Source organism: Trachemys scripta, chromosome 11, assembly GCF_013100865.1.
Source record: "Trachemys scripta elegans isolate TJP31775 chromosome 11, CAS_Tse_1.0, whole genome shotgun sequence".
Taxonomy (NCBI): Eukaryota; Metazoa; Chordata; order Testudines; family Emydidae; genus Trachemys; species Trachemys scripta.
Genome location: NC_048308.1, coordinates 30,360,836 through 30,624,374, shown reverse-complemented (window position 1 = coordinate 30,624,374; position 263,539 = coordinate 30,360,836). Strand labels below are relative to the sequence as shown.

The window sequence follows — 263,539 nt, the reverse complement described above, 5'->3', positions numbered from 1 at the left end:
CCCCCCCCCCCCCCCCCCCCCCCCGACCCGGTTCACTCTACTTCCCTGTAAACCAACCACCCCACCCCACACTCCCCTCCCCTCCCGCTTGCAGAGGCAATAAAGTCATTGTTTTTTCACATTCATGCATTCTTTATTAGTTCCTTACAGAGGTAGGGGGATAATTGCCAAGGTAGCTGGGATGGGTGGGGGAGGAGGGATGGAAAAGGACACACTGCATTTTAAAACTTTAACTCTTATTGAAGCCCAGCCTTCTGATGCTTGGGCGATCATCTGGGGTGGAGTGACTGGGTGGCCGGAGGCCCCCCCACCGTGTTCTTGGGCGTCTGGGTGAGGAAGCTATGGAACTTGGGGAGGAGGGCTGTTGGTTACACAGGGGCTGTAGCGGCGGTCTCTGCTCCTGCTGCCTTTCCTGCAGCTCAACCATACGCTCGAGCATATCACTTTGATGCTCCAGCAGACGGAGCATTGCCTCTTGCCGTCTGTCTGCAAGCTGACGCCACCTATCATCTTCAGCCCGCCACCTCTCCTCTCGTTCATGTTGGGCTTTTCTCATCTCCGACATTGACTGCCTCCACACATTCTGCTGTGCTCTATCAGCCTGGGCGGACATCTGCAGCTCCGTGAACATCTCGTCCCTCGTCTTACGTTTTCTCTTTCTAATGTTCACGAGCCTCTGCGAAGGAGAAACATTTGCAGCTGGTGGAGGAGAAGGGAGAGGTGGTTAAAAAAGACACATTTTAGGGAACAATGGGTACACTCTTTCATTACAAGGTCGCATATTTCGGCTTGCAGGCAGCCATCGTAGGCCACAGTGTTTTGGCTTTTTTAACCTTCTTAACATGTGGGAAAGGTTGCAAACAGCAGCGCATTTCCCATATCAAGGATGAATTGGGTTGTCCATTTAAAATGGGGTTTCAATGTGAAAGGAGGGGGCTGCGGTTTCCCGGTTAACATGCGGCACAAACACAAGTAAACCACCCCACACACACACACACGATTCTCTGGGATGATCACTTCACCCCTCCCCCCCACCGCGTGGTTAACAGCGGGGAACATTTCTGGTCAGAATAGCAGGAACGGGCGCCTCTGAATGTCCCCCTTAATAAAATCACCCCATTTCAACCAGGAGAGCTTTCTGGACATGTCCCTGGAGGATTTCCGCTCCATCCCCATACACGTTAACAGACTTGCTTGCTTTTTTTTTGTAATGTTTACAAATATTTACAAAGTTACACTCACCAGAGGTCTCCTGTGTGCCCTGAGGGTCTTGGGTGAGTTCGGGGGTTACTGGTTCCAGGTCCAGGGTCACAAACATATCCTGGCTGTTGGGGAAACCGGTTTCTCCGCTTCCTTGCTGCTGTGAGCTACCTACAGTACCTCCATCGTCATCTTCCTCGTTCCCCGAACCGTCTTCCCTGTGTGTTTCTCCAGTGAGAGAGTCATAGCACACGGTTGGGGTAGTGGTGGCTGCACCCCCTAGGATCGCATGCAGCTCCGCGTAGTAGCGGCAAGTTTGCGGCTCTGCCCCGGACCTTCCGTTTGCTTCTCTGGCTTTGTGGTAGGCTTGCCGTAGCTCCTTAATTTTCACGCGGCACTGCTGTGTGTCCCTGTTATGGCCTCGGTCCTTCATGGCCTTGGAGATCTTTTCTAATACTTTTCCATTTCTTTTACTGCTACGGAGTTCAGCTATCACTGCTTCATCTCCCCATATGGCGAGCAGATCTCGTACCTCCCGTTCGGTCCATGCTGGAGCTCTTTTGCGATCCTGGGAGGACTCCATCACGGTTACCTGTGCTGATGAGCTCTGCGTGGTCACCTGTGCTCTCCACGCTGGGCAAACAGGAAATGAAATTCAAACCTTCGCGGGTCTTTTCCTGTCTACCTGGTCAGTGCATCTGAGTTGAGAGCGCTGTCCAGAGCGGTCACAATGAAGCACTGTGGGATAGCTCCCGGAGGCCAATAACATCGAATTCCGTCCACACTACCCCAATTCCGACCCGCAAAGGCCGGTTTTATCGCTAATCCCCTCGTCGGAGGTGGTGTAAAGAAACCGGTTTAAAGGGCCCTTTAAGTCGAAAGAAAGGACCTCGTTGTGTGGACGTGTCCAGGCTTAATTCGGTTTAACGCTGCTAAAGCCGACCTAAACCCGTAGTGTAGACCAGGCCATAGTCAAAGAAAGGCATAGCCCTTTTCCATGGCCCAACATTCCTTCTTCCCCTCTCTCTCCCCCTCCCCCTCATGGGGCAAGATAAGGGATTCCCTTACCCCTTCCAGGCAGAAAGTAGGAGATATGCACGTGGAGAACCCCCTCTGGCTGCAGATCCGTAGGGAGCAAGCCAGCACAAAGATAATGATTTGTAAACTGAAGGAAAGGTGGAGTCCAGCTAGTCAGCAGCTTCAGGCATAAAGGCTTCATTAACATTTGTTTCAGCATTGCGTCAAAAAGCTTGATGCTTTAAGGCTTGATCAGCCACTTATGCAGAAACCCTAACTTCAGTTGCTGCCAACTGGATGGAGTATGTAAACTTTACAAATAGCTCTTAATGTATCTATACAAATAAATGAATAAATAATTCTGAGGCTTAATTAGGTATGGGCTCAAGCATACAACCCTACTGCCACTAATAGTTCCACTGGCATTGCCTACACTACAATCCTTTGAGAGATCTCCCACTGTCACCAATGAACTTACCTATCTGTAGTCAATTAGTTAGCTAGTTATTTACTTGGTCCCATCCGTGTACTTCATGAGTACCTAAAATTCAATGTGAGCGGAAGGATTCTTTCTTCAAGGGCAAGAATCTAACATGGTTGCTGCCACATAGGGCAAATGGGCCAGGCTGTGGACTGATAACACTTTCCAAGTGATTTCATGGTAAGGACAGATGAAATTACTTTAAATGCAAATGTATTTGCAAAGTTTCAGTTTACATGGGGGGAGGGATTACACTGTGGCTTTAAAAGCCACAGGTGCCTTAGGGTGGGGATGGAGGTACAACAAATCAGCAGTGGCTTCTGGAAACTTTCTGCCTGTGACGAATAGAGACAAATAGAATACCTACATAGGCATTAACTCCTGAGTCCACTGAGCACTCCCCACCACTGGCCTCCAGCCGGGAATGGAAATGAGACCCTGGCCATGAAGGCCTTGCCCTCTTTGGGGTGTTTAGTATCTACACTCACCTACCTCCTGCAATTATTGACTGCTAGCACCAAGATTCTGGCTATAGGAGCATATAGGAAAGGGGAGAAACTATTTCGTGTGCCCTCTAACCCGATCCATGTGTCCACACATAAGCAGCCAAAATCTAGTCCCATAAGTAGATTTAGTTAATAATTTGGATTTTAACTATTGATATTAAAACATGAGCTTCCCAACTCATCACTCTCCTTGCTATGGTCAGTAACAAAGTTACTTCACCCTTTTCTAGTATAAAAAAATATACAGTGAAGTCAGATAGGTTTCTGTTGGCCTTATGGGGTGTTCAGCTACCTGTTCCAGGTAGCACAATGCCAAGAATGCTAAAAGCAAAAACCAAGGGGAATTAAGATCACAATCTAAAGCAGTGTTATAAAGACAACAGGGATCAATTATTCTTATTAGTCAAGAAGACCAAAACAAGAAATAATTGACTGAAAAAGCAGCAGGGAAATCTTTATAACCATAGGAACAGTCAGACAGCAGGACAAGCTGCCAAAATAAATTGTAGAATTACCCTCAGTAGAAATATGCAGTTACATTGGATACCCATGGTATTAGGATGATCAAATCACTCCAACAATGTTGCAGGGAAACAGACTAGAAACCCCACTGGATGTCCCTGCAGTTGATCCTGTGTAAGAAATCACAACATATTTTCTCTATTGATGAAGCACTATTCCCATCCTGCTCTCTCCCCACCAGCCGTCATTCCCCATAAGTATTCTACAAACACAAACTTGGCATTCCAAGATCCTCCAAAATGGTATTCAGGAAACATCTCCAATGCACCATGAAAGGGGTCAGAATGAAAGCCAGGAAGGAAGTATATGGACAACAAAACCTTCACAATCCCCACCACAGCTGCCAAAAAACAGGCAAAGGAACAATAAACAGAACACTCACAAGATATAAGAGAAATGCAAATTGCTAAGGAAGACTAGGAATCAACACAGAAGCCTCATGGAAAGTGAGATAGTGAGTCAAGAAGAGAGAACGTCTGTTCTTCATTGTATTTTTTACAGAGAAACCATAAACAAACTTGCAATTGGACACTTGATAGTCATTTCATCATTTTAGTAACTTGAAAATATCTGTATTGTACATGATGCAACAAATCCATGGAAGGAGTGGATAGGCCCTACCACAAAGCACCAGACTCCTCTGAAGCACTAAAGAAAATGATTCTTTTTCTTTAAAGAGATGTTATTTGTTGCTTTGGATATCACCACGAGAAAAATAATTCTGGCTCAGATGCCCTCCCAATGTCTCTGGCTAAGATATCCAGAAAAACCATGCCTGAGCTCACTATCCAGGGTGAGCCTAAGCAGATTATCTGCACTCCTGGGAAAATGGTGACCAGTTCCCCTGCCAATCTTCTACGTGTAGTGGCTGCCCCCACTTTGAAGGCCCCTTCCTGAAGTGCAGTCTACAGGGATCCACATTCTCTCCATACCCGAGAGAGAAATGGAGACTAATAGCACTTCCCTTCATTAAGGATGCTGAGATGAGGTCCGAGAGGGCTTTGTTTGGGGCTAGGCATCTATATCACCCAGCTAAAGCAACATTCAAGTTGAGAAAATCACAGAACTAAAAGTACTAGCTGCTAGGTACCAGACTACAAGCCAGAGAGGTCTGCTTTTTCATCCCTGCTCTGGCACTGATTTCCTCTGTGGCCTCAAGAAAACTCACTTAATCCTGCTCCCTCAATTACCCAAACTGTAAAATGGGAATAATAATATTAGTGATCTCAAAGGGGGTAGAACTGCAACCACAGAGGGCTAAAACTACCTTATAGGTGTATTAACATTTAACCACTTTGGGAGAGGCCAGACATTGCGATGATTAATCAGTATACGTTTGTAAGCATGTTGATGCTATAAAGTGTTAGATACTATTAGTAACATAAGTGCTTTTTAAAGCAAAGGTCCTATTGTTTCACATAAAACTACTACATGTGGAATGAAAAAAAGCTTACATGGAAAATAACAAAACTTGTTGGGCACAGACCAAAACTTTGCAAGAGATTCCTGCAGCATACTGTGATTTGTTTAATATTTTTATTTCTGGTGGAAGATGGCATTTAGACTCCAAAAACAGCTGGAGGATCGAGTTTGTTAATTGTTTGTTAACCTTCTATGGAACAGATTGAGTTTGAAGCGTGTATAAAAAACATCCCAGGAAAGCATCAAAAGTAATTCAGATCTCTTTTGAAAAGTAACACTTAAATGTGTCTTACATATTTACCAGTAATGAAAGAAAAATGCGGTGTATTTTATTATATGAGGTACTAGTAAGTTCCCAAACTGAATATGGAGAAAAATTCAGTCTTAGCCTCGTTTTCTCCATTATTTTTTTTTTCCACACCGTTCAGCAACCTTAAGGCTGAAATAAGGCCTAATCTTAATGAAGGGATCTATGGGAAGAGTTGAAGTTATATGTTTGTTCTGATATAAAATATATATAGAAGAATGTCTATTCTCGGATTGTAGGCACTCTGACAATAATGAAGGGGGAGATTTTTTTCAAGGGCACAAATGGGATTTGGGCACCTATCTGCTCTTTGTGCCTTTGAAAATTTCCATCTACATTTACAATCACAACTATTCGGCTGTATCAAGCAATAAAAAGAGCAGACTGGTCAGTGGATAGTAGACACCACAGCAGCATATCCCCATCCCTCTCCACTTAAAAGTCCTCATTCTTCCCCTGCATCCCTAGCAAATAGATAGTGTTGTGTAGTATACAGATATTTATTCCCAATTGCTAGTATATTGGGGGGCAGGAGAGGGAAAGGAGGTTTTTCAGGGTGGGCATCGAACCACAGTCTGGCTCATTCAAGTCAGCGTTTGGCTCGAGTATAAATGCATTAAATAATACCTATCAGTAGTTAAAAAAAAAGAAAGGCAAAGAAATTAAATTTAGGAATGAATAAATGATTTGTACCATTTATTTAACATGCTAGAATTATGTTGCTATTTGATACAGTTGCAAAACAGAGACATCTGCTGTTATCAAGCCAAGTGCCAGCACTGATTTAACTGAATGCATTATTGTTTTAAACAGATCGCCTGAGATACTGACTTGATTTTTTTGTACCTCCATTATTTAGTACCTAGTGATTTTCAGCTGAATTGGTTGGCCATGAAATTAATACTGGTGGTGTGCATATTTTTTGTTTTTGTTTTAATATTTTAAGTGACATTACAAGTTCTGCTGATATTGCTAAACTACCATAATGTAGAAAATTTACTTTCAGTTTCTTTTAATCTCTTCCCATCCTGGCCCTTCTCTCTTTCTTTAGTCCTAGTTGTCTGCTAGTGCTTATGTGTAGCAAATACTGAGAGCTACTGGAGATGATGCAAAAAAGCAATTACCATCTGAGCCAGTTCAAGAATGCTGAAATTGTCTTCCATCCCTCCCTGGGCTGATGAGTTAAATTGCAACAGATAAGGCACAGTGAATATTCATAATATTGTTGACGGCGACTGATTAAGTTTAAATGAGCCCCAGACTGATCAAGAATGTGAATCTCCAAATATAATCACACATTTCTGGAGTAGTGGGGAAGTCTCAACATTGGGGGAAGGGCTATGCATAAACAAAGGACCAATTCCTCTTTCAAGCAGGTGAAGGTGCCACAAAATGTCACAGCTGTTTTGGATTGTGGGCCCAAATCATCCAGTTTGTTTTAGGCCTTCACTTGTAAAAAAGAAGATGGATATCCAATAATTGTTGGTATTTACTATTGTACCTTTGATAAAGCAAACATCATTTTAATAGGAAAAGATTCCAGATTGGCCCACCAGACAGTCCACAAGGCCAAAAACCAGCCAATCATTTGTGGTTCAGAGGAAGATTAGCAAAAGAAAAAAGTAGACAGTTACATAATTTAACGCTGTGCTATTTGGGGACAGGTGCAGTATTAGTGGATTGAGCACAAGGCTGGCATTAATGAGGTGCCACACCTGCGTTCTATTCCCAACTTTGGTGTTGACTCGTGATCTTAGCTAACTCCATCACTTTCTCTGCCTTAGTCAGCCCATCTGTAAAATGGGGATAAGGATATTTACCCACCAGTGTGACAGGTTTCAGAGTGGTATATATCACACTGGTATGCGATCATGTGCCAGCAATGCCCCTCTGCCCTGTACATTGGCCAAACCAGACAGTCTCTATGCAAAAGAATAAATGGACACAAATCTGACATCAAGAATTATAACATTCAGAAAGCAGTAGGAGAACACTTCCCTGGACACTCAATAACAGACTTAAAAGTGACAATTCTTCAACAACAACAAAACTTCAAAAACAGACTCCAACGAGAAACTGCAGAACTGGAATTAATTTACAAACTGGACACCATCAAATTAGGCCTGACTAAAGACTGGGAGTGGATGGGTCACTACAAAAACTAATTTCCCCCCGCTGATACTCACACTTTCTTGTCAACTGTTTGAAATGGGCCACCTCGATTACATTGGCCTCATTAGCACTACAAAAGTGATTTCCACCCCTTCTTGTCAACTATTGAGACTAGCCCACTTCCACCTTAATTGAACTGGCTCATTAGCACTGACCTCCCTCCCCCACTTGGTAAGGCAACTCCCATCTTTTCATATGCTGTGTATTTATACCTCCCTACTGTATTTTCCACTCCATGCATCTGATGAGGTGGGTTTTAGCCCACGAAAGCTTATGCCCAAATAAATTTGTTAGTCTCTAAGGTGCCACAAGCATGCCTCGTTGTTTCCACCAGTGTGAAGCATTCTGGGATCAATGGCTGAAAAGTGCTATGTGAGTCAAAAGAATTATTTATTAACTGAGGGGGGGAAATCCTTCCTGACCCCTTTAGCAACAGTTTGAAGTATCCTATTTTATACTTCATCATTATAATGCTTCTCAGGATATGGGAGAAGACCATTATCTGGAAAATTTGAATGCAGAACTACGTTTTCTAAGTTTTATTTTAAAACCAAATTTGGAGTAGCGTTAATTCTAAAACCAATCAAAGCTAACACCAGTGTAATGAACGACTACCAATTTCAGCATAATAAAGATGCACAAAACAACTGTTCTTTTCATTGATGTTGTGGGTAAAAAAAGTGGCACAGTATTGCCAACCAAAAACTTGTTAATGCTGGAATGTGTGTTAGTAACAGTCTTCTGAAACTGTGGCATAATGTATAAAATAAACTAGAATAAGACATCTCTTCTATTTAAATCAATGTCAGACACTAAATATGTGTTTCCTCCGTGCTTCTTTTTTGTGTCCAATGTTTGGGTTTAGGCATGTTTTGTCAGATGACTGAGTCTCTGCTCACGCTTTGGCTTTTGAAGCCAAGCAAGACTCTTGGCTTCACTGTAGCTTGTTCCCACCTTACAATGTTCTGTCATGCCTTGACTTACAGTGTGCTTGACCATAAACGTGTGTAGGCGTAATGGTTAAAGATAAGTGCTTGGTTTGCAGTTATGATTGGAGTTAGGGTTTCACTTACAGCTCGGGTTACTGGTAAGGCTTGTGTTTGTTTTAAGTTTAAGATTAAAAATATTGTCAGTGTTTGTGCCTGAGTTAAGGTGGGTTAGAGTTAGTATGTGGTAAAGATAATGCTGACACATTTTTAGCACTTTCTATTTTAAGAGCTGTATAAATGTTAGAAACCAAGTATTCCATGTGCACAAGCTGGATAGCACTGTAAAATGCACATAAAGTGAACATAAAGTGTGGAATTTATAGAGTGAAATGTTGCCATTGCAGAGCAAATGTGTCATGATTGATGCTCTTGAATTGTGCACATCAGTTACAGATTTTATGTACACAGATTACAATTACTGGTCTTTGTAGAAGGGCTAGTGTATGTGTAGTCTTTTTCAAGCCCTGATCCCTATTCCACACGTGGTATGCATGTGTACCATATGCCTGTGATAGATTTCTAGCAAGTAATGTTCATTGGTCTGTGCCTGCACAGTTACCATCTTTGTGTTCCAAACCTAGGGTATAACTCGGGCAGTGTGGACCAACGCCTCTCTAGTTCCTTCTTATGGCCATGTAGCCTTAGTCAGAATCATATGTGTCCACAGATTTCTCCGTGTTTCTTCTTCGGAACCTGTTAAGATATTATGCATAGTTTTTAGTATTGTTAGTTTTGGGAGAAACTAATCTCAGAGTCCTGGGGTTTAAGAACTATATCTCCTGCTTCTGCTCCTTCTCCTTGAGTGACGAACACCAGCATTCTCTGGGAGAAGCTCGTGTCTCTGCTAAGTGCAGCTTCTCCTGCTCCTTCCCCCCATGAAACCTCAAGGGACTAAAGGTCAATCCGACTGGGAAGCACTTTATGGAGAAGTCCATTAGACCTCAGTCAGATTCTGGTCAGGGAGACGCTTGTATATATCCTCTTCAACCGACGAGCAGTGCCATTTGAGCATGAGCTCAGGAGCGGAAGCTAGAGCTGCTAAGCCCAAAGAGTCATCAACTAGGGCTTCTCATGAGAGTAAGGGACACTCTCACAAGCACAAGAAGAGAGACCCTGCCAGGTCTGCCTCTAAAAAAAAAAAAAAAAAAAAAAAAAAGCATCTGTCCCCGACTCTGTCCAAGTCACATGCACAGGTCCTAAGGGCTTAGACCTGTGTAAAACCTCCAAACACGAGGCACAAAGGATCTGCTGGTACTGACAATGGCTCCGGTTCATAAGCTTACTGATCAGCACCCACCAACACCATCAAAGAGTATATCTACACTGCAAGAAAATACCTATGGCTGGCTTGTGTCCGCTGACTTGGGCTCACAGGGCTCAGGCTGCAGAGCTATAAAATTGCAGTGTAGACATTCAAGATCAGGCTGGAGCCCAGGATCTGGGATTCCACAACGGGAAAGGGTCCCAGAGCCTGGGCTCCAGCCCAAGCCCAACCATCTACACTGCCATTTTATAGATCTGTAGCCCAAGCCCTGTGAGCCGGAGTCAGCTGACACAGGCCAGCCATTGGTGTTTTACTGCAGTGTATACATACCTTAAGAGTTCCCAGTTAGACTGTCAGTACCAACCCATCCCCAACTCACTATCCACCATGACCATGGACCCACTGGATCCATCAGGCCCAACTACCAGAACACTATGTACTACAGAGCAAACCAAAACCTACATGTCTCTGAAGGACAACATCCTTCCCTACCCTCAATCTCTTCTTCTTTCAGGTCCAACCCTCATGAGAGACATTCTGACACCAGAGGAGGAATCAACCTTGAGGAGACAGGGATGCTCCTCTCTCCTGTGTGTAGGCAAGAGCTTTCACCCATCAGTACTGACCACTCTACAGGTTAAACGAGAGCCCGTTTTCTTTTCTGATGAAACTCCAGATGAATCATCATCCCTAAGTAAGGGATGAGTTAAGACAGAGACTCAAGGATATCTGGGATCTGTCATTCACCCAGATACAACTGTTCAAGGAACCAATGGTATCCTATGCCAAGGGGTTCCCCAACCAGCCAACTCTTCATACTGGCCCTGTTGGGGTCCATGGAATCCCTATGCTAGACACCTCTGATCCTTTCATGAGTCCCACTGACCCTCTCCTACATTACATCAGCCAGCTCCGTTGGAGCATGAGGGAGAGAAAATCAAATTGGATCCACAGGTACCACATATGTTTCATCATCCTCTCCAGATGAGGCAATTGTTCCATCTTCCCCATCTCCGCCTGATGACCCCAGGCAATATCAAGAGCTCCTGCAGAGAGCAGCAAATGATCTTCAGATTCCATTTGAGGAGGTCCAAGATACTCAGCATCAAGGGTGTGGTGAAAGGGACTCTTGTTTCAGGTTCATCTACCAGGAGAGAGAAGCCATGACCTTGAAGGGAATTGTTACTCTGGTGTTTATGTGGTCTCCATCTGGTGAGTAAACAGACCAGAGCCAGGCCTATAGGCAACATAGGTGAAGTTCATTTAGGCACTTAGGTTACTCCTGCTGGATCAGACATGGAAGAGATGTAGAGTTGGAAGTCATCAGCATTACAGAATACTTTCCAGCCCTTGTCTCCCCACTAACCCTCCTATTCATACGGAACAATAAAGCTGACAATATCAACCTCTGGCCACTAGAGAGATCGCTTGAGGCAGTGGAACAGTATTCTCAGAAAGATAAGAATGGAACCTTCTTGAGCAGCTCCAGCCACATATACTAGTGTTCACAAACAACTCAACTATGTCTTGTGCTCAATGGTATCAAAGACTGCTGACAGGTCTGAAAGAGTCAGCATGGGCACTTTTATCTTCATCCAATGCTAGGAGCAGGTGAGCAACTAACTCGGAAAGTACAGTTTTAATCCCATCCAAGTCTATAACGAGACTGACTGGAAATCTGAGGCATCAAGAAACAGCCACCATTACCTTGTCACAGCCATCTCACTGGGAAGTTAGCCAGATTTGTCAACATCAAGAGTTGGTTTCTTGACCATGGGTCTCACAATAGCTTCTTTAAGGGAGGCAAGAATGCTGCCCCTCTCCGATAGGGAAACACTAGCAATCTCAACCAGCAGTGGAGCCTGTACTTCCCTCTGGCCTTCACCATCCAGGAAAGCTGGGCTCCTATGTGCAGGTTGTGGAATGAAGCTGCCTCAGCACCTCTATGACCTAATATTGACTGTAACACAGAGAAAGACATAATGTTTGTCCTAGATGGTTTTGTTTCTGCAGCAGCAGATATCTCAGTCTGAATCTCAGCAATTTTATCCGCAAAGTAATATGACAACTCTTCACAATGAGAACAACTAAAATCAGCAATTAAGTAGAAATTGCAAGGATTCACCACTGGATTCAACCATTCTGAACAGTTCACTGTGCAAGTTTTTGCAGACATTCTGGTGGAAGTGAAGAAACCTTCCTAGCTTCCCACATATCATATGATTTTACAAACCCTATATGCTGCAATCAGTCAGAGACAACAAGAGACTTCCTCAATCAATGCGCCGACTTTCTACCATGTCACTTCATCTGTTGCAGTACAAGAATGCAGAGAAATACTTGCCAGGAAGTTCCCCAGCTTCAAAGGGGAGAAAGAAAAATATGTTCAAGATCAAAAATTTCTATGCATGGAACATGCTACTGAGCTGGCCTACAAGGCTACTATCTTCTCTACATTTAAACCCCCTCGTGAAGATCCTCTTCTATAAAGCCTACAAGAAACTAGCTAACTAAGACATTTATTTTATACCATTAAAAAAAGCTTCACTACACCATGCTGCACAGTAGCCCTCAGTGAGTACCTCATTATGACCCTGATCCGTATAAGCAGAAAATACACACCGATGTCAAAGGAGCTCCATCAGGACCTATCTTACTAATATTACCCCTTTCCTTTCCTCTCTTCCCTAAACTTGTTCCTAGTGTCTCATTACCCCCTCATTGCATCTTGTCTAGTATTAGTTTTAACATTCTTCAGAACAGTGACGATTCACCTTATTCTCCCCTCACTTATGCCAATGTAAATAAGAATCAGCAGTCTGAGTCAGATACTATGTAAAACAAAACCCTTAAATTTGTCCTAAGGAATTCTGTGAAAATTGTAAAAGAAATATCAGAAATCTGTAAAAATCCAGTTGAAAAATTAGATCTCTTACCTCTCAGTTACTTTGCTGAAATTATGCAACACAATGATTTCATAATGCCTTCAAAGACTGTGCTGTTGCTGCTGGAACGGGAAGTCTAAACAACCACAAACCTATTTTCCTTTGATTTCCCTTTTTATTCAAAAACCCTAAATACTCTAACATTTAAAAATAATTCTTATGCATACAATGTTTGGTTACAAAATAAGCCAACAAATTGAATAAGAATCTAGAAGAAGATCATATTTAGAGACTAAAGATCTTTGATGTCATCTCTTTTAACTTCTAACCAGCTGCTGGCTGTGTGTCACTTACCCCAGAATGTCACCAAAACTGGTTATATGGTCACCAACAGGGGCAGGTCAGCCAAACTCATGCATCCCTCCAAAGACATTCATTTGGCATTCAGTCATAGTTAAGATGAAAGTTGCTACTGTCACATTCTTTGCATCCTTATTTATCATACTAATTTCTTCAATAATAAAAAACAGTATTGACCCCAAACCAGACAAGTGCAAACTTAATCATGTTTTGGAAAGTTTTGTGTGAAAATGTTTGCAGTTTTACTCAGACCAAACTTCTCTATATGTGAAATAACAATTAAATGACTTTTAGTATTTCAGGTAAGTGATAAAATATGAATCTCTGCATGTTTTCATTGCAAGTATGTTTTCACTCAGCAGTGATTCTTTTTTATTTAAAAAAAATCAGAAAAAGTACCATTTTCATGTTTGTAACAAAAGTTGAAAATGCTATTTTTGAGGAATGCATTTAATTTTGCATGAATATTTCAAATGCACCCAAATTTATTATCATTTTGCAGAATTTACATGTCCCAACAATGCCGAAAAATACACACAGCCAAACACCCATAAAAAGAAAGTAATTTGTATTAAATTTGATAATCCAACCATACTTTTAAAGAATCCCCCCAAGTTGTGCTTCAGAACTCCACTTTCATTTTGCATTTTTAGAGAGAATAGTGTTAGCAGATACTTTATAAAATACACTTATGGATGATTTCTGACAGACTGAAGATCTAGATAAGTCCCTAACATTTTACAGGCAGTAGACAGAACCTCTCTTTGCTCATAACTTCAGCAAAAGACAAACCAAACCAAGGGCTTCAATGCTCCACCTTCAGAGATAGCCATTACATGGAAACCAACTATTATCCAATTATAACTAATAAGTCTGCATTTATTGTCAGATTGCTTGATTTTGACCAGTTCCTCTGGTCCAGAGAAGATGCTCACTGTTGTTTTTGTTTTTCAGTTCTTGTTACTTTCATCAAAAATTTTACCATCTGAGTCTTTACTCCAAACTCATAGCTTACTACAGTGTAAGCACCTTTGACCTATAATACCCTTTTTTCTCACACCTCTGCCATGCAGATTACACCCATCTATATTCACATTCCAGTTATGAGAATTATCCTAGAAGATTTTAATTACAGTTTGCCCATTAGATCAAAATCTCTAAAATTTAGAAGTGTTTCTGGTTCTTCTTGTTTGTTTCTCAATACTCCTTGTATGCATGTAGACACATTAGTATGCTCATACTCTTCATCTTGTTTCAGAACAACTCCATTGTCAGTCTTTTTTTGCTGGAGGCACATGCCAGATCATGTGAGTTAACCAAAAACTCTCCTCCTCCAGAAACCTAGTTCAAAGCTCACCTAACAAGCCCTGTCCGTTTTGAATCCAGAAGGGTGGCACCCCCATGTCCTTAATTGCATACAGTCATGTCTCATGGCAGATGTAATTCCAGAGCTTCAGAAATCCAAAATCCTCTCTCCATCACTGTTGATGAGCTGGAGGTTTCCATTATCAGTCTTCCTTCTCCATTTGCGCTTGTCATCAGCATGATTGCTAAAGAAGATCACCTGCATGGATCCCTTGCTCAGATGCTTGTCCAGACCTCTGAGGTCATCCTCTATTACCAAAAACTTCTTTTACAGGTGTCAGGTGTCCCCATATGAATTATGATCAGTAGGAGTTGTCCAACATTTTACAGAAATCTGGAACCCTTACTGCTGATATGCTGGCTCTCAGGAGCATATTTTCGTTGTTTGGCTACAGGTTCCAGATTTGATTCTCATTTCTACTAAGGCCCTTTTACACTGCTCTGGCAGTTGAAAGATGCCATAAAGGTGGGTATTTTCCACCCACGTTAAGGCCAGAGTTGTATAAAATGGCTGTAGTGTAAATGAATAACAGGCCCATTATGTTCCTCATTATAGAATCACTAAACAAGATAATTTGCCCTTCTCTCCAGTGGCTCCATTTCAGTGCTTGTGCCTACCATTCACTGTTTGGGGTGCTGACCTCATCTGGGCTCTTCTCAGTTGGATCTTCTTCTGTCAGAAGCAAATATCAGTTTTAAATACATGCTTCCCTTCTGTTCTTCCCAGTTTTTAGTTTTCCTTGTGGTTGCATTCCTCCATCTGCTTTCAATTTCCACCTCTGTCTTACCCAGGGCACCCCACCTTCCCTGTGTCTCCTACTTTTTATTTAAATGTTGTGTTTATATTCCATGGAAACAAAACACGATACTGTACTTCCTTTTTTGTATTATCAGCTACAATAGCTTTCTCCATATCTCTCTTGGTGATCATTCCTTCTATCCAAGTTGGTATCCTAGCTTTTTCTTGGTGGCTTAATTACTGTTATTGCCCAACAGTCTTTTCCTTCAGAAAAGAAATGAGCTTGCACTTCATAAATAGTCATTATTAATTTAAAAATTGTTTTTGAAACTTTTACAATATACAAACATTAAAGGACATAAAACCTGGGTATATAAATTAATATACATTGTGCTTTTGTATGTTATAACAACAAGTGCGTCTTTTAGCAACTTTCATCATCAAAATGCTTGTTCCCATGTTTATACACTGAGCAACAAAGCAGTTTACCCGAGCAACTAAAACAGGTGTGAGTTCTTTAACTATTTTTTCCCCTGACTCTATAACTGTCTGTCCCCAGTTTGGGTGGGGGGTGAGGGGAAGATGAATGTGTTTTAACTGGCAACTGAACATCTGCAGGCTGCATGTCTACTGCGCTTATCTCAAGATTTCAATATATTAAGTAAAAAAAGTCATTGCTGAAACATAATAAACTGTACAAACATTCATCTTTAGCACTTCTAAAATGTTCTTTTACCTTGAGACATGAAGGAGCAAGGCCTATGATACCAATGATTTGGTCCCTAGTGTGATGTCTTGTAGACAGCTATATGAAAAGAGACCACAAGCTGGAATTGTATTTTAGGGGAGCCAAACATGATTCTTTGCACAGTTTAGATTTCAATAGATTTTAAATTCTTTTCTTAACTTAATATACATCATTGTTGGTGTAAGTGCAGTAAATATGCACCACATAGCATTTGCTACAAACTTAAAACTATGTTCCCCCTCCTCACCCAGACTGGAGACAGACCGTTATAAAGTTGGAGGAAAACAGTTAAAGAACTCACACTCATGGGTACAGGTGTCTGTGTTGGTGATTCTTGTTATGATATTGTATGAAGAGAGAGACATCATATAATGTCTAGGGTGACCAGATGAGAGGAAGAAAATATCGGGACCCGTCGGGGGGGGGAGGGGGATGTCCGCCGGCGGAGCAAAAAAAAAAAAAGCCGGCAGAGCTAAATATCGGGACAAACACCTAAAAATCGGGATGGTCCCAATTTTATCAGGACGTCTGGTCATCCTACATAATGTCTCAATATATTTTTAACTTTAGTTTTAATCTCCCTCCCCACGGTTCCCCCAACATCAGAGGGGTGGGATAGCTCAGTGGTTTGAGCATTGGTCTGCTAAACCTAGGGTTGTGAGTTTAATTCTTGAGGAGGCCACTTAGGGATCTGGGGCAAAATCAGTACTTGGTCCTGCTAGTGAAGGAAGGGGGCTGAACTCAACTCAATGACCTTTCAGGGTCCTTTCCAGTTCTATGAGATAGGTATATCTCCATATATTATATTATTTATTATCAGAATTTCCAGTGAGAACTGTGCTCTCCCTCACTCTGGTTTAACTGTTTATTTACAGCTCTGGTGTTCCAGAAAATTTATATCTTGTTCTAATACATCAGTCTTAATTTTAAGGCAACTTACAGAGAACTCTCTTCCCCCTCTGTTTGAAACGTTTTTTAAAAAAATCATCTCTGGAAACACCTGTTTCCTGACTCAGGGCTCATTGCTCAGTTCCAGGAAGAACATAATTTTTGCTCCCTATACAGTTTTGTTTGTATCCCTCCTTTCTGACAGTTAGCTCCCAACATCACACCTGCCAGCATTATATTCAGCCTACCTACATTCTCAATTGGGTGTCCAAATTTTAAAGTGACTGGGTATATTAGAGATGTGTAAAATTGTAAGTGGGGTTGATTTAGATACTGATCAATGATATGTCAAATAGCTCAGCTCAGTTGGTGTTTATTAGTCAAAAATAGATCAGCACAAACAGAGAAGCAAATACATACCAGTCCCTGGGAAATGGCTCTGCAGCTCGAATCTGTTCCAAAGATAATAAAAAATACCCTAATTATCACAGACCTTTCTTCTGTTTCTTCTCCAGTTTGTACCTCCTGTTTTTCAGCGTACAGAGAGACACCTACCTCAAATATTTCTAGGGCCAGCACCAATTATCCTGGCATCTTATCTAGCCCAAATATTCCTGATATTTGTGCCCACCACACTAATTATGAGTTGGCAAACCTTAACAAAACACACATCTCATTTCTGACAGTTCCTGCATATACAAGAAATTGGGGTTATACAATTTTTTCTGGCTAATACAATCCTACTGTAAAGCTTAGCATACCTAAAAAGGTATACTACGAGTTTGGTTCATAGTTATATAGCTTAGCATAAACCTTCTAAAATATATGGTAGTGGCTAACAAAATAGATTCAATGTTGCACCTTCCACTGTGATGGAAATCTGACTTACTCCCCTTAAATGGTTTTGTCTTCTAAATTTAATTATAATAGATCCCCCAATAATTTGTTCTGCAAATTTTGAGTGAGGGAATTCTTTTCCTAGCTGGGGCACTGCCTATATAGATATCCCTGGATCACCATATACACAGTATATCTCTTCATAAATTGATTATATTTTATTTCACGTGCCTTTTTGTTTGGGAAGGCTTTGGGGTTTTTTCCCCCCTTCAAATCTTTTTTTTAGTCTCTGTGACTCACTTATCCCATATGCTCATTTTCTTAGCTGCAGTTGTTTCAAATCAGAGAGGCCATAGACACCTGAATTTTATAATCTGACAGTTAACTCCCCTACCAGTTCCTTCACAGAGTGACCTTTCTCCTCCTCATCATCTGTGGGAAGAAGGCATCTGTTCATTCCTGTGGATTGTGTCTACCACACTTTGTGTTCTTTCTCCTTTATGCTTTGATATGGCTCTTTGGCAACTAACTTTCCATTACAATCCGAAGGAATACCACTCATCTTCCCAACCTGCACTTGGTAAAACCTTTTAGAACCAACTTTTGATGGTCTTACTCATGTAAGTAATGGCTCTGAAGTAATTTGTTTTGGATGGCACAGCAGCAAAATGCTATCACTCAACTGGAGTTAAATGATTTTTTAAAACTCTCATATGTTAATAATGTACATAGACTGACTGTATAGCACAAATCCAGCCCCTCCTCAACAGTCACAGAGGGCCTTGATGAAACAAATGCAGTTCTGTTGCAGAAAGGATGAGGGAAGAATTTGGGATCTTCACATGGGGATTCAACACCTCTGCATGTGCACAGAGGTCTTCTCTGTGTACATTCCTTGTACACTGTACTCCTCTGTAGGGGGAGAGCACCAGCAGCAGAGGCTATTACAGCCCTCAGGACGTAACAGTGCCACAGAGCAGTTTCATTGTCATGCTGCAGCCTCAGGAGAGAGTGTCCCAATTGAGAAATTCAGGCACAGCCCAATTCTTAGGGCTGTATGTTGGGACAAGAATTTTCCCCACAGATTAAAAAAATAAAATTAAATGAAAGGGCTTTCTGTGTGTTTGATAGTGTCATGTGGATTATTATTAGATTGTGAGGCAAAGCCATGTTGATGTCAAAGGCTGTAATTTCCCTTATTGAACTGAAGTAATTCAGCCAAGAAACACCAGCGAGATACAAAGGCAGCTCAGGCTCGACTCAGAAAGCCTTAAAACTGTACTAAGGAGCTAAGGCCTGATCCATCTTCTACTGAAGTCAATGACCAAACTCTCCCCCTTGAGCTTCTTTCTTCCATCATTTCTCCTTATCCCACCTTCTCCTCTTTAGTCCTCACTCCCTACCTCACTGCATTCTCACCCTCGGCTTCTTCCCTCTCTCATTCTCTCCCTTGGTCCTCTTTCTCCCTGAAGGTTTTTGTTTTTCTTTTCTGAGAATAGACGTGACCTACTTGGCATGTTGCAATACCATAGGACATATATATCCCCATGTTTTCTCTTTCCCTTTTTAACATTATTGTCTTAAGCGTGCCTCTCTGTAGTGCCTCTTTGTTTAGACCCAAATTTGCCCCCATCCCATAAGGATCTTGTATTTCTCTTTAATTATTACCTTGCCCCAGATACTCATCCAGTGTAAATTATAATAGTTCCAGTGACATCAATGGGGCTAAACAGATTTACACAGTGGAAAACCTGGCCCATCATTATTATGTATTATTTGTTAATCACCTGGAGGGTCCAGGCTCTATACAAGACCCAGTATTAGACCAATCCTTGCTCCAAACATTTACATTATAAATATAGGCTGCCACCAAAGCTCTGGATTAGAACATCAGCCGGAAATTCCAGAGGTAGCTCTGTTTCAGGCTCTGAACTTAGTATTATAAGATCATCTTTAAGTGTGGCCTCCATCCGTCCCCCAGTAATGCTGAATCAGACACTATTTGTTGCCAACTCCTGTGAGTTTTGTTGCAAATGACATTTAGGGCTGGTGCTGGTCCCTATCTCCAGCCCTTTGGCAAGTTCAGAGGTGGCAGAACCCCCTCTGATTGGCTGCCTGCCCCACTTACCCACCTCCTGGGGAAGAGCAATCAATCAATCAGAGCTGCTATAGGAAGGGTGTGCTCTCTCTCTCTCTCTCAGCACCACCAAGCCATTCTCATAGGACCCCAGAAGCTCCCTCCTCCCCCTTCCTTCTTGTGAACAGCTGGACAGGCCTCTGCTTCTCCTGCTCCCTCCTGGGCCTCGGAAAGGGCAGAGAGGGTGAAGTAGGGTTGCCAATCCTACAGTATTGCCTTGGAGTCTTCAGGAATGAAGGATTATTATCTTTAATTGAGGATTATCATGTGACGAAACCTCAAGGAATATGTCCAACGAAAATTGGCAACCCTAAAACAGCAGCTGAAGATGTACAATCGTATGTACTCCTAGCCCAGAAAGGGGTTAAGTTGACTGATGCGGGGGCTGGAGCTGAACTGATGGGGAGATGACATGGGGGATGAGAGGAGGTGACATGGAGGGCTGCAGCTGAACTGCTGGAGACTGATGGGGGAGTAGAAATAAATCCTGTGCTTTTAAAGCTTCTCACACTGTTCCTTTTATGTGTGCCTCAGTGAGGCCCTTGTTCCCCTTTGCACCCCAGCCAGGGGCCTGAATGCCCTGAGAGGTGTGATCTTAAGTAAGGTCCGTAGTGAAACTAGTAGGGTAAACGCCTTAGACATGTTTTCGCCCGGCAACAACTTACCCGCCCAGCCTGGAGTCAAGGAGAACACTGATTGGCCCCAGCCTCCTCCAATGGGTTGCAGCGAGTGCCCGTGGGACTGGGGAGTGTCACTGCGCTGGGAAGCGCTCGGGGATCTCTCCGGGGGTCGGGCAGCTGCCTGTCGTGCTCCGCACTCGCCCTGGGAGAGGATGAGGAGGGCGCCCGGGCGCTCGCTGGCTACAGGCTGGGTGGCTCTGCTCGCAGCCTGCTGCTTTGCGCGCGGGGCATCCGCAGGTAACGCACCGCTGGACTTTTACCTTTACCTGCTTCCAGGCACCCCCCCGGCCCAGGTCCCTGGAGCAGCAGGGCCACAGCCCCGGGGAGCCTGAGCCCAGCCCAGGCAGCTGGGCACCGGAGAAGACTCGGGAGCTGGGGGGGGGGGGGAGAGTATCTGCAAGGGGCTGCGCTGTCCCATCTGCGCTTTGGTGGCGCATTTAGTTGCAACTTCAGGACACTTGGGGGAGCGGGCGGACAAACGCCTGTAACTAGCTGGGAGGAGCGGGCGCCTGTGGCGAGGGGCAGGATCCCCTAGTGGGAAGAGATGTGCGCCCCGTGCAGAGGTGAAGGGGTCCCCACTGGGGGGAGGGACCGTCCCAAGGACAGGCGAGAGGGCCCCACCGTAGGAGTGAGCGGGGCAGGGCTCAGCTTAAACGCTAATTCACTTTTACTTTCATTCCCGTCACATTTGCGGCGAGTCCCCTCCGCCTTCTCCACCATGTAATCGTCCCCTTTGCATCTCCAGAAATAACACCGCCCTAGACGGGCCATGTCCTGGCCTCAGTACCTGGAACAGAAACACCCAGGGAAACCCAGCCCCGAGAGATGAGAGTTCGGGTCCGCAGTATAAGGAAGTGGCGCAGCCCTCTGCAGCCGGGGAATTTCAGCTCGTGTGTTTGTGTTTGTTCACTGCTAGGCGAGGCAAAGCAAACTCTCCTGCTAGGGCCAAGGAAATGGAAGAAGTTTAGTTTCGATATAATGTGACAAGGGCAAACCAAGGTATTAAAAGCAGTTGAGGCAAATAGGGTAGATAGCAAAGTCCAAAGAATTGCGGCCTGCTTAATTCCTAGTCTGTTTCACTCTGAAAGTGACCCTACTGCTAGAAAAGTGCTGATGTGTTTAGGATTGGGGCATTAGGGAGTTCTTCCAGTGTGTAGTCCCGCTCTCAGGTGCTGGACAAATTCTTCTGGCAGTCAGGGTGGATCCTACGCAGATCAGCTGCTGAGTTGTTCATCCAAACAGGGATATTTTAGAATATTAAGTATTTGGTGTGGCAGATTAGATTTCATTGGGCTCTAAAATTTAAAATAGTCTAAGGCTGATTTCTCATGATCTGATTACCAATTTTATTCATACACAGGTTGGTTGAACAATTGACAGTTGTTACAATTTCATGAATGTTGTCATCTGATGTTCATAAAAAGGACTTTGAATTCATTTGTAACTCTACTGAAAAAAGGTCCACATCACCAAAGCCATTTCAGGTATTCCTGTTGGTAGACTCAGAGGAGAAGCCAGAGATTGAATAGATTCTAGGACTGGAAGGGACCTCAAGAGGTCATCAAGTCCAGTCTCCTGCCTTCATGGCAGGACCAAATACTTTCTAGACCATCCCTGATAGACATTTATCTAACCTAGTCTTAAATATCTCCAGAGATGGAGATTCCACAACCTCCCTAGGCAGTTTATTCCAGTGTTTAACCACCCTGAAAGTTAGGAACTTTTTCCTAATGTCCAACCTAAACCTCCCTTGCTGCAGTTTAAGCCCATTGCTTCTTGTTCTATCCTTAGAGGCTAAGGTGAACAAGTTTTCTCCCTTCTCCTTATGACACCCTTTTAGATACCTGAAAACTGCTATCATGTCCCCTCTCAGTCTTCTCTTTTCCAAACTAAACAAACCCAATTCTTTAAGCCTTCCTTCATAGGTCATGTTCTCAAGACTTTAATCATTCTTGTTGCTCCTTTCTGGACCTCTCCAATTTCTCCACATCTTTCTTGAAATGCGCTGCCTAGAACTGGACATAATACTCCAGTTGAGGCCTAACCAGAGTAGAGCGGAAGAATGACTTCTCGTGTCTTGCTCACAACACACCTTTTTATGCATCCCAGAATCATGTTTGCTTTTTCTGCAACAGCATCACACTGTTGACGCATATTTAGCTTGTGGTCCACTATAACCCCTAGATTTCTTTCTGCTGTACTCCTTCCTAGACCGTCTCTTCCCATTCTGTATGTGTGAAACTGATTGTTCCTTCCTAAGTAGAGCACTTTGCGTTTGTCTTTGTTAAACTTCATCCTGTTTACCTCAGACCATTTCTCCAATTTGTCCAAATCATTTTGAATTATGACCCTATCCTCCAAAGCAGTTGCACTCCCTCCCAGTTTGGTATCATCTACAAACTTAGATATTGGCATAGCAAGTATGCTTATTAAGTCGTTGATGAAGATATTGAACAGAGCCAGTCCCAAAACAGACCCCCGCGGAACCCCACTTGTTATACCTTTCCAGCAGGATTGGGAACCATTAATACTCTCTGAGTACGGTTATCCAGCCAGTTATGCACCTACCTTATAGTTGCCCCATCTAAGTTGTATTTGCCTAGTTTATCAATAAGAATATTATGCGAGACCATATCAGATGCCTTACTAAAGTCTAGGTATACCACATCCACCGCTTTTCCCTTATCCACAAGACTCGTTATCCTATCAAAGAAAGCTATCAGATAGAGAAGGTGCCAGTAGATGGAGAGCTGAGGCATGCTGGTTGAAGTCGTGTGGGAAACTTTTCTAAATTCACTTACAACAGATTTTTTTTTTTCAAAATCCACTGTCCCTATCTGTATCCTTTACTATCCAAATGGCTTGGAAAAATCACATTGCCTTCCAGCCTGGGAAAGCTTGCCATAGCTGCAGATGCTGCTTTTCACATGCCCAAGAGACAACCAAAATGCACAATATATCTTTTTCTCTTTCTTTATCTCATCAGGTACTACTAAGGTGCTTATCAGAACAGTATCTAAGTGCTGATTACATCTCAGTTGTAATTTCCAATCTCTGCAGATGTTCCAACATAGTCAGATCCTGAGAAGAGAAGGATTACAACTCAAGTGGATACTTAAGCTATGATTTCTTGGTGTTTCTCTGTTCTGCACTTCTAGTGGAAGTACAATCTTTTAAGAATCATAGCTATGTAGGGCTGGAAAGGACCCTAAGCAGATATGACCAGATATGACCAGGCCAAACATGAGTGGACCTGTGACATCAGCCAGGCCACAATGCTTGGAGTAGGAAACCGAGCCCACCCAGCCCTGTGGAACAGGAGCCACAGGAGCTGCTGCTCTGGGGTGTGTGTGGGGCAGACTTGCCGTGCAACCCCCCTCCCCCGAGCCTCTCACACCCCCAGGAGTAGGACCCATCCCACTTTACCACTTGAAATGGGGGAGGTACGTACTCCTCTGCCAGCATAGTTGCGACAACACTAGGGGTTTTGCTGCCAGAGCTGGGGTGTTTGAATTTTTTCACACTCCTAGCTGACATAGCATATGTAAACATAACTTTATAGTGTAGGCCTTGCCTATAGGACAGTTTTATCATAATACTGATATAGTTAAACTGGTATAAGCCTGTGGACACTCTTATTCTGGTATAAGAATTGTTTGTTTGTTTTTTCAGTTTAGCCTCAAATCCTTCCCAACTGACATAAGATATATTGAAAAAAGGCCAGTCAGTATCCACATGGGAAGTTATACTAGTGTAACTATATCCTTTTAAATCCACACCTTAGGTTATACCAGAAAAAACTTTCCCATATAGGCAAAATCTAAGTCACTCTTGAAGGGACCTAGGCTCCCTAATTCTTCTGAAAATGTTATCTTAGTCCTAAGGCTGGTAAGTGTTGGGTAAATATTTCAAGCCCTGGTTAATTGTATGTTTTATGGTTGTATGCATATTTCCAAATTGTCCATTATTATATGATGGTTATTATTAATTAATATAACAGTAGCAACCAAGAACCCCAGTCTGGATGCGGGTTCCAATGAGCTGGACACCATACAGCCACACATTTAGAGACAGTTCCTGCTGATTAGCAGATAAAGATGATGATGATCATTATTTATTACTGCTTGTGTATCAACTACAGCGTGCTAGTTGATTTACCACAGGCATGCAAACAAGGTCCCGGTCCCAGGCAGTTTGCAAATCAATCCAACATTTGATCCAGTGTGCACTGACGTCAATAGAAAGACTCCCATTGACCTCACTGGGCTTAGCTCAGCCCTGACATTGTAAACTCATTTTATGCACATTTAGAAAGAATTATTTTTGTTTTATTAACGGAAATTTTTCACTAAGGAAGATGAAATTAAATGTGCTACTAACACTAGGGTTTATGTAAGTTGTGCCAGTGGTAAGTAAGACTGTGATTTTGTCACAGAGGTCACAGAAGTCACAGTATCTGTGACTTCCAAAGACCTCCGGACTTCAGCCCGCCGCAGGGGACCCCTGCAACCTCTCACCACCATGGGCGGCAGGGGATACCCGCAGCTTCCCACCGCCACAATGGCAGTGGGACCCTTCAGCCATCTACCGCCATCTACCGTCATCGACGCGGGTACCCGGCAGCTCCCAGCTGCCCTCAGCCCCCGGCTGCTGCAGCGGCAGGGGGACCACAGCAGCTCCCCATCACGGGCAGCAGGTAGATCCCTGCAACCCCTGGCCACCATGGGTGGCAGGTCATCCCTGCAGCTTCCCACTGCCGTTGCAGCAGGGGCAGCAGGGGGACCACCACAGCTCCCCACCATCGTGGCAGCAGAGTCACCCTGCAGCCCCCAGTCACCCATGGCATTGATCCCTGCAGCTCCCCGCCACGGCAGGGGGACCCCCGCAGCCCTCCACTGTTGTGGTCAGCAAGGGGATCACTGCAGCTCAGCCGTGCTGCAGAGTGTGGGGGGACCCCTGCAGCTCCCAGCCTAGGTGAAGGGGGACCCTGGCGCTCCAAGCCCCCATGAGTGGTGAGGGCCCCAGAGCTCCTATCCAGCCCCTCAGCTGCCCAGAGGTTTCCCATTTTGTCATGGATGTTTTTAGTAAAAGTCAGGGACAGGTCACGGGCTTCCCTGAATTTTTCTTTATTGCCCTTGACCAGTCCGTGACTTTTACTAAAAATATCCATGACAAATAGTCTCAACCTCCAATGACAAAATCTTAGCCTAAGTGATAAGCAATCATATATGTACTGCAATTGCTAGTCCTTTCTGGTAGACCATATCAGAACTTGTCTTAGTTTTAAAAACAAAATTTCCCATGTAAATCACACATGTGTATTTATATATAGGTAATGGTGCATTTACCATTCGCCATGAAAAAACCAGCAAGTGCCTACAAGTTAAAAACTCACAGATCATGGCAGCAGACTGCAAGGAGACAGATGAAACTTTGTGGAAATGGGTCTCCCAAAATCGCCTTTTCCACTTGGGATCCCAACAGTGCCTTGGATTAAATATAGCCAAACCAGCATCTCCATTGAAAATGGTTAATTGTGATTCACAACTTCTGCTGTGGTGGCGATGTGTTGATGCTTCCATATTTGGTGCATCCCAGTACAAACTGACTTTAAAAGACAATGTTGTGACTGCAAGTATAAATTCGTCAGACACCTGGAGAAGAAGTAACTCTTCCGATGATATTTGTGAATACCCTTACCGTGGTAAGTCTGTGGTTTTGATTTTGTTCTGGAAGAAGTAGGAGATACGGTGATGATTTTCACTAACAATATGTGGGAGTATGCCAACTTCTAAGCGTTTGAAAGACTGATAAAGGAAGGAAATGTTTGCCCCAGAGAGATAATGATGTTCAGGAACTGCAAATTTTATAAAGTGGTGTTTATTGATTGATTAATTACAGAGAAGTGGTGTCAAGTAAAAGGCTAGTTTTATACATGTACACCTACCATTCTTTTGATAGCATCCCTTTCATATATGAAACACTAGCCGCCTCCTAGCAAGACTGTAGTTGATAGGCCTTTTCCTGTCCCTGTTTAAGTCAGTGGAAGTTTTGCCATTAACTTCATTCAGACCAGGATTTCAGGGTTTTTTTCTTTCCCTACCACCCTAAATCTGTTCTTGACACTGATTAGTAGGAGTGGTGATCTGAAAACTGTGTAACTGGTTATCTGCAATATTTTTTGCATTTAAATAAACAATATTTTAACCATGATAATTGGTGGATCACTGTGCGAAAGTTCACGAGTAAATAGTTTTTCATGGAGAAAGTGTAGATTGACCTACTTTTCTCCATAACAGCATTATTTTAACTTTTTTTAAAAAGTCAGACCCTTAATAACAAACCACTAGCTGCTTGGTTTGAAAAAAATAGGCCTGGATTGTATCTTTGCCACAAGCCCTGTATAAAAGGCAGGAAATAGCTGCCTCTGGAGTAGTGCAAAGAAAGAACAGAGAGACAGGTTTTGTCTTTAGTAGTTTATTCTCTGCTATCTAGGAAAAGGGGAATAGTCTGCACACTGTGCAAAGCCAAAAACAGTACTAGTTCAATACCAGACAGCTGCTGAGCTGATTGGAAGATGATCTCATGCAACATGCTCCAAAACTCTCTATTATTAACTATTATTTTATTTATTTTATTTATTATTAAAATGCTTTGCATTGATGATACACACAAATAAAGACAGTCCCTGCCTTTCTTTCCAGGATCTTCTTCACTCTTCTCCTTCTTGGTGCCATGCAGCTTACCAAAATTACTGCCACTGCCATAGCTAGAGTAACCTATTATAGGGCTTCTGATTTTCAGTTTTATCCAATAAACACCAGTAAAACATTCCTGATACAGAAAAGGAAAAAGAAATTGGTGTTTATCCAATAAACACTAGAAAACACAGAAATTGTTACTTGTATCTAAGGGCTTGTGTACATGGAGCAGCTAGATGAACTATAAGGGTGTGATTTCTAAAGTGCACTACTGCGTTGTGCATTAATTGGTCCATATTGATCCTGCTGGTGCACATTAAAGGTTCCCTAGTGCACTTTAACATAGTGCTGTTTGAAACAGTACTATGTTAAATAGCACCAGGGAACATTACAAAAAGCTTACTCATGACAGTATATAATATACATTATTCATATGGTATATGTAAAAAGAAAACCCCGAAAATCCCATCAACATCAAACTCAACAATTACAAAAATAACCCCCAAAATGAAATTAATATACCCTATAAAACAGAAGCCCTATATATTGTTATTACTTTATTATTATTATTTATTATTTTATTTATTTGCATTGCAGTAGTGGCTCAGGTCAGGGATTGGGGCTGCATTGTGCAAGGTGCTGTACAGACATATGATGAAAAGGATGGTACTGCCCCCAACAGGCTATACAAGCTTTTATATGACAAGAGACAACAGATGGATATAACAGACACAGTGACAATGAGACTATTATGTTTAGCATAAGAAGCAGTGGTTAAAGCACACCAGCTGCTTTGTTATTGTCAAGTGTTCTGTAGGCAACATGGCAGAAGTGAATTTTTAGAGGGGTTTAAAGGAGGACAATGTGTCAGCTTCATGGATTTTTACAAGGAGTTCTGGTCATGCGTACTTACCCTGCAACTCACACGTGTTTGCCACAATAGGAAGAGGATCAGCTTCCTATACCTATTTGGAAGTTGTAGGGAACCTATGCCCACAGTGACAGCTTCCAGCACTGTTTTTACAACTATTGTCACGATAGTAAATGAGCACCTCGCAATCATCCATGGATTTTATACTCACAACAACCCTCTTAGATAGGGAAGTATTATTATCCCCATTTTACGGATGGGGAATGAGGCACTGAGAGACACGGGTATTTAAGTGCCTAAAGAGGCAGATGAACACTGAGGCCCAGATCTTCAAAGATATTTAGGTGTGTGACTCACTTAGGTGCCTTAAATACCTTTTGAAGATCTGGGCCCTAGTGTGATTTACAAAAGTACCTAAGGAAGTTGGGCACCTGTCTGCATCTTTAGACATCAAAATACCTTTGTAAATTTGGCCCCAAGTAACTTACCCAAGGTCACACAGAAAGTCTGTGGCTAAGCCAGGAACTGAACAATGGTCTCTGGAGTCTCAGTCCAGTGCCCTATCTAGTAGACCATTCTTCCTCCCCTCCAAGAGATTCCCCTATCAGAGATCTACTGGGGGAATCCCTTTTTCCTCTTCCTGATCCTTGATTTTTGTCTAGGTTAAGAGGACTCTCAGGGGAGTCCTGAGGGTCATATGACTCCTCGCCCTCTAACAGAGGGAGCTGTCACTTAGGTCATGTGTACACTTCCGACTTTTGCTAGCATGGCTGTATTGATCAGGCATGTCATGTGGTGTGATCCCTGATGAACATAGGTGTGCTGGAAAAAGCTCTAGTGTAGATGTAGTTTTGCTGTGTCCTTGCTAGGAGAGTTTCGCTGGTATATTATACCAGAATAGCTATAGCAGCAAATTGCTCCTAGTGTAGATCTAGCCTTGGGGAAAAGTTGCTGCAGGCCACAATGTCCCTTTAGCATTTCTTCCCTAGTTGACTAACAATCTGTCATACAGAGAATAACCTGCCCCTTCATGAGGAGGAAGGGGGTGCTTTGAATGTGTTTAATGTATCCCCCAATGCTATAGCCATGATGACTCAGAATACAACATTGACATGGCAGTCAAACTTGGTGCACTCTGTATCTCTGACTCTGGGAGCTGTGTTGTATTTATTGCTTCTGAGAAGGGAGTAGTGCAATGCCTCTGTAGTCCAGCAGGCATGGAGTCAAATTTGGGCTAGGTAAAGTATTCTATAAGAGCCCTTTATGGGTGATATAATACATTTTACAATTTCCATTAGCCTGGGCAGAAAGTAATAGCAGTTAACAGTAATATACAGCATTTTCGTGTTTGTTTAAAGGGACACCATCAACTTGAAATCGAATCCAGGGGTCCCATACTGGGGTGTGGCTCACTTGTGTCCTCAGAGCTTTTGGTGGTGCTTTGTGGCTAGCTGGCCCCGACTCCTTGTGGGAAGGATTCACAGGAACAAAAGGGGAAACTAACTAAGGTGATGATCCTGCAAATGCTTATATGCATGCTTAATGTTACATGTGTAAAGAGTCTTATTGAACTCAGTGGGATTACTGAAATGCATGAAGTTCAACACAAGTGTGTTCACAGGATTGGGGTCTAATTGACCATACAGGAAGCATAGTGAAACTGGCTAATACACAAAGTAATGCCTGGGGAGTGGGGAGCAACAGAAAAATATTTTTCTTTAATCACTTCTAGTTATAGTATTATTATGTGTTATTTGTAACAATAGTTCAATATTCCTAGACAGTAATGTGATTTGGTAATTTTTAAGTTAACATTCTCCATGTAAGTAGTAGCTTTTATTTGCTACTCTTTTCTTCCTCAACAAACTTGTGAGAGGGGAGTTTTAGATTATTCATTCATTATAATGCTTTCAGGTGTGTTCTGATTTCTCTCTCAAATACTAAATCTGCTGTTTTGTTGCTTTTCCTACAGAGATCTATACAAGGGATGGTAACTCCTATGGAAGGCCCTGTGAGTTCCCCTTCCTAGTTAATAAGACATGGTATCAAGACTGCATTCGGGACGAAACACACACAGATGGCGAATGGTGTGCCACAACCTCCAATTACAATCAGGATGCCAAATGGGGAATCTGCTTAAAACCAGGCACGTAGGTTTTCTAAATAGATGTTCTAACAGAGTTCTTCAATGTCATGTGTGTACAGTTCCATTTTATGGTACGATATCTGCATACTAAACTCTTTTAAAATTAGGTTTCACTGATATTGGAACATTGATATAACAATCAATACAAATATACTCTGTAATATGAGTGATTTTAACATACAACTAAAACACTTCCTTGCATTTTCCTCTGTATTACAATAATGTTCACTAAAATGTTTGAAAAACCCCAAATGCAGTTATTGTTTTGCTATAGTCACCAGTATCATGTGTTTGTGTTAAACAGAGGATGGTTGTCGTGATACCTGGGAACACGATCCAGGATCTGAAAGTTGCTACCAGTTAAACACACAGTCTGCGCTTTCTTGGAAAGAAGCCTATATTTCATGTCAAACACAAGGGGGAGATTTACTGAGCATCACAAGTACAACTGAATTAAGTTATATACAAGGTAGGTATAACTGTCTGTAATAAATGGATGAGAGGAGTATGTTGGCAGCAGAATATCAGGAAACCCTGACAAGTAGAATAATTTCAAGGTAGCATTAAAATTCTCTGGCATGTAAGATCTCTTGGTGCTGTAACTTGTATAATAGGAATGAATTACTAATCTAACCTGAGATTTTCTCAGGTAGCTCATCTAATTGTATTATAGTGTTTGTGAATATAAACAGAAGTAAACGGCCAGTGTCCACACACAAAATGCAGAATGAGTCAGCATGACAGTTTAGTGTCTGTGCAGTGCATGGGATCCAGGCTTGGATCTGGAAATCAAATTAGTTATATCCATTCTAGCAGTGCACTCATCCCTTGAGGAAGAGGGTGTTTTGTGCCATTGACATGTAATCACCTGTGCAGCCATACAGGGCTTTATTCAGGCTTGGACTGCAGGAGGTGTCACTGTGTCTTTGAGTATGGGAGAATAAAACAATCAGCTTCTGGAGGGAACAGGAGGAAGAAACAGAATTCTGTAACATATTAAGGGCCAAATTCTGCCCAGGGACCTTACCTTCTTCTGACTTCAGTAGAAGTTGCACATCCATATTCAATGCAAAATGTTTCTGTATTGGACATATTTTCAGTTAGCTCCTTAGTTTAAAAACAACTGTTTAATGGATGGACGTAGTTTTAGTTAACCATTTAATTATTAATTCCAGCTAAAGATGGCATTGCAGAGGCGTTTTGGATTGGCTTAAACCAACTGGACATTTCTGGAGGCTGGCAGTGGTCAGACCACACACCTTTGAACTTTCTTAACTGGAATCCAGGTAGCCATCTTTTCAATTGAATGAACGTATATTCATAACACACACTGGAACTTTACTTCTCAGCTTCTTTTATTGCACTTTACCAAAGAGAACATTATTGTTCCATTGCTGTAAAAAGTTGAAAAACATCCATAAACATTTTTCTTAAAAGGTGAATTCTACTATTTACACAGGTTTCAAATTATGGAAGATTAGGGTTAATAAACCCCAAGTAAAAAAGACAATTTTTAAAAACACCTTCAGTTTGAGATTGTCTGCATATTTGGTGCAGCTCGAGGGTTCTTTGACAATTTCTTCTTCCCACTGGCAGCATGGATGAGATTTTATGCACAAATTGTGGAATTCAAAGATATGATTACCATAACGACTGTAATTCACCACATTATACTGCTATATGAAGGCATACTTTTAACAGCATATAAAATAACACATATGTGCCAGGGACCTGGGATAAATGGCAATAGAAGCCCGAATTGTGCAGTTAAACTCTTAACTTTAAGGTTACATTAACTTGTGGCTTCTTAGGAGGTGAGGTAGAAAGACAAATTTTGGGAAACTTATTTTAATTGCTCAGAGTTCCATTGAAATCAGTGAGAGTTTTGCTCAATTAAGTGTCTTGGAATTTGAAGTCTTGCATTTGAAATCTGATTTCATTTGTTGTGGGTATTTATGAGAATCTTTGCTGTATAACTGAACATTAATACTAAGGCTCCTGCCCCTCCCCAAAGTAAGTCTGTCTAGTCTTTTTGGAACTGAGCTCTCTCTTTTTCCAGCTTATTGAATAGCCTCTTGTTCCATCAAATGGTGGCCGTTTGAGGAAGCAAATGAGAAGAGAGATAAGATGTGGCTTTTGTGAGAGTTTTATTATTTTTGGATAAGTTTGCTAAGTAGAGCTTTTTATAAGATTTGCCACATGAAGCATTTCTTTTATCATCTCTTCAAAGTCTAATGACCCAGCTTTGCCACTTTTACATGAGTCACACCTTATTTGTGATTTCAATGGGACAATTTGCAAAGCAGGGTGCTGTTCATCATAAGTAGGGCTGTCAATTAATCGCAGTTAATTCACACGATTAACTCAAAAAAATTAATCATGTTCAAAAAAATTAATCGCTATTAATCGCACTTATAACAATAGAATACAAATTGAAATTTATTAAATATTTTTGGATTTTTTTCTACATTTTCAATATTGACTTCAATTACAAAACAGAATGCAAAGTGCACAGTGCTCACTTTATATTGTTATTTTTGGTTACAAAAATATGCACTGTAAAAATGATAAACAAAAAAAATAGTATATTTCAATTCACTTCATACAAGTACTGAAGTGCAATCTCTTTATCGTGAAAGTGTAACTTACAGATGCAGATTTTTTTTGGTTACATAACTGCACTCAAAAACAAAACTGTGTAAAACTTTAGCGCCTACAAGTCCAGTCAGTCCTACTTCTTATTCTGCCAATCGCTAAGACAAACAAGTTTGTTTACATTGATGGGAGATACTGCTGCCTGCTTCTTACTTACAATGTCACTTGAAAATGAGAACAGGCATTCGCATGGCACTTTTGTAGCTGGCGTTGCAATGAATTTATATGCCAGATATGCTAAACATTCGTATGCCCCTTCATGCTTCGGCCATCAATCCAGAGAACATGCTGCCATGCTGATGATGCTCGTTAAAAAAATAATGCATCAATTAAATTTGTGACTATACTCCCTGGGGGGGGAGAATTGTATGTTTCCTGCTCTGTTTTACCCGCTTTCTGCATATATTTCATGTTATAGCAGTCTCGAATGATGACCCAGCATATGTTCGTTTTAAGAACACTTTCACAGCAGATTTGACAAAACGCAAAGAAGGTACTGATGTGAGATTTCTAAAAATAGCTACAGCACTCAACCCAAGGTTTAAGAATCTGAAGTGCTGCTTAAAATCGGAGAGGGACGAGGTGTGGAGTATGCTTTTAGAAGTCTTAAAAGAGCAACACTCTGATGCGGAAACTACAGAACCCAAACCACCAAAAACGAAAATCTACCTCATGCTGGTGACATCTGACTCAGATGATGAAAATGAACATGCGTCAGTCCTCACTGCTTTGACTCATTATCAAGCAGAACCCATCATCAGCATGGAAACATGTCCCCTGGAATGGTGGTTGAAGCATGAAGGGACATATGAATCTTTAGCGCATCTGGCACATAAATATCTTGCAACGCCAGCTAAAACAGTGCCATGTGAACGCCTGTTCTAACTTTCAGGTGACATTGTAAACAGGAAGCAGGTAGCATTATTTTCTGCAAATTGTAACCAAGCTTGTTTGGCTGACCAAGAAGTAGGCATGAGTAGACTTGTAGGCTCTAAAGTTTTACATTGTTTTATTTTTGAATGCAGTTTTTTTGGTACATAATTCTACATTTGTAAGTTCAGCTTTCGTGAGATCTTGCCTCACTCATTATAAAGACAGCAAAACTTGATGATAAAACATAAAGCAGTGCCTATTACCAAAATGATTTCTGTGGCAAATGTAGTCACTATTCTTTCGTTTTGCTTTTACTATGCTTACTGTATTAATACAGGTTTCAGAGTAGCAGCTGTGTTAGTCTGTATCCGCAAAAAGAACAGATACAGATTTTCTGTTTTGGTAAACAGTATATTGGTAGTTTCCAATTGAAACTGATTCCAATTGAAACGATCGTAAGAGCAGGTATTTGTAACTGAGCTACCTCTAAATATACACAAGGACATCTAAGAGTTGACTTTTACTTACAATTATTTCATTAATTCATTTCCTTTTATCTGTTGGTTTATGTAATAGCTTAAATTTTCCTTGTGTTAATTGTAGTTTAGATAGAATATTCTGCTAGATCTTGTGGTTAAAGTACAGGACAAGGAATGAGGATTCCTTGGCTCTATTCCTGGTTCTTTCAGAAGGCTTCCTATGTGACCTACCGTAAAACAAGTTCCTTAGGCCAAAGATTGTAAAGTGCATTATGATCCTCAGATGGAAGAAACTACAGAAGTACAGAGTATTATTATTGAATCAAAAAGTGTGAGACAAAAGAAGCAATAATCACCTTCACTTTATATAAATCTGCACTCTTACATATAGTTCTTTCTCTCCCAAAGACATGCAAAATGTGTCGCCTTTGGATGGGTCAAGTTGTGTGGCGATGAATGCTGCCTCAGGTCAATGGCAGAGTTACCACTGTGAGACTCCACTTCCATATGTCTGCAAGAAGCCACTTAACAATACAAAATCAGAATTACCAGGTAATCCAGCTCTATGCATCTGCGTTTCTGGTCAATATATAGTGATATGAGGGTAATGCCCACTGCTGCTGTAGTCACCTGCCAGTGTTAAAGTAGTGGTCCTCTCCCCACTCTGACCACATCAGCCTCCCTCCCCAAAATCCCTTTGCACTGAGTCCCTTCTTTTCCTACATCAAACTCAAACTTTTTGCCTTCCGTTTCAAGACAGTGCAGGATCTTCCCTCACCCTCATCTCCCATTTCCTCCTGCTTTCTCAAACATTCCCTGAGTGCTTCCCAGTTGCCTCCTCCATACTGCTTTCGTTATCATATTTTCAGCTTGTGGCTTCTTTCATGCTGTACCCAATGTTTGGAAGTTCCTATCCTCTAGGCAGCCTTGCTCATTCAAATTCTTCTGAAAACCCATTTCCCTCACAAAGCTTGCCTTTATTGACAAGATGTGTGTTTTAGGTGGATTGAGCATAGGGAACCTGATTCAAAGCCCATTCAACTCAATGGGAATCTTTTCATTGACTCCATTGGCTTTATATCAAGCCCAGAATTGGAAGCCAGGAACTCCTGAGTTGGTGTCTGACCCACTGTATAATCTTTACCTCTCTGATACTTCTGCAGAGGGGTGTGCTGAGAGGTAGTTAATGTTTGTACAGTGTTTTGACCATGTAAACTAGAGAAGAGCTAAGTGTTGTTCCGACACTAACCTCATTACCAGTTGTGTCCGCACACTTCCCATACCTGAACTGTGTCTCCTTGTTTGGTTTTGTATGAGTTAGTATAGAAACTCTTTGAGACAGGGTCTATGTCTTCTCTTCTGTTTTATAAAATAATTTGTGTAGTGCTGTAAACATTCAGTAAGCTTCTAGGAAAGGCCTGACAGGCTGTATGAAATAATAAGTTTACCTACGGTAATATTCCACCATACAACTTGTGATTACTTCAAATGTATTTATGTTTTAAGCTGTGTTTTAAATCAGTTAGGCTGAACCTCATTGGAGGTTGAGACTATTTACAGGAAACCTACTTGGGAGAAAAAGATAGTAGGTTCTTCAGGGCTGAGACTGGGAATTTTTGTGTTTTCACCGCATTAATCTTGAATGAGGCCATTCAGTGATACCACAATACATATAAATAATATTATATACTTGACATGCATTCCTTCTAAATCAAGCTGCTGAAGCTGAGGGAGTGATATACTGGCCGCTAACAATGAAGTACTGGAGCTTTGTTTTTTAGCTGCTTTGGCTGTGTGTTCTAGGGTGACCAGATGTCCCGATTTTATAGGGACAGTCCCGATTTTTGGGTCTTTTTCTTATATAGGCTTCTATTACCCCCCTGCCCCCATCCCGATATTTCACATTTGCTATCTGGTCACCCTAGTGTGTTCTAATGCAGTTTCAGGGGAAGATGTGGCAGTGGTCGTTGTTTCTCTGACCATTACCTTTCACTTACATCACAGTTAGGGTAATGGATAACTTTTACTTTCCGTTGCAACTAGCTGTGTTTTCTTTGCCCCTTCCTGACCACCCATAAATATTACTAATCACTGTTATGGCTTTCTCCCCTCCTAAACCAGCTGGATAGATGCAAGCCCCACATGTTTCTCTTTGACCCTTGGCTTAGGTTCCAATGTTGTAAGAGCCATGTTACTTGTTTTTATTAACGTTACCTCTCTCCATTTTACTTTAAGTCAATGATGTTTGTAATAAGTGTGAGACATACAGAAATGCTGATAGAGACTGAAGCATTTTCTGTGCGCTTCCTGTTAGAGCGATTTCTGTACTTTGGGAAGAGAACTTGAACAGTATCACAGAAGTAGAATTTTCCTTCCATTTGACATAGTTGGGGTAGCTACTTTTTAAAATGGTCCCCTCTTCTCACTGAATCGGAGGGTACAATGTGGGACATTGAGATTGGAGCCAGAGAAAGAGGAAATATTAACAGTTACCTGCTGAGTGAATACATTATAATTCCTCTGTTTTGGAAGCTTTAAGATTCTGCAAGAAAACATTTAACAACTTTCAGTTTATACAATAATCTGTGTAACTCACATGGCATGTAATCCACATTCTGTTCATTCTCAGATGTTTGGAGGTACTTGGAGACTCAATGTGATTCAGGCTGGCTTCCATACAGTGGTTTGTGTTATATGCTGATGAATAACCAAGCTTCCTGGAATATGGCAAATCAGTCATGCAGAGAAAAGAAAAGTGACCTCATCAGCATACATTCTTTAGCAGATGTCGAGCTGGTTGTTACAAAGCTTCATAATGGTAAGTTTGGATAGTTAACAATATTAACAAAATTAACAATAGCTCCATGAGGCCAGAATTAATGAATCAGCCGTTTAGATAGAGAGATACAAGGCCAGATCCTCAGCATGTCTACATCGGTGTACCTCCATTGACTTCAGTAGTATTAGTATACTGATTTCAGTGTAGTAAACTGATTCACATTAGCTGAGGAACTGACCCAAGAAGATCAACCTCTCTTGAGGAAACTATATTTTTTCTCCAAAGTTTTTTAGGGTTGTTTACTCTGTTTTATATTGGTAGGGTTATGCTTATTTTTATTTTACTTTGTGTTTTTTGTATTATGTTTTAAACAGAATGGTGATAGTTCTTCATTCAAATCTATACAGTTACTTGAGTTATTACTTGCTATTGATCATTGGACTTGTCTGCCTATTCTCCATTGCTGCTGCCTAAAACTGAGGATTCTTTCTCTTTTTGGATTAGTGGTAATTTTGCTGGTACATGTAAGCATCACAAAAAAATCAGTTACGTATATTCATACGTAATAATAAAAAGCTGGATGGTAAAAAATGCTTTGTGCCAGTCTCAGATCCCTGATCGCTTTGTGAGAATGGGTATTTGAGAATAATGCAGTGCATTCTGAGACGTGGCAGGTTTTGGGAAGCTCATAGTATTTTGCATGCTGTTAAATCTTACATTTGTTGGTTTCATTTTCATTTGCAATTATCTTACTTACTAAACTAAAGTTATATTCTCATCCCCATTTTAACTTTAGAAACTAAAGAGGAAATATGGATGGGTTTCATGAATGAGGATACTCCAGCTTTCTTTACGTGGTCAGATGGGTCCAAAGTGGTTTTCACTTACTGGGATCAGAATGAACCAAAAATTCCTTTTAACAGCACTCCTAACTGTGTGTCCTATTCAGGAAAGGTAAGAACTCAATGCTCTTTCAGTCATAGTAGATGCGGTGTTATGTGGTGTATGTGTGAAGGCTGAGAGCAAAAAACCCCAAATACAACTGAATCATCTTTGATAGATACAGAAATATAGGGATAATGAAAGCAAATCTCTTTGTTTCAGAAATAACTATTTGACACTATTTAAAAAAAATAAATTGCTTGAAATTATTTATCCAAAGTTTGCATACCGTGTACCCTGGTTTCCCTGTGTGTGTCATGGGCTTCAAGGGAATGAAAAAAATTGTTTGCAGTTCTCAGATTCTGCCACTAGCAGCTGCTGCTTTGGCTGCTGTTGAGGGGCAGGTAGTTGTTTCTCCTGCTGCTCCATGTTGTTCTTTCCAATCTTGCTCTGCCTTCTGAGTTACCACTTACCAGCTCCTTGTTATGTACGGGAGACAGAGAGCCAAGGGGGATGTAGGCAGAGCTATAGAGACGAGGAGCCAGCCTGAATCAAACCCTAGAGGCTTGAGGCACTATGAGCAATTTAGGCCCTCCCTTCTGAGAAGGGGTAATGAGACACCTGGAGTGTGGAGTGAAGGAGAGAGACCATGGCTCTTGGAGGGTAGTAAAGGGGACTGGAGGGGAGAGAGATCTTGATAACAGCACAAAGATGCCAGAGTGGGGAGCTGGCCAGGGCTATTCCCCTGGAGAAGACTTACTAGCTATTCTGCAAATACACAGAAGAGGGTAGCAGGCCTTCCCCAAGGAGACATATGAGAGGGAGCAATGGAATGTTTTGGGGAGAGAGAGAGGTAGTATGGAAGAGGGCTTCAGGTCTTGGCTGGAGGTGTCATTGATTTAGATAGCATCTGGATTTCTGCATACATATCCGAACCAGTTGTTTGAGCAAACTTTGAATTTCAGGGTTTCTCCATTAAGGTTTTTATATGTACTTTTAAAATGATGACAGTGGGATTTTACGTGATCTTGTATGTTTGGGCAGTATTGCATCATGATGAAACATCATTGTCTGTTGATGTAACAATGCAGTGCATGTTGAAAGTGCAATTTAGGGCAGTTTGGGTTTGTATTTGGAGGGAACAATCTGGTGAACCTGGGGGAGCTATTCAACTCTGCTGGTCACAGCAGTACTTGTGTCTTCAAGAGGGTCATCGCAGGCCCTGATCAATTAAGAAGAAAATGAGGTATCCATGTAATGCTTTGGTAAAGGACAGCTGAGGAGAGCAAAAGATAACACTGGCAGGAGATAGCAGGACACCCTGCAGACAAAGGTCTCTTAAGCAGGCATAATTAATCAGGCTTTTTATAGGGCCAGTAGCCAGGAGAATCGTTAATCCTTAAAGAGCAAGAGCCAGGAAATGCTGATTCAGCCTGGAGGAGTCCCCACAACTTAAATTGGCTTATGTCTACATCACAGCAATGATTTTAAACTAAAGTATAGATGGAAATAAGTTCAAATTTTAAAGTTTTGAGGGGTTTTTAAATCCCATTTTTTTCCTCCTTTCTAATAGTTGGGTCGGTGGAGAGTCAAATCTTGTGAAGAGAAACTGAAATATGTGTGCATGAAAAAAGGAGAGGTTTTGAATGAAACATCTGATAAACATTGTTTCCTGAAAGAGGTAATAATTCATAATGCCAATTATTTAAAAAATGTGTGATTCTTTTAGCTTACTTTGGTGTAAAAATGCTGCCTACATAAAATTACTTTTATTTCCTCTACTTTTGGAGTTCTAATTTTTAAAAGAATTTATCAAAAATTGGATTGTCCTAGCTTTATAAAGATACATACAAGTAGTTTAGACCCCAAAATTGACTTAATTTAAAATTCTCTTCACTTGGTAGGGATTGTCTTTTAAAAGTCATACCCCTCTGTTTACTGAGAAGTATATTGGGATGCTGTCAAGCAGTTTATTCCCAACATGTAAGCTGTAATATTGTATTACTTTATTTTAAAAAATAGATTTTACAAACCCTAATTTTAATAGGTGTGTTTTCATTAATTCCCTTTGGGTTGGTTTGTTTGTTTAATTCAATTAAAACCATTTTCACCCCGAGACTTTCAAATGGTGTGCCTCACAGCTACTTCCAGATCTCAGAACAAGTGAATACATTTCGATGCATAATGCAACACCTCTTCCCTTTTTTCCCTACCTACATTCCTGAACAGGCTATTCCCCTCTAAATCACTATTCCAGTTATGTTCCTAAATTGATATTATTCATTGCATTTTTAAAATAAACTTTTTTAAAATCTTGAGCTCATTAAAGTCAGTGGCAAAACTCCCATTTACTTAGTGGGGCCAGAATTTCACTCTAGTATTGACTTTTGACAAGCAACAATCACAGTGCTCTTCCTGTACAGTTTTGCACACATAGTGTTGTATTTTCTTTTGCCTTGTTTCCCCAAACACTATAGGTCTAGGGCTTGATCCTGTGGCCCTTACTCAAAGTAAGGATATTTGATGTCGGATAGAGCCCATGGTGTGTCACTCCTTTACATGTTCTTTCTTCCCTGGCTGAGAGGGTGAAAATTCTGTAATACCCTGATCTTGGGTTTTATTCGTAGTAGCATGTCTGTGCCTGGACACCAAACAATGGTGTAATGCTTTCTTTTTGAGAAGTAGGTTGGACTATACTGTCAGAACTTGCCTATAAAAATATAAATGTTTCATTCTCTAAACTTTTAGGGATGGAAGAGACATGGAGACTTCTGTTACAAGATTCATAACAGTAAAGTATCGTTTGGAGCTCAGTGCAATCTTACAATAATGAACAGGTACAGCCCTGTATCTTTTATTATTTATTTATTTGTACTACAGTAGATCCTAGAGGCTCCAATCAAGGACTGTGGTGGTAAGCACAGTACAGACAAGTAATAAGACAATTCCTACCCTAAAGAGCTCATAAGCTAGGTTTATGTGACACAACAACAGTTGGTGGTGGGAGGACAAAGTAACATTAAAACAAGAATGATATGCATGGTAGGCAGTAGTCTCAGCTTACCACCTGCCTAGCTATTATCAGCTGTTAGTATTTTGTAGGCAATTCAAATGTGCATATTTAGAAATTAAATTCTCTTAATGTACAGAATGCATCAATAGCCTCTTATAACCATTTGGACTTACCCATCTGCATAGAGAAGAGAATATCCCTTCATTTTCAAATTGATTTGACAGTTACAGTCCTTTTAATATCTTTTTGAAATAAATTGTGACTATTACAGGTTTGAGCAAGAATTTATAAACAGTTTGATTGGAAAATACAGTAAAGGAAAAGAAAAATATTTCTGGACAGGCTTGCAAGATATCAACCGGTCAGGAAGGTATACTTGGGGTGATGCAGATGGAAGAAAAAATGAAGCTGTGATGTATGCAAACTGGAATTCCTTACAGCCAGGTAAAATCTTTAACAGTTAAGAAAACTAAAATAAATAATTGTGATAAAGTGCATTTATAGTCTCACAAGAATGGCACAACTGTAATTCAAAAACCTGTGGATTTTCTGAAAACCAGCAAGGAGATTTTAAATGTTGTCTTTGTTTGTTAAAATCTTAGCATTTCCTGGAGGATGTGTAGCAATGTCAAGTGGGAAATCTCTTGGAAAATGGGAGGCCAAGGACTGTAAAACCTTTACAGCCTTATCTATCTGCAAGAACTATACTGGGCCTCCCAGGCAGCCAGAAGTACTTCCTAAGCCAACTGACCCTTGTCCTCCTGGATGGCAAAATGGATCAGGCCTTGCCTGCTATAAGGTAATACATTTTTCCTATTAAATGCCTTATTTATTCTGGCACTCTCTTGCAGCCGTCTGTATATACATGTTAATGGCCAGTTTGTGGCTTTAAGCTGTGCTGTGGGGAGTTTCAGAGAGGCCATACTGCACTGGGAGCCCAAGGAAGAATTCTTGCTGACTCAGGCAGAATTCCTCCAAAGGCTCTTAGGCAATGCACACTGGAGCAGCAACTCTACCATCCTTTGAAAGGTGCAGCATGCACTCCCCTCCATGACAGGCCAACACTGCTGACCAGTGAAAGGAAGGTTGAGGCACAGCTCTGCCATCACCTTGCCTCCTTTCAGGAGGCTAGTGCTGTTGGTGGCACTAATAAGGAATGTCTTCCCTCCAGCCTGACTGTGTCTGGCTGTTGTACAAAGGCACAAAGAAGGCACTTGGCACCTTGCAGCTTCTCTCCTCTCACATCCCCTTGTGTACCGTCAGAGGCCATAAATGGGGACATTTGACTTTTCATTCTGGATGGCTACAGGAATATGTCAGTCTCATCCACTAAAGAGTATAGCCAAATTTTGAAGTTGTATTTGCTATTTTAAGATAGCTTTCTGAGTCAATTAGCTGTTGGCTGGAATGGCTTCACTGATCTTGAATTTAGAAGCATACTTTTTTTTTTTCCATTTAAAAATCCTAATGGAATTGCTTAGAATCAAATCGCATTCAAATGAATGGCTTATTTGATTTATACCTCCTAATTTCTGGATTCAGTGTTTGGGATGCAGTACAAACTTTGGACAGATAGTAAACTAGAGATCACACATTTTGTTGCTCAGGTAGGCTGAGCTTTGGGTATCCAGCTTTTTAAGTGCGAATGGAGTCCCTGCTGGGAGGTTGGATAGAGCTGGGAGGAGGGGTTGGTGAGAGTGGGGGGCAGGGGAGGAGCCCAGCTGACCAGAGTGGGGCTGAGGGCCTAAGTGGGAGTGGGCTGGCCATTGTGGTGCGGGTAAGGGATGAACTTGGGAATATAGGTTGGCTTACATAAAAAAGGAAATGTGCAATGCTCTGGTGCATTGCTGCCTGTGATATGTGTAGGCAGCACATGTCTGAGGGTGTCTGAGAGCTTCCTCTGCCAGTAGCACAAAATGGGCATTCTGTTGGCCTGATTTTAGTGAAAATCAGGCTTTTTAGATTTTCACTAAAATAACATACAGTTCTGTCCTTGGCAGAACATTCCTTGGCATTTTGGAATTTACCAGATGCCGTTTTCAAAAATTATTGTGGTACATACAGACAAGAGGAGAAATACCGTCGAGCTGAGTGTAGACCAACAAAAATGGGACTAAAAATCCAGAGAATCCAGCCATTCCTGCAAATAAAACTGGGGAAAAAGAATGATTTAAAAAAAAAGTTTAAAATCAAGCTCTCCACTTTCTTCCCCTGGAAAGAAATAATTTGTTCCTAGAAATAATGCCCACATTTGAGTAGAATAACAGCGACTAAACAATGCTGTCACTGAATCATGCTGTCACTTTGTTTTTTTGTGAAGTTCTTTCATAGTGAAAGATTGCTGAGAACCAGGACATGGGAAGAGGCAGAACGATTCTGTGAAGCACTAGGAGGTCATCTTCCTAGTTTCAGTGATATTGCAGAAATGAAGGAACTCCATTATATACTAAGAGACATTATCAGGTAACAATCTAGAAATGTCATGATGATATGGTGATTTCAGTTACACACTGCTGAGATTGGAGTCTAACCCCGTGTTTACATCTGAGAAACGCTGCATGTTTTGTGTATTTGTCATTTGAATAACTGTGATAGATGGTGAAGTTTTTACCTTTTGTAAATGAGAATCCTGAAGTTTCTGATTTAGTATATGAAATCTGATTTTGTTTTAGGCTATGTTTCAACCCAGATTATTCATCAAGAGAAAATCTTCAACCAGTCAAAGTCTCCTCAGAAATGAAATTGAAAGCTCTAACAATTGGCCAAATTTAGCCTTAAAAGAAACAGGCTTGATTCCAGATGACTTTAGTTTTATGACAGTTATAAATCTTTTTTCCAAATAAGTCATTCCAATGAAGAACTAATTACTTTTTAGGACTGTCCTGGATCACTTACACCATTCATCTTAGACATGTCCCTAAAGTGTATGTCACTAGATAGTCAAGAAGGAGACAATGCAGCACTTTGAAAAGCTCTTAATGAAGTAGAAAATTGTATTTTTCCTGTATATGTGTGTTGTATAATAGCAATAGCCTTAATTGTTTTGTTGCATATTTGATTGCCTCTTCTTTGCATGATAGTTCATCTGTTTCTGCACCCATTTATTTACTTCTTATTGCAAAGCAGTAGAGATTCTGTTAGTTAAATCAACCTTGTAAAATTCTGCTTTCCCACTAGAATGGAATGGGTGACTTTTTTTAAAAATGAGGCAGTAATATGTTTTCATTATCATCATTTTTGTTGTCGTGTTGATGACAAGATTTTGGATGAAATCCTGGTCCCATTGAAGTCAAGGGCAAAACACCCATTGACTTCAGTATGATCAGGATTTCACCCTTTGTGTCTCTTATGTTCCCAGTACATGGGGTAGTCCTGTAGTAAGTATAGATCCAAAACTTCATTGGACTCAAGTCCAGGGGCTTGCCCATTAGAAACATCTCAGAGACAGCTTAGGCAATTATTAACTACTCTAAGAAGAGCCCAAGACAGTCAATCTGCTGAACATAATACCGCTTCTCTGGATAGTGTTAAAGGGAACACAAGTTGGCCAAAGTTTTCTTGGTGCTACAGGAATAAAGAGGCAAAGCAGAGATGTTTGCTTTCCATCTTCTCTTTACAATGACTTTAAATCTAAATTGTTACAGTAAAATGATTGCTTCTTTCTGCTGAATTTTGGTATAGTGACAGTTGCTCTGTGTTCTCGACTGCTATATTCCGGTTGACTTGAAGAAAAAACTTACTCTAGGAATGGCTGATTATTAAATTTTTTAAAGTGAGCTTTATTTTTGTGCACAAGATGCCCTCTACCTAAATAAAAGTTCTATTTTTTAATTAATTTAATCAATGAATACTGTGCTATCTAGCAATCTGGTTGGCACAGATTCTATTTGGCATAACGGGGATAACACTGTACAGACATTAGATGAGTATGTTGAGTTCTCTGGTATCAAGAAATTAAATGCTACATAAATTGTGAGTCTTGGATTTTTGTCAAAGAAGCTGTCTCTGAAAAGCCTTGTTATGCATGGGTATGATGTCAGATCCATGTGTAATAAGGTTTTTGATTGACAGTTTAGCCTTGCAGAACCCTTGCCAGCTTAAATTTGTTGTTGCAGCTAGCCTCACTTAACTTTTTACATTTTTATCCACAAACTAAAGCAAGAGCATTTAATAGCTCCCAATGTACAGTCTCTTGTAATACGTTTTAAACATTGAAAGTCAGTGGCTGAAGATTGGCATAACTGAATATCAAATTTGTTTTGTTTGGAAATCCACGAATTATGAAAAGGACCCAGCCATTGTTTGCACTAATACAAGACAACAACAAACCCACATACTCAATACATAGATTGAATAGCCCAGAAAAAGGCACTTGTAACTTCTTTATTAAGGTGACTTACTAATGTCCCTCAAATAAAATATACTATGCAACTTTGTTGTATGTAGATGTAGTAAATCTATTCTAATTTTACTCAGTCATGTTGCCAAATATAAGTTATGTTTCTCTGTACCCAATTCACTATGAAATATGTTTAAGGAATCATTATATTTTGTTTCCCCACTGAGCAGAGGTAGGTGGCACTGCTTTACAGCTTGCCAATACCTATCCAATATTAATTACAACTAATGGCCATGTTTATTTTGTCAGGAGTCAGGAGATGAAGATTTACAATTTCTAAAGATTCTGTGTGACGGAGCAGGGAGCAGGGCAGATTTGACCTGGGAATGTTGCAGGGGGGTTGCAGTGGGGATGGGGGACTTCCCTTGAAGGAAGCTACCTGAGCTGTAACCTGAGCCAGGAGGGGGTGGGGAGAATTAACACCTTCCGCCCAGGAGACTGAACAAAGGAGAGGAGGAGCTGGGGGGAGGGGGAAGAGAGGAGCTGCAGGAGGAGTTTTGGTTTGGTTTCAGTTTGGGCTGGGTGGTGCAACGCAGGGAACCCCAAGCTGGGGTCTAAGCTCCCTGAACCTCCCAGAGGGACCTAATTGAGGGGGTCTGGTCGTACCTACACGCTCTGCTTGAGACTGTGTTCCTGTCCTTAAATAAACCTTCTGCTTTACTGGCTGGTTGAGAGTCACAGTGAATCTCAGGAAGAGGGGTGCAGGGCCCTGACTCCCCCACACTCCGCGACATTCTGGCAATGTTATAATGTGAGATATTGCATATGTCATATGTAAGGAACCTCAAACGTCACTCGACAGAGTAAGGGCTGAATCCATTTCCCTCCTCTTTTCCTCCTCCTCCTCCCCCTTGTATCCTTGTCACAAACTAGATGGTTTTCCAGAACCATCACTGCAGTGAGGTCCTACTTTGCACAGATCTTCCCAAAGAGTTGGCAAATGAGCAGGTGCTCCATGGTGTGCACCTCACCTCATGTAATTAGAGTAGCCTCGTTTGATCATATTAGTGTTTGATCTGCCAGTTTGTATGCACAGGCAGTTCAGGCACATCCACGTTGACCGGTCTGTATCGGCCCTCGTGGGGTTCCAGATCGATTTCAGTGGATCTGACTGCACGTAGTCCTTCATTCCATAACCCCAGTCATGCCTTGCCAGCTGTCATATCCAATGATACAACACTGGTTATAAGACTCTTTCGTGATTTAAGGCATTTGTTTACTCCTGTCTTGGATATCCCACTTGAAGTCATTTAGGGTCTTTTACTTGACCACAGTGGAATTTAAATTGGCCCTAATACAGTAAGCACAGTATAAACTGACTGTGTAATCAAACAGAGCAGCAATAACAGAATGCACACAACAATAGCCCAAAACATGGAGAGAATGTTGGTGAGAGTGCAGGAGTGAATCACTTATGTCTTGAGATCATTAACTTCCACTAAAGAGATGTTACATGGTTAATATTGCCTCCGGAGACTGGCACATTAAAATTATTATTCTTTAAATACATTTGCACGGTGCAATTAGTTTACACTGTGCTTTGCATTTTTTAATTATGTAGAGCTAGTGATTTCAGAGATCGGGGAGATATGTAGACTCTCTTAAAACAAGATAAGATATTTGGGGAAATGAGAGTAGAAAACAAACAGCAAATTGTTTCAGCAACAAAACCCTGGATGATTGTCAGGGTGCAGTACTGCACAGTTTATAGTATGTCTTCCCTGGATTTATTTAGTCACATTCTCTGCCCAAAACTGGTAATACAGTAGAATAATTTTAGCTCATGGAAGAAGCAGCACCTCTGCATCTTCCCTCATCCTTCCCTCCCATGACTCATTGTTAGGCGTTTTCAAATGTTAGCAAAAGAGAGTTTTCTTCTCCATTTGGCAATAGAGAAAGAGTAGCTAACTTAGTCCAGCTTGCTGTTTTCTCAGATTTTTACCTTGGAGGCAAAGAAGACGCAGAAGTGTTCTGATTATGCCAAGTATCTGTTAGTGTAAAATACAGCATGCCATCCTTTTCCTGCCTAAATGAAATAAGGACTAAAATTTCTTTGCTGTACCACGAATGTGGTAGCTAGGGTGACCACATGTCCCTATTTTATAGGGACAGTCCCGATATTTAGGGCTTTTTCTTCTATAGGCACCTATTACCCCTCACCCTCGTCCCAGTTTTTCACACTTGCTGTCTAGTGTCTAGTGGTAGCTAGTTTGAACGATGGCTGTAGCAGATCCAGTTGAGCAAATTTCAAAGGAATGAAAGTATTGTGTGTGAGTGTTTTTTCAGTTTTATACTTAGCAATGAAGTGGAGTTCTGGAGGTGTTATAGGAAGTGGCAGTTTGCGTTTGGTTATGTCTCTTAATTTAAAAATGCTGTACCAATTGGAAAGGAACCAATTTACTACTTCCAGTTTGCCTTCACATATATTATGTACACAAATCTGCTTCATCATTTGATTTGAATCTGGAAAGTTCTATTAATATGTATGTGGGTTTGCAAGAAACAACTGAACTAGTTCAAGAGATATTGACTAGATCAACTATAAGGACCCTGTTCCTTGGTTCTAAAACAGATGTTTTTAAAACGGATCTTAAAAAAATGTTCAGGTTACGTGGTAATGCAGCCAGTGTCAGCAGGGTGTACATTTTTCAAAACAATTCTTAAGATTAGTGGTAGAACTGGGCAACATTTCTGGCAAATAATGAATTTGCTGAAAAATGCAGTTTTGGATGAATAAAAAATGAGGATTCATTATTTAAAAAAAATCAAAGCAGCTCATTTTGACATTTTCTAAACAGACTATGTTGACATTTCAATTAAGAGCTAATTTTGTTTAGACCATGTTGATTTGTTTGACCTAAACAATTTGTTGTCAGTTTTTTGTCTGTGAGAAAAAACAAAAAAATTCAATTTTGGCCACCAAACCAAAAAATCAGTTATTCAATCAATTCTGTTAGGCAGTTTTTATCAAACTTCCCACATTCCAGGATTTTATATTTGAAAAAATTATTCCTGCATCAGTTCATCAAGGAATATAAGATTACTTTTATGGGCCAATATTGATTGGTTTCAATTTCCGTATTTTATTTTTCCATAGCAATCAAAATATCTAGCAAAATAGATGACTTTACTAGAACAATACAATTGTATTAAACATCCATCTCCGAAGTGTTGTGTGGTACTTTCGGCTATGGTAGGGTATGAAAGGAAGACCAACTACCTGTGGTGGTATTCTCCTATAATTCTACTTCTGTACTTTGTGTCAAAAAAGGGCTCCACAGAGCTCAGGGCATGGTCAGGGAAAGATTCAAACATCCACTAACACAGCATGTGCACTTTTCAGGCAGCATAAGTTAAAGTACAAAAATCATCATAACTTGCTGCTGGGCTGAGGACATTAACTCCCCTGAGGCAGCTTTTCCACACTTTGGAAAGAGCATTATTGGGTGATGGCAGCAAGGTATGGACAAAAGCCATGCTTACATGGCTTCAGGAGACCTTGGAAGGAGGAGCAGTGATAGGCTGAGATCTGAGGATTGGGTCTCTGTTGTTCCCATAGATTTCAGAGTGTCTTGTAAGAAAGGGTAGCCTTGGCCCCTAGCTGATCAGCATTATCACCAGCCCCGCTTGAGCATGCACCCGTGCAGTGGAATGATGAAGGCTAAGGAGCAGGTTCCCTTTATTACCTTTTCATCCAGGAAGAGGAGATATAGGTCCAAATGAGGTGTTCCCAGACTTCTACCCAACCGTAAGACTCTAGACCTCAAAACACACCCACAGTTTCCAGGTAGTACCATTAGTCCCCATCTGAACCGAGGAAGTCACCATGTTCTGAAATAGCTTTTAAGAACTGATCATAAACTTTTTCAGGTAACAGAGTTGTGGCTCTGGCCCAAATGGGCCAAAGCCATTTTTGTTAGTTTTCCCCCTCTCTTTTAATTTCTAGCTTATGTTATAGGTTAAATTAACAGGTGACGTCACTCATGCTTTGAATCCTGTATCTGAGCTGACATATGGCTAAGATTAAGGGACAAAAATCCCTTTTCAAGCATTTAGAACTTTTATTTCCTGAGTTACTATTTTTTCCTTTCAGAACAATCTTTGAAAAGTGCAAAATACCTACCTCTGTTGCAGTATTGTCAGTGATCCATATAGTATTTACATCAAGTAGTAAAAAAGGCCATACCACACTGAGGGCTGGTCTACACTGGGAGGAAGATCGATCTAAGATACGGAATTTCAGCTACGCGAATAGCGTAGCTGAAGTCGAAGTATCTTAGATCAAATTACCTGGGGTCCACATGGCGCGGGATCGACAGCCACGGCTCCCCCATCGACTGCGCTACCGCTGCTCGCTCTGGTGGAGTTCTGGAGTCGATGGAGCGCGTTCGGGGATCGATATATTGTGTCTTAATGAGACGCGATATATCGATCCCCACAAGATAGATTACTACCCGCCGATCCGGCGGGTAGTGAAGACGTACCCTTAGTAGCATTTACCAAGTTCTAATTCTGTGTGCGTACACCTCATCTGAATGGAAAGTCTTCAGCACAGAAACAGCAGATGATGGAGACTTACAATCCTTTAAATTCAATCAAATTTGAGTCCATGGTAAAGCATAGATTGAATCCATTTTAGGTTCCATCTGTGCTACAACACTATATGATGATCTAACTGTAACCACCCCAAAACCTAGACTACTCAAGGTTTTAAACTAGAACATATTTAGGTGCAATCTACAATACAACTTTTAACCATGTTGTAACTGGAGCAGGGGACAACAGTGTTGTAACAAGGTTCCCTGATACCATCATAACTGCAGTGCAGATGGAGTCTTAATTAACAGCTGTATTCCAGCGATACTTTGGCTTGGGATGCCTTCTAAATTTACTTTGTGGTGAAGTGATAGTGCACTCAACGTAGGGTACTAAAAGACTTTACTTGAGCTTGAGTGCTATCAAAAATAGTGGATCAGTTGCTGAATAAGTCTCATGATTAAGTTGGATCTCTCACAAAGAAGCCAAACTATGAATTGATATTATAAGTGCCACATCAGCTGAAAAGTCTTATTACATAATCAGGTAAATTATTACAAATTGGGAAATAAATTGGGGAAACTCTTGACCTGACATCTGTTTAAAAAATAGGTGGGAGCATCAAAGTTCAAAGATTTTGAAAACTGCTCTGTTTCCTCAAGTAATTATTGCAAAGCCTTCTGAAATAAGTGTTTTAGGGTCATTAGTCAGTATGTGTGTCTGTGGTGATTCCTTATGCCACTCTAAGCTTTGGGTTGTGTCTCAGAGAGAGACAAAAACAACAAGGAGTCTGGTGGCACCTTAAAGACTAACAGATTTATTTGGGCATAAGCTTTCGTGAGTTAAAACCTCGGATGCATCCGAAGAAGTGAGGTTTTAACTCACGAAAGCTTATGCCCAAATAAATCTGTTAGTCTTTAAGGTGCCACCAGACTCCTTGTTGTTTTTGTAGATACAGACTAACATGGCTACCCCCTGATACTTGACAGAGAGAGACAGAGAGAGTTAAGCAGTGCTTGATTAACTGTGCAGGGATGGACAATTGTAGAAGAATAAAATCCTAAAAGCAGAATGTCAGAAGCAATTCAGCTGTTACCGTAGATGTAAATACCTGTTTCTGAGTGGTTTGCTGGGGAGTGATACAGGGCATTCTAAGTTCTTTAGAGTCTATACTTGTACAAATTTAATTCCTATCACTATAGAAGAGCAGAAAATATTGAACATGGTAAGTTTATATCACACTGGTATATGAAGACGGTTAATGTTAGAGCAGGGCAAAATATTTGCCATGAAAGGAATATTTTTTAAGTAAAACTTCTATCCTACTAATAAAAATCCCAGTAAACACAATGAATAATGCCTTTTTTGGATCTGAAGTCAATAGGAGTCTTCCCACTGACTTCAGAGAATTTTGGATCAGCCCTATCTGTGTGGAATTGCTGGCCCTCATTCTCCAGTGCATTAAGTGCCATTTCCCCTAGACTTAAACCCAGCAGATCTGGTTACTGGAGTAAGAGCCAAGATTTGGCCCTAAATGATGATCTAGAATGTAGAATTGTAAAATCTCTAGTTACGTACAATATCTGCATCTATAGGCCAGACTCTGTGATAGCTTAACACCCAAAGAGACCTCACTGACTTCAGTAGGCTACATGGATTGTAAGTCAACAAAGGATTTGGTGTATGTCTATAAATTAAATAAAAATATGACCAAGACTTTCTGTAAAAAGAATTAGAGGACAAATATAAATGGATGGTCTTGGAAATTGTCCCACTTCGTTTCTAGACAGTCAGCAGTCTATTTTAAATGGACTCAAATTCTAGCCTAGGTTCCACGTGTTTCTGAGCTGAGTCACTGCTTCTAGCTCTGGGTCTCTAGGGCACACTCTCAGACTCATACCTCTTGTCTGAGCCCTTCCTTGGGACATGGGACTCAGCAGTCCAGCCATCTCAGACTCTGGAGTCAGTGCCTCAGATCTCGCAACCCCCAGCTGTTTACTTCTGCTCCCTGAGAGTTCCAGGTAGGCTGGGCACTCTGGCTTCTACATTAACCCATTCAAGGCCGGTAAGGCAAGGAACACAGGCTTAGCAAAATAATTTTAATCACCATCACTTTCCTCTTAGGCCTTGGCTACACTTACCCGCTAGTTCGACAGCTGGAAATCGAACTTCTGGGTTCGACTTATCGCGTCTAGTCTGGACGCGATAAGTCGAACCCGGAAGTGCTCGCCGTCGACTGCGGTACTCCAGCTCGCCGAGAGGAGTACCGCGGAGTCGACGGGGGAGCCTGCCTGCCGCGTGTGGACCAAGGTAAGTTCGAACTAATTCGAACTAAGGTACTTCGAACTTCAGCTACGTTATTCACGTAGCTGAAGTTGCGTACCTTAGTTCGAATTAGGGGTGTAGTGTAGACCTGGCCTTAAAAAGCACCCGAGAGATACAGATCTTTGCAAATAAATTTTTTTTAAAAAGTCCTGAGATGCTGCCTTGCCTAGTTTGAGCTCATCTCTTCTGTGAGTCCATGGTATGGTCAGCATTTCAGGCTAGGCAGAGTCCCTCCTGCCTCCTCTCTCTCTCTCCAACCCTGTCTTTTTGTATGTGGCGATGGACAGATCCTTTGCCAGAAAAGCACTCCTTAAATAAAGTCTCTCTTCCTTTTTGCCTTGTGCTCTACTGTGATGCTTTTCCCTTCCCCCTCCAGGGCCCTTTGTAAAGCATCCATTTTCCCATGGGAATGGACTGGTAGTTTAGAGACAGAGTCGGTGGCCCTAGATTGTTGTCTTGTTGAAGGATGATCTCTGAGAAGTCATCAAGATATCAAGCGCTGTTCCCTTGGCAGCGTAACTGACTAGAACACTTGATAACCTTGCTTTGGCAAGGCTGGACATGCACCAAAATGGAGCTTACAATACAAATGGAGTTCACAGTCTGACCCAGATATATCCCACTCTGTCACAATGCCCTGAAAGTCCCAATCAATAGTAAAGAGACCTATGGTATTACTGCAGTTTTGAATATATGCATTGAAATCCCCTTTTATAGTGACAACCTTTCTCTTGGAATGGAACTGAGAATTTTAAGTTTTAATTACCCCGCTCCTAAAAATGAAAAACAAAAATAAAAAAGACAACCCTGCATTTGTAAGTTCATTGAACTTAATGGGGAATAAACATGTGCCTAAGTGCTTTGCTGAATCAGAACCTAAGAGAAGAGAGAAAACACAAACCCCTTTCTCTTAGCTTGTTTCATCTATGCTACTTTTGTTTTAAATATCCCAGGTAACAGGACTCCAAATTAATATTTCCTTAATTAATACGTACTATCAGAGGCTGGTTAAACTGGGATACAATACTAGTAATTCATACTGGGCTTCCTAGACAAAGCGAATGGTTTGCAGAATTAGACGCTATACTTGTATTTTTGTACTTGTCTCAAAAGTTTGGTATTTAAAGGAAGGCTTTTTAAATGACTCATTAATCTTTTTATTTAATGTGCTAGAATGAACATACACTCATGTTGAGGTTTTTCATTTATATGTATATTTACAGTAATGACCGATGGGTCTGGGTGGGACTTAATAAGAGGAATCCAGATTCTCTAGGAACCTGGCAGTGGAGTGATAACAATCCGGTAAGTTACATTCATCTTCATCCAGAAAATACTACCATATTAACATTTGTTTGAATTTAGATTGGGTTGAAAATATAATCAACTGACTGATATTTTAGATTAATCTTGTTCTCTGGCACGTGAAGAATATAGAAAAACACTTATGTAAAACTTTGCGTTCAGAAGAGTTTCTCAATTAAAAATAATCTCATAAATAATAATCGGCCTTTATACTGTATTTCTGTCGAAATATTTAAATGTAATAAGGATCCAAATGCTGCTGGACAGAACAAGGTGTCTTTATATCCCAACATGTACTTCAGTTTCTCAACCCCATATCCTTGGTTTGTCTGGACTTCTCCAGAAAATATCTATCTCACTTTCAAGCTGGTTTATGTGTATAAAGTAGGGCTGTCAAGCAATTAAAAAAATTAATTGTGGTTAACCGTGTGATTAAAAAAATTAATCGCGGTTAATCGCACTGTTAAACAATAATAGAATACCGTTTATATTTCTTTGGATGTTTTTCTACATTTTCAAATATATTGATTTCAATTACAACACAGAATACAAAGTGTACAGTGCTCCCTTTATATTTATTTTTAAGAACTATTTGCACTGTAAAAAACAAAAGAAATCGTATTTTTCAATTCACCTGATATAAGTACTGTAGTGCGATCTCTTTATCATGAAAGTTGAACTTATAAATGTAAAATTATATACAAAAAAAACTGCATTCAAAAATAAAACAGTATCAAACTTTAGAGCCTACAAGTCCACTCACTCCTATTTCTTGTTCAGCCAATCGCTCAGACAAACAAGATTGTTTACATTTGCAGAAGATAATGCTGCCTGCATCTTATTCAAAATGTCACCTGAAAGTGAGAACAGGTGTTGTCATGGCAATATTGTAGCTGGCATCGCAAGATATTTACATGCCAGATGTGCTAAAGATTCATATGTTCTTTCATGCTTCAACCACCATACCAGAGGACATGCGTCCATGCTGATGATGGGTTCTGCTCAATAACAATCCAAAGCAGTGCAGACCAACCCATGTTCATTTTCATCATCTGAGTCAGTGGTTCAGGTTCTGTAGTTTTCGCATCCGAGTGTTGCTCTTTTAAGACTTCTGAAAGCATGCTCCACACCTCGTCCTTCTCATTTTGGACAGCACTTCAGATTCTTAAACCTTGGGTTGAGTGCTGTAGCTATCTTTAGAAATCTCACATTGGTACCTTCTTTGCGTTTTTGTCAAATCTGCAGCGAAAGTGTTCTTAAAATGAACAACATGTGCTGAGTCATCATCAGAGACTACTATAACATGATATATATGGCAGAATGCAGGTAAAATAGAGCCAGAGACGTACAGTTTTCCCCAAGGAGTTCAGTCACAAATTTAAATAGCACATTATATTTCTAACTAGCTTCATCAGCATGTAAGCATGTCCTCTGGAATGGTGGCCGAAGCATGAAGGGGCATATGAATGTTTAGCACATCTGTCATGTAAATACCTTGCAATGCTGGCTACCAAAGTGCCATGCGAACGCCTGTTCTCACATTCTGGTGATGTAAATAAGAAGTGGGCAGCATTATCTCCCATAATTATAAACAAACTTTTTTGTCTTAGCGATTTGCTGAAGGAGACATATGACTTGTAGGCTCTAAAGTTTTGCATTGTTTTGGTTTTGAGTGCAGTTATGTAACAAAAAAACCTCTACATTTTGTAAGTTGCACTTTCATGATAAAGAGATCACACTACAGTACTTGTATGAGGTGAATTGCAAAATACTATTTCTTATGTTTATCGTTTTTACAGTGCAAATATTTGTAATAAAAAATAATAATATAAAGTGAGCAGTGTACACTTTGTATTCTGTGTTGTAATTGAAATCAATATATTTGAAAATGTAGAAAAACATCCAAAAATATTTAATAAATTTCAGTTGGTATTCTATCATTTAACAATGCGATTAAAACTGTGATTAATTGCAATTAATTTTTTTAATCACGATTAATTTTTTTGAGCTAATTGTGTGAGTTAACTGCGATTAATCGGCACTCTAGTATAAAGGTCAGTACTGTATGTACACATGTCTTTGCAGAATCAGGGCCATAGATTGATAGCTGTTTGGGGCAGGTATAGCCTTTTATTCTGTGTTAGGACAGTGCCCAGCACAAAGGGACCAAATCATGTGCCCCTAGGCAGTACTTCAATACAAATAATAAGAAGTCACAATTCTGCCATCCCTCCCCTTTCTGTAGGAAACTACTGTTGTTATGTCACACGATTTCCAAAGAGATATCTATGACATTAGAGACTGTGCTGCTTTAAAGGTATGTTTCAAGATTTTAATAATATGAATATTTTTATGTGATGCTTTTATTTACAGTATATTTACTTTATACTTTTAAGTTTTTATACATTAAACTTAGACTGCTGCTGTAAATTTATAACTGTATACATTAGAAAGATGCTACTTTTCTTTTTGTTAATTCACAAACCTGCTAATTTTCACAAAAAACAGCAGTTTTACCTCCACTACTGAGTAAATATTTAATAACAACATATAGCAAGGACTTCCTTCACCAACACTTCTTTACTTCTATTAAAATAGTACTGTAATAATATTTAGAATACAGAGCAACTTAGCAAAATACTGTAATTATGGTCCTACAAGTCATTAATCCAGACTGGTGTGGTTCTATTACACCTCTACCCCGATATAACGCTGTCCTTGGGAGCCGAAAAATCTTTCTGCGTTATAGGTGAAACCGCGTTATATTGAACTTGCTTTGACCTGCCGGAGTGCGCAGCCCCTCCCCCCCCGGGAGCGCTGCTTTACTGCGTTATATCCGAATTCATGTTATATCGGGTTGCGTTATTTTGGGGTAGAGGTGTATATTCATAAATGTCTCATTACTATGTAACTCTAACCTTATGGTATGACTGCTAAAACAGTACTTCTCAACCTTTTCCATACAATTACCTGGTTTCCCCATATTGGGATCACGCTGGGACGTGCCTTCCCATTTATCCAGAACCCCCTCTCATTTAGTATTCATTGAAGGGGATGGTGGTCCCTACCCTCTTGCCCTTATCCGCAACCCCCAGGAGCCATGGCCCTTAGACTGAGAACCTCTCATCTAAAATATTAAGCTAATACATTTTTGGATGATAAGAAAGACTATCCCTAAACAAGTGGGAAGTGGGCATCGTGGCTTTTGTAACCATTGTTTTCAGAATTACAAGAGTCTTATCCTGTGTTGTCAGACTAAAGGAACCAACATTATCTTTATTTTAGAAACCAGGAGGTGGCATCGAGCTATTTTATCTTGATTATACTCAGAAGAATTCTGTTTCTGAGCCAATTCAGACGATTGTCCCTTCTGGGCAGATATGAGAATCCTTTAAAGGGCAGTGAATATTACTCCATGATAAACACAGATGAAATTTGTAGATTACAAAAAAACCCCCACAGTGTTGTAGTGAGCTGCAAGAAGAGATTTTTGTGAATGGATACATTTTAAACTGATTGCTTTGTAATTTCTAGTTGTTCAGAGACTGCTTTTGAAGCTGTACCTATATTTTATCATTTTAAAAATTCAGTTAAAATTGCAAAGGATTGGCAACAGGGTAGATGACTTCTGTCATCAAGGATATCTAAGGTATCTTATAAACAGTTTTATTTCTCCAGAAGTTTGTATCTAGTATACCAACGCAGTTTCCCACCCCCTACTTTATAAATTTACAGACTACTCGAATATCACGGAGGTATTTTTGGAGACTTCATTTCCATGATGACAGACAATTGGATTTTTACTTAAAACCTTTCGACTGTGATGCTAGACTTGAATGGGTTTGCCAGATAACAAAAGGTAAGCTTCATTTACATCCATTTATTCATCTAAACTCTCATCTGTTTTTTGTTTAAAATGTCTTTAATTACTTCTTTCACTTTGTCATCATTAACAGTAAACCCAGGATCTCTGACTTTAAAACAAACATCTCAGAAGGCATTAAAATAATCTTGAGACCTGGAGTCCTTAGAATGTGAGAGCGAGACTTGAACTTTGTGTATTTTAAATAAATAAGGAGAGGCTGTCACACTTGCAATGCTGTTTATTATCAAGTTGAAAGGATGCTTGATATAGGAAGTATAAGGTTGAAGTATGAGTAATAGCTGCGATTATATTCTCTAAAGTTGTGTGAAATTCACAATTTTTGTTTGTTGGATGTCTTTTTCCTACTGGGGAAAAGAAGGATATGAGCACAATAAATTTGGCAACCAGTACTTTACCACATCCTCTACCCAACTGGCCATAACGGTACACGAGGACAGGGCCTGAAATCCCTTGCATGTCTCATAGGCTCCTGTTCATAGAAATATAAACATACAAAACACTCACAAATAAACTATTACTGGGGAAGGACCTTGTATCACTTCTCTAGGGTCCAACCTTGCTTCTACCCCTTAAGTTCTCTTGGAGTGAGAAATGTGCCACAGGGAATGTAGATATCTTAGTGTGGTGGGGAGATACAGATCATGGTGTTCCAGCATTTATGTGCTTTATTTAAAATGTATAAGCAGTATTTATAAACAAAAGAAAACCCCATGGACAGCTAGGACAGCTAATTCCTCCAGACTTGAATTTGGCCTCTAATCTCCTTGTAAAATTTATGACTTGGGTCTCCAGAGTAGCAAAGTACACAGAAAAGGGTTTCTCTGGTGACGGTGGAGAAAGGATGGTATGAGGGTTCTGCACAGATCCACTTGTATTTGTGAGAAGTTAGGAGTTTTAGCATCTAGTAGTTTTGGCTTCTTGTAATTATTGTAGTTGGTCAGAAAAATAGCTTTTGGGGACATAAAACTTTCCTTGACTTGTTGGAAATTTTCAGTGAAAATGCCAAATCTTAGTGCCTATGTGTGGGGAGAATTGGCATTATTATTAGTGTCAGCTTTGGTGCTTACACATCTCTAATAAGGAGAAAAAATAACTTTAAGTCTGATGCATGCAAAGCTCCCATTGACTTCAGTGGAAGTATGTGTATCAGGAATGCAAAATCAGTGATTGTTTCTTTCTCTCCTGAACAGGTAGTACCCCAAAGACACCAGAGTGGTATACACCAGGTAAACAGATTTAGTTTTTACATGCATTTCAGTTACTTTTGTCTAGTGTTTCTCACTATATATCCTTTCTGATGTTAGTGAAGATCATGCTGACACACCAAAGGCCTGATTCAGAGACCGGCCCACACCCTCAGCTCTCATTAATTTCAATGGGAGATGTAAATACAGCTCCTCTCAGCATCAGGCCCAGATTGTCCAGCCCTTTCCTTTTTTGAATGTAATCATTTGTCAGGATTAATGCCATGTGTGTATGTGTGGTTTTCTTCCCCAGATGTAGATGGAATTCATGGACCACCACTTGTTATTGATGGAGCTGAATTTTGGTTTGTGCCAGATAAAAACCTGAGCTACCAAGAAGCTGCTCTCTACTGTGCAAACAATGATAGTGACTTAGCATCTGTGGACTCTTATACAAAACTAAGGGCACTCCTAACCAAAATAGAAAAGGTAATGAAATACATTGTACATCAGAAATTGTCTTTGTTCCAAGTGTTTCAAATATAAGAGTGTTAATGTTTTTCTCTTATTTTTTCACTGGCATATAACCCGTAGTAGTTTTTAAAATGCCTGCAAAAGCAAAAGTTTAGTTGAAAGAGGAAATAATCAGTTTTGTTTTATTCTCCTTTAAATCTGCATTTAAATATTTAAATTTAAAACAGCCTGTTAAAATAATCTTAATAACAGAACACAAGCTCCAAACAGCAAGATGTTGTGACAAGATTACCATATACATTCCATTGTTCGTGGGTTCAGACAGAGGTGTAACACTGTATAGTATTTTGTATATGTGTGTTCCAACATGGAGACATCACACCATTATCTGAATGAGAGGAGTATATTAGAAATCAGCAATAGACAGATGTGATCAGTCCCTGTAGGGCAGAGAGTTTATGTAATCAGGAAATCAGCTGTTCTGTGAGAATCATTTAAAAAAAAAAAAAGACTTCAGAGTGCCATATTTCAGTTACTGCCTTTTTTCAGTGTCATTGAGACATCACATCACTGTTTACTTATTGGAAGTGGGAATTTAACAGGGTCCCCTCATGGAGTTTCCTTAGAATTGTTCCATTAGGATTAAGGTGGGGTTTGCCCCCAGGAAATAAAACTCGTGAGTCCGACCCTCCAGTTTTGCAGATCCTACATGGTTTTGGAGGATCTTCTGGAGACACAGGGTCATCCACAAGAAGGTTCTATGACTTCACACCAGCTTTGTTTACCTTGCAGCTGTGCTCTGGTTCTGTGGCAGCAGAGGCGATGGGGGGGGGGAGCACGTGGGGTCATGTCCCCGCCCCCGCATTTCTGCCTTCCATTTAGCACAGAGCATTTCGAACTCTGGGCATGCCCCACAGTTTAAAAACTGTCCTCCTGCCAGGAGCTGGCAGATCAGAAGCTGATGGGAGTCGCCCGGCCCACTTGGGCGCCTGGCTCTTCACACTGGCCACCTCCGCCAGGCCACCTCTGCCGCCTCTGCACAGCTGGGCACTCCCCAGGCAGGGCAGGCAGCACAGCCTGAGCTGCACTCAAAGGAGCCTGGTGCTGGCTGGCAATGCCCCCTGGAGCTGGCCCTTGTCTGCAGAGCCCAGCTGCCATGAGATGCTCCCTGAGGTGCTCGCTTGCCATTACCCTAGTGCTTCTGGCTCTGCTGCTGCTCCTCAGCCCAGAGGCGACACATGGGTGGTCACGTGCCCCCCACCTTCAAGAGTTACGTGCCCCCCATACCTTTAAATTGTGCCCTCCCCCCACCATCAAGAGTTATGTGTCACATCTGGCAGTGTGACTCTACTGGAGTTGTTAGGAACACTGGAGCAAGTGCCTGGAACCCCTCTTTAAGATGTTTCCAATAGCAGAGGGGGCTCTGTTTCTATATATAATCTCTGTTTCTCTGTGCAGTAGTGGGAGAAGAGGCACATTAATCCAGCCTGCCTCATTCCCCCCCCCCCACCTACAGAAAGGCTTCCTCACAGCCTGGGTGAAAGGGCTATATTGCCACAGAGACAGTAGTTCTCTTTACCTTCTGTGTGTGGAAGGATGGCTCTATGCACAGAGGTGTCCCATCACTGCATGTATCCTAAGGGCATGATCTGGCCCCTATGAAAGTTTTTATTGCAGTACTGTACTTTCATTTCAATTAAAACCATTTTATTCTTTATTTTAAATTTTCCTCCATGCTCTTTGCAATGCAAATCTTACTTCACTGTGCTGGCACAGAGGTTCCCATACTGGTCAAGGGGATTTTGATGGTCCAAAGAGCACTTTCTATTGGTCCACAGAGAGCTAGCTTTCACCCTTGTTTCCAGGTGAGAGAAATAGTGTAGATGGGAGGAAAAGATTAAGGGCCGGATCCTCAGGCTCATTGCACTGCTTTTTTCCCCTCCTGTTCTTAGCAAAGGTGTCTTAAAACCACCCTTTATTCCTCCCCCTCATCGTGCACTGAGAGCTACTTGGCTGGGCCAGAGGATCCATCCCAAAATGAAGTATGTAAGGCAGTAAGATTATCTCTGTTCAAAAAGGTCAAGAAACTTATTGCACTAAAGACAGTTACAAATACACAAAATCTGTCCTTATATTACCTTTCCATCTAAGTAATTGCTGTAGTTGCCTCAAAGATATTCTATGATCTTGAATGGGAGAGTAGATGGTACATGCTTTTATGAAGGATAGGATGCACAAGATGTGAAGATGTCATTAAGATCACTATTGAGATGTGACCTACCATGAAAAAAATTGGAGAACCCCTGTGTATGAGAACCCAATGTTGAAACTGATTAGCCTGATTTAACGATCCCAACTGAGTGAAATGTAAACATTCAAAATATAGTAAGCAGTGGGAAAATATATTTGAATGTAGTATTGGTTTTAATAATAAAGAACTACTAGAAACAGATTTGAGATTTTAAAATATCTGACCTGACAATGCCCCTTTATGAACTAGAATTTGCAAATTCCCCATGCATAGTCTATAGCCCAGACCAAGAAGTTAATCACTTGAATTTCTGAATCATTTACAAGAATATTACTTGTACGTTTCCAGTCCTGCTTCTGTTAAACCATTTACATCAAAAGGAATTTTGCGACAAGGGTGGATGAAGACCAGTGGTCTATCTTGGGATATTATATTATACATGGTGGTAAAATCTAGTTGTTTATGTTTTTTATTTGTTTGTTTGTTTATTTTTGCAGTTGTCAGGTGCAGAGCAGAAGTGGTGGCTGAAATACATGGATCGTGGAAGTAGCCATCATTCACCGTATGTACTCTATTTGCAGGCAACATTATTATAAACTTTTGTTGACATTTCTTGTATGGGGAAAAATTTAGTGAAATAAGTGGGTTTTTTAAAATGACTATTGAATGATCCCAAATTGTTAACAAAGCTCACTTCTGACAGGTCAGCTACAAAAAATATAAAATAATTCTTTGAAAAACCTTGTTAACAAAACCACATTATCTGATAATTGTGACTCTTTTCCTTTCTCTTGCCTTCCCCCTTTTTTATCTGCATATGACCTGCACTTTTCCTTGCCATCTCAAATTTAAAGTATAAGGTCTCTGAGCACCGACTGAGTCTTTATTTCTTTTGGTGAGGAGTTTAGGACACTGGGGATCTTGAGTATAATAAATAATCAACAGAATATATGTGTAGACTTAATACTTGAACTAAGGACTTAGCAGCTAATTCAAGCAGGAATGTTTACAGAGTGCTGTTCCCACTACGAAGGTTAGCAACATTTCTAACACCTAAATCAGTAATAATAACACTTAGCTCTTATATGAGGCTTCATGTCTTCAAAGTGCTTTGCAGATATTGCCTCCAAAGACTTCTGCATAAGTCTTTGAATGGCCAGGGACTTAATATGTTAGTGGTATCATTAGAAGCCCTGAAAGCTTGAACCCTGGTCCTAACAGTTAACGCTTTCCGGTTCCTATTTCAAATGTTTTTATTTGTGATTTTTAAGCCTGCCCATGTAGCCCATTAATGACTTGAATTCTGAAACAGGATTGGAGGTTTTTACATTATTTTACTCTTCCATTAAAGAAAACAACAAAACCAAAAACCTTCAGTTCATCTTGTAAGTTAAAAACCATGAACAAAATATTTACATATAGAGCATATGAAATTGGATAAGTTATCCTCTGTCCTCGTCTCTGCTTTCTGCCATGCCCAGCCACAGGAAGATTACCCTAGGTTAGGGGATCCTTTGGTGTTGTAAAACCAGGATAAGGCTCCTACATCACCACTCCTCCCCTTGGCTGGCTTGAGAGTTACCCAGGGCTTCTTTGTGCCCTGGGGATCACTGGTCCTTGGTGCCATTGGCAGGCAGTGTAATTTAGAGCAGCCTTCAGGCTTTTTCTAATTTATGGCATAGTCTGGCACAGCGTTGATCCAGGATCAGGGAAATGCAGAGATGTCTTACAGCAACCTTTATACAACCCTCCTGAGTTGCACTGTGTGCTCCTCAGCTGCAGCTAAGGAACAGGGCCTTCTGGTCCAAGAAAATCTTAGGATGCGTAAGTAGCAAAATGCTACATTTTTAAAAAGAATAATTTAGAACAGAAGAATGTAGAATCTATAGTTTGTTATTCTCACGGTGCATGATAATGTAGGAGGGGTTGCAGTAGGGACAGACAATTAGACAGCTCCTTAGTGTACAGCCTGAGTAGCCAGGCAAAGCTCTTGTTGTGTACCTTCTCTGTAGGGTTGATTTGGTGAGTAGATCCATGACTACACAAATCACTACAGATCTGCTGACCCTACCGCCCACTTTCCCCTACAGTAGCCCTCTCCCTAAACCTCTTGCACATTAGGTCACAGGCAAGCCCTTTATATGTGTAAGCCCTTGAAGTTTTCTCTCTCCCAAGCAGCAGGGGCATGCTAGTTCTGCTGCCATGCGCAGGATTTCCCCCTAAAAGAGCATCTTTTGTCAGGGATTGACTCTGAAATGTTGTATCTAGTTTACAGTTATTTCCACGTTTCCATGATCGATTCTGGAGGGATTGTTGGTATATTTCTTCGAAGGGCTGGTATAGAGGTAAGGTTGTTTCTTTATTATAAAAAATATTAGCTCTGTCCAGAATGCAATATTGAATACAAGATCCAGGAGCAAATGACTTTTTGCGCTGTGGGACAGATTTTGAAACCCACACTTACAATGTATAGGACCTTATTCCACATTTCTCCACTGAAGTCAGTGATACAACTTGTAGAGTAAGTAGCTACTGAAAGTGAATAAGGTTATCAAATCTGGTCCTTTATTATCAATATGATATTTTCTCATACATTTAATTTTTTATGCTTTGTTCTACTGTCATTTTAAAATACTTTACTTTGCATAATTTGCAGCTATATGTTATAGTTACATAGGACTGTCTTTTCCCACAAGTGTACGTAGCACCTAGCACATGATAGTCATTATCATAATACAGATAATAACTTTATTTATATTTCCTGCAGACTATCCAATAAACTGCAATCTGAAACTGCCCTTCATATGTGAAAAATCTAATGCATCCTTACTGGAGAAACATGAGCCAGAATATCACCCCCCTAAAGGAGGATGCCCTAAAGAATGGGTTTTGTTTCAGAACAAGGTAAAGGGGGAATATAGGACAATCATCATTAGTTGCATTACGTCAACCTAACTTTGTAGTGTAGACCAAGCCTCACTTTCAGGCCAGAGTGTTTAAACCAGATCCCTCCTTTGCAGAGGACTCAGTAGCTCTCAGCCCCAACCCCTATTCTTTCAGGTGTCCCACAGCTCTCCTTCTCAATGTTTGCATCAGTTCCATCAAGTTCCTTCTCCTAGGCTCATGGGTCCAAAAGTCTTCTTCTTGCAATCTGTATTAATTCAGGGTAGCTGATGCCTTAAAACCAGCTTCTTTCTCAACTGCCTCCCCCACTTTGTAGTTCAGCCCTTTTCTGCCCTGGGCTAAGAGAGATTAGCAGATGACAATCCTTGCCTTCTTGTGAAAGAGGAGGAAGCTATATGCTGCCCTCCTTCTCCAGGCTCCTCCCACTGAGCTGGGAGAGAGGGGAACCTTGTCCCACCCTGCACTACAAGGCTTCTGGGCCTTTAAAGAAACAGTAGCCTTGGTTTCCCCCAAGCATTAACTAACTATGTCTCTGGGACCATCTTCCTCTCTCCCAACACCTGCCTCTGTCCTTCTGTAGGCCTTCATCTGCTCCAAAAGTCCTAGGAATCTTAAAGGAAAACAGGGTTTACTGACCCTTAGTCCCTACTATCCTTAACAGGACAGTCACCCTGTTAAAGTCACCTTGCTGAATCAGAGCCTGAATGCATTTATTTATATTTGCATTTCTAATACTTTCTCACAGAAAGCAAAATCAGTGAGGTGTGACGGTTTTAGGGTCATTGATTTATGAATTACCTCTAAGATACAATAAATCTTAAAGAGAAAGTGAACTCCTGCTACATTGCATAAGCTTTTACCATTTTTATTTTGCAGTGTTTTCTAAAGATAGAACACAGATTTTTAACATTTAAAGAAGCCAATGAATTATGTGAAACTTTTGGAGGCACTCTTCCATCAATCTCAAGCCAAGCAGAACAAGGTATGATGGTAAATTCAAAGCTCTTTATACTATGCAGAACTTTAGACCAAAATAATATGTCAAGCCCCTTCCCCAGTCTATGCAGCAGAACTGTACAGAATCATGCAGCAAACTGGGAATTATGTGGCAGCGTTATCTGATTGTAAAATCATTCAATTACTTTGAGTCTTACTGAAATAATTCTAAAAATTCACAATAAAATAAAAACCTATAACTAATGCCTTTAATTATAATTATTTGCACTGTGTCAGAGGAATTCTGCCTGTCACAGAATGGGAAATGCACACACAATGGGCAAACCCTGGAAAAAGGAAAAGAACCAGTTCAAAGACCAGTTTTTGTTCATATCCTTGCGTATGAAGGGAATTAGAAATTGCAAAGACTACCAGAGATTTATGAAGAGTGAGGGACTAGGTCTAAAGCAGTTTCCAAGCTTTACTTCAGAAGTTAAAACCTCATTGAGGTGAATGCAGTGAAGAGAAGACATTTGCTGGAAATAGCTGTCTACAGATGTGTCTGACTACCTATCTGTTGAGAGAGACATCTGTTAATACATTTGTATTTGTGTAGTGGGCAGGTAGTTGCCTACAGAAATGTCTGAAGATGTAGCTCACAACAGAGCTCTATATTATGTGTAGCATTATTTGTATAGGTAAGTGACCTCCAGCCAAGTCAATTTAATGCAGTGGAATATAGAAAGTAGACCAGGCAGGCCACTTCAGTAGTTAACAGTGCACAGTGGAAGAGCAGTCTGCTGCTCTATCACAGCATTGGGATGGACCCACACTGGAACTCAAGTGACTGAGTCGAGCAATTCAGAACTCTTTTAACCCTAGAAAAGCATATTCTGCTTCAAACATTTCTTAGCATGATTGTGTAAATGGAAGTTCATTTCAATTGATTGAAGGATATTTAGCATAATAAATTAGTCCTGGTGACAGATTTCTGCCAGCAGGGCCGGCTCAGGCTTTTTTGCTGCCCCAAGCGGCAAAGGAAAAAAAATAGCCGCGATTGGCAGCACTTAGCAGCATTCCTCGGTGGCAATTCAGCGGCGGGTCCTTCGCTCCAAGAGGGACTGAGGGACCTGCCTCCGAATTGCTGCCGAAGACCCGGACGTGCCGCCCCTTTCCGTTGGCCGCCCCAAGCACCTGCTTCCTGCGTTGGTGCCTGGAGCCGGCCCTGTCTGCCAGGCAAGTCAGTGCAATGGCAAAGCTGTGGTGGAGAAAGACAGCTCTGCCACAACTTAGGTAACCACTTCTTCCTGCCAGCCTTCCCTCCATCCCTCATGTACTGTGGCCCTTTCTGTAGCTGGCTATCGGATAGTGACTAATCCTGAGAGGTTTTAACCTTTAATGGGTTTGTCTAGTTTAGGAAAAGAGCTTGGGACTAGCCTGGAGCTAGCTAACATATGGCTGGTAGCTAGTTCTAAATGTCTTAACTCATATTCAGTGCTTAATTTGTAATGAAAGAGGTGCTGGGGCTCAAGCAATTATTTTACATTCATAACTGATGCAGCAAGCCCAGAGGTCCCAGGGCTATGAACTGTCAAGCCTAGGGGTGCTGAGGGTCAGCCCTGGCATACATTAAGCATTCTTAGCCTCTCCCAATAGTGGGCATTGCCACAGAGAACAAAGAGTGGCTGGCTTGGGATTCCTGAGTAGAGTCTTTCTCGGTTGGAACTGATCCCTTCCCTCTATCCTGACTTTCTCTGTTTCTTGGTTGAGTAAATCAGACACTTATTCAGTAAGTGGTTCTGTTTTAGAGGCATGCCCAGCAGTCAGAGTGCGAGGTGTGTGGGAAGCAAGAGAAACTCTCCATGCCCTCAAAGGGGACATGGAGCCCGCTTTTGATGCTTCTATGGGAAGTCAATAGAAGGTCTTACAGAGCAATAGGGAGACACCTTCTGAAATTTGGGTGGAGACGGAAGGAGACAGGGTTGAGGACAGGGAGGGAGAGGAGGAGAGAGACAGAAACAAGTTAAACTCATCTCCTGGCCCTCAATTAGACCTTAGCCTGTTAAAAGGCTAATCCTCTTAAATGATTTGTTTAAATAATGTCCTGTCAGATATGGAAAGGATGGAATGATAAAATTGCAAAACACTTAATACTCTATTAAAATGGCTTTTTGTATTTTCAAGGACTAGGGTGGGAAATTAAGTTAATATAGATGGGGGTTGTACTATCTTATTTATGCAAGCTGTTTTTCAAATGTTTACTGTGGTTGTCTAAATCATAGTATGTAAATATTTATTTTTCTGCCCAACAGATTTTTTAACATCCTTGCTTCCTGGTTTGGAAGAAAACATTTGGATTGGTTTGAAGTTTTTTTTCAGCACAAGGGAAAACAAATGGGTAGATGGCAGTAGACTGCTGTACAGTAACTTTCACCCATTGCTGAGAGGAAGGCTAAGGAAGATTCCACTTGATGTAAGTTATCTATTTGAATATAATAATAATAATTAATAATAATAATAATAAATGGAGATATCCCATCTCCTAGAACTGGAAGGGACCTTGAAAGGTCATTGAGTCCAGCCCCCTGCCTTCACTAGCAGGACCAAGTACTGATTTTTGCCCCAGATCCCCAAGTGGCCCCCTCAAGGATTGAATTCACAACGCTGGGTTTAGCAGGCCAATGCTCAAACCACTGAGCTATCCTTCCCCCCACAATACAAATCCAGCTGATGTTTTGTCCTATAAAAAGTATAGAATGTTGGTATTTTGGTAACTGTATCAAAATAACAAAAGAGAAAAAACATGTAAAGGTCCCAAACCAAGAAATTGTATTCTTAATTGGCAGACATGGTGACCAGTAATGACTGAGCTCTTTGTATCTTTGTTCGAATGATATGTTTTGAACACTAATTATTAAAATGGAAAGGGATGTAAAATTGAAATCTCTTCGGTCTCTTTGCATATCCAATATGTAGCTGAGATGCCACATTCCATAAAAATGTAGGCAGCAGAGGGATGTTACTATATAGTTTTTGGTTCAGTTATTTGCAGAATACATCCATAAACCATTATACATATTGTTTTCCTGGCTGCACTGTTCATTGAGCAGCATAAGAAACATAATGGAATGCCACTGATTAACAATAATTTTCAGAGTATAGTGGGTCCAGGTAATTTTTTTCACAAACAAACAATCCAGCAACTAGGTAACATTGCAAAATAAACTAGCTGTGTGTTGTACTACTGCTCTGCACATACTAACTAAGAGAAGTATATTCTCCTAACTAGATCTTCATTCGCTCTCTCCACACAAGAATGCTTGTATCATACATGAACTTGATAAGTTTTCTGGTTTTCAGATGTTTGATGAGGAGATAAACAACCAGTGTGGTGTAATGCTCAACAACCCCAAATCTTCATATGTTGGAACATGGAATTTCTTGCCTTGTGCTGAGGAGCATTTTTTGGGTATCTGCCAGAAGCCAGCAGGTAAGGCTGACTGTGCCCCTAATATCCACCTGCCAAGAAGCCCCTTCATGCAGAGATATTACCTCTCCTGAGGCACAATCTCCCTCTACACAGCACCTCAAGAAGGGTGTTCCCTGGTGGCAGGATCTTTCTGGGGACTGAGCAGGCCCATACTGGGCATCCAGTGGTGGGGCCATGAGGACAAACCTCATCCCTCCTGAAAAATTTCCCATGCCTGCATTTTCCATGACACCATCCACAGTGTGAAACCCCCTTTAAGAGGTGTTTGGGGAAAGCCGTTGGCAGTGGAGGCCCTGATAGAGAAGTTCCTGTGGAGTTACGCTGACTGAGAGTGAAGGGGGGGGCCCAGAGCCCAATAGTTGGCATGGAGTACAAGGCCTCTAAGTGAATGGCCCTGATCTTCTTTGGACACTTTGGGGACCTACAGGGCTTGGGGATGGACTTTATGTTTCATTCACTGAGGAATGGAGCAAATGATTGCTTTCCCCCAGAACAATGTGATCAAAACTCCGTGAGGAGAACCACACAGAGTTTTAATCCCACTTAACCATCTCCTGTGAGTTTTAACACTGAAGGGATAATGTAAGGCCTCATCTACACTTGGAATTAGCCTTGATTTCAGCTCACTTGTTTAGCTACCTTAGTGCAAACCCCAGGTGTAGACAAGGAGAGCCACAATTTGCATTGGTGCAACTTGCCCTGGCTTCAAGCAGGGGTCAGCTCCACTGATACAGTGTGTGGCTTTCCTATTTATACTCAGGATTTGGGGAGGGGGTGCTGCTCCAGTGCAGCTATGTTGGTTGCTGCCCACTGATTACTCGAATCAGGGCAATTACCCAATCTGAACAAAGCCTTAGTTCCTGTTTAACTGCCAAGGGTTTATTATGCGGTACATCCATCTTTGGGGTATGTTCTGCTTTGTATAAATCCTTTTAAATAACTATTTATAAATTTGAAGGCGGGAAGGACAGTGATTCAGTCTGAAAAATCTGAAGGGGATTTTTTAATTAATTATTAAAAAAAGAAAATTAAGAGGAACTGCAAAGGCTCTGAACATTAAAAATGCTTGTAAGACTCCAATAAAAGAGTGCAGCTGCTATTGATAAATATATTTCTCTCCAGAAAAGGAAACACGACATTCAGGGAAAGTGCAGTGATTGCTGCAATATGGTCCCCATTATTCTTGGGTTGCTAAGCCTCTAACACCCGGGCATGCAGGGAAGGAGCGCTCAGTCGGCTCTTGCAGAAACTGCAGTTGTGTCTGGCCACAGCTCAGGATGCTGCAGCAGGGGAGACTTTTTCCACTCTGCCATGGCATCCTTGGACAAGTACAATCTGGCCCTATGGTTTTCATGTCACTTTTGTCACAGAAGCAAGGGAGTCAGCAGCTCGGATTCCTTGGCATCTCAGCAGGGCTGGCTCCAGGCACCAGCTTGTCAAGCAGGTGCTTGGGGCGGCCACTCCGGAGAGGGACAGCACGTGCAGCTATTCGGCGGCAATTCGGCGGATGGTCCCTCACTCCAGCTCGGAGCAAAGGACCTCCCGCCGAATTGCCGCCACAGATCGCGATCGTGGCTTTTTTTTTTTTTTTTTTTTTGCTGCCTTGGGCAGCCAAAACCCTGGAGCCGGCTCTGCATCTCAGACATTTAATGATTATCTCAAAAGGTTGTGATAATTATGCTTGTAAACATCAGCAATATTCTTTTTTCATCTTTGGGAAATGTACATTTCGCCCCTAACTCTTTACTATTAACCTTTAAGTGTGTGAGGTCTCTGTTGGTCTCACAGTTCTCTTTTGAAGCTGTTTACTACATAGAAGCACTTGACAGCAGCCATGAACTAGTTCAAACATTGTGTTTCTTTCATGTCACCTCTCTAATCCACTGACAGCTGCAAATTGTGCATAAACATAAAATTAATATTATGGCTCTGTCTTTTGGGTATTGGTCTGTCAGCCTATTCATTAGTCACTTGTATGCTCTTATTTATACAGAGTAATTTTTTCCCTTGACAAGCCTTTGTATTCCTGAGACACCTCTGTGTTAGATGCCAATGCACATTTTACAAAATTGTAGGGCCAAATTTAGCTCTGGTGTCAGCCCATAAACTTCTTGGAATCATTAGATCCACATGCTCTAATTCCCCATCCATATAAAGTTTGCATTTTTTATAGTTGCATGCATCATTTGGTTGGATGAAATTAATGCAGCTCATTGTGATAATATTGGATAATTAGAACCCAAATGGTAAATTTCACCACTTCCAGCACAATACACAAGTCAGGTGGCTTTGTGCAAGAAACTGAGCACATGCTATGGAGGCAAACTCTATTACCTCTCTGCCTGCTCTTGCAATGTACTGGCTGGAAGAGCTGCCTGTACCAGGTTTATTGCCCATTAGATTTACATAAGAATGAATCTGATGGCTCTTTACTTGACTCATTCCTGTCTCCGTCAGACTGTTCAGAGATGCATGGCCCCTGTTGATTTCACAACATCTGTGCGCAGTTCTGCGGAAGGCTACCACAGTTTCACATTAATTTCACACAGAGAGTATGTTTTTTCCCCTAATAACTTAAACTCTTTTGAGTTAAATTGAATGAATCTGGAAAGCCACAAAGCCCAGTAGTGCTGTTACTGCCTTTCTACCAAACTTTTATACAGGGACTTACACATTTACATTTAAAAAGAGCTTTACATTTTTCCACAGATACACACTCTATCGATTCCGATATAGTAAAATTGTAGTCTACGACAGTCGATGAATCTTTTTTTAATTTTATTTTTGATGGTTATTCCCAAAAGAAATTTGAATGAGTTTTGCTGCTGTTGTTACAAAAGAAACTGAGAACTAAAATGTTTTGCAGTATTTATCCTACTTATTGCTTCTATTTCTTGATTATTTACAGGAGCTGCTGACAACCAGACACAGCAAGTCCTTAATGAAACACTGACCTATCAAAATGTCCATTACACAGTAATTCTGAAGAATTTGTCCTGGTATGATGCACTGCGGGAGTGCAAACAGAAAAACATGCAGCTCGTTAGCATCACAGATCAGTACCAACAGGCTTTTCTTACTGTGCAGGCTGCTATTCACAATTACCCTCTCTGGATTGGACTCTTCAGCAAAGATGTAAGTTTTATCTCCTCCCCATCCCTCCTTTGAACCATTTTTTAGGGTAGGGTGGAATAGTAAAGGAATGACTGGGGAAACAATGAAACTCAAAATTACTGGGTTATTTTTAAATAGATGTTTCCAGTCGCATCTATTTTCAGTTGCAGAGAACCATCTTGAAGCTAGAGGTCTACTGGGAGGTCAACCAGTCCTGATGCTCAGGGTTATATACTAGATTTTCAGTTCTCTGAGGTGCACATTCAAGTATGGAACTCCGGTTGATGGACTGATTGAGAGGAGACTATGTCCCTCAGGTTTTAAGAGGAGGAAAATGTTTTATAGTAGCAGCAAACTATATCATTGCATCATCTTTGTTCCTCTGTTGTCAGTGGTTCTATAATTGCTGCTGTCATTTGAAATTCTGGGGCAGGGTCAAGGAAGGCCAACCAAAATGTTTTAAAAAGAGAAAATCTGAAAGATAGCAAATGAAATCCAAAAGCAACTGCTAAAAATTGTTTGAAATATATTGTAAAATCTTATCTTAGAACTTGGAATGGATTTTTTCAGGTAGGGTTTGTATGCTTTATTGCTTCTTAATAATGGAGAAAAGTTGTGAAAGGCTATTTTTTAAAAAAATATGCTTTTTTACCTTAAAAATATCAATAGTGTCAAGTCTTCTTTCTTCTGTGTTTGTTGGAGGACTTTTTGGAAATTCCCAATGTGGATTGGGAGCTTTCTCATCTGTTAATTAAAGAGCTTGGGGCATGGGTGTGTGAGTGGGTGTTGAATCTTTAACAAACATCTTTTCTTCTCACCATTTATGGATGTTTGAGTTAAATAAGTTTTACCAAAACCAAGCAAAAAACAAAGTTTTAAATAGCCTGAATAAAAATTGTTCTCATGGTCATGTATCTATGACATCATAATTCTCCTACTTCTGCAGCTGTCCATAGAGTTTTCCAGGAACAACAGGGAAGAAAACCCTGGTATTTTTAATGTATAAAACATACAGGGAACTTTTAAAGAAAACAAACTTTTCATGTCTTATTTGTACTTCACAAAGAAGCAAAAAAGAAGACAACCTCTCCTCCCTTTGTAGGTGACCTTTAAGTGGGGATCAAATGCCTCATCCTGTTGCATATAGCACTAAAGCTCTGAAACATATAGAGGGGTACTGCCTACGCAGCAGCTCATGCCTGTAGGCAGTGAGACAGTGCCAGGAGAGCCTGCAGTTCTAGTACTGAACATACCAGGAAGATATATTCAGCTAAAAAAAAAAAAAAAGATTAGCACAGCTGGTATCAATTCCTAATATAAGAGTGATCTTAAATACAGAAGAAAACTTTTAAATATAACTTTCCTAAAGCATAGATCCACTTACTTTTCTTGTGTTTTAATACGATTAATTATTATTATATTTTATTTTATTATTATTATTAATTATTGTTGTCATCTTCAGGGCAGGAATATGTCTAATTATAAATTCTAAAAGTACTTAATATTAAACATTAATACATTACATTTGATCTAACATGGGGAAACAACAGGACTGACTCTTAGAAATTGCTTCCAATTTCCATGCACAAATAATTTTGCCCACAATTAATTGCAGGTTCAAATGATACCATTTAGAAATCAAACTACCTGGCTTTGCCTACAATCAAGCATAATAGTTAGACATCTAAGTACTGCACTGTTGTTGTAGCCGTGTTGATCCCAGGATATTAGAGAGACGAGGTGGGTGTGGTAATATTTTTTATTGGACCAACTTCTGTTGGTGAGAGAGACAAACTTGCAAGCTTACAGAGTAGTTCTTCGTGTAACCTCTGTGTAAGGTTGAAAGCTTGTCTCTCTCACCAACAGAAGTTGGTCCAATAAAAGATATTACCCAACCCACCTTGTCTTTCTAACATCTAAGTGTTATCATTTGCCATTCACAATAGTCAATGTAGTTTTTTTCAGCAGCAAAACTGAATGACACAGACTCCATTTATTATTTTAACGAGACCAAATCCTAAGAACTGCTGAGCACATGCAACTCTTGCTGAACACAGGATTTCACCCAGTAGAAATATAGTATCATGTCATTTGATGTACCTAGACTTTTTTTTAAGTGTGTAAGCGCTCATCTTTTATTGGTATGATGCTAGGATGGAAAACATTATGGCTGGGCAGATGGAAAGCGCATTGATTTTAGCCGCTGGTCTGAAGAAGACGAAGAAACAAGTGAAGAATGTGTGTTTTTGGATATTGATGGATTCTGGAAAACTTCTGCATGTTCCTCTGAAAATCCAGGTGCTATTTGCTACTTACCAAGAAGTATGTATTCTGAGAAAATACATTCTCATTATTTTTAAAAAAAATCTTTCATAAGTAATATACATAGTAAAACTCAGTAACAAAGATGTTTTATAATTATTTTAAAATAAAAATGTTCCATTTATATACACTAAACATAGACTACTTTCTAGAACAGGCTTGTTTAGTTGTTTGTGTACCAAAAAACCTGCTGGTGCCTTGGAAATGGGCCATGTACACACCTGAGCAAGTTACCCAAGCACTGTGTAATTATTTAGTAACATTCAGGGTTGCTGTGTTGACCCAGATTGTGCCCTCCAGATCTGCCCACTGAGTACACCCTCTGCACATGGATCTCCCTCACCTCCACGTGGAAGGAGGATTTAGCCATCTCCCTTGCACCATCTGGGCTCTGTGGAGGCCTCTTCATACAGTCTGGAGTCCATGCTGCGGGGGGAGATTGGTGACTGGGTAGGAAGGAGTAGTAGGTGGAGATCAAATCGGGAGGTACAAATTGAGCCTTTGCCAACTCCACAGAAATTGTTCCAAATGCACCCTAGGGAGAGGTCCCTTGGGATCTTGTAGGTTTAGCCCAGGACAGTGGGGGGAGGATGACAATTCTACCCCCTCAAAAACCAAACAAAAAAAAACAGAAAAGAAAAGGATGATGTGAGGGGATCCCTCTGAGGAGATCTTCACAAAAATTTCTTCCCCATGAGACACCATTCTTGTAGGTTTTTCTGTGAAAGGGCATGATATGGGCTATTGCTTTAAATACAAAATTGCAACCAAAAATTCCTTGTGATTATGGTATAATTAAGTTGATTCTTGCAGTCTGAACTACTAGAGGAGTAGTCTCATTAACTTTAATGGAAACAACAAGGAGTACTTGTGGCACCTTATAGACTAACAAATTTATTTGAGCATAAGCTTTTGTGGGCTAAAACCCACTTCATCAGATGCATGGAGTGGAAAATACAGTAGGAAGATATATATAACAGAACATGAAAAGGTGGGAGTTGCCTTACCAAGTGGGGGGTTGAGCCAAATTAATTAAAGTGGGCTATTATCAACAGGATGAAAATCACTTTTGTAGTGGTAATCAGGGTGACTCATTTCAAACAGTTAACAAGAAGGTGTGAGTAACAGTAGGGGCAAATTAGCATGGGGAAATTAGTTTTTTTAGTTCTTTTAGTTGACCCATCCACTCCCAGTCTTTATTCAGGCCTAATTTGATGGTGTCCGGTTTGCAAATTAATTCCAGTTCTGCAGTTTCTCATTGGAGTCTGTTTTTGAAGTTTTTTTGTTGAAGAATTGCCACTTTTAAGTCTGTTATTGAGTGTCCAGGGAGGTTGAAGTGTTCTCCGACTGGTTTTTGAATGCTATAATTCTTGACATCTGATTTGTGTCCGTTTATTCTTTTGCAAAGAGACTGTCCGGTTTGGCCAATGTACATGGCAGAGGGGCATTGCTGGCACATGATGGCACATATCACATTGGTAGATGTGCAGGTGAATGAGCCCCTGATGGTGTGGCTGATGTGGTTAGGTCCTATGATGGTGTCCCTTGAATAGATATGTGGACAGAGTTGGCAACGGGGTTTGTTGCAGGGATAGGTTCCTGGGTTAGTGTTTTTGTTGTGTGGTGTGTAGTTGCTGGTGAGTATTTGCTTCAGGTTGTGGGGCTGTCTGTAAGTGAGGACTGGCCTGTCTCCCAAGGTCTGTGGGAGTGAGGGATCGTCCTTCAGGATAGGTTGTAGATCCTTGATGATGTGCTGGAGAGGTTTTAGTTGGGGACTTCAATGGGAATTACATGGTGCCCCAAGATTGGAATGTTTTACCTTTTCAGGATTGCTATGTACAAATCTAAAAGGTAGTCTGTGCTTACACAAGAATCATTGCAAAAGCTAAGTTACTGGATAATGTTTGTTCTGGTTTTATTATATGCATTTGTTCCTAAAACTACTTAACCTAAAAAGCTTCCTGTGAAAAGCCTTTTTAAAGTATTTGCATATCCCATTTCATAAAATCATTGCTTCTTACCATCTTTAAGTTTATGGAAATATCACTGTTCTGAGAAGAGTGGGAACAATGATACATATTATGCTGTCAGATTATGCTACTAAATTTATGTTTTGTAACAGATTTTCATATTACACAGGAATTTGTTGTGAGGAATGAGCTGTCTTATTTTAAAATTGTGCATGACCTAAGAGAGTCTTCTTTATTTTTCCAGATGAGACTGAAAAAGAACAAGTTGTTGAACATATTAAATGTCCTCATAAGTTTAAAAATACACCATGGATATCATTTCAAAATAGTTGTTACACTTTCATGATAACAAAAGATAGATGGCAAGAAATGAAATCACAAGAAGCCCACCACTTATGCAAGAAAATAAGTAAGTACTTCTTTTAACTACTAGATTTCAAATTGACAGTGTCTTTTAAGCTGCTGTACAGAAACGGAAAAACTAGAGAGGTGAAGCATAGGCGGAGTTTGAAAGCTAGCAAATATAGTTGTCCATTTTTTAAATTCGGAGGGTCAATTTTTAATGCATAAAGGGTATCCTACACAGCAAAGAAAAGCCTGAGGCTGGCCCATGCCAGCTGACTGAGGCTCGCCGGGCTCAGGCTGTGGGGCTGTTTCATTGCTGTGTAGACTTCCGGGCTTGGGCTGGAGCCTGAGTTCTGGGACTCTCCCTTCCCACAAAGTCCTAGAGCATGGCTCAGCCCAAGCCCCAAAGTCTGCACAGCAATGAAACAGCCTCATAGCCTAAGCCCCACAAGCCCGAATCAGCTGGCATTGGCCAGCGATGGGTTTTCCTTAATGGATAGATATATCCAAAACATACTTGTTTTTAAGTGTATAAAGTGCTCCCGAAAAGTATAGCTGACAGTGCTAGAAGCTGAAATCCTCCACTTATCTACAAAATACTCACAGAGCAGGTAGTGTTGACATGGCCTTTTGAAAAATAGTAATTTTTCCTAATATTTTTGTTGGCTGACGTGTTGTCTGTCCTTTTAGAATGATTGGGTGTGTGTGTGTAGTAATGATTAAACATTGGCGATCAAAACTTAATTTGTTTTGTAGATGATAGATAAACTTGTAATAAACTAATTATTATTTTAAAAATTGTTTCAACAGATCCAGATGCATTTGTCTTGAATATTAGAGATGAGGAAGAAAATAACTTTGTTGTTGAGCAGCTACATTCTTTCAGTGGCCTAGCTACATGGGTATGGTTGGGTGTAATTTATGATGATAGCGGTAAGATTTTGTTCTTAATAAAATTTGTTAACTTCCTATCATTAAACTGATACATTTCTTACATACTCCATATGGTAGAGCAATCCAAGATACCATAAAAATAAATATATACTAATGCTTACAATTGCTTTATATTTTCATTTATATTTTTAAAGGGAAATAATTGGACATCTTTTGTCTGTTCTAGTGATATTTAGGTCCTACACAGTCTGCTTAATCCAGGTTATTGATTTTACCAAAAGGCAGGATTTGAAAAGAGCACAATGATATGTGGTGACATTTTTAGCAATATACATAGGCCTGATTTACAGAGATACTGAGCATCCAAAACTCCCATTGAAGTTAGTGACAGTTTGGGTGCTCACTACTTTGGAATTTCAAGCCCAGACTGAGTAGCAAACTACTAAAGCTCCTACAGCTGCAGCTTGTGACCAACCCTGCATTCTCTATTATGTGCAGTAAGTCTTCTGCAATTTTTCTGTTAGAATAATAGTGCTTTTCATCTTCAAAGCACTTTACAAAGATGAATGAATAACATCTCAGTGATGTAGATCAGTAATTTTTTCATGATCCCCAAGAGTCCATGTATTCTGCTTCATTCTGAATGTAGATTCTGAAGCAGAGTGTCTGAATTCTGTTGCAATCTGGAGCCCTTGGAAAGGTGGAGCAGGAGGTAGTTTTGGATTGTGGGGCAAGTGCATGAACTGGACGTTTCAATTTAAACAATAAACTGTAGAGTAGTTATCAGGATTGGAACTTAAGCGGTTCCATACAGATGCAAAGATCTGATGTTAGTATTAGACCCTTAAATTTTCATTTTTAGGTTTCAAATACTGAACTCATTGTGATGAATGGGGTAGTTCTCACTTCTCGGAGCTATTATTTCAGACTGTCTGCAGACTCAGAAATACAACACTGCATCAATTACACTCAGTTCTTGTTTTAAAAGTAATCTTCATGGACAGGAAACATTATTTAAAAAAAAAGAAAGAAGAAATCTTAGATTCCAGAGCACCTTATTTCAGAAATGGATTTTCTGGCAAATTGCATGACTAAGGAATTGCAGAACACACAGGGTCATGGCAATCTCCATTTTACAAAATGTGAAAACAAGGCAGAGACATTAGTCACATTAAGCTACCGAGAGAGTGTGCATCATAGCCAGGATAGAATTCAGGAATTCCTGATTCCTAGTTATAGCTATTATCCACCAGACCACTCTTCTTCAGAAAATAGTACTGGGTTACTTGCAAGGCACCTGTTGTTTGTTTGGTTTGGTTTTTGTAATCTGAATTTTCACAATTCTAATTTGGGCAATCTCCAAAGAACATTTTCTCGTGACACTTAGAATTTTGGTGAGGGCTTAGAGGAAACTCTAGCAAACTTCAAAAAACAGTTAATAACAGGCTTTCTGATCTAAAGTGAGTGTTTATTAATACTGGTCAGGAGCACACCATCTTCAGTTGTAGATGAATTTCACGTTTCTTAAAAAATCAGTGCTTTGCTCAAGCCTAAATATAGAAACTTTTTCATATTTTCCACAGATAATTCCCTAAAATGGTATGATGAAACTTATGTGTCTTACAATAACTGGAAACAGGGAAGACCTAACGTAAAGAAGAATCAGTTTTTTGCTGGAGTGAACCGTGATGGGTTTTGGGATATTTACAACCATACGCAAAGTTGGCAAGCTCTTCAATTTAATCAACACAGTATTCTTGCTTGTAAAATTGAAATGGGTAAGTAATATCCAGAAACAATTACACCCAAAGTTTTGGGGGCTGGGGAGGTAAAGTTAATTTTAAGGCCTAGTCCTGCAAGCCCTCCATGAACAGGACTCCCAATGAAGACCCTGCATCTGCTCCCATTGAACTCATTGGCAAAACTGTCATGGATTTCAATCTGCAGGATGAAGTTGTCTGTCAGTATTCCAGTACTCTGCTCAGGATGGATGTTGGCTGTGTGCCTCCATCTTTCTCCCATCATTTAATATAAAAAAAGATAATGTGTATCCCGTAAGTAATTTATATTGAACACTTCAGTGCTTGAATGAGTTGTTATAGACTGATGGATTTTAATATCTTCCACATATTTCTAATAACATGAATGAAGTGTATAGAATTAACTATGATCTTAATCTTGAAATAGGGCCCAGAGAGAACAAGCCTCCATTGCCCGAGTATATACTACATGGAAATAGCACATACAGAATCCTTCAGAAAAAAATAACCTGGTATGAAGCATTAAGAGAATGCAAACAGAATGGAAGTGATTTAGTCAGCATACACAGTGAATCCCATCAGGTGTTTTTGGAAGATATTGTAAGGCGTGATGGATATCCACTGTGGCTTGGGCTATCAAGCCTTGATGTAAGTTTCTGCTGTCATGACCATCGTTTCTTTTTCTGCAGTAATTTTCTGCGGTTGATTTCCAAAATCTTTGTGATCTTTCCAGGCCTTTTAGAGGCTTGACTTTCATGCTAGAAGATTATTAGCTTTCTTTTTCCCCAACCACTAATAATATATGTTATGTTATTACACTTAGCTATTAGGGATTAGAAATGTATTTTAGAATGAGTGTCTGATTTCATACTTACATGATGGGCCAAATTCACCCCACTAGCATAGGGAAGTGCAGCGTGCAGCCTCTCTGCTCCACCTTGCCCATTATACCACCATCCTTCCTCAGGGTTTTCAAAGGGGAGGGTAGCTTTAAGCTCCCTTTGGGGCCCACCAGCAAATACACCTCTACCCCGATATAACGCGACGCGATATAACACGAATTCAGATATAACGCAGTAAAGCAGTGCTCCGGGGGGGGGGGGCGGGACTGCGCACTCCGGTGGATCAAAGCAAGTTTGATACAACGCGGTTTCACCTCTAACACGGTAAGATTTTTTGGCTCCTGAGGACAGCGTTATATCGAGATAGAGGTGTAGTGCTCAGGGGAAACATCAATTCAGTGCATCTGTCCACCACTTACCCATCTTTTGGGCTGCACTAATCCCTTCACCTCCCATGGCAGACTTTCCACTGCCATGGTTTCCACCAGCTACACTTCCAAGTGAATCTAGCTTAGTAGCTTTCATCAAAAACTGATAAACTTTACATACTGCTCCCATCCCTGTGGTTTAACAGCTCACAACATGACAAAGTAATAGATTTGTTAGGACAGGAAGTGAAGAATGCCTTATGTAATTGAAACAATCTGGGAAAATTAGGGAGGCATAATGTTTCCAGGTTGGGATTTGGCCTGGCCACAACCGTACTCTTAGAGAACCACAGACTCCTCAATGATCACAGGTGGCCAGGGCCTTAGTTTTAAGTATTACCTGGAAGACAGAACCTGCTAACTATGTTGGGCATTGGTTCAGTACTGACTTGAAGGAAATGGGTTTTTGACTCTTCAGTGCATCACTCTTTGTACGTTATCTGTGTTTATATTTGATTAATTAAGGCCTGAATGCAGTGGTATAAAAATTATTATTCTTTAATCAGGGAAGTGAATCTAATTTAGAATGGTCTGATGGAAGTGAATTTGACTACCGTCCCTGGGAACTAGAAAACTCTACATCTATTGGGAACTGCGTTTTTCTGGATACTAAAGGATTTTGGAAACGTGAAAGGTGCACAGATGCTGTTGATGGTGCCATTTGCTATACTTCTTCAGACAGTAAGCCTGATTTCCTTTTTTCCTGTAATTTAACACGTACTCTATTTTACATGCTGTATTATGAACAGAAAATGAAGACTGAAAGAAATGTGATTTAGACTAAACCAGACATTTTGTTCTTTAAGACTGATTGTTTAGAAGGAGTGGCAAAGTACTCGTCAGTATATCTTGTAAGCTTTGTGGCACTTTGGTATTTGATAACAGTGGTGGCCAGATACCTAAACAGGCATTAAAAATAGATACTGCTTGTTAAACAGCCTAATGTGAGAGGGTTTCTTTATGCCAAAAATGTTTTCACTGCAGAGTTTTGTTGGCTCAGCTTCCATGAAATACTAACTCTGTCAAAGTCATGTGCTGTCACTGGATTTCTGTTTTAAGATTTTGATAACTGCTCAGGACATTTCTTTCCCATGCCCATCAATGGAGTGAAACTTTAAACTGAGCTGAGCAGGGTGTATGTTGACTAACACATTACTGAAAGGCTTTTGGAAGGCAGTGTTGAGTAGTAGTTAGAACAGGAGACTCGCAGTCAGTACTCCTGAGTTTTATTCTCAACTATGTCAAGTTTAGCTTTGGGGCTTGGGCAAATCACAACCTTTCTGTGCCTTAGTTTTCCACTTATAAAATGGGAAATATATATCCTCCCTTTATAAAGCAATAAAGCACTTTGAGATCCTTGTGTGGAAGGTGCTATGAAAATTACCATATTAATTTATGAATCTTAGTTTGAGTAGTGGGAACATGAGACTGTCACCATCTGTATCTGTTTCATACTCCCTCATTTTAGACAATTATCTTGGCAAAATCTGGTAAATAAAACTGGTGACCTCAGATTACCATAGTTTCTTCAAATTAGAGGGATCACTTTCAACATGACCCAATGTTTCATGGAAGAAATTAATATAATTAAATTAATATACATATAAATTAATATAATTTTTATAAATTGTTAGACTGATTACCTCTTTGTGACCTATGGTATAAATGTCAGCTCTTAAATCAGAGGTTCACAATGAATGAGCATACCATATTTCAAGGCCATTTGAATGCTTGAAATCCAGTAAGAATGAGCGGTCCCCCACTAATAGGAAGATCAAAGTCCCAGAATATCTGGAACTTTTCCTGTAATCATTGGCTGATAATGAATGAATCTACTATATTTCAAGAAGCAAGCTAAATGGGATATAAATTAATTTTGTCGGTTAGTCAGACCATTTTCAGCATGTGTGTGTATTTTTGTATATAGCATCCCTACCCCAGAGTGATTTGACTCTGCAGAGCCTCTTCTAATTTGCATAATACAAAGTTTTTATATTTTTACAGAGAGACGACTACAGCCACAGCAAACCAAAGGCTCTTCCAGGTGTCCACAGGGTACTAGAACATCGCAGTGGTTGCAGTATAAAGATCATTGCTATGCATTTGATATGGCATTATACAATTTTTCAGTATATACTGCAGAAGAGGCTAAAAGAGTCTGCCAGAAGCTGGGTATGTTTGGTTTTATTTATAATGTAAATAGCTCGTCATTAAGGGAGGATTAGAAAAAACACACTGGCAAAACTTCTGTTTTATGTTTCTTCGATTTGGGAATATGTCTAATGGCTGGTTTTATCTCATGATTTTTGGAGCATCCGATTAATATTTTTGGTAAAGTTGTGCAATGTTCTAATTATTTATCTGGAACATGAAAGTACATAAATAAAGTGATGCCTCATACGTAACCATTGATAAAGAAGGATTCAGAAGATCAAGGCTGATTTCCAAGGGAAAACCTTTTTATTTTACCCAAACCACTTTATACAAATTAAAGCCTGTATTGTTACAAAGTCATTCTTATTATAGCCCTGGGCATAGGATGAATGCAGAGAAATCCCACCAAGGATTTGAAAATAGACATTTCACACTTTAAACTTAATGACGCACACAGAAGCTGAAAGGCCAATTTTTGTGCTAAAAGGAGAGCTTTTTTTCTTTTCTTTAGTAAATACTGGGGATTGTTTTGTGACAGATAATATAAGCAGCATGTAATTCCTCATGTACAGAATCCTTTGCTCCCTTCACAATTTTAGGATGTTTGAATTGTCATAATTTTAGCTGTGTAATTTTTTTTACTATTTAAGGTTAATTAAACTGTGTAAGATAAACTGAAATAAAAGAAGCAGGTATTCCCATTACCAGGTGTGACACCCAATTCAGGGCCACTTGGACCCAGCGTGGGTTAGAGCAAGAGTAGTCCTTCTTTAACTTACACTGTTGACAGAAAGTCCTTTATGCCAGGATCTGGTGCATTGAAGCACGCCTCCCCCCACCTCTACCCCCTGCCCTCCAGTGCACCCCCTACTTGCCATTACACCTTAAGTGCAGTGACATTATATATCCATATATGATTTGTTATTTAGATACAGAAAAATGGCTTGATCCTACAAGGTGCTGAGCCTCTATTTAGGTTAATAGGAATCAAGGGGGTTTACAGAAGATGCTTAGCACCTGACAGGATCAATGCTTCTGTTTCCATAAAGTATCATTTGATATCTTTCCAGACTTGCAGGAGAATTGTCTTTATTTTATTTTGCATCACCTGCCCAGATGATAAAACAAGAAGTTAACTTTGATCTGAGGCTGCTCATGACATTGCATTGTTCTCCTAGTCTGTGTTTTTTCCTCTGCAGATTACATATCACAACATTTTAGGAGTCCAAATTAGCAAATGTTCTCTCTCATTTCTGTGCTTTAAATGATCCCTTTTGAATTTTTAGAAAATCCATTTAATTTAAAAAGACTATGAGCGAAACCTCTAAAATTTCTTTCTGTACTGACCATTAAACTCTTCCCTTAGATCCTTCTGCAACACTATTGACTATAAAGGATGCCGAAGAGAATACATTTGTCAGCAATCACATAAGGCAAAATGACCTCATCACCAGAAGAGTGTGGCTTGGATTGTCTCAGAATTTCAGGGGTAAGAAGTAACTACCAACTATGTGTGTGTATATATCTTATATGGTAAATAAAAATGAATGAAAATAATATAAAAATACTTAGAATTTGAAAAATTAACTGCCGTTGCTATGCAATTTGTTAGCATTAATTTATATAGTATAGTAACTTCTACCCCTTCTCAGTTTGTGTCAATTCCGAATGTTTCTTGATTTGTGATTTAGAATTATTTTCTCATATATTCAGTGGGTTAAATTCAAACATTTAGCTGCTAGATTAAGACACATGGGTTAAAAAAGGTATATGCGGAGAGGTGTTTTTTGTTGGCTTTTTAAAATTATTCTAAAATATTTATTTTATGAGTTTCACAGAATCACTTTTATTTTTGTGGCTTTGGATTGAAAATTAGATAATCAACAAAGGGACATTGTACAAGAGGTTGAGATTTTGATGAGAACTAGTTGGCTGTGATTTAATCCAGGCAAGACTGAGATAATGGTGGGTTGGTGGAAGCAGGCAGAAGAGTAAGTGGAACTTATATGGGCATGCAACTACCATTTGTAAGAACAGTGTGAAAATTGGAGATGGTATTAGATTCTGGGCCAGTCCTAGATGACCAGGTAGCAGCTGCGACAGAGTATTTTCCATCTGCGCCTGACAAGACAAATATAAACCTTTCTCTCCAGTGTGAACCTTGTCAGAATTATCCATGCTTTTATCACCTCAAGACTAGATTACTGTAATGCGCCCCACATGGGGACTATTTAGAAGCTGAATCTACTGCTGGAATGCTGCAGTGCTCTTATTAAGTGGAGTCGCACATTGGGAGCACATTAGACCAGTACACCATGATCTACACTGGCTTCCAGTAAGTTTCTAGGTGGACTTTAAGCCCTAAATGATTTGAGACCTGGTTACCTGAGGTATCACCTCTCCCTGTGCCACATTTAGGATGAGCAAAGGCACTTGAGCTGGAATTTCTTCAATATAAATGAGACTGAGGTGCTGACAGGGCATTTTCTATGCAGGTTGCTCAGTAATTGAACTTACTTCGCTCCCAACTCTTGGTCTGCCAGATCCCAGATTTGTTAACCTGGGCATGCTGCAGAGCCTGTCTCTCTCAGGAAGGGTGCACTGAGGTGGATATATTTATATTTATGGGCAGTTTATGTTGTCGTTTGTTATTTATGTAATAGGCACCCAGCTCACTGGATGGGTACCTACAGTTGATTTTTAGAAATGAGATGAACTAAATAAATTGCGATTTTCACGTTATGTTGCAATATTGCAAATTTTTATGGTGATTTATCAAAGCAGTATTTGTGATCTCTCCCTACAGCTAAATCCTTGAACTGGCTTGATGGTTCAGCAGTTAAATATGCCAACTGGGCAAATGGAACTTCAAAAGTCAATGGTAAATGCAGTGTTATCCTATCCACAAATGGAACATGGTCTGAAGTTGACTGCAGTCATAGTAAAGGCAGAGTTGTTTGTAAAGCTCCTCTAGGTATGTCTTTCTTGTGTTTAATATACAATTTACTATTTTTTAATTGTTGCACTAAAGGATTTTTATGTCAGGCAAGGTCTGTGTACAGATCTCTCAGATGAAATTCACTCCAGAAGACCTGTGGCTTAAGGGGGACTTAAATGGTGCATGGGCCTTCAGTGTGCTCTCTGGCTAGGATAATGTGTCCAGTATAGTTGTAAAAGAGTTACAGAGCTGATACTATCTTTTCTTTATAGTTGTGAAAAATCTGGACTAATTTACATTTCAATGTTGGCTTTAAGTCAAGTGGGTTGTTTTTTTTTTTTTGTAAGACCAGTCTGTGGTGGAAGGTACATTTATCCTGTTTATTTTTAGGCTGCTTTTGTTTTTGTAAAGCAGCTAATTTCTACTTTAATCTTTATATGTTCAATACCTGGTTGTCGCATTTCTATGCATGGTTCAATGTCGTGTTGATGGGCACACTAGAAATGCATAGATAGATATTAATAAATAGTTAAGTATCAAAGGGGTAGCCGTGTTAGTCTGGATCCATAAAAAGCGACAAAGAGTCCTGTGGCACCTTATAGACTAACAGATGTATTGCAGCATAAGCTTTCGTGGGTGAATACTGCATCTGATGAAGTGAGTATTCACCCACGAAATCTTATGCTCCAATACGTCTGTTAGTCTATAAGGTGCCACAGGACTCTTTGTAACTTTCAATAAATAGTTAGAGGCCTTCATCATAAGAATGGCCATACTGAGTCAGACCAATGGTTCATCTAGCCTAGTATCTCGTCTTCTGACAGTCGCCACTGCCAAATGCTTTCAAAGGGAACGAACAGAACAGGGCAACTGTCCAGTGATCCATCCTATCATCTATTCTGGCAGTCAGAGACTAGGGACAGCCAGAGCATGGGGCTGCATCCCTGACCATCTTGACTAATAGCCATGAAATTATCTAATTCTTTTTTTAACCCAGTTATAGTCTTGGCCTTCACAACATCCCCCTGACAAGAAGTTCCACAGGTTGACTGTGCGTTATGTGAAGAAGTACTTCCTTTTGTTTGTTTTAAACCTGCTGCCTATTAATTTCATTGGGTGACCCCTGGTTCTTCTGTTGTTTGAAGGAATAATACTTCCTTATTCACTTTCTACACACCATTCATGATTTTATAGATCTCTGTCATATCACCCCTTCGTCATCCATTCTCCAAGCTGAACAATCCCAGTCTTTTTAATCTCTCCTCATATGGAAGCTGTTCCACACCCTTAATTATTTTTGTTGCCCTTCTCTGTATCTTTTCCAATTCTAATATATCTTTTTTGAGATGGGGCGACCAGAACTACACACAGTATTCAAGGTGTGGGCATACCATGGATTTATATAGTGGCATTATGATATTCACTGTTTTATTATCTATCCCGTTCCTAGCATTTTGTTAGCTCTTTTGACTGCTGCGGCATTATCCACAATGACTCCAAATTCTCTTTCTTAAATAATAACAATCAATTTAGATCCCATCATTTTGTATGTATATGTTTTCCATTGTGCATTACTTTGCATTTATCAACATTTCGTCGGCCATTTTGTTGCCCAGTCACCCAGCTTTGTGAGATTCTTTTGTAACTCCTTGCAGTCGGCTTTGGCCTTAACTATCCTGAGTAACTTTGTATCATCTGCAAATTTTGCCTTCTCACTATTTCCCCCTTTTTCCAGATCATTTATGAATATGTTGAACAGCACAGGTCCCAGTCCAGATCCCTTGGGGATCCCGCTATTTACCTCTCTTTATTCTGAAAATTGACCACTTATTCCTATCCTTTGTTTTCTGTCTTTTAACCAGCTACTGATTCATGGAAGGACCTTCCCTCTTATCCTATGACTGCTTACTTTGCTTTAGACCCTTTGGTGAGGGACCTTGTCAAAGGCTTTCTGAAAGTCCAAGTAGACTATATCCTCTGGATCACACTTGTCCACATGTTTGTTGACCACCTCAGAGAATTCTAATAGATTGGTGATTTCCCTTTAAGAAAGCCATGCTGATTCCTCCACAGAAAATTGAGTTCATCTATGTGTCTGATAATTCTGTTATTTACTATAGTTTTAACCAGTTTTTCTGGTACTGAAGTTAGGTTTACTGACCTGTAATTGCCAGGATAGCCTCTGGAGCCTTTTTTAAAAATTGGTGTCACATTAACTATCCTCCAGTCATCTGGTACAGAAGCTGAGTTAAGTTATAGGTTACATACCACACTTAATAGTTCTGCAATTTCATATTTGTATTCCTTCAGAACTCTTGGGGGAATACCATCTGGTCCTGGTGACTTATTACTGTTTAATTTACCAATCAGTTCTAAAATCTCCTCTATTTACACCTCAGTCTGGGACAGTTCCTCAGATTTGTCACCAAAAAGAATGGCTTAGATGTGGGAATCTCCCTCACATCCTCTGCAGTGAGGAACGATGCAAAGAATTCATTTAGCTTCTTCACAATGACCTTATCTTCCTTGAATGCTCCTTTGAACCTCCATCATCCAATGGCCCCACTGATTGCTTGGCAAGCTTCCTGCTTCTGATGCATTTTAAAAAAAAATTGCTGTTAGTTTTTGAGTCTTTTCCTAGTTGCAAAATTCCAAAATTTGCTAATTCCAGAATTCTTCTGCTGGCATGTACCAAGTGTATACCATCAGTCTACATTCCCTAATATCCAGTCTGCTGTAGGACAGAAGTGTGTTTTCCAAAGTTTATTAACAGCTACAACAGAAATAAATATGGGGGCTACAGTATACAAGTGTTTGCCTTCTTTCCTGCCCCACCAGTGGACCTCACATGGAGAGGCAGGCATTCATGGTTTTAGTACTGGAGCTGGTCCTATGGGCAGCAGGTGCATGTATGTGTCATGCCAGGGAAAAGTTGAGGGTGCCACTACCTGGTCACTGAGAGATCAGTTTGGAGCACTAGCATCTTAGTGGCTTCATCTGTGTATGCAGTGTTACCATGACAGCTGCGTAGATTTCAGCAAAATCTACAATGCGTGTCCATGTCATAGAATAATCTCTGTAAGTTTCCTTCATAGCAGCAAGTTTCCCCCTTACTAAAATACCCGTCTTTGCTAGCTATTTCTGTATAGGATGCGGCACTACGCTCTTTCCATTGAGGAGCTAAAATAATTCTTGCTATGAGTAAGAAGTCCCATGTGCAAGTTTATCCATTCTTGCAAGCAGACAAACTACACTAGATTAAGGTCTTGTTTACTCTTAAAGGTTTGCTGGTATAACTTTACCTGTCTGATGGCTGGGGAAAAGATCCAGTTCCCATACTGCTACTTCACATTTCACTCCTTCCAGGATAGAAATCAGTTACTTGGGTCAGAAAGGGTCCTTGGAAGCAGTGGGATCTTTCAGATTTTGCCTACACCTCCATGGAAGTTGAGAGGGAGGAACAATGGGAAGCTAATGTTCCTGTTCATGTTGTTAAGGAAGAGCTACAAGATCTTCTCTGACCCTGCCTCAGAAATGGGTTTCCTCCTGCTTCTAGGAAGCTCAGGGACAGAATTAAGTATGCACTGAGGCACAAAGTACATTTAAACAGTGAGGAAAACCAACATTAAAGACAATAGGTTTTGTGACGGATTCAGACCAGTAGGCTATAAAAGAGTAGTGGAAGGCAAATATATCAGCCTCAGGATGAGCAGGTCCCTGTTCCCTGGGTGGCCAAACAAAGGCTACTCCAGGACAATCAAGACACCTGATGCCAATTAACCAATTAAGGTAGTTAGGCTCATAGGTGCCAACTTTCCCCAGTGCCCGTGGGTGCTCGTGCCCCCCCCCGGCCCCCCCCCGACTCCCCCCCGTCCCCGCCCCCATTCCAACCCCTTCCCCAAAGTCCCCACCCCAACTCTGCCCCCTCCCTGCCCCTATTGGACCCCTTCTCCAAATCCCCACCCCAGACCCGCCTCTTCCCCGAGTGTGCCGCGTTCTCCCTCCTCCCTCCCAGCCGTGCAAAACAGCGCTGGGAGCTAGGGGGAAAAAGCAGGCACGCGGTGCACTCGGGAGGAGGCGGAGCAGAGGCGGAGGTGAGCTGGGGTGGGAGGGTGAGGTGGGAAGCTGCTGGTGGGTGTTGAGCACCCACCAATTTTTCCCTATGGGTGCTCCAACCCCAGAGCACCCACGGAGTCGGCGCCTATGGTTAGGCTAATGCAGGCACCTGACTCCAATTAACTGGCAAAGAGTCAGTTAAGGCTGTTAGGCTAATGGAGACAGCTGGAACTAATCAAGGTCCCACTCATAGTGTTTAAAAGCTCTCCTTCCAGTTCTCTCAAGAGAACCCAGGTGGAAGGAGCAGGAGGAGAGGAAGCATTGCTGAATCCTAAGGTAAGGGTACAGCTAGGAAAAGGAGACCATGGGGAAGTGGCCCAGGGAATCAAAACAGCACCAGTGGTGAAGGGGAAGCTGCCAACAGCTGCTACTATTAGGGTCCCTGGGCTGGAACCCAGAATAGAGGGTGGGCCTGGGTTCCCTCCAACCCCCTTGCTCCACAGCACCCCCTGAACGGGGAGCAGACCTAGATCTAGGCAGGATTGCACCTACTGAGCTCTGAGGAGCAACAAAGGCTGTGGGGTATTCCCCATTCCCACCTTCCATACTGGCCTGTGATGAAAGTAGCTCAATAAAGCTGTGACCTTTGCCACTACAGAAAGAAAGGGAGGTCACATTGAGGGCCTTAGCAAGCTTCTGAGGCCACTAAATCCGCCTGGAAGCCCGGAACGCACCACTATAGGCTCGGAACTTTGTCACCGTTTTTATGCTTCAGTGGAGGCCTTTAAAGTGTGTCTCCACTTCAAAATTTGCTACTTCTATTTTTCAGAAAATGTTCATTTCAGAGGACCCAAAGTACCCTCCGTTATATTGAGTGCAATTCCACACTGATTTAATTGTAAATAATTTCTTAATAGATTAAGAAATATCAGCAAAGTGATTCAAAATTAGCTATTAGATTAAATGGCAGAAAACTTTGTTAATACAGAGTTAATATTGTCCAGCAATAGCTTGCGCCCTTCCAGAATGTCAAGTTCAGACTTCAGAAAACCAGGAAATACAGAGTTAAGGTACACCCACATGTAACCTTAACTCTGGCCTCTTTGAGCAGTGCCCCCAAAACACCCATACTACACATACTCACTCTGTCATTTCACTGTAAAGGAAAGGAGCTATATGCACCTGCCCTGCACTCAAACACTTAACATACTCTCCTGATAGACTACCACACTTGTGAAATTCAACAATCAATTCCCACGTATATGCAAAAAGGTATTGCCAGAATAGGTCACCTTTAATTTAAGAAAAGCTGTTTGGGGTGGGGTTTTTTTGTTTTTGTTTTGTTTTTCTGTGGAACTGTATCCCAGGACACTGTGGCAAATGGCCCCAAATTTAGATCACTGACTCTATTCTGAATCTCCAGGAGGCAAACCAAATTTCAAGGCAATCCAAGTAACCAGACAGATTGTAGCACAATTAGAACAGTCCAGCTTTAAACAGAAAGGGCTTCTTAACCTTAATCATAGTGGAGCTTGTGCTCCGCTACAATATTTGGCACTTATAGGAAACTAGCTTTTGAATTGATGGTGTAGGAAATATTTGTGTGTGTGTCCGTAAGACTTAAAATAGAGTTCCTGAACTTCAATAAAATGACTTTATAGTAAATTTATACATATTAGTATAAAACTTTGCTGTATAACAAATATTTTTCAGTCAAAAACACTGATTAACTATTTTCATTTCTCTTTTACAGGCACTAATCATACTGGAGTGGCTATAACATTTGCTCTGTTAATTATCCTAGTCTTGGTTGCTGGATTAATTTGGTATCTCTACAAAAAGAAACGGCTTCAGTGGGGTGGCTTCTTTGCAGTACGCTATGAACGAGGGATGAATGAAGATGAGACTGATAGCATGTTTACCAAAGATGGTTACTGAGAAACTGTTTTTGCTAATTGTTTTATTACAAATTCTACTCTGTGAAACTATGGGGAATGGGCTACTTGACACTTTATTAGTTCCTTCTGAAAAACGAGTAAGAAAATTATTAACTAGTGGCTAAATTCTGCCCTCTAATACATGTGTGCAATTTTAAGTCAGTGGAAGTTAACTGAATTTGGCTTTAGCTGTAAATCTTGCACAAGGTAGAAGTTCCCTGAGCCTCTATACCTCTGTGATTCCATATTAAATCTGGGTATTGCCTCTAAAATCTTTACCTACATTATCTTTTTTTTTGGTAAAGCTTTTTGGGGGGTTGCGGGTGAGGAATAGACATTTAAACCGCAAACCAAACAAACTTAAAATTAAATATCTAGCTTTTTACAGGCAATTATTGATTAAACCGTTGGTGTCAAAAGACATACATTTTGAGATACAGTACATGCCCTGTTTCTAGCACTGGGTCCTCCTGCAACAATTAGCACAAAATATGATGATAAATACCAGATAAATGATATTTGGAATAACCACTTGTGTAATAACTCATTAATTATCAACAGTGATATAATACAGAGGGGCTTGTAACCACTGACAATTTCTGTTCTCACTGAGGTAGAAGCTTAACATTTGGTATGCTCATTATGGTTCATTGAGTGCAAGAGAGAAAAATTATATCTGAACATTGATTTTTTTTTTTCTCAGAGGTCACCAAAAAGCCATCATCACTCTTTCCTTTCATATGAATTATTGTTCAGGTGCCCTTCAGAGCTAGAATCATGACATAGAGTATGCTCTTTCAGTGTGGAATTCTATCAATAAGGAAATATTCCTATTAAAAAAACAGGTAACATTTAAGTCTAAGTCTATTGCAGGCTCATACATGAATAGCCATGACCTCCGAAGATGCTACTGGTGTCAGCACAACTGGGATTAAGGGCTAAATACAAACATGAGCAAAATTCAAACCTTATGTAAACACTATGTTACCTTCTAAAAGCAGTTCAATGAATGGTGTATTTTTCACTGTAAGGAGACTGTCCCTTTTAAGCAAGAATTTTCAGTCGTCTTTTCATAGGCTCTTATATGTGGTGATGCAAGTACCCCATAGCAGGCATGTTGAAAATCAATTCCTGGGAATGAGGAGGGAGTAGAAAAGGAAGACTAGTCTTTAAACTAGTATTTAGAGAATAACCTTTAAATCTGCCAAAATCCATCCTATGTTTTTAAAGTTGGTATAGAATTAGATCTGAATGACGATGTCCTGCACTAACACATGGGAAAGACTCACAGTTCATTTCCTAGTCTGTTGCACTCCATTGCAGGTCTAAAGGAGTGTTTCAGAGCCAGTATTCCTGGTTCTGTAATAGGAAATCCATAAGGTTGATGAACCACAGTCCTGCCAGCCAATTTAAGGAACCTCATTGACTACTTCCTAAGCAAATGCTTGTTGTTCAAGAATAGTTGGAATGATATATTATTTGGAGCGGGTGGTGTGTAAAGTGGGAGAAAAGTCAGGGCAGCAGAGAGTGCTGTGACAGGGATTCTGGAGTAATGGGGGAAAGTTTAGACTTAAAATACAAGGTAATGATCTAGCACAGCTGTTCTTTTCACATAATACAAAAGGATAAACACTGTATTTGGTCTGAATAGGATCCTAACTCACCTATGGTATGATTAAACATACAACTTACAACTCAATAACAAATAAGGTATTTCCTCTATAATCAGTTTCAGAAATGAGATGAAAATATGTCCCAGGTAGTGAGTGGGAGGGAATGTTTCACAACTAAGTTGTGTGCAAACATGCTACAAATTCTTGATCTATTTACATGCAAGTTAAAGTTGTTTTTTTATGTGCTGTGTCAGTTGCCTTTCCTATGTACTCCAAAAAGGCTACTAGAGTGAAGGGTTTTTTAAAATATATATTACTTGATTAAACCATTATAGTAAGTCATTGTATGAAAGTGGAATAATAATTGTAAGAAAAATGTTTCTTAATGCACATTGTCCTTTTTCAGATCAGACCTATTTATTGTTTTGAAGGAATATATGCTATTTAAGTAAAAAAACATACTGTACACAAAAGACCAAATTCATTCCTGGTGTAATTCCATTGACATCAGTGGTATTACATCAGGAGTATATTTGGCCAAATATGCTGAGAAATAAATATATAAATAAATAAAAAATAGTAGAGATACTTTTAAGGGAGACAGGCCAAACCTGTGAGCCTCTCTCTTTTTGTTGCTGATACAACACTCCCCTTTGTGCTTGTTTGCACTATTCTGATATGCAGTCTTTTAAAATGATACTTGGCAGTACAGTATGTTTCTAGCAAGATTTTTGTAGATGGTTTTAGTACCCATATACAAGAATAGGTACCAGACAAGCACACTAAAGAAAATAGTTCTGTATTCGATCTCTGATTGGAGAAAAAGTTAAGCATGTTGTCCTTTTGATACCTGGCCATAACTAAGAAAAGAGAGTAAGAAAGAAATTGTCCTTGTAGCAATTTATGCAAAAAACTATTGAAATTGACTGCAATACCTTGGAGTAAAGTTTAGGTAAAATGTGAGACTATTTAACCTTGTTGCTGTGGTTCACATATTGCTTTTACAACAGGCTGGTTCTTGTGAATCCTCTATTTTATTATAATTATGAAACATTTATATTACAGTAGCACAAAGCAGAGTGGGGTCTTACTATGGTAAGTGTTGTACAAACACCTGAGAACACAGTTCTTACCTCTACTGTGTATTTAATGACAAAAATTTCCAACTAATGTGATAAAAATATTATCAATAAAGCAATAGGCAGCATGGCCATGATTCAGCAAAGCACTTTAACGTGCATAATTTTAAGTTAACATAAATGCTTAAATGTTTTGCTGGATGGGGTCTAAATTAGTGGATTTAGAGAAGTTTTGTACTGTATTAAATAAAGTTGTATATGGTTGTCCTTTTCTAACAAAAGTACAGGTCAGGTATTTTTGTACAAATATAAATTAGACACGTTTGTGTTCAGCCTTGCTAGTTTTTTGACTGTTTGCACTTATGGGCTTGCCTGGATGTGAATTTACAGATAGAAAGTGTATTTTTAATGTTATTACCAAGATAACTAAATTATGATTTCAAGAGACATGAATATACAATAAAAGGATAGTGTTTTTATAAAGTGTTTGTATATTGTTGTGAATTATGTAAATAATTTTGTAAGGCACACTTCCAATGTTTTTTACAATATACTAGTAAATGGAATCTTGGGTAGCTTTTATTTCAGTGAGCACAACTGTCTTATCATAAATGAACAGCCCACTTTCTGGATTGAAGTGTACAGTGAGGATAATATACAAACATGCTCTTAAATCTTGAAAGAATAAAATTTATAAAAAGTCAGCCTAATTTTTTTGTTTGTTTCTGTGGGGAAAAATTAACAGAGCTGAATGTCTATACAGCACCTAGCACAATGGTGTTTCTACAATTAAGTAATAACTAATGTTAAGGGGGTTTAGTAGAAACTTTGATAAATCGGTGGCATTGAATTATTTTTATAATGGAGGAAAACATGTTGCTGTGGAATACAAGAAGACTCCTAATGACTATCAGGCTTCTGCTGCATGGAGATGGCAATAATTAAAGAGAAATGTGGCCAATTTAAGCAGGTCTGATTCACTAGTGTCCCAAGGCTGCTTTCTGCCCATGTAATGAACCTCTAAAGTTGCGGTAACAGCCCCCAAGGGAATTCCCCTGAAAATAGGGGAAGTACCCATCAGGTGTAGTCATCTATCTTCCAGCCTCAAGATACTTTCGGTCTGATGTATAATGAGACACATCAATTATAAAATTTACATACCATTTTGCCTTTTTAAGATTTACTATGAATTCTCTCCTGCCTAAAAGGACCTCTTAAATCTTTCTGGGCCAAATTCTGCGGTTCATACTGATATAAATTTCCCATTGACTCTAGTAGGAGCTTTTACCTAAGGACTGCAGAATTTGTGTGTTTGTTTTGTTAGCAAAGGAGACAAAAGGTCCTATAATGGTGGAGCCTGATTATATGCAGGGCAGATCTTCTTCACTAGTGCTCAAGAATTGAGATCGGAGTTATTTTATCTTAATGTAATAGTATTTGTGAGTAAAGTTCACTGGGTATATTATAAATGTTAACTTATGCTAAAGGACAAGAACAAGCAGTTCTTGAGTTGGGAGCTCAGTCATGGACCTCAAAATATTATATACATCTATATTATTAGTGTCAAGTGTAGTTTAAATTCCTTGGGGAGGGGCTATATCATCTGTGTTTGCACAGTACCCAGTGTAATAAAAGGTGAGACAGGAGTGTGTAAAAGATTGATCTTTTTTTACCCAGCTTCAGTCACATGACAGGGGTCAAGGCTACCAAAGTTTCTAGATCTGTCTGTCACCTGGCAGAAGTCAGTAGCTACTGTTATTGCTTCCCTCCCCACACCTGCGTTGCCCTTTTTTCTCGTTTTGGAAATAAAATGCAAACACTATAACCCAAAAGTAACCACCACCACTGAATAGAGCCAATTGATAAACACTGACAGCTAGGCCAGGCTTTTCCAATGCAGTTCACAGGCACGTTCGCAGCACAATCGAATACTGTTGAGATTGCAATCTTATTTCAATTCAGTTTTCAAACTTTTGTACTCAAAGCCTCTTCCAAGCTAGTTTCCACGTGGAGAGAAGCTACAGAAGTGCCGAGGCCAGGAGTTTAGAGGAGCCATCTGAAAGCGAGGGGGGAAGGTGGAGGACAGAGCACATCTTACCCTAGTGGGATGAGGGGAGATTTCTCTTTCGGTTAGTATATTTGCAACGTGCGGTGCACTGTATCTGGTGGCTAACAGAACCGTTCGGAAGGCAGGGCACGCTCGCTCCCTCGCTGCTGAAGGCAGAGCTGGTCCTGGACAGCCCAGTCACCTGGGGCTGGGCGTGTTTGCACGGCCTGACTCGCCTGCACGCCCAGACGGCTAGCCCCGGTCATGCCCAGCAGATGCCGCATGGGCCCCGCGCCGGAGCCAGCCCTGTTGGGAGCGGCGCGTTAGCCTGCAGGGCTTGGCAGCTTTCGGGGGCCGCGCTCCCGGCCCCGGCCCCGGGCTGCCCCCGCAGTGGGTGGTGTCCGGCCGGCGCGCTGCTCCCCCCCGCAGGCGCAGCCTTCCGAGAGCCGGCGCGAACTGGAGTGAGCCGGGGCTATGGAGCCCCCTTTCCCCGCGCTGCTCTGCCTGCTCGGCCTCCTCGCCACCGCCTCCGGAGCAGCCGGTAAGGTGCTCCCCTCCGCGCCTGTCAGCCGCCAGCCTCGGCTCAGGCTGCGGGGCCTCGGGCTCCGAGCCCAGCCATTGTCCCGCTCAGGGCGGGCGGGCGGGGTGTGACACCCCCTGCGGGAGGAGGCGCAGCCTACGCTGCTGGGTTTGCGGAGTAGATGCGGCCCCGAGCTCGAGGGACGGTCCCCCACCCCCGTGCATTGTAAGTCTGCAGAGGGGAGGAGTTCACCCTGCCGGTTGCATATTTCCCATTGCGGGAGTGGGGGGTGCTGCGTTGGGCATTGCAGGCCCCTGGGGGTTGCTGCTGTCTGACACTCTTGGCCTGCCATGAAAATAGATATTATCTGGGCTAGAAAAGTAGGCCATGTTTTTAAACGTGTGAGTGAAAACATGTTAACTAGCCCAACCTCAAACAGGACTTTGCACCCATTGCAGCAGATATGGTCAGTCGTGGTTAAAAACCTGTTACCCGGCTGTGGTCAGCCTTTAAGGGAGTATAGTGTTAGCCACAGCCAGCAAGCGTTTTGAAACACAACCTATTTCCAAATCTAGACAGGGCCACAGTCCCGTTATGTTTTTAGTCTTGCTCCTCCTCCTATAAAATCAGATGAGAGGCAAATTCATTTCCTGTTCCTCATGAGGGGAGAGAAGGCTTTGTGTTGTGTGCTGAGAAGTTTCATTTTCTGGAAAGTCCATTTGGCTAATGTACAGCTATTGAAAAACAATGCAAAGCAAACACCCCTTCAAACATGGAGCATTAAAAAACATAATATAGTCTGGAGCGAGTGCCTTCTCACGCTTTCTTATCAAAACTAACGACCCAGTCCTGCAAAAATGTACACATATGTTCAACTCTAAGCATGTGAATAGTACCATTAATTTTATTTCAGCTGGACAGTTTGAGTGAGTAAAGTTAAGCATGTGCAAAAATATTTGAAGACTTGGAACCTAATTGTGAAATGAATAGTAACAAAGGAAAGAACCAGTTAAACTAGGGAAAATGACACATGCAATGTGCTCCTGTCAGTTAAATGCCTAATACCTGGGAACTATATTTTTCCCTTACCGAGGGTAGGCTTTAAATAGAGCTTTTCTATTTCTAGTTATATAGTAGGACTATGATCCTACATAATTCTGGTAAAGAAGGTGTGTGCACATTATCAACATGTATATCAGCATTATGGCATAGAAAAAAATCATGTTAGTCTTGCAATTTATGAAAGAATTGCATTGCTGCACAGTCATAATTGTATGATTAAGTGGTTTTGATTTTTCAAAGCACTTTAAAAGAAATGAAAAGGGTTTTCTCCTTTTGAATTTTTCAACATTTCTGCACTTTTCCGAGATAATGCTATTTACTTACTTTTCCATTTCACATGACTAATAAACTGATCAGTGTTATTCATTAATGCACCAGCACAATACTGCCGTGTTTAGGTTACAAATTGTATAGGGAAATGTTAACTTTTTTTGTTGTTTAAATTTAAACTTTTAATTTAAAAAAAAAAGTTTTAATTGTTATGGTAAAAGTTTCTAATGACTTGCATGCTTGCTTATACATCGTGACCCCATTCAGGATGAAAGAGCAAAAGATACTGTGCAGTAAAAATTGAATCCAGACACTAGCTCTCCTTTGTCTGTCAGTTGAGATACTGAAATTTCTGTATGTCTCAGAGTAGCTACACATAGTAGGAAGATTGTTGCACAAGCTCACAACAGCCTTAGACTAGGGATTTCCCAGATGTAAAACTCAGGTGACAGTGGCTATTTCTTCACTGCATAGTTAACCTGGATGACTGAGCACCTGGGTCAGAGCTCTCAGGTTGGCCTAGTCTTGGGTATCAGCCTCCCCGCTGCAAAGCCCTACCCTAGTTACTGTGTCTTCACTGTTTCTGCGCTCACCCATGTGTGTATCTGGGGGCATGGTTCTTTGTGTTGAAATGCTCTAGGATTCGTTTCCAGTCAGTTGGGGAAGAATTTGTCTGTCCTTCAAGGGTAATTGTGGCAAGGCATTGGAGGGCTATCAGCACTTGAATGATTTTTTTCCCCAGAGCCTCATTGCAAGGTGGATTCCAGCCTGAGTTAAAGCAGAGCCCAGATTCTAACTCATACTCCCAGCCTGGTAAGTTAGCCTGGGTTTAAAGCACCTCCAAACCCAGATCAGTGGCTTTTTTTTTTTTTTTTTGGGGTGGATGATAGGCACGTTAACCGGGGCCCTTACCTGGTTTTTAGCCTAAACTGTGCCTTGTAGACATACCCTGTTTGTTAAGGAAAGAGACAGGCAGAAGAGCTGCTTCTGGGAACAGGGTAGACTTACTTGGGACCTGGGTAAGGGGGAGTTGCCTCTGTGCAGTTTCTTACTACCCTTGTTTGTGGAATCAAGACTTATGTACATTTGGTAAATAAATAAATTACAGTAAGAAAATACCTGACCGCTTAACTGATTTCTGCTTCAGATGGGAAACCAAACTGCAAGGCCTCAAAAATTTGCTACCCTTGCCAAAGGAGCAACATTATTTATTTGTACTTACAGTAATGCCTAGAGGCTCTTAGGCTATGTCTGCGCTAGCACCTTTGTTGGTAAAACTTTTCTCAGTCAGGGGTATGAAAAAAACACACCTCTGACCAACATAAGTTTCACTGACAGAAGTGCTGGTATGGACAGCACTGTCGGCGGGAGATGCTTTCCTGCTGACCGCCACTTGTTGGGAGTGGTTTAATTATGTGGATGGGAAAGCTCTCTCCATCGGCATAGAGCAGCTAGGCTACCCTGGAGACCTTACAGTGATGCATCTGCAGCAGTACATCTGAGCCACTCTATGGTCTGTAGTGTAGACATAGCCGAAGTGAGATCAGGACCCCACTGCTCAAACAGATAGGGCTAGTCTTCACTAGAAGTGTTACAGCTGCGCTGCTGTAGTGCGTCTGGTTAAGACGCTCTGTGTCGACAAGAGAGAGCATAATAAAACCACCTCCACGAGAGGCAATAGCTATGATGTCAGGAGAATCTCTCCCACTGATATAGTGCGGTCCACACCAGCCTTAGGTTGGTGTAACTTATGTCATCATTCAGGAGAGTGGCTTATTCACACCCGCGAGTGACATAAGTGGTAGTGTGTACAAGCCCATCATAAGAGAGAGTCTGCCCTGAAGAGCTTGCAATCTAAATAGACAAAATAATTAAAGGGGGCGGGGAGAGAATCAAAGCATGGAGAGGTGAAGTGACTTGTCCAAAGTCACAAAGCAGGTCAATAGCAGGACTAGGAAGATAACACAAGCTTCCTGAGTCCCAGCCCACTGCCTTATCCATTAGCCCACTCTGGCTCTTGGACAAAACCCTAGAGTTTGGGCCAGGATCCAAGTAGCACTATAGATTTGTTTACAGACTCTACACCAGGGATCTCAAACTCAAATCACCACGAGGGCCACATGAGGACTAGTACATTGGCCCGAGGGCTGCATCACTGACACCTTTTCATACAACAATACAAAAGTATAGTCAAAAATTAAGAATAATGTAGTATGCTATTAAAAGTCAATGAATTAACTTTTTAAAAACTGTAATGCGAAAAGTCAGTGCTAATTTTGACAGTCATTTCATTTTTTGGCCACTTAGCTTGCAGCGTTTTGCATCAATCAGAGCATCAATATTAGGTTTGATATCCTCAGACTAAACCAATCTCGATGTTGCTTGCAAATTGTACCATATTCCATACAGAAAATACACGAAAAGAATGTTAAGACTGCACAGTTAAGCACTTGTGCCAAAATTAGGGTTGCACACACAACTTTTTCTCTGCCCCTTTGAGACTGTTATCATGTAATCTTTTAATTACAGGGTCACGTACTGTTTCTCAGATAATATATACCTTTTTTCTACGCCCTTAAATTTTTCTGCTGACTTTTACTGCATTGTCACAGTAGCCCAATATATGCTTACTAGCAAAAGACTTGCCACTTAGCCACTCAAGTTTATGGTAAGTATGAGTGAGGGTGGGCAAATGTGTGTTGTGATGGGAAGCTGTGTTGATTTGTGCCTGGGTTGTGTTATGCTGGGAGATTTTGATTGATTTGTGTTGGTGACAAATCAGGGGTGTTTGCTGAGGTGAGGGGTATCTGTATTTGGACTTGCTGGTTGTGTTGTTGTGTAGGTGGTTGTGCTGATATGTGAGGTGGCAGTTAGGCACAAGGGTGTGGCAGTCGGGCCAAGTAATCCACCATCTGTGAAGTCTCCCTCATACAGCCAATGAAACTATAGCATGCAAATTAGCTATTGAATAAGGGTGGTGATTGGTTGAGTTATCTCTGATATCACGATGGTCTAGTACTCTTGACACAACACACCTTTCTGTAATTGTACACCAACTGTCAAGTCAAAATAGCTGAGAACTTCAAAATTGGTTGGTAACAGACTGCAAAACCCCCACTCCACCCCTTCCATGAGGCCCCGCCCCACCCTGCCTCTTCCCACCCCTTCCCCGCCCCCATTCCAACCCCTTCCCCAAAGTCCCTGCCCCTATTCAAACCCCTTCCCTAGATCCCGGTCCCAGCCCCTCATCTTCTCCACCTCCTCCCCTGAGCACACCGTGTCCCCGCTCCTCCTCCCTCCCTCCTGGAAAGTCCTAAGCGCCACCAAACAGCTGTTTGGCGGTGGGAAGTGCTGGGAGGTAGGCGGAGGAGCGGGGATGCGGTGCGCTGGGCGAGGGGAAGGGGAGGGAAGTTTGGCTGCCAGTGGGTGAGAGCACCCACTAATTTTTCCCTGTGGGTGCTCCAGCCCCGGAGCACCCATGGAGTCGGTGCCTATGTGGCCCAGGGGGCTGCGTGTTTGAGACCCCTGCTCTACACAAACAATTAGACTGCAGCAAGCTCGGGTGTGCATCTGATCCTCAATAGCCTGTGGGGCTATCTAACTGCTTATGTGCAAAGCTCATTAATTAACTATTGACACACGTCCGCAGGGTCCATACAAACAGTTAGACAGGGGCAGGTTAGTGCATGGTAGATTCACACTCCAGCTTGCTGCAGTCTAATCATTTGTGTAAACAAGCCTGTACTTTGCAAGAGCTTCTTGGGGAACTACTTGTCTACTTTGTGCTGGCCTTGATGCATGAAGTGTCCCCCATTCCATGTACGCTGGCCTTCGCACTGTGGGAAAGGTTGTCCCCATCTGTAGAAAATCCCATGAGAGGAGAGTGGTGGAGGGATGATAATTCCATGCAGTTCCCCTTGCTGACTTTTCTCCCATATTGTTCTGTGGGGCAGGATGGAAATTCTCTCTTTTACCCTTCCACCACAAAAGGGAAAGGAATTTGGTCTCTGGAAGCACAGGACCATCTGGATGTAGATTCTGTGCCTTCCCATTCCTTTCTGGCCTGCAGTTGCTCTTTTTGATACATGCATCCTCCCCTCCAGACCCATCAATGCCCTTTCAGTCAGCATAGTACCATTAGCCTACAACAGTGGTTCTCATCTCATCTGGGGGTACACTGAGATCTACCGGGGGTACATCAACTCATCTAGATGTTTGCCTAGTTTTACAACAGGCTACGTAAAAAGCACTAGCGAAGTCAGTACAAATTAAAATTTCATACAGACAATGACTTGTTTATACTGCTCTATATACGTACTATAAACTGAAATGTAAGTACAATATTTATATTCCAATAGATTTATTTTATAATTATATAGTAAAAATGAGGAAGCAAGCAATTTTTCAGTAATAGTGTGTTGTGACACTTTTGTATTTTTATGTCTGATTTTGTAAGCAAGTAGTTTTTAAGTGAGGTGAAACTTGGGAGGGTAGGCAAGACAAATCAGACTCCTGAAATGGGTACAGTTGTCTGGAAAGGTTGAGAGCCATTGGCCTACTACAAGCATGTTACAAATGGTTGTTTTTGAAGTGTAGGTAGGGCCTGAGTGTTGAAGAATGTATGGTACATTTCACAATTTACAGTAAATTTGTATCGTAACTGTCATTCATTTGTTGATTTTTTTTGTCTTGACAATATTTTAGTTTCTCTTTTCTGTTGTCGAAAATAACTACATATAATTGTATATGCAAAATATAGGGCTTAAGAGTTTGTGGTGGTTCTATTTCTTTCTTTTTTAATCAAATGTACCATCTGTTCATTGCCCTGGACATATGCTACACATTTTAAAAAAATTGAAAGGGTGAAATAAATTCTGTGGCTAGTGAGTGATTCTATGGCTTTGACTGTAAACACACAAAAGACAAGTATTGAGATTTTTAAAATGGATTGTGATTTACATGAATTTAAGTGGCTGCATTATTGCCATCTCTGCAGTGCTGTCTTATTTTTAATAGTATTATATGAAGTTCTCAGATTTTTATGGTTAGAAAAGTCTGTTTTGTTCTTAATAAGTATGTGAAACTCTTACTATCTAAACCAGGGGCGGGCAAACTTTTTGGCCTGAGGGCCGCATCAGGTTTCATAAATTGTATGGAGGGCCGGTTAGGGGAGGGGTTGTGGCCCAGCCATCACCTCCCCTCCTCTCCCCCCCCCACCCAGTACTCTGGGTATACCTGAGTTAAACTGTTAGATTAGCTAGGTTTTGGATGTTTTTATCACTGTGGATGAAAACATGTGTGCTTGAGTAACATCCACGCTAGTGGCTTAGCCCCATTGCTAGCTGTTACTGTAAAACAAATTGCCAATTTTTCAAGTGCAAATGGAATTGCCCAGGAAGTCTGTGGCAGAACTGAGTAAAACCCAGATCCCCATATACCTATGCTTTAACCACCAGACCATGCGTCCTCCCTGTACAATCTATAATTAACATATATCTTTTTATTTTTTTTAAATGTGAGTAAAAATCATCTCAGTTATACATTACTGCCCCATAGCCTGCAAGAAAGGATAGAGTGAGGTCTAGATGGTATAATGAGGTGTTTTTATTTCAACAAAAGTATATGAAAAGTGTGTATTATAATATTAGAAACCAATATTTTCCTCTTCCTTCTGTATGTCACTTGTCATCTTAGATTTTTAATCTGATCAGGGATGGAAAGCATATTGTTAATGTGTTTGTACATGTCCTAGCACAAGGTGGCCCTGATCCTGACTGAGGCCACTGGGCATTACTGTAATGCACATAATTCCTACTAGAATTAATTCAAATTGTATTAATATTATTAACTGTATAAATACCACATATGCATAGATCATGTATTTCAAAGCAAACAGATGCACCTTAAAACTCTTGGCCATTAGCAAGCCTATGAAAGACTTGCCCAACTGGAAATGTAATTTTGATTTGTCATATAAACACGCCTGGCCTACACTAGAGAATGATTGTAGGTCTAATTGACACAGTACTTAAAATGCTGGAGGCAGCTGGCAGCCCCTATACATTAGGACTCTCAATTTTGTTACCACCAGTAAAATTTAACTGATTTTAGTATTAGTAGGAAGTTTTGCAAAATGTCACAAGGCAAGTTTGGAGAAAAAAACGTACTCACTTCCCCATCTAGAGTTTCTGTGGTTTAGGAGGAGAACAGGCACTTATATGAGGAATTCACTCCAGAGCTGAGAATCTTTTTGAGATATTGTGATTCATCAGAGGCCTCTTTTTGAGATATTGTGTATTGATCAGAGCAAAGCACAGGAACTGGTTCTGTTCCTGGCTGTGTAAAAGTAAAAGAAACTGTTGAGATGCTGTGCTTTTTCTTCTAAGAGGAGTAGGAGAGAGCTTGCAGTCCAAGGAGGTAGGAGGCAGGGTGTTAAAATAGCTTTAAGCCATCTTTGACCCTGTCCAATCCTGGGCTGCACCTGTCTCCACAATACCTGTGCTGGAGGAACCCTCTCCTGGATAGAACCAGATTTTTAGGCCCCTGTTATACTGCTTCATCCCTTCGCTGGTGTAAGGCTCTCACCCAGTGTATCAGTTTCCTTTAGGGTGTTCCGACAGATTCCATTCTAAATGCACTTGTTAGCTGACCACAACTAAGCAGTCAGTGTAAATCAGGGCAAACTGTGTTCAGTGTCTTATAAGCTAACTATGGCCATGTCTATACTACCATTTTTGTCGGTATAATTTATGTCACTCAAGGGTGTGAAAAACACACTCCTAACCGACATGAGTTTCACTGAGAGAAGTGCCAGTATGGACAGCGCTGTGTCAGCGGGAGAGTTTCTCCTGCCGACCTAGTTACTGTCACTTGTGGAGGTGGTTTTATTATGTCGACGGGAGAGCTGTCTCCCATTGGCATAGAGCAGCTACACGAGCGATCTTACAGCGGCACAACTGTATTGGTACAGCAGTGTGACTGTAATCTCGCAAATGTAGACATGGCCTTATGACGGCATGCTGGTCACAACAGGGTCTAATTTCTTTAGCAGACACCACAGTGTGCCTTGGTCTATGCTGTCCAGCATTGTATCAGTAACGTGATTCTTCAGAATTGTGTTCAAACACAATCAGATCTTATAATGTGGAAAAGTCCTTTTCCCATATCGGCTCTGACTTTGGTAAAAGGCGAGAGGAGAGGAAGTGAAAATAATAATTGAAGCATTTCAGCAAGTCAGCATACACACTGGCACTAAAAACTTCAGAGTAAACCAGTATTTAGCCCTACAAAATCTGTCTATGTGGCACAGCTGGTAGCCCACTTGTAAATCATTTGTAGTACTTTAGAGTATGAATATTTAAATTTATCAAAACTTCTAAAACCATTTTATTATGCTGCTCTGTAAAACTTCTGTGACTATTAACTGTGTTGTCCCTATTCTCGTATTATGTCTCCTGATGCTCTGATCCTGTTCCTTTTCCCTGTTTTGAGGCAAATTCTACTTTCAGATAGATATACACAGCTCCTATTGAAGTCAGTGGGCGTTGCACACATGTATCTGAGATTCTGAGGCCAATCTTCATCATTTTCTGCTTTTCATTTTGCCTTCGTCCTCTTTTGCTCTGTTATATATTTAATTTTAAAGCTTTGTTTACTGAGAGAGCTTCTTGATGTACACATCTAATTTTGTGAGGATCCTGTGAGGGACAACAGTCTTATGGTCCCATAATGGTAATACAGCATAATTTAATAGTATGCACACACAAAAATGATAGTGCAGGACAAACAATCTCAAACAGAAGACAACAGTGAGTTGTCAATACTTAAATTGTTTTTACAATAAAAAATGGTTGTAAGAGATTAGAGAAAACAGGTTGACCATATCTTCCTGTTTCTGTCCCTTGCTATCCCTTTCCTTCTGAGAACCTCCCCATTCCAAGGGGTCTCTGGGTATGTCTATTCTGCATTTGGAAGTGTGATTGCAGCACAGGCAGATGTACTCAAACTAGCTTTAATCTAGCTAACAGGAATACCAATAGCAGTGAAGTTGCGGCAGCACAGGCTAGCCACACAAATAAATAGCCCAATCTTGGGCAGGCTTATATAGCTTGCACTGAAGCAGCTTCATTGCTATTGGTACTTGTGCCAGCTAGATCAAATGTCTACATGTGCATCAATCATACCTCTGATTGCAGTGCAGACATACCCAATTACTGAGTCTTTCACCAACACTTCCCTTGCAATACATCTTTGACATTTGAGTGGCTTTTTAACTTTTTTCATTCAGTTGGCTAAGGGTTCCCCACTTGCTCTTCTGTGGCTCAGCAAGTGTGCCAATTTAATTTTGCATTATGCAGCCAAAGTGATGTGCTTAATGCTGCTAGTTTAAGCCCCATGTTTCCCTGCATTGGCAGTCAAGAACCTTTTCTGCAGTTATAGTTAAAAGCTAACTTGTGATGGGTGTGATTTTTCAAAAGTACCTGAGTGAAAATCAATTAGACTTGAGCTCCTAAGATGTTTAGGCGTTTTCAAAACTCTCACACTGTGTGTGGCATGCTCACTCGCTCTCTGCTCAGGTATATATTGAGAGGCCATTAAATTAAAGGGTGGATAAATGAAAAATGTTTAAACCTTCTATTTAAAAAATGCACAAGGAAATATATCTAAAATGACTTCAAGTTGCAAATGTGCTGAGTTATGAGGCTCCTGCTAAACAAACAATGAAGTAATGCTGTTGTTTTTTTTAACTATAGCATTTTTAGAAACCTTTTGCTTAATTCAAAGTTAGATGAAAGGTTTAAAAAGATAACAGTGAATGAAAAGAATGAAACAGAGTCTCCCTCCCTCCCCCATAAAGTGTTGTATGTGCCTGTTCAACCCAGGTGGAATGTGACCCAGCTATTCCTTGGTTCATTTGAAGCAAATGAAGTTGATGACATGGAAGTGGTTAGAGGCAGTATGTAAGTGGGAGGTGTACAACAAAGTGGCGGGTTGCTAGAGCTAGAGCAGGTTCAGCCCCAAAATTTATATCTGTCTGGTCATTTTGTGAGCCACCCCACTGCCTGCATGCATGCCCAGCTCAGCAAGTGAAGCCCCGCATCTGGTGGTGCCAAGGCCAGAAAGTGGGCAGGACATTGTGGGGTGAGGGCCCTGCTTGCACACTGGATTCCTGGCAGATGGAGCTAGATTTCGGACCCAGCAGGGGATTCTGGCTTCTGGTTCCTGAATGGCACTTCCTGGAAAAGTTGAAGTTTGTGAATTGACAGTTGTTGGAGGCTCCAACAGGCAGGGAGGCTCAGGAGCCACATCTGGTGCAGAGTATGGGGGAGGAGGAGCTATGGAGTCTGGGGAGACCTGTCTGAGTGGAGATCCTGGGGGATTCCTGAGAGGAGATGATGTGGCTTGCAGAGATTGGAGAGTAGAATCCCCGCACTGGGGGTTGGGATGAGGTTCGCTGGGACAGGGTGAGAGCCCTGAGGGAAGGAGGGATCTTGTGGGGATGGTGGGGAGAGGAGACCTGGGGGAAAGAAGAATCTTGAGGAGGTGGTGGGGGGAGTCCTGGGGAAAAGAGAAATCCTGAGGCCCCGTACCTGGTAGGGCCAGGAAGGGAATGGGGGGGGGAGGGGTTGCGGTGGGAGGGCCCCACCTGCATGTAGGTGCATCAAGTGACACTGGAGCGGACTTCTCCATATCTGCATGTATCAGCCCAGCAAGAGCCAACGGGCTAGAATGGGCCCCATGGGACAGGAGCTGCCATTGTGGGGTGTCTGAGCCCCATGGGACAGGAGCTGCCATTGTGGGGTGATGCAGGATAGTCTGACACCCCCCCACACACACACACTCCCAAGAAAATATTTTCACCAGCCACCTGTAGTATAGAGTGGTGTTGCAAGAGCACTGGAAGGTCTAGAAGGAAACATCAAATCTAAAATAACCACTTCTAAAAAGGTTTGTCCTCACCCCTTGATTGCAGTCACTCCTATCATGTATCATGGCCCTGGCTGAACACTCAGGTCAAAATTCAGATAATTTCTTCCTTTGTAGGCTCAGGCCATAGAGAAATCCATTTGTTTTGTGGCATTATTCAGTCCTTCTGAGGATGAAGACTACTTAGTTTAATATGTTTATAAGGCCCTCATAATTAGTATCTGAGCACCTCCCAAGTATTTAAAAAATATAAATAATGTGTAATCCCTTTCCAGCCTACAGGAGAAATAACTTGCTTTTAGTTTATATTTTTGATTGTGTGAGAGGTAGTAGGTGTGGGCAGTGTAACTTACTGAAGATAAACTACGTTGAAGAGAGATCAATTTTGCATTTAGGGCCGGTTCCAGATCCTATTTAAAATTGGGCCCCTTAAACATGTCTTAAATTAGGCACCCAAAAATGAAGGTTCTCAAAATCACTTGTCACTCCAGAAAATCTTGACTACATTCTTCTGACGCTCTCTTACATTCTCTACGCTGCTTAAAAGCCACTGGATTTTGATGGTTCTAATTGGAAGCTATTTAGAAAAATACTGTTTCTACTAGGGTTTTCTGTCATCAGTCTATAATTACTATTGCAAAAAATTAGGTGTTTCCAATATAATTTAAATATTTTGCATTTATCAGGTAAAAGTGCAGTATCTGATCTTGCTTACACAGCATGTTTCAGTGCTGGAAGGTGTGGAGTTAATTCCTTCAAATGTATGAATGTATTAGTTTTTGGTTATTTAAATGGTATGTGCTATCAGTGTCTTGTAGTTTTTATGTTTTATTAGAGTAGCCTGGAACCTCAGGATAAATGAAATGTAATGACCAAATACAAAGTAAGAGATCTGCATTTGTATTTTTTTAACAATTTATTTAGGAAGTTTTAACAAGCTTACATATCCTTGCCATGTAAATATCAGAGACAAAATAATAATCATTACAACAGTGAGCTTTTGTTTAGAGATTATACAGGAATATAGTAATCTGATCTCTCTCTTTAACAGGGTGTCACCATATTACAGACTGAGTTTCGTTACATTACCCATGACATGTCATCACTAGTGATTTTTATTAAATGGAATGAACTCTCTTGGATCTGCATTTGTAGGACTGGATGATGCTGTGTGCCAAGACAATAGCCCCCTTTTATATTTCGAGGATATATTTTTATATTTCACCTTCCTGTGCAGCATGAAACATGGGTCACTTGCAGATTTAAACTATTATAAATGATGGATTCTCTGTAACTTGAAGTCTTTAAATCACGTTTTGAGTACTTCAGTAACTCAGCCAGAGAGGTTAGGGATCTATTACAGGAGTGGGTGGGTGAAGTTCTGTGTCCTGCAGTGTGCAGGAGGTCAGACTAGATGATCATGATGGTCCTTTCTGACCTTAAAGTCTATGAGACTGAATGCAAATAGAAAGACTCCCATGGACTTCAGTGGCGTTTTAGATCAGGTTCTTCATTTGAAAAGTGGTGAGATCTGTGGTCATTCATATGACATAAGAATAGAAGAATGGCCATACTGGGTTAGACCAAAGGTCTGTCTAGCCCAGTAGTCTGTCTCTGACAGTGGCCAGTGCCAGATGCTTCACAGGGAATGAACAGAACAGGTCAATTTCGAGTGATCCATCTCCTGTCATCCACTCCCACCTTCTCGCCGTTTGAGGATTAGGGATACCCAGAGCATGCGGTTGCGTCCTGACCATCTTGGCTAATAGGCGTTCATGGACCTATCTTTCAGGAACTTATCTAATTCCTTTTCAACCCCGGTTACACTTTGCCCTTTACAATATCCCATGGCAATATCCACAGGCTGACTTGGCATTAGGTGAAGAAGTATTTCCTTTTGTTTGTTTTAAACCAGTTGCTTATTAATTTCATTGGGCGACCCCTAGTTCTTGTGTTATATGAAGCAGGTAAATAGCACTTTCCTATTCACTTTCTCCATACCATTATGATTTTATGGACCGCAGTAATATCCCCCCTTAGTCGTCTCTTTTCTAAGATGAAAAGTCCAAGTCTTTTTAATCTTTCCTTGTATGGAGCAGCTCCATACACCTAATAGTTTTTGTTGCCTTTCTTTGTACTTTTTCAAATTCTAATCTTTCTTGAGATAGGGTGACCAGAACTGCACACAGGATTCTAAGTGTGGGCATATCATGGATATATAGTTCCATTATATTTCCTGTTCTATTATCTATTCCTTTCTTAATGATTCCTAACACTGTTGGCTTTTTTGACTGCCACTGCATATTGAGCAGATGTTGCAATGATTTTTTTCCAATGTGCATTATTTTGCACTTACCAGTATTGAATTTAATCTACCAAAATGTCCACTAGTTTTGTGAGATCCCTTTGTAACTCTTCTCAGTCAGTTTTGGACTTAAATATCTTGAGTAATTTTGTATTGTCTGCAAACTTTACCACCTCACTGTTCACTCCCTTTCCCAGATAATTTATGAGTATGTTGAACAGCACAGATCCCAATACAAATTCTTTGGGGACCCTGCTATTTACCAATTTATCAGTTGTGAAAACTGACCATTTACTTTGTTTCCTATCTTTTAACCAGTTACAGATCAAGCAGGGACCTTGTCTCCTACCCCATAACTGCTGTGACAAAGTGCCTCCTCTACCTTGGTGGGTCCTGCACTTATTGGCAGATTTGCTCGCTTCACAGATTCCTGTAGGTCAGGAAACAGTCCAGAGACCTTCCCCTCTGGTAGAAGCTCTAGTCCAGGTCAATTCCTCCTGTGTTTGATTAGGAGTTGGGAGGTATGGGGGGAACCCAGGCCCGCCCTCTACTCCAGGTTCCAGCCCAGGGCCCTGTGGACTGCAGCTGTTTAGAGTGCCTCCTGGTACAGTTGCATGACACCTACAACTCCCTGGGCTACTTCCCCATGGCCTCCTCCCAACACCTTCTTTGTCCTCACCACCGGACCTTCCTCCTGATGTCTGATAACGCTTGTACTCCTCAGTCCTCCAGCAGTACACCTACTCACTCTCAGCTTCTTGCACACCTCTTGCTCCCAGTTCCTCTCACACACTTCCTCTCCTCTAGCTCCCCCTGGTTGACTGGAGTGAGCCCTTTTATAGCATCAGAGGGGCCTTAATTAGAGTCAGGTGCTTAACTGCCTCATCTGACTCTTAGCAGGTTAATTGGAGTCAGGTGGTCTATTAGCCTGGAGCAGCCCCTGCTCTGGTCACTCAGGGAACAGAAAACTAGTTATCCAGTGGCCAGTATATCTCCCTTCTGCTACTCTTCTGTTCCCAACTGGTCTGCGTCTATCACACTGCTTAGTTTCCTTAAGAGCCTTTGGTGAGGGACCTTGTCAAAGACTTTCTGAAACTCCAAGTACACTATATCCTCTGGATCACCCTTGTCCACATGCTTGTGAAATCTCTTAAAGAATTCTAATAGATTGGTGAGGGATCACTTCTCTTTACAAAAGTTATGCTAACTCTTCCCCAACATATTCTGTTGATCTATGTGTCTGATAATTTTGTTCTTTACTGTATTTTCAGCCAGTTGGCCACATGCGAGAATAAGCTGCATGTTCTAGGTCCAGCTTCTGTGAAACTCTACCTTCTGCTTTCACAAGCCTCACCGTTTTGGTCAACAGTTTCATTGGAACGTTCCTGTCATGGGAGGTCATTATCATGGAGAGATAAGTGATCTCTCTGGTAGCTAAGGCCAATCCAATAGAGGACTTTGAATATGAGGATGAATCCTTGAATTGAATTCCCTATTCAATGCAGAGAGCAGAGTGCTCGGGTAATATGTTCCTGGTGATCTGTGCTGCTAGGTAGACAGACCAAAATAGGTTCATAGAAGGTAATAAACAGGAATGCTGGCTTTGATTCTTTAGAGTCACACATCTTTTTGTAACTACTAGAGGGACATGATTAAGTTAGATGGGTTTGGGAACACTAGTGAGAGGAGGCACAGACCAGAGGAAGAAAGTACTTTCAGAATGAAAATATATTGTTTTGATTAGTTGTCAAGTCTGTCTTTTCTTTTCTTTTCTCCTTCCTGCCCATTGAGCCTTCAAGTAGCAGTTATATAGTGTGTCCCCGACTACATATTTTCTTACTGAATTTATTTCTCTTTTCCTGCGCTCTTATGGAAAATAACTGGTAAGCTGAAATGCTATAAGAGAGGTAGAGGGCAAGAGTGGGTAGTAAAAGAGCATATAGTCCAAAAACAAAAGCGTTGACAAAAAACAGAGTCACTACAACTTTGTGCTGCATAGACAGGGATCACTGAGCTGGGAGGTGACAGCTGTTCTCTGTTTGGTACTGATGAAATCACTCCCAGATTACTCTGAGTTTTAGGTACCTCAGTACCTGAAAGAAGAAGATAAGGTAGAGGAAATTCCGGAAAAAGCAATAAAAATAGCTAAAAGGATGAAGGAATTGACTTGTGATGAAAGAGTAAATTAATACATATAACTTGTACAGATGAGTAAAAAGGCAAATATTATGTTACCACCCAGTATTCAAAGGGTGTAAACACGAGTGAGCAAGATGAATTGTTTAGAGTGGTCCACGGTTATCTAGTTCGGAGTAATGGGATAAATAAATATCATGGTGATGGGCTCTTTATAAATACCTAGACAAAAGCAAAGGACAAATTACACTGAATATAAGGGAAATCTCCTAACTGTTAGTGTTTATTTGTATTACTGTAACACCTGGGAACCCTAATTATGGACCAGGACCCCGTTGTGCTGGTGTTGAACAAAAAGACAGCTCTTAGCAGTGATATCTATGAGATGTGCCCAGACTATCCCAAGGGAATGGTGGAAGGCCTTTCTTCTACTGGAGACCTTAAAATTTATATTGGCCAAATTACTGGAGAATAAACTCTAAAAAGCAGAATACTAGCTAGAGGATGAGTAGGTGATCTAATGAGTCTTTTGTGTCTCTGATTTCTCTGCTATATCACACATCCTCATGTCCTGTATTTGTTCTTCATCTGACCTGCTAAATTAGATTCTTAAGAATATTGTATTTATTTTTACTCCAGATATTTATTAATATTTGTTTTCATGCTCCATCAGAGATGCATACAATCCAGAAAGATAAACTGTATTATTTTTCTTTTCATCTAAATCGTCATTTGAAACAATTTCTTCATAACAACAACCATACTACTATTTAGTGTTTAGAATAATGATGTTTGTTCTTCTCTGTGTAGAATGCCCTTCCTCTGCTTGGATTCCATTTAGAAGTAGCTGCTATATTTTTCTTCAAGGCACATTCGATGAATTGGACAGTATTGATGATGCCAGAAATCTCTGTAAAGGCAATGGTACTGTAATCCATCTCTTTTATTTCTGATGCATTATTAAGAGATATGTACTGTGGTTGCATCTAATGAAATAACTGTATTATTTTAGGACATTATTGTTATTAAACAAGCTAAAATAATAAAGGTAAATAAACATCATTTTGGAGAACCCAAGGGGATCAGGAAAGAAATTTCCCCCTTGTATGGCAGAACGTTGCACATTTGGCTAAAGGCATTGTTTTGTCTTTCTTTGAAGCACTAAGTACTAGTTTCTCGTCTGGTCTGATCCAATACAGCCAATCCTGTGTTTCTGGTGATTTCAGCAGAGTTTTTACTGTCACCCAGGACTTACTCAATAGTCAAAGTATGGTAGTAGAGCAACTACTTTTTTAATACTTCACCTCAATGGATGAGCTTCCAAATGTTCTTCAAGTTGTACTGGTGTTTATCTGAGAACGGAGACTGCAGTGAAAATCAGATACTCTGGAAACACTTCCATATCCTTGTTAGACAAGAGATTACCACAATTTTTACTGCTTTTCCCTAACAGTAAAAAATCATAGACGTAGATTTAAAATTTCAGTCTAGATTCTTCTTTTAGTCATGCTGTGATGCATGGCAGAGGAGGTGCAAGGAGTTGTCCTTAATCCCCTGCCCAGCCCCATCCCAGCCCCCATTCACAGCTAGGCAAATTCATGGTACTGCTCTTGGGACAGGAAGACCAGCAGAGTCTAATGAAGACACAGGTGTTGTTGGATTCTCCTGTGGGGAGGGAAAGAGAAACCATTACCCTGCCAGCTAAGCCGAGCTCATGCTGCACTCTGTAACATGGTGTAGTGGGCTTTCCTCTGCAGCATTCCCAGAAGCATTGTGCCTGCCTCATGTATTGTTGCCAGAACGTGCATGTCCACATCCTCTCCTTGCCACAGGGCGAGGACTTAAAGCCACAGACCAATAATAGTTCCTTCTTCTAAAATACCATCATTTTCTTTCAGTGGTAGTGAAAGTAAAAAAATATAAACTGAACTGACATCTCCACCATTGTAACCTGGAATATATGGTTAAAGAGACTGTCCATAATTGCTTGCATATTATATCACTTATTCCGTAGGGACATCATTTATTGTTTGTTTGTTTGTTTTAAATGGAAGATTACTTTGGTTTTCTTTCCATTTTTGGTTCAGTCATATACTTGCTAATGGGAATGGGAAAATTCCCAGTGGCTTCAAATGGAACATGATTAAGGTTACAATTTTGTCATGGATATTTTTAGTAAAACTCATGGACATGTCACAGGCAACAACCAAAAATTCACAGAAGCCATGACTTATTCCTGACTTTTACTAAAAATATCCCTGACAAAATGGGGAGGAGGAAGGTCCATCACCCTTCCTCACTGAATGCAGCGGCATGGAGCTGAAGCCCCCGCACTCCTGCCCCATGCCTGGAAGGCACCCCTGACTATGGGACTAGGAGCTGAGGGGGCCCCCCAATGCTGCAGCTGAGAGCTTGGGGGGTCCCCCGTTGCCGTGGCAGCTGGGCTTCTGCGGGGTCCCAATGTCACGGAGGTCACGGAAAGTTACAGAATCCGGGACCTCAGTGACATTCTGGTAGCCTTAAATATGATCAGCTATTCAACATTTTTTTTTTTTTTAACATTCAATTTACTATTCTGCACTTTATTTTATATTAAGTCTTATTTTACAATGGAAAAATCAGCTGAGCACTGACAAGGAATTTCTGAAGCAGAATGCAGTTCCAACTTTTAGCTATTTCAGAGTAGTGTTTATGTATTAAACCAAAAGGTTTGGGCTTATTTATGTGTATGTGAAGATCTTTCCAATAGCTCATTAATATTTTAAAGAGATTTGTATTGCAAACAGCATGTAAATGATATGATGATATTGTAAATAACAAAAGAGCTTAAATTTTTTTTTCTTTTGAATGATCCACTGGTAGTCAGGATATTCAAATTGAGTACAAAATCTGAGACACATCAAAGGAAAAAGAGACTATAAATCAACTCTTTGATTTAATTAAATTATCTAAATTGTTTAGATTTTTTTTTCAGAGTACATATTTAAATGTACCTGTGTGTTTGCTAACATCTTAAATGGCATTTATATGACACTATGTGAATGCATTGTATATCCTGTCATTCTGTCATTGCATTGCTGAGATGTGGTTAATGTATGTACACGATTGGTTACCGGGTTGGTCAGTATGTTAAGATGCTTTTAATATAGTATTTATAGTTGTTTCACTTCTGTTGCATGAAATGTGCTTTCAAACTTAGATTTATAGGGGGATTTTTTTTTCAAATACAGCTTCTGGAGCAGACATTATTAGTATAAAAAATAAAGAGGAGAATACCTTTATACAAGAAACATTCAAAAATCACTGGCAAGGCCCTGATTATATTTCATTGGGCATGTTCTTTGACACAGATGGTAAGTGAGAACTACCTTGTTGATATCTTAATACTTTGTCTCTATTAATTGCAGAAAATGCAGGTCTTTATGGTGAAATTATTAAATTATACGACAGTCTCTGTTCAGTTCTTATTGAAAAGGTGTCCACATCCAAAAAAACAGTTTCTATGCTAATCAGAACTGTTGTTGGCAATATCTGGGATTGAATGAGAACAGACACGTAACTAATCTCTCAGCCCTAGATAGTCCCTCCAAATCAGGGTTGAGACATGTCAGTAGAGGACTACATGGAAGCTTGTATTGCTGCTATCTGTGCTATACCTGTGTAGAAGATAAATATAGGATTATCTCCAGATCTCTCAATCTGACAATTTTGACAAGCCCAATATTCATTTTCACAGATGATGGTTACAAGCATCTTTATGTGGTGTTTGTGTAGTTATAGAAACACTCTTGCTTGCTTTTCTCCATTCACATCAATAGCTAAAAAAACTGTAAATAAAATTTGTCCTTTTGTATATACGTACTAATTTCAGATACACTATGTAAATCTGGAGTAACAACATTGAAATTAATGGATTATTTTGACTTTACATATCTGAGAACAGAATAGAGATCTTGAATCATAGAATTGTAGGACTGGAGGGGACCTCAAGTGATCATCTAGTGCAGTCCCCTGCACTCACGGCAGGACTAAGCATTATCTAGACCATCCCTAACAGATATTTGTCTCTTAAAAATCTCCAATGATAGAGATTCTACAACCTCCCTAGACTATTTATTCCAGATCTTAGCCACCCAACCATTAGGAAGTTTTTCCTAATGTTGCTGGATTTATTATTCCCATTATACAGATGGGAAATTGAATAACAGGGAGAAAATGTGACTTGCCCCCAATGTCACGCATTAAGTCTGGCAGGAAATGTAACCCACATGCCAGAGCCAAAGTTTGGCACCTTAATCATGAGACCAACCTTCCTCCTCTGGACTTCCTAATACCAGGATTCTCACTGTGTCCCTGCAGGGAAAATATTCATTTTTGTCAGGATTCTTTTTATCTCCCCCTTTGCTGCGCTTATTTTCTTTGGTGGAAGCTTCCATGAAGATACTACAAACCTCAAAACTCTCTCTGGGCTGAGACACAGGTGTGTGACTTCTGTTCATGATACAGTCTACAGGTTCCATGCTGTGGATTATCAAGTCAATTTCCTACATCAAGGAGAGTTTGACATTATTAGTTATTTAGATTAATGATCATTCTGATGTCCCTAGTCCTAAAGGATCATTCTACTGGTTTTAGGAGTTTTGTAAGTTACCAGCGCAGGCTGAGGACAGGCTAAAGACTGAGCTTGTGATCTGGAAAATAGTGTATAGTAACGAGCTCCTGGTCTTGGCATAAAATCCTTCCCATGCTCACAAAGGGGAAGACAGGAAAAGCTTCAAAGCTAATATGTAAGCAGCAGTGTAAGCAATTTGTGTAGAAATTATAATCTTGCTATGGCATGCAAAAGGATGGAAGCCCAGCCACATGGCTAACATGACTGAATATGCATCATGAACACAAAAGGAATGGTCTCTAGGAAAGACAGATGTTTGAACCCAAACTGACAACCACATATGATATCGTCCAAGAGAAATGAATATATTCTTTATGAGAAAGGAGCAGTAACAAGTGTCCTGAAACATGGTGATCTGGCCCAAATGTCAGCCTGGTGTATGTTGGCAGAATTTCTCTTGTCCAAGAAGCTCTTGAGAGTATATGTTGGACATGAACTGCATCTCTCACTGCACTGCATTTGATGCATGTTGCCAAGATGCAGCCTGTACAAAGTACCAAGAAATAACTTCAAAATGTTCAGTTTTCTTTTAAATTCAATTATTTCGTTTGATTTGTAAGTGTGAAAAACTGTGTTTGCATGAATGACATAATGTATAATTCCTTCGATCACAGATAATGCTTTTAAATGGTTTGACAAGTCGGAAATGAAATTTACCAATTGGATTGAAGAGGAGAGCAATGAGGAACTCCTGAACACATGTGCTTCTATGTACACTAAGTCTGGGGAATGGAGAAAAATCAGTTGTGAAGATCTTCCTCTGACAGGGACCCTTTGTAAAACAGCCTGTAAGTACAATGTGGGTCTACATCACATGACTCTCTCCTTTTTTCTCTGTACATACAGGCGCGCGCACACACACACACATTTTAAACTTTTGATTATGACAGAGTTACAATAATACATTAACATACTACACTGTACATTACTTGTTCAGGATCAGGTTAATATTCAAAGAACGTGGCATTTTGGCTTGCTAGCTTGGGAGCCCTCCTCCTCTGAGTGCGCTAGAAAAGATGACCAAATTTCTAAATACCTGTCCTCTTTTTGGCACTTCTCTTTTGTACATACTTGGTGTGAAGGGGTCATATTTTTCCAGTAGTGTGCAATACAGAGTCTCGCTGCTAACAATAGAAAATAAATAATTTGTCCTTTGTTTAAAATGCAGATCCTCTACAGGAGCATTCAGTAAACGTGTCAGAGGATCTCCAGGAAGCTGGCATTTCTTTAAATTCTTCCCAAAATTATATCATTCCTAGACACAACCACTACATGTGCAAGTATGTTCCACTTTCCCAAAACAGCCCCTCCCACAGAAAACCCCTCTAATAGCATCTCTCTAGCAGATGGATCTTACCTGGAGTCAAATGCCATCTATACAATAATTTATACAAATTTTCTTTATGAGCTACCCAAATTAAAGATGTATATCCCCTTTCCCATGTATACATCCAGATTGATTTCTTTGTCCAAATCCTTCTCCTATCTTTTCATCTGGGTTGTTTTCTTATCTACATCTTTTTCCATCAAAATTGTATATATCTTAGAAATTAAACCTTTTGTTCCAGCTTCCTCGTGGGTCAGCTCCTCAACTGTGGTTGAGGAGCTCTAATTAGAGCTGCCTTGTATCCAGATTTAACAATACAATGTTTGACTTGTAAATACTGAAAATATGGTATCGTTATATTATTTTCTATATTGCATACCGTTGATATGATTTCAAATCAGGACTCAGGAACAGATGTCTGAATTCAGTAGTCTCAGTTTTTATCCACAATTAATAGACACTTTTGTATTTCTTTGGGATAAATTCCTGATTGATAATGGAAATAGCTGAGAGAGAGAGAGCCTTGGCAACAAGAATTTAGAAAATTTGTCCCAAACCGCTATGGTGGTCTGGAAGAATGGGTGACTTTTTATTTTTGGTGATTTAAATTTCTTTCTGACTCAGCAACTACTATGAATAGCTGTATTTGGGCTCCATTCTTGTTTGAGTTTTATGCCCTGTTTGGGTGTTTATTGTTAATCTAGTTGATCACGTCTTTTAACTGTAATGTATAACAATAACATGCCAAATTAGGGAAGCTAGTCCATCCCATTTTGTAGGTTTATACAGAACTTTTTGAAATCACCCTTTGTCTTTTATGTTTCCTTGTGCATTTTAATAAAATATCCTGCCATGTTTCTAATGTCATGTCAGGGATACCAACAGGGATGCACTGAAACAAAAATAACAACTTTTGAAGGACATTTATTTTTATCAAGGCTATCCTGAGTAGCCAAGAAATTTTGTTTGTTCCATTCCTCCAAGTGTTTTATTATATTATTCCACACTGGAGGGTAATTTCACTTAAAGAGATTTTTTTATGTTTCTCCACAATATTTACACCTACACATTTTAAAGATTCCTTTACCCATTTAAATTTATGTAGCTCACCACAGTTTGTTTTGAGCTTTTGGGAATATTAATTCATAAAATTTCAGATTTATTGTAGTTTATTTTGAAGCCTGATACCTGCCTAAGTTCCAAAGTCAATTGTTATATAACTTTTAACAAGGCTTCTGACTCCTGCGAATATAACAGGACATTGTCCACGTGCAGAGCTATTTTGTGTTCTAATCCAGAAGATGTTTTGATGCCCTTTACCCAGGGGCTACTTCTTACCTTTATTGCAGGGCTCTCAAACTCAATTTACCTGAGGGCCAGTGCCAGTCCTCAAATCCTCCCAGCAGGCCAATAATGTCACTAAAGATGGTGTTCAGAAAAGAAAACGTTTATATTGTATTTTTTATTTTGAATTTCTTAGAAATAATAAAACTGTCATACAACTTTATACAATTCTTCGCCTGCCAGAGAGTTTTTAATGTTTGCCAGACACCTGGCAACGCTTCAGTTCTGTCAGTTTTTTGATGTTTGGCCTAGGTGACTGAGCAGTTGAAACCTTCAGGATTGCAGCAAGGTGTGCATCAGATAGTTGTGTTTGGTATTTTGACTTGTTTATATTCATTGTGGAAAAAAGTGACGCTGCCTCCATGGTTGACTCTGCCCAGCAACTAATGATACTGCCTCCAGGGCTGACTCTGCCCGGTGACTAGTGATGGTATCTCTGTCTCCCCCAGCCAACGGGAGCTGTGGGGGGGCGGTGCCTACAGCATTGCTGGCATCGTGGCTGCATGTGTCTCTCCTCCGCGGGCCGCAATGGGGAGGTTCTCAGGGCTGCAGATGGCCCGCAGGCCGGGTCTTTAAGACCCCTGCTTTGTTGCAAATGGCTCCATTGCCAAAGAAAACAACAGCGGAGATAACAAGCAATCCTGACTCATACCCCTTAACAAATTAAAAGGAGGTGATTGATGACCATTAACCAAAGCAGATGCTCGAGGATGAGTATATCGTGCCGACATGCCTCTATAACACTGATTTCCAAAATCTGTCTGAGGTGCTCCCGTTCCAGACAGTCAAAGGCTTTCTCAACATCCAAAGAAAGTAGCACACGGGAAGAATTGCTATAATTAACATTATAGTTAATATCAGAACTCTGAATTGATCAGATATTCCTTTGAACAACAAATCCAGACTGGTCCAGCGGAACATATTTGGGCAAGATGGCACTCAGGGTATGACTGCACAGCAATTAAACACCCATGGCTGGCCTGGGTCGGCTGTCTTGGGCTCTCATGACTTGGGCTGTGGGGCTATAAAATTGCTGTGTAGCTGTTCGGGCATGGGTGGAGCCCAAGCTCTGGGTCTCCCAACCCCCTCCACCTCCCCCCCCCCAAAAAAAAGTCTACATAGCGGTCTTGGGCTTCAGGGCTAAAGCCCCATGAGCTCAAATCAGCTCACCCGGGCCAGCTGCAGACATACCCATTATCTGTTTGCTAACACCTTTGCATAAATTTTAGCATCCACATTAATTAAATTAATAGGTGTTATGATGCACAATTGGTAAGATCTTTTCCTTCTTTAGGAATTGCTACAATTGTTGTGTCTTTCCACAAATCAGGAATCTCATTCCCCTGCAATATATCATACTTTATTTGCCGATTTTAATATGTCATGGAAAATATCATCCAGTGTGACCAGTAGATTTCTTCCTTCAGTCTCCTCTGGAATACTCTTAATCCTTGCTTTGTTCCTGTGTTCTGTATTTTCCATGTCCTCCATCTTTAATTCTGTTTTTTCTTTTCTTCTCTTTTTTCCCCTCAATTATTTGAATTCTTTCATTTAGATTAGTAATGCTGTCCAAGTGCTTGATTAATCCTGTTTCCACATCTTATATTTTCCCATTCATATCATTAACTTCATTTTTTATTTCTTTATTGTAAGCCTGGAACTCTTCCCTCATCTCCATATTCATCTTTTTTTTATTTTAACAGCAGGTCCTTCAGGTCAGATAGTGACGGGTCTTTCTCCACCTGCCTTCATAATTTGCTGGAGAGGAAGTTACTCTCTTTAATAGCCATGTCTTTGTTTTGGAGGAACGGATCTTTATATTGGAAGATCTTTCCTTTCACAGACATCTAGATCTTCTTGTCTTTCCTTCTTGCTAGTTGCTTCTCTCTAAAGATGGCTCTTGCCACACTTCTATTTGTCTGATCTTTCCAGAATGGCCTCTGCCATGCTTCCTTTCCCAGCCACAATAGTACAAGTTATTTTGATTTTTTTTAAATTTTGCTACACTCACCCCTGTCTCTTTACAGGGTAATGAGGGTCCAGTTCAGTATCTCTGGGCTTGCAGAGTCATTTTTCATATATTCTGCACGCTGATGGCACTGGATTCAGTTGCTCATTTTTTCTCCCACCAAGGCTGCTCTGTGGGACTGGGATCTGCCAGCTCTCTTCACCCTTTTTTTTTTTTTTTCTCCTCCTTCTTTTCAAAGATAGCTCCACTGATGGTTACTCAAATTTAAGGCATGGATCTGTGGGTTCAGGGTTCTTTTTATCTTTTTATATCACTTTCATTTATTCCCCCACTGCCGTTTATTGCAGAGAGCTGTATTAAGCCACTATCTTGTTTGCTGCCTTAGCCACACCCCCATGACTATATTTTTAATAATTTTGTTTCACTATATGTTTGGTCTTTAACAATTAATAGACTAGATTTCACAATATGCTTAAAAATAGACTTTAATGGTGCTATAATTTAAACAGTTCTTCAAGAAACCCTATTCCTCTCTCTCCTTTGGGCTGGTTCTGGGTTGTTTTCCAGTACTCTGCTTTGGCCAAGGCCTGATTTACAATAAAAAATTTAGTTCAGTTTAGTTACATTGGTTAGGGGTGTGGAAAAATCCATGCCCCGGAGAGGCGTAGTTAAGCCAACCTACATCCCTGTATAGACAGTGCTAGGTGGACAGAAGAATTCTTCCATTGACCTAGCTACCGCCCCTGGGGAGGTGTATTACCTATGCCAACAGGAGAATCTCTCCCATCAGTGTAGACAGTGTCTACACTGAAGTGCTACAGCAGTGCAGCTGCATCAGTACAGCTGTAGCATTTTAAGTGTAGACAAGCCACAAGTCTTGTGGACTATAAAAGCTATTGTTTTTCTGATTTACTAATAATTATCTGAATTATTGACCCCTTGAATAGCTTGCAGAGAGAATTTATCTAAAGTTCTAGAGGAGTTAATCACATGACTGTGCATATAATTTCAGTCTAAGGGAAGCCACAGAGGAGGAGTGTTCATGCTTATGTTAGAGATCTCGCTGTAGCCTTGCCCTACCACTACTGTCAGGATGTCTGTTCGTGGGTGATCCTTTTTTGTATAGTAGTTCAGTTTTCTAGAAGACAACACAATATATCTAAAAACGTGAGTTTGCTGTGTTTCTGTCTCAGAATCCTTATTGAAGAACCATATATTAACAGGAATTACAGTAGCCTCTAATCCACTACAATGATGATGCATTGTGCTGCGGTTAGTTTTAGAAACATAAGTTATGTGGATGTGGAACCATGTAGATGCATCACTGTGTTGTGGAGGGTGGGGGAGGAGTTCAGTGTTGACACTTGGCAGCTATGTTTGTTGCAACCAAGTCAGATGAGCATGTCACAACCTGGTTATAAAAACAAAGTTGTACTTGCAGGATCCTAGTCCTCTTCTCTTACCTGTACAAATTAGGAGTAACTGTTGAAGGCAAGGCACTTCTCTCATTCATCAGGGTAAGAATAAGGCCCTTGGTGTAGACGGAAGCCACAGTGACTTGACTGAGAACATAGAGGAGCCAGTCATAGAAGTGATATTAGAGTCTGGCTCCTTGTTTCACACTTAAATGACACCTCCCCTCATCCACACTTATGTTACCTTATTCTGCATTTTCTGTTAACTTCATGGACATCGGCATGAGTGGTGGGACCATCGTTTTTTTTATTAATACAGTTACGTAAACTTTTTCCTGTGAGAAAGCATTCTTCCCTCAATTACTTACACATCAAAAACTGTGATGAAAATTAACTTTCTTTGAAAATAGTAGTTTATTCCATACAAACATGAAACAAGCTAAACACCTAATTTTAAATCTTTTTTTTCTTGTAGTTGCATATGAAAAGAAGTACTTACCAGGTGAGTGTTTGCATACCTTTGCTTGAAGTTTACAAGCATTTTATGGATGTTATTCACTGCCCCACTCACTTGCTTCCCAACTCCCACCTCCAAAAAAGAAGACAATGTATTTCTGCTGGTTATAGAACTACACATCTTGATTTACTTGTCTATTACCTTATTTTGGGTGATGTGCATACATATTATGTCAGCTGATATTCTGTTGCTATAGTATTAGATTAAGCTTTCACAAGGAAGGGAAAGAGCTTTATTACCTATATTAAAAAGAAGAACAGGAGTACTTGTGGCACCTTAGAGACTAACAAATTTATTAGAGCATAAGCTTTCGTGGACTACAGCCCACTTCTTCGGATGCATATAGAATGGAACATATATTGAGGAGATATATATACACACGTACAGAGAGCATAAACAGGTGGGAGTTGTCTTACCAACTCTGAGAGGCCAATTAATTAAGAGAAAAAAACCTTTTGAAGTGATAATCAAGCTAGCCCAGTACAGACAGTTTGATAAGAAGTGTGAGAATACTTACAAGGGGAGATCGATTCAATGTTTGTAATGGCTTAGCCATTCCCAGTCCTTATTCAAACCGGAGTTGATTGTGTCTAGTTTGCATATCAATTCTAGCTCAGCAGTCTCTCGTTGGAGTCTGTTTTTGAAGTTTTTCTGTTGTAATATAGCCACCCGCAGGTCTGTCACTGAAGGCAAGAGGTTAGTAAAATTCCCACTGCTAGTAGAGAGGTAGGTCAGAGTTGCACAGATTATGACATTTTTTTAGCTTGCTTTGGATGGTTACTCGTGTTTATCTCTTAGATGTAAAATAGATAAAGGAATAAACCGATATTGGGTTACCATATGTCTGGGTTTTCCTGGATACAACCGCTTCTTTTTTTAAAATTCTTTTTCAAATAAGAGGCAGTGTCTGGGATTTTTGCGGGCAGACATTGCAGCTCAGAAAGAGCTGTCTCCACGCCCTGATTGGTCTCTTCCCTGCAGCCACAGCTGTCAGATCCCACCCAGCTAGGTCCCAGCGTCCATCCCTGGGGAGGGGGAGAGGCCCCAAGGCAGGTGCTGACTGGTAGCTGCCTCTATCCTGGGCCTGCATCAGCACGCTGAGAGGGAGCGATGATGCCCCCTACCTTGAGAGTGAGGCTGCAGGTACCCCCTCCAGCTTCCCCCAGGTACCCTCCCAAGTACACATACCCCTCCAACATCCTCCCAAATACCTCCTCCAGCCCTTCCTCCTCCCCCCCCTACCTTCGACAGTGTCCTCTTTTTTGGGAACCTGAAATATGGTAACCCTACACTGATAGGAATTCCCTTTTTCTTTATCAAACCTGCAGCTGTTATGACTAACCCCTAAAGGGTTTGTTCAAAGTAACAAGTGGAGCCTTATCCATCTCCCTTCCTAGACACAACTCTCATCCTGGCCTCTGCCTAGTTTCTACCTACCTCCTCCATTTGCTAAATCATCTGAGAATTCAGAATGTACTAAAATTATTCAACCTAAAACATAAGGATGGTCTTCAGACCAGAGGATGAGGGAAGCAGATCTCTAGGGTTATTGGCTGTACATGTTCACAGATAACTAAGGTGCTTTTCAGGCCCCACCTGCACTTCAAAATGGATTGTGTTTGGAAACTGCTTTTAAACTCTGTCATAAAAATGACTTCAGCTGACATGGTTGTGTCACCACTATGAATAGGCCCCAACAGGTTAACAACATTTTAAAAAGAAACACTTCAAAATTATACCTTCATCCATGTGTGGCACAAATAGGTGTGAGCTGAAACCATTTTTGTAACAGGAAGCATTTTTAAAAACACAACATGGCATCCTGTGTACTTACACAAGCCTTAAATTAAGGGGTCAGGAACAAATGTCCCTTGCTGGAGCTAGCCCTACTACTTGTCAGAGTAACTAGTATGTAACTTAACTAGTCCTAAAGATACATATTCAGAACTAGTTTATAAATATCTGTTACTTTGCTTGACCAGTTCCATATAGGGTGACCAGATGTCCCAATATTCAGCTGTTTGTCCCGCATCCCGATGGATGTATTGTCGGGACCGATATTTGGCCTCAGTGGCACTCCGGCTTTTTTTTTTGTTTGTTTCGGCGGTGTCCTGCCCCTCCATGTGTCCCGATATTTAGTTTTTGTCATCTAGTCACCTTAATTCCATAACTCCAATTATTTTACCATTTTAGCAGAGTAAGATTTTCAGTAGTGCAATACAAGAGAGGGCATCCCTATCTGAGCTCATAGTAACTTCTTCAAGTCAGGAATCAGCATTACTTTTATCACATAACCCCCGGGACACTGAGTTCATTTTGTTCAAAAGAAATTTTCAGTTTTCTTTATAGTCATCTCAGTGAAATATTTGCTAATTGGATCAATATTGAGTTAGGAGGCCTGTAAAACAATTAAAGAAAATGGAGAAAGCGACTGCCTTAGAAGATAAATTGCCTCATGTCTGTGTAAGTTTTCTTGTCTGCCAAATGTTAACCCACTCTTACCTGGTGGCAGTTAATGTCCCATTTTAACAAAATAGCATAAGGTTCATATTAGTTAATCAAAACTAAAAATGTAATGTTCTTAATAGAAATTAACATTTTTTAAATAAGCTACTTTTTCTCCCTTTAAATCTGAATAGCTTATCACTTTATACAAAACAGAAATCCTCTGTTATCAGTGGAGGTTTTGAACTAAATGGTTAACGTAAGCTTGAATGGAGTATTTCTGAAGCATCTGGATTGATTCAGAATATTTTCCTCTGAAACCAATAGAACCTTCCTATTGAATGAGTAGTTTTGCTCAAAAATGTCTGGGTCACTGCTCATTTCAATTGAACCAAACCATTGCTGTAATCAACTTTCTGAACTAGTTTAAATTTTCAATAATCAAAGGCACTAGTTTTTCCTGAGCCCAAAGGATGGAAGTCACCCCTTCCAACTCAGCTGCAAGTTCTAATAATCAGGTTTTGTGTAGCTATTTCTGTGGGGAATAGAATTCACATGGGTGGGTTTAGGCAGTAGTTCTTTTGTCGCTGGACATGACCACTGCCATATCCTCTCCTTACACCTTTGTAAATCTGGAGTAGCTTCCATTGACCTGGGTGGAGTTACTCTTGATTTACACTGAGGTGAGGGCTTAATATGGATCTGTGTAATCATGAGTCTAAATTCCCCTTGTCAGCTGGTCTATTCAGAGCTTGTGCAGATACTCCTTCCATGGCAGGCTCTTGGAGCCACTTAAACCTCAAGTAGGCAATAAGGGGAATGAAAAGAAAGAATGATCACCTTTAGGCATACAACAGCTCCATATTTTCTTGTATTTTCACAGTATTTGTGACACTTAAGGGTAAGTTCTATTCTCATTCCTTGACTACTGCAGATTCTTTCTGTTTGACAAGAAAGGCATAGGATCAGTGGGTGGTAGTTTAATTTTTTTTTAACCCCACATTGTATATGAGGAGCAGGTTTTCCTACAATGAGCACTAAGCAGTACATTCTAAGTTGAATTCCCTGACACCTGTAAATGTACAATTTCCACAAGTAATTTCCCCCTGAGAGAGCAGAAAAATACCACAAACTGAATGCTAACTTGTTCTTCCATTATGTTTGCTCCACTCTTGGGATTAAATTAATCCCTTGGGAAAAGGCACAGTTATAAAATACTTCTGCCAAAATGAAGTTACATCATTATTTTAGTGATGTGTAAAGTGCGAGGCCTAGAGTAGTTCATCCCTTTTAACCTCAGAATAAATATTTATTTGGTTAAAGAATTCTGGAAAAGGAAGAGTAGAAACTGGGATTTGAAAAGAAGTCCCAACAGTTGGAATTTTTCTAAGCAATTAAATGACAAAAAAAGTCAACTAATGAAGACAGACTAGATTACAGGAAAGGAAGAGCTAATGGTTTAGGATGTTTGCCAGATAATCCCAAGGTTTCCATGTGCTGCCACTGAATGCAATTAATTATAAAATAAACTAGATAACTGTGCACTTAATGTTTATATCCCCTTAGTATAAATGCCTTGTGTATGAATGGTCATTTACAAGACTGTCTTCTTTTGTTTCAGATAAAACTGCTTTGACTACCACCTTGGTCATAATTTTTACTATAGTTGTGACAGTTTCTGCAGCATTATTTTGGTTCCTGTACAAAAGAAATATTTCTTCTGGAGTTTTATGTATAACACACCATTCAACAGCTGAAATGCCATACAGTGATGAAACTGTTCTAATAGATGAAGAAAATGAGTATACTGCTTAAAATGTAAAATTATACAATTTTATTTAAATGCCAAAAAGTTACATCTTATCCATATTTAGGCTTCAGTCCTGTAAGCACATGCATAACTTTACTCACATAATAATGTGCTAGTTGTTAGGACACAGATAGAGAAAACAGACTAAAAATAGTCAAAAGTATTTCCCATTGAGCTGTCAGAGTTCATATTCAAAATTCTCTCCAACTGTATTTAGTGCACCTGGAAATACCTGGAGTATGAGTTGGTCTGTCTCAGTGAAGTGTCATTCTGACAAGAGCAAGCATTTAATTAAATGTTAAGATTTCAAAAATTCCGCAGATTTCCATAACAGGTTTTAAATTCATTTGTTTCATCTGTGTTCATGACTGGTTTTCATTCCTGTGACTATTTTAGCAAATAAAAGTTTGAAACGCTAGCTAATTTTAAATGAATAGTATAGAAAGAAAATTTGAATTTGTGTTTGCACTGAAACCTTAATTCAAAGAACTTCCAGTCAATGCACAGAAATTAGCCACGTGATCTGCATCCAGTCAAAACAGTCTGAACTTCAGACCATTCAGACTCATGAAACTGGTTTAAAAAAAAATGCTCTTACCCAAAATGAGTAATTTCAGGCAAAACTTAGCAAATTATCTGCAAACAATTTAAAAGAGGGAGGTGAAATTCCTCAAATTATTTGCCCAGTTCAAATTAGGATTAGAGTCCAAATGTTCAAAAACTCTAATTTTGTATTTGCAGCTAATTGTAGCTGCAGGGTTAAGAGGTCAAGTCTTGGCCCCAGTTGTGCAGATCCTTAAAGATGCATGGAAATCGTTTGGCCTCTGCACAGGAATAGGGGTCTGCTTCCACTGATCAGGGTTTAGCAGCTATCATTTATAGCCATGCTTATTTGATTGCAATATGTAGTCATCCTATTTTTTTAAGGGGGAAACTAGTGGGCAAACTGTTCATCTGGCTAACCTGCAACTGTTTTAATATATAAAACAAAATTGAAAGATCGCTGTGTGCATGTGTACTCTGTTGCCACAACTTTTCTTTTCTATGCTTTAAAATGTTGCATTTTACCCAGTGAGACTGCAAAAAGACCAAAACCTTGTGAAGATTCTCAAGGGAGGTCCGCATCTCTGTGAAGCAAAGGAATTGGTATTAGAGAAGGTAGATTTGATACACACCAATTAAAAGTCGGTAAATGATGTTAATAGCATGATAAGGAACAGAATATTTATATGTATACAGTATGCTTCCTTCAGAGCTTAGTGGAATTAAATCTTAATTTCTTGCGCAAGTAACAGAGGGGTAGCTGTGTTAGTCTGTATCCACAAAAACAACGAGGAGTCCCGGGGCACCTTAAAGACTAACAGATTTATTTGGGCATAAGCTTTCATGGGTAAAGCTGTTAGTCTTTAAGGTTCCACCAGACTCCTCGTTGTATTTCTTGAGCAGAAACTGAATTGGAACTGCAAAGAAATGGAGGCTGACCTTATTCTCTACAGATATAACATAATAGGAGCAGTAGGAAATTTAGTAGTCTCTTTTTTGTAGTTCCTCACCTTCTTAGGTGATATGAGCTCAACTTCTATAGCCACTGTCATATCTCTTCCTCATCAAATCTTGTTATAAAATCTAAATGGCTCAAACGTGAGAAAGCTTCATGCCTGTTGCTCCAGCCAGTGCCACCTTCCCTGTGTTTTCCCCCACAATGCTGTTTTGCTGATTCTGTTTTGCTCCATTCTGCTTCTCTCCCTATTTTCATTATGCATTTGATGTTCCTATTGCACACCAAACCTGTTGTTATGCCTCTTGCTCTTTTTTCACCTGTTGGAGATTTTCTCTGAAGGGATTTTTGCTGTTCTAATCCTTGTGTCTGCTAAAAGGTGATTAAGATACATGATGACATGTTTTAAACATTCCTCTGAGTGGCACTAGTGTGTATGTTGTCTAAGGGCTGAATAGAATGTATGTTGAGGTATTCAGCAATATTCATTCCGCTAGAGGGACCAGGGAAAATTCTCAAGATGCCATTCAAATTTGCCTGAGCCTAGCCTTTAAAAGGACAGCACCTATCCCTAGTGTTAAAGATACTAATCATGAACAAGCAATGCACTAAGTCAGTGGTCCCCAACCTTTTTTGTCTGGCGGGCACCAGATGACGAGCCACGGAGGACTGTGGCGGTGGACGAGCATCTGCCAAAATGCTGCCGACAAGCAGCAACGTCAATAGGCATCGCCACCGAAATGCCACCGACAAGCGGTGTCATCCAGAGGTGTCGCCGCCGAAATGCCGCCAAAAATCGGCAGTGACGCCTCTGGATGACGCTGCTTGTCGGCGGCATTTCGGCAGATGCTCGTCCACCGGCCAGTATGCGGATGCCATGGCGGGGATCCCTGCACTAAGTAATTGAATGGAAGCTCTTCTCTGAGTTTACAGTAGTATAAGCTACTCCTGCACTCTGGTGCAGAGTTGAGACACCCTAGATCTAAGTTTACAGTCATAGCCAAAATGGTGTAGCAAAGCGAAGAGCGTTCTGGTTTATGTACAGAAGTTCTGGATCAAGTGACCCACCCTTGGCAGCATTCTCAGCTATACAAACTAGAGCAAGCAAGCACGCACGCACTGAAGGCAGTACTCCAGGTCTATTGATTGTCAAGTCACTAAACAAGAGAAACATTCTCATATTCCATAGACAAACAGATTAGGGGGATTGTATTAATTAATAGACTAGTTTGCCTCTAGGGAGGTTTACTTCTTAAGTTTGCATAAGTGAGCACGATTACTGCTCTGAACCCCTGTATTAAGGGTTCAGATTCCTGTGAAGTATAGATGGGTGCTGTCTACTTTTGCAAAAAAGTCTTAACTCTGGTTCACTAACCCATGTTAAAACAGTAATGGAGACAATAACTCTGCTATTAACTTGGGTTAGGAACTTTTTAAAGCTTATAGGTGAGTGTGGGGTTGAATTTGAGCTGCTAACTTGAATTAAAAGCTCAGTTGGCATGTCTACACTGCTATCTAAACCCAAGTTAGCAACCTGAGGAAGCTAACCCAAGTTGTTTCTTTGTTTGGAGTGTAGACATACATACCCACAGGCATGGCAGCAGTAATTGTGCTCACTAGAGGCAAACTAGTCTATTCAGAGGGCACTACAAAATGTAAATATGTGTAAGCTTCAGCAGTAATGGAAGCTAGATTTTTTTAATTCAGTTAAGCAGGCCCCAAGTAAAGTGAGGTGAAATAGGGGCCTGATCCATCAATGGGCCCAGGCAGAGGGCCACAAGCCCATCCATCACCATGAGAAAAAAATTCAGGCTTTTAGATGTTTGAGTTTGACTAAACATTATTTATATAAATCTCAGTATGTTTGATTGTACCTGTGTATCTATGCAGCATTTAGATCTTGCAATCTACCTGAGCCAATCAGATGCGGTGTTTGAACAGAAGCAACATTCTGAACAGTGAGCTGGTCCTCCAGGGTGCCTAGAAGGGTTGACACACATAACAGTACCTTCCGGCTGCATAGAGGGCATTGGTCACTGGTGTATCCTTAATATTGCCATGTCTGGCTCTAAATACAAATCAAACAGCCAGAAACTCCAAGAGCTTAAAGAAAAGAAACTGAAGGATGTCAATCAGTGATCTAATTTTTCTAGTCAGACAAGGCCTCTCAACAGCCTGGTTCAAGCAATGCACAAACTGGGAAACCGGATGAAGAAAAACAGCAATATTGTGGTGATTTCAATATAGAGTCTGTGGAAATTGAAGGACAGCAGCCAGATGAATAGTGATTCCAATCTAATGACTTCCAAAGGTAATCATGGTAATATTACCATCAGACTCAAGTTTTCAACAAGCAGGAGAAAGTAGTGCTGCATTTCTTACTGATGTGTGTTGGGGTTCTCCCCCTCCACCCCCCCATTTTTTTTTTTTTTTTTTTTTTTTTATTTAAAGATTCAGGATTGTGGCTAAACACATTAGATTGTTAATTGAAAAAAAAAATTATTTAGTGTACTGCATTTCTTCAAAATTCAGAAGCTCTGGAAGTCAATACCAAAAGATGTTGATGGCCATAGTTTTCCTGATTTTTTTCTCAAATGCAAGACTTCGTACAAGAAAAAAAAAAAAGATTCTGCGAGACTAGTTCAAATCTACTTTGGGGAAGGAACTTGAATTGCCATTACTTATCTTACTTAAGGGGATTTACAACAGAAAAATAACTAATCTTCAGTGAAGTGTACATAGGCTTAAGAATTTTTTGTGCACTGCCAGTGATTGGCAGAAGCTGAAAAAAGTTTCAGCAAGCTAGCACTCATCAAAAACTGTAGATTATCTACTGTGGCACAGGGAACACTTGCGTCATGTTGTCATTTTGTCTACGGTGTGTGAACTCAAGAAAAAAATAAATGTAGTAAGATCATTTGTGATTTTGCAATGAAAAAGGCCAAACTAAAGTTGTAAAGTGATTAAGGCTTGTGAGTGCCCTTTTCAAAATAAAATATATTTTTCTCTTTCATTAGTGTGTCTGTATAGGATGGGATAGGAGCCTGTGTTATGAATTTGTCCTGGGCCCAGCAAAATGTTGCTTAGGCCTAGTAGGGGAGTCTTGACTGGCCACACCTTCTCCATGGCAGGAACTAGTAGAAGCCATGTTGCTAGTCACTTAAAACTTGTTTCAACTACACCTCTACCCCGATATAACGCCGTCCTTGGGAGCCAAAAAACTCTTACCATGTTATAAGTGAAACCGCGTTATATCGAACTTGCTTTGATCTGCCTGAGCGCGCAGCCCCACACTACTGGAGACGCTGCTTTACTGCATTCTATCCGAATTTGTGTTATATCGGGGTAGAGGTGTATATACTGTCAAGAACTGGCCTGTATTGGCAGTGGATTTCCTAGATAATCCAATAGGGCATCTTTTAATCTCAGAATTGGTAGATTCTAGAGTGCTTATGCATATTACAAATTGAGTTTGAAGGAGGAATTCTACTTATAATGGTACAGAACAAGAGATTTAGTTGCAATAGAGGGACTCTCCTTGACCATGTTATGCATCTGTTTCCCTTGAAAAAATAGTAGTAATCTACTCCTTGACAGATGTGTCTAACCAAATGCAGTTGTAAAAAAAGATAGGTAGATATCTGAACCTAGATAATTTTAAGTATCCTACAGAAAGAGGCTCTTTTTCTGTACATGACAAGAATGTATATTCAACCTAACTTCTTCCAAGTTGGTATTCCCAGAGTGGTATTAGTTTTCATACCAGTAAATTGTTCCCCAGGTTATACAGAGAACATTAAGACAGTATATAGGTTACCAGACTTACAAGGTGAGATGTGTAGATCTTGCTACCATGTTAAGTTTAGGAAGACAGTTCTACAATTACCCATGCTTAAAAAAGGAACATTCCAGCGCAGTTCTATGCATCATCTTTATTTATAAAGAAGTGACAACACTAGAAAACACATTGATATAACCAGTGCTTTAACAGTGAATGTGGGATCTAAAAAAGGTTTTTAAACTAACCAGGTCGATTAAGATTTTAAATCCTATCAAGTTGCATTTCTGCCAGGAATGCCAAAATGCAAGAGTTTACAGCTGCAATATTTCCTTAATGGAATATCCACATAATATCAAATATAATCTCAAATTTCCAAATCAGTACATAAAAAAGCCATCATTAACACTTTAATAGTAGAAGCCCCTTGCAAGTTCTTATTGCTATTGAGTTTAACACTCTTCAAATAAAATTTGGAAACTGAACACTGTAGTTTTACAGTACCCATTCATCCTATGTGAACACTGGAAGCAAGTGATTATAAGAAACTACAACATAAGCATTTTTAAAGGGAAAATTTATGCTATAAGTACATGGGTCCCGCCACCCCAAAACACACAATTACCAGTATAGGAGAAAAACTTGATAGACCAATCCAGCAATCTAATTGACTACAGTAAGACATTAATATAAAGGGAGATATGACTTCCTTAAATATTTAAAATCTACTTTTTCAAAACAAGGCATAAGATCCCATCTCAAAGGGGATACAGCGTTGTATATCTAACTCTTGCACACCTTGCTGAATAGTTTTCAAATTCGTTGTTTATGTTCCGGTACGCAGCAACAGATTGAGTTCAGTAATGCTTTAAAAACTATAGTAATATTCAATGCACTTTCTACTAAAGAGAGCAAAAAATAAATGCATATTGATGGTACTTTCTTGCTAGTTCAGCATCTTTGCATCACTTCTGTTTGGCTCTTGCAGCATTAAGCAGTGTCAAAACTTCTGCCAGCATCACTGTCTTCGGAATCATCCTCTGAAGCTGTTGGAAGAATATAGTACAATCAAAAGCCTTCTTAAAGGTCTGTAAAATGTAGAATTAAAATTGTTTTTAGTTTAAGTGTGAATACAAGAGATTTAATTTAAAACCAAAATTCAGAATTTTCTATCACAAGAATCAGACCATTCAAGTGCATGTTAAAATGCAAGATTTTCTAAGTTTTAATGCAGGCGCCTAGAAAAATTTATCATCATTTACATGCAGCTGCCATTTGCTTAAAAAAAAAAAAAAACACCCCAAACACCTGTCCCTGCTTAAGGCTGAGTATAAACTGGCCCTTCTTTATGTTGACTAACACCAGTAGCTATGGCAGGGAAACACCATAGCAGTGGTGCTTGTGGGGGTGAAAAAAGTCAAAGCGAACAAAATATGTTCAGATATTTCTAAAATATCTAAAAAGATTCATTATCCCAAACAGAGAGGATACTTTAGAAAACTGATAGTTTTATAAAGCTGTCAGCCATGCTGTGTCACTTATTTTTGCTTCGAAGTAACAATTTTCCTGGTTTTCAGAGATTCTCTAGTACTATGTGCTATAGAAAATTGTGGTAGAAATTTATATAGGGCTGCATGAGAGGGAAACAGAGGAAAGAATACACATTTGCAAACTGAAAAAAATAGTAATGTATTTCTGTGCAACACTCATCCTGACGTGCTCTAAGATGTTTGTGTACACACAGGAATCACTTCCACCACCACCACAGAAGTGCAACCACCTTTTGGGTGAGCAATGCAATTGTATAATTACTTTTCCTTTACTGTTTAGTGCCATGTTAAGACATACTTGCTGAAATTCTTTTTTTCATACTTAAGTGGGAGATAGCTTAGGATCGTCTATATGGAAAACTGTCACTGTAAGAACTTTGGAACCATCTTGGATAAACCTACTTGCATTCAGGAACAACTTGTTCATGAATAGCTGCAATATAACTAGCTGTGGCAGAATTCAATCAGTATTTATTTTTAACCTTCCCTCCTCCCCCGATTTTATCAATGTAATACATTTTTCACAGCAGGGCTATAGAGGATTCCCTGCATTGTTGGGGAAACTGGATCTCTGGAAGCGGAGGGTGCAGGGAAGGCTGTGGAGCTGGTGGGACTGAGCAGACATTTCTGGCCAGGACTACAGGGAGGAAGACAAGCCCCCTAGAGTTGGGGAGGTCACCCACTGCTGAACACCTCCTTTCTGGGGAAAACTCTCACACTCCCAGAAAGCGAGCAAGTGAACAGGGCCACTACAGTGGGGCTGCAGAGGGCTTGCTGAACACCAACGATGCCACATCCCTGTGGGTGTAAGGTGTAGGGATACTGGCATTCACAGACTGCTATTATTGATTGACATTTTTTTCCATTGATTTCTGTGTCAGGTAAATTCAACATTTACTGATGACTACCAATTTAAAAATTCAATTGTGCCAATCCTAAGTATAAGTTAAAAGGGAAGCTGGCCTCAATTCTCCCCTTCCCCTCAAAAACTAAATTATTTTGTAAAGACTGGTGAGGGAGAGCATATTTAATGCACAGTTTCAGACTCCCAAACTCAATGTTTATGCCAATTGATAAATCACCTGTCAAATTCTCTGCAGATCAAACTCAAGGAGAAACAAGGCTCAGTCCAGAATTCATTTGTTCTATAAAAGGACAATTATCTAAATGAGGAATAAGTTATTTTATAAAAAATTCTGGTCACCTTTGTTTTAGAAAAATATTAGCTAGCTAACAACTAGACCATTACCATATGAAGTCATGCATTCAGGCTCATGAAACTAAATCAGAATTTGTTTCCTAGAGCACAAGCAAAGAACTATTCCTATAGTACTTCGAACACTTCATCTCATGGATGGAAATCATAGTCAGGCCTTATGACCTGTATTACATTTTTCTATAAAAAAAGAGTCATCCATACACTGAGGTTGACAAATCAAAGCAGTCATCAATATCTTTCCAATGTCTACACGTATCAACAAGCAAAAGACAACATTTAGATTCATTTAAACACTAGGCTACGCGGGCTTCTGCCAGTGTAGCCCAGGGCACAGGAATTAGATAGTGAAAAGTTTACCCAGTCGCTATACTTTCACTCTGCTAGAGGTCTTGCAACTGACTAGTGTGTATCACAAAAGCAGGTGCTGATAAACAGAGGCATAGCCAAAATGGTTCAGGTAGGGGGAGCCAGAGAGGGAGAGATGGTCATCACCTGAGCGGTCTCAACTGCAATTTAAGCTGCCTTCCCCTAATAAAACCACTATAAAAAGAGAACAGTCACCACCCAAGTGACCACAAACTACAGTTTGGGAACTAATTACTCCAATAAATGAAGACAGGTTAATCTGAATAATTAAAGAATCCTGGTACTGTTATGCACAGGCTTCAATTACAGAGAATAATCTTTCTGGTCTCAAAAAATAAATCCACTCCCCAACAGACTATAAACATATAGGAAAGCTAATTTGAGCCCTTAATCTAGATGCCAATTCACTCCCAACACCCTTCCAGTGTTACATGATGAAATAGCCACTGCTCTATAAACTCACAAGCCAGCTTCAGCACTTATATTTGGTTCTATAGCAAGCAGGATTCTTTTCAGTTCAGTTTCACTTCAGGTTAAACCAACATAGGGAAACTAAACAAATCTGGAAAGGAAAAGCCACCTACTTTCAATATCTTCCATATGTGCCTGAAGAGTTCTTGCAAGGTTAATAAACTAGAAACAAGGTAAAGAGAAAGTAATTTAAATGTTGCAAAATAATCTGCAGAAACTTGCAACAAGTTAGCACAGAGGTTTGCTTTCTTCTTTTAAAAAAAAAAGGAAAAAAAAATGCATTTTATGCCTTTACCCCAAAGTCCTTTCCAAGGGAGTCACTCTATGCCCTTATCAGCATAAACCATCAGTACAAAGTTTAAGTTATTTAAAAAAATAAGGCACATTGTATCAGACTATTGTGTAATACCAATTGGAAGTGTGAATCTCCACTGTGTCAAAAAGGATCCTGACAGTGAAGTCAATGGTGTCATGTTCATGCTCTATATTCTGGAAAACATGTCTAATTCAAAAATCAAATATACAGTCAGTTATGGAAATGGGAAAAACTTTAACAACAGCTATTTGGTTCCTAGTGTTACAAAAATGTAATTTTAATAATAGATAAACCAAATGCAACTTGGTATATAAATTGATCTAATGAGTAATGACTTCATTAGATGAACTCATTTCAAATACATTAATCTGAATATAGTGGGATTTTATGGGGGAAGTAGAACCCACTTAACTAGATGATGGTCAGAGAATCTACACTAAAGAACTTATGCAAACTATAGTAAATAGAAGGCTTAAAATACAATAAAATAAGTCACTAATTACAACTTTAATGCTTTAAAAGATTAGGGTGGAGATTTTCAAAGCTCTGAGGGAGTTGGGTGCCCAGTTTCCCATTAACTTTCATGAAAATGGGGTATACAGATCCCCTGGCACCATTGAAAATCTTAACCTAGATTTTTAGCAATTAAAATGTACTAATTATTATAGTTATAGCTGCCTTCAGAACCACATTCAATACACCATAAATTGAAAGCTGTAGTGATAAGAATATACTTTATATGTATAGCACCATAAATGTACATGACCCTTTGCAGTAGGAGATTAGAGCCAACAGGTTCCCTACTCCAAATGCTTAAGTCTAGGCATACTATCGGATACAAAAAATAGACATGGCCATGTGTTGATAATTTGAAGGTTTCATGGAATAAGTTCACATTTTCTACAGTTTTGCTTCTTGTTAAAAGGACTAGCTTTTCAATAGCTAATTTGCTAAAGAGCTTTTTTCCATTATAGGATACCAAAGAGCTTCTATCTATATAACTAGGTTGCTGCCTCAGACTCTGGTCAAAGAATAATTTCCGATGATACTGAGTTACTAGTACATCGTTTATTATACTCCTAAATAAGCACCAATTTAAGGATAAATATCCAATCATACGACTAGTAAGAGTTTCCCCTAGTTATTTCTTGAATTGTACTCTAAATTGACAAGCTACAATGTAATACAGAAGTTCAAACTAAGGGCCAAATCCTGCAAATGGGTTTTTACAGATTCAGGCCCTACTACTATAATAAAGGGATATTAGTGTAGTGTAATATCTTTGAGACTGGTTGAGTACATCTGTGATTTTCATATTTGGAACTGTACATCTTGTACCACTGGAGATTTTGTAATCAGATTTTTTCCAGTTAAGACTTCTCCTCTGCGATTTCTGTGAAATTACATTTTAACTTTTTGAACACATCTGTTTTCATTATCATAGCAGACCACCAAAATATTCAATGCCCTGTTTATTTTAACCACTAATAGTCTTGTCAGCAAAATACACTTTTATTTTAATACTGCATGATGCAATTCCCACAAAGACAGGAACTATGATTTTATCATTATTACTTGTACAATGGTAGCACCTAGAAGCCCCAATTAAAATCATGGCCCCATTATGCTAGACTGTACAACCACATTTTAGAGATTACAAAATAAAGTACACAGGAAATGAGCTGTAAGTGTATGAGCATAGCAAGATAACTCACCAAATAACAACCTGAATGTTTATACAAGCAACACCACCCACAAAATGAGACACTCACCCTGACACGTGTGCTGGCCTCACTTGCAGTTCCCAGCATATCAGAAAAGCGTTGTTCACACAAGTGTAACAATACTACAAGGTAGAGACCAGAGCTGATAAATTCATAGTCTGCCTTGAAGGGGATAGGAGAAAAATTCAACAATCAAACTTTTTTGTATACGCAATATGAAAAGCATACCAGTGCCAAGTTTCAATGGTAGTATGCTGAGGGAGGATAACAGATGCAGAGGCTTTAAAGTATCTCCTACTACATTTCTGATCTTAGTGCTCCAAGTAATTATGAAATCATAACTAAAAACTGCTTAGGCCTGATCTCGAGACTCATATTCGTTCAAATAGATTTTACTCACACAAGAACTTCAATTGAAGTCAATGGGAGTAGTCTAGGAGCAAAGATTTGAGGCTCGGGGCTTTTTTTTTTTTTTTTTTTATGGCTTAAGCAGTCTTTTTCATAGATCCCAAAACTATTAGCTCACTTCAGTGCTGAATAGCAGAAAGCAAAAATGCCCTCTAACCTCTCTTCTCCCAACTGGAGAGAGCCATTGAAAGATAACAGGAAAAATGTATGCAACTTCATCCAGTAAGGGGGGGAGGAATGGGGGAAAACTAACTTTCAATAGTTAATGATTAATGGCAGAGAAAATAAAGTTTTAAAGTAGGGTAATACAAAAGAACTTGAAATGACTAGTGTAGCAATTACTGGCCCAACTTCTGTTGGTGAGAAAGACAAGCTTGAAAGCTTTGTCTTTCTCACCAACAGAAGTTGGTCCAATAAAAGATACTATGTCACCTACTTTGTGTCTCTAATCTCCTGGGACTGACAAGTCTATAACTACACTGCATACAATAGTGTTGCAATAGTTTTTTTTTTTTTTTTTTTTTAAGAGTCAGTTCCTTAGGAACAAATTGCAAATCCCTTACTCCCACCAGCGAGCAATTACTCCAGGTATAGTCCCACTGATTTCAATTAGACTAGTTCTGTGAGTATCTGCTAACCGATGCAAGTAGTACATTCATGATCTGGCCCCAAGTGACTGGATTCTTATAGTTACTTAAAAGATTGTGATTTTTTCCTCTTGGACACCCACATAGGTGTCTAGGTTGAGATCTGATTCAGAGTACACATAATGCAAACCTCAGCTTTCAATTTTCTTGTTATGCATAAATTGGGTCATGTCCCCCTTATGTAACAATTATGAAATTTCCAGATTATTGGAAACTTAAGTTATTTGAACTTATTAATATTATTCACATAATTGAGGTTGTACTATATTCACAAAGGTAAAGTACCAAGCTAAAAGTGTAGGAAAATCCTTTGAACAAAATTTTGTACTTTAATACCTATGTGTCTAGTAATAAAAAATACACTATATGCACTCCCAAAGTGTGTTAGTGTTCCTTTTTAAGTATGCTGATATCTTAAGCAGCGAGTGATTATTTCAGGGCCCCATTTTTGTTTTTGTCTAGATGGGGCAAGCAACAGGATAGCAAATTTTAGGGGGAAATTTTTCAGTTTGTCTATAAGTCTAATTAGAGATCGTGGAGTTGTAAGGAGTTTTTATCATGCCTGCAATGTGGACATTTAAGTATGCAGAAAGCTAGACTGTCACCTTGAATCCATCTGGAATTCGATCCTAGGTTCATACCAGTATTTCTAGGTTCATATAATCTTATTACAGAGACATCAAGCAGAGTAACTGCTAAAAAACAGAGACTACAAGTTGGAGAGATATTATATTGGGTCTACACCTCCTAGGAACTATGTCGAGAATCTGCAGCCAATTCTCATTTCTTTTGCTCCACTTAGGGGACAGAATATGGCCTAAATAAATTTATATTATGTACATGGTATCCGACCAATTTTTCTTTTTTAAAAACAAACAAACAAACAAAAACAAAAACTGTACTTCCAGCACTAGACTGACACTTACCAAATTAGGCAAAATATACTAACTTGTTCATTTGCATGTGCCCTATAGAGTTCATGAATATCAAAATCCTCAAGATTAAGATGCAACTTCTCTTTACACAGCTCACAAGTAGTTACTGCTTCCAAAGAAGAACCTGATGGAAACAAAACAAGAGAGTCAGATCATATATTCAAGGCTAGATGTTATGGTCTAAGTGATTGACTCAAGTTTATTTTACATAGCAAGATTAAACAAAAAGGAAGTATGACAGCAATAGTGTTGAAGTCACTGTAGGGAATATCTGTTACAGGGTTAAGGTTAACAATAGACTTTTTTCTTTTGTCAAAGTTTACTTGTTTTATTTTTATATGCCTCTTATGACAGTTCAGCAAAACCCCCAAACCAATTTTAATCTCAATATATAGGCATAAACTCACATATATAGGCATAAACTCTTAAGTGCTGAAGTTTTTTAATGAACAGATTTTTTTGGATCGCAATACATCTTTTAAAGATGCAGACAGTCCCATTTTCTGAAAGATTTCCCCAATTTTCACTTTCATGTGCTCTGCAGTTAAACAATTAGTTTAAAACTATGGCTATTCTGAAAATTGTTAGTATTCCTTAAAACAAGACATTCATTTGAGCAGATGTGATATCACTAAGGAATGCTAGGGTTCCACAATACTTATAACTCTGCCATATTGTGCCTTGTTATAAAGTCATTATAATTAAAAAATTATAGAATCATAGAAGATTGGGCTTGGAAGAAACTTCAGGAGGTCATCTAGTTCAAACCCCTGCTCAAATCAGAACCAACCCCAACTAAATCATCCCAGCCAGGGTTTTGTCAAGCCGAGCCTTTAAAACCTCTAAGGATGGAAATTCCACCACCTCCCTAGGTAACCCATTCCCAAGTTACACCACCCTCCTAGAGAAATACTGTTTCCTAATATCCAACTTAGACCTCCCCCACAACAACTTGAGACCATTGCTCCTTGTTCTGTCATCTACCACCACTGAGAACAGCCTAGCCCCAACCTCTATGGAACCCCCCTTCAGGTAGTTGAAGGCTGCTATCAAATCCCCCCTCACTCTTCTCTTCTGCAGACTAAATAACCACAGTTCCCTCAGCCTCTCCTCATAAGTCATGTGCCCCACCCCTCTAATCATTTTTGTTGCCCTCCACTGGACTCTCTCCAATTTGTCCACATCCTTTCTGTAATGTGGGGCCCAAAACTGGACACAGTACTCCAGATGTGGCCTCACCAGTGCTGAACAGAGGGGAATAATCATTTCTCTATCTGTTGACAACGCTCCTACTAATGCAGCCCAATATTCCATTAGCCTTCTTGGCAACAAGGGCACACTGTTGACTCATATCCAGCTTCTCATCCACTGTAATCCCCACGTCCTTTTCTGCAGAACTGCTGCTTAACCAGTCAGTCAATCCCCAGCCTGTAGCAGTGCATGGGATTCTTCCGTCCTAAGTGCAGGACTCTGCACTTGTCCTTGTTGAACCTCGGATTTCTTTTTGCCCAATCCTCCAATTTGTCTAGGTCACTCTGGACCCTATCCCTACCCTCCAGCGTATCTACCTCTCCCCCCATACAACTGAAGAAAGGATCAAAATGTAAGGTATTTTAACAAAGAAAAAATACATTGTAGAGTAGTTATACCATCTTACTAGTAAATCCAAGCAACACCAGAAACTGAATCAGAAATCCCCAAGCATTTTGGGATACTTTGAAAATTACATGCATAAAAGACAAAGTAGGATTGCCAGGTATACCTTTCAGAATTTCTATGCTTCTCTTGGTTTGTCTCCAACTGTTTTGCATAATTAACAAATCAAATGACGACCCAAGATTGTATGATTTTTACTGCAATAGTTAGTCATTCCAACAACACATCTTTCATTTAAGCAGGAAAATAACTTGTTCTAAAAAGGTCTACCTTACCAGAATTAATCTTGGACTGCAGCCATTTTTTCATGCATTCCTGATGAACATACTGCAGACTTCCAGTACATTTGCATGGCTCTATTAGGAGGTTGGTAGAAGATGCAGATGACATCTGGCAAATTCTACATAAATCACCTTCCTCCTCTTCAGTGTCCTCTGACAGGAGGCTGAGTAGGAAGAAAGCAATTTTTTCAGAGGTGAAAGCTACACGTATATGGCATTTTTTCCAAACTTTAATTCCTTTGACAAATAGTTCTCAAACCTGAAAAAGGAGTTTAGAACAAGTTTGTCTGAAGATAAGTGACATTGTAGGTGCCACAGAATCGAACTGCAACAATCTCAAAATAAGAGGCCCCTTTAAATAACTTTAAAGAAAAGTCTCATTAAGTCTATTAACCCATTCAGATATGTTTTATTTACTGGGAATATCATATTGATTTACCTCTCTTTAATTTTCTGGAGTCTTTCAGGGTCTCTTGAAGGTAATATTTTAGACTTGTCACTTTCTTCTCCATCAGGTTGATTCCAACCTGAGGGAATAATATCTACTGTTATCATCACATTGTCAGATATGCTGCTCCCTAATGCTGGGGGCACTGCAAACCGGAATAAAGAGCCGGGAAGAATTCCTGATATTCCAGAACTACTTCTACTATGAGCTGAATCTGGTGTGGAAGCAGTAGTTGTAGGACTGCTAGATACTGCTGGTGTTGGTGGTCTGTTGGCAGCAGCCCTAGGGGAGCTGCTCTGTGCTTCAAGAGGAGTCTCTTCGCTAGACTCTCTTCTCCTAAAGAGGTGTAGTGATCTAGCAGGTGTTTCAGAGGTAGAGGTTCTTGCAGATTCATCTCTTCCTTCTCGCCTTCTTCTGGAGAACAGAGGTGTACATCTATTTCTTAGAGATGACGATAACCAGGATCCTGTATTTCTACTTTCAGGCTCTTGTCTATAACTTTCAGCATCTGAATCAGAACTATGATTCTGTGAAACACCTGATAAGCCCCATCTTCGTCTCAGAAAGCTAAATCCCTGAGAAGCTTCAGGTGTCTGAAGGCCTGGAACTTCAGGACGTGCAGTTGCATTAGTGCTAGATTGGGTAGAAGTTTGAACTCTTGGGACAACACATGAATCTTCAGAATCTGATGATCTTGCATTTAATGAGTCTTGGCTAGACCTCCGTGAGAAAAATGTAGATGACATACTAGAAGCTAAACGAGATAGTAATTGTCTAGTTGTACGCCTTCCTTCAGTATCTGCTGGAGGCTCACTGAGTGACCTTTGAGACGCAACCCTTTCAGTGCTGCTTGTGGAGGGAATTTCATCTCTAATGGCAATGTGGGTAAACTCTGGCTGTATATTCCTTTGAGAAGATTCCATTTCCCTTGTAGAATAGTTAGATCTTGAAGAGCTCCTGCTAGAGACTCCAGAGAATAAAGATGAATCATGTTCAGAAGGCAACTGGCGGTTCATGGATGTATTCAGCCTCAAAGTGCTCAATGAATTATCTTTTGGTCTTGCTCCCTGTGCATATGAAGAGGCAGGTCTATCCTGAAGATCTACAATGGAAGAATTGGAGAAAGAGACAAAATGTACACAGTCATTTAAAAGTTATCCAACTGAATTACAGTGAGTCTAGGGTTATGTTGTACTCACTTTTAAAGACTTTAAAAGTTGGCAAGATAGGTTGTAGACAGTCTAAATTGAGTATTGTTCTCTTAGTGAACAGGATTACATTAAGTAGATTCCAGATAAACTGAAACTAGTTTATTAAATCAATAGCAGATGCACATACCCCACAATTCTCATCTGTATTTTATTCAAACTACAACCTTATGATTCAGCATTCCTTGTATGGAGGGATCAAATTAATGAACCTTAAAATAATATCTGTCAACTGACATTATGTAAGCACAATACTTATATTTAATAGAAAACTGCATATATAAACAGTATTCTATTAAATACCTGTTCTTCAATCTCTAACCAGTTTGGGTTTTTTTAAGTAAATATTCAGATCAGTCTAATAATTTCAGAGACAAATACAAGTCATTAAAATATGTCTAGAATGCAAGATGTATAGATAAAGCATATTTCCTCCTCTCTCAAAATAAAGGCATTCTGATATAGTTACAGTATTAAAAAAAGGAGTTTAACAGCTTTGTAGAATACTTAATTCTAACTACATCTGAAAACAAGAGACAACAGAAACTGTAGTTTTAAAAACTACTTAAAGGTTATGTGGCCGCTACTGACTAAGTTTAGTAGTAGTAACTTCAGTTAGAGATCTTAAAACGTACTACAACTTCAATATGAATGATAATCAGATGCAGTGAAAAGAGAACAGGAGTACTGTGGCACCTTAGAGACTAACAAGAGAGCATCTTGTTTAACTAAATGCTCAAATGTCTCCAATACAGTTAAAAAAAATGCAACAAACCACAATTTCAATAATCCTTCAGTAAAAAAATTAGTTATACTAAGAGTACCTGTTAACTAGCAAGTATATTACCAATATTGACTTTCATTAACAACTCTGACTCTTCAGAATCTATTACACTGTTCAATGGCTCAACCATCCAATTGGCTCAGACAGGATCACATGACTAATCATTTAGTATTATTGCTCTCAGTTGCTCAGTTTGCTATCCAGATGTCAATTGGCTTAACACAGCCATATGATCCAGCCAGCCAATTAAAATGTTATTCTTGAGTCCTCTAATTTGCTTGCCCCCCCCCCTTTTTTTTTTTTTAATTATCCATCTGCTGCTTCTTTGGATGCATGACTTCTCTGGCTCCTGCAGCTTGTCTTCAGAGTGCAGCCACAACAAGGATTTAACTCCTCGGCCAACTCCTTTGACATTACAGCAGCTGAACCAGGGTTCCTGTTTTATGTCTGAGACCCAGAAGACCAGCAGCCACAGCTGAAAATAGATAGCCTCCTTCCTTAGGGGAAAAAAGGTTGGGAGAAAGTGATTTTTTTTTTTTTTTTTTTTTTTTTTTAAAAGGAGGAACAGAGAAGTAACCAGGTAAGGAAATAAACTGTTTTACTTCCTTGTTTTTTAAAAATGGAATTCATTAACTGGAGTCAAATGTTTCCCTGTATAGTACAGCATTATAATCCACTGCATCACATGACTCATGATACACAGGCCCTGAAACTGGAAAGAGAAGTACACAGGCAAAACCCCTTTGAAGTAAATAGCTCTGCACAGGTGCAGGAATCCTTCTGAATAGCTCTCCTTGCACAACTGTGGCCATAGCAAGCTTTCCATGCTATTTAATGCTAGGCTAACACTGGCGGAGAAACAGATGCTTTCCTTGGGCCCTAAGGCACCCCGATCTTACATTGTGATCTGTACATGCAGGAAGCCCCACTGACTTGAAAGAATCTCCATGCAAGTGCAGCAGATTGACTACCCAAATCACAATGCAGAATTGGGGCCTATATTTTCCTTTTCCCTTTATATTCCCATACCCATGAGAATGGGGATTCTGCAGAATTTTGCATGAAGACACCATTAAAGCACTGGTGAACTGGGTAAGATAAGGATACGTTAGGAGCCTTTCCTTAGATAGGTAGGGTAGCTCTACAAGGCCAAAACAGCTTAAATAGGAAGAAAGTGTGAAAGGCAAACCAGAAAGCCTGGCATAAGGAATATGTGGTTCTGTTAAAATACTCACTACTTAATATTCAAGTCCAAAGACTGCTTTGAACCCCAAAGTCATATTAGTCCGTGTTAAGTTTTTTATAAAACCGTCCGTGCTTACAGGTAAGTCTCTCAAGCTGGTTGTGTGTGCACTCCACTTGCCAACAGCTACTCACTTGTAATTTTATTTCTGCACTTATTTTCTCAACACATTCTACTCTTGCAAAGATGCATGGTAGAAATCTCTTGGCAGGTAAATAGGCTAGATGTGAGAGATCTGAGCTGATCCACTCTCAGGCAAGAGACCAGTTAGGAAAGAGGGACACTGTGTATAGATATCTATTAGTCAAATAACCTAGTTTGTACTTCTTGTCCATCCATTGGGGAACACTTATGAGGTTAAACAACTGTCATTGGAAAAGAGGCTGAGAAGTTGAGGGAGCAGAGAGGTTTGCTGAAAATTCACATCAAGGCCATATAATATTTCACTCAACATAGAGCTCAGTTCAACAGATCCCTGCACCTTGGTGTAAATAGTTCTCCACTATCTACACTTAAATGCATACAAGGCATTTTCAAACCAGGATCTAAACAGAACTGGTCAGCAATTAGACAGTAAGTTCAACTCTTATCCCTATGTTTAACTAGCTGAGTTAAGAGGACCAACAGGCTATAAAGAATTAAAATAGATTTGTTAGATTTTACATGTGACATGAAACATTAAAGGAACAACAAAGTTAAACACACAACCTATGCATTTGCAAGCTTTCAGCTGCATAATACATACATGCTGAAGATGTAAAGTCACCATTCCTGTGACTATAATCCACAAGACTACTAACAGATGGATCTGTTCTCCTTTCTAGCTCTCTCCTCTCTCTCACTAGCTCAGTTCCCAGAGAACTGAGTACCACTGACGAAGATCTAGGAACTTGATTATACCTCCATGAGGAATCTAAAAACAAGAGAACTCTGTATAAATTCTACTGATAGTTTAAAAATGTCAGTATCACAAAAATATCAATACCAGTTTTACTCAAACAGCTGATTTGCTTTGGTGTATTACACTATAATTGCATTGATGCTAAAGGGGCTTCTTAAAACTTTTTTTCCCAGAACACAGTCTCAGCCCATGAGTAATTAAACTGCTTTTGCTCACAGTACAAAAAAAGTTTTTTGTTTTTAAATGGCAAGTGTTTTTCATTTTTTTTTTTGGGTAATAGCTTCAGCATCTAAGCAGGAGATAGGTATTTCAGATTTGGTAAGAACAAATGTGCTCTTTAGTGGCTCTGTTAAACAATGGTTATATGATTTTTGAATGAAATACAATTTAACACCACAACCTCAATCTGAGGACCAGTCAAATCCAAAAAAGCAAGGATCAAATATTCCTTAGACATTTAATGTTGCTTTATTATGAGTAGCTATTTCAGTATTTACACCAAATATTGTTCTGAAGCTGCATTACAAACATACATGCTGCAAACCATCAATACTATTATACAAAGGGAGCCTTCGCCAGTCAGGAGTTTTCAAATGAGCATACCAGCCCATTCATCTGAAAGCAAGTCAGTATAGTAATAGTCTCAATCCTGTGGACAAAACTCCAGATGACATTTCTACGTGCAAAGGGGTTTGTAAGATCAGAAGCTGTAATCACTTATGGTTTCTGACCGCAAAAAGCAGAGATGGTCAGTGATGCCATGGGTTGTACTGAATATACAATGTATTATCAAAGTGGAGGTGGGGAGGAAGGTAGTAGAATCCAATCATTTGTTAAATTGCCAGTGTTCTCAGATTTTTGAGGAGTGTTTAGCTGGATATAAGGTGGTATATACAGGTCTGTATACAAGAAGAAAGTATTGACAGAACACTTCCACATTGTGTAAAACACTGGATTTTTCTTAACGTTATAAGCTTAAAACAACCCTACCCAGACCTACAATTCTAAAATACTGCGAAGTATAGCAAAACAACCCAAGTACCCCAAGCCAATTTAACTCTGCCCCATTATTCTATCCTATGTAAGGTAAGTGTGATACATCAAACCTCTGATACCTTGGTGGTTTGGCCAGGATCCCTGGTTTCTGTGGCCTTCTTAAAATCCATACTATCGCGTCTCACTTGTGGCTGAAGCCACCTTAAATCACATCCATCTTTGATTAAGTTGTATAACCCTGGATGTAGGCACAAGCTAATGTTTCTATCGCTGCTGGGAACCAAAGCACTGAAGACAGCAACAGGGAATATACATGTATTTAAAATACTTCCGTCAAGTCAGATATGGAGTCATTTTGGGAAGATGAGATAAAGGCTAAAGTGAAATCCTAGTTTATATGAAGAGTAAGAGAAGTCTTGGTACTGCAGTCTTCTCAAAGCAGAGTGAATAGAAGAGTCATTGGCATATATGTATTATGATTTGAGGGTAAGCTTATTATTGTCTGATAGGATGCTGTGTAGCATGCAATTCATAATCCCTTCTGAAGATATGCAAATATTTTGAGTAGAGAGGATAGGGTAACAAGATCATACTTAAGGTTGTTTGTGGTATTTTCATAACTTTCTAATTTTTTTTAAATTTACCTTCAACTTTAGTTTTAGCTGCTACACTTACTGAGTAAAATCCTATGCCCACCCCATGGACACATTCTAGATACATATTTACAACCTTAACTCCAGCGGTAGTTAGTTTAACCATTCTCTTAAGAATCTAAAATTGTATCTATTCAATGTTGTCTAATCTTGGCTTGAAAGCTCTGTTGTAAAGATGGCCACCTTTAGCCCACGCTAAAAGAGGATTCTGCTTCTAGCTCCACCTCTGCCCATAGTACTTTGGCCAGCTGGGGTATTCAGGGTTGTGTGAAAGGCAGAGCTAGGATACAGGGAAGAATTTGCTCCCACATGCCCTACTGCTCTGGTGTACCTGTTAAATTTTAGTACCAAACTGCATCAGTAAACAGCTACAGACTTTCTTCCATAGGACTCTGACATTTGGTTATCTTAGTCATTCCATTCACCTTTAAATAGGAATGTTTTCTACTAAAATAAGTGATTTTAATACAGTGGTCTCTTCAAAATACTAAAGTTAATATTTTCCTAGAGACTGATAAAGATACCAAAATTGTGAAAACACTGTTTCTACTGTTTAAAGTTTATTTTGAATATCTAAGTATTTAAAGCCTCTATTTATGAGCGGATATTTACAACTGGTAAAAGCTTGCTGTTCAGAACTACATTTTATATGTATTATTTAGCATTAGTAATGCATCTCTTACCTGAAACTGCATTTAAGCCATTACTTCTCACAGAAGAGGTAGATGTATAGGAAAGCTTAGGTCTCTTTGAATCACTATCCCGCTGCTGGTTATGTAGTCTTGAGTATGCTCCCTGAGTTCTCTCAGATTCACCATACCAAGTAGATGAAAGAGGAGAGGAGGAGGATGTAGACTAAGTATTTAAAAAAAAAAAAAAAAAAAAATTATGAAAGTAGTTTCACTTAAGCTTTTTACCTGTAAAAGTAAGCTTTAAAATACCTACCTGTATATGGCTAGAACCAGCTTGATAAAGTCAGCAAGACAATTTACATTGACTGATTTGCTTATAAAAACAATGTGGAAAAGGTGCACAGATACTATGAGTGCTATAGAAAACCTGCTAATTTACCTCAGAGTAAGCATATGACTTGGTTAAACAGTTAAAAGGATTTAGTAAACATAGTCCTTTAGCTGTATTTTAGGACTTATGCCAGTAGCCTTGATTAGCTCCTTCTTTTCCCCCAACCTCTCCTTCCAACCCCAGGGTTTAATCAGTGATTGTTTTTTTTGTCCTTTTTTTTTTTTTAAGGAACTCTTCCCCATTACCCTATCTGTTTTGTAACACTGAAAAGCATGTCCCTCTGATATGCAGAACACGGTCACTAAGCCATGTGAATACATGAAGGTGTCACAGCAATGTGTGTTTTTTTTTTTTTTTTTAATGTTGTCTACATTTTTGAAAACAGTAAAGATCATAATAGCCTTCAGAGTTAATAGCTTTAACTGCTCGATTCCATCTTTTAATACTCATTTTATTAATTTTTTTAATTTGGGGAAAATATCATCTGTTTTAGCAACCTAAAGTTATAGGTTTGGGCTAGCAGTTAAATCTCTTGCTTCTGAAGACTGAGAGCATGGATAAAATGTTTATTATAACTTCTTATAGTCATAACACTGAACTGCAAGTTATACGATCAGCAGTAGACCACAATTGACAGCTAGTCACTAATACAAGTTAAGAGGCAGAATTATAAAATTATTAGCACTGAGGAAATGAGGCATACATGTATAGTTTTACTAAGATTTGTGTAACCAGACCAACAAAGTAACTTCATATGTCAGTCACTTACAACTTGCCTTGATACTTCACCTTCCTGTCCTATTACTGGAGATCCTCCCTATAAATCACAATCCAAATGTATTTGAAGAGAGTTAAGGAAAAGCTTAATTTTTATATATAGGGTTTATGCAAAGCACCTGCTGTTACAGCTCCCAGTCATAAAAAGTACTAGACATTTCTCCTCTGTCATTTAATAAAATAAAAAAAAAAAAAAAAAAAAACTAGCTTCCCAAACCAAGTACGAAACAGGACTCATAACCCTGTTTAGCAATCAGACTGAATCTCACACATTGCTCAATGAAGCTAACCTAAAAGCAACAATTTCAGAAGTACTGTGTGGTGCAACATTCCTTTGCATTGCAGCTCAAAAGTCACTTTAGGGGGGAAAAAATTAAATTTTAAGGGGGCGGAAAAAAAACCCAGTTTGAAAAGCCTGCAGTGCCTACTAACTACAGGGACAGGCCTTTTATAAGCAGAGGCACAGTTTGCACTTCAACTATATGCACAGTCTTTCACCATGATTTCCACTGAAGGTTGGCAGCCCCACATTTTTCTCATCCACACTGACTATCTTCACCTTTTAAAATTGGTGTAAGAAACCTGTTTAAACTGTAAGTTCTCTCTTGGCAAAGTTTCCAAATAGCTCCCTATTTTAAGAGGCCACAGACCTTTCCATGGTTTGCCTAGTGTCCTGTCTTACTACTAACTTTTTTTTTTAAACATTTGTTGACTTCAGTATTGTGCATAAAATGTCATAAATAGCAAGCTTCAATTCTGTATGGGGACCAGGCCCAGACGAAGGCAGACACTTTAGGCCCCAGTTCCTGGAGTCACATATTAAAATTTCAGCTTCCATTTTAAAAGTATGCAACCATGAGGGTCCTAGTAACTGGAAAACGTGATCAGGGTGTAATAGATGCCTGTCTGAATCAGCAAGCAGCCTAAAACAAGAGTTCCCCTTATTCATCTTAACTATGAAAACTATTGCCTGACTCCAAGGAGGAATGGAGCCATGGGAGTACCATAGTGTTAGTTTGGCCATGTGTGGGGCCACAATATGCATTTAAGAGTCTAGTCATAACCCCCATCTTTCCCCCATTATGCATACAACTCCTATAATTTTAAAATGAAGGATTTGCAGAGCATGTCCCCTTCAAATTTATATTTAACTTGTTGTAAGGCTATATTTATGTCAGAGAGGTCACAGAATCCATGAATTCCAGAGACCTCTGTGACACTCTTGCTTCAGCCTCTGGGGCTGTGGGACTGGAGCTGGCAGCCAGCAGGGTTCCGGCAACAGCCTCCTCAGGGTCCCCCTGTGGGTTCCTGCAACAGATGACAGCCTCACATGCGGGGATGGGGGACCCTGCAGTTCCCAGGCACCATGGTGGCAGGAGAAACCATGGAGCTGCAGCAGCAAAAGCCACAGACAGGTCACAGCTTCTGTGAATTTTTGTTTATTGCCCATGACCGGCCTGTGACTTTTACTAAAAATAACCACGACAAAATCTTAGCCTTAACTATTTGTAAACTAATCTAAAACAAATCTAAGTCAAGTCATTCTTTAATTGTCTGTTAACAACTCCAGTCCTCTTCTTTCCCTCCCCCACCCCCCACTTAACTTGATTGAGTCTACCAAACTTATTTTAAGCATCATAGCAGGGGATTCCTACTAGCAGGTTTTTTGACCTGGAAGATTTGTAAGTTAAAACCTCTGTTCCCCATATATTTTATATATTATCAAATCTCACCAATCTGCTTCTGCTTCCCAAAAATCTTCCAGACCATGGACGATCAAGTGTCCCCGAGTAGTGAGTTGGAGAGGAACTAGTAAGCTTCCAAGGAGTTTCATGAGCTTCTCCTCTTTCTCCAATTCCCCAGTCTCTACTGGAACTATGCAACAGACTGGATTCCTAAAGAACAACATGCATATTACATGTAACTTTTTAAATCAAAATGGCCTTTTTAGTCATGCTCTGAAGACTGAGTACATATTAAGATGGTGGCACCAAGAATCAGGAAACTTCAAAATTAAAGCAGGCACTCCATCTTTAAGTGTTTTGGACTTAAGATATAGGTGATAAATCTAAGAAGAATTGCTAAGCAAAGGTTTGTGGGCTTTGTTTTGTTAGTATTTTTTGGAGAGGTGGGAGGAAGGAGGTAGAGAATTAGTTTCTCTCTTTTCTGCTGTCTCAGATTCCTGCCTGACATTAAGTTGTTAATGGATTTTTGTACTGAGAGGAGAGAAGCAATGCCCCAATCCTTTTGCTGGAAGATCTGAACAGTTGTCACACATGCAGCTGTAACTCAAACTGCAGAACTCTCAGTTTAAGGAAGCTGAAGTCTCTACACCCCCTCTCCTATCATTTGAGGGTAGGAAAGAGGAACTTTTAAGTTCAGGTTTCCTGTGGTATGATACCACTATTCCAATTCTGCAGAAATAAGTTGTTTGGGGGAGGAAAAAAACAAAACAAAACCATCTTTCTACACCAAAGCAGTAGCAGAGGACGAAACTACATTTGTTTGGTTCACCTTAACACCGAACAGGATGATGAATTACATTTTTGCCGTCCTCAAGAGCTAACAACAGAATAGCACACTGGTCAAAAGAGATACTGTCCTAACAAAACAGATGAAACGAGGGAGGGCAGTTTGTCAACTAAATTGGTAATGTGGCTTATTAGCAAAGTAAACCAATGCTGTTACTCTAAGAACATTTCACATAACGACAGGTTTCAGAGCAGCAGCCGTGTTAGTCTGTATCCTACTCCTGTTCATTTCACGTAATGTCTTCCTAAAATTCACTTTATTCTTAAGTGTTCTTGTTTCTTTACAGACCACAACCATTTTCCTCTTATTCTGCTGCCTCTCTTCTCCTTACTTCTCTCTGATATGTCCCCAAAAATATATTCTACAGAGGAGTAAAGGATAGTATCCTGACTCTCCATCCCCTTGCTCAGGGAGTACATTAGAGAAGTTTCACTTTGTAGGTCTGCTGCCCAACTCTAGTGCAATTATATGGAGCCCTACCAAAGAAGACCTACAGGGCCATTTGGAAGCAAAAAATAGCAATCACCATTGGGGGGAGGGAGTTACTTTAAGAGAGAGGTGGGTTTTTTTTTTTTTTTTTTTTAGTAGTTGGGCATCCATGTAGCTGACTCCCCAGACATTGTGCAACAGCACTGAAATTATAAATAGCTATTTTGGCATGCATCTTGAAGACAGTTCTGTATGGGAGCTTTGCAAAACACTGCTGGCTTTTGTACACATTCTGTACAAAATGTTCTTCAAATTGCTGGAAAAGTTTAGTGTATGGCAGTAGCTGCAACTAATTTGACTTTTGTATTTCCATCCTCCCAACACATCCAAAGGCTGCAGTAGGAGTAAAATCAAATGCCATTTTTAATGACCCCTGACTTTCTATTTAAATAGAAAGACAGCCTTTTTTCCTCAAGGGAGACACAGTATGAAAGTTAACTTCATGCTAAGAGTTAAATTCCATGCCTGTACTTGGAGTAAATGTCATTTTTTTTTTTAAGTTACTCCTTCTAAAAGATATCCATAATGTCTTAAATATGGGAATAAACAAGGTTCATTAGCTTTTCTTTAAGATCCACTTTGAATAATTTCAAAGGACTATGGGAAGCTTAATCTTTTAAATACTCCTTTTGTGATAAGCTTCTGGAATCACTGTTTCTAAAACACTTTAATTTCAAAATTAAGTTTTTAAAATCTTAAACTATTCATAACTAGGACATTCAGAAATTATCCAACTTTAAGAAACAGCTGTGCTTTTGTTTTGTAAAACAAGTCAGTTACATGTGTTCATAACTTCTACTGAGGCATGTCACTTGCCGCTTGCCAAGTCTTGCAATATTTTTCTTTATTCTCCAGCTAATGAAAACCTGAGAATTTCGGCTTTCATTTTAAAAGATTTCTAGTCCCGTGCTTCACACACAATCTTGAAAATATGACCCCAGTGCACCAGAATGGCTCAGAAACCAGAATCTAATGGGAAAGTTCTTTTTTTAAAATCTCATAATTTTAAAGCCACTTTGAGATACAGCTCATGACATTTTCAGCACTGGAGGGTGCCAATACTACATTTGGAACTGAAATTGTCCATGCTTGGTCTCTGTCCAAAGGTAGACACTTTTTTTAGTATTTACAGTTTTGTAAAGAGGTATTCTGCTTTCTTTTTTGCAACTGTTTAACCACAATCTCAAGGCTAAATCTTAGCAAATATTCTCCAAGATTGGAGTGAGTGTTTAAGGGTTCTTTAAGTCTTAGTTTATTTTTTCCTAATTTTAAGAAATCCCATTAAAGGTTTTTTTTCTCTGTATAGTAGGAAAGAGACTGGAATTTTAGCGTTTTTTAAAAATCAAATTGTTGCATTACCAAAACCAGAAGTTGCAGTTTCTCTTATGTTCCCACTTAAGTTTTATGTAGTGCTGGTGTAAATGACACACTTCACTTATTTTATGGTGCTGAACAGTCAGTCATACCCTAGAGTTTCAAACAAATACTATGCAGTCCAAAACAAACTGAATGGTGAGTAATTAAAGCAGGAACACTACATAAAAAGGTGGGGGGTTTTAGAATAACTTTTTTAAACAAAGGAAGTGAGGTTTTAGTAGGCCCTAAAAAGCAGCACAAAAATCAAGGGTCTTTGTCAAAAAAAGCAGCTCCCAGAAACTCCCATTTTAATTTAAAAAAAATCTTATTTGTAGGAAAGGAAAGTGATGTTAATTTAAGGTTTCTGCAAGCAAGTTTTGCAAAACTTATGAAAGGTTTGTATAATGGAACCCAAACAAACTTGCGTTTATAATGCTCTTACTTTTAGAACTCGAAATCATGTAAAACTGACACTTACTGTGACGAAGTGGAGTTTTATTCATCCTATGTTGCATGAATGTCTCTCTGTCCTATACCAATACTGTGTGTACCTCTGTTTCCCTGTGTGCTGCGCCAATATTTTGGTGGGGGAAAATGGGTGCAATTTTTGCTGAGGCCTTCAGGGCAGGTGAGACTGCCCAGCTGTGTATGCTATGGCCAGTGCCCTTTGTAACCTCAGACCTAGGAGGGGTGTGTGACCAGGTGATACCTTTTGCCCTGGAAGCAGGACAAAGAGGAGGAGGAGCAATGGGGGTGTTGGAGGTCAGATCACTGGTAGCTTGGTAGTCTGCGTGGGGGGGGGGGTGTAGAGGAGTCTAGGCCGTCTGGCTCAGGACTCAATGACTTTCAGCCAAGTCCATGGTATCTTGATAGCAAGCTCTGTTCTACGCTGTGTTCCTGTCAACTAATAAACCCTTCTGTTCCACATGCTGGCTGACTGCAGGAGTTGGGGTGCAGGGCCCTCTGGCTTCCCCAGGAGCCCTGCCTGGGCGGACTTGCTGCAGGAAGCACACAGGGAGGAAGGGGATGCTGAATGCTCCAAGGTCAGACCCAGGAAGCTTTTTTCCCCAGTGACAATATGCTCAGAGAGGAGGCATGCTACACTAGACTCCTGACTGGCTTTGTATGGAGTAGTTCTAGAGCACTGGCCTGGTGACTCCGTGACACTTACACTACACAGAGAGCATTTACTACTGTCAAATTATTTCTATTCTTCCTCAGACAGTTGGAAGATACAAGTGCATCTTTGTTTGGCTTGACTTTTAGCCTGTTAACCATGTCATGCCTATAGGCCGTTAACATACAATTTAGTTCCAAGTGTAAAATCCATTTGAAATCTTGGGAAAACTAGGGTACCTAGATGGATGCTCTTAAGTTATTGGCTTCTCCCATTAAAATTTACGCTGTACCAACTTTTTCATTTCTGATTTGTTCTGCCTCAGAAAGTTAGTTTTCCTATTATGAAGTAAGCTTTTCAATTATGAATGCTGTTTAGTTTTGAGAAGATTTTGTATGTGGGTGTAATTTTCTTACATTCTATTCCAAGATCATTACCTGGTATCCAATTGTTAAACAAAAAAAAGACACTGCACCCCATTTTAAAGGTAAATATTATGCAGCTGCAGCAGCTCTTAGTGATATTTTGTTTGAGTCAAGTTTCAGACTCAATCTTGAAGTGACAAAAACCTGTCTGTTCTGTTCCTATTTGGCCATATTTATTACTTCTTATTCAGGATGATCTTACTCAGTTTACCTGGTCACATGAAATCTGTACCTGTAGCAACACTGGAATCTGCTCCTAAAATTCCTTAGACAGTTGAGGTCACAAGAGAAGAGACAAATTGTTCTCCGAGATAGTTTGGCTCTATATCTAAGTACCAACACTTTAAGTCTGCAGTAAGTTTCCTTGACAGTGCGAAATTCATACAATGTAGACTTTGCCCCTGGATTCCAGACCTTAGAGTGTTATGATGAGATCAAGAATGGTATTTAACCAGGGAAAGGGCAAAAACTGAATAGGTCATCGCTAAAATTGTTTAATTTGTTTAGAAATAACCTGTCAAAACATATTAAACTTAACATTTTTACAGTACCATATGAATACTGATAAAATGATTCTACATGTAGAGACTTATGCATCATCCCTATTTTAAGGGGAAGTGAGACAAGTGATTGATCCACCGCTATGTAATGAATCAGTGGTGTACAGCTAGCAGCAGAGTTCAGGAGTTCTAGCTTTACTATCAGTGAACATGTTGAAAATGTTCTAACCTATGCCTAAGCCGTCCTCCGCATCCAATATGCCTGGAAAGTTATGTATACAAGACACAGGAATGTAGGCAAGATACATGGCTATATACCTACTGAGCTATACATGATAACTTGAATGATCTAATACTCAGAAAACTAAATCCAATAAATGGCTTATGTAACACAATGCTCCTGGACGGACAGTCAGCAGGGACTGAACGTTTGGATTCTGGAGCCTGAGCCTATGCTAAAAGGCCTGCTTTCTTAGTTTCAATGTTGGAGCAGACTCAGACTTATGTGACCCAGTTACACAAGGAGCAAAGAGCCAAGTGTTGTTGCTTAGGGGTTCAGATCCCAAGTGACCAGAGCAAACTGAACCAGCTAGCCTTGAATAAACATCTGTTCTCTTGTTTACACCTAAAAGTTTAACATGTTAAGGAATTTAATCTCCACCAACTGTGCTACTTTTAACACCATAAATCATGGCCTGCAGGATTTAATTTCTGTTTAATTAAGCATTGCTGCCTCCCCCAAGCAATTGCTTAAAGTTGTTGTGTTTTTAAAAAAAAAAAAAAAAAAAAAAAATTCCAATGCTAACCCTCTACCAGTGATATTTAATACTAATTAGATGTGTTCCTATATAAGCCTATATAGTTTCTGCAAAATGTGTCGGTCACAAATAAGCTACTGCAAATTAGGAAAGAATGTAAAGCCATGAATCCTTCCAGCTCCTTCTTGTATATGTCATCTTTCAAAGCAAAAGAGACTAACTAAAAGTAGCTTCAGAGAGCTTCTATTTATAGAGTCTTAATGCTGCAAAATTACCAAAAAGGTAAGATGAAGCATAACAAACCACACTTTCATCTCCTTCTATAGTTTTCACTGTGTAAGACAATGCCTCCATTTCAATTTAAACCAAAACCTCTTAAGAGCAGTGCTAGGACAGATATATTGCACTACAAACTCTAAGCTTTGGAGACAGTTTAATAGAGATGTGTAGAGGAGGGCTGTAACTTCTGTGGACACTTAAAGGAAAGGTCAGAATTGTCTGAAATGAGTACTTTGAAGACTTCAGGGTGAGGTGGATGCGGAGAGGAAGGTAGAAAATCAAATAAAAAAAAAATCTACATGTTCTTTCTATGGACTGCTCCTGTGGTAAAGGAGGTCTATTTCTTAATCACGTGTTCATAGCCTAGCACAACGAAGACCCAAGCCTTAGGGATTCCAAATGCTACAATATAAAAAATACCTACTGAGGTGTGTGTGTGTGTGTGTGTGTGTATTGCAACCCCGACTACCAAACACACAAGGAAAAAAAAGAGTTAAACCAGGCAACAGAACTACTGTTTCACCCAGAGGCGCACATCTTACCATTACCACAACTAATATATGCCACTGAACACCTACCAAAATCCTAATTCTGCTTACTTTTAAACTTTCTGCACAAGCCCTTTTACCCAATTATTCCTCCCCATCAACAGCAGTTGTGGATGTTTGATGGTGTAGTTGGCTGTGTTTGGAGAGAGGAGTTTGGTAAAGGGTTGTGTGTAGAAGGAGGGGATGATAGGCTGGCATCCCTAGTCAGGGAAGCAGAGCTAGTGTGTCGTATATGGTAGTTTTGGTAATGGTTAGGTGTGTGCGCTTGTGAGTGGAATAGAGGGTATGTACTGTTAGGTAGCTTAACTTTTAACTTCCTTGCTTTTGTGGGTTTGTTTCAAATATTCTGTATGTGCAGTAACCCTATCTATTTCACAAATTTTGTATATTAATTTCCCAGGTTTTTATTGCTTAATTTAGGAGGGGAAGTGGACCTGCTTCTCTGGAAGCAGTGGGAGTGGCAAGTGTTCATCGCTGCACACTTTATCAGCACAGCAACTTTTTCCCCTTCTGTACTTGCGGGGGGGAAATCGAAGTGTAGCTGCTAGTTGAGAAGGTTTTATGTGCATCAGGTTCTTTCAGCAACCCCATCAATCAACATTGTGTGTACAGCACAAGTTCTGTTATAACATGAATGGCTAAATCAAATGACCCTAAATCAGTGTTGTTGTGGTTTTTTTTTTTTTTTTTTTTAATAATATAAACTTATCCTTTGCATCAGATCCACCTGTCTCTCTACATAAAGTTTTTGGTAATGTTTGAGTTAATGAAAAGTGGGACTTTAAGGAAAAGCATTCAGAGCCCCAATTCAGAAATAACTTATTTAAAAATGTATGAAGAAGAACTACACAAAAAATTAAGAGGGCATCAAAAGCAATCCCGTGTAAAATTTCACACCATTTAGCCATCTGGTTTTAGAAAACAGGGATGTACACCTCATTTATCAGATGGATAAATAATAGACATATACTTTCATAGTCAGTCACAGCTACCATTCTCTTTACCAACTGAAGGAAGGTTACATCAGCTGTATACCTCCACATTTCCTTTTCTAGAAAAGGAAAGCGCTGATGTGTTCCCCATTTGAGTTAATCACTGAAACAACTATTAAACAAGACAATGACTATTAAACAGAAGTAAAGCCAAGCAAGTGTCATAAAAAATTCTGCTGATAATAGGGAAAGGACTACTCCTTCCTATGCAAGCCAGGTCATATTCCCAAAAATGCACTTCCACAGAAAGCTGGTCCATGATTACCAGACGAGCCAAGGCGGTGTGGTCCAATATACAGGTCATCAGGTTGGCAGTTAGACTTCGGATTTATTCCCTGTTCTGCCATACCTGATGTTACACACCAAGCAAGTCAGTTTCCACATCCAAAAAGTGTTTCCCCACCTCTGTAATTCACTTTGTGTGAATGAGTTATGAGTACTAAGTATTCACACACATCTTGGTACAGTAACTCCTCATTTAACATTGTCCCACTTAACGTTGGTTCAATGCTACGTCCCTGCTCAATTAGGGAACGCACTTGCTTGTTTAAAGTTGTGCAATGCTCCCTTATAACGTCATTTGGCTGCCTGCCTGTAAGATTCTGTGGAAGAGCAGCGATTTTACAAGGGAGCATTGCACAAGTTCCACTTCGCTGCCTCCTCTCCCTCCCTCCCAGAGCTTCCCCCAGCGCCAATTTGGCAGCGCTTAGGACTTTCTGGGAGGGAGGGGCAGGAGCGAGGAAGCCCCACATCTCCACTCCTCCCCCTCCTTCCCAGAAAATCCTAAGCACCGCTAATCAGCTGTTTGGTGGTGCTTAGGACGTTGGGGGCGTGGTGTGCTCTGGAGAGGAAGTGGAGCGGGGATGGGAAGAGGCGGGCCTGGAGCATTTCTGGCAAAATCCGAGCCTGTTCTCTGGGGAAGCTGCTGCTCCTGCAAAGGTCCTTGCCTGCAGCAGGCTGTACCTGTGTGGGGTGAGCCAGGGGCACTTCCCAACCACAATACTGTGCTGTATAGTAGTATACAGTATAGTGCCTTTTGTCTGCCCCAAAAACACTTCCTTGGAACCTAACCCCCTGCATTTACATTAAATCTTATGGGACAATTGGATTAATTTAACACTGTTTCACTTACAGTTGCATTTTTCAGGAACATAACTATGTTAAGTGAGGAGTTACTGTACATATTTACACTTGCAAGACTTCTTTTCTAAAAGGAATTTAGAGAATCTCTTTTCTATATAGCATAGGAGGAGTTTTATTAAAATCAAAGTGTCAAATCATTAACTGAAGTGTAACATGAAAGAACTCCCTGGCCAATATCTTGCATCTAAGACTTCCCCCAAATCTACTTATATACAGGTTAATCCTTAGTGTGTTCTAGTTTACTAAACAGTCTTGTTCAAGACAGTGGTGCTCTACCTTATTACACAGGAGGGACAAACACCTAAGCACAATTGTGTGGGACAAACACATTCTACATATTTTAATACGACTTAGTCACCTGTACTGATATTTTAAGTTCAGCTTGTTTCATATGTATTTAGATAAAAATAACTTATGTACAGTATTGTCTGTTTACACACTTGTGTAAACTAAAATGAGGTAAACATGACAAGGCTAATGAATCAGCTGTTAGTACACCTCTACCTCGATATAACTCTGTCCTCAGGAGCCAAAAAATCTTACGACGTTATATGTGAAACCACGTTATAGTGAACTTGCTTTGATCCACTGGAGTGTGCAGCCCCGCCTCCCCAGAGCACTGCTTTACTGCGTTATATCCGAATTTGTGTTATATCGGGTCACGTTATATGGAGGTAGTGGTGTATATTGTGTTGAAGCACCCCATTCCAGACACAACTCAGCCTTCACAGAGAATGTTCTAGTTAGCACCCCTTATGCTATTATCTCTAGTTCTGCTAGCATGCTGGAAGAATGACTTGAAGCCTGAAAGCCTTCTCACTCCTTTATATCCTTATTCGTGCCATACAACTTTCAGACACACAGAACAGGAGTACTTGTGGCACCTTAGAGACTAACAAATGTTAACAAATTAACAAACTCCTGTTCTTTTTGCGGATACAGACTAACACGGCTGCTACTCTGAAACTTTCAGACAGAACAAACAGTTAAGCTATACTTGATCTGTTGTATTTATTAATCGTGCTGTCATTTTTAGAGTTGAGACCTTTTACACCATTATCTACAACTAAAATGCTGTGCTCTGGCAATACTGAAACTTACGGTCTCCACTTCCCTGTCAGGCCAGAAGATCCCGATTTTACTTAAACAGACTTCCCTCCAAGATCCTATACTATAATCACCATCCCGATATGCATAACCCTGTGTCTAGGACTCATTTAATGATGTTCCTTATTCAGGCACTGATTTAAAATGCTACATACCAACAGTAGTGGGGAAAGATGGTAAAACGAAGTGACTCTACGCCATTTCATGGCAGTGCAAAGCACTACCACTAGCAAGGCCAAATCTTTGCGTTTATCTTGTTTGTGCGAGAAAACATGTTGAAATTCCTCCTTATATTGCCCTTGAAATTGATCTTAAGAATCCTGCTCAAAAGAGGCAGATATAGAAGGTGTTACTTCTAAAAGCAAATATAAAATGCCTTACCTGACATCCAGAATCCAGTCTCAGTGAAGATTCTCTTGTATGATATGCATCAGTTAAACTGCTTCCTCTGCTTCCAGACAATGTTCTAGCACTTAAAGAGGAGGAACTGGAGGGTTGAACTGATATCCTTCGAGGAATCCTTGAAGGTTTAGACTCCATTCTGAGTGTTCTACATGAGACAAAAGTTATTTTTCCCCCCCACCTTTTTTTTTTTTTCTAGTATAGAATGCAACAGATAGGTATGTTAAGTTTGTCATCAATACTTATTGCGCACATGCTTTATATAGTGATTTTTAAAGCACAGGCCTGGGAACCAGGCGACCTATCTTAATTCTAGAATTGCCATTAACTTGCTATATGACCATAAGGTAAACTGCATCACGTTTTACCTTGGCTTTCCTATTGTAAAATAAGGATAATACTTCACTACCACCTGTTTTATAACTCATTTCATGCTCCTTTGGTAAGAGAGGCCAAATAAGTGTAAAGCATTAGTTACCTACTAATACATACAATCTCCCTCAAACAAAATTAAGTGATTTGTGTTTCTCTGCTAGGTCTTGACTAAAACTAAATTAAACTTTTGGCTTTTCACATTTTTCCACCAAATCTACCCTGGTTTAACATTTCCCCACTTCTTAGAGGTCTTCCCCCTCCCTCAGTCCATCTACCCACACACTTTCCTTTGGCAGGAAGGCAAATAGGCTTGTGTTTGGTGTTTATTTTAAAAAAAAAACCACACGCTTCCTTCCTCTATACTTTGCTGTGTCACCGAGCCATGCATTACACCTACAGCATCAACACTTCTACTTCAGTTGGCTAGACACCTGACTGAAGAGAGTCTAGCCAAGGGATTAAAGGTACTATCTGTGTTCCATCCCACTCCCTGCAGGTCCAGAAAGTGGGTTGAGAAACTCTCAAAGTAATTTACATTGCTACTGCACTGCTGCAGCTCTCTTTCAGTTCTTCTCTTCCTACCTCTATTGTGGATGGTATCCTTGTAGTGCTTTCTAAGCAGCAGCATGAAAGTGGCATGAGCTTTCTTTGTCCTTTGTCAAGGACAGAAACCTGCTACTTAGGTGTGCAGAGAAAGACGACAATAGAGGGGCCTCCTTCTGTACTACCACCTGTACTCACATCAGGGTTAAATTAAGGCAACCTGTGCCTAGAGTACTAATCCACAAGAGGACCCACTATCACCCCTCTCCCAAACAATGACCCTGCCATAATACCACCCTCCTTAAGGTAGCTGCATGCTTCTGAATTCAGATGACTGGTCAGTTCACACCTCTTAGCTATTGTTTCATGCCCTTTGCAGCTTCAGACAGACATTGGGCACAGGCCTGGTCTACACTTAAAATTTACATCAACATAGCTACAGCATTCAGGGGTATGAAAAAGCTGCACCCTTAAGAAATGCAGCTATACCAATAAAACCCCTGGCATAGATGCAGTTAGGTCAATGGAAGAATGCTTCCATTGAGCTTGCTACCTTCACTCGGGAAGGTACCTTTTGTCTACACTACAGACTTTACAGCAGCACTGCTGTAAGGTCTCCCATGTAGCTGCTCTATGCCAGCGAGTGAGAGCTCTCCTGCCAGAATAATTAAGCCACCCCTAACAAACAGCGGTAGCTATGTCGCAGAAGTGTCTCCTGCCAACATAACGCTGTCCACAACCAAGCTTTTGTCTGTTAAACTTTTGTCAGTCAGGAGTGGGGGCTTTCACACCCCTGACGGACAAAAGTTCTAACGTAGATGAAGCCATAGTGTTCCTAAAGGGATGGAAAAAGCTCTTCTACTGCCATAGGCTGTATCTACACTACAGGATTATCCTGGCATAACTATGCTGCTATAGTACCCATAGGGTAGACATAGCTTCAGTTCATATTTTAAAGCTCTTCCTGGCATGCATGACTTGAAACTTATTCTGATTTGATAACATTTTACATCCACCAAGGGAAGAAGTTACAGTATAGTTTGCAGGATTTCCATATATTTGAAACTTTTATTGTGACACAATCTTTGTCAGAATCAGTGGCTCCCTAGAGTGTTCTAGATAAGGGATAGGGAACCTATGGCACGCATGCCAATTTTCAGTGGCATTCACACTGCCCAGGTCCTGGCCACAGGTCTGGGGGGCGCTCTGCATTTTAATTTAATTTTAAAAGAAGATTTTTAAATATTTTAAAAACCTTATTTACTTTACATACAATAGTTTAGTATATATTATAGACTTATAGAAAGAGACCTTCTAAAAACATTAAAATGTATTACCGGCATGCAAAACGTTAAATTAGAGTGAATAAATAAAGACTCGGCACACCACTTCTGAAAGGTTGCCGACCCTGTGCTAGATATTTTGAATGGTAACTTAAGACACTTAGAAAACATTAAACTCCTACATGGAATCATCTCATTTTCCAGTTCTAGCGCTTCAGAGCTTGTCTACACATAGATGCAGGAATAAGGGTGTTAATTTTCATAGAATATCAGGGTTGGAAGGGACCTCAGGAGGTCATCTAGTCCAACCCCCTGCTCAAAGCAGGACCAATCCCCAGATAGATTTTTGCCCCAAATCCCTAAATGGCCCCCTCAAGGATTGAACTCACAGCCCTAGGTTTAGCAGGCCAATGCTCAAACCACTGAGCTATCCTAATTTAAAACAGAATAGCTATTCTAGACTGTCTTCACATGGGAGTTATTCCAGAATAAGTACTGTTTCAAACAGTACTATGTTAAAGCACACTGGGGAACTGTTAGTACATACCAGCAGGGTTCATGTGGACCAGTTAAGTGTGTGACATATTGATGCACTTCAGAAATCACATCCCATAGTGTGCATCACCCCATTGTGTAGATATGCTTTTATTTCAGTCATTTTTTAATTTTTTCTATATAGCTTTTCCCAAATACCTCATGGGTAGATGAGCCCTTGACAGTACAATTTAACTACCTTAAAGGTAAACACATGACTTAAAAGGATTGTTTTAAACCCAACAAAAATTAGTAGCATTAGTACCAGGAATTTGAGCACAATTTTACATAGGGGGGACCCACCGCAAAATTGTGTCCCAGGGGACTTAATCTAAGTGATAAATGTAACTTTAGATATTCAAATTACCATTGCATTACAATGTTACATAATTGTGTTCCACAAACTGTGTGGGGGGGGAAAACATACTGGTTGCCTTACCAGTGCTAAAATTGACAGCTTTGTGTATAATTACTGGGTTTGACCATACTTAGCTTAAATAGGCTTCCTTGATTGACAACATTCCTCTATTCCCCGACACACTCACTAAAGCATTTTACTAGCTACAGCAATACCTGCAAATTACACAAGTACACAGCGTTGTCGGTTTACTTGACAAATTACATTGAAAAGGAAACCTCAACTGCCAACCATTTTGGATTTTTACTCAGAGGGGCACTGGGACCTTACCCAACTCCGATCTCAACTGTGGCAGAAATATGAGTGAACATGGATTCAGCATGGATTCAAAGTAGCATATTTTTGCAGGTTCTAAAATCCATTTAGACACTTAAGGATTAGACAGCTACACTGAAAACATTCAAAGTAGATTTGTGGTACTGAAAAGAGTTTCTATAAAAAAAAATACACTTGTAAAATTTTAATTAAGTGTTCAGCCAATTAATAATTGGGTAGACTATATGTTAAAAGCTAGCAATTGGCTATGCACCAAAATTTAAGTTTTAGCTCTCCAGAACTTTGTTTTAGAAGCCCATAGACTGGGCTCTGAGGAAGTGCTTAGCACTTAATCCCCAGGAAGACTGACTGTTGCCCAAATCAGTTCAAAGTCCACCCCAGACAAAAAGGCATGGAGCATTTGATACTTTTGTCACTACAAGTAAACTCCTAGGCCAAACCACAGCCATGGGGTGAGCCTCATAAGATGCACAGAAGTAGAGACAGTGTTCAGCCAGTTCTGCAGAAGAGTTGCTGCAGATTTTACTGAGAGGGATGTACTATGTACTCGGCACAATCCAAAAAAAAATCACTGCATATTAAAAGGAATGAGAAACTAGATGAACAGTGCAAGAATCTACTACTGAATTGACAGAGTGGTGTGTCCTTATGATGTCCAGTTCTGAAAAATATGGGGTACATCCCTAATTGAATGGACATGAAAATCTTTTCATGGATAACTGTTTTCCTTACTATAATAAGGGTTACTTCTAATACTGAAGGTACTTTAAGATCTCTTACCACTTTCTTATGACAGTCCTAAGTTTGATGAGAGGGGCTGAAGCTTCTCTAAATCCCATTGCCTCCTAAACACTTAGGTGTAGCAAAGGGGTAAAAGATGGCATTGTTTCTCCAACTACAGTACTGGCAAGCCAAGAAGCCACTGTCTTACCCTTCTCACAATCCATCGGTGCCTCTAGGTACAGTAAAAAAGGAGAACCAGGCTTAAGAGTCTACCAGTTCACCACAGAGAAGAGACAGAGATGATAGGGATTAGCATTGACTTGGAGCCTCTCCAGAGTCATCAGCTCCAAGAAAGGAAGGAGAAAACGAACACTTCAGCTTGGTGTTTCAAGAACAATCTTTCTGCTCCACCATAGGGAGAAGTGGGGGTTGGGGGCCAAGAAAAGAAGCAATGCTTATGGGTCCTGCAATTTTAGCTTGGAGGCATGTGATGAGGGGACCACCTCAGATCTCAAGTAATAGAAAATTCAAGTAATTTTTCTGGAACTTGACAGCTAGGAAAAAAACCTCCTAATCCAAGCATACCCAAAAGATTTAAAAACCGAAGACAAAGAAATTTCTAAAGCTACTGGGATTTTGGGAGGACCTTACTAATAACTTTTGAACACTTGGACTTTAGATCAGGAGCTATTTTTAATCAGAAGAGAATCGGGCTGAGGGGGGAGACAATGCATTTACCTGTCTCTTACAGCTGCTAGAGGCCAATTCAACCATTCTGCAGATAGGGAAAGCTTGAGTGATCATCTTAACTTATACCAGTTCTGAAAGGGCCTCAGTGGGCCATTGCAGCACTACACAATAGAAGTGTGTATATGCCCCTTCTGTCATCCCAGAATACTTCATGTGGAGGGGGTGCATAGAGCTAGCATCCCTACACCTCTGCCTGTTAGGAAGGCCTCTGCCTCAGGAGTTGGGGGAGTGGGAGAGACGGTAACAAGAAGTGTCTCTAATGGATGGTTTATGTTCCCTTTCCTCTGGCACATAGGATCATAGTCTATCAGGAGGGGAAGGGACCTCAGGAGGTCATGTAGTCCAACCCCCTGCTCAAAGCAGGACTAATCCCCAGACAGATTTTTGCCCCTATCCATAAATAGCCCCCTCAAGGACTGAACTCTCAACCCTGCGTTTAGTAGGCCAATGCTCAAACTCTGAGCTATCCCTCCCCTCCGCATGACTATTCCTAAAGTTCCCTCCAGTGACTAGTTCTGGCATGGTGGGACCCACAACAAGGCAATGATCAATTACCCTTCAATAGCCATTCCCACCTCCCCAAGTCTCCTGTCTTAGTGGTGGTAATGGGTAGGAGAAGGAATAAGTGAGACTTCTACATAGATACACTATTAACTCTGAGCCCTCCCAGACTACTCAGTCCATCGGGGTCAAGTTTCTTTCCCAGACTCCCTCAGGAAGATGGGGCTACTCCCCCAGCCTGGCAGGAGAGGGAACAGGGCAACTCCCTGGCCCAGCGGAGGGAAAGGGGAGGGGTCATGCCGGGAGCAGGGCGAAGCGGTTCGGAGGGTGGCACGGGCAGGGCTGATCCATACCTGGTGAGCTGGGGACAGAGGTGTTGGAGAGTCAAAGCAGGTGGCGGCGGGGGCTGGTTGTTCGTGCCGCACCTGGCAGGGTGGGCGGGACAGCGGGGGACGGAGAGGCTGAGTCTCTCCGGGTCAGGTAGAGACCCGGCTGCTCTGCGGCCCAGCCCGGCCGGGCCTGCTCCTTAGGCTGTGGCGGCGGGGAAGCTGCTGCCGCCACAGCCTAGAGACAAGATGGATATTGCGGGCCTCGACCTCCGTCAGTGTCGCCCGCCTCGCGGCCAGGCAGGGGGAGCCCCACACCCCGAGCCAGTCCTGTCCCCTACTCACCCGAGCCTGCGTCGCGTCTCCTCTAGTCCCGTCCCAGACACCCCCCGCTGCGGGCGGCCCCGCCGCCTCCGCCTGCAGAACTCACAATGGCGACAACTCCGAGTCGCCAGTCATAGCCCCGCTGCCGCCCCACCCCTCCTCCGGCTCTCGCGAGAACGGGCGGGGGAGGCCGTTTCCTCCGCTGTCTCGCTGCTTGGCCCTGTCCCCTCGCCACATCGGGGAGCCCCGAGCCACTCGGGAGAGGAGCAGAGTCCCCAGCGCCGACCCCCCGTCTCCCGTTACCACGGGGGGGGGGGGGGGGCGGGGCCCCCCGCCCCCCCCCCCCCCCCCCCCTTTCCCGGGGGGGGGGGGGGGGGGCGTGTCCGATCGATCCCCCTCTAGCCCCCGGCGTTATCGCGCCAAGAGATGGAGTCCAAATGCCTCTTCCTCCCACCCCATGGGACGTGTGATGAACGCTCCAAACGAGCGGTCCCAAACTTACTCTGCTGCCTCCTGTCTCCCCCCCGAAGAAGGTATAATCGTGCTGGGGCCCGGCACCACCTGAGTGCTGCTGTCCCTAGGGTTCAAAAGTCATGACTCGAACTCCGCGCTATTATAACAGCCTCAAAAATCACGGAATTAAAAACAACCCCACGCTTTCTCGCCCTGAGTCGGTAGGGGCAAGGCATCGCAAGCCCTTGGAGGGGTGTAATGATTTCAGGTTCAAAATTTAATCTTAAAACCACCCAAATGTGGGCCTCCATGGCCTGCACTGTAGGGAAGTTCACTCACTCTCTGGCCTCTAGGAGAGTTGCCACTCTGCCCTTCTTCATCCCCGCTTACCTCAACCTGCCTCCCTCTTCCTCCTCCTAGCCCGTTCCTGTTTCTCTCCCTGTCCCATCTACTCCCCAGCCCCACTTACACTTCATCTTCATGCTCCTCCACGTTTACTTGCTCCCCATATTTTCCCTTTCCTCTTACCAGCGCCTGCCCCCTCATATTGACTCTGCTTCTTTAGCACATTACATCTCCTCAGTCTCTTCCTGTCCAACAGAGCTGGTCAAATATTTTTGAAATTCAAAACTGACCAAAACAAATTTCACAACGTTTGTTTGGTTTTTCAACAGCCCCACCGTCTAGATTCCTAAACAGAGAGCCCAGAGGGTGGCAGTGTTCCCTATAGGCAGCTTGGCTTCAGGCCCCCAGGGAACAAGAGGCGATGGCAGCACTCGTTTCTACAGGCAGCCTCACTTCATTCCGCAAAGCTGCATGGAAACGGCTGTCGTTTTAACTGAAGGCGGAGACTTTCAGTTTGTACTATTGTCCTACTAAAAGGTAATAGGAGATGGCAGCCATTTTGATTAAGAGCAAAAGTTCACAAGATTTGTCAAATCGGCAGACTGAGAAGCTGTGAAGCATAAAATCATGATGGTCCTTGGGATAATATTGAGAGAGCTGGCAGCTTTGCACTTTCCCCCATTCTTAGAATCACCACACCAAAGAAAACCACTTCCTGGTTTTCGACCAGAACGCCTGGTGGAAAGGGGACCCTGGTGGCTCCGGTCAGCAATGTTGACTGGGCTGTTAAAAGTCCGGTCAGCAGCACAGCAGAGTTAAGGCAGGCTCCCTGCGTGCCGTGGCTCCACGCGGCTCCCAGAAGCAGCGGCACATCCCTCCCCTCCGTCCCCCGGCTCCTAGACTTAGGGAGAGCCAGGAAGGCTCCACGCGCTGCCCTGGCTCCAAGCGTCCCTCCGCAGCTCCGATTGGCCAGGAATTGTGGACAGGGCAGCACGCAGAGCCGCCTGGCTGCGCCGCCGCATAGTAGCCGGAGTGGGGACATGCCGCTGCTTCCAGGAGCTGCTTGAGGTAAGCGCCACCCGGAGCCTGCACCCCCTCCCTCACCCCAACCCCCTGCCCCAGCCCTAATACCCCATCTGCCTTCTGAATTCCTCAGCCCCAGCCTGGAGCTCCCTCCTGCACCCCAAACCCCTCATCCCAATCCTCACCCCAGAACCCACATCCCCAGCCATAGTCCTCAAATACCCCCATATCCCAAGCTCTGCCCCAGCCCAGCCCCCTCCAGCACTCCGAACCCCTCAGCCACAGCAAGAGCCCTCACCCCCTTGCACTCCAACCCCCAGCCCAAGCCCAGTGAAAATGAGCGAGTTAGTGAGAGTGGGAGAGCGAGCAACAGAGGGAGGGGGGATAGAATGAGTGTGGGCAGGGTCTCAGAGGAGGGCATGGCAAGGGTGTTCGGTTTTTTGTGAGTAGAAAGTTGGCAACCCTACAGGTGAGTCCTGAGAGAGGAGGGGAGACAGCGACCCGCAGGGGTTGGAGAGGGGGCAATCGAACAATGGGGTGGGAGGGTGTCGTGTCCGGTTTTAAGAAATTGGAAAGTTGTTGTCACAACCTCTGCAATAACTCAGCACTGCCTTGACCTTCAGTTGTGCCATTGGCATGAGCCCTAATCTCTGTCACTCTATTTCACCCCTATTTCAAGCTCCGGCATTGCCTCTGCCCCAGACTTTATCTTTGCCATCACTCTAGCTCAGAACTTTCCCAAACCACTACATTTCCAGTACTCTGGACTCCACCCTCATGCAGATAGAATAAAGGGTGAGCAATGGTAGTGACACACCCAGGTCTATCAAATCACTTCGCTGTGTAACCCATTCACCCTCGTAAGTGCAATCTTCACCTGCATTTGGACTGTGACAGGGTTTGTTTTCTGACTTTCATTCTCAGAGAAACAGAGAGGAGAGGACTAAGGGTGTAGAAATGGAAGAAAAAGATAGTGGTAGAGAGGGGTTGGCACAAAGAAGAAAGAAAGAAAACACTGAATGCAAGAACAGATACAGCGGAAAGGGCTAAACTAGAAAAGAAAAACTGAATAAAATGGAAGATTTTAGATAAAATATATCAAATGAAACATTCCAATAGGATGAAAAATATATAGGGAAATTCCCTGAGGGAAATGGGCATTGAAAGAAACAAGGAGAGATACATGGAGGCATACAAGGAGATTAGGAAGAGGGAGGAAAAGGGGAATGTAGTGACTTATTTTTAAAAATAATTAGTTACAGATCATAGCATACAAAATTTTGCATCTATTGATTAAATGTAATTTGGGAGTTTTTAGCAGCACCAAAAATCTGAAAAACATTCCAAGTTTGAACAAAGAGATAATTCATTCTTCTCAAGACTCAAAACCCCTTTGAATATGGTAGATCACAATTCTTTTCCCTTTTTGAAAAGTTAACATATATGGTTGGCCTGATAGAGAGCTACAGGCTTCTCAGAAACTCAGTCTTACCATCACTATTAAAGTCATGAGACTGCAATTTGAAACATCCCGTATTCATGACCATAGTACCATTGAATGCACCTTCAGCAACACTGTACCACAACTAACAGAGAATTTACCATTACATTAGAGAGATATGTAAAAGTTATTATAGAAAGGATGGTGATAAGTTGTTCTCCATGAGCACTGAAGGTAGGACAAGAAGTAATCAGCTTTATCTGCAGCAAGGAAAATTTACGTTAGATATTGGGGAAAATTTTCCAACTATAGGGACAGTTAAGTACTGCACTAGACTTCCAAGGGAGGTTGTGGAATCCCTGTCATTAGAGGTTTTTAAGAACAGATTAGACAAACACCTGTCAGAGATGGTCTAAGTCAGTGGTCTCCAACCTTTTTAAGCACAAGATCACTTTTTAAATTTAAGTGCAACCCAGGATCTACCTCAAAGAAAATGTAGAAATAACTGTAATCACACAAACCCAATCACTCTTGCCCCACCCCTGCCCTGAGGCTCTCCCCCGCTCATTCCCAGCCAATGGGAGCTGCGGGGGTGGTGCCTTCAGGCAAGAGCAGCTTGTGGAGAACCCCCTACCCCTCCCCCCCCAGGAGCCATTGCCAGACATGCTGGCCACTTCTGGGAGCAGTACGGGGCCAGGACAGGCAGGGAGCCTGCCTTAGCCCTGCTGCGCCGCCAGACTGGAAGCAGCCGATCTCCCGGTTTGACTGTGGGAGGGTCAGTAACCCTAGACTGTGACCGAGATCGACTGTCAGAGGCTCCACAATCGACCAGTCGATTGTGATCTACCGGTTGGTGACCACTGGTCTAGGTATACCAGGTCCTGCCTCAGCACCGGCAGATGGACTAGATGACCTCTTGAGCTTCCTCCCAGCCCTACATTTCTATGATTCTATCATTTTCGCTGCCCTGTGCTGATAAGCCTTTTACACCAAACATGTCCCTTTCCTCCCTTCTAGTCTCTTAATCTCAGCATTACTCCACACTTGCCCTCTTCTCCCTTGTCCTGTCTCCTTTGCTCCCTTTCCCTTCCATGATCCGTTTACATTCCCTTTTCTTTCCAGTTAGCTAACCCCCTCCTAATTAATCCCACACCCACAAAAAAAGGAACTAACATGACCTTTACTGTCATCACATTGTTCACTCTGCTCATGCATTATATCCATTCCCCCACCCTCTGTCTGTTATGTCTATTTAGACTGTAAACTCTTCAGGACAGAGAATATCTACTACTCTCTGTTTGTACAATGCCTGGCACAATGGGGTCCCTGTGAGGGGTTGGATCACAGAAACCCAGTCTGCCCCTGCTTCTTTAGGACTTTAGTGCCCTGCCTGGTTTGAACCAGACCCGCTAGCCTGCTGCAAACCCATTCCCAGGGTCTGAACCAAGTCCCCTAACAGCTGTAGGCTTAACTGAAAGCAACTTACAGAAGTTGTTCTTGTCTTTAACACTCAGATGCCAAACTCCCAATGGGGTCCAAACCCCAAATAAATCCGTTTTACCCTGTATAAAGCTTGTAGTTACTGTCCTATGTTCCAGTTCCTTTCAGGTATCCTTGGGGATGGAGAGGCTCTCTCTCTTTAGCCACAAAAAGAACAGGAGTACTTGTGGCACCTTAGAGACTAACTAATTTATTAGAGCATAAGCTTTCGTGGACTACAGCCCACTTCTTCGGATGCATATAGAATGGAACATATATTGAGGAGATATATATGCACACACATATAGAGAGCATGAACAGGTGGGAGTTGTCTTACCATATAGTTCCATTCTATATGCATCCGAAGAAGTGGGCTGTAGTCCACGAAAGCTTATGCTCTAATAAATTTGTTAGTCTCTAAGGTGCCACAAGTACTCCTGTTCTTTTGGCGGATACAGACTAACATGGCTGCTACTCTGAAACCTCTCTTTAGCCAGCTGAAGACAAAATGGAGGCGTCTCCTGGGGGTTTAAATAGACTTTCTCTTGTGGGTGGAGATGCCCTCCTCACTCCTATGCAAAGTCTAGCTCCAAGATGGAGTTTTGGAGTCACATGGGCAAGTCACATGTCCATGCATGACTCAGAACTACAGCCATGGTTCATGTGCTACCTTGAACATCCTCAAGTAGAATTCTTATGTGGATTGGAGCATTCCAAGATCCATTGTTCTTTAAGTGCTTCATGATTGGGCATTTAACTTTGCAAATTCCTTTCTAAAGAAGCTGACCAAATGCCTTACAAAGCTTACTTAGAAATCAAGCAAGTATACAGCCAATATTCATAACTTCAAGTACAAAAATGATATATGTGTACAAATAGGATGAGTAGATTCAGTAGACCATAACCTTTACAGAGATAAGTTACATGGCACATGTAGCATAAAACATACTCCAGTTATGTCATATTCCCATAAAACATTATGGGATACATCATCACAGTCCCCATTTTGGTTCGTCTGTAGGCACTACTGCAATAAACACAATAGTGATAATACAAATTCACTACTGATAAACATCTGGTGGAGCCAATTCCAAAGTGCTTCTGTCTGTCGCATCTCCAGGACAAGCTATGAATATGTTTTGGGTAGAGGGCACTGAGTTCCCTCCTTTTTATGCAATTTGGATTGTTTGTTCATCCAAAAGAAATGTAGATGCTTATTAAATATTTTAAATACTTGTAGATTATTTAAGGTAGGATGTAATTCTTACAATCTGGAAATCTCCGGTTTCAGTGAGTAACATTAGCAATGTAGGCCCCAATCCTGAAAACAATTATGCACATACTTAACTTTATACGTGAGTAGTCCCATTGACTTTGGTGGCACAATTCGTGTGTGTAAAGTTAAGCACATGTAGGAACAGGACCTTAATGAGCAGATAAGAGAACGCATCTTAGGTCCATAGTGCTATTCCTTCAGTCTTTCAATATTTGACTGATTCAGCTATGATGCAGTGCACAGACTGCCAGCTCTGTGTGTGTGGCAACAGAAGAGGGGGTGCAGAGAAGAAGCAGGTTGAAGATTTGGGGGGATGCCCCAAATCTTCCTGAGTCATAGATTAGTGGAGTCTGAAATCATCCCTTTTATTGTTGCATGGTGTATGAATGCTAAGGTTACATGTGACTTTTGTATTCCTCTCTTCATTTTATCAATTTTTAAAAAAACAAATGCTATAAAATAGTCTTATTCACTGTCACTAGTAATAATACTAACAAAATTAGAACAATCACAAAGACAAAATAATTTACAGCACATCTGTTAATAGTTAAATAAACTATTATGGTGCTGTTAGTAAGGCATGTTGCATAATTCCAATGGGAAATTTTTTCCATTTATTAAAAACATATGTCCAAACTTTATTTTATATCTAGGATTTTGCTGCTGAAGAATTAGGAAAATAAGGATTTTTAGTAAGGTCAAAAGTTACTGCTTCCAAAGATTTTTTCCTCAATTAAAATTGATATAGGATGCTTTGAAACAAAAACTTTTCAAACCTTATCAAAATCAAGATGACATAGGTTAGTCCCAGAAGTATAGTCTTGTAGGATAAAATATTGCAATGTGTGTGCCTATTTTATAAATGTGTTCTGCTTATGACTTGTTTCTTTTTCACTAGCTGAAAACATTATAACTCAGTGTTTCTTGATAATTAATCTTCTTTTTAAGACATTATAAATGTCTATTTCAATCTGCTACATGTTAAAAGCAACCAGAAACCTTTTCTTCCCTGTGCCCTTTTTGTTTCACAAGTGTGCAAGGAAGAGGAAGTCATTCAAAAGCATGTTGTATACTTAATAGTGGATTAAGCTGCTCCCCCAATAATCTTCAGGTAAAGGAACAGAAGGATCATAACCCTCTGCTTCTTTTTTTTAATCCTAAAACATGATGGTTGGAGACTCTTGATATATTCTCCAGAGGCTCAACCTCTGAGGTAATAAAGTATTACCTTAATGTGCCTGCTAATATTTTAGAGCTATTCAAATTCATCTTAATTTGGTCCTGTTCTTTAATAGGATAATTGGTCCCTTTTCAGTGGTTCTTTTAGTATTTCCAGGTTTTTTAATTCTTGGGAATACAACAGTTAGGTTTTTTTTATTCATCATTTTTAAAAGCTGGTTGTGAAATCCTTCATTTTATGTCCACTTTCCTAGAAGCCACAGAGCTTAAACCCGTACAAAGGCTAGATCTGCATATGGTGTAGACTGCAGCCTCTGACAATAAATTAGTCACTGAGGAATCTTTATCTTCACTGCTAATTTTCAATTTAATATATTGACCAAGCTGCTTCTGTTGCTTTATCTTCTCAGATGACTTGTATTCTCTCTGACTCAGTTTTGCCAAGATAACCAGTCTCCCTTGCAATGCCAAAGTAAATATAAAAAACACAGATGAAATTACACAACGCACAAACATTAAAAACAAAAAATCTCTGGGACTCCAATAATGTCACATTACAAAATAGGAAACCTCAATCCTTCCTTAAAAATAGCTTTCATAGATAACTATATCAAATCAATTTTAAATTTACAAATTATAGAACATCTTTACATTCCATTAAATAGGACAAAATAGTTAAGATTTATAAGATAGGCATTATATACAAATAAAGCTAACAACTGAAAATTATAAGCATAAAAAAGAAAATACAGGCTTGTTCACATAGCAGTCCTTTGTTTAAAGCATCTCTCCCTGTTGATATCCTCAATAGGATGACAGTGCTCCCAGACATATTTGGAGAGCAGGTCAGGGAGCAGTGCTGTTACAGCAGAGTCCTCTATGAAACCCCCTTTTGCTTGTAATATCCTCAATAAGGTTGCAATGATCTCAGCTGCAGGTGAAGAAAGGCCCATGTGGCAGTCAAGTTCTATTATCTGATATTCACAAGAGCAGTGAAAAGTTCTCCTTTGGAACTGAAAATGTCCCTGTTTGCTTTCAGTCAGGAAGTTATTGTTCTATTGTTGGGAGCCTAAGAAAATCTGTTCAACTTTGTTATGTCTAAGTTAGATGGAACAAAAACAACTGCACAAAAACATTTTTAACTGGATATCCATGAGGAAGTCTTTTAGTTACATATGAAAAAAATATATATAGTTATATGTTTTTATAATAATTTCTGGACTTGCTCAAAAGCATACTAAGATTTTTAGCAAAGTGCATTCAAGCCCTGCAATTTACAACATTATGTAAAGAGGTGGGATGTAGTTCTCCCTCCCCAATCTCATCAGCATGTTGGCATAGTGTCCAATGACAAGGTAATTATTGTTATTTTATTTGTAGTTAAAGGCTGAGAGTTTGGGTGCTAAGGAGATGAGGAAGTGGGAGGAGTGAGGCTCCCGAATTGTAAGTAGCACAAACAGAGAGAGTTACTGTGGATTTTCTGTAATTGAAATACAGACAGTTCTGCCGGAAAATTAGTGCTTTGTTTTTTATTTCCTTCAGTTATAGTTTGTCCATCATCTAGATATCGTGACACACAGTGCTAAAATTACAATAAACATCTGTTTCCAACAACTAATACAAATCAGACCTTCCTCTGCCTCTTTCCCCTTACCATTCAAAAGATAAATGCCCCTGGCTAGAAGCCCAAATAAGAAAAAGGTAAAGTAAACTTTTTAAAGTAAACTGATTTTAAAAATGAAAAGAACTGAGTGTTTCCTTCCTTTCTTGCACATAAAGCACCTAAGAAATCAAACACTGAGGGAGGCAGCATGGTCTAGTAGATTGGACACAGGATTAGGAAGCCACTCTTGACTTCTAGCCATAACTGTGTCATAAAGTTATTTTATGTCATTGGGCAAATCATTTAACCTGTTTATGGGCCACTTGCTATGTTGCTCTGTGCAGTGCAGACATGGCCAGATTAAGGTAAATTGTTAATTAAATTAAAAATTCAGGAAATGCAAATATCTTGTTCTCCCACAGTTGTTTCTGGTCCCTTTGGCCCAGATTTTTAAAGGTTTTTAATAGTTGCGAGGCTCAGCATTGTAACTCCTAAATCTAATTTTCAAAAGGGATATAGGCACTTGGAAGCATAAATCCCATTTACAGTAAATGAGAGTTAGGCTCCTAAATCAATTAGGCGTGACAATGCTGAGCACAGTAATACCAAAATATCTTAAAAATCTGGGCTTTTGTGATTATATGTAGTATGTTTCTCATGTTAGGGCCAAATTCTGCACTAATTTGCACACTCTTAAACTCCTTTTGGCTTTGTAGGGGTTTCATGAAAAGTATTATTGTCCCATTGTACAAATGGAAAACTGAGCCAGAGAGAGATGTCCCAGGCCACAGAGGAGTGTCAAAACTGGAACTTCAACTCAGTGATTCCCGTATCTCAGCTCTGCACTCACTAGACAATTGACCAGATTCTTTTCTGTATCCATTTGATACTGGGTGCAGCAAAGAAAGGAGAGATTATCAAGGAATTGGTTACAACTCTCTTATTCTCTGCACCACTTAGAATGCTTGTGGCTGTTCCAAACTGCACCAGCTGTCTTTGATCTCATGAAGTGCTTTCCACTCCAACCACTCCACCTCAATTGCCAGGCCTCTCCATGCCTCCGATACACCCACGATATAGCAAGAGCAGCGGGGTGAAAATGTAGAAGGCTCCGATGGCTCTAAATCTGCTGGGAATCCCTTATACGGGAGTATTTCCACCTGGAGTGATCTTGAAGGTTCATCTACCTTTACACCTCTTGAACCATGCAAAGGAAGCAAAGTGGGCCAAAGAATGTAGATCATTGCCTCTGTGTAAATCACAAGCTGAGCATAACTGAATAGTAAAAACTGAGGTCTGCCATTCTTGCAGTTTTTCCAGTACTACCACACTGCAAAGTACACATGAGGCAGTCTTACACTATTTCCAATAAAGAAACACTTAGAATTTTGCAAGGAGGGCAGTTTTAGAGTATTCATGTTATCCAAGGGTATTGCCATGTTTGTTCATCACCATTTGTTCTGGAGAGAAGTGCCTGATGGATTGTGACTGAGGGAAAGGAAAAATCCTGGTGGGCTGAAATGTTGGGTCTTTGTTAGTATTGGGGAGACAAATTATTTAGGGGCTGTTTTTTAAAATCTGCCAACCACAGATTGTTCAGTGCATGTGCAAAACTTAAAATAAGTAAATAACGTACAAATTGTCTCAATGCCAACAAAGAACAATTTTAGACATCAGTTCTAAAATACATTTCAGCACCCGCTCCCTCCCCAGTAAAATCTGGGTAAAGTCTTGCAGCATACTCTGAAGGTTATCAAATCTGGACTCAAGCAAACTATATGGGAAAGTGAAATCCAGAGTCAAGGGCCCCACATCAAGAACAACTACTGCTTTGGGTCTTGGCTGTTCACAACTGCTGCAGAATCATGTAAGGAGAGAGGCAATGACAGAGGTAGGTGGAGTCAATTTCACTTAAGGATTTACAGGTTAGAACTAATGCCTTATAATCCACCTGTAAATCAGTCAGTAGCCAGTGTACAAGAGTAATGCAGTGCTGATTAATAAATGGGAAGTCACAATCTGCATTAGCTAATTTCTGGATTGTTTTAAGATATAGCCTCTTCTACAGCACATTGCAGTAATCCAACTTTAAGATGAAAATGGCATGGATGATCCTAGGAAGATCTGTATCTAAAATGAAAGGTCACAACCTTTTTGCCAAGAGGAAACAATCAAAAGCATTATTGGGAAATACTGCTACTTGAACATCCAACAAAAATCCTTAGGTTGCGAGCCTGTGTAACAAACAGCAGGTATACCCTTTCAGTCAGTGATAGCCTGCATACACTCTTCCAAAGCTATTAGATACTAGCCGAGTCACTCAATTACATCAGCTGGTCAGAAAAGACGATGTTATGAAGCTGTATTTTATCTGCATATTGCAGCCCATGTTGCCTCACTAGCTCTTTTAAGAGGGATGGGAAATACTCCAGTAGATTTGTCCTTGAAAGTAGGTATTGATCCTGCTGGGAGAAACTTATATGAGAGCTAGAATTTGAGTCAAAGAAGCTCTAGATTCTGGTCTCAGTAGTCCTGAGATAAGGATCCTAGATGCAGCCAAGCATAGGGAGATGGCTTGAGATGAACTATGTTACCTCTTTGTTAATAAAACCAGATCACAGGATGGGAGTGAGATGTGACTCCACACAGCATGTAGTTTGTCTTTTAAAACATATTGGAGAAGTCATCTGTTCACATTCCCCTAATGGTCCCATGCATATATTGATCAGAAGGGATGACAGACTAGCACCTGGCCTTTTAATGGTTCTGTTTGTTTCTTTCAGAGAGTGCCCAAAGGGGTAATAACTTCAGATAATTTCCAAATCCGATAGCTTCTTAGGAGGATGCAGTGCTGTCTTTCAATGAGATAGTATAGCTGCTTGGTGGAGAAAGATACAGCTAAACCGGGAGCCACACAGCAGGAACTTTGACTTTAATGTTTTTAAGGTGTCTGAGGAAATGTCAATGAAAAGCCAAGAGAGTGAGATAGGATAGGAGGGAAGAAAGAGGTGGGGCAGAAAATAACACAACAACAGAAGGAAATACAGTACCAGATCTTACATGTCTTTGTGGTGCTGCCAATTAGATATCCCCGCTGCTGGACTGAGGACTGGATGTCATGATAATGTGATGACTTTCAGCAATCACAGGTGAAAACAAAGTTCCTTAAACAAGAGCAAGGCCAGAGAGCCTTCCTCTCAGGAAGAAAGTCCTTTAGATAAGCCAAGATGAGTTGCAGTGTTGGTAGGTTGGGGGATAAGCCGGGATGTAAAATGGGATGAGAGGGAGAGCTGAACTGAACTGATTTATTTTCAAAGTCTCTTTTTAGGAAATCCCAAAAGGGAAAAAGTGGGTGCCATAGTTCACCCCCCTCACTATTTTGTTCACAAACTAGGCCTAATATCTGTCACATCAATTTTGGTCTTTTAACTTTAAAATCTGTTTTCACCACGCATAATTCCAACAGTACTTGGATTATATCAGCATGGCCTTTTTGATTTAGACTAATCCAGCTTCTTTGCCTGCTTCTACAGAAAGAGATGTAGACAGTGAAGGGGCGGCAGTAGTACTTGTGATGTCTTGGTATGCCAGGAAACTGGGGAGCTGTGCCCCATGAAAGAAAATCTGTCCTGGATTTTCACCCCAGCTCTTTGAGGACAGTGCTTACTGAGATCACTCCAGCCCTTATTGTGCATCCATTTTGAAGTCATTTACCCAGTGGTCTATAGGATTATGCTAAGAACCTTTTCCCATGGAGGATCAGGCCTTTTCATTTATGAAAAATGAATTGATAGGTTCTTTTGTTTCATGTATTTCTTTATTTAAGATTTAAAACTTGATTTCCAAATTACAAAAAATAATTCAAAATATCAAATTATCTTTAATTAAATTGTTTTGCTGTCTGATATTACCTAATATTTTTAGTATTGTTTATATTTTCATATAGTAAACTACATATTACAATACTTCTGTTTACATAATATAAAATTATTTACATATCTCTTAAAATTCCTAGCTGAATCTCTGAATCTTTCTACACAATCTAAATAGTGAATATAATTCATACATAACACTAGTTTAATAAGGAAAAAACTAATTGTATAATAAAATTTTGATAGTCTCCTTATTTAGCTCATTTTATCTGCTTATTAAACTATAAGTTCAGTGCTTAACATTATTAACAAATGTATTACTTCCAAATATAATCAAGGAAGGGTATGGATACAAGCTATATAAATAAGACATTAACATAGCTAGAAATAGCTGCTTTCTATATAAATGTTTGTTGGACAGATAAGAAGAGGTTTACTACAATGTTACAGAAACACTCACTTTTTCAAGTTACTATTCAAATTATCCTTATTATTAACATAAAAACTTGTTAGTGTTTTGACTGTTGACTTATCTTTAATTGGCAGAAAGCCATAGAAAGAAAATACACAACAGACTATTAGCATTTCTACTCCTCATTAAAAGATTTAAAAGGAAAAAATCTATAGATTAAACCTAAAAACTTAGTAACACTTTACTCCTAAACCAACCAAATGTGGGAGAAAATGCTCCTATAATAGGAGCAACTCTCAGACATTGAATAGCAGCTTCTAGGGGCCTATTTAGAAGACTTTTGTGTGATTACTATGCTGAACAAAATGTGGAATTTAAGCTGTTGTTAAATGCAGATAAAGGTCAGAGAGCAGAATCTCCACAAACAGTCATTTGCAAAATTTCTAACTTCCTTTATCCACAGAAGGAATGTGCAGTGCTAAAACTAGGCAGAATCAATGCAAAAAAAGGTATTCCTGGCAACCATGAGGTATTTACTGCTGTTAACAAAGAGCAGCATACAAATGTGTTTGAAACTCAGACACAGACAACTGTTGGAAAAGAATCCCAGAATAGTATTCATTTTACGTCAACTTGCTGTTAGTGAAAGGGATATAATCTTTCATTTTTATTTAGGAAGTTTCTTTCTCACTGCTGCTGCAGCTTTTTCTCATCAGTTCATGTTTAGAGTGTGTAAACAGTCTGGTTAATCAAAACCACACACAGACCTAAATAATGTTACAGACCCTATGCTTTCTACATGTTAACTGACCTGTCCCATTAACTCCTATTATGTCTCAGAAAATGTATATAGGCATTTCTTATCTAAATCAGCAGCAAAACAGAGTGAGTGGCAATACAATTACATATTTATCAGATTATATTATAAGTGCACATATTAATTGTTTTCTGTGAGATGTATATGCTAACTGTAAAGCTGCATATATCCTGACATGAATTACAGAACTGTTTACATTTTTTCTAGTTTCCAAATGCAGCTATTGCTATCCAACACATACTCCTCACTTTTCAGTGAAAATCTAGTATTGTATACAGTGTTCAAGGCTGGAATGATTGCTGGTATTGGGATTGATTCACTCAAGTGAGTAAGCCTAACATATGAAATTAGTCCTATTAGAACTTTCATGTGAATAAGAAAGTTGCAGATTTTTCACCCACATTTATCATTTGCCTAATTCTCCTTGAGTCCCTAAAAAGAAGTAATTTAAACCATTCAAGCAAACAATGTACCATCCAATATTTAGCCACTACTGGCACAAAAGTGTTTAATTTAGGCAATGGGTATATTTGTGTGGTAACCACTAAAAAACATGTATTTTAAAAAAGCATAACAAAAAAAGGCCCAATTAAGTTATGTAAATGTAATGTAACAAAGGTCATTATTCATAAAATTATTTACCAAGGTCCTCTATTTAAAAAAAAAATTGTTTAAAAACCAAAAAATGTAAACTGGTCCTTTAATTTAAAAATACATTGAAAACAATAAAAAATAATAATAAAAGCAAAAAAAGATCAGGCAATATGCAATGTACACCTCTACCCCGATATAACGCTGTCCTCGGGAGCCAAAAAATCTTACCGCGTTATAGGTGAAACCGCGTTATATCGAACTTGCTTTGATCCGCCAGAGCGCGCAGCCCCGCCCCCTGGAGTGCTGCTTTACCGCGTTATATCCGAATTCGTGTTATATCAGGTCGCGTTATATTGGGGTAGAGGTGTATATCCTGTCACAGGGACTAGGGCTGGAGTGGAACAGACTCGATTTATGCATTTCCTCCAAACACATTTAAGAACATCTTTCCAGCACAGATACCCAGCTCTTTATACACAACCCGAACATATATCACAATAATATTCCTGACCAGTGCATTTACATATGATGCCTTACAAGATACTTTTTGGATAGATGTTATGACAACAGTGTCTTGAGGGTAGTCAGTATGGTAGGCCTGATATGAGTTACAATACAGTGGGCCTTCTGCCAGTAGGCATTAAGGAGCAGGCACTTAGAATCACACCTGCAGTCAGCATCTCTTTATGTGAATGAAACATGGTGGTAGTTTCTGAGCTGTGAGTTCTCTGCAGTGCAGCATCTGGCAGTATGAGCCATGGAACTCGGTCTAAAACCCATTGGAGCCCTGGATTTTGCAGACACAAACCTAGCCCAGCAATAGACCCGATGGAAGAAGTAGTTTAAATTGTACTAGATCTGATCATGCAGGAGGACAATAGCTGGAATGTAAAACTGTAGTTTTACTTTTTTGGGGAACAGGGTGGAGAGGTCTGCACCTCTCTGAAGCTCACCATTGCCTCAAGCCTCACAGCAGTTCTAGTGGACCTACTCTTCCCAAAAGCAGAAGTAAACTCTGAAGAGATGCAGGTTTTTCACTAGTGTTACTGCCTTATGCACACTGCCTGCTACTTGCAATGTGGGGACTTAATAGACATCCTAATTCAGGACAGGATAGTCTATGGCATTTAGGATCACTATCTGCAGGAGTGGCTTCTCTGAGGAGGTGTTCTCACATTAGACAGATGCTTAGATATGAGGTTTATAGTGGAAGCCTCAAGAGAAAAGATGAAAGCCCTAGGAGGAACACCACCCTCAAAGTACATGCAATGAAACATAAACAAAGAAGAGCAGGTCAACAGAGTTGCATACCTACATGAGATGCATTTACTCTGGGAGACAGCATGAGTGGGTAAAGGAGTAGTGCCCTGCACTAGGACAGCTGTGCAAGGAATGTGGCAAGTCGAACCATTTTAGTGATGTGTGCAGGAGCAGAGGAAGATCTCAGAAAGATTCAGTCAGTCTTGTACAAGAGGGGGATGGCATATCAGACAGCGGGGATGACATCATGATTCTCTCCTTAATTCCAACAGCGTATCAGGTTTGAGCAGTCAGGACAAGAAAAAAACAAGGGATACTGCCGGCCCCCCATGTGTGCAACAATGTTAACAGGGAAACACCCTATGTGATTTCATCTGGATAGTAGGACCTCCTGCAATGTGATTCCTCAGGTTTAATTGGACTCAAACACACTTATTGCAAAAAGCAGGCACAATAAAATAATGTACAATGACAGCATATTGCAGCCCATAGGAAAATGTGACCTCATAGTGACTAACCCAAAAAATAACAGATGGTACCAACTGAAGTTTGTGGTGGTGGACAGTAAGCACCTCTTGGGGAATACAGTCATACAACCCAGGAATCTGATCATGGTGCAGCATCAGAATTTGATAGATGCAGTGCAAGAAGCAAAAGGGGAGTCCCTTGGACAATGGAGACAATTTTAAAAAGCATATAGGGATGTTTTCAAAAGTGATGGACGCTTTAAAGGAAAGCTACAACTGGAAGTAGACCCCACAGTGGAACCTTGTATATTTACCATGAAGGAAAATTCCAGTGGTAGTACATAACCCAGTACACAAGGAGTTTGAAAGTCTGTGGTGCAGGGGCATTGCACTACCTATTGAGGCCAGTACAGCCTAGGTAAGTAGCCTGTTGGTGGTAAGAAGCCACGAGGCAAATTATGCATCTGCATGGATCCAAAGCTACTGAACTGGGCACTGGAAAGATGCCACTATCCACTGCCCACAATTGATATCTCACCAGAACTTTCCAAACCCAGAATCTAAGTAATTTTAAACTTGTTCTTTTCCTATTTTAGCCTCGGATCCTACCTCATTTTCACTGGCATTCACTATGTTAGACGTCCAATTGCTAATAACCTTTTTGGTGAAAACTGAAACAAAAAAAGAGTGATTTAGCACTTCTGCCATCTCCACATTTTCTGTTATTGTTCCCCAGCGCCTCATTGAGTAACTGGCCTACCCTGTCCTTGGTCTTCCCCTTGCTTCTAATGTATTTGTAGGATGTTTTCTTGTTACCTTTTATGTCTCTAGCTAATTTAATCTCCTTTTGTGCCTTGGCCTTTTTTATTTTGTCTCTATATACTTGTGTTATTTGTTTATACTCATCCTTTGTACTTTGACCTAGTTTCTACTTTTTGTAAGGCTCTTTTTTAAGTTTCAGATCATTGAAGATCTCCTGGTTAAGCCAGGGTGGTCTCTTGCCATACTTCCTATCTTCCCTACGCATAATGAATACCCCTGTCCTGATGTACTACCAGTGAGGAGAGCCACTGATACTCTGGTGTGATGCACCAGAGAAAGGATTGGGCATCGCTCTTTTGCAGGAGCAGCCAGTCACTTATGCCAGCGGAACCCTGTCAGACGCTGAACCAGGGTAGGCCCAATAGAAAACTAGTTTCTGGCTGTTGTATTTGGAGTGCAGCGATTCCATCACTACATCTATGGCCACCCAGTAAAGAGCAATCATACCACAACCCCCTAGAGACAATCATGGCCAAGCCTCTTCTTAGTGCTCCAAAGAGATTGCAGCGCATATTGATGTGCCTCCAGTTCCACCAGCCACAGATCCAGTATTATCCAGGACAATTATTGATGCTGGCTCACACCTTGAGCAGGGCATATATACCCAGCATCGGCAAGTTGGGGGAAGGGGATAAGGACACTGAATCAATTAATTGATTCAGCTGCACTGTCTCCCAGTCTGAACAGTTGATGGAAACCAAAGAGGCTATGGAAAAGAACATCAGCTGCAGGTATTTAATAGAGTGATACTAGCAGGATGGCCAAAAGACAAAAGCTAAGTACTGATAGGAGCAGAATTATATTTTCAAATTAAAGATGAGTTGAGTGTCCAGGATGGAACCATATATTGATGACAGAGAGCTGCCTCATTATGTCAGGATCTTGTGCAAAAAAATACCTGGACATTGACAGCTGTTTTAGACAGGCCCATGAATGTGTTCACTGGTCAGGAATGAACATACAACTCCACTCCTTGATAGAAGGGTGTGGTAATTGTCAGCACAAAGGGTACGTCTATACTTACCTCCGGGTCCGGCGGTAAGCAATCGATCTTCTGGGTTCGATTTATCTCGTCTTGTCTAGATGCGATAAATCGATCCCGGAAGTGCTTGCCGTCGACACCAGTACTCCTGCTCCACGAGAGGAGTACGCGGAGTCGACGGGGGAGCCTGCCTGCCGCGTCTGGACCCGCGGTAAGTTCGAACTAAGGTACTTCGACTTCAGCTACGTTATTCACGTAGCTGAAGTTGCGTATCTTAGTTCGAAGTGGGGGGTTAGTGTGGACCAGGGCAAAGAGACTCTGTTACCACACGAGCTGACCGTGGGAAAAGGTGGAAGCAGATTTATTCACCTTTAAGGAAAAGCAGTACTTGATTACAGTGCACTGCTATTGAAATATTTGGGAGGTTGACGCTCTGCCTGATACAAGATGCAAGTTGCTGATTGGCAGATTGAAGGGACACTTTGCAAAATATGGCATTCCAGACACTGTACTCACAGACAACAAATTCCAATTTGCATGGGAAGAATTTAAGGAATTTGTACACAAATGGGAGTTTGACCACCACATCTCCTTCCTGACATATGCATAGAGTAACAGTAAGGTAGAATCAGCTGTGAACAGCTAAGAGACTGTTACATGAGTGTCAAGGCTGTATCCCCACTTTGAACTTTAGAGTACAAATGTAGGGGCCTGCATGAAAACTTCTAAGCTTAACTACCAGCTTAGCTCTGGTTCCGCTGCCACCATTTCCCAATTAGATTCCCTTCCTGGGAAGCCCTGAGAAACCTTTCACCAATTCCCTGGTGAATACAGATCCAAACCCCTTGGATCTTAAAACAAAGAGAAATTAACCATCCCCCCTCCTTCCTCCCACCAACTCCTGGTGAACACAGATCTAATCCCCTTGGGATCTAAAACAAGGAGAAATTAACCATCCCCCCTCCTTCCTCCCACCAACTCCTGGTGAATCAAGATCCAAACCCTTTGGATCTTAAAAACAAGGAAAAATCAATCAGGTTCTTAAAAAGAAGGCTTTTAATTAAAGAAAAAAGTAAAAATCATCTCTGTAAAATCAGTATGGAAATTAACCTTACAGGGTAATCAAACTTAAAGAGCTCAGAGGACTCCCCTCTGCTCTTAGGTTCAAAGTACAGCAAACAAAGATAAACACTCTAGTAAAAGGTACATTTACAAGTTGAGAAAACAAAGGAAAACTAACACGCCTTGCCTGGCTATTTACTTACAAGTTTGAAATAGGAGAGACTTGTTTAGAAAGATGTGGAGAACCTGGATTGATGTCTGGTCCCTCTCAGTCCCGAGAATGAACACACTCCCAAACAAAGAACACAAACAAAAGCCTTCCCCCCCCCCAAGATTTGAAAGTATCTTGTCCCCTTATTGGTCCTTTAGGTCAGATGCCAGCCAGGTTACCTGAGCTTCTTAACCCTTTACAGGGAAAAGGATTTTGGAGTCTCTGGCCAGGAGGGATTTTATAGTACTGTACACAGGACAGCTGTTACCCTTCCCTTTATAGTTATGACACGTGAGGCTGTTTTTTCTGGTTCTGATCCCTTGTTAGCATTTTTGGCACATAGGAATGCCCCATCACAGGGGTGCCAAAGCAGTCCAGTGCAGGCATGGATGGAACAAAGAACCTAACCCTGCTACCAATAAGATGAGACCTGTTGCAGCCAGAATCATAGAATTGTAGAACTGGAAGGGACCTCGAGAGGTCATCTAACCCAGTCCCCTGCACTCATGGCAGGGCTAGTATTAGAAGGATGGGGACATGCTGAGAGATGGCCAACAATCAGAGAAAGCAGACACTAGAGTACAACAGGTCAGCCAAGGAAACAGGCACTGCTCCAAGGATCTAGCCATTAGAGAGACTCCTGAAGGAGTGGACTAAAGGAGTCATGAGGGTAACAGGGTGGTTTATCCAGGGGGAGGAGAGCCTGAGACTAATCCAGCCTTGATTACAAGTGAGACTCATCTGAGAGGAATCCAGCGAGGCCAACATCAAAGGCATCAGGAATCTGCAGGGAAAATGGAGGGGTCCAGACAGAGGAAGGTTAAGCTTCTCCTGAGCAGAATAAGGTCTCTGTAGATGAGAGAAGCAATGGAGAGGAGTATGAACTCTGGACCTACTATGGTGGACCTTGCATTTGGGACCCTGAGAACGACTTTGAATTGCTTTGGGTATGGACCCAGTTTTAGGGCAGGACGGGTGATAGCCCTGAGAGAGACTATACACCACTCCAAGGAGTCCCTGAAGAGAGGACAGAGAGGATGGGCCCTGTGGAAACATCTCTGGCCAGAAGGAGGAGCCTGTCAAATAGCAACTCTGCTACAAATTGGCAAATTTGGCAGGCTCTGACCCCCACCCACTAGGGAAGAACAGGGGGGGCAACAGAGAGTGAATCTCTACTCTGGTGGGAAAGCATGTCCTTGGGCAAATGGAAGAGAGATTTGCAAAGGCTTGAGAACTTCAGAAAATTTCCAGCTGGACTGGTAATTTTGCTCCTGGTCCACACTAATAGATGAACCACCTCTGGCCTGGTGGACTTGGATTCAGCCCAGATGTTGATCCAGGGAGACCCAGTTCTGGAGAAGTGGCTGCAGAACTCTGGTGGTTATTTTCTTCATCCACAGAGATGTAAAACCCTACCCTACTGCTGCCATCATGACGTGAGTTGAGAAGCATGAGGAGCCAATCCAGGTAGAGGTATCAAAAATTTGCCCTGGCCTGTAGTAATAGGACAGGACTGGAATCATTTCCAGAGCCTGCTTAATGCCTCCAGCACAGCACAATCTGGGGGAAAAGGAGAAAACTCTGCAGGCAACCTCACACACATATTCCCCCATGTAAACTCAGACCTCGTGGAGGCCACAAAATCTCAACAGCAGAGATGGGAGGCTGGACAACTTGGGGCATAGTTAAATCAAACTCGGGAGTGTTACACCTGAAGAGGACCTGGAGGAAGGTATCTTTGTTGGTCAGAATAAGTTGATGCACAATGGACTGATGGACACAGAGGATCCACCTCACTTAGGCCCCAATGTTTTGTCAGTCATTTGATGTAGTGGCTGAGCAATGAGTGATAAGAGCCTTATCATCAACTGGTTATAATAAATGGAGAGATCCTTCGAGAGCAACAAGCTTCAACCTACCCCCATATTGGGTTGGGAAAAGACCTGCTTTATTGAATAGCCCAAGATGCCCACACAAAAGAAAAAGCGCACCAGCTATTGGTACCTTAGCTAGCCTGAACAAAGCTCTTGCAATTGGCTCATACCCTTCCTTGTGTGGGGAATCCGGGACAGGAAAAAAATCTGGATTATCTCTTAATATGATTTTTCTGCTCAGGCATTTACAAAGAAACTGAGATTTTGTAGGTCCTGACCAGATTGTCAACAGTTAGGGCTTCCTTCTCTCCTGGCAAATCAGGAGAAGCTTTCAGAAGGAGGATATAAAGAGAGAGAGAGGGAGGGAAAACAATTTTTTTTTTTTTTTTTTTTTTTTTTTAAGAACTTGCCCTAGAGTGGGCAAGATTCTAAGGGGGAGAGGGATGGTTTGTAACTCGGTGGCTTGTCCATGGGCTGGAGAGCTTGAGGCTAAGCCAACTGTGATTACAAGAGAGACTTATCTGAGAGGAATCAGATAAGGCCAATATAAAAGGCAGCAGGAGGTAGGGGACAGAGAGAGGAAGAATACAAGCTTGAGCTAGAAGACAGGCTTCTACTGGTTGGAATAAGATTTCTGTGGATAACAAGGAGCACTGGAAATGGGTATGAACTGTAGGGCTGCTATGATGAATCTTGTATTTGGAAACCTCAGGAATATTTTGAATTACTTTGGGCTATGGACCCAGTTTCAAGGATGGTTGGTGATAGCACTGAGAGAGACCCTTGTATAATTGAAAAATGTAGAGCCATGTAACCTTTGCTGTGGGTAGCATGTCAAGACAGTCCAATATGAATAATACTAATGCTTGCATCAGCATCATAAACTGATTGAATTGCCAAGTCAGGCTAAAGAGAAAGGTTGATATAAACACTACCAGAAGTGTCAGTTTTTCATGAAGAGGCCGTAAATGAGATCTGAATAGGTATGTGATTGCTGCTATCTGATCTGCAAAGAATGGCAGTGCCAAGTTCTCTCTTAATGGAATGGTGAATTCTATTCTTGTAGAGAGAGAGAGAGGGCCCTGAAGAAACAACTCTGGTCACAGAGGTGAACCTGGCGAATGGCAAGCCTGCTACAACCCTCATTTAACTTCACTTTAATTTTTTGACTTTTTCCTTCAGTTTTCACTCTGATTAAATATGTAAAGTGCAGGGACTTTTTAGAAAATAATGAAAATTGTGTTAAATGAGTTATACAAATTATCTTTATTGAACACCTTAGAGTAGAAATGAAGGGCGGGAAACGTTAATGAGCTAACACAATTGTTCAGAAAACAGCATTGCTGTGTGAACTCCTGAATCATGTTCATGGAACCTGAGCACAGTTTTGATTTTCAGAGACCATATGACCTGGAAATAAAAATGTGTTAGGGTTTAGGGTTGTATTGTACATATACATGTGGAGCTCTTCTACTAATTCACTCTGTCAGGTGCTAGTATGTTGTATAGAAACGCATGGTTATTCTGCTGACTCACTGTAGGTGGGATCAGTTCCAACCCTGGAGTGTAAAAGACTACTGTGGGCCAGATTCTGCCATGCTTACCCATGTTCAATAGACACTTACTGCTTGTGTAGTCCCATTGGAACTATTTGTAGAGTAAGACACCACTCAGTGTGAATAAAGATGGCAGATTCTGCTTTTATGTACCAACAGCACATGAATGCAACTTGCTTACAAAATGTAATCTAGACAGTGCTTTATTTGCCATGAAGAGGGGAGAAAGCTAATTTGCTGTTTGCATTGGGTTCTGGGATGTACTAGTCACTATCCTGTTTAAACTAACTTGTTGCTTTCAAGGTTCCAGCATGGCTTCCCAGACCCATGTGACCAGGGATATTTCCCCCTAAAAACTGTTATAGTATTACTATAAAACCGTGTAGTCTGTAGCACAATTTGGCTAGCAATATTGTCAAGGAAAAAAAATCCTTGTCCTTATCAATGAAAGAAACCATGCTAGCAAATACCTAGCCACAACTATAACATTCAGGGTTTTGAATTATGATGTGAAGTTACAGCATGTGGTTTTTGCAGTAATGCAGTGAAGAATTTTAATGCAATTGGTAATACCTGTGGTTACTGCACAGAGATGGTTGCAATACCAGATGGAGTAAAACAGTGGAAGAATGTAAAGAGGACAAGTTAAGGTTAAGAGGTCTTACCTGTGAAGACATAGTAGCTGACATTAAAGAAGACAGATTAAAGACAAAGGGTAAACGAGAGCTCTTGTTCTTCCTTTTACAAGAAATCCTAGTAATAGATAATCTCACACTTGTGGTTATCACAGTAGCACGATGATGAATAAAAGGAAGAGGAAACAGCTAAGGCCTATGTTATCAGCTGTGCTGCTGCTACTGGATGTTTTCCGCTGGACAACAATTAAGAGCCAGTACTGTTGAACATATATACATCTTTTCTCTTTGTTGTGTAGGGAGCAAAAACAGTATATTAAGTCTCACAGTTCCCCAAAAGCAGTGCTTGTAGACAACACAATATGGACAAATACCTTAATTAATGCTACAGTCCTATCTGTCCATTAGCAAATTCCAAGCTACCCTGAGGCTGATGAGTCTCTAGTCAGACACCTCTCATGCATGTATCTCCTTACCCTTCCCCAAAATGTAGAAAAATCCCTTGTTTTTGAGCCTAACTCTTAATATCAGCTGAGTGTTCAGCATGTTTGTTACCTTCAGACTTCTTCTATAGTCTCTCTCTTTGGCTCTTTATAACCTCAGTCCTCCTCCTGATACCAGGTCACTGGTTCTCAAAATAGGAGTTTACATGGCTGAAAATTGTTTCCCAGGGTTTTAATTCTTTTCTTGCTGGTCCATTCAATAATAGAGCTCATGCCCTATGGTGTTTGCCACTCTTATCTGGAGGGTCTGTACATTCCCAGCATACATGCCTAGGATTTACAGCAGAAAAATCAATGGGCCTTATTCACTACTGCCTTGCTATTTGCACAGTTCATTTACACTAGTGTAAAGTAAGTGCAAAGTAGGTATTATTACTGCCATTCTGTTCTAGTAGTTTTACACCTACTTTGCATTGATGTAAATGACTACATAACATACAAGACAATGAAGAACAACCCAAATGTGGATGGCTAGCAGCATAGGCATGCTATACTAGGCCAGGCCAGTGGTTCATCTAGTTTGTTGTACTGTTTCTGACATGCATTAGGGCCTATCCACAGCACAACTGCAGCCAAATAAGGTGACCCAGTTACCACAAAGTTGTGTGCTGGCTTGCTCCAACATAGTTGCAATTTGTTGCTTGTTTCATATTAGCTGTATTATGGCAAGTTTAAAAAAGAGTTGGGATCAGGAATGAGAATGAATGAATCATACAGCTGCACTAAGAGGGACATCAACGGGGTAGCAAAATGTTAGTGAGAAACAACTCCCGCACTAATAATACCTTAGTGGGATTAGGAACAGGAGAAGGAGTGAGCTGCACCAATTTAGGCTTGATCTACATTTAAAACTTATACCATCAGATACCCCCCCAGTAGCATAGTTATGTCAACAAAACTCACAGTGTAGCCACAGCTATGTTGACAGACAAGGGCATCCATTGCTATAGCTAACTTTGTTCGGGGAGATGGTGTTCCTACATCGGCAGAAAAACTCCTGTCAGCGTATGCTGTGTCTATAGTAGGGGCTATGCCGGCATATATCTGGAGAATAAATGGCATGTGGAGTTTGGGAATACAGCGGTGATCCTGAAGCACTTCTGTTATGCAGCATAAGGTTGAGGAGTATCTGGTGCTATGGCTGTTTCTGGAGGGATCTGTTATAACTGGAGTGGATGGGGGTAACTATAGTTAATCTTGCCTTAGCATTTCCATTCCATTCAGTTGCTTTTAACCTTCTGAAACTTATATCTTTTGGGACTGTATTTTATAGACCTTGTCTTTGCTGAAGATATTTTTTGTAGTTTGCTCAGATCGCTTCTGCCCTACCTGCCATTTCTGAGACTAAAGGAAGTGGTGGGGAGAATACACTTTTGCAATTACACATAAAACATTTTTTAACAACTTCATCTCAGCAGTTTTAGATTGAAAGTTTAAATGTGGCAGGAAACAGACCTTAGGCTGGAAATGTGCTTTTCAATGTTGTGGTAAAAGTTGGTTTTAACTTGGCTGAGCGGTGAGGATTTTAAAATCATACCCTGCCAATGAGCAGTAGCTTTTTAAAAAAAGTTAAAGATTTTCTAATAAGGATTTCTTGGTGTTATATTGGAAGGAGATTGTCAGGGCCCCGGTACTGAACCCAGGACCACCAGATCTCTACATGGCATCACTAGCTGTACAATAGCAGTGCACTGAACCACCATCTCTGACCAACAGCCTTAGTACTAAACGCCTACAGATCTATAACAACCATACCACAAGCCCCCTGATTGGCTGGAAAGACTGCATTCTTATTGGGTACCTGGACTGTATAAACACCCTAACAGGAAGAGGAAACTGTCTGAGCAACAGTTTGCCCACCAGTTGCTGCCTAGACTGCCCTACTTTACTGCCTTGCCTGACTCTGCCTTGCTGTCCTGCTGCCTTGCCCAACCTTGCTTCCCTACCCCACTGAACCAGCCTCGTGGATTGGATCTTCTGGCTGCTGATTCCATGAGAACTCTCTGCCATTGCCCCTCACTGCCTCTGACACCAGTTGATTTCTCAGCTACCCAACCACCTGCGCACACTTGACTACTGCTCTGGACTGCCCCCTAGCTCACCTCAGCCACTGGGCTTTACAGTTTGCTCAGATCGCTTCTGCCCTACCTCAAAAGGTTCCATAGCCACATGGCACTCCAGAGGACACTGAGCCTCCAGTAGCAGATAGCTCACCTAAAAGTAGAAAACCAAGCCTTACAGGCCACAGTGAACCAGCCTTGGGTGGAAAACCAGACCAAATGCCCCTTCTGTTTTGGGTGAATATACTCAGTGTCAGAACCCAAATTCGCTGCCACTAAGGGCTACATCCATGAGAATCTGGGGAAAGGTTTTATCTGGTGTTCCACATCCCTGGCTGGGGCTCCTGTCCTCTGTGAAAAAGAAATATGGCTCCCTACGACTCTGCATGGACTACTGTTCCCTAAATAAAATGGCTGTGAGAATTTAAACCCACTACTCCTGATTCCAGAGCTCCTGGATCAGGTTAGAATAGCCCAGGTATTCACCAAGTTCAACTGCAGAGGGGTGTGCAATCTAGTCAGAATCCAGTCAAGGAATGGATGGAAAACTACTTTTCACACTTGGTATGGCCACTTTGAATATCTGGTGATGCCTTTTGGACTTATAACATGTCTGTGATCTTTCAGCATCTAATTAATGATGTCTTACAACATGTGCTGGACAAATACATATTCATCTGCTTAGATGACATCCTAATTTACTCAAAGACCAACCTACACACAAGCAGCATGTTCACAATGTCCTAGAAAGACTCCACTAACTCTGTCTCTGTGCTAAGGTGGAGAAACATGTCTTTGATTAGCCCACCATGGAATTCTTAGGCTACATTCTGTCTACAGCAGGAGTCCACATGAACCCCTGAAAGTTGGAAGGAGTTCACAATTGGGCAACACCGCAAAGTTTTAGAGAAATTCAGTGCTTTATTGGACTTGCAAATTTCTATAGACGCTTCATATGGGACTTCATATGGGGGGAGGGATAGCTCAGTGGTTTGAGCATTGGCCTGCTAAACCCAGGGTTGTGAGTTCAATCCTTGAGGGGGCCATTTAAGGATCTGGGGCAAAAATCTGTCTGGGGATTGCTCCTGCTTTGAGCAGGGGGTTGGACTAGATGACCTCCTGAGGTCCCTTCCAACTCTGATATTCTATGATTCTATGATTCTACTCCCAAATCCTAGCCCCTATGAATTCTGCTACCTGCCAAATTCACTTGGACACAGAAGCCCAAGAAGCCTTCAATCATCTGAAGACAACATTCACCTTCATGCCCATCCTCACTAGGGTGACCAGATGACAGAAGTGAAAAATCGGGATGCGGGGGGGGGCGGAGCAAAAAACAACAAGCCCCTCCCCCGTGTGCACCTGGACCCCCCCCCAGCACCAGAGGGTGCGCTCAGGCCACGTCCCCCAGCCCCCTCCCTCCACCTGCTCTTGGCCAACTGCCTCCCCTCCCGCTCCGCTTGGAACGTACCAACGCTGCAGATGGGGCTGGGGAGCCGATGACCAAACACACGCCTCCCCTCACACCCCGCACTGGGGCTGGACCGGCACGCGTGGGAGAACCCGCCTGACAGGAAGCTGCGTTACTGGCCCTTTAAAGGGCTGGAGAAACGTCCGGTTCATGGCCGGATCGCGGTGCCCACAAGTGCGGCCCCATGGCCCTGCCCGAGGGCCGGCCCCGAGAGCACTGCCTCCACCCCGGCCTCCCCATGGGTCTCCCGTCCCTGCAGCATCATCACCCCATCCCGCACGGGCTACCCAGAGCGGCATCGGACCCCCCCCCGGTCCTCCCTCCCAGAGCCTGCCTGGCACAGTCCCCCCCGCCCCCCCGCAGTGCTAGCCTCAGGATCCAGCAGGCAGGTCTCGTCCGGGGACCCCAGCACCCCGCACCCACTTACTGCTGCACTCTGGGTCGGTGCAGCGCTTGCACTCGGCGAAGCACCGGTTCAGGTGCTTGGCGGCCAAGCAGAGGGGCCACTGTGCGGGCAGGAGCAGGGCAACTAGGGCGAGAAGCAGGAGGGAGAAGCGGGGCTGTGCTGCAGCCATGTTCACAGGGCTCGCAGCGGGGGGAGGAGGGAGCGTCCCTCTGGCTCCTGTCTGCGTAGCTCCGGCACGGGTCAGGTTGAGGGGCGGGGGGGGAGGGGGCTCGCTGCTGGTGCCTACAACCCCGCCCCTCCCTTTGTGCGTGCCTGGGGAGTGAGGCTGCAGCACTCTGCAGGTGCCTGCCGGCCAGCAGAAACTCAACTGCACTGCCCCAGGGCCCGGAAGAAGACATGAGCAGTGCCGGCTTGCCGCGGTCCCCCCGATATCAGGACAAAGTGCGTCCCGACCGATGTAAGGTCGGGACGCGGGACAAGTCCCCTAAAATCGGGACTGTCCCGATAAAATCGGGACATCTGGTCACCCTAATCCTCACGCACACCAACCAAAGTCAACCTTTCATCCTGGAAACTGATACTTCCAGCCTCGCCATTGGAGAAGTGCTACCCAGAAACAGGGCTTCAACCAAAAAGTTCATACCTGTGAGTACTATTCTCATAAACTCATTCCTGCTGAGAACAATTATGAAATTTTGGACAAAGAGTTACTTGCCATCAAAATGGCTTTTGAGACATTATCTAGAAGGAGGCAAACACCCAGTCCAAGTGTTCACTGATCACAAAATCTAGAGCATCTGCATTCCAATAAAGCCCTAACCCAACAATAGCTATGCTGGGCTCTCTTCTCTTCTAGATTTGATTTTATTATAACCTACTGCTCTGGCTTCTGCAATGGGAAAACAGACACCCTGTCCTGCAAAGGGGAATATGCCAACAATCCTAAGGGTCTCAAAAAAGAGCCTCCCTTCATCCTGAAACCACATTACTTTCTTGGAGGATCATTGCCATCCGATTTGTTCATGACCATATGTTCCACCCTACCAAATGACCTGTTCACCCACACACTTCTAACTTCCGACACTGAACCCCAGGGCAAGTTCATACAAAAGGATGGACACCAGCATATCTATATCCTTGAGGGACACCCCTGTTTGGAGGTGCTACATATTTGCCATGACATCCCATGGGCTGGATGCTTCAGACAGGCAAAACCACTCGCATAGCATGTCATTCTTTCTAGGGGCCAAAACTGTGGTCCAATGTTCAGGTCTAAATCAGATCTTGCAATATGTCTGGCTATACAAAAGTCCCCTAAATAAAACCTTTTGGGATGTTAATATCCGCTGAGACCCCCTGGAGGCCTTGCGCTAATATTACAATGGACTTCATTGTCAAATTACCACAATCTGAGGGATGCAATACAATACTGATGATAGTAGATCAACTGACAAAGATGGCGCACTTCATTCCTTATGCACATCTTCTCACCACCACGAACACCACTCATCCCCTCGTTGCATATGTGTGCCACCTCCACAGCCTCCCAGACCACATCAAGTGTACCTCAGATTGGGGGTCCCAGTTCATATCTCGGTTTTGGCGGGAGGTGTTTTGCCTACTAGCGATGAGTCTCCATGCATCAACTACCTACCATCCACAAACTGATTGCCAATCAAAAAGAGTAAACCAGGTATTAGAACAATACCTGTGATGCTTCACAAACTGCCACCAAAATGAGTGGGCCTCACTGATGCCATACATGGAATCTGTGTACAACACAGACTGTGCCTTGACCAAGGTGAGCCTGTTTTTTTAAAATTACATCTTCCACCCCTTTTTTCACCCTGCACTTCCCATAGTACCCACAGTTCCTGCAGCCTCAGATCTGGAAGGAAGAGTTGAGTTGAAACAAAACCTAGATGCAGCCACAACCGCATACAAACATCATGCTGATCGCCACTGGTAGAGGGGCCATATGTTTGGCCCATAGCCATAATTTTGTCCTACTGCAAACACTTCAAGACAGGCAGACCCATACGTAAATTGGACCACCAGTACCTAGCACGCTATCAGATCCCCAGGCAAAGCAACCCAGTAACCTTCAAACTTCAACTTCCCTGCTACCTTAAGGTGCACCCTGTATTCCATGTCTCCCTTCTTAAATCCTTCTGCTTGTCCACCAGTACAAGGCCAAGATCTTGTCCACAAGATCCTAAACTCCAATGTACGAAGATATGATACCTCCTTGACTGGGAAGGCTATGGGCTGGAGGAATGGTCCTGGGAACCAGCCCATTATGTGCATGCTTCTGAAAAGGTCAGAACATTTCACAGAGCCCATCCAGATAAGCCTGGCCCTTCAGTACCCCAAGGTTGCCCCAAGAGAGAAGAGTGATGTCACAACCCTAGTATTGAACCCAGGCCTACCAGGTTCCTAGACAGCATTCTTAACTGCTGTGCCATAAGCCACTGCCCCTGACTAACAGCCTTAGTGCTAAAGGCCTATAGACCTATAGCAGCCAGGCCCCAGCCCCCTTCATTGGCTGGAAAGACAGCATTCTCATTGGGTACCCTGACTATATAAGGAGCCCAATAGAGGGGAGGGAAAACTACAGCCCGTGGGCTGGATTTGGCCCATTAGGGATTTCAATCCAGCCCACGGGATTGCCAGCCCTGTGGCACAGCTCCCATGGCGCAGCCCCCACTCCTGGAAGCGGCCGGCACCACGTCCCTGCAGCCACTGTGGGTGGGGAGGCAGAGGGCTCCATGCGCTGCCCCCATCTGCAGACACTGCCCCCCGCAGCTCCCATTGGCCGGGAACGGGGAACCGTGGCCAATGGGAGCTTTGGGGGTGGTACCCACAGGCAAGGGCACAGCGGAGCTGCCTGCCCCACCCAATCCCCAGGAGCCACTGCCGGACATGCTGGCCATTTCCGGGAATGGCACAGGGCCAGGGCAGGCAGGAAGCCTGCCTTAGCTTCGCTGCGTGGCGCTGTCACCCCGAAGTCGCTTGAGGTAAGCGGCGCCAGGCTGGATCCCGAACCCCCCCTGCCCTGAGCCCCCTGCCCTGAGCCCCCTCATGCACACCGCACCCCCTCCCACACACTGCACTCCCTCCCGCATCCCAACCCCCTGCCCCAGCCCTATGTTCATGGCTCTGCATATAATTTCCCCACCCAGATGTGGCCCTCGGGCCAAAAAGTTTGCCCACCCCTGGCCCAACTGGAAGAGGAAGCTGTTTGAGAGACAGGCCATTGCTCACCTTAACTTGCTGCCTGTCCTGTCCCTACCTTGCTCCCTCACTTGATCTCGCATCCATTTGTTTTAACACTTTTAAAAAATTAGGTAATTTCATTTAACACCCCCCTCACCAAACCACCTGTATTTTTAAGAGAGTATTAAGACCCTTGTCCTGCAAACCCTTAACACGTGCTTAATCTTGTGCATAAGTGTTTGCAAGATTAGGGCATATGGTTAAGAACTCAAAAATCAGGAAATGCCAAATACACATATTTATTAAAAATGTATTTATACACATTAATGTAGTTTTAGTGTTCAAATTATTTATATACATCTTTTTGGTTTGATTAATTTAATTCCCATGAAGAAAATAAATTATTCTTTATTCTGGAATAACAGACAATTATGATGAGGTTTATAGCTTTTCTCTTCTGTTATAATAAGTTATTTTCAAATGAAGGGCCAGTTGGGAATACTGATCTGAGTAAATTTTCTCACATGCCTAAGTGTTTGAGTGATCAGTCCCATACCTGCTTTCTTCACTTTGTACCACTCAACCCATGTACAGAGAGCCTGACCCAAAACCCACTGAAGTAAATATGCTTCTTGCAAAAGCCATATTTTTCTTTTGTTGATTCATTGTTTTCTCCTTTTTCTGGGAATTTATATGTCACTGGAATTTGCCTTAATGAGGCAAGGAAATAATAATACAGGTGTGGCCAAACTGAGGCTTCCGAGCCTCATGTAGAAAGCGTGGCTCGCGGAGGCACCCCCACCATTATCCAACTACCAGACTTGGTTGGGGGAGCTTGGGGCTTCTGCCCTGTGGCAGAGTGGTGGAGATAGGGGCTTCTGCCCTGCAGGTATGGGGGCTCAGGGCTTCTGTAATAATATATATAACTATGTAATTAAAGACTGCATCATGAAACCTGTGCACGGGGAAGCAGTCAAGGTTGTGCATGCAACCTTAACTTTGGCATTTCCAAACTTTGAGTACTTCACTTTGTAACCTTAACATTCTCTTAATCTAGTTATTTTCCAAAATGAATTCCTTATACATGGTGATGATTCAGCAGATGGCACTCTTTCCTCTGAGTCGCTACTGAACAAATGCCCAGCATTGTTTTAGAGGGCAGTGTGCTACTGGAGGTGTTTTCTTTCAGATTAGACATAAAATCAAGGTCCTGACCCCTTGTGATTAAAGATACCAGGTCATTCCTTTTGAGAGAAAGGGTATTAATCCCAATGTATTGATCATATCCCAGCAGGGTAGTTTCATCTTCCTTCTTAATTTCAGATGGAAAAAATATTCATAGAATCATAGAAATACTTGTTTATTTGGATCATCCCTAGTCCAGTCCACTGGGCTGAGGCAGGACCCAAATAAACCTAGACCATACCTGACAGGAGTTTATCTAACTTGTTCTTAAAAACCTTCAGTGATGGTTCTGCAACCTCCTTGTGAAGCCCATTCCAGTCCTTAACTACCCTATTAAGAAAAGAGAGTTTTTTTTAATATCCCTAAATCTCCCTTGCTTCAGATTAAGCCCATTACTTCTTGTCCTACCTTCAGTGGACATGGAGGACAATTGATCACCATCCTCTTAATAACAGCCCTTAACATACTTGAAGATTGTTATCAGCCAGACTGTTAGATCCTTAATTTCCTGTCCTAAATGTTGTGTTGCTATGCATTGTTAAGCAGTTATTGAGTTCCACTCCAGAGGTGGATACATTTCTGTGTTGGATGTTGCGATTCCTGTCTCCAGTTTGTGAATCAGCCTGTTAATTTTATAAAATGCTTTGGGAGCCTTCAGGATGAAAAGTACTAGATAAATGAAAAATAATTATTGTTATATTAGAGACCCTTAATCAGGATGCTCATGCTAAAATACAGACTGTCAACTCTGTCTATCTAGTGGGAAGATTTGAAACTCAAGACCACTAGGTGGGGTTATAAACAATATAGTATCTGTTGTAATTCTTATATGCTTTGCTGAAACTATATACTGCCAAAAATGTAATTCTCAGAAAAGAGAAAACAATAGTACATCACTAAAACAGAAATACGGCTTTCATCAGAAATATTTTTGTACTTTCAAATATTGATGTTTTTATAGAGATGGAAAATTAAAGTTAACAGTTAAAAATAAAGAATTCCATGCTCAATGAGCCTATTGTGAAACCACACAATACCATTTAATTTTTTTTTCTTTTTGTCTCTCAATATCCATTTTCCTCGCTGTTATGGCATTTCCTCTTTGTTGTAGTAACTTATTAGCACCAATTCACACAGTAACACAGAATAGCAAAATCAGAAACCTAATCTGGCAGTTAAAATTCATTTTGATTTACTCCCTCTGTTTTTGTTTTGTTTTTTTAGTTCCTACTATCAGAAAAGCAGTCAACTGAGTGATCCTTTGCTTTGCATACCGAGATAGCTAACCAAATTTATATCTGATTTTTATGCCATATTTACAGTATTTCACACAGTACAAAGATCTGGCAAGACCATAGCAAGACAAAGTGCACCAAGCCAATTGTAATACTCTGGAGCTGCTTTTTAATACCTTCTTAAGAAATTGCTTTGTTGCAAAACATTATACTGCTGTGTTGTGTAATTTATGTATTCTTATTTAATGTAATGTGAGAAGGACAAGGTCACTTTTTACATCACTGGAATGATTGAGTGTATATTCTGGGGTTAAGATACTCTCTCTTAGTTCTTGAGAGTGTCCTGGCTTGTATCTTTTAATAAATCTAGATTTTTTTTTCTTTGCCTGTCTTGCAAATGAAACTGTATCCATATAGCTGCTGGCAAATACACCAGTTTAATTGTTTATGTGTCATTATCAATGTTGAAGATTCTCTTTAGAGTACAGTACAGACTTTCTATCCAGTAACAATCATAATAGTTGAATTTATTTTGTTTTTGCCTTCTGGGTCTCGATAAATTAAGCATTGGTTGGCTTTGAAATCCATCACAGGTTTTTCCATTGTCCACTGCTTTATCCTCAAGATCATCAGTCTTTCTTGACTCAGGCTATAATAAAAGGGTTTAGCATACTGCTGAACAAGTAATATTTGACTGGATTTTGAATAATGTGTTATCCAGTGAGAAAAATATTTTGTGTTTGAGGATGACTGGATTGAATTGTGGATTATCTGTAAAATTTAGGACCCTGGATCAAATCTAGCTCAGAAGTAGCAATATAATAGTTTAAGACAACAGAAGCTTATATCTTAATTAAGTATATAACATATTTCAGTGTATTTCCATTTAATGTAAGAACTAACATAATTCATATGCTAAAATAGGTTCATGTTATTATATTAGCATGTTTTCCATTTCAATTTAAAATGCATGTTGATCAGAAGGTGTGGTATAGGTTCTTTTCATTATTGTCAGTATTAAAGTATGAATGTGATGATCAATATTGTGTGTTTACTATTTTAGCTACATTCCCACACTAGGTATAATCATTTAATACATTTTATTTGGGACTGGAGTCATGGATTCTTGGAATTATGTTAATAAACAAGTATGACTGGTATTTTCTTGTGAAGAAGATAAGATAGGGAAAAAGAAAGAACTCAATTATACAGTTCTGTGCTCACCTAGCACTATGTTCTGTAAGTGAACTAAAATCAGAGGTGACTATAATTGCATTGCTTCTTTTTTTTTAAATAAAAAAATGTAGCTGCATTTAGTAATAAAATAAACAGTTAAGTGCAAAGCTTATTTTGATCATGAACAATCTTAATTAACCAAACATCAAATATAAGTTAACTTTGACTTGGGCCTTATCCAGAAATAGTTACTTTAAAAAAAGTCAGAGAATAAATTTTTATTGTCATTGTAGTCATTTGGGGACAGATTTTTAAAGATATTATGTGCCTAAAGTTGCAGATAGGCATCTAATGGAATTGGCAGAAGTGCATCGAACTATTGATTTCAGTGGGAGTTAGGCACTAGGTGCTTTTAAATACCTTTACAAATCTGGGACTAAATCCCACTGATTTTTCAAAGAGACTTAGGAATCTAAGTGCCTAAGTCCCTTTTGAAAATGGGACTTAGGTGCTTTTGAAAATTTTATCTGAAGTCTTAAATTAAGCACGCTCTTCAGTTTTGCTTGTACTGTATCAAGAGTTTCAGAATAACTGGGAACACTGTTTGTTACCTAGGTCCAAAGACTAGACTGTGGGACTGCAAAAAGCTATTGTACTGTAGTATCCTTCCACCGAAGAGATGGCTACCTCTTGGGCTGAGACCCTAGTGAGAAAGATCTGCAAAGCTGCAGCTTGGTCCTCAGTGCTCACCTTCATCTGTCATTACATACTAAGACTGGGAACACCAGCTGATAACAACTTTTGGAAGGAGAAGCAAAGTGAGGTAAACCCATTGCCCATAAGCTAATGCTTATGATGTTCACTGTCAGGATTTTCTTTGATTGATGGAGGAAGAGGTGACATCTGAAAAAAGGAAGTTAATTACCAGCACAGATTGTCACAGTTAGTGATTGTCTGCTTCCTACTCCATCCTAATTCTAGTCCACCTCCTTTCTAGAGGTTGGAGTTTTTTATTCTGTTGTGTTCCTTTCTTCTCCAATGTTGTGCACATTATTGATTGGTCCGCAAGTTCTCAGGGTATGAAGTGGGAGAGCTTTATACCAAACTATTTTAACATTAGTCTTGACTGACCATTCATTTTTCCTCCTTGTTTTTTGGTAGTTGAACATGAACAGCTCTCTGTCATGACTTCCTTTGCACACTGGGTAAGAAGTAGATTACAAAACAGAATTTTCCCATCAGAGCCAGTAACCCCTCATTAGTAAATCTGATTGTTATCATAAAACAAAACAAAAGTAAAGTCATGGTTTTGTTACAGCAAACAATGCAAATGTCACAAATGTGTAGGAAAAAAATGCAAACAATCACGAGGGCCTTATTTTGAGAAAAATGTCCTTTTTTGCAGTAAAAATATTTAAATCTGGTTGATTAAAAATAGCTAATAATTTTAAAACCTTGAAAATCCCATCTGATCTCCCATACTCCTCTCAGAATTTTTATAATTTTCCCTCCCTATTTGTTCATTGTAGAGAAGTCATAGGCTCCAATTCTGCAAAGACAATGCACTTTCTTACTTTTACACATTATGAACAGTCCCATGAAAATCATTGGAATTACTCACAAGTAGGACCTTGATCCTACAAAGACTTACTTGGTAGGTTAAAGGCCAACAAATATTATGAGAAAACCCTAAGTCCTAACCAGCATCAACTTGATTTTGTAAAAAAAATATTTCCTGATAGTTTTGTTTAAGTCAATTTAAACATTATAATAAGGGGTTTGTGTTTAGAAGGGTCTTTTGGGTGGGTCTGAGGTCAATAGCACCAGAAATACTCAGGCCCATTCCTCCTCATTGGTCCCTTTTCTCTTTGTGCTCAAACCTGCCTGTTGCTAGCAGCCGTGGTGGTAAACACCTTTTAGGGCCTCAGAAAGGGCATGCATAATTGAAAAAAAACAGACACACCAATTATACACAAAACTCTGTCAACTTTACAAAGTAAACAAACTGGAAAAAGAGAAAAAATCTCTAATCTATTGCAGTTATAATAATCCTAGATCTTTCTTATAATAGCAGGACCACATTGCTGCCGTGTACTGTCTGCTGGGTGAAGCACATCTGGGAGAGCCTTAAAGGAGCCAGGTCCGGATCCTGGAAGTAATTGGGACCAATTGGGACCTTTAACTACTAGAGCAATGACATGGCTTCTGTCACAATTCTTGGGTTACTGACAGGCACCTCCTGCTGCTTGGGTGCTGCAACACCTATAAGGCACCCCCCATCTGTATAAACAGGAGTCTGAGTCAAATACCCTGACTAAACTGGTACCCAGTTGATACAAATTTTTTTTACTGGAAATGTGATTTTCAAGTGGACATTTTTGATTTAGAAACACTGCCTGTCAACAAAGTTAAAAATAAGCAAAAGTTTACAAATACTGGAGGGAACATCTAGGCAGGGTTTGAAGGCACCTGATAAATCTGGTTTAACTGGCTTACATTTTTTTAATGTGCTTTATGTTGCTAAAATATTAATGGGTAAGAAAATCATGTACGGCCCATATGTTCCCCTTCTGCACAAAAGCATGTGATGGGGAGCTAATTAATAGAAAAACTGTACAGTCATCCCACTGGTAGGGACGTGGAGAGGACAGGATGTAGAACTCAACATTTCATGAGAAGCCAGAGATCTGCTAGGATCCTAGCCCCAGCCCCCTGGATCTCATGCAGTGCTTGGAGGGACACTCCCTCCGCATTCTCCACCAGACTCTCCCCCAGCCACTGCAGCACAGTAAGACCATGGGTTGTACTGCCAATATCTCACTCATCCCTGCTGTGTGCTGTGACTCTGTGGCAAGGAATCACAAAGTAAGGAGAACAGAGCAGGGCAACATTAACTTTCCCACAACTTCATCTGCAGCCTGTGAGAGCACACTACATCCCTGGCTCCTTCCCCCAATCTCTGGTCCCACCACTTCTTCTGTAAAGCCAAGCAGCCATGCATATATGAAGAACAGAAAGCTGGAAAAGCAGAGATGAGGAGAGTATCCCAGTTAGTCTCTTCCCTTTTCATGGGGTCCCATCATGGCTTTTTCTGCAGACATATTCCCTCTTCAATACACACACCACGGTTAATGGAAGAGAGCATATAGTCCATAGTCAGCATGACTTAGTACACAATTTCCAGACTTGGTTATTACTTAATCTACAGGTCAAAGGCACTTCTCTTAATTGGGAACTAATTCCAGGGCAAACTGAAGTGTTGAAAGTGTTTAAATATGCTGTTTATTAATTGAATGTAAAAAATAATAGGATTTGAAGTTTCTGAACACAAATTTAAAACCTAAAACCCACCTTTTTCCATACTGAGATATTTAAAAATATTTTTGTTGACATTTACTAAATTTATGAAACAAAACAAAAATAACCTTGGGATTGAGAAGCACGAGAAATATCATCCACTCAAAAATGCCAACAAGCTAAAAGCAGAAAAGTACTTCTCCAGCCATAAATCCCAAATTGCTGCTACACTATAATTTCAGGAATGGCAGTACACATCAGTTTACAGGGGGATATTTTAAGTGATACTTTATATGCTTACAGTGTTCTTAAAAGGCAGCTAGAGGTCAAGTCAGCTATTGTTAAACGTATTGAGTCCAACATAGAAATGATTTTGCATATTAGACTTAAAATTCTTCAGAAACTTTAATGTGCTATGGAAGCACATAGACTTGCATATGTTCTTCTTGCTTCCCGCTCCCACCCTGACATGGCAGATTTTCACAGAGATGGCAAAGGGCACATCTCTGACACAAAGGCTATCTTCCCCTCACCAAATGTCAAGTCCCTGATCCATAACCTAGGGGTCTTAGAGCTGTTCAAAACAAAGAAGAATGTTTTAATATGGGTGAAATAAGGTATTATTGCCTAGCCCTGTTCTCAGAAATGGCTGGACTGTTCTTTCCAAGAAAATTTTGTTTGAGACACCCAGCATGGAAAATTTCAGGTCAGACTATTAAAGTTTGGCAAAGTTATAAGCAACCGAAAACAGGATCTTATAACATGAAGTGTCAGACAATTTTAATAATCGGCAGCACTACCAACCCCACCTATAATAATACCTAGCCCTTATATATCCTTTGTCATCAATGGGTCTCGGGCAGCTCTGAGTCAGCGGGGCTAAGGCAAGCTCCTTGCCTGTCCTGTCACTGCACTGCTCCCCGGAAGTGGCCAGCAGGTCTGGCTCCTAGGAGGCTCCGCGCTCTACTCTCGCCCACAGGCACTGCCCTCGACAGGGCTGGCTCCAGGCACCAGGCAACCAAGCACATGCTTGGGGCGGCACCTGGTAAGGGGCGGCCAATCTTGGAGTGGCGGGGGGCAGTGCGGCTCGGCATTCCGCGGTGGGGGGGCGGGCTTTGGCGGTGCGGCGCTCAGCGGGGGGGTGGCGCGGGGCACGGCGCTGGGGGGGGGGTTCCGGTGGCGCGGCGCTTGGCGGGGGGGGGCACTCGGCGGGGCGGCGCTTTTTTTTGCTGCTTGGGGCAGCAAAAAAGTTAGAGCCGGCCCTGGCCCTCGAGTTCCTATTGGCCGTGGTTCCTGGCCAATGGAAGTGCGGAGCTGGTGCTCTGGGTGAGGAAAGTGTGTGGAGCTCCGTGCCCCGCCACCCCCACGTAGGAGCCGGACCTGCTGCCTGCTTCCAGGGCGCAGCGCAGTGCCAGGTCATGTAGGGACTAGCCTGCCTTAGCCCCACAGCACCGCCGACAGGACTTTTAACGGTCAGGTCGGTGGTGCTGACCAGAGCCGCCAGGATCCCTTTTTGACTGGGCATTCTAGTCAAAAACCAGACACCTGGCAACACCACCAGGAGCCTTGTCTACCAACTTAGTGAGAAAGGTGAAATCAATGGAATAAAAATGAAACACCTCAATTCCAGTTAGCAAACATCAGGAGGGTAGCCGTGTTAGTCTGAATCTGTAAAAAGCAACAGAGGGTCCTGTGGCACATTTAAGACTAACAGAAGTATTGGGAGCATAAGCTTTCGTGGGTAAGAACCTCACTGACTTGCATCTGAAGAAGTGAGGTTCTTACCCATGAAAGCTTATGCTCCCAATACTTCTGTTAGTCTTAAAGGTGCCACAGGACCCTCTGTTGCCAGTTAGCAAACAGAATCTCTTCTTGCCTTGTCCCCTGATGATTGCCATCACAGGGATTGACGAACCCAGCCACATCTGCCCTGGCACACAGCATTATTATTCCACCCTCTCAGTCACCCTAAGTTGGCGCATCTGAGCCACTCCAATATTGACCTTTGGGGCAGACCACAAGGCTTCATAATGGAGTGCGTTTTTGATAGTTGTACTTTTTTTATGTCAAGGGCACTTGGAGCAGATGGTTAAATGCTTTTTTTTATTATGTATAAATTCAAAATATAGATAGCTAGGGGAATGTAGATGTAGGGATTCCCTTTGTGGCATAGGAGGAAATACTGATCAAGCAAGAACCAGCGGGCCAGTTAAGAAGGCTTGCCTGCTTTTGCTCAGAGATAGAGGTGGGTGAGACTGAGACAGAAAAGGAGCTCCTCACGGCTAATTTAGGCCCAGATCAAGGCCTTGCCGTAAATACTGCAACTAAATGCTTGCATTTTAAGGGTTGGGGGTTTTGTGTGTGTGTGTCTTTGTTTAATGGAGCAGAGAGCTGAATCCTAAATTGCTATATTGTTACTTGGTTGTTTAGAGACTGATAAACTTAGGGCACAGGCTACCCTGTCCCAAGCAGATGACCTTGCAGACTAAGGTGGGACGTGCCTGCAGTACCATGTTTGGCCCTGAAGGGGCACTACAGAGCAGCCCCATCACCCACAAAATCCCAATCCTGCAAACAGTTAATTTTAATACCAAAAGAAGTTCCACTGAAGTTACTGACAGACATGCCAAACCCACGAAAAAACGCAGAAATTGGGCTTCTTTAGTTTTTGGCTTGTAGCTTGTTGCTTGTTGTTTCTTTTTTTGATTGGCTCCCGGCCAGCAGGGGCAAGGGAGGGTAAGCAGGGGCAAGGGGCAAGCAGGGGAAAGGGGAGAAGAGAGTCAGGGGTGCACAGTGGGCCCACCACAGTCCCAGACTGCACGCCAGGGGGATCTAGTCACATAGAGTGTTGGGGTTCTTAGGGACTGGCTTGTTTTGGCCTTGTTTTGAAATGGGATTAGCTTGATTTTTGCCTTATTGTGAAAGTCGGGGTGCTTATTTACTACATGAACGTTGGTAACTGTGATTACTGGAATTACTCACATGCTTTTTAAGCACACATTTAAGTGCTTTGCTGTATTGGAACCATAAAGCACAATCAAATTACTGTAATCATATTGATTCTATACTTTTGATGGTTTTTCATTGTAAATAAAATCAATATTATCACTTATATTATAGAAGGTAGGAAATGTACAAACTTATAACAAGATATTTTCCCTACCCCAAGAAGCTCAACATTAAGTCACTTTCTCATTCTTAAAAAGGACAGGGAGAACTAAGTTTTGTTGTTATGCCAAGCTCTGTGGACCACTGTGTCCACTATCTATCAAAAATTTAGGCTACGTTTACATGACAAAGATCTACTTTGTTTGAACACCATGAGAACAATAGCCATAGCAAAATTGTGTTGCAACATTATGTAGACCACATCTACACTAGCACTTAAGTCAGCAAAACTTTTGTCACTCAGGGATATGAAAAAAACACCCCCCTCAGTGACCTAAGTTTTGCCAGCATAAGCACTGGTGCGCACAGCGCTATGTTGGTGGGAGACGCTCACCCGCCGACAAAGCTACTGCTGCTTGTTGAGCTGATTTTATTATGTCAACAGGAGAGTTCTCTCCCGTCAGCATAACACAGCTACACAAGTGACCTTATAGCAGCACAGCTGTATATCCGGTACACCTATGCTGCTATAAGCTTGCAAGTGTAGACATGGCCTTGTCTTGTTTATGTGGATGGAAGCAAACTATGCTATAACAGTGTGGAGGGACCATATTCTAGCCCTGGTCTTTACCAGGTCATGTCTCCTCTTCTTTCCCCCACCAGTTGGGGGGTATCTATCCAATATTCTTTTTATTAATGAAGTCTCCATGTCTTCTTGGATTTGTCCCATACACAGAATCTGTCTGATGGATTGTAAGGTTCCAGCTATTGCCACAGCCGAATGGCCCTAGGGTGACCAGATGTCCCGATTTTACAGGGACAGTCCCGATTTTTGGGTCTTTTTCTTATATAGGATCCTATTACCCCACACCCTCTGTCCCGATTTTTCACATTTGCTGTCTGGTCACCCTAAATGGCCCCCTGGCGCGCTAGTTAGATGGTTGTAGGTTGTGGGAACCCTGAAGTTACTATAACTTACACCAAGTCTGTTACAGTACTGTGTTGTTGCAAAGGTAACAAAGCCACCCTTGGGTCCTGTATCAAGTGCAGCTTGGCCAAACTAGAGAATCAGGGTCAATAAGCGTATTAAAATTATTGGGAAAATACTGATGTATTTGTTGTTGTGCGGAGCACGATTATTCTAATTGATAGAACTATTTAAAGAGTAATGCATAGTAATGTATTTTCATGCTCAACTATTAACTTTTAAATATTAAATGTGACCGTCATCCTTCCTCATCCTATCTTTTCCCTGTTTGTTATTCCCACTCCTCATATTATGTCTAAATATTAGGCCTCAGTCTTGCATTGAGAACCACTATGCCTGTGTGGTTCTCAATGCAGCATCAGGGTTTTAGGGATCTTAGGCCTGATTCTGAGCACTGGTATTATTCAGAAATAACTAATTTAAAGTAAATGGAGTTACAAAAGTAAAACTGGTTTAAATTAAAGGTGAATTGGGCCACTTATCAATCTATTTTGCTTGTAAAGCACCCTGCTCACTTTTAGGTTCTGTTAAATAATAATAGGTAAGCAGCTAAGTCACTTTCACTACCTGGCAGCTCTCACAGAACTAGTAAACTGGAGAGGGGGGGAAACAAAAACAAAAAACCTTTAATAGCTTTTTCAATTTTTAGATTAAATGTGTCCTAATCTAACTTATGCAACAGTTCTTGAGAAGAAATAAGAACAGGGGAAGTATTAACTCATAAATCCATTTCTATCTTCCCAAAAATTGCTAGATACTTTTTGCTACTTAGACATGTGTTACATTTTCACTGCTCTGTAAAATGGCTTATTAAATGGCATGGCTGATTTGCTTTAGACTTTCCAAAAGAATTCTCTTCTGGCCTGAGACTAAGATATTTGTAAACAAAAGTAGTGGTTTTTGTCTGTTTTTTGTTGTTCTTTTACTATACAAGGCCTTTAATGGAAGCCTAGTTGCAAACTTAATGTGGCCCTTACTCTGTAGTAAATGCCCTCTACAACTGATATGTAGCCACTACATATGAAGTGCAACAGCTGTTGTACAGCACACAATAAGCCTACACAACAATTTAGGACAGGAAGTGAAGAGAATACTTTATGAAATTAAATCTATAGGATAAATAATAGTACTTGGCCAAATTGGAATTTGGCCAGGTCACCAGGATTAACAACCCTACTCTTGCAGAAAGTTCAGCAGGCACTTTGATGACCTCCAATGGGCAGAAATCTTGGTTTCAATGCACAAAGTAAAATTACTGCAGGTATAGTGCAGTACACAGTGAATGACATTAAAATAAAAACATTCTATTAGCATATACATGTTAAAGATGCACCTGGGCTATTGTATTTTGTGTCAGTGCACTCTGAATAGCTTTATTTATAAGTATACTGTAGAGTTGGCTACCTTTAAAACTATGGAGAAACAAATATATTTTTTAGCAAATCTTCTAGTATATTAAAACAGTATGCAGTATTTTATTTTCTTCTTAAATACTCCCAGTTAAGGTACACTGGAGATAGTGTCTCTACAGACACATTTTCTGAGAAGGCTTCTAAAACTGCACCTTTAATTTTCTGCATCTAAGTTATTTGAAACCAACTTGTTTTAATGAAAGGTTTTGGTGTCTACAAAACTTTTGTATCATAAACTGTATTTCTGGATGGAGTTCATGTAGTTAAACTTCTAGCTATTATGTTTGTGTGTGTAAGCAGAATTTGTGTTCACAAGATCAAGTTTTTTCATGCCCAAAAACATAGGTTACGAAACTTGTGCATTTTGAAAACTTGCCCCTCTCTTTACATTATAGATTATTCTTTAGGGTAAAACAGTGGCTCTCAACCTTTCCAGACTACTGTACCCCTTTCAGGTATCTGATTTGTCTTGCATACCCCAAAGTTTCACTTCACTTAAAAACTACTTGCTTACAATATCAGACATTAAAAATACAAAAGTATCACAGCAAACTATTACTGAAAGATTGCTTACTTTTTCATTTTTACCACAGAATTATAAAATAAATCAATTGGAACATAAATAAAACATAAACTTACATTTCAGGATATAATATATAGAGCAGTATAAACAAGTCATTGTATGAAATTTTAGTTTGCACTGACTTCGCTAGTGCTTTTTACGTAGTCTGTTGTAAAACTAGGCAAATATCTAGATGAGGTGATGTAACCCCTAACACAGGGATGGCCAACCTGAGCCTGAGAAGGAGCCAGAATTAACCAATGTAAATTGCCAAAGAGCCACAGTAATACATCAGCAGCTCCCCCACTCCCAGCGCCTCCAGCCCACTGGCAGCCCCACCAATCAATGCCCGCACCTCCCAATCAGCTGTTTTGTGGCATGCAGGAAGCTCTGGGGGGAGGAAGGGGGAGGAGCAAGGCTGTGGCAGGCTCAGGGGAGTGGGGTGGAGTGGGGGCAGGGCCTGTGGCAGAGCCAGGGGTTGAGCAGTGAGCACCTCCCGGCACACTGGAAAGTTGGCGCCTGTAGCTCCAGCCCCGGGGTCGGTGCCTATACAAGGAGCTGCATATTAACTTCTGAAGAGCCACATGTGGCTCCGGAGCCACAGGTTGGCCACCTCTGCCCTAAGACATCTGCATATATCCCCAGGGGTACACGGACTCCTGGTTGAGAACCACTGAGGTAGAAAATATGCAACTTGGAGTAAGAAGGATGACTTCATCAGGGGAGAATTGTCTGACCCATGATTTTAAAAGAAAAAGAAAAACAACTTGATGTACAAATCAGGTATGACCAAATTAGCTCCTCACATCATTCAGCCAAAACTCTTATCAATTAACTCAACCCCATCCCAGAAAGTCATAAATCTTAATCTTTGCACCACCACCATCAATCCTCTGCAAACATCATAAACTACATTAAATGTGATAGCAGCAACAACTAGGAATAAAAATGTGCAGTTAACTTAAGAAAAAGTAGCAGACCCATATGTGTCAAAGTGCTCAACCATTTCAGTACAATGTGCTTCCTTCTTAAGCAGAAATACCATTACACTCAACAGAGACAGGAGGACATAGGTCTAACCTCACGCACCCAGTAAAAAAGAACTAGGGTTACATTTAGAAGCCTCTGGTTCCAAGTTCCACAAAGTCTGATGCTTTAAATCACTAGACAAAAACTTCCTATGAAAGAAATATGAACGAAACTCAATTATCCATGTTAATTTTAAAAGTTTATTACTCATTCCAAAAGTTGGTTTTTCCAGGGATTAAATTTACCACAGCATAATTTGTGTAAGAAGTTCAAAAGTATTCATCTGTAGCTCCATCACAACCTATTGCAAAAAAATTTTTTTTTAATCTGTCCTATCTCCACGCCTTTAGGAACTCTTGCCAATCTGCTATTTCTTAATCTGAACATGTTTTCCATGCCATCAGTTTTATTTCTCAACCCTCTATATTAATTTAGAATCCTCAGAACTGCATGATGCACAATGATAATTTTTTTCATTGTTTAAATTGCTTTTAGGATTCTATAATCTTGAATTAAATCTTTAAAACTGTGTATCTGTTGCAACTATTGTACTCGAATTATTTTTAGAGTACAATAGTTGCAACTAAAATGCTCTGAGAACTAAAATGCTCTGAGAACTTAACAAGCAAGTCTTGTTTTGTATGCCAGATCTGTGTTTCTTGTTGGTGTGAAAGCAAATGTGAACAGGCCCATTTACCAGCTAGTGGAAGCCTGGAAGAATGTCATATATGTCGGCGGATTTTTTTGTTATCTATTTCAGTGTAGGTTTATCTTTAGGCATTCTATGATCTCTCAAACAAACAGCTTTAACAGAGATCACTTAGTGTAACAAGAAAAGTAGAAGAAAAGACAGTTACCTTTTCCATAACTGGTGTTCTTCGGGATGTGTTGCTCATGTCTATTCCACAATAGGTGTGCGTGCTCGCCACGTGCACTGGTGCCGGAAGTTTTTTCCCTTAGCAGTACCCATAGGGCAGTACCCTAGTCTGGAGAGTCGTGCGGGAATCTTTCAGGCCATGCAGCTTTGTACCCGTTTGTTCTGCAAACAGAGCTTTGCCGTCAAATGGAAGGTCCTGCAGGGAGGTCTGCGCCTCACTGGACAGCCCAGAGAGCAGGAGTCATGACGCTCTTCTCATGGTCTCATGGCCATGTCCGCTGCATCCAAAGCTGCCTACAGGGTTGCCCTGGCAGCCGCTGTGCCCTCTCCACCAGCGCTTTGAACTCCTTCCTGTCACGCTACTGGAATCCTCGAACTTGGACAGGGAGCCCCACAGATTGAACTCAGACCGGCCCAGGAGAGCCTGGTGGTTCACCACCCGTAACTGGAAGCTCGAGGATGAATAAATTTTTATTCCAATGAGTCCAGCCTCCTTGAATCTTTATTTTTCAGGGTAGGGGCTGGTTGGCCTTGCCGTTCCCTGTGGTTGACCGACTCGACCACCAGGGAGTTAGGAGCAGGGTGGGTTTACAAGTATTCATGCCCCTTGGCAGTTACAAAATACTTGCATTCTGCTCTCTTAGAGATGGGGGCCAATGAGGCCGGGGTTTGCCATAGGGCATTTGAAATTTTCACCACCCCTTTGTGGAGAGGCAAGACCACCCTGCCCGGTGCCGAGGAGGACAGTACATTAAATAGGGAGTCCGAGGGCTCCTCCATCTCTTCTGCTTGGAGGTGGAGGCTTAATGACACCCCTTTTAAGAGTTCTTGATGGGTCCTAAAGTCCTCCTGCGGGACAGAGGGAGGAGGAGGCGTAATCGCCTCATCCGGGAGGGTGAGGAGGCCGGTGCGGTACTTCGTATATCCACCAGCACCGGATGGTCCACCACCTGGTCGGTTTCTGGGCACGGTGCCGAGGATCTACGTCCCACCGACTCCTTCCTCGGAGGTCTGGAGAGGGAGGCTGATGGTCCTTCTGAGGCTCCAGCCACTGAGCGAGCCCCCACTGGGGGCTGCGTTGGGAGTCATGATGCCCATTGTTACCATTGGACCGGCCATGGAGCCCATTGCCAGTGCACCTGCTATGGCACCGGCGGAGCCGGCTGTTCGGCCTGGCCCATCAATGGACAACTACGAAGAGAGGCCGGGCTGACATACGACCTGCCGCTGTCTCTGGACCGGGAGGAGCGGCGGCGCCAGGAGCGATGCCGACCATGGGACCGCGATCCTGACGTGGAGGACCAGAACCGATGGCGAGACGATGGCGATCGACGCCTGGGGCTGCAGAGGCGGTGCTGTTGCTGGATCCTGGAGCAGGACAACGAACGGGAACGATGACGACGTTCGTGCCATGACAGCTGCGATAGCCCCTCCGAGACGAGGACCTTTGGCGTTGTCTGCCTCAGTCCTGTCAGTGTTCGCTCCTCAAGGTGGAGCAGTGCCGAGAGTCTCGGTCAGATGGAACCCAACCAGACAGCCTGGTGAGCATCGAGGGCAATCCACATGGACTTTGCCCTGAATGGAGGCTGGGCAGCGAATGGCGCCTCTGGAGTGTGGGACCGACATCGACGGTGCTCCTGGTACCAGCATGGACATAACATCCCGGGCCTATTGCAGGGCCTCCAGACATCGGGGGAGGCCTGCTCCAAATGGACCGGGCTACTCCGCTCGACTTGAGTCAGAGGCTGTAATGGGGCGGGACTCACCCCTGCAGCGCCTCCTGCTGGTCGTCCAGGGAATTAGCTTTTCCAGCCTCCGGAGCACCCTCTGCAGGCCGGTGCCCCACTGGGCCCGAGTCCCTCCTGGACCCCGGTGCCCCTTTCAGGTTGGGGTACTGCCCCCTGGCAGTACCCCCACAGATCTGGGTCTCCCCTCCCCGGGGAACTCCCACCCTCTATCCCCACCTTGTCTCAGTCATGGGCTACTGCCAGTCACCATCTAGCCTTCACTCACTGGGGCAGACTGCAGTATAAAAGTCACTCATCACAGGCAAGGTTGGGTTTGGACCTGCTGCCTCTGCCTAGCCTTGGGCTGTCCCCTGCAACCCCAGTACCTGTTTGGCCTTATACTAGGCTGAAGCCTGGTTGGTTTTCAGGCAGGAGCTCCCAGCTCCCTTGGCCTTCCCCCAGCCCTGCTCCACTCCAGGTACCTTCTCTAGCTCCTTGCAGCCAGGCCTGTCTCCCTCTACAGCTAGAGGAGACTGTGTGTCTGCCGCTGGCTTCTCTGTCTTTTATAGGCCGAGCTGAGTCTGTTTGGGGCATGGCCACAGCTGAGGCTGCCTCCCAGTCAGCTTAGTAGCTGCTTTCTCCCAGCCACAGCCCTCCCCTGGGCTGCTTTTAACTCCTTCAGGGCAGGAGTGGGGTAACCACCCCGCTACAGAGGCCTAGAGGCCAGTGGGGATCAAGGACTGCCCAATATGGGTCTAGCCTCTGTCCCAGGTTTACTCCAGTGCCGCGGCGAGAAAGGCCTCTTCCTAGCCTTCTTGGCGTGCCCTGTGGATGGGGAGCGATGACGACTAGTCGAAGCCTGGTGCCGACTCAGAGCGGCATGCCGGCGCCAGGATCAGAACCGACCCCATCAGAATAGCCCGGAGCCTAACGTCCCTTTCTCTCTTGGTCCGGAGCTTAAACGAATTGCAAATCTTGCAGCAGTTGCTGAGATGGGTTTTCCCTAAACAGTCCGCGTGCAGATCACTCACTGGCATAGCTCACCTACATGTGTCGCACGACTTAAAACCCAGGGCACAGGGCATGCCCCGGTCCGGGCTCTCTAACTAAACTAAACAACTAACTAACTTCAGGTACCATACACTGAAAGAACAAGCAGTTTTGGGAACGAGCTACAGCAAAGCTGGAGCAGAGCAGTTCTGAAGTACCTTCACTGGCGGCAAGAAGGACCTGAGGGTGGAGGGAGCGCGCGGCGCCCCTTATACTGCGCCATGGAGGTACCACTCCAGGGGTCACTAGGGTGCTCCCCTATGGGTACTGGTAGGGGAAAAACTTCTGGCACTGGTGCACGTGGCGAGCATGCACATCTATTGTGGAATAGACATGAGTAATCACTTGAAGAAGAACTGAAATATACATATCAATAAAAAACATTCACAGTATTGGCCCGTTCACATGCCGCCTCCCTTTTCTCCCCACCCACGCAACAAAATCCATTTTAATTAACATCCTTTGTTGCAAGTTGTATTTTAAACTGCATAAATTCATTACTATCCCCTTTAGAGAGCTTTTGGCAAGGCTTTGTGACAAAACCTTGCCTAAAGCATTTTCAGGCATGGAATAACAACTAATTTGTGGTTCTGTGAAATCATAGAAATACTTGCAAGTGGGAAACATTATATCATGGTTGAACTTTTTTAAGACTATAATAGGTATTGTTCTGAAATTGTGTGTGCCAATTCAAATTTTAGCTCCTAAAAAAAGTAAACTTTTAGATCACATTTTAATTAAAAGGGGAGAAGGCAACTCATTAGGATTTGTTTAATGTCTATGATGTCATTATTCATTCAAATAACGAGAGGAAATTGTTATGAAAAAGAAAAAGGTCATGCATTGATTCCAAAGTCTAGATTTTTAATTCAATATTGAATCTGACATAGCAAATATAAGTTAACAGGGATACATGGAGGATTAATTTTAACTTTTACATTTTATAACTATTTTTAGGCTTTTTTTATGATTCCTCCCCTCTTTTTGTCTACTGAGGTTTTGTATAATGCCCATTATTGTAGTATGCAAATGCTTTTTTAAAAACAAAACATTGCAGTCTCAGACACAAAATAAAAGAAAGGAAAGGAAAGCACTAACTGTGGATAATTTCTGCACTTGGCACCTTGCTCTGATTTTATCAGATTTATAGGCCTTGGAGCAGATTCAGGCCCTATTTTGTTTCTAGTTGCAGAGGAGTGTACATAAACAGTGGGGGGGAAACAGCAGTACTATAAGCCTTGTGACCCTACTAAGATTATTCTTGAAAGGCAGACCATCAGGAAGTGTCTACATGTCCCCTTGCTAGAACAGCACCTCCCATATCAAGAAGCAGCATTTGTTCCCTGGCTTGCTACCTCTTTTCCTACGTACACATGAGCCCAAATTTGGCCATTAAAAGCTAATATAAAAACTGCAAATGGAAGAATAGTTTAGTCTATGGAATCGCTATATAAGATATATTCTTCAGGTACCCAATGGGGTGGAGGAAGAGAGGGGAGAATTTAAGGGAAATCAGCTTTACAAGATGGAAGCCTTACTAACATAAACAAAACAAAATGCAGCACTGATGAGAAACTGAGTGAGAACAGCATATAAGACTTAATTTGCAACTGGTATAACTTGTACAAATTACTTACTAGAGACAATAGCCTTACTACAGACCCGACATAGGCTAATTCTTTGCTATAACTATAGGAAGAGTGGACACTTTGGCCCTCCAGACCAACCCCTTTAATTCAGAACAGCAAGCCTGTGAAAAAAATAAATATATTGTAAGAAAGGATGGTGGGGGAATGTGAAACCAAGAATTTTATTTAAATAAATGTTTGAGATGAGGGTTACACTTAAAACGCTGTTACAGGAGTCCTTCCCAATATCCTAATTAGTTGGCTTAACAACTCAGGACCTGATCCTGCTCCAATTGACCAGAAAGCCTGTTCCCACTGATTGATCAGGCCTCAGGTGCTTAAAGCTAGTTGGGTCCAATTCTGATCTCAGATTAGGGGTGTCAGTGTCTGGTTGGCCGCAGTAACCAGCCTCTACCACTGGGAGGTGGGAAGAGCAGCAGCTGTGGCTGGAGCCACATGGAGGAGCTGCTGTCTGCTCAGCTGCTGACACCTGACAGAGAGCAGTGGCTGGTTTCCAGACCCCCGGAGGGGATACTGCCCACCCCCCTTCTTCCCTGGCCACGCCCCCTTGCTCCAGGGACTGAATCATGCCATGTCCCACTGCCCTGGCCCCTCACTCCAAGTACCCACCCACCCCCGTCCCGCTGTGCCCAGATTGGGCAGTCAAGCAGGTTCCGTATCAGCTCCTCTCAGCAGGTGATTCCTGGGAGACAGGGCTGAAGAGTGAGCGACAGAGGGAGAGGAGAGAGGAATGAGCGGGGGTGAGGCCTCGGGGAAGAGCAGGGCAGAGGCAGGTCCTCAGGGGAAGAAGGGAAGCGGAGGTAGGGCAAGGGTGTTAGGGTTGCCAACTTTCTAATTTCTGAAAACCGATCTCAGATAGACTAGGTCAGTGGTCTCCAACGTTTTTAAGCACAAGATCACTTATTGAATTTAAGTGCAATCCAGGATCTACCTCCGAGAAAATGTAGAAATGACAAGTAATCACACAAACCCAAACACCCTTGCCCCGCTCTTTCCCTGAGGCTATGCCTCTGCTCCGCCCCTTCTCTGAGGCCCCGCCCCACTCACTCTATCCCCCCTCCCTCCGTTGCTTGCTCTCCCCTACCCTCACTCACTTTCATTGGGCTGGGACAGGGACTTGGGGTGCAGGAGGGGGTGTGGGCTCTGGGCTGGGGCTGAGGGGTTCTGAGTTTGGGAGGGGCTCTGGGCTGAGCCTGGGGCAGGGGGTTAGGGTGCAGGAGGGGACTCATGGTGCAGGCTCTGAGAGGGAGTTTGGGTACGGGGGGGGCTCAGGGCTGGGGCCAGAGGTTGGGGTGCAGGAGAAGGTGTGGGGTGCTGGCTCCGGGAGGCAGCTCAGGGCTCAGGCAGCAGGTTGGGGTGCAGGGTGCGGGCTCTGGGAGGGGGCTGGGGAAGGAAGTTGGTGTGCAGGAGGAGTTTGGGGTGCAGGCTCTGGCCAGGCGCCACTTACCTCAGGCAGCTTCTGGGTGGCGGCACAGTGGAGCTAAGGCAGGCTCCCTGCCTGTCCTGGCCCCGCGCTGCTCCCAGAAGCAGTCGGCATGTCCAGCAGTGGCTTCTGATGGGGGGGAGAGGCAGGTGGCTCCGTGCACTGCCCTCACCTGCAGGCACCACCCCCGCAGCTCCCATTGGCCACAGTTCCCCGTTCCCAGCCAATGGGAGCTGCGGGAGGGGAGGGTGCCTGCAGCGAGGGCAGCGTGCAGAGACCCCCTGCCCCTTACCCCCCAGGAGTCGCTGCTGGACAAGCCGGCCGCTTCCGGGAGCGGCGCGCGGGGCCAGGGCAGGCAGGGAGCCTGCCTTAGCTCTGCTGCGCCACCGGACTGTTAAGCAGACAATCTCCTGGTTTGGCTGCAGAAGGTTTGGCAACTCTATCATGACTGACTGGTTGATCGTGGAGTCTCTGACAATGGATCTCAGGCTCAGTGATTGAGACTGAGATCGACTTTCAGAAGCTCCATGATTGACCAGTTGATCACGATCTACCAGTTGGTGACCACTGCACTAATGTAACTCAGAAGTAACACCAATGTCAATGGAGTTATATTAGTGCATAATGAATTTAAGTGAGACTAGAACCCGGCCCACTTGAGTGGGGAATTGCATAGGTGTTACATCGTCTCACTATTGACTCATAGGCGGAGATTCTTTTTAATATAAGTTCTAGTTTACGCCATTTTGTGTAAACCTCATGTATAGACATCAGAGACAGGAATGCATTTGGGTGACACACAGAAGTTGGCTAGAGTGTGCGGAGGTGACTTTGAATTTCATCTTTAACATGAAGATTTGAATGTGTTTGGAATGGATAAAAACACAGAGACGCACAGCCGTTGAAGCAGACTGATGGGAGAAAAAACAATCACAGAAGCAAAGTTTGAATGGGGAACATGAACACGGTTTTGCTGGATTCCTGAAAGTGGTGCTACACGTATGAGTTATAAGATGGACTTTGCTTATATCATATGATTTGCCCTGTTAAAGATTGTACAGACTTATCAATAAGCGAGACTGAGGATACAGTTTCCTATATCCATATCAACTAATTTCTCTCTACTCCTGGAAAAAACCCGATTGCCCCACTACTAGCAGTGAACTTTTGTGATATCAGCACTGCAGTCACTAGCAGGAACTCTGCCCCTGCTTCTCATCATTCTAAAGGGGTTTTGATGTGGGAAGTGATGATGTATCTGAGAAAGCTGGGAGGCCAATGTAGATTGCAAGCTCTCTGGAGTGGGAATTGTCTTTTTGTTATTTGTCTGCACAGTGCCTATACAATAGAGTGAGTGGGGCTCCTAGGCACTACCACAATACACAAGATAAATAATAATGTATACACTACTGACCTGGGGGTTCAGTTTCTACTTTATGCATTTTTTTTTAGTAGGGCTAAAGACTTTCCTTCTGACACACAGAGGAGGGCAGATAGAAAGGGAGAAGGTGGGTTCTCCCCATCATGGTACAAATGTGAAGATTCAGTAGAATATCTTCCATGGTGGAGAACAGAGAATACATTATATATGTCATTAAAAGATTACCTGTTGTTAGCAATGAATGTCAGCAGCAGGTGCAGCTGAACCAGTGCCGAACGATGTTCTAAAGTAAGGACAACAGGTATTTTTCCTAGTATAGATCAGACTCAAAGGACTTGATTCCCCATACACATATGCAAGTACACAGTAGGGAGGCAGCCAGGAAAACCCTAGATGTACCTGAGAGTGGGAAAAAAGATCAAGGAAAGTCACAGACGGGAGTACAGAGGCCAACAATGCTAGCAACTGCAGTTCTGCTATCAAGAGATCTAGGTAGCAGCAGGGAGAGTTGCTAGCATGGAATTCCTGTGGTTACAGTTGCAGCGTATCAGTAAACCAGTCCTCAAGAGTCCATCTCTTCCTTCACAGGACATTTCTTAAGGAAACATGTTTATTAAGGAAACATTGAATTTTCTGACCTCATTAAGTATAAATTTTCCAACTCACAGTGTACAAAAGACTATGTTCTTAGTCTAACACCTTGAACCTTACCTTGGCTCATACCAATATTTCCTACAAGGTCTACTAAACAATTCAGATAAAATAATTTTGGATTTTGGTGCTCACATAAGACAAGAACTGCAAACTTTGATGATTTTCTTCCAATGGTATACAATGGAATAAATTACCAAAGTCATCTGGATATTTACTTTCTCTCTATGTTTTTACTGAATAATATTCTCCTTACTGACTGACATTGTACCCACTTGGAAAATCCTGAGTGCTGACCATAACACATCAAGGAACTATTTGGTCAAAAACTATCTTTATTCTTTGGGACAAATCCCTTGACCTGACCAAACTCCATTCTCCACAAGAGCAAAGGAAAGGGAAAAAGGTAGCTCCCTTGATTTCAGGACTAGATGGGGGTGGTTCAGAGCCCAGCATAAGGTAGAGCAGCAATGTTTCAGTAACTGGGTATTTCTGCCAACTGGGTATTTCTGCAGCGCAGTGCGCTCTGGTGACCACCTACTTTGGCCTATCCCCATATGGCCCAAGAACATAAGAATGGCCATACCAAAGGCCCATCAAGCCCAGTATCTTGTCCTCTGACAGTGGCCAATGGCAGGTGCCCCAAAGGGAATGAACAGACAGATTATCATCAAGTGATCCGTGCCCTGTCACCCAATCCTAGCTTCTGGTAAACAGAGGGTAGGGACACCATTCCTGACCATCCTGACTAATAACCATGGATGGACCTATCTTCCATGAATCTATCTAGCTCCCTTTTAAACCCTGTTATAGTATTGGCCTTCACAACATCCTCTCGCAAGGAGTTCCAGAGGTTGACAGTGCGTCACGTGAGAAAATACTTTCTTGTGTTTGTTTTAAACCTGCTACCTATTAATTTTATTTGGTGGCCCCTTGTTCTTGTATTATGAGAAGGAGTAAATAACACTTCCTTATTTACTTTCTCTATACCACTCATGATTTTATAGACCTCTATCATATCCCCCCGTAGGCGCCTCTTTTCCAAGCTGAAAAGTCCCAGTCTTATTAATCTCTCCTCATATGGAAACGGTTCTATACCCCCTAATAATTTTTGTTGCCCTTTTCTGAACCTTTTCCAATTCCAATATATCTTTTTTGAGATGGGGGCGACCATATCTGCACACAGTATTCAAGGTGTGGGTGTATGGATTTATATAGAGGCAATATGATATTTTCTGTCTTATTATCTATCCCTTTCTTGATGATTCCCAACATTCTGTTTGCTTTTTTGACTGCCGCTGCACATTGCGTGGATGATTTCAGAGAACTATCCACAATGACTCCAAGATCTCTTCCTTGAGTGGTAACAGCTAATTTAGACCCCATCATTGTTTATGTATAGTTAGGATTATGTTTTCCAAAGTACATTACTTTGCATTTATGTACATTAAATTTCATCTGCCCGGTCTCCCAGTTTTGTGAGATCCTTTTGTAGCTCTTCGGAGTCTGCCTGGGACTTAACTATCTTGAATAGTTTTGTATCATCTGCAAATTTTGCCACCTTACTGTTTACACCTTTTTCCAGATCGTTTATGAATATGTTAAATAGGACTGGGCCCAGTACAGATCTCTGGGGGACACCACTATTTACCTCTCTCCATTCTGAAAACTGTCCATTTATTCCTACCCTTTGTTTCCTATCTTTTAACCAGTTACCAATCCATGAGAGAACCTTCCCTCTTATCCCATGACTGCTTATTTTGCTTACGAGCCTTTGGTGAGGGACTTTGTCAAAAGCTTTCTGAAAATCTAAATACACTATATCCACTGGATCTCCTTTGTCCACATGCTTGTTGACCCCCTCAAAGAATTCTAGCTGAGGCATGATTTCCCTTTACAAAAACCATGTTGACAATTTCCCAACAAATTATGCTCATCTATGTGTCTGACAATTTTGTTCTTTACGATAGTTTCAACCAATTTGCCCGGTACTAAAGTGAGGCTTACTGGCCTGTAGTTGCCAGGGTCACCTTTGGAGCCCTTTTTAAAAATTGGTCTCACATTAGCTATCCTCCAGTCATTTGGTACAGATGCTGATTTAAATGATAGGTTACAGATGACAGTTAGTAGTCCTGCAATTTCACATTTGAGTTCCTTCAGAACACTTGGGTGAATACCATGAGGTCTTGGAGACTTATTGCTATTTAGTTTATCAATTTGTTCCAAAACCTCCTCTAATGACACCTCAAATTGGGACAGTTCCTCAGATCTGTCACCCAGAAAGAATGGCTCATGTTTTGGAATCTCCCTCATATCCTGAACAGTGAAGACCAATGCAAAGAATTCATTTAGTTTCTCCGCAATGGCCTTATCGCCTTTGAGTGCTCCTTTAGCATCTCGATCGTCCAGTGGCCCCACTTGTTGTTTAGCAGCCTTTCTGCTTCTGATGTATTTAAAAAAAATTTTGCTATTACTTCTGGAGTCTTTGGCTAGCTGTTCTTCAAATTCTTTTTTGGTCTTTCTAATTATATTTTTACACTTTATTTGCCATTAACTTTCAGGGTTTGAACCCAGACCTTCTCTAAAAAATACCCGAGATAGAGGGTTTCCTGCATCCCACACTTACTTTTTTCAGATTAGTGATGGGACCACCTTCTTCAGTGATTGTAACGCAGAAGCCACATATACCAGATTTGAATGCCAACTTGTACTAAATATAACTACATCGTCCAAATAGGCTGGTACAAACTGGATGTGGTGACATAAGACTTGGTCCATAAGCATCTGAAATGTGGCCAAGGCCCCATGCAATCCAAAGGGCATGGTCGTAAACTGAAAAATCCAAAGATGTGTGGTAAATGCCATCTTTTCTTTGGAATATGGGGCCCAGAATATTTGCCAGTACTCTTTTTTGTAAATCAAGTGTCATTATATATTTAGCCTTCCCCAAGGTGGTTAAGGAGTCCATTGACATGAGGCATCAAGAAGCATCAAATTGTGATACTGAATTCCTCCTGAAGTCCACATAAAATCAAGTTGTCCCATTGAGTTTGAGAACCAAAACCACCAGGTTACACCAGGGGCTCTTGGACTCCTTAATGACACAAAGGTCTAACATGGCCCGACCTCTTGCTCCGTGGTTTGTGGAGCTGCTCAGGAATGCAATAAGTCTCATGTTTCAGCTTTACCTCTGGGCTGATTTGGATTTGATATTCCATAAAATGTGTTTGTACTGGCTGGGTGAGAACATGGTGCTGTAGTGAGTAGCTTGCCAGTGTAAGCAAGGAGTAAGATTTTTCTGCTATCAGCACATCTTCAACACCTGCCAGCTCTTGTATCTGGGGGTCAGATTCACAGGAAGATCCCTGGGTGGCATGCGAGCTGATTTTCAGTGGCACTCACACTGCACGGGTCCTGGCCACCGGTCCAGGGGGCTCTGCATTTTAATTTAATTTTAAATGAAGCTTCTTAAATATTTTAAAAACCTTATTTACTTTACATACAACAATATTATAGACTTATAGAAAGAGACCTTCTAAGAACGTTAAAATGTATTACTGGCACACGAAACCTTAAATTAGAGTGAATAAATGAAGACTGGGCACACCACTTCTGAAAGGTTGCCGACCCCTGGTCTAGACAGTGAATTTCATAATGAACTTTTCCAGCTTGCTGGAGAACCTCATAGAGTCCTTGCTATTTGTCAAGGAGCTTGATTTCCTAGTTGGGGAGGAGTGGCATCATACCTTTTCCCAAGCTCCTTTATTATAGTGTTGAGCCTGGGTTTGTTGGGCTTGCAAGAGTCTTCTTTACAAATTGTCCTACCTGTTTGAACCGCTTGTGCATCTGTAGGATGTGCTGTAACATGTTTTGAGTGCAATTGCTGCTCTTCCAAGGCCCCTTTAAGAAGGTCCAGGAGTCCTCGAGGCTTTTGGTCATATCACATTTCACCGGGTAAGAAGTCTGTTGAGCTCTGAGACACATCTTATATGGCAAATAAGAGATAGGGAAGTCGCTGATCCCATGGGGTCCATCATCACAAATTTCTTCAGCATTTAAGAATCTGATTAAACCTTTCCACCAGGCCATTGGTCTGGGATGGTACACTGAAATTTGGAGGGGTCTAATCTTAAGAAGCTGCCATACCTCCTGCATTAGGCAGGAGGCAAAATTACTCCCATAACTTTGAGGACTTTGGTAGGTAATCCTACTTGTGCAAAAAGCAGGATTAACTTCCTCGCTATGGCCTTGGCTGTTATTAGGCAGAAGGGAACTGTCTCCAGGTAGTGGATTGCAGAACCCACTATACTGCTGCCCCTTGCTCTTTTTTCTAATGGCCCCACTATGTCCATCTCTATTTGCTCAAAGGGTGTTTTCATGAGTGGTAAGAGGACCAAGGGAGCCCAAAAGTGTCCCTTAGGCACTACTTGGCACTCTGGGCAGGATGCACAAGAGTTCACCACTTTCTTGTGGACCCATGGCCAAAAGAATCTGGCTAGCATCCTTTCTAGGGTTTTATCTCTGCCAAAGTGACCAGCAAAGGGGATGGGGTGTGCTAGTTGTAATACTTCTTTTCAAATGCTTTGGGGCACCAGGAGCTGGTGATGTATCTCATCTGTCCAAGAGTTCTCCACATGGTAAAAGTATATAATTTTGTAGTTCAAAGTGGGGAAATTGGGAGGCCTGAGCCTTCTGCACGCTGGTTTCATTAACCACCACAAGCCAAGTGTATACCTCTCTAAGGAGGTCTTCTCCTCACTGTTCCTGAACCAAATCCTAGCCAGTTGAGTCAGTGCTGGGAAGAGGGCTGTCCCGAGCTAATTCTGTTGAGCTGCCAAGGCTGTTCACAACCAAGCCTTCCTGGCTAGTTGTTGCTGTCTTCCTGGATTGTGATGGGCCATCCCAAAAGTCAGATACAGCAATTGGAAAGATGTCAGACAATCAGACTGGGATCACATCTGGGTTCTCCAAACGATGCGGTACCAGTGAGGAGAAGTGTTGGCAGTCCTTTCCGATAATTACTTCCCATGGCAAGTTAAAAGTTACCCCTTATCGAAATGTTCAAATGCACCCAGGTCATGGAATAGGTATGAATGTCCCCATGGATACATATCACGTGCACCAGCTCATCTTCTCACAACTCTTCCAGATCCAGCAGGTTCTCCTGGACTAGAATCTGGGAGCACTGGGAATCTATTAGTCCTGTCACCATTCACCCCCTTTGCCTCCTGAGTGCGACTGGAGCTACAAATTCCTGGCAACAGCTTTTGTCTGTTCTGCCAGAGAGACCCTACCATTCTACAAAGCCACACTCCATGAAGTCACAACCCATGAGGGGGCATGAGCAGCTGATATGTCCCGGCTTCCCACAACGGGAATCAAATGACTGGCCAGGCTCCTTGGCCTGCTCCTGGGTGGGACTCCATATGCTACCTCTCTGATGGTTCTTGAGGTGGTGTTGCAAGGCACCGTTGGAGTTCCACTGAGGGGGTACCCCTCATTCTGGGATTTCTCAAGGAGATAGCTCTTTTCTGGTACCCTGAGTTGACTCCTCAGGAGATAGGGGCTGGGATTCACCAGATCCAGGGCGTTCAATCAACATGCCATAAAGTTCTCAGTGATTTTAACAGGATCTGTCAACGTGCTGGGGTTCTGTGGGCATAGCCAGGTTTGAATGGCAGTCAGCAAAATATCTAGGTACTGTTAGAGTATCACCAACTCCAGAATCTTGACTGGACAATAGGATGCCGGTTGCAGCCAGTGAGTGCCCCAGTCCTTTAGCTGTGATTCCACAGCCTGAGGTCATGCCCCCAGTGGGAAATGTCCTATCCAGAATTGGTGCTAGTATGCTTAGGTGATACCCCCTAATTGGTCAAGGAAGAAGGCTTTCAGGGTACCTAATCCTTTGCGGTTTTATCATCTCAGGCCTGGCAGGCAACATGGGCTTCTGCAGTCAGAAAAAGAGCTAGTCATGTGACCCAGATGGTCTTCACCCACTGAGCAGCATGCAATACCCATGCAAATGTATCAAGATATATCTCAGGGTCATAAGCGGGTCCCAATTTGGAAAGGACAATACCTGGTGCCTAAGGAGTCACTTCTGAGTTACCTGCTCAAGCATCACCGTCTGAAACTGCTGCTGCCATAGCTTGAAGAGCACAGCTTGCTGCTGCTGGGTGGCTCTCCAAGCCTCCTGCTGCCCTTCCAGGAAAAGCTACTGGGCCTCTGCCTGGATCTGCTGCTGAGTTAGGAGTTGTATAATTTCATCCATGGTACACCTCCCCCAACCTTACGGAAAAAGGCGGAGTCTATTCCACTGTTGGAAACAAGTTGTGAGAGGCAGCGCTACTCTGTAGTGCCCCTTTCAGGGCTACAGGTGGTTCTGCAGGTGCTCCCACTTTAGTCCTCATGGTTTGACTGCCTGTGTTGAGCAGAATACCCTTTGTCATAAGCTTGGCATCAGTCTCTACACAACTAAGTAACAAACCAGCAGCTCAGGATTCAGCTGTTTTCACTTTTATGCAAGAGGGGGGAAAACCCCCTTCAAATGCTAGCAATTAGTTGCAGCACTTAGGGGAAGGCCCTTTCCTGTGCCTCTTCTGTCCCAGGCTTACCCAGCTCTGCCTGAGACTATAGAAAAAAGCAGGCAAGCCATCTTACCTGGACTTATTGTTCTTGTTTGGTCACTATTTCCTCCTGCACCTTTTAGGCCTCTGGAGAATTGACTTGTTGGTTGCCCAGTGTCAGTGGATTTTCCTTGGGTGGGGACTGTCAGGTCACTGATGCCTCTAGCAAGAGGCAGAGAAGGCCTGCTAGACCCCATCACAGGCCTATTTTAATATTTATTGTTTGGTAGAAGGATTATGTTTTTTTCTGCTCTTATTTATTTATTTTATTTTTGGAAAAGCAATAGTACTGACACACAAAACCATTTTATATATAATACACCTCTATCCCAATATAACGCTGTCCTCGGGAGCCAAAAAATCTTACTGGGCTATAGGTGAAACCACGTTATATTGAACTTGCTTTGATCCGCCGGAGCACACAGCCCCGTCCCCCCGGAACGCTGCTTTACCACGGTATATCGGAATTCGTGTTATATCAGGTCATGTTATATCGGGGTAGAGATGTATATACATAGACTTTTTTAAAACAAATAAGGAGCAGAAATAGCTTAATAAAAAATAAATATTCGTGATAAAAAATTGTACTAAAGTTTGTGTGTGTGTGTGTGTGTGTGTGCATGCATGCGCTGACAGCGAGAAAAGACTCTGATGTGCTATTCCACAGAGTTACCTTGTAGTAGAAGGTAGTTTGGTCCTGCTGTTGTTTGTAGCCTCTTCAATGCCCCAGAGATATCATCTTCACATTACTGATAAGAATACTGGAACAGCTGAGAAAGAAACCATCCCAAAGAATCCATCCAGGTTTCCCAGAGCAGAAACAGAACTTGTGAGAGGTGAGGGTTAGTTACTGCTTGTTTGGTGTAGTGCTGATTAATACACAGTACACCTGCTAGTTATTGTAATACTATGTCTTAGGGACAGGTCCTTGGCCCCTGCTAAGGTCCTTTTGTATTGCTAGATCAGTGCAAAGGGACCTTAACTGAGCTCTGAAGAGTCTGATGAGGATTCTCTCAGTATCTGGGCAAGTGTGAAGCTGGCATGGTGGATTTTATGCCAACCCTTTCTGACCCCCCAACTCCCAGTCATGTCAGAGAGTTTCAAGATGGGAGAGGAATTGTGATGGAGGGGGGAACAAGAATGCAAGGCTGGAGCACAATGCATTCCCCTGTAACGTGGCTGGCAGAATGCTTAGAGGAGCTGCCCTGTTTTACAGTAGGAGTTGGCATGATTGCCCAGCCAGCCAAGGATCAGAGAAGCATAAATATGATTTACAGCTACCTTTTGTCTCCCTTCCCCACTCTGTCATGCTCATGATCTCAGCACTGCTGAGAACTGCACCCATCACCATAGTCTTATTCGTTGCAAGTTATAGTGAAGCTATTCAGGGTATGTCTATACTGCAGCTGAGAGTGAGACTCCCGGTGCCGATAGACAGACTCTGCTAACTCAGCTTGAGTTAAAGCACTAAAAATAGCCACATGGACATTGATGGTCGGGATCCCCTGGATCTGAGTTCAGGTGGCTAGTCTGGGTCTCCCCTGGAGTCTTAAATATTCACAGTGCTATTTTTAGCATGCTAGCTCAAGCCAAGCTATCAAGAATATGTCTACCGGAGCTGGAAGTTTAAACATACCCTTAGTGTGTTAATTCATGAGGCTCCCAGTAATCTAGGACACTGCAGATACCATTTTGTGGGGCAATCTTTCTAGGCTTTGACCCTATACATGATATTTCAATCCAGATCCCTTCTGATTCTTTGGGGATTCCTGTCTTGGCACTTGGTCCTATCCTTCCACGTGGCAGCTCAGGGTATCCATAAGCTATTAGGGCCATTCATCTGGGATTCTCTTACCCTCTGCGCTCCTACATCACTCGCTTCAGAAGAGAGTCTGCAACAGATTGAACCCTAGCAGTGAAATCAGAATTCCTCAGAGCAAGCAACTCACAAATAATGATCAACAGATTAGTGCAGCTGCAAAGCCATTAAAGTTGTTTTATACTATATATAAATTGCATTGTATTTTTTTTAAATTCCCTGGCTTTGTGTGCTTCTAAACTTTTTGATTATAGTGAGATGAAGTAGATCTTCATTCATCTGACTACTCTAGGATGACATCATAAAGTAGGGGTGTAACAGCATAAAGCCAGTAGTACTTTAGACACATTAAACTGTATAAATAGCCCTTAGAGAGTGATAGCATAAGCTGTGCTCTGCCAACAAGTATCTATGATCAGAATAAACCTCTTAAACCCAGAGTAAATTTTCTGAGCACGAAGGTTATGCTTTTAACTGGTTTCTACTGTGCTATTACTTTTAAACATGATGTTTTAAAGCATAGACTGCACATCATAATTGAATGAAATATTTAGTTTTTTATTAAATCAACCTCCATGCTTTTTTTATTAGTAGCATGCATTTCATGCTTATGCGTCTATCCCTTATCAGTGGCATGAACAATAATATCAATCCTGCTGAAAGTTTATTGTTTCTTGTGTCTCAAATATATTTGACTCTCTCTTTATGGTAATAAACATATGTGCTTTGCAAACACCACTGTTAACAATACAAGTAGGCCAACTGCTATCAAAAATGTACAATGTTAGATCCTGACCTATGTAATAAATTCTGTGTGGACAAACTATTACACTGACACAGAGCCCCATTTAAACCATTATGTTTAGTGCAGCTCTATGGGGACACAAGGGTCTGCCCATGCAGAGTTCATTGTGGGATCAAGGCCTAAAGTCCCAATCCAGCAGATGCTTAAGTATGGTTATAAGTCTATGCATCTGAGTAGCCCCTATTGAAGTGTACAACTCTCATCCTTCAAATATTTATTAATGCACTTAACTTTAAGCATGTTAATAGACCTATTGACTTCAATAGGATTACTCACATGTGTAAAGTACATGTGTGTAAGTGTTTACAGGCCTGGGGGTCTTACTTTGCTCTATTTCTTTTTTCCCCCAGATCGTCTTCCATGCAGTTTCTGACACTTCTGAATATTTTCTAAATTTGGGGGTGGAACCATCTAATGAATTCTTTATGATCAAAATAATGAGTAGTAGAAGAGGCAAAGGGTGAGATATTGTGCTGGTTTTATTTAAAGAGCACTTATATTGGAAACGTAGAGTGTCCAGGCTCCTGCATTTTTTAAATTAATTAATCGAACATACGAAGAAACAAGAATCCTATTTTTATTGTATGCATGCTGCAGTTTTAATTTGCATATTTTTTATCAAGGACTACAACTTTAATACTGCCTAAGAGAAGCCAGCCAAAATTTGAAGCTGTGAACCTTTTTGATGTAATAGTTAATCACTTTAAATGCATCAATAGGATCTTGTAACAACAGCTTCTGTTGAATAAGCATATTAAAACAAAAGAATTTTTAATACATTTATGAACCTTGTTAAGTTTGTCCTAGTAAAACTGGTTTCTTTGTGGCTATTCTTACGATCAGGTGCCAGAGTCATTGTTTCTTTATTAAACACGTTTTACGGTAGAATACAAAGTGCTATCTACAAATTCAATAATATTTTCAATTGCCACATGAAGCCAAAATCAATACTTAGCTTTCCAGTGAGAAGTGTAGTGTTTAAATTTTCAACAACAAAATGCATTCCTAGTGGCTTAAATTAGAATACTTCTCTAAACTTTATTTTGATTTTGTATTTTAAGTGCTTCAGTTCTATAGTGATGATGGACACTATAGAAACTAAATAGATTATATAACAGAATAACTTTTTTCTTTATCTTGAGAATATGGGTTGGTTTGGCTTACTAACTATTTTAAAAAATTGTCTGTTCTTTACAATAGTGCTAGTAATAATTAATATTAGGATTTTTTTCAAATATTAATGGCAGAGATATTTAATGTATCTGCATAACAACCAATGCATTGTATAGTGAATTATCTAAATCCATTGTTTATTTCCACGTATTTTAAAATCCTATTATCTCTTGAGCACAATACTGTTGTGTTAGAAAATGTATGAGCTTTTGATGCATAACATTCTGAGAAAAATATCTATTTTATTATTTCCATACTTATATTCTTATCCCACATTTTTCTACAAGAACATTATTAGTAAATTTTGAGGTTAGAGAAGTACTGACCCAATCAAACATGTACAGATCTTGGCCTCTGAGTTAATTAAATATGGGTTAATAACATATTATAAGGAAATCATTGTCCTTATTACAGTTATTAGGTAGTTAGTCAAATTATAGCTTCAAAGGAATGCAGAGCATGGAGAACTCAGGATTAAATTATGCATTTGAACCTTAGGCCAGCTTTTACTGTTGAGACAGTTTGCTGCTAAGAGAAATTGTGTGTCATTGAAATTAAATGCTTTTCTGGGGATGGAAGGTTCCAGTTTTTAATGAAATTACTGAGTGTGGTGTAGTGAAATGATTAAAATCTGTATTCCGGGAATGTGGCAGTGAAAAAATCAATAAATGCTAGCAAAGCTTTGCTGCTGGATGTGAATCCGGGGAATGAAATAAACTAGTACAAAAATAATAATTAAAAACATATCAGCACATTAATTTATTTAGCATCAGTCTCTTGAGACATCATCTTCACTAATTTTTAGCATACATTTTACTGTGTAATGAGGAGCTTTCTTTTCACATATTCCTGTTAGACAGGCAGTATTTTTGCCCTTCCCCCAGTGTTCCTGCATTGCAATCACTGTGCTTGCACTTATTATGTTACAAATGACCGAGGTAAGGCTGACATTCTCATTGCATGCAAAAAGACCTAGTCTGCCAAGCTTTTTTTTTTTTTTTTCCTAATGAAGCAGCTTTGTGAAATCTCCCCATGTGTTAATACTAATGAAGATCCTCCAGCACAATTAAAATCACAGCCAGTGGCTGAAGGGGAAACACAAAACAATGGCATCTCTCTAAATATACATATTATTTTATGTTGAGATCAGCTTTGTTTAGCTGTAGTTTTAAAATAAATTTTTAAATTCTATATAGTGCTAAATAAGGTGAGCAAGTTAAATATTACATTTTCAGAATGCAAGAAAATGTTTTGTAAGATACATAATGAAATAACTTTACATTTATTGAAGTATGTTCTTGATTATAGCTTTAAATCTTTATTTTTATAGTTCATAGGCAGCAGTGCTTTGGTTTTTAGTGTACTTTAAACCTGGCCTAGCTTGACTATTTGCCAAAAAAGAGAGGGAGAGAGAAACCACGTGTATAATTTAAAGGGTTAGAGTAGGGAGGAGCCAGTTTTTGCTCTTCTTTCACAAAATAACCTATTAATTCAATTGTTTTAGCCAACCAGAGTCTCCATTAGTCAAAAAAAAAAAAAAGCTCATATTTTATAGGCATTCTGGAAAGTATTTTTAAAAATACCCACAGTAACAGTTGAACTATTTTAACACACCCATGTTAAAACACCTTACAGTTTCTGATCCTGTTTGTCTGTTTTACTTGGATTTGTTTGGATTTCATTTTGTTTCTGTCACATCATCATAAGACTTGTACATTACATCCAGCATGACTCGCTGATGTACTAGGCTGGTTCAAAAAGTATCTGATTTTGTGGGCTTCTTGTTTTGTTTTGTTTTTGTAGCAAGTCATCATTTGCTCCCCCTAAAATCTTTCTTGTAATTATAAATTAGATGCATTTTAATCTTTAACCTGAACATACATTTAAGAACTACTTTAGACATCTATGAAGGACTAATGCATTTCCCTCCCAATCTGTTCATTAGTTATTTAATAATCACCAAATGTGGATTTATATTTTTTCCCTTTTATAAGACCTAAACTTTTCGATAACTTTTCCTAGTCCAGGGAATACTGCACAGAGTGTGTGTCTGTGGGAGAGGGAAAGAGAGAGTATGTGCACTTGGGAAACAGAAATGCAACTCTTTTCCTTGCTCCTTTTCGTTGCTGATAGGTCATTTATTACTGGGGCTGAAATGAGATAAACAATTCTCTCTCTTTTCCCCCTTGTTAACAGCAACTTTCATTGTTGGAGAGAGAAGAGCCTTGTTGGTTGACGTCACTTTTGGTTCATGAAGGCTTCGCCTGGAAGTGAAGCTGAATAAACCTTGAGAAGAGAATCTGCTTCAATCTGCTGCCGCTGTAAGGAACTAACCAGGGAGAGACAGCGAGAGACAGACAGAGAAACAGATACACGCAGAGAGGGTTGCACTCTTCCAAATTTCCCCACTCCTCCTTAGTGTTTCTTTACACTCTCCTTGAGGGTGTTGGACAGGGAAACGTTCCCGATACACACACACCCATCCTAACCTTCAGCAACCCGAGAAAGGGGAGATCTCTTCCAAACTAGAAAGGTGAGTTAAAACCTCTCTGCCTGCTCTCCCCGGATGGGAGGGAGGGATTTTCTGTTAAGGTGGAAATGTGAAATGTTTGCTAGATTTCAGGACAAGGAAGCAGGGACGGGGAGATCGTGCTCGGATGGGCAAAGCTGCTGCCGGAGTTGAGGTGTCGGTGTTCTGCAGCCGCTGGTTTGTATCATCCCTTTGTTGCGGTGGGTTGGTTGTGCCTTTGGGGTTGTGTGTCCCATCGGAAAGGGGCTGACCTTGTCCACTCGGGTTTGGGGGGTGGGGAGGAGAGAGGCTGCTACTGTGCGAGTCCTGGAAAGGGGGGGGGGCGGTCCGGGTCCCAAGCGAGTTTAAACTTTATTCATGGCTTCAAGTGTATGTCCCTGGGCCGGGTTGCCCGGCTCCGCCGCTGCCTGCGGGTGTCGGGGCTGCTCCGCCGCCGCCGCCTGGGCTGGGAGCGCCTCTTTGTGTCTCTGCGCTCTCCCCGCTCCCTCTGCCCGGCTCGCTCCGGCTGCCGCCGCTCTGGGCATGTCCGCCAGCTGCAGCCGCAGGGGCAATTCCTTCCCCTCTGCCTCCCCTGCCGGTGCCCAGTGGGGTACGCAGCGTGCAGCGAGGGGGCCCCCGGGAGCTCGGAGTGTGCACAAGGTAAGAGGAGCCCGCCCGGCTCAATACAGCCGTGTCTCTGTCTCCCGCTGAGCTCGCAGCGGCAAACTCCCGCTTGGCCTCCCCCTCCCCCCCGGACTCTTTTATATCCTTTTATTTCAAAATGTGGCATTGTAGAGTTGCTCCAAACTCCGCTTTGGGCGTTGAAAAGGGCGGCGGGCGAGTGGAGTGGGCTTGGGAGAGACCAGGGAGTCTGCCTGTGCTGAGGGCTTTGCTGCTTTCTTCTCTTTCTCTCTCCCTTTATCTTTTGTGTGTGTTGCTTCCTTATAAAGAGAGAGAAGCAGCTGCAGCCCTTGGCCGAGTTGTTGAAATTTATCCCTTTGTGTATATTACAATATCCTCCATTTTTCTGCCCTCTAAACAACAAGGCTTTCGCCATCTTGGGCAAATTTTTATTCCCTAGTCTGTCTCTCTCTTTCTTTTAGGGGTGGGTGGAAATCCTGAAAGTCCTGCTGGATAAGGCTCAAAGTTTAGGAAATGTAACAGGGACAGACAGTGACGTCATGTAAAGTTTAAGGGGAAATTTTCCAAGTGTGTGTTTTTCCCCCTTGGGATTTCTGATCTAACGTGTTGTAAACTGCACTTTAAAGTGAGAGATGTGTAGTTTATCCTGCTAGAATGCATATAGTTCTTAAAACTATGCACTCCTTTTCTGGTATTTTTGTAACAGGTGGAGAAATATATATTCTTTTGAATTACTCTAATTTTTGTGTTCTGGCCTTGTACTATTTAAAATATAAATATATATTTCACTCTTTATTTAAAAAAATCCAAAGTTGTCATATGAAATAATATTTCATTTGTGGATTAGCATTATTTGTATTTACAGCAAATAGTTATCTCATGTGAATTTACATGAGACAACTTGGTCCAGAATCTTCTCTGAAGGAGTGTAGAGGTGAAGGGGATTAGGGAAATTTAGTTATTTTTTAAAATGATAGATTACAAACAGTTTATTACATACATATAATACTGTTAAAACAGTTCTTTTGGAAAGTACCTGTAGACATTATGTATTTTGGATTATGTTCCAGATGCTGTATTCTGCAGTTGGCAGAATGTAGTTAGTATGCTAAATAAAAAAAACCAACAGCCACAATTCTGAATCACTTTACCTCTGGTTATAAACTCTTCTATCAGCCACTCTGAAAAGGAAAACAGTAAAATATAGTGTTCGTTTAATTTACTTGTCAATGATAGTCTTTTCATCTAATAAAAGTTCTCCTGGTCACATGGCAAAACTTAATGAAACACTGAATACTTCATAAATAATAGGTACTGTAAATAGAATTCTAATTTTCCATTCTGTTTCCTACATTCATTTTGCTTTCTGCATATTTATATTCACACTAACAAGAACATGAAACTGTCTGTATTTAATTTGCATTCCCTTTGTCTTCAGGATTGGGAAAAACATTGGTTACGATTAACTTAGAAACTAATAGGAACAAGTCTTAGTACATCAAGAGATTTCTTTTTTTCCTCACATAGTCAAAATTGAATGATATATTAAACAACATGTCTTTATGGTTGTGTAGGAAGTATGCTTTTTTGTTAACAAAAGTCAGATATTTACCTTATTATGTTCTTTTAAAAAATGGTTTAGAAAGCCTCGATTAATTGAATGCCTGCCAGTTATGTGAATTGTAGGTAGATGAAAATGTTTAAATAGTTAAAAGCCCATAGAACAGATGGTTCTAAATTATACATGCAACAAAGGCCTAGAAGATTTGGCAGATTATAAATGGTGAGCAACAGAGGATAAAGCAGTTTAAGAAAATGGTAGTTAAGTATATTCGATGTCTCTCGCACCTATTGTAAACTGCACATTTTTGTCACAATGCTGCATAATCAATAAGCCAGACAGCATAAAGAAAATCGTAGTTGAAACAATTTTCTGTATTGGATATATCGAGAAGTTAGGAATCTTAAGTATTTAAGAGGGGTATCTTTGGTGTTCAAGTTATTTTAAGTCCAATTTGGTAAACAGGAAGCTTTTTTGTTTTTGTTTAGCTTACTGATTCTTTAAAAACTATAGTATATAAAATCAAACATTGATAAATTTTATATATTTTTTGTGGTATTTTAATGATGTGTTAGAAGAAAAAATCTTCTTTGGAGGAGTTTCTTCCTATTATTGACTTCCTGCTGTTTTGAAAGAATCGTGTAAATAAGCTTTCTGAGAGTACTATGTATTAACATAATAAACAGTAGAATTGCCACACTAAATTCTCATGCTATGAATTTATTTAAATAATTCTAGTATATTGAGTTACTTACACTTGACTGTTTCAACAAAATAAGATTTATTTGAAAACTCATGTTTAGGGTCATAGTTCATATGGTAAAATTAGTTTGGAACACTGTTTTATGATAAAATTTACTAAATGTGTAATTTTTGGGGAAATAGGTGGTTTTCTGTTTTCAGTTTCTGGTAAGATGCTTGGATACTTCTTAACAGAAACAAGAACAATATTTTTTTGTATTACACAGGGAGTAAACACTGGTTGAGTATTATAAATATATAAAACATTAATGCTAACCTTGTGGATAAGATGCTCCATGATTTTTTTTTTTTTTTTTGCAAGACAATTATTTAAAATGCAAATAAGAAAGTAATGAAAGTCTTTAGAATTTTAAGTTTCTATTGTCTTTTTTTCTTATTTCTTTGTTTGCATGTTTATTATAGAATTGAAGTGTAAAGGAGCAGATGTTTTGCCAAACATCCTGATGTGTTGCTTTTTCTTATGGGAGTGCGTAACTGTTCCTTCTGATGCATCGACTTGACAGCTGGTTGATTTCATGGAGCTGCTAAGAAGCCATTAGTGGTGTCATTGAATTGAAACAGAACAGTCACTCCCAGCTTGAACTGCAATTGTTAATGTCTTTGTTGCTACTTTTGTGTTCCTACACAAGATGTGGAATATCACAGTTGCAAGAAAGTTCATGCTTTCTGTCTGATCCCTCTGAATTAGTGAAAGAATGTGTTTAGTGCTTGATTGCTTTTAGATTCAGAGTATTCTTATTATGGCATATTTGGCACTAGAAGATCCAAGTTGTTTTGCCAAGTCTAGATCAACTAGAAATGCAACTTACTACAAAGAAACTAAGATAGGGCTCTCCCAGAATTGAAATTATTTCACCAAGATTTATTCTTGGTATACTAGATTCTTTAGAGGGTTTTTAAATTGCCTTTAGTAATTTATATTTAAAAATCTTCAAAACCAGGTTTTATTCCCCCCCTTTTAAAAAATATAAATCTAGGGCCATATCCTTCAATTGATTTTAATAGACATTTCAGCTTTAAAAGGCAATAGTATAGTATGATCCATTTTTTTTCCCCTTTAAAAAAATTGAAGATTTTTTTTATAACAGAGACCTGATGAAGGGCCAAATTGTGCTTGCTTCACTCAGGTGCGTTGGCCATTGATGGGGATGACTTGCCTAAGGCCATCAGGGTTCCCCCCCAAAAATTTAAGGTAACCCCCTTAAATTTCCTTGTCCTCTACTATTGTTTGTTTTGGTCAATGATATTAAATAATTTTATCAACTAGTCTGTGTCCTTTTTTAAATGCTACTAGAGAGCAGTCAAGAGAAACACTGACAAATTTTAATGAGAAGAGAGAGAACAGTGCATTTCAGAATTATGTAGAATGGAACAGTCTGGTTGAACACTGACAAAACAATGTAATGGGTAAATTGTATGCTTTAAAGAAATGTATGGGGGAAAATACAGAATGCTAAAATAGGTACAGAGGACAGTTAAAACTGTGCCCCCCTAAATCTGTGCCAAAAAAGCCTAAGTGGGTAAGAAACATTAAGATAAGCAGCAATGATGTTTCTGGTTTTGTAAAGTTTCAGTTGCACCAATATTTTTTCCTTACATATGATCTTTTCTATTGTTAATGCTGTTGTAGTTGTAGTTATAATGGAAGCACTGTTTTAGTGTCATTACCTAAGTGAGTACATAGTAAGGGGTTTGGAGTTTTTATATTTACTCTTTAGGGATGAGTAATGGAAACAATAATATTATATTAATAAGATCAACTTAGAAAAGGTACACGTTTTCTAATTTTGCTCATACATTCAGAAACAACAAATGAGACACCAAGGCACTACATAAGAAAAATAATCCTACGGTACGTCAAACATTAGTAGTTGCACTTTTATTTCACCCGAGCTTTTCAGAGCTTCATAAAGGTAGCTAACTACTAGTTTCCCTATACAGAGAAGTAAAGTGACTTACCCATGGCAATACAGCAAGTCAATGGCAGTGTTGGGAACAGAACCAAGATCACCCATATGAATCAGAGGCGGTGCTAACCCTCTGTGGGCTCTAAGCAGGAATATTTTTGCCTCTTTTCCTCCCCCCCCCCCAAACACTTTCTAAAAAAGTGAATAGGGGGCTCCCTTGAGCTGCTTGGGGCCCTAAGCAATTGCTTAGTCTGCTTTTGCCTAGCACCAGCACTACACTGAATCAGTACTGAAACTACCAGGTTTGTAACTCCAGAAATGAAAACCTTTGACCCTGATCCTGCAGAGACTTCTGATTACACTCATGTGTAAAGTTAAGCATGTGCATAAGCCTTTGTAGGTTTGGGCTCATAGTCTACGTTCAGCCTGTAGAGTGTCAAATATGAGGACTATCTTCACTAATCTCAGTCTTTTTTAATTTTTAATCTAAAATATGAAATAACCAGACAATTAAAAAAAAAACCCTTGTGTTATTTCTTGTTTAGGGTTATATACTGCCTTTGATCTACCCAAAGGAATTCCTTAGAGTAGTATGAAAACACTTCTTTAACATAGTCTGTAAGTCATATACAACAGTTTCCTCTGAAACTTAATTTTAGAGAAAGCAAAGAATAGCTTTCACTGCTACAAACATATCTTTGGTTTTATTTTAATTTTATGAGCAAAATTTTTAAATTGTGAAGTTTTCTAATCATATTAGTAAGTAACAAGACTGACAGTTTAAAGCAACCCTGTCAATGTAAAAATCCCATATCTGTCTGTAGGTTTTCACTAATGTTGCTGCAAGTAATAGAGATTAGAGAAAGGAATGTGTTTTCTCTTTTTAATTCTGATTATTTTGTGCATTTGACAGCACTTTTGTTAGTTTATTCTTTTGTTTGTGTGGGTTTTTTTCAAACAGCAATAGAAAAAAAGAATAAATCTTTTTTTTAAAATAGAAAACAGTTTTGTATTTATTTAACTCTTAGAAATTGGCCTGAGGACTCCCAGGAAGATGTCGTTTCTGAATCTACTCCTAACACTTAATCCCCCTTCCTCCCCAATTCTAGATCTGAAATTGGCAGTGTCCCTCCAATTTTCATAGAAAGGAGATTCTAGTCTCCCAATGTGTAATCCATACTGTCACCTGCTTCCTTGCACACTTCAGGTGTTATGATTTCCTATATGTGGAGGGGACCATATGACTATCTTTGGATTTGATATAGGTAAGGAGTTGAATGAGTTAAACCTTGGTAGCTTAGAGCCATAGGTAAAGATGTTTCTAACCTCTGTGAGGGGTGTATGCAGAAAAAAAGGTGATGGCACCTTCAGAATGCTTGGCCTCAATCCTGCAAATACTATCAGGTGCTGTAGTGCTTATCATTGTGAATAGTCTCATTGTGAGACTGCTTTTAGTACTACTAAGCAATATGCTTGTTAGCATTTGCAGGATCAAATTCTTGGTGTGTTTTTAATAAAATGTATTTGGTCTAAAAGGAATTAAACTAATTCTTCTAAAATTAAGTGGTGGTCAAAAATAATGTGGTCACCTCTCCATCAGACAGACATATCTGTTTTTTCCCCTGGGTCTTTATATGTAGAATTTATTTTTGTCCTTATTGTTATCTAATCTGTGCAAGTCACAATAAAACATTTTTAAAAATTGGAAAATGAAATGTTCTGTGTAAAATGTGCCTTTATTAAAATTAAATAAGGAATTATATTTTGTATCTGATTTGATTTGGAACTTTTTTAAATCAATACTTTATATATTAATGTTTAGAAAGAAGAAAAAATACACCAGTTCAGTTGGTTTGAGCTTTTGAATTGTTAGACGGGAATTTAAAAGTTAAAAAAAAAAATTGTTAAAAAATAATTACTGCTTTGATGATTTAAAGCACTTTGTTAAACACACATTCAGTCAGAAGTAGTGACCTTATTTAGTAGTGACTTCGTTGCTCTGATGAATTTTAACAGTTTTTGCAGTAGATGAATGTGCTTTGTGAAAGATAACATTTGCATTTTATAAAAAAGTATTTTAAGAGACTAAAATAACAGCAGTGTGAGTTTAAGTGAACATACGCAGTATTAAAATTGCCTCATTCTTTCTCTGTAAAAGAAATCCATCTTGAAGATAATTATTGCATTGGTCCATCGGATGTGTAGAGACATAATTGTGTGTTTTGTTTCTTCTTTTTTTACCCTGTTTTCTGTTCTTACACTTTCCACAAGCATGCACTCATTAATCAAAGATGCTGCACTCCTGCTGAGGGCAGAGAGGTTCATCAAATTGGCAGCCGGTTTGGTGTAAAGAACGGTGTACTGAAGCTCTTAACGCGCTGGGACATAAATAAATCTAAGGTCTTTGTATGCAAACCCTGGAGGTTAATACTGTATAATTCAATGTCCTGTCTTTGTTTTTATGATTGATGTTTTTAAATGTTTGAAGCTTGATGCAAGTCTTCTAGGTCAGGGCTGACAATCTGATTGGCTGAAGCAAAAAAGCATTAGGTTGGCAGAGGGACTTTGAGTGTGCAGTAGAGATTTTGATTTTTTTTTTTTCTGGGAGATCATTGTCATATTGCCTGAGCTGTTATAGGAATGTTCCAGTGATTGACATCCCCTGCTGTGATAATGGACCTAGTGCATGAAATGCCAATAGTTTGGTCCTATTTGTCCTGAAGCTTACTGCTATTTGTATCCTTAACAGAGCTCACATGTAGAACAAGCAAAAACTACTGGGATTTCTCTGTAGAAATAGTGGTGGGACTTGGCTTTAACATGAATTGGTTGCATATTCATAATTTAGGAACAGCTGGTTACAGCAAGCACATAGTCATTTGCAAGCTATTATAAACCATTCCACTCACACATGGAGCTTGTGCTTGAGCTCCTTTCTTTTTATTGATCTACCTGCATTTAAAATCTGGTCACTGCTGCGAGAGGACTTTCATTTTAGCTGCGCTTGCAACATAGAACAACTTCAATTTTAAATATTTAATTTTAACTAAATACTGAATAAAATGATAAAGTATGGGGTTTGAAGAAATAAACTGCAAGGATCAGCAGTGAACGAATCTTAAATGCAAAATCTTGTTTTTGTAAAGCAGCCTAAAAAATACATCATGCAACCTTTGTAGTCCTTTGATTGCTTGTGTTCTTTTGAATAAGAAATCTTTGCTAAATTTAGCCAAGGTTAAGTTTTCAAAACCAAAGTTATTAAAATGCATGATTTTCATGCTTTGCCCATACATGGCTTTCGAGGGGGGAAACTCTAAAAATATATTACAAAAATAGTTCTGTTAGAATAGTATTTAATACCTTGGATCTATAATAATCAAGACAAGTATCACAAAGCAAAATTTAATAGACCGGTTAGAGATCGCTTTAATCTTTTCATGGCTCTAAAATGGATAGGTATGTTTTTTTGTAACGTCACAGAACATATGCTTATTAATAACAGCCGTCAGTGGTATATAGTTAGTACATGTGAAGTTCTGTTTAGAAATGTAAAGGGTCTTGATTTTTTTCCATGCACAGGAATAAAGTGGTGCTATTATTGGATTTTATTGCTATTGGCAACTTTTTCTTATCTTTCCTTGCCTCAATGGCTAGTGGCTGGAACTCCTAGAGAAATGATTATTTTTTTTGAGGGAAATGAAGAGCCCAATTCTTTGAGATATTGAGCATTCTCAGCTCCTATTGAAATAAAAGGGAGCATAGGGTGCTCAATATCTCAAAGGTTTAGGCCCATTATGAAATTAGTTAAAAGCTCATGATCTGGTGTTGCAGGCAGATGAGATTTCTGAAAAGACATGTCACATAAATTCTTGCCCGATGCATGGAGATCATGAAAGCTGGCATGTCTTGCACACGAAGATAGTTTAATGTGTTAATTGGTTACAGCACTTTTTAAAAGGTTAAGCCTATAAGAAGTGCTAAGTAGTATTTTTCCTATGGGAGTTCTGATAACTTCTTATGTTACCACTGAGCTTCCAAGTGCTTCATTTTGAGGTGATGAAGGAGCAACTAGGAGACGTGGTGAGGGGAAGTAGCGGTTTGATACAAACGTGTTTGGCTCAGGAGGTTAAGGATGCAAGAGGGAAAAGTGCTGTGTGGTAAAATAGTTTGTAGATTAATTTTCTGCAATATCCATAAGAAACCATACTAGCACAGCCCTGGCGCCTTCAATGCAAAGAGCATTGTTTTATTTTCTAAACTCTCTTGGCGGATGTTAGAAACAATAGGAAGTCATCTTGGCTCCCTCAGGGAAGCTACCCTAGGTGGGACTGGAAGGAGGTAAATGAGTGTTTCCTTCTCCTCTTTTTGTCTTTAGTTAAGTTGGAATAGAATGTTCAGCTGTAGCAATTGTTGATGCTTCATCAGACAGTGAATCAAACCTTGTTACCTTCTTTTCAAGACAAATCGTGCTGAAGGGCTACTGTGTGGTTGGGGATAATGTCATCATTGAAACAGGACTGTATCAGGAATAAAGCAGAAACAGGCCCAATTTAGATTTCTTTTAACAGCAGTAGATTCTGGTTCTGTTGGCTGGTGTAAGGATTTTGTTGATAGCATTGAAAGGGATTAAGTTGTATGACTACCATATAACTACTGGTATAATGACATCTTTACATTGTTGGAAAGATACAGCAATTGCCTAGCGCTGGTGGAGAAAGTACCCCTCCCTACAACCAGACCTTGAGTGTGTCAGAGAACAGGAGTGTAAAATGTAGGGATGGGCAGTAGATAGTTGACCCATGAACTAGAGGTGCCATGATCAGTATGGTTGGCATATTAGAAGGGGTCAAGAGCTATCTTGTGCTTGGCTAGAGCTTTACATACACTTGCCAAAAATTACTAAAGAGACAATTTAGTGTAGACGAATATGTATAATTTTGTGCTGCTTCATTGAAAATAGGAGAGTACTGGCGAGTAAACTTATGAAAACAAGAAAAGGTACGAAAAGGGAATGCCTTCCTAAACCAAAGTAGACTATTGCACTTTGACATATGTGATGTAGGCGGTCAAATTCTATGTCTTTCATTTGTTTATTGGTGTAGTCTTCAGTAGTTTTTGTAGTAGTCAGGTGGCATTTGTCCCTTGCCCTCATGATTTCCCCACCCTTAACGGAAAAAATTGCAGAATGTGTTTGGTAGAGTGAAGAAGATGCATCAGGGAGTTGTTACATTTACTAATTTTGAAATATATATAACTCCCACAATTTTGATATGTCTAGGCCTTTAGTTTTGGAGTATTATTTTTGATGTAATACTTTAGACTGGTGAACATGTATTCATACAGTAGATTAAACGTAGGACTGGGATGGGAGAAAGGAATCATGTCACAGATTGATGTGAGCTTTTTGTTATAGCTAATGCTTAGCAGCATCCAAAATGCACTTGCAGAAACATAACCTTTTAGCCTGGCTCTAAAGGAAAGCACTACATCATCAACGTCTTCCTGTGACGTTAGCTATTCTTGTAGCATCTTGGAATATTTTTTTCCTTTTACTTCATTGGCATAGTAGTGGTTTTTAGTGACAGGTTTTTTTATATATATAAAATACATACTTGAGCAAATATATATATTTCGTTCTTGCTCAAGTATGTATTTTAATCATTGGTCAGCACTTCTACTATCATCACTATTCAACCAGCTGTACAGCCTTTATAAGGCACAGTTCAGAAGATGAGGCTGTTAAATATGCAACAAAGTTAGCTGCAAATATAGGGATCCTATAGATGCCAATAAATTTTCACTATTACTCAGTGTTGCACTTAATATGTAATGTAAGTACAGTTTACTGTGTCCTTCTCATAAATGATTTTCATAGACCTGGCATTGAAGTGCAGCCTTGGGGTACTATCTGTCTTAGGTCACAGAAGATAAGACGACATATTTGGGGAAATGGTATGTGATCATATAAAGACTGTATTGAAATGTATGCATACAAGGGGACAGATGTATGGTTGTTTGTACAACCATATCTTTTGGTACTTTCTGACCTCCTGAGTGCTCAAGTGTAATGTTCTATTTATGTAGTTGTTGTTGTTTTGGTAACTTGTAAAATAATTTTAAACAAGGCATGAGAAATCCATATGCTGGAGTGACACCAGGATGTCCCACACAATTATTTTAGGAGGCAGACAGCTAGGAAGGAGCACCTTTCCTGCACAACATAGGAGGTCTGCAGCCTGGGGTGATAAGTTGTTTGAGTTTATAAAATGCATTTGAAGGGGATTTCGTCCTAAAAGTCTTTGTGAGGCTGTGGGAGCCCTCCATTCCTGCATACATTGAGTGTATCAGGGCTGGATTGTTTCACGGGCATCTTACAAGACCCCCAGAGGCTGAGGGGAGAACACTGGTCTCTTCCTTCAGTTCCTGTTCTTATGGTCACCTTCAGCAACCTAGATGAAAAGACTTCTAATTTAATTTAGCTGTACATGTGCAGCTTCATGTCACCCAAAGAAGCACAGTGGAAATAACAAAAACAAAAAAACCCAAAACAACAACCAAAAAACCAAACCCAACCTATGCATATACTTGGTATGTGATTTTTTTCAGATGGTCATAACTTGGTTTGATCCTAGCTGTATCCAGTAAAAGACTTGTACTACTCTTTAAAGAGGGCTATTTCAGTCCCAGATTTCAAGTGTTCACTTCTTGTTTTTTTGTTTAAAAGCCACAATAACTTTTTAAATATGTGATGGAAAGAAACCCCATTGCCTTCCACATCCACATTTTCTTCTCACTCAAAACTGGCTGAGCCATTTTCTTAAAATTTTGGTAGAGACCAATCATGGAAAATGTAACCCCAGAAGTTGTAGTAAGTTCTATGACTTGCTGAAAAAAAGAGCCAGTAGGTTGCAATCAATAATTTTTAGCATTAACTGTAGTGGTCATAAAAAGCATCTTGCCCTAATGCATGAAGACTTAAATTCAGTTTTTCAAAATTGAATATGAATAATTTTTAAAGTAGCAGCATTTTTGATATATAGGAACAGGTTATAGATTATTTTACTGGGATTTGATCAGCCTACAGAGGCACAGTTGGCTTGCTGAATTATAAGATTAGACAGACTGCCAGGTAGCAGTCTGATAAATTGTATATAGTCTTCCTTTAATCGAAATAAGGAAGAATAGGTAAAGTCATTAATGCTTTTTTTTGTTTTCCTGAGATCAGATGCTCATGAAGCATGTGCATATCTGTGGATGTTTTCATTTTGGGTGTACTATAGTTTAGGATTATTCTGGAGGGAGCCAGGCTACACTGGTTTGGTAAGAAGGGATATAGGGTGTGACCTAGGATTCATATTGATTCATGTATAATATCGTCTAGTGCCAAATATGGTGGTATTGGACTTGGAGAGAAATTATCTGACAACAACAAAAATCCTATTGTAATTAAAATAAATATATTCTTTGGCTCTTGAACATTTGTTTTGCAAGCTAAATACCAGTAAGCATGAAAGCCATTGAGGACAAAAGGTACAAAATTGGCTCAAAAACTGGTAGCCTCATGAATAGGAAGGAGATTTGATATTAGGCATGACACCATTGTAACAGTGTCTGAGGTTATTTCACCCATATGTCCACTTATATAAGAAAGGAAATTACATTTTCAACATGAATTTACTGAATACATTATAGAGTTTGATTTAGTAGCCTTCTGATAAGGGATTTGTTTATGACATTGTCATGTAGCTCTTCAGTTGATGTTACAAAACAGCAGTCAAATGTGGGCTGGGAAATTATCAAGAAATCCAAAAATAGTTAGGCCTTTTTGGAAAGTGTTTACAGACAGTTTTTCAGAATTCACAGGCCTCAAGATGGTTTTTGAAAAATGCCTTCTGATTTGAGTTGGCTGTTTGTGTGACTGATGGGGTTTGAATTTTTGCGGGTTTTATTTTTTACGTCCATCTGCATACTAAGGTAGGCTTCATGTACTTTAAAGCTGGGGTTCTCAACCTTTTTCTTTCTCAGGCCTTCCCCTCCCCACATGGAATAAAAATGCCACAGTAACTATTTTTTTACGTATCCAGTTGATTAAAAGCCAGGGCCGGCATTAGGGAGTAGCAAACAGGGCAATTGCCCAGGGCCCCAAACCACAGGAGGCCCCGCAAAGTGAAGTTGCTCGGGCTTTGGCTTCAGCCTCACATGGAGAGATTCAGGCTTCGGCTTTCTGCCCTGGGCTCCTGTGAGTCTAACGCTGGCTTTGCTCTCTGGTTTATTTTGGAGGCCCCCTGAAACCTACTCGTGGCCCCCCCAGGGGTCTCCGGACCCTGGTTGAGAACCTCTGCTTTAAAGGATATCCTCAGCACGCTTTCTGTTAACCATAGGATGAAAGTTTTGTCCTACTGTTTTATAAGCATTTTAATAAAAGGGGCAGATAGAGCACAATATATATGTTAGTATTCATTCTGTGATATTAGACATTTATGCTATTTATGCTATATCAGGGTGTAAAAGTAATAGATCACTCCAGTGAAGTGGAGCAGAAATTAAAAGTTGGACACCAAAGTATGGGAAGATGTATATGCATCATCTTCCATAAGAGAAGAACAATCATCTTTGGTTTGCAGTCATACCCAGATGATCATTCTTCTGTTTCATTAGTGGTCCTTACTGCACTTTTCCCCTACTGATAATATGTTGGTATTCAGTTTGTCTCTACAAAATGGTAGTCCAAAATCCCAAACTCCAAATTTAAATTCTGTTCCCCTCATATGATAGTATGTAAGTCACAGGTATATTGTGCCTGAAACCATTAGGTAGTATGTGAATTGTATCTTTCCTAGAGTTGAATATTGTTTCTACAACTTCCTCATCCTGTCCCAGTCTAGAGAACAAATTCTGAGGATCTTTTAAATCTCTGTTGACTGATTTTGCTCAAAATGGTGCTGCTGAAATTAGCAGACCAAATAAGTCCTAGTATCCTCAAGCAAAATCTTGCTTTGTTTTACACTGCAGTGTTTTTGTTTTTTGAAGGGGACAACAGGCCTGGTATGAATGTAAACTTAATTCCTAAAGTAAAGTAATGTTGTTCTATTTGTAATTAGTGGTCTTCAGTTAATTGAATGTTAGTGTTGCATGTAAACAACAAGGAGTCTGGTGGCACCTTAAAGACTAACAGATTTATTTGGGCATAAGCTTTCGTGAGTAATGTATATCACGTGTCAGGCTGGGGGGAAAAATCATGTCTCATGATGATGAGTTCCTATCAGAGCCTGGATTTTGGGCGCTCTAAACCCCCATTATCAGTCACTTTCTCAACCCAAGGAATAGCAGTTTTTCAAGATAAACTGGAGTTTGCTTCCAAATTTACTATTTAGGAAATAATAGAGGTGCTAGCAGTAACACTTCTTCCCCAAGCCCCTCCTTCCGCTGAGCAATTTCTTGCTCACTGTCATCACCTTAATTGTCTTCCTTCTGTTATTGAGTTCTGACATTTTGCACTTGATGTTTCAATACCTGTAAGAGATTCTTGGTTGTCTTGGGAAACTGATCTGATTTCTCCGCACACGTAATATTGAGCTGAATGTAACCAAAGACCATTTAGTCTTGAATGTATCAGTACCCTTTATTCTCTCTTTCTGGGGAGCACAGAAAGCAGCTGTCAGAAAGGATCCTGGGGGTTCTCTGAGACCCAAAGGTGCCAGCTGTCATGGCTGAGCTCAAGATACTTTCTAAGAACAAGGAATTGTAGGACAGCTGACAGAGAGAGTCCTAGTGAGATAGTAGCAGACAATGCCTTCAATGCTCAGATGCTTCACAGAATCCAGTGCAGTATGGCCTTGAGCAGCTGTGACATCCAGCAGAAAGGATGTTGTGCATCTGAACAGTAAAGGCACCAGCTGCCTATTCTGAGTGTAGACAGACAAACTTGCTGGAAGACTTCCGGAGAGTCGAGGAGCAAGAACTTCACAGAGAAGGGAATGGTAAAGAATAGTACACGGGCAGGGGATATACCCCATGTCTTGGAATGCTCTACTGGCAAAGACATGATTAAAGTGACCTTGTTTCAACCAGCCAGCAGCCTGTTGTTGATTTGTCTTGAGCTAATGGCTAGCTGCTCAATAGTTTGTATTTAACTATGACTGAGTAGTGCATAGTGCAGAACTCTTTTTAAGTTTCATCTCAACAGCTTGCATTTGGAAACCCAGTGGCAAATGTGCTGGGAAGAAACAGAGAGGGAGAAGTTGTTTTTTTTTGTTTCTATCTTTAAGTGTCTGGGTGGTATTGTGGTGGTAGGAGTCACTTGAGTACATAGATAAGTGCATGCGTGCAGAAACACATGTATACCTATGAAGTGTGTGTGTGTGTAAGAAATTATGAAAAAAGCATCTTACTGGCTGATGACAGTTCTTCGTGCTTTGAAGATCTCAGCTGTTTTTCCTGTAAATTGGGACCTTAATTCATCAAGCCATACTTGTGGGAACATTCCCAGTGAAGTCAAGGACAGCTTGTTTGATTTCTAGGACCAGGTCTCTAATCTTGTAACTTAAGTTTATTAACATTTTTAAGTATTCAGCTCATCTTTTATTTTTTTTTATTTTTTTTTGCAAACTGGTGTTTTCTGCCTCTAGCTGTTGTATGTCCTTTAGGTTTGTTTTCCCTGATGCTACATAAGTTGCCATGGAAACAGGAGCGGAACTGGGGAACCAGCAGCCAGCAACTGAAATTGACACGCTTCTGGCTGTTCAACCTGTTTCTGCCTCTCTTCCCATGGAAACGGATGACTTATCAGGGAAAATAAGGTAAAGGTTTAAAAAACAATTTTGAAAACTTTCACTTCCCTGCTTGATGCTGTTCTGACCTCCAAAAAGCAGCTGAATGTGTGTGGTGGTTTTGGGGTATTTTTTGTGTGGATTTCAGCAGCTGGCTGTGAATAGAGAGTTTGCAAGTGCCAGTTGGCCGAAAACCTCCTATGCTCTTCAGGAATCAAAAGGCTCCTGAAATCTACATAGTACTTTAAAATCTAGGGAGAAAGTTGTGTGATATGATATATAAAAATAGCTATTGTTTTAAAAAATACTGTGTACTTTCCATTAAAGACTAATACAAATTGGCATTTTAAATTAATTTGAATCACAATACATGTATTTGTCGGTTCTCGTGAAGTGTTAGTAACCACATGGATGATAGTTGAGCATTGTGTAATATTATAAACTCTTCATTAGACCTAATGTGGAGTCCAGTTAGAGGCAGGTTTTCTTCATCCAAACTAGAGATGGCATACCCAACAAACTTGGGCATGAAATAGTGATACTAGTTTTAGCTGCATAAAAAGTTTATTAAAACAGATGGCACACCAATGAAAGAATTCTTGTTAAAGCTTAAAATAAGCAAATATTGGGTCAGTGTGGCTGGATCTCTGGTCCTGGACCACTGGGTAATTCCTAGGTCTCATTTTAACTATCTAATGACACTGACCATTCTATTCTGTATAGGTTCTTATACCATACTGTGCCCTTCATGATCCCACCTCAACATACCTACCAGGGCTAGGAGATGTCACATTCCCTGCATGAAAAGAACAAACTATGACTTCCTGCTTTGCCTCTGTTACTTGAACAAAGCAGTTTCTTATCCTGGGTTTCTCTCTTGCTGTTTTGTAGAGTTGGCTCGCAAGTGCAGTTGGTCCCACTAGATGGTTTCCTGACTGTTTCCTCCTGCCTGTGTTCAGCTGCTGGCTCAGTTGCTTTTTGGTTAAGTTACTCTGTTAAAATGTTAAGAAACATTTTCTGGTATTGGTAAATCCTCCTAATGCAGACACAACCTCTGTTGGTGCAAGAGTGTTTTTGTGAATATAACTTATGATTCCTCAAACAAAATAAATTACATTGGCAAAATCACATTTTGCTGGTATAACTGTGTCTTCACTAGGGCATTTGCCAATATAGAAATGTGTATAATGTTAAAAAATCCCCACACCTTTTCAATGTTACTATACTAGCAAAAGTTTCTAGTGTCATCCTAACCTGAGTCTAGCACAAGAAACCAGACTAGCCTGGGCCATACAAGCTCCCTCACAAATGACAATAGCTTAATCTTGAACATTGAGAGGATTAGTTCTCACCTCACAGTTGATGCAAGTTCATGTCCTGACTAGTTTGTCCCATAGGGTGGGTTCAAAAGGTGATTTGGTGGCCTTAAACTTCCAGATGAAGTGTGTACTCTGAGAAATGCATATTTCATACTACTGTACTTGTGCAGCTCTGTGAAATGCATGCATTGAGGGGTGGACTCTTCAGCTGGACACACAACTGTGGCTCTTATAAGAACAGTACTAGTCCACAGTTACTTTAAGCACTAGTACAGATTTTTGTGAATTTCCTGACTTTAGCATATTTAATTTGTAACCATCACATTTGCATAATTATTTTGCATTGAGTCTCTATCTGAATGTACAGATAGTTGACCTGAACTTCCTCCATGCTTTATGCAATGTTATTTTTCTGATTTGGACTTGCCATGTCACTTCACTGACAAATGGTATAGATCAGTGGTTTTCAAACTTTTTTTTTTTTTTTTTTTGGGGGTTCGGGGGGGGGGCCGGGGATGGGGGGGTTGGGGGGGTGGGGGGGGGCTCTGGGTTGGGGGGGGGCTCAGGGCTGGGGGAGGGAATTGGGGCACAGGCTTACCTCGGGCAACTCCTGGGCAGTGGTGCAGCAGGGGTGCTAAGACAGGCTTTCTGCCTGTCCTGGCACTGTGGACTGTGCCGCACCCTGGAAGCGGCCAGCAGCAGGTCCGGCTCCTAGGTGGAGGATGCTCTTGCCCGCAGGCACCGGCCCCCCAGCAGGAGTTGGCTGGTTCCTGGCCAATGGGAGTGCGGAGCCAGTGCTCAGGGTAGGGGCAGCGCGCGGAGCCCTGTGCCTCCCCCTTTCCCCCCTCCCCCCCCCCCGCCTAGAAGCCAGACCTGCTGCTGGCCGCGTCCAGGGCACAGCGTGGTGTCAGAACAAGTAGGGACTCACCTGCCTTAGCTGGACCACACCATTGATGGGACTTTAAACAGCCCGGTCGGCGGTGCTGACCAGAGCCGCTGTGACCCAGTGCCTTACATTCCACGACCCAGTACTGGGTCGCGACCCGCAGTTTGAAAACCACTGGTATAGATGAGCTCCATGCAGATTATGTACAGGGAAAAGTATAAATTAAAATTTTATTAATTTACCATACAAAGTAAACTATATCAGCTGAGCTCTGTTTCTAAAATTAACTTATTTCCACTAAATATATATCCATTCTTCACACAAATAGCTTTGCTTTTTGTGTGTGAATAATGTAAAATATTGCACACTCTTGGACATCATTTCACAATGAAGTTGGCAGACTTAAATGTATCTTTTTGTAGATGAGGAAATGCAGAAGCATGGTAATGTTTTACAGCTGTGGGTTGAAATGGAAAATATTTGCCTGAAGAAATTTCCTTTAACTTGGAAAGTTATTTATTATTCATAACTCTCTGCTTGTTTTTCTAAATCTAAGGCACCACTTAAAAAACATATTTTAGTAGGTTAAAAAAACAGAATATTGTAATTCTAGACTTTTTTATGATGGAAGCTGTATCTAAATGGTTATCGTAGTATTTAAATATTTTCCTTTCACAGCAGGAGATGATCTTTTTAAAATTTTTTTCTTTAGGGCTATTTAAAACAAACTCAGACAGCAAAGTTGAATGAATCATAAAGGTAAAAAATTGAATCTATTTGTCATCCTAAAAAGTTAGTCTGTTTAGGTTTAATAATAACTAATATACTTCTATACTTCCTTGACACATCCTGAATTTAGGATTCGGTGTTTGCTTTGCAACACTTGAAGTCACAACCATCTGAAAACAATGCAAGGGATGCAGGACTGAAATGTTGCAAGGAGAAAAGAATTCTGAACTCACGACTTGGCAGGACCTTGTTCTACCTTTGTTACAAAAATGCATTTACATTTTTTAAATCTAAAGATATATTCTTTTGCTGGTGTAGGGGTGTGGTTTTTTTAATTTGTTATAAAGTTTAGATTTTAGAAAAGGCATCTAGCTTTAAAAAAAACTTATCTTACATTACATAACACACCTAAAAAAAAAAACAAAAAACAAACCAAAACAAAACAAAAAAACCCTGATACAGTTGTACTGGCAATAGTTAACTAGATGAACTAATATTTGATGCCACTGGAAAATAATTCTAGTAGTTCTTCAGAAAAACAAGTTTGTTACTGAAAGGTACTGGTTATTTTGCTGTTTGTATTGTGGTAACGCCGAGAAACCTCTGTCATGGACCAAGACCTCATTGTGGTAAGCATAGATTAAAAAAAAAAAATGGTTCTTTCCATAAATTGCTTACAGGATGCTAGAAATTAGTAATAATTAAAACTCAGGGTGGAAACATATTTGGTCAAGTCATTACGTAACAATGCTGCAGCTGTTTATTACCTGTGTGCCTTCTGATGGCCACATCATAGAGTAATATTGAAATCTGGTTTGAAGAAAGGCCTGTGGTCATGATCATTTAAAAGGAGAGTTAAAAAGGACCACATGACATATGCAGGGGTCTGTCTTGACTCTTGTATTGGATACTATGTGGATGGAGATGAAACAGAAGTTGGATTAATAGTATAGAAATTCATCAGAAGAAAAATACATGGTACACCTCTACCCCGATATAACGCTGTCCTAGGGAGCCAAAAAATCTTACCGCATTATAGGTGAAACCGTGTTATATCGAACTTGCTTTGATCTGCTGGAGTGTGCAGCCCCACTCCCCTGGAGCGCTGCTTTACCATGTTCTATCCGAATTCGTGTTATATCGGGTCACGTTATATTGGGGTAGAGGTGTATTTAATATAAAATGTTACTTTTTTTAGTTGATTGGTTAAGGGTACGACTATACCAGTAGTTTTCAACCCGCGGCCTGCATGTGGCCCAATTAGCACACAGCTATGGCCCAGTTGTGTGCTTGAAAAAAAAACCTGGATTCCAGCTGCCTGGCCCAGTGTGTGGCAGGGTCCCGGCCCTGGCTGCCTTGCTCCGCACGCGGTGGGGTATGGGTTCCGGCTGCCCGGGCCTGGGGCTCGGCTCTTGGCCCCGAGCTGAGGAGGGGTCTCTGGGAAAGGGGCGCTGGGCATAAGGGTCTGTGGTTCTCAACCTGTGGCCCACAATTATAAATAGGTTGAGAACCACTGGTCTACACTTAAAATGCTGCATCGGCACAGCTGCAGCATTTCAGTGAAGAGGCTAATTTTAGGCACCTGAGAAATCCCAAAGACTTCAGTGAAGACTGCCCGTGTGCTTAATGCTTGATTATATTGATCTGCTGGGGCCTTAACTTTCCCAGTTCTTTACATAAATGTAAAAAAGCGGAAAGCCCTCATTAGGTTTCTTTAAAATCTGAAAGCCACATGTACAAACTGACACCTGAACAGACTGATCACATAAGACCTATGCATCATGTAAGTATCGTTTAAAGCCACAACTCAACAGAGCATTTAAGCCGATGCTTAAATCCTACTGAAGTCCATTGGATTTAAGCAGTTGGTTAAAGTTAAGCACGTACTTGTGTGTGGGCTGAATTGGGGCCTGTTTCTGCTGAAGTGGAATTTAAAGCAGTGCGTAAGACTTATGTGATACCACTGCATAGAGGTGAATAAGCTAAGTAGTGTAGCCCTAACATAAGTATGTCCAATTTCTTAAGCCATGATTCTGCAAAGACTCACACACCTGCTTAATTTCATGTACAGGAGAAGTCCCATTGACTCCAAAGGAGCTAAGTGTGCGGAAGTATTGGCAGGATCAGGGCTTTACATTGGATTAGTCATATTAGTAGAAATGACTTAGGTGAGGATGGGTTATCATGATCAGACCTTAGGTTTTATTAAAACAACATTTATACTTGCAAACGCATGTTATTAACAGATTAAATGTGCACTTTTGAAGGAAAATACATACCTATAGTGCCATAGACCAGTTGTTCTCAACCAGGGGTACATATACCCGTGGGAGTACTCAGAGGTCTTCCAGGGTGTACATCAGCTCATATAGATATTTGCCTACTTTTACAACAGGCATCATAAAAAGCCCTAGCGAAGTCAGTACAAACTAAAATTCCATAGAGTCAATGACTTGTTTACATTGCTCTGTGTACTATACAGTAGGGGTGGCCAGACTGTGGTTCATGAGGCACACACAGTTGTTTTTCTATTGAAGTGCAGCTCACCGAGACAGCCCTCCCCATTCTCCACCTACTAGACTTGTAAGGGGGGGAGAGAGGAGGAGCTCGGAATCTCTGCCTTGCGGCGGGATGGTGGGGTAGGTGCTTGTGCCCAGGGGGCCTTGGGGCTTCAGCCTTGCGGGGCACACCTGCAAGGGCTAGGGGCTTCAGCAGGAGTGGGGCTGAAGCCCTGAGTCCTGGCAGGTGCCTCCTGTGGGGTGAAGCCCTGAGCCCTGTCAACTGTGCCCTGAACTTTTGAAGATTGTTGTATGTGGCTCAGAGGGTCAGTAAGTTTGGCCACCCCGCTATACACTTAAGTACAATATTTTTATTCAAATTCATTTATTTTATAATGATATAGCAAAAATGAGAAACTAAGCAATTTTTCAGTAAGAGTGTGCTGTGACACTTTCGTATCTTTATGTTTGATTTTGTAAGCAAGTCATTTTTAAGTGAGGTGAAACATGAGGTATTCAAGAAAAATGAGACTCTTGAAAGGGATGCAGGAATCTGGAAAGATTGAGAGCCACTGCCATAGACAACCCTGCAGGTATGTACTTGAGATGGCTAGCCTGTGCCATTGCTGCTGCTGCCTGCGCTACAGTGGCTATGCTACTATTTTTAGTGAGAGGAGGTTCATGGAGGTTAAGTCCATTAATGGCTATTAGCCAGGATGGGTAAGGAATGGTATCCCTAGCCTCTGTTTGTCAGATGGTGGAGATGGATGGCAGGAGAGAGATCACTTGATCATTACCTGTTAGGTTCACTCCTTCTGGGGCATCTGGCATTGGCCACTGTCGGTAGACAGGATACTGGGCTGGATAGACCTTTGGTCTGACCCAGTATGGCCGTTCTTATGAGATGAGATGGGAATCACAAGCCTAGCTTCCAGTCATTGTCCATTGGAAAAATGAACTGATGACTTCATGACATTTTCTGTTGTGCGTGTGCAGTAGCCTATTTTCAGTCATTGATCACTTCAATACTATTCACACAATTTTGGTTTTCAAATATGGTTGCGGACCTCAGTGAAAACTACTTACAAACAGATATCAGCCATGTTTTAATGATGTGTTGCAGGAGAAAAGATTGAGGTGTGTGTAGTTTTTGTTTTGTTAAATATGAAAAAAGTGTGTCTTTCCTTGCCTTCACAGAACTAAAGCAGTGTGAAGGGATTTTGTTCAGACTTTCCACAAATATTCATCTCTGACTAGAGTCAAAGCATGAACATTTCAACACAAAAAATAATTTTTCCAGAAAGTTATCAGGTGATGAAAACAGGCAGCCTCTATCACTTGGTACTAAGCCAATTGTGATTGGACTGTGTGATACTTACTGCTTTATGCCTGGGGGAATTCTGCGCCATTGTGCATACATAGAATTTATGTCCTCTGTGGATTTATTTGCTTCCCCACAGAAAAATGACTTTCTCATGGGGAAGCAAAGGGAAGCCACAAGAGCGGTCATGCGATCCTCCCCAGCTGTATGTTTCGGGTGACCAGGGCAGCTGGCAGAGAGGTAAATCACTGTGGGGCAGGAGGCAGGACTGGGGAAGACCCGGCTGGTGGCTCCTACATTGCGCCAGGCTCAGCTGCAAGTCCCGGCTGGGCTGGGGAGGATGGGACTTCCTGTTCCCTTGCATGGCACCCCCAGATTTTTCCCCCAGCTGCAGGAAGCTGTACAAACTCCCCTTGCCTCGCTTCCTGCATCCATCGCTCCTCAGCTGCAAGAGGAGGAATCCCTGTGAGGGGAGCTGTTCCCCCATCCACCCAAACCTTGTGCATCCAGACCCCCTCATATCCAGACCCTTCCACTGAGCCTCACTCCCCCACACTCAGAACCCCCATGATGAGCCCCACTCCCTCTGCACCTGAAGCACCCTGAGGAGTCACCCATACCCCACTGAGCCCCAATCAGTTGCACCTGGATCCCGCCCCACTCCCCCAGCATCTGGACCCCCACTGACCTCTGCACACCCAGACTCCCCTGTCGAACTCTAGCCCCCCTGCACCCAGGCCCCCCTGCTGAGACCCAACTACCTTCACCTGGACCTCCCTGTAGAGTCCCATTACCATTGCACCCAGAACCCCCAACAAGCCCCTGTGCATCGAGATTCCCCCCATACCTGGATCCCCCACTGAGCCGCCTGCACCCAGATTGCCCCTCACAGAACCCTCTCAACCCACACCCGGATACCCCCACACTAAGCCCCTCCACACTTGGTTCCTGCCTTGCTGAGCCTGCCTGCCCACATCTGGTGCACCTGGCATGGAGGGGCAGGGCCCTGGAGTGTTTCTGGGGTAGGCCCGGTCCTTGCACTGTGTCAGGGTTGGGTGCAGCTTCACTGCTGAGTCTGTGTCCTGGGGGAAAGCTGCACAGTGATCTCTCACCTCTGTGCAGCCAGTGGCCTGTGCTCCCCAATGCCATGCTGGAACCTTCACATTTATTTGACAGATTTGCAGAATTTTAAAATATTGTGTGCAGAATTTTTAATTTTTTTGGTGGGGAATGCCCTCAGGAGTAAGATATGTATACCCAATATTCATAGTGTGCCTATTAAGAATGTGACTCAATCCCCATTAAAAATACATTGGACATATGGAGTGGCCCTATTTTTAAAACTAAATACACAAGAGGTCATATTGCTTCTACCAGATAACATGTATTTTAAAATCTCCTTAAATATGCATTTGTCTGGTGGCTGAAGCCTCCCAAATAATTTAAGTACTGTTTATTCATTTTGTTTTTTAAAACAGAAATTGAATGCCTGTTTTTTATTTAACACAAAACAACTCTGATGAAATTGAGAGAGAGCCAGTAAATTCAGTAATATCAGATACTCCAATCGGAATGTCAGGTTATATGCCTCAGATCATGGCATTTGGCCCTTAAGTTATGATTATATGCTCTTTTTATTCTATTATTTACTTCTTTGCCATCCCAAAACAGTACAAATGTCAGAGATCTTGTTTTTAACTGTTATCTTCATCTCTTCTTTATTTTTTGTATTCAAACCTTTTAATGTGTATTTTTTATATAGAATAGAGAATGCAAGTATTGGATGCTCAAGATTGATCTTTAGAGCTTAAATTGTTTCTATTTCCTCCTTTCCCTTCAAAATACAGTAAACTTAACTTTGATGGTTTAAAAAAAACATAATTTAAGTTACCTAATTGACATGCTATTAGTTAAAAGGTAATTACACATTTAGCTCTAAGTAATATATAGGTAAAGTTTCCTGTAGTGAAAACGTCATGGAATAATTTCCAAACTGTAGTGTGTGTGTGTGTGTGTGTGTGTGTATATCAGACGCGTGTCCACAGACCTAACTAAATCACAAGTTGCCATTGCTACTGCTACTCCTGCAGGATAACATTAACGAATAAAACGCTTGCATTGATGTGAGGAGCCAGCCTCACTTTATGAAATGAGCAAACACAGTGTGCACTTTTCCAGAGATTTTATTTTAGTTTAAGACTTCAGAACAAAAATCTGTGTTTGTTCAGGAATGCCTTGTAAAACTGGTTTTGTGCATGGTTGCCATATGCACAGCTGATTGTGATTTCACTAATAATTTTTTTTTTTTAATTTGAATCAGTCACTCTCAATTCAAACTAAAACTAGATATTTTTAAAAGTCTTCCTTTTTACAGCCATTCATTTTAATACAAGTAATTTTTGGCTGGATTCAGTGATACAATGGATTTTACCTTATTCCCTTTCATCTTTTAAACTGTAAACCAGATTACTGAAATTCAGATTTAAACAAACCTTTACTAACTGATGCTTTATTGTCATTTAAATCATATTATTAACAGATGCTTGAGCTAACGAACTTTTGCTATCATTTGAAAAGGAGTCATACACCACTCTGTTGCTGATTAAAACATTCATGAGATATTGAACCCTAAATTCACAGGTTTAAGAGCTGTGTTAGTCTGTATCATTAAAAACGAGGAGCCCTTGTGGCATCTTAAAGACTAACAAATTTATTTCAGCATAAGCTTTCGTGGGCTATAACCCACTTCATCAGATGCATGGAGTAGAAAATACAGTAGCAGGTATAAATACACAGCGCATGAAAAGATGGGAGTTGTCTTACCAAGTGGGAGATCAGTCTAATGAGACAATTCAATTAACAGAAGGATACCAAGGGAGGAAAAATTACTTTTATAGTGGTAATGAGAGTGGCCCATTTCAAACAGTTGTCAAGAAGGTGTGAGTAACAGTAGGAGGAAATTAGTATGGGGGAAATTAGGTTTTGTAATGACCCAACCACTCCCAGTCTTTATTCAGGCCTAATTTGATGGTGTCCAGTTTGCAAATTAATTCCAGTTCTGCAGTTTCATGTTGGAGTCTATTTTTGAAGTTTTGTTGTTGAAGAATTGCCACTTTTAGGTCTGTTAGTGAGTGAGCAGGGAGATTGAAGTGTTCTCCTACTGGTTTTTGAATGTTATAATTCCTGATGTCTGATTTGTGTCCATTTATTCTTTTGCGTAGAGATTGTCCGCTTTGGCCAATGTACATGGCAGAGGGGCATTGTTGGCACATGATGCCATATGTCATATTGGTAGATGTGCAGGTGAATGAGACCCTGATGGTGTGGCTGATGTGGTTAGGTCCTGTGATGGTGTTCCTTGAATAGATATGTGGACAGAGTTAGCACTAGAGTTTGTTGCAGGGTTTGGTTCCTGGGTTGGTGTTTTTGTTGTGTGGTGTGTAGCTGCTGGTGAGTATTTGCTTCACCATTCATGTGGAGTTGCAGAATAGCGAATAAATAGTAATACTTTCTAAGATAATGAGTTCCCATATTTTTCTTCTCCAAAGTCATGTAATAACCACATCCCTTACTCACAAGCAAATATGGTTTTAATTTCCAGTGTAACTTAATCTAGACAAGTCCTGTGAAGCCTCAACTACTGTTTAATCCATTTTGGTTCAAATTAGGAAGATAATGGTAACAACTTGTTCTAAAGCAGCACTTTGTATCTATCCAATATGTTTTATCCAAATTGTTGTATTTAATCAATTTAAGATACAATTAGTATTTTCCCTAAGCAGTTAGTATCAAGACAATTAATTTGTGCAATTTTTGTTTAAACATGGTATGCACATGGTAAAATAGATATTATTTTAATAGATATATCTCTATAGGCATGTCCTGTGGATTAATTCACTAGTGTTTCTAAAGTGTCCTGGCGGACCTCGTGGGAAGTACTGTAGAAATGTAAAATACTGTGAATACAAATTTGAAGATACTATATTTGAGTAAAGGTGATGTTCATAATAGTGTGTATACAATTTACAAAATTCATGAAAGTGGCAAATAATAAAAACTATTTTAATCTCCTCACAAGAAATATTTTTAAAAGGGCTTCAAACTCTGTAGGGATGCCTACCAAGTCCTTGGGTTCCACACTGTAACCCTTTCTAGTTACTGGCCTATGAGCTCATCCTTTCCTTGAATTCCTGCTTCTCTGTTCTCCTTCACAGACTACATCCACAGTCACATTAGGGAAAGCTTCCAGAGATGTGGTTTCATCTTACAGAAGCTTCTAGCATTGCTATCTTTTCTCTGTTAGCTGATTTCAGAAAAAGATGTATGTGACATCCATGATCCTGTTTGCTTCTGAGTTTTTTCCCCCCTGTCTTTCAGAGTAGGTGTCAATCGTTAAGTCCCCGCCTGCTTTTCTCCCTGAATAGAAGTTAAAAGTTGTTGATTCATCAAGAGGTGTGGAAGATTGTAGCTTCCTCTTCATTTGTTTACAAAAGAAATGGTATATCTAGGGTGACCAGATGAGAGGAAGAAAATATCCGGACACGTGGGGGGGGGGGGGGGGGGGGGACCCCGGGGGGGGCAAAAAAAAAAAAAAAAAAGCGGACTGCCGCCGGCGGAACAAAAAAACAAACAAACAAAACGGAGTACCGAGCAATATCGGGACAAATTGCGTCCCGACCGATGTTTGGGGACAATTATCGGGACAAACGCCTAGATATCGGGACGTCTGGTCACCCTAGGTATATCGTATCTTAGCAGATCTTTCTGCGGTTACAGCTTTCCTGCATGAAGTCTTCAGGTGTGAATAGACATTTAAGGTTAAACTTTCAGAAGTGCTTAATATTGAACTAAATCTATTCCCCTTGAAGTCAATGGTAAAACTCCCTTTGACTTCATTGAGAGAAGAGCTAGTTCATCACCAAGCACTTTAGAAAATGCCATTCTTTATCTCAGTCACCAGTTTTGAGAAATGCAGGGGAAAGGATTTTAGTAAGAAACACTACACACAGATTCTGGGTTCAGGCTAGGTGCAAACTCTAGGTTTGGGCCCTGATTCCCTCTCCGTCCCCCTGAGAGTTCTGTATTACCTCCCATCTGTTTTTCAATGTGCTCTCTCTTTTCTCAAGAATTTTTTTTTCTCTCAAACACAGAACAAATTCATTTTTGACAGTTACAGGTTCGCCAGTCAACCTTTGTCTTAGCACATACTTGGTCAAGCCTGTGCTTGCATCCTGAACCTGGAAAGCCACGGGAGGTAGTGGGGGGGGGGGGGAGTGCATCACAAAGTGAACGTTATAACCTCCCAAAAAACAGAGTAGAAGTTTATTTTAATAAATAGGCACTAATAAAAAATCTGCAGGCTCACTGTAACACAAATTCCTATTCGCTCACAACCATCATCAAAGGCATATGGTAGGGCCTTTGTCATCTTGCTCAGGCAGTAGGTTAAAAATGTGAGTAGTGTGAGGTAAAATTTCATTGTTATCACTAGTTCTTTCATTTTAGTCCTTTGTTTTTATACTTTTGTTTATGTAATTTACCCCTTTTTCTCCTCCCATTTTACTAGGCAGACAATATAGCTATATAGTTTATGGGCAAGACTTACATCATCGGTGCTTCAAGAATTAGCTCCTAGGGAAAGAGGAGGGGATACAAAAACAATGTCTAAGCTGGCATCTGAGAGCATTGTTTCTGACAAATTCTCTGTCTGCTGGCTAGAGGAGCTGAAGTCCCTTATTTATTTTCTAACTTCAATTTCCAGAGACGTTTCATACTCTGTTACCTGGCTGCCATGATATTGCCAATAATTTTGTTTGGTAATAATATTGTAGGGTCAGTTCTCCCAATACCATGTGAAAAATTTATGTGTGCAGCTCATGTTGTTTTGAATTAGTTAGTAGCATAACCCTTCACCCGTTAGCAAAATTAAACAACACTATATTAGAAATAAACATAAACAGGCATCTGTGTTACAGGGGAGAAGTGAAATCTGTCTGAGGCACAACACTTTTTGTTCAGACTAGTTTGTTTTTGGG

The 263,539-nt window shown here is 40.9% G+C and overlaps 4 protein-coding genes across 17 annotated transcripts in view; 3 read left to right on the top strand and 1 right to left on the bottom strand.

Annotated features, from left to right (window-relative positions):
* The first annotated feature begins 20,581 nt into the window (after positions 1-20,581).
* On the top strand, positions 20,582-94,764 carry LY75 (lymphocyte antigen 75). Its single transcript, XM_034786533.1, has 35 exons — positions 20,582-20,756; positions 25,852-26,223; positions 30,064-30,237; positions 30,542-30,706; positions 31,413-31,523; positions 34,653-34,796; positions 36,874-37,062; positions 37,820-37,977; positions 39,479-39,586; positions 40,654-40,742; positions 41,190-41,362; positions 41,521-41,717; positions 43,239-43,381; positions 53,402-53,483; positions 55,729-55,800; positions 57,219-57,342; positions 58,560-58,595; positions 58,867-59,042; positions 61,776-61,840; positions 63,547-63,623; positions 64,046-64,182; positions 65,059-65,164; positions 67,431-67,591; positions 68,479-68,608; positions 71,517-71,743; positions 73,876-74,044; positions 76,259-76,423; positions 77,170-77,292; positions 78,837-79,031; positions 79,441-79,661; positions 80,790-80,964; positions 82,288-82,455; positions 83,804-83,926; positions 85,244-85,411; positions 91,185-94,764. Exons 1-35 carry the CDS (start codon positions 20,672-20,674, stop codon positions 91,367-91,369), a joined length of 5,193 nt encoding a protein of 1,730 aa, XP_034642424.1. The 5' UTR covers positions 20,582-20,671; the 3' UTR covers positions 91,370-94,764.
* A 1,498-nt stretch (positions 94,765-96,262) lies between these two features.
* Positions 96,263-132,337, top strand: CD302 (CD302 molecule). Of its 4 annotated transcripts, XM_034786544.1 has the most exons (8): positions 96,269-96,648; positions 98,702-98,772; positions 113,138-113,251; positions 115,558-115,680; positions 117,614-117,787; positions 123,530-123,556; positions 127,638-127,834; positions 131,215-132,337. In XM_034786544.1, exons 1-7 carry the CDS (start codon positions 96,383-96,385, stop codon positions 127,829-127,831), a joined length of 969 nt encoding a protein of 322 aa, XP_034642435.1. In that variant the 5' UTR covers positions 96,269-96,382; the 3' UTR covers positions 127,832-127,834; positions 131,215-132,337. The 4 variants fall into 4 exon arrangements, with proteins under 4 accessions (XP_034642436.1, XP_034642435.1, XP_034642434.1 ...); XM_034786543.1 differs by lacking the exon at positions 131,215-132,337 and having other exon boundaries at positions 96,271-96,648; positions 127,638-128,828; XM_034786545.1 differs by lacking the exons at positions 123,530-123,556; positions 127,638-127,834 and having other exon boundaries at positions 96,263-96,648.
* Positions 132,338-134,082: 1,745 nt separating this feature from the next.
* MARCHF7 (membrane associated ring-CH-type finger 7) lies at positions 134,083-169,505 on the bottom strand. Of its 11 annotated transcripts, none has more exons than XR_004647756.1 (11): positions 168,912-168,958; positions 162,336-162,504; positions 152,442-152,603; positions 149,592-149,763; positions 147,104-147,271; positions 143,115-144,225; positions 142,670-142,839; positions 140,730-140,862; positions 138,797-138,910; positions 136,822-136,870; positions 134,083-134,148 (listed from the first exon to the last, which is right to left on the bottom strand). XR_004647756.1 is itself a non-coding variant. In XM_034786538.1 (11 exons), the coding sequence occupies exons 2-11, from the start codon at positions 162,492-162,494 to the stop codon at positions 134,093-134,095; spliced, it is 2,271 nt and encodes a 756-aa protein (XP_034642429.1). In that variant the 5' UTR covers positions 162,495-162,504; positions 169,391-169,505; the 3' UTR covers positions 134,083-134,092. The 11 variants fall into 11 exon arrangements, 9 of the variants coding, with proteins under 9 accessions (XP_034642429.1, XP_034642426.1, XP_034642428.1 ...); XM_034786538.1 differs by lacking the exon at positions 168,912-168,958 and adding an exon at positions 169,391-169,505 and having other exon boundaries at positions 140,753-140,862; XM_034786535.1 differs by lacking the exon at positions 168,912-168,958 and adding an exon at positions 169,332-169,472 and having other exon boundaries at positions 140,753-140,862.
* A 65,780-nt stretch (positions 169,506-235,285) lies between these two features.
* The window catches only part of BAZ2B (bromodomain adjacent to zinc finger domain 2B), a gene marked incomplete in the record, with an annotated part of 274,297 nt that continues 246,043 nt past the window's right edge, over positions 235,286-263,539 (top strand). The window contains 1 exon segment of the mRNA XM_034785683.1: positions 235,286-235,308.

Bases quoted from the DNA above. Each gene is read 5' to 3' on its own strand.
- LY75 (XM_034786533.1), top strand. From the start codon at position 20,672: ATGAGGAGGGCGCCCGGGCGCTCGCTGGCTACAGGCTGGGTGGCTCTG. The intron at 53,484-55,728 runs GTAAGTTACATT...CCCTTTCTGTAG, and splicing joins AGTGGAGTGATAACAATCCG to GAAACTACTGTTGTTATGTC. The intron at 80,965-82,287 runs GTAAGCCTGATT...ATATTTTTACAG, and splicing joins TTGCTATACTTCTTCAGACA to AGAGACGACTACAGCCACAG.
- CD302 (XM_034786544.1), top strand. From the start codon at position 96,383: ATGCCGCATGGGCCCCGCGCCGGAGCCAGCCCTGTTGGGAGCGGCGCG. The intron at 113,252-115,557 runs GTACTGTAATCC...TTTCAAATACAG, and splicing joins AAATCTCTGTAAAGGCAATG to CTTCTGGAGCAGACATTATT. The intron at 117,788-123,529 runs GTAAGTACAATG...TTTTTCTTGTAG, and splicing joins GACCCTTTGTAAAACAGCCT to TTGCATATGAAAAGAAGTAC.
- MARCHF7 (XM_034786535.1), bottom strand. From the start codon at position 169,408: ATGAGGGGGCAGGCGCTGGTAAGAGGAAAGGGAAAATATGGGGAGCAA. The intron at 162,505-169,331 runs GTAAGTGGGGCT...TGTCTCATGTAG, and splicing joins GAGGAGCATGAAGATGAAGT to AACACTCAGAATGGAGTCTA. The intron at 149,764-152,441 runs GTGAGATTTGAT...TTAAATACTTAG, and splicing joins TGGGAAGCAGAAGCAGATTG to TCTACATCCTCCTCCTCTCC.